This window comes from Macrotis lagotis, chromosome 2, assembly GCF_037893015.1.
Source record: "Macrotis lagotis isolate mMagLag1 chromosome 2, bilby.v1.9.chrom.fasta, whole genome shotgun sequence".
NCBI classification, from domain to species: domain Eukaryota; kingdom Metazoa; phylum Chordata; class Mammalia; order Peramelemorphia; family Peramelidae; genus Macrotis; species Macrotis lagotis.
The window spans coordinates 336411852-336693991 of record NC_133659.1 but is presented as its reverse complement, the minus strand read 5'-3'; the positions used below and the strand labels follow the sequence as shown (position 1 = coordinate 336693991).

Here is a 282140-nt window from a genome sequence, read left to right as displayed (position 1 = left end):
CGCCCAGCCCCATCCGTGCCCCCCGGCCCCATCCGTGCCCCATCCGTGCCCCCCGGCCCCATCCGTGCCCCATCCGTGCCCCGCCCGGCCCCATCCGTGCCCCCCGGCCCCATCCGTGCCCCATCCATGCCCCCGGCCCCATCCATGTCCCCCGGCCCCATCCGTGCCCCATCCGTGCCCTGCCTGGCCCCATCCGTGCCCCCCGGACAAGAGGATGAGGAACACCCTGCCATGGGCGGGGCTGGGTAATGTGCTGTCACTTGGATGGAGGTTGCAGTCAGGACACCAGGGAGAGCACGATGAGGCCCTGGGAGCTGAGGGGCCCCCCCACCCTGAGGACCCCAAGTGCTGCCTCCCTGGGGAGGGAGAGGGAGGTTCTCTTCCCCCCCCCCCCGCTTGCCCAGCCCTTGTGGCCTCAAGCCCAAGGGCCAGGGAGCAGAGTCCAAAGGGGCCAAGGTTTGGGAAGTAGCTGGCACCCTGGACTTGGACCTCAAAGAGACAGGTTTGGGGAGTGGGTGCTCTCACCCTGCAGGCCCACACTGGGCCCATCTCAGAGATCTCTCCTCCATCCATGAAGGAGCAGTGATAGGACCCCGGTGGACAGGAGCAGCCCCTGGAGGGGTGGGACTAGCCTAACTTGGAAGGGGCTTTACAGTAGATGTGGCCAGTCTCTGCTGCTCCCGCCCCACCCCCCCTCTCCCCAAGCAAGCTTCTTGACTTTGTCCCTGGGCAAACCACTGCCCTTGCTGGTAGGTCATGAACTAAGGAACACCACTTGGACTGGGCTTTGGGTAGTTTTTCCCTCAAATGCCTGTGAACCCTAAAACCTTAAGAATATAGTTAAAATGACATAAAGGAAAAATATATATTAAACCAGAAGTTTTATTCTCTGGTTAAAACCTATTCAAGATGGTCTCCCAGAATTAAGGGGGACCCAGTCATATTTATCCAAAAACAGAGACTAGGGAAAAAGCATTACCCATCCTTAGGGGCCTAACCGTGGAAGTCACACAATATCTCCATCCAAAACTGCTTTTCAAAGATGAATAGAAACTCTTGATTTTCTCTTCCTGGGAGAAAGGTCTAGTCCTGCCAATTGTCCCAATTCACAAAAGGGGAGATACCTTGGGAGTCTGCATTTCTTCCCAGGTCTTTGGCAAGGTGATTGATATGAAACCTAGGTATCCTCTAAAGAAAATTTCTCATCACAATAAAGTGTTGAGAAATTATTTTTCACATGGCATTTTACCAAAGAAGAAAATTCACCTGAATCCAAAAGTGAAAGACTCCTCCCCTTTCCTGCAAAGTCTTTTTGCTGCTCTTTGCCCTATTGTGCTCTACCCAGGACTTGCCTGATCTGCACACCTTTTATTAGAAATATTTCCATATTGTAGCTGCCTGGAGGTCAGAGCTTGTTTTAGGAAGCCTCCCTCTCCTGGCATCTGCTTCTCCTCGGCTCTGTTCCCATTTTTAGACAATGGATTCAACGTGCTGACCTTGCAGGCTTGGTTCTCTGTGACCCGATTCCCTTTGCCCTGAGTTTCTTCTAGAAGAAATGTCTGCAGACAGACTGCATGAGATTTAAAATGGCTGCTTGTGTGTCTTTCTCCTGCTGATGTCCATACTTTGTTCTAGTTCCGGCCAGGATGTCACCAAACTCCCCATCACACTTCCTACAACAGCAGGTCGACTTTATGGTTCAGCAGCTGTGGCTCAGTTTTATCTTCCTTGATGTTAATCCTGACAAGCATGTCTGCTGAGTGCCTTCTCCTCCTTGGGCTTCCATGATGACACTCTCCTCCTGCCTATCTAGCAAGTTCTCTGAATCTCCTTTTCAGATGTCTCTTCTTTTTTGCCCCTCTCCACTCTCCACTCCCAATTTTAGGACATTTTTTTCTTCCATCCATTCCACATGGGGTTCAGTGATCACTTGTAGACTGATTATTCCAACCTGCTCCATCCCTTTCTAGATAAACTGTCTTCTAGACATCCCCAACAAACTCAACATGGCCAATAACAATCATTTAGTTAAAAGTATTGGCCTGTGAATATTTAAAAGAGGACTCAGTGTACACAGAGCCAGTATTTGTTTATTAAGAACAGACCAGGCCAGAATGAAAGAACTTTTATTTTTACTTTATTTTTAACAAGGTTGCCAGATTGGAGAGTTAATGGAATGCTGTAACCTTAAAAAAAAACAAACCTGGATTCCAGCAAAGTTAGAGCTGTATCTCTAGATAGATTCATCTTCCTGAGTACAGATTTGATCTCGGATATTTCTTCGCTATGAGACCTTGCACAAGTCACTTTATCCTGTTGTCCTCCGTTTCCTCATCACTAACATGAACTGAAGAAGGAAATGGCAAACCACTCTAGTATCTCTGCCAAGAAAGCCCCAAATGGGGTCCCAGAGAAATGGACACAAACTGAACAATAAGAGAAAATCTTTAATGTTTGTTACTCAAAATCAGGACATATGAGGATCAGTTGAAATAATTAGGGGAAACAGGATGCTGTCTTAAAGGATTTAGAGAGCCTTCACTAGAAAAAGGATTTATCTTTTCTCCAAAGGGCAGAATTGGGAGCAGTGGAGGGTGGAATTCAGCTTAAAAATATCTCACAAACATGCAGACACAATCAAGGACCTCTGTAACCCAAAACAAAGCATATGACTGTAAACACAAATTCATATGTAGATATTCACATAAAAAAATATATATACTAGTCAGCTGGTTAGTGTGTGTGGGGGTACTGATTGGTACAGAAAGGACATTTGAGGATGGAACATGGATAAATTTAACTTGAGAAGAAAAGCCCCTCAGATGAAAGCTCTTGAATAGAGATAAAGATTGGGGACTGGAGAGAAAAATCACCGCTTTGCTGAATACACTGAATCTGTGTAAAAGCTGAGCACCAACGAAGGTAAAGATGGCTGCAAAGCTTTATGATCTACCAACTCATTTATATAGCATTATTTACAGAGTTTGAAGGATATGACTGACAAAATAGAAATCAAGCCACTGTTTAGGGAAGATGGGATGATTTATATAAGGACTGGCAAGGTCACAGTTGGAAAAAAAGTGGTAGTGGGCAGCTAGGTGGCATAGTGGATAAAGCACCGGCCCTGGAGTCAGGAGTACCTGAGTTCAAATCCGGCCTCAGACACTTAATCATCACCTAGTTGTGTGGCCTTGGGCAAGCCACTTAACCCCCCTTTGCCTTGCAAAAAAAAGAACTAAAAAAAAAAAGGTGGTAGATCTTTTTTTTTAAGTTTTCTTAAGACAAAACAATCACAAAAGACAAGGATTTGACATATGATAGATGTTCTAGAACACAGAGGAAGTAAGAAGTTGAAGAGTCAGAAGAAACTGGGGAGAGAAGACACAGAAAGGCATGGCAAAAATACTTTCTAATACAGTGTAAGTACATAAAAGTTCTCATCTATATCTATCTTAATTTTTTCTTCATCATTTACTAAATGATTAAGAGGTTCAGCCTCCCCCTTGAGGGTTACATTCTTTCTGGTAGGTAGATTATTTTATGTAGCTATGCAACTACTTACTTATATGGTGCCTCTTCTGATAGAAGCTCCTTGAACCCAGCACTGTTTGTGGTATCTTTGGATCCCCAGCTTGGAACATGGTAAGAACAAATGCTTGATGACTGATGATCACGATACTTTCCTGTTCCTCTCACCCCCATCCCTTTAACCATTCCTGCTTTGGGGTTTTGAGCATTTTCTTTGTAAAAACAACCCTGTGAAGCAAATGAGGAAAGTGGTATCTTTTCCATATTCTAGATCAAGGTCACCTGGCCTTCTGATTTTAAGTCCAGTCCAGGGGTCTTTGAACTACCTCCTCAACTCATCTTTGCTGACTTCCCCTCTTCTTCCAGAAACTTGAGTGTGGGCAGACTCTCCTGATCCCTACTATATGCACACAAGTTTCTTCTCCCTCCCCTCCCCTTCCCTCCTTGGATAACTATAGTTTCCCCTTTTCTTCTTTCCTTTCATTCATGGACCAAATGGTATTTTAACGGTGTGAAATCTAGAAACATTTCACCTCTCTGCTTTCCAATAATCCCAAGAAGTCCTTCTCTTAATGTTAAAAATTCTTGGATTTGTCAAACTAATATTTGGTATACATCTGTCTCTTTCTAGAATCTATTCTATTTTGTTGATATTTCTTTCTTCTCCTACAAGAAGTCATAGGTAGAGGTCTCCCCCTAGCAGTTTGCCCAGATTGATTGGAGTTGGGGCAGTGCCCTTCAGTTGAGATTGCCACTGCCACATTAGGTCTTCCCCTGATGAGCTTAGCTAGAAGTCTCTTTGATTCATGGACCCAGGAGGCTAAAGCTGAGAGGGAGAAGTTACAGATTCTCCCACCAGTCCCCAGGAGACTTGAGCAGTCTTTGAGAGATCAGAATCCTCAAACTATTTCTTCACTGGAGAAGCTGCCAACAGATTTCTGGAAAATAGTGAGTCCCTTGGGAAAACCATGCTTGAATGAGAACAAACCCTCCTTCCCCCCAGATCACCCAAGCCATAGGAGAGTATAAACATTGTGTGTGTGTGTGTGTGTGTGTGTGTGTGTGTGTGTGTGTGTGTGTGTGTGTGTGTGTTGGAGTGAAACCTAGCTTGGGGAGGGAAGGTCATGGCTTGAGAGAGATCCAAAGAGTTCACTGGCTCCTGTCTCCTTTTTTCTGGCTAACTCTAGACACCTAAGTAGACACTTAATAAAGGTCAATTGATTGATTGATCTGGTCTAATGCTCTCATTTCCAATTATGGCATCTGAGGCCGCTCCAAGGTGCACTTTCCACTATGACCCTCTGCCTTTAGAATGAAATGACCTGGGTGAAGGAAGAAGTTGGGCTTCCTAGCATCCAACTGAGATCCTAGAGGAAGAAGTGGTCAGTCCACAAACTTTTATAGAGCCTTTCTTTAATAAAGGAGCCAGGCCCTTGGCCAAGTGCTGAGGACACAAAGGGAAAACTTCGTAAGCAATGGTAAAGCAGTTCCTGCCCCTAAAGAGCCCCCATTTCAATGGAGACATGTAAATAATGAAATATATATACCTGCAGAGGAGATGGAAGCTAAATTGGGAGAGGCTGGTTCTAGCAGGAGAGACTTCTTATAAAAGCAGGATTTGAGCTGAGACTTGAAGGAAGTCAGGAAAGCTGGCAGTGGAGATGAGAAGGAAGGGCATTCCTAGCATGGGGCACAGCCTTTGGAAAGGCCCTGAAGTAGGAAATGGAATGTTGTGAGTCAAGAATAAAAGCAGGCCAGTGTAGAGTCACTCCAAGAAGGTGAGTCTTAGAAGGGGAGAAGGGGAACAAAGTGCAATCTGGAAAAGCAGGAAGGAGCCAGGCAGGGGAGAGCTCAACATGCTCTCCCAGGTCCTAAGCTCCATCAGAGGTAGAGATAAGCAGAGGTCAGGGGGCCAGTTGGGTGAACCACATGTGAGTCAGAGACAACCAAGAATCAGAGGTCAGGGAAGGCAGAAGGGCCCAATTCACTTTGATTCCAAAGGCACTTATTAAAACTCTCTGCCTACCAAGTCCTCTGCTCTAGAATAGGGGACATCCTTGGATCCTTCCTGACCTCTAGAGGGGAAGAGGGGATAGACCTGCCAACCAGCAGATCAAGAAAGGCTTCCTGGAGGAGGCAACCTTGGAATTAGGCTTTCAAGAATCAGTAATTAAACAAAGAGGGGAGAGAGGCCATTTACACCTGGAAACCACTAGAGCTCATGGGTCCCTGATAAGAATGATGACTATCCCTTTTTCTTGAAGTGGGGGCAGGCACTTGAAGATCTCCTGATTCCAGGTCCTGACTCCATTCTCTTTGCCACCAGAGGCATCTCTCACAGGCATACATCTTGCCCTCAGAAAGTACTTAATAATGGCTTGTGGAACTGAATGGAACAAAACAGACCTGACTTATCTTTTTCATTCAGTTATGTTAAGTGGCTCCCTATTATCTTATTGATTTTAGAGGACCATAATATCAGGGAGGTAATTCCATGACACAGAAGTGAATTGGATTTTAGTGAGGAGGTTCTGGGCTAAGTCACCAAACTCACTTTCTCCTCTAGAGTCATCTGGGTCCAGTGGCCAGCTATGGATTGGGAGAGCTGGAGATGGTTCTCATTATGTACCCAGAAATGTTCAGACATCCTGGCATGGCAACTGAGACCCTCCACAATCTAGTATCAGCTCCTTTTTAAATCTTTTCTCCTATGGTTCTCATCCATGCAATCTATGTGCCAGGCAGACTGACTCTCTCTGTTCTCACCCTGGGCTCTGATATGCTATGCACATTATGTGAAAACAGAAATGGTTTCTTAGCTAGACTTTGTATCTCCCTAGTACTTAAAATAGTCGTCTTTAAAAAAAAATTTTTTTTCAAGGCAATGAAGTTGTGACTTGCCCAAAGTCACACAGCTAGGTAATTATTAAGTGTCTGAGTTCAAATTTGAACTCAGGTCCTTCTGACTCCAGAGCTGGTGCTGTACCCACTGCACTACCTAGCCGCCCCCATTTAGAATAATCTGCATGTTACAGGCTTCTGATAATGTTTGTTGAATGAATTAGGCAGGAGAGATAGGATGAATAGCAGATCATGGAAGACCTTGACTGTCAGGCTAGGTATAAAAGATCATCTGTGATGACCTCTGTGAGTGTGACCTTCAAAATAATTAAGGACTATTGGTGGAGATGTGAACGGATTCAACCATTATGGGAAGAAATTTGGAACTATGCAAAAAAGGCAATAAAACTGTACATACCCTTTAATCCAGCAATACCACTACTAGGTCTATAACCTGAAGAGACAATAAAAAAGGGGAAAAGGTTCACATGCACAAAAATGTAACATTTCTTGGCGAAGAATTGAAAATCGAGGGGATGCTCATCAATTGGGGAATGGCAAAACATTATGGTATATGAATATAATGGAGTATTATTGTTTTTTAAGAAATCATGAGCAGGGGCAGCTGGGTGGCAGAGAGGATAAAGCACTGGCCCTGGAGTCAGGAGGACCTGAGTTCAAATCCGGCCTCAGACACTTAATAATTGCCTAGCTGTGTGACCTTGGGCAAGTCTCTTAACCCCATTGTGTTAAATAAAGAACATTTTGAAAAAGAAATCATGAGCAGACAGACTTCAGAAAAGCCTGGACACTTGTAAGAACTGATGCAGACTGAAGTGAACAGAATCAGGAGAACATTGTACACAGTAACCACAGTATAATGAAATGATCAACTGTGATGGACTCAACTCTTCCCAGCAAGTCAGTGATCAAGGATAATTGTGAGAGATCTGTTATGGAAAATGCCAACCACATCCAGAGTCAAAACTTTGCTATGAATGCAGAGTATACTATATTCACTTTTTTTTTAGTTTTTACAAGGCAATAGAGTTAAGTGACTTGCCCAAGGCCACACAGCTAGGTAATTATTAAGTGTCTGAGGCCGGATTTGAACTCAGGTCCTCCTGACTCCAGGGCCAGTGCTCTATCCACTGCACCACCTAGCCTCCCCTCTTTCTTTCTTTCTCCACATTCTCTTTCTTTCTCTCCATTCTCTTTCTTTTGGTTTTTCTCCTCTTTAATGCTGATTCTTCTTTCAGAACATGACTAATATGAAAATATGTTCAACTCAATTGTACAGTACAACCTATATCAGATTACTCATTTCCATGGGAAGGAGAAAGGGAAGGGAGTGTAGTAGAAAAATGTGGAACTCAAAAGCTTACAAAAAGATGAATGATAAAACTATCTGTGCATGTAGATGGAAAAAAATGAAGCAAAATAAAGGTTATAAAAATAATGATTAAATTAATATGTGCTAAACTTCAGTGTTTGTCCTAATTAGGGAAAAATGTTAACCTCCAGAGTTTCATCTCAAGAAAGAGTCAAACAGATTTAGATTAACATACACATTAATATTTCTGTACATTTGTTAGGAAATCTGCCCCCCCCACATTGGAGTCTTGGAAAGGTGTTATACCTTTCATTCTCAGAAGACAGTATCTTAAACTTTATCCATCAAAGAAACTGACCTCAACTCAGGATGGAGCTGGATATCAGACACACCTCCTATAGGTATGTCAAAGAGGATATGCCAGGAGGAATGGCTTTTTTTCCCAGAATTTTTGTGTCTTATCAATTATGCTAAGACCTCCAGACCTTCACAAAGGTTCAGGATGTCAGAAGTACTCAGTCCCCATTAATGGTATTAGAGGTCATCTACCTGAGCAGGTCTCAGGGCAGATGAAAAAAAACATGCTGCTTCTCTCTTGACAGAGGGGTCCATGGACTCAAGGCATAGAAATGAGTAGATATGTTTTTTGAATATGCTTATTTATTTGAAAAAAAAAACCTTTTTTTTTCAGTGCTGGTTTCTGTGGTAGCATGTTCTTGGGAGACATGCTTCAAGCTAGAATCTCTGGATTAATGGAAATGCACATTTTAGTAATTTTCTTCACATAATTCTAATTTGTTTTCCAGAATGGTTGGACTAATTCACTTCTTCATCAGCATTGTATCAATGTGGCTATCTTTCTCCAGTCCTTCCAACATTAACTATTTCCATCTATTATCATCTTTGACAAATTGCTGGACATGATATGAGACCTTTGCTTTCCATTTTTTATATTAGTGATTTGTAGCAATTTTTCCTTTTGTTGTGAGTGGTTTGCACTTTTCTTGAGAAGTAGTGTTCATATCCTTTGATCACTTATACACTGAAGAATTCTCAGTCTCAATTTTCCTATATGTTTAACATTTTTTACAAGTTACAAATTTTTTTGGCATTAAAAGCTTTTCATAATCTAATTCCCTCTTACCTTTCCATTTTTTTTACTTCATTCCATGAAATTTATGCTTTGATACAGGCTATTGCTCTCCTGACTGTTCCAGGAACAAGATAGACCATTTCTTGGCTCTGGGAATTTTCTCCAGCTGTCCCCCATTCCTGGAATACCCTCCTCATCTCTGGCTACTGGCTTTCCTGGCTTCATTAATTCCTAACTAAAATTCCATCTTCTACAGCAGGGTTGGGGAAACTTTTTCTGCCAAAGCTTAATAAAAATTAGCCTGTTATATTAGGTAATTCACCCCTAAAAAGCTCCTAGATTTACTGAATTTCAAGTCCCACCTGTGGTTGCCTTGCCAGACCAAATGATTTCTCCATTCTTCCATGGGCCAGCCATTCCCCACTCCTGTTCTACAGGAAACTTTCTCAGACCTCTTAATTCTAGTACTTTCTCTCTTTTAATTTAAGTTTCAGTAAAGGCAAGTTCATTAGGAGTCAACCGCAACCAAGCAACCAAGTTTGGTAGCAACTAAGAAAGGCCTTAAGATCTTTGGATAATAGACCTGGGAAGAAGAGGCCAGGTCAGTTTTGTCTGATGAATTTTCACAGACCCAAGAGATTTGAAAAGTGAAAAAGGTAACATTTGAGACCTTGTTACAATTAAGGAACTGGGGGCAGGTAAGTGATGCAGTGGATAGAGCACTGGCTTTGGAATCAAGAGGACCTGAGTTCAAATGTGACCTCAGACAATAATTACCTAGCTGTGTGACTTTGGGCAAATCACAACCCCACTGCCTTGCCAAAAAAAGGACTGCCTGAAATCCTTCTAATTCTCTCTATGAGAGATAATTTTTTCAAGAGGGGATAGCTATAATTTATGGTCTTTTGGAAGAGTTAAGATACCACCATTATGGCTGTAGGAAGGAATACCAAGACAAAATGAGGGTGAACCTGGCACAAGGAATCAACCTCACCCAGAGCCTCCCATGGATGGAAAGCTATACTTGGGTATAAGATGATTCCCACCTTCTCTTATAACTGAAGGAATGTTGAGAAAAATATCTCCTTTGCCACTATACTCTATAGTCATGGGAGTATGTATGGCTATTTTTAGCATAAATGGGAGAAGAAAAAAGCCCAAAGAGACAATGTTGCCTATCTTGGTGGAGAAGTAAGAGAACTTGTCACTTTTAATTTGATACAGTGATTCCTGTGTTGTTTGTCTGAATCTATTAGATACATATGGTAATAGAATTATGAGTGCAAAATATTTCAAGGGGCAGGGGCAGAACCAATATAATTGTTGCAATTATATTTTAAAATACATTTATATTTATAAATGTTCCCTTAGATTTTAACTCTGGAAATAAAAACCTGTCTGGAGGTTTTCCCATGGAATATGAAGGGTGAAAACGATTATTGTCCATTGTGGGGAAAGGTTTGGGCTTTGATCACCACTTGGTGGTTGATTCCAGTATTGCTCTTTAAGTTACTGCAAAACCTTTTATTGGATTTTTGACCTGTATGGCAGCAGTTTCGTCCCATTTCCCACAGCTCCTGTAGTCCTCTATAATCTATATATGTTCTTATGGGCTCCTGTGGGCTTCTCCATAACCTTGTGTTTGTCCCCATGTGCTCCACAAGCTCCTTGATCATCCCTGTGTCTCTGCTTGTGTTCTTGGATCCTCTATCCTGCTATGGATTGTCTATTCTCAGGAAAGATCTATGACCTCAAGTGATGACATATATGCCCATGAACCTCATATAATCTTATATGGATATGCCATATGGTGCCTCTATGGGTCTAATATGTACCTGTGAATTTCAGGCCCACTATAGACCTTGGTGTCCATTCTAGGAGACTCCTGCATGGCTGACAAATTGTGTATATAGAGTGCATGAATGAATGTGATGGGGCTGTATTTCCTATGGGCTCAGGAAAGAGTTGGAATGAATGTGGTTTTGTGTGTGTGTGTGTGTGTGTGTGTGTGTGTGTGTGTATGTGTTTTAAGGAGAGTGCCTTAGGAGATAGTGTTTTACACTGCCAAAAGCATCGGAGAAGTTTGGGCAGATAAGGGTTCAATGAGGTCTTTGAGTTGGGTGACCATTGAAAACCTGATGGGAGAGGGAAGGAAGGATTGATGAGATGATAAAGAATGGAAGTCTTTGGAAGTAGATGAGTCTTTGAGGAAGTAGGTGGGGGAGGGGTGGGGAGAAAGGTGAATAATTACAGTGACTCTGGCCAAGGTGCTGAATTGTCACAACCCATGGAGGGCTCCTCCCTTGACGGAAGTCTCTTCTGCTTCCTCTAACGTCAGAGGATGAAGTATCCTTTCCCTTCCTCAAGGCTGATGCCTCCCCCTTCTGTCAGCCTGTAGAATGTCCTCCTCCTCATCTTAAAAGCTTGCCCATTCTGTGCCAACTACAGTGTAATGGAATAGCTGCACATTCCTGGGAGACTTGGGTCCTAACCTTCCCCAGAGACACATGAAGGGCAACCTTGAATTCAAGTATTACTGCAGACACTTTACTAGCTATGTTATTCTGGGCAGCCATTTACACTCTGTCAGCCTCAGTCTCCCCTACATGTAAAATGGCAATAATGGCATCTACTGCGTAGTAAAGATCTAATGAGATTCACTTGGCTTTGCAAAACTCAATGTGCTGCCTATATAAATGCTGATATTCCTGAGAATTATTACTAGGATTACCCACAAGGGGGCAGCAGAGTCAAAGACTTTAACATTTTATTTTATTAATCTGGCCTCAGATATTTACTAATTACCTAGCTGTGTGACCTTGGGCAAGTCACTTAACCCCATTGCCTTGCAAAAACAAACAAACAAAGCATTTTATTTTAATTTTAGGCTTGGGTTAAGACCTAAGAATGTTAGAAAGTGGAAGGGAAGAGGGAGTGGGAGATACTGTAAGAAATGGGAAGGGGGGCAGCTAGGTGGCACAGTGGATAAAGCACCGGCCCTGGAGTCAGGAGCACCTGAGTTCAAGTCTGGCCTCAGACACTTAATAATGACCTAGCTGTGTGGCCTTGGGCAAGCCACTTAACCCCATCGCCTTGCAAAAAAAAAAAGAAGAAGAAATGGGAAGGGAGAATTCAAGGCTGGAGCTGGACAACCCTGCTTACCCAGAGCAGCCTATGGCAGTTCTGGATAGCTCTCATTTTTAGGAGGTTGGTCCTTCTGGCGAACTTCTCTGAAACCGCCCCCCCCCTTTTCCTCTGGGGCCACACAGATAATTCTAATATTATATGACCATACCCAATGAAGTGTCACCAATTTCTTCAGTCAATTCTCATGTGGCATAATCTCTGCTTCCCTGAGAATCCTGGTCACCCTCCTCTGGATATGTTCCAGTTTGTCAGTGTCCTCCCTACAAAGGGTCACTCCACATAAGACAGTTTTCCATATGGTGTATGAGCAGGGAAGAATACAGAAGGGTGGCCACCTCCATGATCTCTCTCTGTACTTATTTCTATCTTAAATCAGGTGAATTCAGCCAAATTGACAGGTTTGAGAGAAGGAGTTTAAAATAGTTGGGGACAAAGGAGGCTTGGGTATTCATACTGGGGCCTCCTACCGGGGATGATCTAGTGTGGATATGAATTGGAATAGGTAGGTCCCTGAGATCCCTTCTAACCCTGAGATGCTGACATTTTGGTAGGTAGGTCAAGGTTTTCCTAACAACTGTTTCAAGAAGAGGTAGATTCAGGAGGTAGGAAGTTCCCTGTCATGGGTGATATTCCAGCAAAAACTGAATGATCCTTTGTTGGGGATGATGTCAGGAAGTTCACCTGAATGAGCACTAGATGACTTCAGAGATTGCTTCCAATTCTGAAATCCTGTGATTCTGCGGATTTGAGGAAGAGTGTATGCACGTGAAATAGGTCAAAATGACTGCAATTGACTTCTTTGTAGGATGAAGGAGAAGGAAGAGGAAAAAGCAATCCTAGGGTTAGGGAACTGGGGAAACCAATAGTGTCTATAATGGAATTAGAGAAGGTGAGGGAAGATGGTGAATGTTTTAGTTATGTTGAGTTTGAAGTCACTGAGATATTCAGGTGGGTGTGTTAATAAACAGTTGGAAACAGAGGACTGAAATTCTGGGGAGAAGCTGTAGGTGGCTATCTGGATTGGAAAATCATCTACAAAGAGGTGATAATTATGGCCATGGATAAAATTGTAAAAGGAAAGATTAAAAGGGGAGAAAAAAGCTTCCCTAATACCTGAATTTTGGGGAATGGCCACATTTAAAGAGGAGAAATAGGAAGGAGAGAGAGAGAGAGAGAGAGAGAGAGAGAGAGAGAGAGAGAGAGAGAGAGAGAGAAGAAGAAGAAGAAGAAGAAGAAGAAGAAGAAGAAGAAGAAGAAGAAAGGAGAGAAGAGAAGAGAAGAGGAGAGAAGAGAAGAGAAGAGGAGAGAGAAAGTAGACATCAAGATAAGGGTGCCTCTCCATGAAAGTCAAAGGAAGAGAAGGAATTAAGGAGGAGGTGGTCAAGGGTTGCATTTCACAGAGAGGGCAAGACTGAGGACAGAAATAAGAGCAGTTTAGTAATAAGAAGCCATTCATTTATTTAGAGAGAACTGTATTAGTAGGATGGAGGGATCACAAGTAAATGTTGACTGAATAAATACAGAATGTAATACTCCTAGATGTTGTTCAGTGAAATAAGAGAAAGAAGAAAAATAGGTTTCTTGAGGGTGTGGAGGGTGTGTAGTCTCTCAAGGGAAGGTTGTTTTCTTTCTTTTATTTTTTTAAGATTGTGGAAACCTGAGCATATCAGCATCTCCCTCTGCCTCTGTCTCTCTTTCTGTCTCTTTTCTCCCTTTCCCTTTCCCCCTCTCCTTTCCCTTCTCATTCTCTTTCTTTCTGTGCTTCTGTCCGTCTATCTCATTTTCTGTTGGAGTACAGTCATGGGAGAGTTACAATGAAGATTCTAAGTGGTGGTGGTACCTTTGGTGAGGAGGCAGTATCTTCCTCTGAGACTGGAGGGTTTGAAGGAAGGACCTAAGAGAGGACATTGAGAGACTAAGAGGAAAAGATCAAAATTAGATTCTAATTTCCTCAGTAAAATAAAATCTCTGAAAGTAAGGGGAGAAACCATGATGGTAGGAACTTGGGGAAAGAGGAGAGTTTGGGGAGAGTTAAATTACCCTGGCTAGGTTAATTTAATAATCATTCAAAGAGGAGTGAAAGATTTTCCATGTGGCAGCAAGGGCCCAGCTGTAGTTAGATGACACGGTTTCATGATTTTCATTCACAATTTCCCGAGTCAAAGTGGAGTGGAGAGAGGTGGTAAGAAAGTTATCTAGTGTTGAAGGTTATCAAGACATAAGGTCGGGGCATGAGGAAAAGAGCTTTATTAGAATCCTTGATCATGGGGTTCAACGGCAGAGGGAGGGAAATGAAATCAGGACAGGGTTAATAGGATGGAACAACATGGGAAAACCGAGGTCCCAAAGACAATGAATGAGGAAAGTAGAGAAATGTATTTAAGGAGTAAGGGGGAAGGAAAAATGAAAGGACATGATATTCTAGCCAGAGAGGAAATTCAGTGTTCACGACAAACAGTGGCGAATGCTGGCATGAGGTCCTTAGTATGACCCTCTTCTAGTCCCACCCCCCCATAGAGACAAAGATCACAAACATTAAAAAAGTGAATGATTTTGAGCCACTGAGGATAGAGTAGGTGGACAGGAAAAAAGTTGAATATTGATATGTCCGGAGGATGATGGCCCCCAATGGGAGTGAAGATTGAGGCAGCCTGCCATGACAGGAGTCTTCTAGGAAGCACAATGGGAGCCTGGAAGGGGGAGGGAGAAGGGGCCTCAGAGATGTGCCCCCATCCACCCCCTCCCTCCCCTCATTGCCCCTTCCTTCACAGCTATTTTGGTTTCATTACCAAACACCCAGTTCTCAGCCGCTTTGCTTGCCATGTGTTCGTCTCTCAAGAGTCCATGCGGCCTGTTGCACAGAGTGTGGGGTGAGTAGGGGGTGTATGCAGGAAGGGGTGGAGCACCTAAGAGAAGAGGTGGGAGAATTGGGGCAGGGGGTGAAGAGTTGGGTGGAGAGGGTTGGGTTGAGCTTGGGAGGTGACCTTGCCTGCATGTTATCATTTAGACTCCCCCCTCCACCCTGACTCAACCTTCTCTTGCTCTGTCCCTGCCCTTTTTCCAGTCGAGCCTTCCTGGAATATTATCAAGAACACCTGGAATATGCGTGCCCCACAGAAGACATTTACCTGGAGTAGTCCTGCCTGGGCCCCTCTCCTCCTCCAGGGAGACAGGAGGAGGGAATGACCTTATGTGCTTAGAGATCTCTGAGATTGCACTGGGAATTCTGGCCCTTATTCTTTCCCCTTCCCATCCAGGACACATTAAGGGGGAGACACTGGCCTTCTCCCTGAGGAATGGGGGCCCTGAGCAGATCCAGGAATCACTTGAGACTTCCCCCTTCCATATCCCTCCCTTATCTTTGGCTATCCCTCTCTCTGTATCTGTCTCTCCCAGTCTCTATTTGTGCCTCTCTGAGTCTCTCCCTTCCTCTCTTCTCTCTCTCTCTCTCTCTCTCTCTCTCTCTCTCTCTCTCTCTCTCTCTCTCTCAATCTCTCTCTCTCAATCTCTCTCTCTCTCTCTCTCTCTCAATCTCTCTCTCTCAATCTCTCTCTCTCTCTCTCTCTCCCCCCCCCCCACTTTTTTCTCTGAGTGTGTGTGTTTGTGTATGTGTCTCTTCCTCTCTGTGTCTTTTTCTCCTTGTCTGTTATCGTGGCATATTTCTCTCTTTCTCTGTGTCTGTCTTTCTTTACCTTTCTCTCCTCATGTCTGTCCCTACCCCCCCCCCACTAGCCCTTAGTCAGAACTGGGAATTCTGGTAGGGCACTCTTGTCTGCAATGACTGTCCCCCCAAAAGGAATTCCTCCTTAACTTCCCTGCTCATTCATTTCTAAAGGAGTTTTAATTTTTATAGAGAATCTAGAGGGATCAGCTAGCTATCTTCCCCATCCTGCTCTGTCCAGCTTGGCCAGGCTCAGGGCACACCCCAAGGGAGTGGGTAGCTCAGCCTCTCCCAAGACCAGGAACTACAGAAAGAGTTCTATGCTCCCATAGAGCCCAGGAGACATAGAGGGGAGTCTTGGTTCCCCTAGAACCCAGAAGATACAGAAAGGATGTTCCCTGTCCCACCCCTTGGGGAGTCCAGGAGATAAGTGGAGGGATTCTTTGCCCCTCAATGAGCCCAGGAAATATACTGGTGTTCTCTGCCCCTAATCAAGCCTGGGAGATATAGGAGGGGCTTTCCTGCTCCTTCCTGAGTCCAAGGGACATAGAAGGGCCCCTCCTGCAGAGTCTAGGGGAGGGGGTCCCTCAGCATCTCCCTGGCCCTGCTGTGCCTGACCACACCGTTGCTTTGCTGCCACTGGCCCGATCACAGCTGTCTAGTGCGAGTGTATCTGCCCCCTCCCCATGCTGTATATCCAGGCCTGGCCCAAGGGGCCCTCAATAAACTATCTGCTTGGTGTGATCCTGCCTGTTTCTGATTCACTGCCTCAAGAGAGAACATGCAGGGCCATGGGATGATAGTACTCAGGAGCTCTGGAGGCTGCTGTGGCTTCCTATGGCCTCTTATTTTTGCATCTACCTCCCAAACTATGGAGTCTTGACCCCCTCCCCCCTCCCCATTCCCTTATGGCAGTGAGAAGAACAGCATTTAAGTCTTCACTCCTCACCAGAGAAAGAGACCCAGAGTCTCCAAAGAAAGAGAGAAGCAATGAAGGTTAGAGACATACAGAGCCTTACCTAATCTCCATTGCCTTTCCCTTTCAACCCAATGCTCTCGCCTTTTTACTCCTTTATTATTCATTCATTCAGTTATTTGTTATTATTATTATGTTTTTGCAAGGCAAACGGGGTTAAGTGGCTTGCCCAAGGCCACACAGCTAGGTCATTATTAAGTGTCTGAGACCAGATTTGAACCCAGGTACTCCTGACTCCTAGGCCGGTGCTTTATCCACTACGCCACCTAGCTGCCCCCAGTTATTTATGTTTAAGATCATCTCAACATACTCTTCTGGAGATGGCCCTCACCCCATACATTCTATGTAGATTGCTTCTAACCATAAGGTTCCTAGGAGCTACATGCATCATCTTCCCATAAAGGAATGTAAACATTCCTAGTGTAAATCTAATGTAAATGTAAACCTATATATAAACCCTATTGAGTCCCTTAGGATTTCTCTTCCATGTTGACTTTTTTAATGTTTTAGTTTTGTGTTTAAATGATACATTTTCTATTTAGTATTGGCATGCTTGAAAATCTTTTATTTCATAAAATATCTTTTTCTTTCCTGAAGGATTATACATTCAGTTTTGATTGTAATCCTGGTTGTTTTGCCTTCTGGAATATCATATTCCAAGCCCTCCAGTTCTTTCATTTGGTAGTTGCTGAATTCTGTGTAGTCTTGTCTGTAGTTTTATGACATTTGAGTGATTTCTTTCTGACTACTGCAATTTTTTTTCTCCTTAACCTGGAAGCTTTTGAATTGGCCTGTAATATTCTTGGAGTTTTCATTTTGGAATCTCAGGAGGTGATTAGTAGATTCTTTCATTGTCTATTTTACCAGTTTTATAATTTCTTGAAATATGATGTCTAGGTTCTTTTTTGATCATAGTTTTCAGGTAGTTTAATAATTATTTCTTCTTAATCCATTTTTGGAGTCAACTGTTCTTCCAATGAGATTTCACATTTCCTTAATGTATTTTCATTCTTTTTGTTTTGTTTTACTGTTTATTGATGTCTCATGGAGTCATTAGCTTCCATTTGCCAAATTCTATGTTTTTCCTCCGGATTTTGTGCCTCTTTTTCCATTTGTCCAAATCTGCTTTTTTATTTTTTTGCAAGGCAATGGGGTTAAGTGGCTTGCCCAAGGCCACACAGCTAGGTCATTATTAAGTATCTGAGACCAGATTTGAACTCAGATACTCTTGACTCTAGGGCCAGTGTTCTATCCACTGAGCCACCTAGCTGCCACCAAATCTGCTTTTTAAAAAGAGGTTCTTCCAGGGCAGGTATGGTGAATGAAGCACCGGCCCTTGAATCAGGAGGACCTGAGTTCAAATTCGGCCTCAGACACTTCATAATGACCTGGCTATATGATCTTGGGCAAGTCACTTAGCCTCATTATCTTGCAAAAAAATACAAACAAAAAAAAGTTTCTTCAGCAAATTCTTGCATCTTTTTTTATTATTTGGCCATATCTGTTTTTTAAAATGTTATTTCCTTTGGGATTTGTTGTGCTTCTTATTAAACTATTAGTTCTCTTTTCTTAATTTTTTTGCATCAGTCTCATCTCTTATATCAATATTTCTTCCACCACTCTCATCTCTTCATAACTTTTCCAGGAATTTTTGGTTGAAGTTTTGTTCAATTAACAATTTTCTTTGAAGCTTTGCTCATGACTTTTCATGTTGATGTCTCTTTTAGAATCTGTGTCTTGGTTTGCCCTGATGTTGTGGTAGCTTTTTTTTAGGTTTTTTTTTTGGCAAGGCAATGGGGTTAAGTGACTTGCCTAAGGTCACACAGCTAGGTCATTATGAAGTGTCTGAGGTGGGATTTGAACTCAGGTCCTCCTGACTCCAGGGCCGGTGCTCTATCCACTGCGCCACCTAGCCGCCCCTGTGGTAGTTTTTTTATGACCAAGTGTTTTTCAAATTCATTGCTTATTTTTCTAGTTTACTTCTGACTTTGAATTTTTTTTTATTAAAGTTGAGCTCTTACCTGGGGATAAGAGTGTCCCAACCTTTAGGGTCTGTGCGTGTGTGTGTGTTTGCACATGTGTATATGCTTTTTAGAATTAACTTAAATATCTGCAAGTTTTTGATCCTTCTAAGGTGGTATAATCTTGGGAGAGATGTGGTCGCTGCTCTCCTGGTTCATGCTCTGTTCTTTTCCCAAGATCTCCTGCTCTCCTGTTGCCACAGGCTCTTGTGATCCTCTCCACCGTGGAACTGTGATTCAGAACTGCATATGGGCAAGGCAGTTTCCAAATATAATCTGGTGCTACCCTGTTGTCAGCCCAGATTCCCTTGTGATCTTTCTGACCCATTATTTGATGTCTCTATGAGCTCTTGGCTGAGAGCTTCTGAAGCTGCAGAAACTGCTGTTCCAGCCATCCCCCAAGACCCAATGCTTGCATTGCCCCCACATGAGTTTTGTGTTGATTCTATGCCAATGTCACATATCTATCCTTATGATCTCCTAAGTTGTTTTAGTCTGGAAAAATGCCTTCACCCTCACCTTTTTGTGGACTCTGGTGCTCCAGAATTCCATTTGAGGCACTATTTTAAAGTTGTTTGGAAGGGAATATTGGGAAAATTTGGCTGGTTGGCTGCCTCTATTCCATCATTTTGGCTCAATTAATGGTCTCCTTTCTGCAGAATTTTGATAATGCTCTTTGTCTTGATTTGGACAGCCTAGCTTGGCTCACACATATAAGCCTTTCCCAGTCTGGTGAAGACAACTGCATACCCTTGGTCTTCCTGAGGATGACTTAGTTCCCAGTGCCTTAACCATAGGACCTCAGTGATTCAGTCAGTGATTCACTCTATTCATTCTATCATCTCATGCTTATCTCTGTTACAGAGGAAGCTCCCTGTTTGGTAGATGGGTTTGGGAATGCTCTGCCTACATTTCTATCTCTCTAATAAAGTCTCTGTTCTGGGGAAAAGGGGTATCAAAACCCACATTATATGTCATCCAAGTGTTTCTCATCATCTAAAAAATGAAGTCATCAGGGCAGCTAAGGTGGTATAATGGACAGAGGACTAGTCCTAGACTTGGGAGGATCTGAGGATCTGAATAGAAATCCAGCCTCAGACACCTAATAATGACCTAGCTATGTGACCTTTGGCAAGTCACTTAACCCCTTGCCTTGCAAAAAAGAATAAATAAGTAATACAAACTGATACCCACATTTTGTCCCAGATATCCATAAAACAACCTCCTTCTTGCTTCTCTAGGATACCCTGCTGCAAATATATTTTGGACCAATGATGAAGATTATCTTCTTGAAGTATGTGCCTAGGATGTGGCACTGACCCTCTAGTGCAGGAATTCTTAATCTTTTTTTTTTTTATCATGGACCCTTTTGACAGACTGATTAAGCCTATGTACTCCTTCTTAGGAGTTTTTCATTACACAAAATAAATTACGTAAGATTAATTTCTAGAGATCCCTGGGTAGGGAATTGAATCCTAGGAATCCTGTAGTAGGAATCCCAGGCCCTCAGGATCATAGTATTTTGGTCACTATTTTAGACCAAAGATGTTTGAAAGAAAGGATGATTTGAGAGGTAGACAACTGGCTAAGAAGATGGCGTTTCTTTTTAAAAAATTTTCAACATTCATGTTTTGATAAGCTTTGGATTTCTACAGTTTTCTACCTCTCTCCCTTCCCTTCCTTCCTCCCCCCCCCTCCAACAGCAGCAAGCAATCTAATAAAAGTTGTACAGGTAGAATCATGTTTAAAATATTTCCATATTAGTCATATTACAAAAGAATCCCAGAACTAAAGAGAAAAAACCATGAGAAAGAAAGAAAAACATAAAAAAAATTAAAGAAAAATGAAAATGTTGTTGTTCTGTGTTCAGATTCCAAGGTTTTCCCCTGGATGTGCATGGCATTCCCATCACAAGGTTTTTAGAATTGTCTTTGTGGGGTGGCTAGGTTGCACAATGGATAGAACACCAGCCCTGATGTCAGGAGTACTTGAGTTCAAATCTGATCTCAGACACTTAATAATGACCTAGCTGTGTGGCCTTGGGCAAGTCACTTAACCCCTTGCTTTGCAAAAACCTAAAAAAAAAACCCTAAAAAAAAGAATTGTCTGGTTACTGACCTGCTGAAGGGATCTGCATCCAATATAGTCCATCATTTCACAATGTTGCAGTTTCTATGTACAATGTTCTCCTGATTCTGCTCCCTTCACTTATCATCAGCTCATGCAAGTTTTTCCTGACATTTTTTGAAATTGGTCTGCTTATGATTTCTTTCTTTCTTTTTAAAAATTTTTTAAAAATTTAAGGCAATGGAGTTCAGTGACTTGCCCAAGGTCACACAGTTAGGCAGCTATTATATATCTGAGGCCGCATTTGAACTCAGGTCCTCCAGACTCCAAGGCCAGAGCTCTAGTTACTGCACCACCTAGCTTCCCCCTGCTTATAATTTCTTTTTTTCTTTTTTCTTTCTTTCTTTCTTTCTTTCTTTCTTTCTTTCTTTCTTTCTTTCTTTCTTTCTTTCTTTCTTTCTTTCTTTCTTCCTTCCTTTCTTCCTTCCTTCCTTCCTTCCTTCTTCCTTCCTTCCTTCCTTCCTTCCTTCCTTCCTTCCTTCCTTCCTTCCTTCCTTCCTTCCTCCTTCCTTCCTTCCTTCCTTTCTTTCTTTCTTTCTTTCTTTCTTTCTTTCTTTCTTTCTTTCTTTCTTTCTTTCCAAGGCAATGGGGTTAATGGCTTGCCTAAGGCCACGCAGCTAGGGAATTATTAAATGTCTGGAGTCAAATTTGAACTCAGGTACTCCTGACTCCAGGGCCAGTGCTCTATCCACTGCACCACCTAGCCACCCCCCTGCTTATGATTTCTTACAGAACAATGCATATCTCCTGTATATCTCACAACCTGTTCAGCCATTCCCCAATTGATAGGGATCCCCTCCATTTCCAATTCTTTCCCTCTACAAAAAGAGCTGCTGAAAATATTTTTGCATATGTGGATCTTTGCCCCTCTTTTATGATCTCTTTGGAAAACAGACCTTTTTACTATAGTATTAGGATATGAAATTTCTGCTTCGGCAGGATGGCCTCTTGACCAGGGAAGGCCAGAAAGACCTATTTATCTGGATGCCAGTTAGTCAGCTCAAAAGAAAAATGAATGGGAGGGGAGAAAATTGTCCTAGTGCTGTTTCCAAAATACATCATAGAGTACAAGGAAAAGAGAGACCAAAGAGAAAAGGGTGAATCAGTGTGAATGTTCAGAGATGGAAAGAGTGTCAGATTTGGAACTAGGAGCCCTGGATTCAAATCCTAACTCTGTCACTTATTGCCTGCATGACTTTGGGTTGTTTGCTTTCTCTTTTTTCCTCACAGGATCTATTTATTTCTAAAAATAGATTTATTGTTTTATGATTTAATTAATTTCAAAAGTTATTTATTCTATTACTTTGAAATTTATTTTTTACGTAGTTTGAAGAAAATTTGAGCTATGAGTTCTCTCCATGCCACCCATTTTAATAGCAAGAAATGAGTTATCATTTGTACATGTGGAATCATTCAAAACCTATGTCCTTATTAGCCAAACTACAAAAAAGCAAGAAAAATGAAGTGAAAAAAAATTATGCTTCAATCCGCATTCCAAGTCCATCCATTTGTTCTCTGAAGATGGATAGCATTTTACATCCTATATCTTTTGGAATTATCTTGAATCATTGTATCAAACAGATTAGCTAAGTCATTCCCAGTTGATTGTCATTGCAATGTTGCTATTACTGTGTACAATGTTTTCCTGATTCTGCTTACTTCACTTTGCATCAGTTCATAAAAATCAGGTAATTCATTTTCCCTGGGCCTTAATTTCCCTTTCTGTGAAATGAGGGGGTTAAAGTAGATGACCTCTGAAGTCCTTCCAGTTCTAGAATCTCCAGGATCTTAAGAGTTATTGATCATGATTTTGCATATACAGTTCTTCAGGTCCAGAATGTTTACTCTTCTCTTTTTGGATTCTTGCTGACCTTTTAAATCCTAATTCCAGTACTGTCTTTCAGTAATGACTCTCACTTTTATACCTTACGAAGCATTTGATTTTGTACCTCTTGGAAACACTCATTCTATAATGTATATTATACTATCTGTGAGTGATATTCCTTGATTTGATCATGATTGCAATTAGGACTGGGATCAAGTCTTTTTTTTTTAAGGTTTTTTTGCAAGACTATGGGGTTAAGTGGCTTGCCCAAGGCCACAAAGCTAGGTCATTATTAAGTGTCTGGGGCTGGATTTGAACTCAGGTCCTCCTGACTCCAGGGCCGGTGCTCTATTCACTGTGCCACCTAGCTGCCCCTGGGATCAAGTCTTATCTAAAATTTGTATTCCCAGTCCTCTAGTTGAATAAATAAATGTTGAATAAATAATTCATTTTCTGGATAGAAACAAACTTGAGGGGAAAAAGCAAGGGGAAAGTGTTCAGGTGAGGCTAAAAGGAGGGAGAATCATAAGTCACTTTCACAGTTGGAATATCTTATAAACCAGTTAGCCAGAAGGAGGAAATGAATGATAGGTTCCTGATTTGGCTCTCAGAATTGCCGTGGAGGGGAATTCTATAGTAATGGGAGATTTCAAAATCTGCTTAAGGTCTGTCTCTGTTGAAGAATACCTAAGACATTCTCAGTTCTCCTAATGGTGAGAAGGTCATCTTTCATCATGTGTAGGACAATGGGAGGGAGGAGCTGGAATTGATTCTGAATAATGAGAAAGAGCAAGGGGAGTGAAGAGAAAGCATCTGTTTCCAGGGTCAAAGGGCTTTAGGTAGAAGAGTGTTAGTAAATGTGTAATAATTGGTTCTTGAGGGGGATAGGGATTATATTCATGTTACACTTTAAGATGGATTCTATCCCATTAACATTTTCTCCAATGCTTTCTGAAGTCTAGATAATCAATAAAGACAACAAATCGAGACCCTGATTTGTATTGTTTGCCCATTTTTGAGGTGTCATTAATCACACAGAAAATTTAATAATCACCTGGAACAGGTACAAGGTGGTTTCAGCAAGCTATTAATCTTAGGGCTCTTGGCAGAGAAGGCAGGTGAGGTCACAGTCAGACATCTACCTGAAACTTTAGCAAAGCATCCTTCTCAAAGTTCAGAGAAAAGAGAAGCCTGAAGCTCCAAGGGGAAACTCTCAGGAGAGAATTCTGATGAAGCAGAAAAGGAGGAGGCATCTGAAGAGACCTGCCTTACCGCATGGGGAGCTCAGATTTCAAAGGACACATTCAAGTTTATTTAAAATACAGAAGCCAGGGCACACACCTGAGGACAAAGCTAAAAGTGGCACAGTCCTATAAGAATAGTATCAGAAAAGCTAAAAGCCCAGCAGGAATTGAAGCTTGGGGAAAAAAGCTAAGGATTTTTTTTAAAAAGGGGGGTTGTTAAAACTATATTGGATAAAAAAGGAAGAACAAGGGCTAAGAACCCTCCTTAGGGTGCATGGAATGATGAGAATATAACTGAAAGGATGTGGAAATACCTTTTCTTTTCTCTAATAAGAACAATTCTCAGAGTAGAAAAATGAAACGAAGGTGGTTAATGTGGAATGGAAGGAAACCCAAGATAAAGGAGAGGATATGAAGATTGGCTGAAGAAAATGGGAAAGTCAGGCCTGGGGAAGTAGAGACTGAGGGCACAGGGGATGGGCACTGCCTGTTGAAGAGCAATTGGGTTTACTGTGTCTTACCCCAGTAGACAGTCTTCAAACTAAGTTGCAGAGATAGGTTTTGACTCAGACAGCTAGGTGGCGCCACAGTGCAAAGAAGAACCCACTTGAAGTCAGGAAGACCCATCAACCTGAGTTCAAATTCAGTCTCAGGCACTTACTAGCTGTGTGACCCTGTTCACCTTGGTATCTTCAACTGGAGAATGAGCTGGAGAAGGAAATGACAAAACCACTCCAGTGTCTTTGCCAAGATAAACCCAAATGGGGGCATGAAGAGTTGGACATGACTATGAATGACTGGATGACAATAGGTTCTGCCTCAATGTTGGGAAAAACTTCCTGTCAGAGCTGTACTAAAGTGGAATGGGCTTGTTGGAGATGCAGTGTGAGCTTCCTCTCAGTAGAAAGCTTTAAGTGAGCATGAATCGGGGATGCTGTGGGTACAGGTAGACTACATATCTCATGCTCCTTCCAGTTCCAAGATTACATGGAGATAAGTGAGGGAATGGCAAGAGAACACTGAGCTGCCATTAACTTTTATAAACTGGATACCATACATCCCAGCACACAAAAAGAATTCATAGGGACAATTGCTGAACCTACATCAGTGATCTAGAACCTGGAAATGGGTAAAAGTTACCTTGATTTCAAAACAAGAGGTTTTGTGAATTTCTGTAATTCTTGGTAAAATCTGAAATGCATTTTTAAAGGCACAGTTTGTATATCCTTGGAAGAGAAGCTAGGACCTCTAAGATTCAGCACGCATTCTTGAAGACCTAGTCCTATCTCCCAAACCAAAGTCACTTCTTTTTGGACAGGGCATTTAGAGCAATAGGTAAAAGTAATGGTGTAAAGACAGAAGACGGTATCTGGATTTTAATGACTTACTCAGTCTTACAGTGTCCCTGCGGACTATTTAGAAGGGAGTGGGAAGGATGAGCGCTGAATGCCGACCTAGTTGAGGAGCAGAACAAAAGATTTATTGTTAGAGGAGGCATTCTGGGAACAACTCTAGAGGAGTCCCTTGGCCCTGTACTGTTCTATGGTGTGGATGGCAAAGATAACAAAATCTGCAGATGACACAAAACTGGAAAGAATATTTTAGGTTGGGGCTTTTTTTAAACTGGACTTGTTATTTTATTGGTTTATGGGGCTCCAGGGAAGAAAATTTCCCCCACCAATGCAGTTTAGTATTTTCTCTTCAACTCATAGTCTGGGAAAGTCACATAGGGAACTGAGAAATGAAGTTCATGATCACCTAAACAGCATAGGTTAGAGGGGGGGAAAATTTTCTTCTTTCTGGCACACCACCGCCTCATTAATTTATTGGATGATGGAGTTTGGATTCATCCTGGCCACTAGATTTTTACTTATACACCTGAACTTTCCATTTATGAGCTGAATATCATAGGCTAGGATGATATGGATGGATTGAGATCTGAGCCATTGGAGGCAAAAGGGTATTCACATCAATGAGAAGTTTTCCTTGGAGATCTTCTGGCACATGGTAGATGACCACTGCCTAATGGTGAAGATTTGTTTTGTTATATGTGGATTGCACTGGATTCTCCCTGGGGTTTCTTCCAGTTTTTAAGTTCTAGGATCTTATATCAAATAAACATTAAGGTCATATCCTTACATAATTCTGCCTCATTCAAATTCCATTCACAGACAAGTCAAGATATCATCCCTCATCCAACATTGTGATGTCATTGGTCCTCTTTGGATCAATTATCTTTGGTCCTCTTTATTTTCTCTTTGAAAATAAAGCATGGGGGTGGCTAGGTGGCATAGTGGATAGAGCACCGGCCCTGGAGTCAGCAGTACCTGAGTTCAAATCCAGCCTCAGACACTTCATAATTGCCTAGCTGTGCGGCCTTGGGCAAGTCACTTAACCCCATTGCCTTGCAAAAAAAAAAAAAAAAAAAACCCAAACCTAAAAAAAGAAAATAAAGCATGAACAACAATGTGATATATAGAGAGGAGCAACTTGGTTGCCAGAGAAAATTGACCCAAAATTTTTGAGTCCAGGATCTAGGGATTTAATTGTGGGTAGTGTAGTAGGCTAGAGTAGGGTTATCGGAAACCCTTCAGGTTTGCTACAAAGAAGAGGCAAGATGGGACTCTTCACCTTGGATCCATTTCTGTAGTTGAAAGTTCCTGCTATGCAGGAAAGGAACCATCTTCCAACCTAGCAACGTGATAGGAATCAAAATGAATTTTTAGAACCATAACTCAGATTTTGAACTAAGAGTCTGAGCACTAGAAAGGGGAAAAAAAGCACTAAAAATACTTACATCCTATCACAAAAGAGCTGAAATAGCCCCTGGGATAAAAGTTAAAAGAGCTTTCTGATATGACTTGTAGGGGCAGAGAAGAGGCTGCATAGCAGCTAAAGAAGAGAGCAGCTCAACGGTGATGACCAGCAGGGAATAGCAGAAGGACCTGGTCCTGGAGAGAGGGCAGCTTTCGCCAACATGATCAGAAGGCATCGTTGGTTCTATAAGGGATCAAGGGCCAGCACTGGAAGCAGAGGAGGAGTCCAACAATGAGGATACCTTTGAAGCATGAATATCTTCACATAGTTCCTAGTTCTGCCCCCTTTCCCACTGGTAGCTATGGAAGAATCTACCCTTCAGTGTATGAGAGTATTAGTGGGGGAGGGGAGAGGAGAAAGAAAGCTTTCTTCTTCCTCAACTTACCATCTGAATATTTTTCCTCTTGAACAAATACGATTAGCATAAGCACATTTATATACTGTCAGACAGTGTGCTAAATGCTTTATAATTCTTAACTTATTTGATCCTCATAAAAGTCATACATTTTGTTGATGTCTTCTGTTTTTTTAATCATCACAATGATCCAAAATACCTTTTCCCCTGCTCATAGCAGAGAGCTGTTTCATATAACAAATAATGTTTTTAAAGAAAAAAAAATCATGGATTCTTTGAAACTTCAAAAGCATGTTTAATACTTGTGGACCTCTCACCTCTGAAAAGGAGGGTTTGGAATTTATAATTTATTATCTCTTTGGTTGAGTCCTACTTTATAATTTTATTATTCATGGTCTTTTAAAAAACTTTTATTTATTAATTTTTTAAACATTTTTAAACATTCAAATTCTTTTCCTCTCCCCGACCCTTCCCCCACCCACCGAGAAGGCAAGCAATTGTATATACACTCAAAAAAAAAAGGAAGAAAAATAAAGAAAGCAAGAAAATTATATTTCAATTTCTACTCAGAGCTCATCGGTTCTCTCTCTGGAGGTGCATAGTATTTTTTAAAAAAAATCATGAATCTTTGGGAATTGTCTTGAATCATTGTAGCCAATTCTTTCACAGTTGATCATCATTATAATATTGCTGTTACTGCGTACAATAATCTCCTGGTTCTTCTCATTTCCCTTTGCATCAGTTCTTGGCATGTTTTTTTTTTTGAAACCATCCCTCTTATCATTTTTTTTTAGGTTTTTGCAAGGCAAATGGGGTTACGTGGCTTGCCCAAGGCCACACAGCTAGGTAATTATTAAGTGTTTGAGACTGGGTTTGAACCCAGGTACTCCTGACTCCAGGGCTGGTGCTTTATCCACTGCGCCACCTAGCTGCCCCACCTCTTATCATTTCTTAGAGTACTGCAGTGCTATAGCACATTTCTTAAGGCACCACATGATCATGTGCCACAATTTATTCAGCCATTTCCTAATTGATGAGCATTCCCTCAGTTTCTAATTCTTTGCCACTACAAAAAAATTTGCCAAAAATATTTTTGTACATATAGGTCCTTTTCCTTTTCCGTTGATCCCTTAGTAATACAGACTTGTCACTAGTTCAAAGGATATACACAGTTTTATAGTGCTTAGGCAGAGTTCCAAATTATTTTCAAGAAGGGTTGGACCAGTTCACATGTCCACCAACAATGCATTAATGCATTTTTTCAGCATTTGTCATTTCTGGTAGGTGAGAGGTGGCATCTCAGAATTATTTTAACTTGTACTTATCTATTTGCCACAATTTTTAATGTCTATAGATAGCCTTAATTTCTTCCTCTGAATGCCGCCTGTTTATATCCTTGACCATTTATCAAATGGAGAATTATTTTTATAAATTTGACTCAGTTCTTTACTCAGTATATAGCTGAAAATGGGATCTTCATCAGAGTAACTTGTAAAAATTGTTGCTATTACTTCATTGTCTATGGTATCTTTTTTAGCAAAATGTAGTTTCTCTGATCTTCATACAAGAAGAAGCGAAACCAAGGAAAGTCTGAAGGGAAAGGCCACAGTGAATAGTCCATTGAGAGATGGATTAGGATATATTGATTGTCATATTCTGTTACCAGATACCACATGCTGGTGCTTGTCCTGTGCTGATGATGCTCCATGGTGCCTCACTGATAGGAAAGCGAAACCAATTGAAGTCTAAGAAATTTCCAGACCATCTCTAATAGTCCTATTCTCGTTAATCAAACGACAGGATGGAACAATTCTGAAAAAGGCAAGTGAGAAGGTTGCCTTGCACATCATAGCCCTAACTGTAATAAGCATAACTGTGCAAGCCCACTACTGATAACTTGATTGGTTGGTGTGGTCCTCTTACATGGCAAAGGACTAGGAGTAGGACTATTTCTGCTGTTGTTTTGCTACCCTTGCCTTTTTTCTAAAACACCAACTGAAGATTTAATTTAAGATTTTAATTTAATTTTTTTATTTAAAATTCTGCCTCAGACCTTTATTTAATTCTGTGTGTGTCTTTCTGTTTCAAGTGTATCTCTTGTAAACAACATATTGTAGATTCTGGTTTCTAATCTAGTCTGCTGTCCTCTTCTGTTTTATAGATGATCTCATCCCATTCACATTCACAGTTGTGATTGCTAACTGTGTATTTCCCTCTATCCCATTATTTCTAGTTTCTTCCTCTTTTTTTTCTATTTACATTTCTTTTTTTTTTAATGTGTCATTGTTCTGTCCATTTTCATTGTTGTCCTAAGAGGACACAGTGGTTGCTTGACTACTTGCTCTGATCAATTCAGTTAGAGGTATACATGCTTTTTTATATTCATTACATGCTACACACACATTACATGTTTTGCTTGTAAGTTTTGCCGATGGCTTAATTTTTAAAATATTTACTGAATATAGAAGTGAGTCAAATTTATAAAAATAAGAGTCATTTCTCTATTGATAAAGGGATATAAAAAGACAGTTTTCAGAGGAAAAAATCAAAATTATTTAGCATTACATAAAATTTTCTAAATCATTATTGATTAGAGAAATGCAAATTAAAACAAAAATTTCTTACAGGATGGTATTATTCCATTGTATTCATGTACCACAATTTGTGTAATCATTCCTCAATTGATGGGCCTGTACTTTGTTTCCAATTCTTAGCTATCAGAAAAAATTCTGCTATAAATATTTAGATGAATCCATTATGGGGACTTTCTTTTTTATCAGTGACTTCTAGAAGAGTATTCCTAGTAATGGATCTCTGGTTTAAAGACTATGAACATCTCACTCACTTTATTTGAATAAATTCTACTTTTTTTAATAAAGTGGAACTCTTCACAGTTCCACTAACAATGTAGTGTCTGCTATTATTCTACAATCCTTCCAACATTGAGTATTACCCTTTTTTATATTTCCCCACAATTTTCAAGATGTGAGTTAAAATCTCAGGGGTATTTTGGTTTTCAGTTTTCTTCTTATTGTGATTCGAAGCATTCTTTAAATTGTTTGTGAATAATTTTGCAATTCTTTTGAGAACTGTTTGTTCATATCTTTTGACAGTCTTAGTTATTGCAGAATAACCATTAGCTTCATATATTTAGTAACTTAGTGACTTTTATGATATAAAGATTATTCATTTTATTTTTTTTGCAAGGCAATGGGGTTAAGCAGCTTGCCCAAGGCCACACAGCTAGGTAATTATTAAGTGTCTCAGGCTGCATTTGAACTCGGGGACTCCTGACTCCAGGGCTGGTGCTCTATCAACTGAGCCATCTAGCTGCCCTAAAAATTATTTTTAATCCATTTGACCATTCCACTTCTTATCCTAGATGCACTAATGTTTGTGCATAAGTTTTTCAGTTTCTTTTATGTTTTTGTAATGAGCTCTATGTCTTTGGTTAAGAATAAGCAAAAATTTCCGTCGAGCATCTTGAAAATATTCTCCACGTTACCACAACCTCTATCAAGTCAGATATAGATGCAGTGATATCAAAAAGCAGACTCAGTGTTCACACTAAAAAATGGAATGCACTTATTCTCTGTTGAAAGTGTTTTATTCTATTTGTTACTTTTATTATTATACTTTATTACATTATAACATTTTATTATTATACTCAGTGGTAATATAGGTTACATTGTAGTCATAAATAAATATTAAGCTCTGTATTTGGTTCTTGTTAAGATTTTCTTGGGCAGCGCAGCCCAGAAGAGCTAAAGGTTGGACTCACATGCTCTGTGTATCTTCTAAGAGATTTTTAGCACAAAAAAGTATATACTTTGTCAAAGGCTTTTTCTGCAAGTATTGAGATGCTCATGTGATTTTGAATATTTTGATTTTTGACAAGATTCTGTCAATTATTTTGTTAATGTTAAAACATACTTGTATCACTAGCATAAATCCTGGTTGTTCATAATGAATAATTTCTTGAATAAATCACTGTAATCTGACAAAATTTTGTTTAAAACTTTTGAGCCAATGTTCATTGATGATGTTGACTTGCAGTTTTCTTGCTGTGTTTTATCTTTTCCTGGTTTAGGTATTGGGACTATATGTGCATATCTATATTTATGTCTATATCTCTATCTATCTATCTCTCTATCTATGTAAAATACAAAAGTAACTGGTAAAGTGTTTTTTCCACAATTGTTGAAAATAATTTCTGAAGTATGTGTATTAATTGCTCTTTAATATTTCAATGGAAGTCTTGAATTCTCCATTGAATTCACCAAGGGCAGGAGTTCCCCCCCACCCTTTGGTAGTTCCTTTATGGCTAGATCTACTTCCTTTTTTGATATTGGTCATTTAAGAGCTTGGTCTGGTATTGTAATATTTTGGATATTCCATATTTGTATTTTCAGTTATATGTTAGCATTTAACTATATAATATTCTGATCATTCTGATTTTTTCTGACTTTATTGTGATGTCACTTTGCTCATTTGATATTTTATTGCTTTAATTTCTGCTTTCTTCTTGTTAATCAAATTAGCTGTCTTGTCAAATAATCAGTTTTTAGTTTTATTTATCATTTCTATGATTTTTTTAATTTATCTATTTCTCCTTTAATTTTTGATATTTTCTTTTTGTATGTATTTTAGGTTTGTTTATTTGCTGACCTTTTAATTATTTAAAAGGCATATTCCATTCTTATTAATGTGTATTTGTAATTTTCCATTGAGGTTTACTTTAGTTGCATCCCAGAAATTTTGGTGTTGCTTCATCATCATCATTTTCTTTTATATGGTTATTAATTACTTCTATGATTTGTTCTTTTTTCTGTCCATTATTTATGAAATCATTGTTCAGTCTCCATTTCAGTTGGTATTTTTTGATTGTGGCCCTGAACCAATCACTATTTTTATTATACCATGGATTGTAAAAATGTATTAATTAATTCTGCTCTTTAAAATATTTGTTTTCAATGAACATGATCTTTTTTTTTGGTCAAAGTTCCACGTGGTGCTGAGAAATATGTATATTCTTTTACAATTCTATTTAGAAGATGACATATGACTTTTTAGCTCTAGTTTCTCTAATTTGTTTAGTTCCATGTTTTCCCTTTTGTTTTTTCTTTCTATTAGACATCTCCAAAGCTGAACGAGATATAGTGACTGGCGCTATTGTCTTATTTTATCTTCCTGTAATTCAAGTTATATTTTCTTTATGAATCTGGATGTTAGGGCATTTGGAACTTTTACATTACTAATATTGGTTTGTTGATGTGGTTCCTTTCAGCATAATGTCATCTTTATTCTTTTTTATTTTTTAATTGTTTGTAAAGCAGTATGATTGCAACTCCTGCTTTTTTTATATCCACTTAATACATAGGAAATGTTTCTCCCATTTCCTAAGTTTTATTATATGTTTGTTTTTAAATTTTGTTTCTAGTAAATATGAGTGTAAGGTTTTGTTTTCTTATTTATTTGGTTTTTGCAAAGCAATATAGTTAAGTGACTATAAGTGACTTGCCCAAGGTCACATAGCTAGGTAATTATTAGTGTCTGAGGCTGAATTTGAACTCAGGTCTTTCTGACTCCAGGACTGGGGCTCTATACAGCTGCCCTAAGGTTTTGTTTTCTTAACCAATCAGTTCCTTTTTTCTAGTTTAATTGAAGTTTTAACCTATTCATTTGTAAGTTATGAAAGGTTTATGTCTTCTCCTTTGGTTAATTTTTTTTCAGATTATGATTCTCCCCTCTGATATAATATATATATATATATATATATATATATATATATATATATATATTCTGTTTATGTTGCTATGAACACAATACTGTGTTCCTTCAGTTATGTAATCTTAATTTTTTTAAGGTGGCTCATTTCGCCCTACTCTCTTCCTCTCCCCTCTGATCCCCCTTTCTCATTTGGAGTTTTGCTGACTAGCTTCTTTTTCGCTCCTGCTTTTATCTGGTGATATATTTCTGCCCCCTCTATTTTCCTTTCAGTTAGTCAAATAGATTTTTCCTTCTCCTCCCCTTCAACCATTTCTGTTCATTAGTTTTGTTAACTTTCTGTTCCCTTTTCCCAAACTGATTTTGCCACCTCTTCCTTCTATTCTAGACCTTCCTTCTCTGATTCATGACCCTGTAATTATCTGGTCTTTATTCTCTGTGTTCCTCATGCAATCACAATTTCCAAGGTATCTTTTATAGGTCTTGCCTCTAGGCAGCTTCCGCCACTGCCTCGTAGAGCTTGCCCCAAGGATTTCCCTTTTGTATTATGTTTCATTCCCAAAACAATTCTTGGGGCAGTTTGTCCCCAACCTCATCCCAGATTTTGCAGTCAAATAGTGATTTCCTCAGATTACCTTTTTTCATTTGCTTCAAAATGTTCCTGGACCCATGCTCTCCTGTCCCCTCAGGTGCCATTTACATCTCCAGGAGATCTAACTCCCCCCATCCTGAAGAAGGATAAATGGACTTTTCAAGCAAATAATTCCCTGAACCCCAACTCCCTTCAAAGACTGTCTCTCTTCACCTACAGGAACATTCATACTGTGAGAAATATGAGAAATATGGGGGTGTTTGGGTTCCACAAGAATGTGTAAGGAGGATTGTTAGTTTACATGACAAAGACTGGGCTTTGCCTATCGTGTTGCCTTATGGGCAGGTGATCTCAGTCTGATCAAAAACTGATGAGAGCACCCCACCTGTGTTTAAGTTAACCTAGTCTTGGCTTTCCCCTTTGCACATGCTCAAGGAGATCTAGCTGTTCTGGCTCATTAGTATAAGGAGCAGGGCGGGGAGAATGTATGAGAGCCAATGTATCCCTTAGATTGTGACCCAGCCCATGATTGGCATGAGGGGGCAGGAACAAGGCCTTTCAAGCTGCATAAAAGACCTTGCATTTGGGGATTTCCCCACCCCTCTCTCTCCCACCATGAGAGAGATGTACCATTTTGTTAAGATATCTTAATTAAAACCACTTTAATCACTCTGGACTAAGTATTCGCAAGTCATTTATAACATATAAGTTGAGATTTTCAGGGTAAGTTGTGAGGAATGTAGAGCATTGTTGGTCTTCACAGGGGGTGGAGGGGGGCGTCCCTAGGGAATCCATGACAAAAGGGGAATGGCCCCAACCAGTCACAAAATTGGGAGAGATCTCCTAATCCCATTCAAAAATGACAAACCCAAGATTAGAAGAAACTAGTCCTTAACTGGTCTAGAATGACCTAGAGATCTCGACTTAATGCAACTGAGTTTGCCCAATTAGGTAATTGAATATTATCCCCCCACACCCCCTGTGACTATTGGGGTCCATCAGCATATCATGTGTCATATGATGAGGGGATCTTATTAGGGGCATGTCATGGGATGGGTGTACCTCTTAGACTGTAATTCAGACTCAGAGCCTATGACCATCCCAGAAGGAGGGGAAAGAGTTTCTGAAGACTATAAATGTCCTGATGTTCCAAGGCCGCCTCGTTCCTCACACCAGGTGAGGTACTTGTATCTTGCAAGGTTCATGAATAAAATCTATAATTTTCTCTCATTCTAGCAGGTTTTTCTCTTATTTATAATATAAATCAGTCTTGGGTTGTGTATCTAGAGCTATATAACTCTTTGGAATAGATGGTTGCATTCCTCTCAAAGTTTTGGGTGGGTACAGAACAATTTTATGTCATTTCAATAGCCTATCTTTGCATTTGAGGGACTTTCTCCTCATCACTTGCAGAACCTGATTCTGAATTGAATTGTTGGATTTAATTACACTGTGTTCTAGAATTTGTAGTCTTTATTTTGTTTGTTTGATCTTTGAGTTCTTTTGATTTCTATAATCAGAAATTCTGAGTAATTCTCATCAATTTTTCCATCATTAGGATGTTAAGGTTTCCATTTTGTTGTATTCTGGGAGATCTCTGATGTAAGCTTAGATCATCTCTCTGCGTTCTGTCTTTGAGATAAGAATGTTGTGCTTGCATAGTGAGCATATTTTCTTTTAATGTGATCATTTTTTGCTTTTATTCTTCTAGATTGTCTTCATTTCTGTGCATTTGCATTTCCAGTCTACTGTGATTTATTTGAGGCAGCAAAATGGTATAATGGATAGAGTTCAAGACAAGAGTCAGGAAGGGTGACCTCCGACACTCTCTAACTGGGTGCCCTGGGGAAAATCATTTAACCCTGTTTTCCTCATTTTCTTCATCTGTAATATGAAATGAGATTTACCATCACAGGCAAGTTTTTTGTTTTGCCCATAATTTTGCTATGCAGGTTTATACTCTGCTCTCATAATTCTCATTTCTTTTTTGAACATACAGGGAGAGTGTTATTCTCATTCCACAGAGTCCTCTGTCTCATTTAGCATTGGATCATTTTCCTTTGTTTTGTAGTATTTATTTATAGATGCCTCAACTGGTTTTCTAGATCTGGAGGCTATGTTTTTCTGTTCTTATTGTTTTCTCTGTTGCTTTATATGTTTATGTTCAAGGGTTTTGAGCTTTCTTCTTTCTGCAATCTTTGGTAATTTCCTTTTTTTTTTCTTACTCTCTGACTCCCTTCACTCTGATGACAGTGGTTTCTTTGGGGACTAGATCTCAAAGCATCTGAACATTCTCCCATGGGTGACTTTTAGGTGCATAAAATTAACCCCAGTTGGATGTTGAGTTTTTTCATTAGCTTAGGGGAGAGTCAAATGGGCAATATGGCAGTTTGTCCTTCTAACTTTGCTTTTCTAATTCTGTGGCCCACCAGCTGACTCTACAGGTGGTTATCCACCTCAGCACTGGTAGTTCAGAACTTTGTAGTACTCATGCTATAGGGTTGTCCAGCTCCATTGGCTGGCTATCTGTTGCATCCTGAGAAGACTCCCATAGCCTGGAACCAGGGTATCCATGGATTGGGGAAAGAGTAAGGTTCTGGATTTTGTTGTATACCTCCGGAAGAGCCTTTGGTCTACTAATAGAACTTCACTGCCAATAGTGTGGGAGAGAGACAGAGAACTGAGAGAGCACAGGGTCAGTGAATATCAGTTTATGGGTTTTTTAAAAAAGATCATTTGGATTCTGGGTCTCTTACACCAAGGAAACAACTGATATTGCTTTACCTGTGACACACACTTCCTATTTTAGAGAGTTCTGAGAGGTGATGAGGATTAGAGAAAATGTCTAGCTATCCAGCTTGCTGCTTCCATGCCCTAGAAACTCTTTTTGCAATTACATTTAATCATTTTAGATTTGGCCCATCTTTCTGTACATTGAGATCTTTTGAAAGCCCATCTTTCTTTGTTTTACTGAAGTTTCTTCAGTCATTCTTTTTGTTGTTTATTTATTTTATATTATTATAATAATCTTGTTGTGAGAGTAATCACTCCCCCGCCCAAGAGATGAGAAACCTCAAGAATAGTGAGAGAGAAAAAAGTTTACTTCAGTCTGTGTTCAGATTCCAATGACTCTGTCTTTGAGGTGAGTTGTTTTCTTTATCATAAGTCCACCAGAGAAGTTGCTTCAATATTTTCCCCTCAGTTGCTATTACTAGCTGTACCTCCACTCTATTCCTCCCCACTCTCTTCCATTTCATTCTCTCTCTCCTTTTATCCTGTCCCTGTTCAGAAGTGTGTTGTATCTGAGTACCCTCTCCCTCGATCTTCCCTCTCTTCTATCACCTATTCCCCCTTCCCCCCACCCTTTCCTCTTATCCCATCCCTTTCCTCTCATTTTCTCTAGGGTAAGATAGATTTCTATATCCTATTAAGTGTGTATGTTATTTTCTCTCTGAGCCATTTCTGATGAGAACGAAAGCTCACTCATTCCCCCTTGCCTCCCCCCATTTCACTCCTTTGTAAAAGCTTTTTCCTAACTCTTATGTGAAATATCTTAGCCCCTTCTTCCTCTCCTTTCTCTTCCTCCCAGTACTTTCCTTTGTCACCCATTGACTCCATCTTTTTACTATATTATACTATTATAATATTCAGCTCCTTCCTGTGCCTTGTCTATACATACTCCTTTTAACTGCTCTTATAAGTGACAAAGTTCGTATGAGTTTTCAGTATCTCCTTCCCATGCAGGACTATAAACAGTTCAATATCATTAAATTTCTCATAGTTAGTCTTTCTCATCCACCCCCTCTATGGTTCACCAGAGTCCTGTACTTGGAGATCAAACTTTCTGTTCAGCTCTGGTTGTTTCAATAGGAAAGTTTGAAAGTCCATCTTTTCCCCTGAAAGAGGATGTTCAGTTTTGCTGGGCAGTTGATTCTCAGTTGTAAACCAAGATCTTTTGCCTTCTGGAATATCATATTCCAATCCCTACGAGCCCTTAATGTAGATGCTGCCAGGTCCTGTGTAATTCTGACTATGGAGCCTCGGTACTTGAGTTGTTTGTTTCTGGCAGCTTTTAGAGTTTTCTCTTTGATTTGGGAGTTTTGGAATTTGGCTATAATATTCCTAGAGGTTTTTCTTTGGGGATCTCTTTCAGAGATGAATTCCTCAACTTCTATTTTGCCCCCTGCTTCTAGGATCTCAGGGAAATTCTGCTGTATTATTTCTTGAAATATGAAGTCAAGCTCTCTTCCTGGTCATAACTTTCAGGTAGTCCAATAATTTTTTAATTATCTCTCTTGGATCTGTTTTCAAAGTCAGTTGTTTTCCCAATGAGATATTTCACACTTTCTTCTAGTTTTTTTTGGTATAGTTTTATTTCTTCTTGAGTTCTCACAAAGTCATCAGCTTCCTTTAGTTCCATTCTGCATTTGAAGGAGTTATTTTCTTCAGAGAGATTTTTTATCTTCTTTTTCAGCTGACCAATTCTGCTTTTTAAGGTATTCTTCTCATTTGCCTTTTGTTTGCTTTTTCCATTTAGCCCAAACTGGTTTTTAATATGTGATTTTCTTCAGTATCTTTTGTATTTCTTTCACCAAGCTGTTGATTTGGTTTTCATTATTTATCTGCATTGCTCTCATTTCTCCTCCCAATTTTACCTCTACCTCCCTTGATTGCTTTTCAAGGGATTTTTTGAGCTCATCCCATAGACTGAGCCCATTTTCTATTTCTCTTGGAGGTTTTGGATACAGAAGCATCAATTTTGTCATCTTCTGAATCTTCCATGGGACCAAAGTAATTTTCTATGATCAGATTCTTCTTTTTCTATTGTTTGCTCATTTCCTCATCCTATGACTGATTTACCATGCTTCCAAGACTTTGGGGGGTTTTTAGGGACAACCCCAGGGACCTTAATTCCTCCAAGAGGCTCTGACTGTTCTCTTGCCCTTCTCTCTGTCCTGGAGCTGTGAAGATGATCCCTGCTTGGCTATGGTGTTGTGGGGGCCCAGACTGCAACCTGGATCTGAGTGTGGGCAAACAGCTAAGTCCTGCCCCAGGGAGAGCAGAGAGACCTCTGCAGTCTCCCTGGACCCACTTACTGTCCATGGTTTGAGAGCTCTGGATGTGCTGCGTGACTCTGCCTACTCCTGTTGCAGGTTCTCACCACAAGGCTTCTCTGAGGCCAGAGCTCCTCTTCACACTCACTTTGATGCAGCAGAGTTCTCTCACCACCCCTTTCAGCTGTCCCAGGTGATCCCTGGGCCAAGAGGTCTGGAAACTGGCCTTTCTGCCATGGACCCAGGCACCTGGTCTGACTGTTCTGCTCTGTGACTGTGGCTGTGCTGTGACTTTTTCCAGCCCCTGGTCCTGGTGAAACAGACCTTTCCTGTGGAACTTCTAAGTTGTCTTGGACTGGGAAATTGTATCACTTGGTCTTTCTGTGGGTTCTGCCCCTCTGCCCCCAGCCCATCTTTCTATGGGTTTGTGAGCTATCCCTCCCAGTTTTATGTCATCCTCATGTTGGATGAACACTCCAATTATGTCTTCATCCAGGTTGCATGGCATTTGACCAAGACTAATCTTTTAGACACACTATTAATGATGACATCCTAAAACTCAACATTTAACTCTTAATCTCTACTCTTTGAGTCTGGAGACTTTAATAAGTTCAAAATTCACCTCAGCTGTGTCCTGTTCTCAATTTTGTCTTCAGTGAAATCATGAGATACATTTCTTGCCCCAACTTCCTCATTACCTTCTCTCTTTCAACCCTTCACAATCTGACTTCCATCTCAACCACTTGTCTGAAACAAACCACTCTCCTGCTTCATTATCTCTTAACTTCTAAACTGAAGGGCTCCCCTCCCAACTTTGATCACTTAGCAGCTTTTAACATAATTGACTTCTCTTTCCTACAAGACCCATTTTCTATCTCCTTGACTTTCATGATGGTTTCTTGTTTTTATTATTTTTCCTCGCCTACTTTCCTGACTTCTCAGCCTCTTTCATTGAATCATTATTGATCTCTCTCTCCTGTCATGATTGTACCACAGATCTTGGTACTGTGTCTTTGTTTTCTCTGATCTTACTCCATACTCTTTCCCAGAGTAAATTGTGTTTCCAAATGATCTCTATGTACGTGATGCTCAAATCTCCCAATCCTAATATCTCTCTTGAGTTCCATTATCATATGGACAACTTCCTGCTCATTAATCTTCTAGAAGTCCTATAGATATTTTTATTGCAACAAATCCAAAAATGGAACTAACTTCCATAGCCACAGTTTTCCCTCTTTCATATTCACCCATTTCTGTTGATGTCACCACAATATTTTGGTCCCCAATGTTTGACATGGAATTTTCTCTATTCTGTATTCCCTTTATCAGGTCATTTGTCAAATTTGGTCAAATCTATCTCCAAAACAGCTAGTTTCTGCCTCTTACCTAGTCTATTTAAACAAGTCTCTCTCCTCTCCAATCTATCTTCCCAAAATCTGCTAAACAAATCTTGTGAAAGCTGAGTTGCTGCCTCAGCTCCCTCATTACCTTCTCTCCTCTCAACCTTTCACAATCTGGTTTCCATCTCCACCACTTGTCTCAAACTAACCACTCTCCTACTTCAGTATCTCCCAACTGCTAAACCAAATGACTCCCCGCCTCCCACTTTGATCACTTGGCAATTTTTAACATGATCTGATCATATCAATGTCTTGGCTCAGGAGTTTTCAGTGACTCTATTGCTTTGAGGATAAAGTTCAAGCTGCTACTTTATGTCTCCTTCTTCCCACCCTGTTAAAGAGTCTGGCTCCAGCCTGACATTCTGGGATTGTTGTGCATCGTTTCTCTTTATTTATTTTGTATTCTAGCCCAACCAGTCTTCTTCAGTCCTTTGAACTTGGGAATAAACACAGTTCATGTTTCATTGCCCAGGCCTTCATTCCTGGAATGCTCTTCCTCCTCGGTTGAAGGGGATGCTGATGACGCTGAGCTTCTTTCAAAGCTCTTCTCAGGTCCTCACGGCCATGGGGAGACTTTCCTCCCATAGTTAGTGTTATTCTCCCTACTCTAACGAGTTCACATTTATTTATTTATTCATGCATATTTTGTATTCTCTTCAGTATCATGTAATTCAGTGAAGGCAGGGAATGGTTTTTTCCTCTCTGTAGGATGAGTGGAGAAAGTCTGTATATCTAAAGCATTTAGCTTAGTGTCTAAAAAAAGTAAGTGCATAACAAATACTCCTTAAGATTGCCAAAGTTACCTATGTATCTAAACTTAAAGAAATCCACTGGGGTTTGATCATGCCCTAGGTTCAGTGGGAGACTTCAGGGCACCAAAAGGCTAATGATACAATCTTTTTCTTAAGTTTTTTGCAAGGCAATGGGGTTAAGTGACTTGCCCAAGGCCACACAGCTACATAATTATTAATTATCTGAGGCCAGATTTGAACTCAGGTACCCCTGACTCCAGGGCTGGTACTCTATCCACTGCACCCCCTAGCCACCCCCATGCTTTATTTCCATCTAGTCCAAGGTTGGTTGAGAGCTTCACTACCCTGGGTACATACCATTGAGAGAATCACAATCAGTTCTGGGTGTCCCATTTGAGCAAGAGAGAGTCTGGAATGGTGAGTAGACTGAGATCTGCATACATAATCAATCTATCAATCAATAATATTTAAGAAGCACCTCCACAGGGTCAAGTGCTGGACAGAGACAATGAAGAAAAAAGTCTTTACTCTCAAGGAGCTTCCGTTCTAGTGACATGACTGTCTTCAGGTTCCTGAAGGTTAGTAATGGAAAATAGGGATTTGAATTATTCTGCATGGTGTGGCAATACAGAATAATAATAATGATGATGATGATGATGATGATGATGATGTCTATTTCATGTATTATAAATATGCAGGCCACATACATATAATTTTTAATTTATAGCATGTTAGTACTTCATATATATTCTCTCATTTGATCCTAACAATAACTCTGTGAAATTTAGGTTAAACATAAGGAAAAATCCTTAGAGTTATCTGATGGAAAAATGGACTCTTTGTTTATTGGTGAATTCTTCAACACAAGAGGGATTCAAATAGAGGCTAGATGGTCACTTCTAAGGGGGGGTTATGTAGGAAATTCCTCCCTAGAGCTTGGTTGGCATCAACGGCCTCAGGTCCTTTTTAATTCTGAGGGTCTATGTTATGCTTTTATCACTATATTGTAGCTATCTGAAATCCCTGATAATGATGAGTGTGCATTTACTTTCCTCATGTTCAGATCTCCTGTTCACTTTATTGCCTGTATTCTGTGCTTTCATAGATAATCAGAACCATGATTACATGATTATTATCAGTGCTCCTCTGCCTGTATATTGTCCCCTCTACTGTGATTTTCTTTCCTCAGAAGTATTTGCTACTGTCCATGGTACCTAGTTTACTTGCCCTTTTGGAACTTCTCGAGTAGACAAGTCTCTAGTAAAATGTCTCTTTCTGGGTCCTGATAAGTTCTTTTCTGTTGTGACTAAGAATCCATCATCCTTTAAGACTTGGTTAAGAAAGGAAAATCCTATTATCTCCTTCACCAGATGCTCACTACCCACAGCCTTCTCTAGCCAATCTTTCTTCATCAGTGACTTGAAATGCCTCTTGTGCTCCTCTGGACTTCCATTTTTTTTTTTTTACTCATCATATGGCTATCCCTATCAACAGCTTATAGGCTATTTCAGATGATGTCATTTGTCTCACAAAGAGTAATGATCATCAGGTTTGCAAAAGGTCAGGAAGCATGCCATTTCATCTTAGATATTCACCCTGGGAAGAGAATAGATCTACCCACTGTTTACCTGAAACTCACCTCTGCACTCCTCATCGGGGAACTATTGACCATTCCAGCTGATCTCTTCTTTGCCCTACAAATCCTTGTTGTACTGCAGGAGTTTTGAGATCTTCGAGTAGCCTTCAGAGTACAAGGAGCTAACTCCATCCCCTCATTAGGTCTTGGATCTCAAAATTACCACCAGCTATTTAATCCTCTCTCTAATTAAGTACACTGTCCTACAGGCAAGCATTAATCAAGAGTCACACAAAAGTAAAAAGAAAATCAATGTCTTTATTTTTAAGAAAAAAAGGAATAGGTCCAATTCACTTGCTTTTAAAAATTAAGAAGAGAGCACAGAACTTTATTAAATGAATTCAACAAATAAAAATAGAATCAATGTTCATGTTATATCTACTTAAGGCAGGAACAGATGCATGGTGGAGGAGAGAGAAAAACTGAAGATGGAGAATGGATTGGACAGTCACCATCTTCCACTCAATATGCCAGCTTAAAGCAGTTTCTTCTCCTTTCATAGGTAACATTTTAATTAATAGCTAGTATTTATATCCTAAAAATAACTCTAGGAGGTAGGTTCTATTATTATCCAAACTTTACTAATGAGAAAACTAAGACAAACAGAAGTAACTTGTCCAGCGCCATTCAGATAGTATCTGAAACTAGGTTTGAACTTAGGACTTTCAGATTACAACTTAGACCATATCACTCTCTTCCTTCTCTTTTCTTACTCAAAGTCCCTTGAAATTCTTCTTGTGACTCCCACCTCTCTTCCTTCTTCTTCTTAGTATAGTAGTTGGAAGTTATGTAACTGGAATGGGAGTCCAAAGGACCCATCCAACTCAGCCCACTGATAAACTGCAAGTTTTTTCCTTCCACTACATTCCTGCAAGAAATCATCCTATATGAGTGTTCAAATTTGCTTGCTTGCTTTTGTCCTACAGGTTAAAAGGGCTTGGTCGGGGGGAAGACCATATCTTTTTCTAAAGAAGTCTTGGCGGAAGTGAGAATAGTTAGCATAATTAGTAAATGACTTTATGAGAATACATGCAAAGGATGCCAATTCACCTCACACTTGCAGAGGATTTGTTAAGTAGGAACGAACTTTTCTTTAGCTAGGGAACAAGGACTCAAAGAATATGACATCATTTTAAGTCATGTTTTCAAATGTTCATAAAGGAAAAATTGTGGAGAATGTGGGGTGACAAAATTCTTCAGTTGTCCATTGACTAGGTACAGCCAAGAATGAACAATGCAGAAACTGTGGTTTATTCACTCAGTTTATGCATTCTGAGTCACTATCAGAAGCTGATGGATATGTGTGTGTCATAATTCATCAGATGACTATTAGACTATTCTCCTAGTCAAGCCTATCTGAGAAAGAGAGAGAAAGAGAGAGAATGCATTAAAAAAGGAGTCATTCTTTTTGGTCATGTGTGTGGGTGGATGGGAGGATGGAAAGAAGGAAGGAAATCTGCATATTAAAAGTGTCCCCTATGTTACAGGCAATTCAGAAATGTCATCTCATTTAGTGCTCATAAGAACCCTGAGTTATTATTATTCCCATTTTACAGTTGGGGAAACTGAGTTAAATGGATGTAATTTGTCCATGGACACAGAGTTTCTAAGACTTGACCCCAAGTCCAGTGCTCTATCCATTGTGGTAAACTGCCTTATGTAGAAGATAGGTAGGTCATTGAAGGAGGTTACTTATTACTGTTGTGTCCTTATTAATGCAATCATTCCCACTAGTTCTTAGGGAACCCTCATTTCCTAGTCAGATAAGAGAAAGAGAAAGAACATTTTTCTTGAGGTGATCAAGTCCTCCAGGTTTTCTTTTGATAGTCATAAAGAAAGATAATGGAGGAATTCTGATTATTAGAGTAATTCATAGCAAAAAAAAAACGGCAAACAGGATAAAATGGAGGTATTTATGGCTATTGTCAATTTACCACTCTTACAACTTTTTTTTAAAAAAGTCATCTTTTAATAGCTTGTGGCATGGGCTGTCCCTGTGTATTCACAGGGAAGAAAGGAACTTCTTTGTTTAGGTATGGTAGAGGCAGTAGAGTTGAAGATTTTTTGAGAGAGAATAGTATGGCAAACAGTTAAGGAAGAACATGACACTCTCCCCTAGAATACAAGGAAGCAGTGCTAGATCACAAATTTAAGGTTTTCATGACAATGATTAGGCAATGGTGACATTCAAAAAGAGTTTTGAAATAGGTGAGGAAAAAAAAGGGAAAGGGATCAAATTGTGCTTTGAGTTTGGCATTTATTTAAACTTTGCTCCAAACGGTATTTTCCCTTAATTTTTATTCCCTTAATTTTCCCTTAATTTACAGAGATATGGGAGGGTGCAGGCCGCTGGGAAGACAATGAGGGATCCAGGTGATCCAACCTCATCAGTGGCTGTGTCCCTGAGTGCAAGAACTCCTTGTGTCTTGAGTTTAGGGGTGGGGTTCTCAAGGAGTTGTGAGTAGCTAGAATTACCCTGGGTAATGAAATTCTTAATTATTGCATAATATAATACTTGTATTACTATCTTAGTAAAGAATTTATTTTGATAGGGAATATTGAGAACTTGGAGGCTGGGTTTTCATCAATTCTCTCACAAATGTTCACAAATGGCAATGAAGTGAAATGACAATGTATTGCATAACCCAAAGCATTCTCCATTCAGACAGGGGTAAATGTTGGAATTCTCTACATTATATAGATCTTAGCAGAAATAGTGGATCCTTAGGGATCCCAGAGTACTGTGAAAATTGTTACTTCAAGTTGCTGCATAGAGAGTGTCTGAACCCCTGGTCACTTCTCATCACCCTGGCCCACAACACACCAATCCTGGTACATTCTCAACATTCAGTGAAGTGGCCTGAGCCTGAGATTTGTGGATCCATGTGCCCTTAGTCACGAGTCTGAGAGTAGTCCTTGAAAGTCACTTTCAAGGATTAGTGGTCAATGGGCATGTAGGGGTGACTGAAACACCACAAGTTCAACTCTGAGGTCCCTGCAGTCGCTTGGGGGGAGTGTCATACTGAGGGCCAGGACAGTTACAGCATTCTGGCCAGGGGGAACATCCTGACTGGCAGCAAATTTCCAGAGCTGGGTCTGAGCCTTTGGCAATTTGACTTCCTGCAAAAGTCATGGCACCATCAAATTGGGCCTTGAGTAGATTCATCTCCTTCAGGATCTCAAGAGTTTTTTTAATCTCCTCCTTGGGCCCGTGGCTCAGGACTTCATAGTTCTCACCAGGATCAGTCTCCATGTCAAACAACAATGGTGGCACATGGACGGTCAGTGGGGTATTGGCATGGCAGGATGGGTCAGCAACCATGTCACTGTGTGTCGAACCTAGATAGTAAGGAGGGTGGGGTATAAAGAAGAGGAAATCCTGGAGTGGCAGGGGTTAGAGTCGTATACAAGGGGATCAAGGGAACTTGGTCAGCTGGACTTGGAAGGGGACAGGGCTATGGGAGGGTGCAGGCCCCTGGGAAGAGGAGGGAAGAAAGGACAACGAGGGATCCAGGAACCCTTGGGTCTTGAATTGGGGGACAGGGGTCGAATGGTGTGAGTAGCCAGAATTACCCTGGGTAAAGAAATGTGCCTTGTACTTCCCATGCCGGATGGCATAGACACCTTGGGTCTCATCAGGGGCTGGAGGGTAAAAGTAGAGTGTCTTCCGTGGGCTCTGGAAACACAGGGACATAGTGGCTAAGGAATCTGGGGCTTGAAGACCACTAACAAGTCAGGTCCACCCAGGGGCCCAGCACTCTTACCTTGCCTGTGCCCAGCAGAACAGGGCTCAGGTCCACTCCATCTAGGGTGACATTGGGCAGCTGGGCTTTAGCCAGAGCAGCCACAGTGGGTAGCAGGTCCAGAATGCTGGCTAGCTCATGGGAGACCCCTGTGTGGAGGAGCCAGTGAGGAGAGCCTCCAGCAGGAGATGCCTCTCATAGGGCCTACCAGGTGAGGATGGGAATAAAATGCCTTAGCTCTCTTCTCTGCTGAGCCCCTTTCCCCTTAGGGAGGCATGGGCTGGGGGAGGTGGACATCTGGAGCCCATGGACAGTCAATGTCCTTAGAAGAGGCAGCATGAGTCTTGGAGTCAGGGGGTTCAACTGTTGGCTTCAGCCCTTACTGGCTGTGTGATCGGGGGACCGTGCTGCTTCTCATCTGTAAAGTGGGGGTGTGACATTATGCTGCCTCCTTCCTTACAACTGAAGTAATCCTTTAAGAGCCCTGGTCAGTGTTCATATACATTCTAAGAAGAAGAGAAGCCAGGAAGCAGGATCTTCTTCCTTTCTTTCCCCTCCCTTCTCTCCAACAGGTCTGGACATAGGAAAGGTGGAAAGGGGGAAGCAGGGAGTAGTGAGCTCCCTGTCACTGGAGATGGGAGAGGGGCTCAGGATCAGGTTAGAATAGATGATGTCTGGGTCCCCTGTGAGCTAGAAGGCAAACTGGAAGGGTCCATCCCCAACAGAATGGCACCAGGGTACAGGAATCAGAAGAGTATCTCAGAGAAGGAGCTGGGGGTCAGCGTCCCGAGTCCCCCCTCACTTATTTCCTGGGTTTTTTCTGACCAAGGGTCTGTTCAGAAAGCTGGCCGGTCAGAGACTGACCTGGTGTAATGTGGCCTGGCCAGAAGGCTAGAGCAGGTTCTCGGACACCACCCTCATAGGTTGTTCCCTTTCCACAGCGCAGAAGGCCTGAGGAGCCACCCCGAAACATCCGCAAGGTCTCAGGGCTAGAGACATAGTGACAAACGTAGAGGGTTGGTGTGAGAGTAAAACAGTGACAATGACAAATGTCTACTTGACCACGTTCCCAGCCCCTGTACCCGTTATCCGCTGTGAAAAGGACCAGAGTTTCTTTGGTTAGTCCGAGGCTCTCCACAGTATTCAGTAGTACCCCCACAGTCGAGTCCAGTTCCATTAAGGCGTCCCCAAATGGTCCCCGGCCAGAGCGCCCCACAAAGGTTTTCCCGCTGTATTGGGGGTAGTGGGTATGCTGGGGGGCAAAAACAGGGTCACAGCCAGGCTTGTATGTGAAAGAATCAGCTACATCTCTCCTGTCTCTAGGGAAAGGATTTGGGCATCCTCCTCTCTCCCTCCCTCCCCAGGCCAGGAAAGATCATCTCAGGATATTCAGTCACTCACATGGGAGGCATAGTAGAGAAAAAATGGCCGGCCTTGGTGGGCAGCGTCTACTATGAGGTTCTGAGCAAAGGTCAGATACTGTTGCTCTAGCCCTGGTAGCCAGGGGGGTTGCTCCTTCACCGTGAGGTTGGCCATCAGCGGAATAGGGACGATGCCCTGATCACAGGCTCCAAAGCAGAGGGTGGCTGGTGGGAAGCAGGTCAGGTTCTGGCAAGGGCCCTGGGGTGACACAGGCAAGGAGGTGAAGGGAGAATGGCTAGGCCTGCAGACTTTTGGCCACACTGTCCCCAGCTCCTGCCCCTCATCCACTACCCCCTCAGGCCCTAGTCTCTACAGTCCTATCCTGGCCCTCAGCCTGTATGTGCTGCCTCCCTAGGACCTCCCATCTACCCATTGACCCTAGCCCCTAACCTCATACCTGATCATGGGAGTAGGGAATTCCTAGAAAGCGGTGGAATCCTTGATGTGGGGGCAGGAAGGAGCCATTGGGCCCCACGCCTAGATGCCACTTGCCAGCCATCCCAGTGAGGTAGCCCCTGTCAGCCAGGATCTCAGCCATAGTCACCTCATCTGGGGGAAGGCCACCCCGGGAGCCAGGGTAGAGGACACCTGGGTAGAGTCCTGAACGTACTGGGTACCTGCCAGTCAACAGTGCTGCCCTAGAAGGAAATAACAGGAATTAGGGAGTCCTTGGTGGTTTTCTGGAGAGAGAGAGAGAGAGAGAGAGAGAGAGAGAGAGAGAGAGAGAGAGAGAGAGGCAAAGGGCAAGAGAAAGCTATGTGTTCATAGGTGGGGTAGACGGAGAGAGGGCGGGAAAGGGGCTTGCTGCCAGGCTGGCAGCAGAATTTAGAGAGGGGGAGCTGGGGGTACTGGGAAGGTACTAATGGGGAGTCAGTGGAGGCTGGGGAGGTGGGGTTCAAGGGCAGTGTCCTGGGATTCATCACTCTCACCTAGATGGAGTACAGAGTGGGACAGGTACGTAGAAATCAGTGAAACGGAGGCCACCAGCTGCCAGGCGGTCCAGGTTGGGTGTCGATGAGCTGGGGTGGCCGTAGCTACCCAGGTCCCCGTAGCCCAGGTCATCCGCAAAAATCAGAATGATGTTGGGGGGGTGGGCAATGACCAGACTTGTGGTCAAGGCCAAGGCCAAGGGCCACAAAATGACCATCGTGCCCTCTGCCTGCTGAGCAGCAGTCCCTGCTCAGGAACCTGGTCCGGAACCTGGTCCAGAAAAATCTACACATGATCCTTGGAGCCTTTTCAACATCTCCATTAGGGTCCCCCTCAAACCCCAGATCCGACCCCATTCCAGCCGCCAAAACCCAGGGTCCCTGGACCTGATCACGGCGAGAATTTTAGGATTCAGAGCGGGAATGGATTGGTTTTTACAAGTGGGAAACTGAGGCTCAAGAAGGTCAAAGTGAAGTGCCCGGGGTAGCAGGGCTCCCCTGCCCACGTGGGCTTGGTCTCCTCGCCCCGCCCGGCCCCCGCTGGAGGGCAGCCACCAGGAGGCCTTGGGCAGGTTTGGGGAAGACTCGGCTCCCCCAAGCCGAAGCGGGGCGCCCACTTGCTGGGAATGTAGGGGGGGACCTCGGGACACTGCGGGGGGGAGTAGGGCCCCTCTAGCCCCCCATGGGCTGCCACCCTCCCTCCCCCTTGCAGCCCGGCCGCAGGGCCCACACTGACCGAGGAGGCCGGGCAGCTGCGGGGCGCTGTCCCGTGCGGTCGCCCCTGGGGCCCGGGGACACTTCCGCCTCCCCGGGGGCCCCCGCCTTTCCCTCCCCGCCCTCCCCGGGAGAGCCCCGTGACTGGGCCGGCAGCGGAGCATCCTGGGAAAGGGAGGGGCAGCCTGGTGGGGGGAGGTGGAGTTGGGGGGTCGGCCCCGCGGGATGGGGGAGCCCCAGGGAGCCGGCCCGGGGCCCGCCTCGGACCCCCTTCCCCACCCTGCCCGCGGAGCGGGGCCGGGGCCGGGCCCCCCTGGCCATTCCCTTCCTGGCCAGCCAGCCTCCGCCTCTAGGACACTCCCCAGAACTTCCCTTTGCGAGGGGCCCATTCATTCCTGCTGCCGGAGAGCTCTGCTTTGGAGGAAGCTGGCCTGACTCGAGGCCCAGCTCCGGCTCCTGGTTCAGCCCCAAGGGGCCGGGGCCACCCCGGCTCGCCCCTCTTTCGGATGCCTCCGAGCCTCCTCCAGGCTAAATGCGTCTACACCCCCCCCCCATCTGCTCACTGGCCTGCTTGCCCACACAGCCTCTCTAAAGTGTGCCCAGAACTGGGGCAGAAGCCGCAGTCGCCGGTGCCCATCTCCGGTGGGACGTGGCCGGCAGGCATCTCCTCCAGGTCCCTGCCTCACGAAGGAACGCTCTTGCCAACCTCCCCCAGAAGCCTGTGGTGATGACTGGCATCCAAGTGGCCTGGGCTGGTTCTACTCCAGACTTCTGGCGGATGGGCTCCCCGAGTTCCTCCCCTTTCTCTCATTCAACTCCCTGGGCCCCCTTAGGAGTTTCACATGATCTGGTTCCTCCTTACATGGCCCAGCTGGGGCACATGACTCTGGACTGCCCTATGACTGCTCCCCATGGTGGCTATTCATTCACGTTCCTGAATCTGCAGACTCTCCTCCCTCCCTGGCCCCCTCCCAGTCTCCTAATGGGACCTTCTGCCCCTGTGATCCTGGGGCCAACACTCTTCTTGCTGTCCTCCCCAGCATGCACCAGCGCCCTGCTAAGCTCCTCTCTCCCCACCTAACCACAGGGGTGAAGGACTAGAGAAATGTTAATCATTATTCAGGTGCTCTTGGTATCCAGATTTTTTTTCCCAGTGGGCTTCGGGCCTGGCTTCCTCCCTCCCAGTTTTCTGTGGGACTCTGAGTCTTCGGTAGAAGGACTTCTCTCTTGCTGGCTCTCGGGTTCACTCTCCCAACCTCAGGCCCTCCCACAGGGATCCTCACTGGACAGAATTCCTTTCATTGTTGTGTCAGCCTCAAAGAGCTCTAGAAACCAGAGCTGTTAGAACAATACTTGTTGGTCTCCGAAGATCCTCGGGACCTTCTCCCTTGTTGCAAGTATAGATCCTAGATCCGGCCTCTTCTTTTTGTCTAAGCACCAACTCAATCTCCTACAATCAACAGATGTGTAAATGATTGCTACGTGTTCTCTGGCCTCTTCCTGTGGTCAAACCTGCCTCACCTGGTTAATGGGCCAACTGTGAGCACACTCCCTTCTAGAAACTAGCTCCCACACCTTGCTTCCTTAGGCTCTCAGCTCCGATTCTTCCATCGTGGAGACTTTCCATGCTTTTCTCACATGCTCTCTTGTCTGCCTCTAGACTGAGCCTTCTTTTTCCTCTGAGTCTAGCAGTTCCCCTTGGTCCTCCTTTTCCTATCACCTGACATTGTTCATTTTCTCCTTTCCAGTTGCTGCTCCACCTTTCCCCTCTTCTGTTCTCAGGGAAAGTTCTGCTTCTCAGAAATCATTTGGAGAAGTTAACCATTTAACTCCTGGCAGGCCTTCCCCACTAGCCCTCACTCTTCCTCCAGGCTCTCGGTTTCCAGAAGGACAATGACTTCTTGGAATCCTGTTATCACCCGGGATTTCTCTTCACTCTTTGAGTCAGAAATGCAGATATCCTGAAGGAGGAGGGGATCTGTCCCCATATCTTCTACTTCGACAAGTCTTTGAGATCCCATCTGGAGAGAGTCTCAAGCTTCCAGCATGCCAAAGGCAATTTATCTAAACTGAATGATGCCCTCTTGCTCTCCAGCTGATCATCGAAAACTGGAGGCACCATGGGACCCAGTGACTTCAGGATGATCCAGGATCTCCTACCAATACCTAACTTGTAGGAACTGGGCAAGAGGTAGAATTGAGTTCCCATCACAGTATTCTGATCAACAGGTAGCTTGACTTGGCCTACACAGGTGTATTTCTCTATATGACACCATTCTTCACTAGGGCAGCCAAATTGAGAATCTTTTTTGTTTTTAAGAAAGATTCTACTTATTTTGAGTTTTACAATTTTTCCTCCATTCTTGCTTCCCTCCCCCCACCCCTCACAGAAGGCAGTCTGTTAGTCTTTAGTTGGTTCCATGTTATACATTGATCTCAGTTGGATGTGATGACAGAGAAATCATTTCCCTAAGGAAGAAAAATAAAGTATGAGATAGCAAAACTACAAAATAATTAACTTTCCCCCCACTAATTTGATAGTAATAGTCTTTGGTCTTTGTTCAAAGTCCAAAATTCTTTCTCTGGATACAGATGGGATTCTCCATCACAGACAACCCCAAGCTGTCCCTGATTGTTGCACTGATGGAATGAGCGAGTCCATCAAGGTTGATCATCGCCCCCAAGTTGCTGTTAGGGTGGACAGTGTTCTGGTTCTGCTCATCTTGCTCAGCATCAGTTCATGCAAATCCCTCCAGGTTTCCCTGTATTCCTATCCCTCCTGGTTTCTAATAGAACAATAGTGTTCCATGACATACATAAAACATGGTTTGCTAAGCCATTCCCCAATTGAAGGACATGTACTTGATTTCCAACTCTTTGCCACCACAAACAGGGCTGCTATGAATATTTTTGTACAAGTGATGTTTTTAAACTTATTTCATCATCTCTTCAGGTTATAGGCCCAGTAGCAGGATTGTTGGATCAAAGGGTATGCACATTCCAAATTGAGAATCTTAGTATTTTCTTTAACCCTTCAGTTACTAGTTACCAAATCCTGCTAATTCTGCATTACCACATTTCTCTCCTCTCTCCCACATTTGCTTTCATTACCCATTCACCTAGTCTTATTGCAATAAGCTCCTAGCACGTCTTTGTATCTCTACTCTTTCTTTGACTTGAATCCAACTCTGCCTGATGAATCTTTCTTATGAATAGAAAGGCAGTACAACCTAGTAACTGGCCTCAGAGAAGGGAAAAATCCAGGTCCAAGTCCTGCCTTTGACATATCAGACTGAATGATCCTTTGCTGGGAGTCTCTTAACCTCTTAATTTACCCAAACAAATCTGAGTACAAATTTCAGAACAACTGAAGATCCCTTTTAAGAAAAGGAAGTTTCCCACTCCCTTGAGGAAATCATAGGTTCAGGATCAAAGACTGGAAGAAAGATTTGATATATTTCCCAATACTCAAAGTATGATCTCTCCCACTAATCTGCCTCTTCTCCTTATCTACTCATCTGTCCTGCCCACAAATATGTCCTAGGTTCTTCCAGCCTTACAAAGTCCTTGCTCCATTTTTTCAGCCCTCATGGTATTGTCCTGTGCCTCTTTCCTTTTTTAACAAAATATGAAAAAGTTGGTTATAACTTTGCCTAATTCAATTTACTCACTCAGTTCTTGGCAATCTGGCTTCAGTCATCACACAATGGAAGCTGCTTGCTCCAAACTCACCGGTCATCTCTCAGTTGCCAAAATGAACAGTTTTTAAATCCCTACTGCCAAACCTTCTCTGTAGCATTTAACCCTGTCAATCACCTTCCCCTCTTTATAGATATGCTCTCTCCTGAGTCTAGATGAAGCAGACAGTCTAATGAGCCTGAAGTCAGGAAGACTCAAATTCAAATCTAACCTCAGAAATTTACTTGCTGTGTGACCTTGGACAAATCACTTCACCTCTCTTTGCCTCAGTTTCCTCAACTGTAAATGGGGATTATAATAAAACCTCTCTTGCAGGGTTATTGTAATGATCAAATAAGACACTATTTGTCAAAGTGCTTAGCACAGGCTATTTAAGTGCGAATACCCTAACCCTTAATAAGCCTATTACAGAGAGTAAAGTGCATAGTCAGTCTTTTTCCTGCCTGACCCTCTGAATCAAGGAGGATAGTATTGGCCACTAGCAGAGAATGTTAAAAGGCATGTATTGTCCTTATGGGAGAACCATGTTTTGTTTGTTTAATTGAATAGAAGGAAGGAAGAGATAATTTGGGTGTCCTCAGTGAGTCTGAGTAACTAGGTAGGAATGAAATGAATCCCAAGTCTCTGACAGAAACCATCAGCTGTTGTTCCTGAGCCACTGGTGGCAGTTTTTGAAATAACATGGAGAATGAGAGAGGTACCACAGACATGAATAAGGGATAAAGTGTCCCTATTTGAAAAAGAATCCAAGTAAATAGAATTTGCAAATAGAGGCTTGTTAACTTGACTTCAATTTTTGGCAATACTCTAGAGGGTATTATTAAAGAGAGGGTTGTCAACATTCCAAAAGGGCAACAGTCATCAATAGCAGCTGTCAATCAAGGACAGACCATAACAGGCTAAATCAAGATGGCATTTCTTCTCTTAGTTATATAAATATTGTGCTTGTTTTCCAATTATATACAATAGTAGTTTCTACCTATGAGTTTTGGGGTAAAATTTTTGAATTTTGCTCATTTTCTCCCACCCTCCCTCCCTTCCCTCCCCCTCCCCCCTAGAAGGCAATCTGATAATCTTTTTTTTTTTGGCAAGGCAATGGGGTTAAGTGACTTGCCCAAGGCCACACAGCTAGGTTATTATTAAGTGTCTGAGGCTAGATTTGAACTCAGGTCCTCCTGACTCCAGGGCCAGTACTCTGTCTACTTCACCACCTAGCTGCCCCATCTGATAATCTTTACATTGTTTTTGATCAAAATTGAATGTATTGAGTGAAAAATCACATCCTTGGGGAAAAAAATAAAATATTAGAGATAGCAAAATTATAGTACATAAGTACACAGTCCATGACAACTTTTGTTTTTAAAATTTAAGGTAATAGTCCTTGGTTTTTGTTCAAACTCCACGATTATTGCTCTGGATATGCATAGTATTCTCCATCACAGATACACTAAAATTGTCCCTGATTATTCCACTGATTGGAATGAGCAAGTCCATTAAGGCTGATCATCAGCCTCCTGTTGCTGCTAGGGTGCAATGGTCTTCTGGTTTGCTCACGAGATAGCATTTCTTGATAGAGTTAATGCACTGATAGATCAAAGGAATTCTTTAGACCAGGAAAAGCACTTAATCTGGGAGCTAAAAACTCCAGAACTTGGATGGGAAAAAATTACATCTTTATTTTAACATAATTGGTTTCCTTTTGTGGCACGTAGAGTTCCAATAAAGACAGGTTGAGACACAGTTTTCTCCAGAGCAAGGTAACATTTTATTAATCATAATTCATAAAGCAGTAAAGGCATAAATGCCAGGGAACTGAATATGATCAATTTTTAGTAAGGCCAGCAATAACCGGTAGATTGGGTACCTCTTTCTTTCATCTTTGATTAACAAAAACATTCTTGGCAAATGCTTATGCTCTAGTCCATCTTGCGATGGTCCAAGAATTTCAGCTCTAGTGGCACAATAGAAATGCCCTGGCTGTCCCTCTTAATCATGGCCCTGGTTCCAAAAATTAAGAGAACTGAAGACAGAAGTTCAAAGACAATCAGGTATCCTCATAGTTCCAACCATAAATGAGGCTGACTAGTAATCCTCACTGGGCAGCTTCTGGGAGACCAAAGTCTTTGGGTTCCAGAGGAAGCCTGGTTGAAGAAGAAAGACTGAAATGATGATTGGTTCATCAAGGGACAGGTTTAATCAAACTGGTTTGTTGAATTCTGTCAGTAGGAATCACATGCTGGTGCTTGCTGAAAACTGATGGAGTGCTGAGGTGTTCACTGATACAGGAGGCAGAGAAGCCAATTCAAAGGCCAAGAGACTCCCACAGTATCTGAACACCACCAATAGTCCTGTTTCCTTTCAAATAAAGCCATGAGGTGAAATGGCTCAGGAAAAAATGAGTGAGAAGGATGCTTTGAATACCTTTCACTATAATAAACATAATCGTACAAGTCACACCACCAATCCCTTGGCTGGTGGTTGTGGTCTTCTTTCATACTAAGGAGGTAGTATTAAGATTAAGATTGGGTTAATGGATGCTCTTAATGACCAAAGAGCCCTAGTGAGGATCTGCTGATCCAGATGTGTCTTCCTTCTGATTGACTCAAAGTACATCATTTGGACCTCCGCAGGCAAAGGTAAAACAATCCTGACTGAGGAGGCTCATTAAGAGTCATCCCAGCCCCATCCTAGTACTTCCTCGTTGAAAGATGAGAGTATTTGTCAGATGACAGGCTTATTCTACAGCTGGGACGAAGGGGCTGATTACGTCTCCTTTGATACCTTCTTGTTATTGTTCTCTTGTTTCAGAAGCTTTTGACTCTTCATGACCCCATTTAGGGTTTTCTTGGCAAAGATACTAGAGTGGTTTGCCATTTCCTTCACCTCATTTTACAGATGGGAAAACTGAGGCAGACAGGGTTAGTTGACTTGCCTAAGGTCGCACAATTAGAAGGTGTCTGACTCTAGGCTCTGACACTTAAGGAAGGTATTTTTTTTTTTTATGAAATTCAGCTGCCTCTAGCAATCTTGGCTAGAAAACAAAAACCATCTCAGTCATGTGTTCCCCCACTCCTAGGTCTTCCTTCTGGAGACCAAGTTATCTCTAACTTTAATGAGGGAAAAGCTTGGCCAGGAGAGTCATTCCCTGGAAAGGGCGTAGCCCAAAATGATTTTCTAAATTCGGGAAGAAGGGTGTCCCACTTAAGCATCAGATGCCCATGCTGGGGGAAGGAGTTAGGAGCGATCATGTTCCTCAACCACACTTTAGTTTGGACTGGAAGAGGTCTCCTTTTAAGCTAGACTAAGAGAGGGGGGTTGGTCAAAATGAAATAAAGGATCAATCATCAAATGATAAAGCATCATATTTATTTTCCTCACTTTGTAATCATCTCTATTTTATTTTGTCCTTTTGAAAACATGATTCCGGGGAAGGGTCTTTAAGCTTCATCAAACTAAATGGCAGAGGTGTCTCTGATGTCCAAAAATAGACCAGGAACTCTTGCTGTAGACCCAGATTCTAGACCCAGATCTCGATTTGACCAAATCTTTCATCCCAATTTAGAGAAAAACTGGTGAGATATGAGAGTCCAGTGAGGTGCGTTAGGAGCTGATAGGATGTCTGCACCCAAGGGGTATGCCTTATTGATGAAATGGCAGCTTGGAGCCTAGCTTCTAGTGAATGGATTGCCTCATTCTTGGCCAGTTGCTGTTTGACATTTATAAAAAATAAGGTTTGCTATGAATTTAACTTTACTACATTGTTATTGAGTTGACTACTTATTTTCATATTTATTAGGAAATCCACTTTAGTCATCACTGAAGCAAAATGAATAGGCTTTATAATGATTTGTTTGAATAAATGAATTTCAACCTGAGAAATGTCCCTAAGAACTTAACTATTCAGTCTCTCTGAGTATCCATCAAAATTCTTTCCTTTGTATTTATTCCTCTCCATTTTTACTCTTTTTTTGATTGGGAGTTGCCTCATCCTCCCAATAGATCTAGTCTTGGCCTCAGCTAAGCTTTATCACACACTCACTTTTGAATAGGGAGTTGGTGTGTAAAGGGCTCCATTTGTATTTATATTCCTTGCACTTAATACAAATGCTGGAGCTCATGATGCTGTTGTTCAGTCTTTTCAGTTGGGTCTCTTGCAGAGATACTGGACTGGTTTGCCATTTTCTTCTCCAAATCCAGTTTTACAGATGAAGAAACTGAGACAAACAGGGTGAAATGACTTGCCCAGGGTCACATAGGAAACATCTGAAGTTAGATTTGAACTCCGGAAAGGGAGGCATCCTGAGTCCAGATCTGACACTCTATGCACTATGGTGCCTCCTAGTGGTCTATATAGTAGAAGCCTAATGAATGTCCATTCATTCATTTTATAAAGTGTTTGTTCTTCTGATGTTGCTTCCCCCCTTTTCATAATTCCATAGAGTTTCTACACATTTTGTATTCATTTGTATCTGTCTTAATTGAATCAGAATCTAGCATTAGACCTGCACCTGGACCTATATGGAGCTGAGATCCATACCCTTTCTACTTCTCCACTAAGGCCCCCCTCCCAATGCTTAATCTTGGGGGAAAGCTAATCATCTCGAAGTCAATCAGCAACAGTTTTTGAGTCCTTATTATGTGCCAGAGGAGTCAGACTCCTTTTTCAAATGCTTGGGTTCATTAAGCTCCCACCTTGTTGCCTTGATATATACTTAAAACTTCCATTTCCCCTCGTGTCTCTGATCTTTCCAAAGGGGAGAGAGCTCCAAGTACAATGTAAATGAGATAGAGGATAGGTATTTATTTCTTACATATGAAAGAAATTCTTAATATAAAAGAATCTCATAAGTATACTGTCAGAAAAGCATAAATAAGTTTAAGATAGAAATAACTACTACTTTACTCAGTTGGAAGGTTGAGACTTAAAACCAAGATAAAAATTCTTTTCCAGGACTGATTAATAGACATTTAATGTTTCACTCTGGCTCTATGCGGTCTTCCTCGAGGTAGATAACTGATGAAAATTTGTCTTTCAGACAGCAGCCATCTTTTCAAAGAGTGAGAGTTGCAAGGGACTCTTTCTGAAGGGTAGCGAGTACTAACCAGGGGTTCTAGATCTCTGGAGCACTCAGATTTACAAGGTGGACTCAAAGTTAGGACAAGTGAATCACAGGATTAATGTTGATCTCTTAGGATCTGTCAAAGAAACACTAATCAGAAAACACAGGCACAGGCTTCAATTCCCCTATTTTAACCTCCTTGCTGTAGATACTAGGTGGCACAGTGAATAGAGCACAGGTCTTAGAGTCAGGAGGACAGGATTTAGAATCCATCCTCGGACACAAAATTAACTGACTGAGTGACCTTTGGCAAGTCATTTAACCTTGATTGCCTAGCATCTGGGGCCATCTCTAGTCGTCCTGATTGCTATCTGGCCACTGGATTCAAATGACTCTGGAGGAGAAAGTGAGACTAGTGACTTAGCACAGCCCCCCTTCACTCAAATCCAATTCATGTGCTTGTCATGCCATCACCTCCCTGATGTTGAGGTCTTCTTTGAGAATAACAATGAAGTAAAGTTAAATTGATGGCAAATCTTATTCGAGAATGAAGGACAAAAATTAGTTGACCTGAAGCCAGAATGGAGAAGGGCCATCCTTCCTGACCATTCATGGGAAGTCCTGAGTATATGATGCTAGAGTCACCTTCAGCTGGCCTAAAGAACCCAGAGAGTTCATCAAAGAGCTAGCTAGGGTGCTCAGATAGCACACTCCATCAACTGTAAGCCTGCAGGCTAACTCTGAGCAGGCCCTGTTACAATAATATTCCATGACACGATGTGCCAGAAATTATTTAATCATTTCCCAATTGTTGGACTTTTAGGTTGTTTCCAGGTTTTTTTTAATGATCACATGAAATGCTGCTATAAATATCTTTGGACGGAGTATTCCATATGTATTATCAACAATGGAATTATTAGGTCAAAGGATAGGATTTATTTTTGTAACATTTGCAGAGATTTACTAAGTTACTTTCTAAAAAGGTTCCAGTGGTTTCTATTTCCACCAATAGTATAAGAATGCACCTGTTTTTCCATAGTCCTGTCAATATTGTTTCATTACTTTTCTTTTGTCAATTTAATGGATACAAAGTCTCCCTCAAAAAATTTTGGTTAGAAATGACTTGAAAGCATCGATAAACTATTCAATGACATGTTAACTGTAACAGAATGCGAGTGATGTATTTATATCTACATCAACATCTGTGCCTACATCATCATCTCTATGTGTTTCTTTGGTTTTCTAATATTATTTTGGGGTTTAAAAGTTCATCTGCTTGTGAGTCCGTTGGATAATGCACATGCACAAAGAATATAGCAATCCCTAATTACAATGAACATGTTTTTTTTAATGTTTTTTTAAATTTTACTAAACTTTCTCCCAGTATCTCTTTCCCTCTCCCAGGAAGCCATCCCTTGTAAGCTTCTTTTTTTTTTTTGGCAAGGCGATAGGGTTAAGTGACTTGTCCAAGGTGACACAGCTAGGTAATTAAGTGGCTGAAGTTGGATTTGAACTCAGGTACTCCTGACTCTAGGATGGGTGCTCTATCTACTGCCCCACCTAAGCTGCCCCCCATAACATTTTAAATTATTTTATTTAAAAATTTTTCCAGTTACAAAGATGTAATTTTTTTAAAGGAAAAAGAGGAAGAGTAAAAAAACCATCACATATTGATCAATGTATAACTATATGTTGGAGGGGGCTTTATTTTGTTTTTGTTTTGGACTTCTAACCTCTTCAAAGGAGTGAGATGGGGAGCCTTCTCATATTTCATCTTTGGATTCATGAGCTTATATTCCAATGGGGATTCAATATGTACACATAAAAACATCTATAGTATAGCTCCACATCTAGTTAAAGATAGTTAAATACAAAGACATTATGGAGGAAGAGCATATCAAGTTGTAGGGATCAGGAAAAGCTTCATGTCTGAGGTGGATCTTTAAAAAAATGATGAGGTAAGGAGGGAGTGAATTCTAGGCATGAGAGATGGCTGGGGTATCCCATTTCGGTGGAAGATGAAGGAAGGATAGAGCAAAGGACAGTTTCATAAGGTCCTTGAGTGCAAAAGGGATAGTACTGTTCAATGAAGTTGAGAAAGCAGGTTGAGATCACATTATATAGACTATATAAGCTAAAGAGAGTACTTTCTAATTTACCTAGGAAGCCACTGGAGTTGGTTAAGTGGGGGGGGGGGATGGAATCCAATGTTAGATCATTGCTTAAGGAAAATTACTTTGACAGTCATTCAAAGGATGAAGTAGGATGAGGAATGATGAATTAGGAGGCTGTGGTGAAAGGTGATGAGACCCTTACTAAGGTGATGGCTATGTGGAGAGAGAAGGGGTCAGATGCTAGGGATGTTGTGGAGGCCAAAAAGCAAGATTTCTAATGATGAATATTGAGTAAAGGAGAGCAAGGAGTTCAGAATTAAACTGAAAGTATGAACAGGAAGATGCTAGATGGACAGGATGCTTTTTACAGAAATAGGAAAATTCATTTTTACAGAAATAGGAAAAAGGGGACTCTGTAGAGAAAGAAAATGAATTGGATTTTGGATATATTGACTTTAAGATATCTCTGTGATATATAATCACAAATGTCATATAGGACTGAAACCCAGGGGAGATACTGGAGTTGGATATATAGATTTGGGAGTCATTTTTAGAGGAAAAGAGAGAAAGGAAATGAGAAAGAGACAGAAAGAGATACAGAGTGAGACAGAGACAGACATAGAGAAAGAGGGAGACAGAGAGACAGAGAAACAAAGACAGAAACTCAGAGACACAGTGAGACAGAAACAAAGAGAGATGGAGAAAGAGACAGAGATACGAAGACAGAAAGGCAGAGCCTTGTGGAATATCCAGTTAGGGGGCATGATGTGTTTGATGATTCAGAAAAATTACTGAAGAAATGGAATTAGACAGGTAAATTAATGAACCAGGAGAGAAAGCAATGTCCCAAAAACCCAGGGAGAGAGTGACCAAAATGCAACAAATAGATTGAGAAAGATAAGGACTGAGAATAGACCCTCAGAGTTAGCAATTAAAGAGAATGATGTATTTTTGGAGAGAACAATTTCAGTTGAGTGTAAGCTTGGAAGCCAGACTGCAAAAGGCTGAGGAGTAAGTGAGAGGAGAAAAAGTGGAGTTAGCATAGATAACTTTCTTTTCTTTTCTTTCCTTTTTAAAAAAATTTTTTTGATTACATGTAAAAACAATTTTTAATATTAATTTTAAATAATTTTGAGTTCCAAATTCCCTCCTCTCCTCCTCCCTTTTTGAGAAGGCAAACACTTTGATATAGATATACAAACATATTTCTATATTAATCATATCACAACAGAGAACACAGACCAAAAAGAAAAAAGAAGAAAATTAAAAAAAGTTTCTCTCTGGAGGAGTGTAGTAGCATTTTTTTTTAAATCAGGAGTATTTCAGCATTGTCTTGGCTCATTGTTTTGCTGAGAATGGCAAAGTCATTCACAGTTGATTATTCACAATATTGCTATTGCTATGTACAATGTTGCCTGTTTGGGTGAGAAAGGGAAGAGAGATACAGAATGATAGTTTGAGAGGATGGGAGGGTCCAATGAAGGGTCTGTTGGAAGTGATGTGAATAAGCTTGAAGGCAGTGGGGAAGAAACCCATTGATACTGAAAATTTTAGAGAAAAGGGGAAATGACTGGGTATAATCTGCTGTGGATTGAATGTTGGGCCTGGAGTGGGGAAGGGCTGAGTTCATATTCAGTCTCAGATACAAGCTAGATGTGTAATCTTGAGCAAATCTTTTAACTTCAGTTTCCTCAACTGTAAAATGGAAGCACAAAGGCAGTTCACAGTAGGCATTATATAAATGCTAATTATTATTATTAATTATCATTACATGCAGAGGGGACTGACCTTTGAAAGGAGAAGGGCCACCTATTTGCCAGAGAAGAGGGTGTCCGGGGCTTCTGAGATGACAATAGAAGATCAGGGAACTAATGTTTGAATAATCTCAATTTTTTTCAGCCAGGGAAGAGGCAATGTCCTCAGCTGAGGAGGGGAAGATGTGGGAAATCTGAGGAGGGAAGAGAAAAATATAGAATTGCTTCTGTGGGGAGTGAGATAGGGAATCCATTAAAGAGCAATACATGGACTGACTGCCTTGCTGTAGCAAGGACCCCTCTAAGGTTTGATAACAGGAATTTGAAAAGAATCCCATCAGTATTGTTGTAAGATGTCTTCTTGCTTTGTTCTGTGGCTAAGTTGGCAAGTTCGAGCAGAGGAGGTAGATGGAGGCCAAGTAATCCAAGGGTGAGGTTTGAAAAGCAAAGTGCAGTGACAGGATGGGGGAAGTGATCCAAAAGCAGAAGACAGTATCGAGCTGAAAGAGTTAGCTTGTGGATTGAAGCTAGAGAAGAGTAATAAAGGTAGGGCAGGGACACTGACTGGGAAAGTCTTGGCGTGGAGGGAGTCTATTGATGAGGCCTAAGAGCTTAAATGGAAGAAAAGGGAATCATTTAGGAACTGCAGAATGAAAGGAGCAATGGTCAGATAGAAAAATGTCAAAATTTCTTAGGAGAGAAGTAGCACAGGTGGGTAAGGATCAATGTAATATTAAATTTGCCTTTGTATGACTGAAGAAAGGGAAGAAAAGAAAGAAAAGAATATGGAAGAGAACAGAAGGCCAGAAGAGCCATGGACAAGGACAGTTCCGAACAGTGACATGTACAACTGATTATATTGACATGGAAAAGCAAACTGCACATTGATATTCAGCTTCCTCTAGAATCCTCTTTTATGTTCTATTATGTCAACTTTATTTATTTTTAATAGGTTATGTCTGTTTAAATTCAAAACCCCAAATTAGAAAAATTTTAAATGGCTTACAAGTGGAGGTATCCTGTTAACCTCTCTAGGCAATACTTTGGGATGATTTTAATTGTTAGGAAGTTTTTCCTCACATGAAATCTAAATCCACTTCTCTAAAACTTGTATTCTTCCTAGAGCCAAGTAGGTTCTCTTTCATGGGATGCCCCTTGAAAAGAATGATCATCTCCATCTCCCCTCAATAAAGTCTTGCCTTTTTTAGACTCTATATTGTTTCTTGTGTCTGGCATGGTCTCAAAGTCCTTGGTTGCCCTGGTTGTTCCCTCTGGTTAACTCACCAACTTAGCAATGTCTTCTCTAAAATGTAGCACCCTGTTCTGAAAACAGGGCTCCATATCCAGTCGGTCTGGGGTGGGGAAATATAGTGGGACCAAATACTCCCTAACTTGGATACTCGATCTATCCTAACTCACTCTAAGATGACACTGGTTTTCTTCTTTTCCGTAACCCACTGGTGACTCCTCTTCAGCTTGCTATCCACTCAAATCTCTGGTTTTTCCCAGATGAACTGCTGTTAGTCACATCTCAGCCTCCTTTGTAATATCAAGGAGACTTTTTGAACCCCTGTAGAAGGTTTTACATCTCCCTATTAGATTTTATAGGATTAGATTCCACCCAGGCTTTTAGCTTACCTAATTCTTTTTGGATCTCAACTTCCAGCCAACACGTTAGCTATGGTTTTCAGTTTTATGTCATCTGCAAATTTGATAAGCATGCCATCTGTGCCTTTATCCAAGCCATTGATAAAAATTTTGGACACCCTAGAGTCAGTGACAAATAATGATGCTTGAACTATTTCATTGGAGAGCTCTTTCTAAGCTTGCCTCAAATCATTATATTATAATTCACTGGGATTGGCCCTTTAGTTCTCAGACCAGCTAGCCCATACCTCAACAGTCAGCCCCACGAAGAACAAAACCTTTGCCAAAAATCTGTCATTTTCCTGATCACACAGCCTGGTGAATCCTGTTAAGTTGACTGAGCCCAACCTTGTCTGCCCTATTCTTGATAAAGCCATGCTGACTCTCATCACTGCCTGCTTTTCTCAACATTCACCCCTCTTTAAAAAATGTTATAGACCAATACATTATAGAATTTGCCAAAAATTGAATGAAAGCTCTTGGCCACTGGTTTATAAACTGTTGACTCCTTTTTTTTTTTTTTTTTTAAAAAACCTTGCCCTTCTCTAGTCCTGTGGTATCTCTCCTCTCCATGGTCTTTCAAAGAGCACGAAGAATGTGCTGAGAATTCTCTTTACAGGGCCAGCAGATTCTTGGGCCTCAGCTGGCAGAGGCAACAGTAGGGGTAGATACTAGAGAGGGTCAGAACCTTGAGGTTCAGGTTTCTTTTGGAGTTCATCTCTCTACTAATATTCCATCCATCCATCCATCCATCTATCCATCCATCCATCCATCCATCCATCCATCCATCCATCCATCCATCCATCCATCCATCCCTTTGTCCATCCATTCAAGAGTCTGTATGTCCATCCATCTATCCATCTGTCCATTCATCCATCCATTTTTCAATTAGTTTGGTTATTTATTCAGGAAAAAGCAAAGTTGGGAGTTGCCTACAATGGGGGTGGGGCAGAGAGTAATTGGCCTGAGAGGAGTGGCGGGAAGGGCAATTTCCTTTCTCTCCAGAGCTGGGCCACAGGAAATTCAATCCTGGTCTTTCCTAAGGTGTTTCCTGCCGATAAGTCAGAGTAACCTTCCTCCATCCTAACCCCGCCCCTATCCCTCACCCTCTCTTGTCTTCTCTTCTCGGGTCACATATCCTGCTTTCCCTCCCCCCCCCCATTGTCTAGCCCGGCCCAATAGTCACTGGCCTTGAAAGGGACTGGTCATCCCAAAGCAGAGGTGGGTGGGGGGAGTCTTCCTGCTCCTGGGGAGGAAAGATTCCAGGCTCTTGGTCAGCTTGAGGGACAGACTCAGCTCCCTTCAGCTATCCTGACTTTTGAGGAGGCAGGAGGCAGACAACAGAGGGGTCAGTGGGGGCCCAGACTGTCCAGAGGCATGTATGTAGGGGGTGGGAGTGTCTGGGGGTAGTGGGAATGGGCTGGAGAGAGGGCAGTGACTGTGGACATAAAGACCTGATCTTTCTGGGTCGTGGTGGATAGTTTGGGGGGAGGCTGTTTTCTTTGGGAAATGAGAGACTGATCTCTGTGGGGATGGTTTCAGGGGTACTCTCCTTTCAGAAGCATCAGGAGCTATCTAGAAGGTCAGAAGACAATAGTCAAAGGCCTTTGGCCTTTGGCTGTGGTCCCTGTGGGTGGTGGGGATCAGAGCGATTTCTCTTGGGGAGGAAGACATCCTTTTCCCTCTGGAGTTTAGGGGCTGATGGGAATGGGGAGGGTCTGATCTCTGGGTGCTGCGGAGTTGGTCTCTGGAGAAAGGGTCAGGTAGGGCTATTTTGCTTATTAACTAAAGGCCAATCTCCCTGGAAAGGCCTGGGAAGGCTGGAGGGTCAACTTATTTCTTTGGGGGTGGGGATGGGGGCTGATGGGAAGGGCAGAGGCAGTCCTCCTGGGAAGTCTGGGGCTGATCTCTTCCAAAGGTGTTATGGGTTATTCTCTGGAGGGTCAGAGTCTATTCTGGGGTGAGGGGCGGGGGTCCAGAGCTTTACTCCACGTGGAGGTCTCAGAGGATGATTCTCTGGGAGGAGGGTTTTATCTCTGGGTAAGGAGCAGTGGCTAGTTTCTGGGTGTGAGGCGGTCAGGGGCTGATGGATGGTTTTTTTTTTGGGGGGGGGGAGGCGAATGAGGGACTGTTCAGCCTGCTAGGCAACGAGCTTGATCTTAGGGACCAACGGTTCAGTGACTGTTCTCTCGCGGGGATCAGTGGGTGGTGAGGGATTTCTTCAGGAGGGGCCGAGGGCTGAGGGAGAGGGGGTAGCTAGAGACTATTCTTGGGGAAGCAGGTGTCCCTCCCTGGGCGGGGGTGCTGAGGAGGCCTCCGGTGATACGGGGGAGGGTTGTGGTCTCTTTGATTTGGGGCAGCCAGGATTGCGGGGTGGGGAGAGGAAGGAAGCAATGGGGAGGGGCTCTTTATGGCGAGTGAGTGATCCAGGACCACTCGGCTGGGTCCTAGGAGGTTTCCTCTCGAGGTTCTGGGCCGTTCTGGGGTGGATCAGGGGCTGTTCTCTAGGGCGGGGGCGAGGGTGGGGCGTCTGAGAGAGTTTCTAGTCTTCGCTCCTGGTCTCCCACCCCCCCTTCCGCCCACTCGGCCCCCCCGCGTTGCTATGACAACGTGTAAAACTAAAAATCACTCCCGGGTGGCAGGAGGCTCCGAGCGCCCCCTCCTCTCCGCTCCCCCCTCCCCACGCAGCAACGCCCCCACCCAGTCGTTACTATGGTGATGGGGGGGCAGGTGTCAGTCCTGGATGGGGGGGGTAGAGAGGGAAGGGGGTGGGGGGGCAAAGAATAAACTCCCTGAACTAGGCTTCCTTACGGGGGGGGGGGGGAGGTAGAAAGGCACCTAAGGAGTTAAACCTCTGGGAAAACTTCGCCCTTTTTGGATGGAAATCGGTCCCCCCCCCTTAACCCTTGCCTGGCCTTGGGGATCCAGAGGCCCCGAGCAGGCGGGGAGGGGCCGCGATTTCTCCCCTCCCCGGGCCTTCCACAAGAAGAATGAGGGAGGGGGAGCCTGCCGCCCCCTCCCCAATTAACTCCTGCTTCCTTCTCTTCTTCCCCTCCTATCGCCTCCCCCTTTCCCCTGTATCTTCACAGGTACCTCTGCCCGGCGGCCCCACGACCCCCAAGCCTGCCCCGACCCTCCGCAGGCCCCTAGGTACTCCAGGGCAACGGAGGCGAAGAGCCCCCCGCCCCATCTCGGATCTGACCCCCAGAGCCTCAGAGCCCAAGCCCCCCTCCCCTTCTCCCCTCCCAGCTGCGGGAGCTCAGCCCCCTCAGGGCTCCCAGGCCCCTCTAGGCCCCCCGAGTTCCTCTGTGGAACCCCCCCACCCTCCGATCTCCTTCATCTCCTCCGAGCCCCCCACTTGGGTTCCAACCGATGCCCCCACCCCTTGTACCCAGCGGCGTTCTCTGAGGGCCCTGGTCCCGCCAGATCGCCTTCCCCTCCCCTTGGGACCCCCGGGTTCCAGTCCCCCCTCCCCCCGGGCCCCAGCTCACCGCCCCCGCCCCCCCGGGAACGAAGGCGCCGGAGCCGGAGCCGGAGCCGGAGCCGGAGCCGGAGCCCGAGCCCGAGCCCATGCCGCTGAGCCCCACGGCCAACGCCGCCCCCGCCGCCCCCTCTCCCTCCCCCCTCCCCCGCCGAGCCCCTGGGGCTGCCCGGCCCGGCCTCCGGCCCCGGCCCTGCCTCCCCCTCCCCCCTCGCCTTGCCCCTCCCCCTCCCCGGGCCCCGGCCCGGCCCCCTCCCCCCTCCCTCGCAGCGCGGCCCCGGCGGCAGCGGCGGCGGCGGCGGCGGCGGCGGGGGGGCCTGGGGGGGCGGGGCGGAGCGGGGAGTCCCCGCACGACTCGCTCCGGGCCCCGGGAGCGGCCAGCCCCGGCCCGGGCCCCGGCCCCGGCTCCGGCCCCGGCCCCGGGATGGACGGTCCGGGGGCTAACGCCGTGGTGGTCCGCATCGGCATCCCGGACCTGCAGCAGACGGTGAGCGAGGCTGCCCCCGGGGACCCCCCCCCTCCCCTGCTCCAGCCCCCCCCCCTCTCCCCTCCCTCTTCCCAGCCGCAGGATCTCCACCCCCCAGTCCCTGGACCTCCTCTCAGCCCCGGGACGCTCTGCAACCACGGCACCCCGTTTCCCTCCGCCCCCTCCTCGGCCCCTTGACCTCCCCCCAGGCCTGGATCCCTCCCTCAGCCTCTGGTCCCTGGAAGCACCACCTTATCTCCCCCGCTGGCTCCACGAGCCCTGGCAACCCTGGCGCTCTTCCTCCCCAACCCCCCCAGCATGCCCGCAGAGCCTGAGCCCACTGCCCCTTATTTCCAGCCCTTAGAGCACCCCGACTCTTCCTTTGCCTTCTCAACGATCCCCCAAAGCCCTGAACAGAGTCCCTCTCGGTCCTGGGGTCCACCGCAACCTGGGCACCCCTCTGGAGCCCTTGCCACCTCCCCCTCCCCTGGGATCCCTGTCCTGGAAACCTCCACCTGGAGCCCTCTGCTACTGGCTTCCTTTTTTGCCCTGGGAACCCCCCCCCCATCCCTTTCTGAGGCCGGGATTCCTCGCCCTGCCCCCATTCTGGATCTGCCCCCCCCTCCGCGCCCGGGCGGAGCGGTCCTAAACCCCGCCCCCCCGAGCCCTCCCCCGGCCCAGCTCCACGGTGTCCAGCAGAGGGCGTCACCAGGATGGGCGCTCTGGGCCCCCCAGGGGTGGCCTCATCTGAGCTCCCCCTTCCCTCCCGTCCCCAGAAGTGTCTGCGGCTGAACCCCGATGCGCCCGTGTGGGTGGCCAAGCAGCGGGTGCTCTGTGCCCTCAACCACAGTCTGCAGGATGTGCTCAACTACGGCCTCTTCCAGCCCCCCTCCCAGGGCCGGGCCGGCAAGTTCCTGGACGAGGAGCGCCTGCTGCGGGACTACCCCCCCAACATGGACACGCCCCTGCCCTACCTGGAGGTGGGGCTCGGGGGCGGGGCCGGGGAGGAGAGAGGGGAACCCAGGCCCGAGAGAGTGCCGGCTGCGAGAGGCCAGCCTGGGGTGGGGGTGGGGGATGTCTGGGGGTGAGTGTGTGCGTGCGTGCGTGCAAAGAGGCTTGTTAGCTTCTGTGGGGGGAGTGTGAGAGTGTGTTTGTGCAAAGAGGACTATTGCAGGCCCTGTGGGGGGATGTGACTCTGTGTGTGTGAGTGTGTCATGTGAGTGTTCACAAAGGTGCATGAAGTGTTGGGGAGTGTGTCAGTGTGCGTGTGTGTGTGCAAAGAGGCTTGTTTGTAGGTACAGTGGGGTGGGGTGAATCTGTGTGAGTGTTCAGAGAAGTGTAGATAGATCCTATGGGGGTTGTGGGAATGTGTGTGTGCAAAGAGAGATCTATGAAGTGGTGTGTGTGTGTGTGTGTGTGTGTGTGTGTGTGTGTGTACAGAGATATGTGTAGGTCCTGTGTGTGTGTGTGTGCATGCAAAGAGAGATGTGTTCATACTGTGGGCTCTGCAAGTGTGTGTGTTAGCACTAGAGAGGGGTGGTGTGTGTGTGTATGTGTGTGAGAGAGAGAGAGAGGGACAGAGCTCTGTGCATCTAGTGTGTGTGTGTGTAGAGGGGGTGACCTGCTCAACCAAAGGGGATGTATACATGGAGGACATTGGCTCTCAGGGAGGGGTGCCCGGGGGGCCCAGTGAGGGCCCTGTTGGGGAACCTAGCCATTTCCAGTTCCCTGTGATCCCTGAAGCCTGATGGGTGGAGATGGACCTGGGGAGGTCAGTGACTGGGCTGAAACACTGCCCCCCCTTCTTCCCCCTCCCTGGGCAGTTCCGCTACAAACGCAGAGTTTACACCCAGAGCCTGCTGGATGATAAGCAGTTTGCAAAGTTACACACCAAGGTGAGGTTGGCAAGGCCCTGGGAGGATCCTGAGAAGACTAGAGTGGAGGGATGGGAAAGGGCCCTTCCAGAGTTTATTCTAGCCAATCCCCTGACTCTAGGCAGGCATTCCTTCCCCTAACCCAGATAAGGGGTTCAAGATTTGCCAAAAGAACCCAAGAATATGACCTTCCTCAGTCCTTTCCTCATGTCTTTTCCTCTAGGTTAGCCTCAAAGTATGCCCACTGGGTCAGAGATGAGCTCAGTAGGGCTCTATTTCACAGTTCCATCGCTGGGGGGGGGCTCCACAGGCCAGGGCTTTGGATACCAGACTCTGGGGGGCTGTGGAGGTCACTGTGGGGTTCGGCCAACAGGCTGGGTCTGATGTAATTTGGTATCCTAGGCGAACCTCAAGAAATTCATGGAGTATGTCCAGCTTCACAGCACAGACAAGTTGGCCCGGCTTCTGGACAAGGGGCTGGACCCCAACTTCCATGATCCTGACACAGGAGGTGAGCAGCCAAGGCAGGGTGAGGGAAGCAGCCTAACTCTTACCTCGGCTGAGGCCTTAGGTGAGGACCAGTTCTCATTGTGTTCTGTGATGCACTATGATTCCCAGAGTGCCCCCTGACCCTGGCTGCCCAGATGGACAATGCTACTGATTTACTGAAGGTCCTGAGGAATGGTGGGGCCCATCTGGACTTCCGCACGAGGGAAGGGCTGACGGCCTTGCACATTGCCACACGCTGCCGGAACCCCAGTGCTTTGACGGTCAGTGTGTGAAAGGACTAGGAAGGAGGCGGGGAGGGAGAGAGGGGGAGCCCAAGGCTTTGGTGACCCTAGCCCTGGGCTGTGATTCCCCCCATCTCTCCATAGACTCTACTGGATCTTGGAGCATCCCCTGACTACAAAGACAGCCGTGGCCTGACCCCCCTATACCATAGCGCCTTGGGGGGTGGGGACCCCCTCTGCTGTGAGCTCCTGCTCCATGATCATGCACAAATTGGGACATCTGATGAGAACGGATGGCAAGAGATCCATCAGGTGAGCTGCTGGGGGAAGTGGCAATGGGAAAAGTGATAGGGCCTCTGTGGAGGAAGTGGGGGGCATGGAGAGCAATGCAGATCCTCCTTCATCTTCTCTGTTCTGCTACTCTTTAGGCCTGTCGCTTTGGGCATGTCCAACACCTAGAGCACTTGCTGTTCTATGGGGCTGACATGAGATCCCAGAATGCATCAGGAAACACGGCCCTGCATATCTGTGCTCTGTACAACCAGGTGGGACCAGTGTGTGATGTGTGTGTGTGTGTGTGTGAGAGAGAGAGAGAGAGAGAGTGCTGTGTGTATGATCTGTGTGTGAGAAACCTGTGTGTGATTTATGTGTGTGTATGTATGTGAGAGACTTGTGTGTATGTGTAAGATGTGTGTGAGACACCTGTGTGTGTGATACCTGGGTGACCTCTTTGTATATGTAGGTGTGAGACCTGTGTATGTGTGTGTGTGTGTGTGTCCTGAACAACCAAATGGGACCCATGTGTATTTGACAAATGGATGTAGTCTATATGCATGAAAATGGACACAGAGTCCTAGACTCCTAGATTTAGAGTCAGGCAAACTTGCCTCAGAGCTGGGGCAATCTGTGGGATCTTGGGTGAGTCACTTTACCTCTGCCTTCCTCAGGTTCGTCATCTGTAAAACAGAGGTCATCATAGTACCTATCTCCCTGGGGTGCTGGGAGGAGTAAATGGGATAATACATATGAATATTTTGCATTAAACTCTGACCATTCTGTGGGTACTATCTGCACATGACCTGTGTGTGTGTGTGTGTGTGTGTGTGTGTGTGTGTGTGTGTGTACCTTGTACACCAGTTTTGTCTTTACTATTTTTGTTTTTGTTTTGTTTTTGCAAGGCAATGAGGTTAAGTGACTTGCCCAAGGTCACACAGCTAGCTAATTATTAAGTATCTGAGGTCAAATTTGAACTCATGTCCTTCTGACTTCGGGGCCAGTGCTCCATTCACTTCGCCACCTAGCTGCCCCCTGTCTTTACTTCTTGTGACCCAAATTGCTTCTATTTGAGCCTGACCCTGTCTTCTCTTCCCCCATCCCCCAACCAGGAGAGCTGTGCCCGGGTTCTCCTCTTCCGAGGAGCCAATAAGGATGTTCGCAATTACAACAGTCAAACAGCTTTTCAGGTATGGGCATAGCAGGAGCTGTGGGTGCTTGGGGGGTTTTAGGAAAGAGCACGTTTAGGATGAGGCTCAGGGAACTGAAGTGGGTAGGGGGAGTAGCTGAGAGAAACAGGATGACTCACTTCCCCTTCTTTTGGTTCCAAGGTGGCCATCATCGCTGGGAACTTTGAACTTGCTGAGGTCATCAAAACTCATAAGGATTCTGATGTTGGTGAGTTCTTTCCTCCTTCCTCCGCTCCCCTTGCATTAGGATGACTAGGCATTGGAGTTCACTTGGGTATGGTAGGGGTCATTTGTCAGTGGGATCAATAAAGACTAATTAGAGCTGTTGGAATTGGAGGGGTCCTTGCTGGTCATTAGATTGTTAACGAGAGGTTTAGGGGGTCTGGGAAAGTGAATGGGTTCAGAGTGGGGAAAGCGGACATCAGTGAAGGAAAATGGAGGCAAGAGAAGGCCATTGAGGATCTAAAGGGATTGGAGATATTCACTGGCCATAATCCTCTCCTCTGGCTAGAATTCTTCACTCTTTTCTTGGCCTGGCTTCAGAGTCCATGTTCAGTCGGGTCCTACACTACCCAGTCAGTGATTCTGGGGAGGGGGAGGTGAGTGAGGAGTCACAGTTTCCTGGGTGTAGGAGGATTAGGCAGTGTAGAGAGGAGGCCTCTGCAAAGGGGCAACCAAGGGTGGCTGAAGGGCTCCTGGAGTTGGTGACTCCATCTTAGCTATGACACTTGTCATCTATGCTTTGTGACCATGGGTAAGTCATTTCACTTTCCCATGATTTAGTTTCTTATCTCTAACACGGGATAAAAAGGCTTGTCATTTCCCTCAGGGCTGTATAAGGAAGATATTGGTGAGCAGGAAGTGTGCTAGAAATGGACTTGTTTTTGTTATCCGTGCCGGGATGATTTTAAACCTTTGGGCTGGCCAGAGCTTGGTTGGATCTCTCCTGGGTTGGTGTTGCAGTGTCGTTAAGGTTGAGGTTAGCTTAGCCTTTGAAGGACCAGCATTTATAAATGTCTTTGGGACCTTCTCAGGGCCCAGGATTACTAATCTGATTCAGGACATGGATATTGGCAGCTTTTTCTTGGAGAACATTGCATTTGAGGACTGTTATGCCTTCAAAGGCAGCTAGGTGGCACAGTAGATAGTGCTCTGTCCTTGGAATCAGGAGGACTGGAATTCAAGTCTGGCCTCAAATACTCAACTCTTACCAGCTGCATGACCTTGGGCAAATCACTTAACCTTGATTGCCTCACATCCAGGGCCATCTCCAGTCATTCTGATTCATATCTGGCTGCTGGACCCAGAAGGCACTGGAGGAGAAAGTGAGGCTGTCGGCTTAGCACAGCCCCGCCCCTACATCCAATTCACATGCTTGTCATGACATTACCTCCCTGATGGCATGGTCTTTTTTGAAAATGAAGGACAAACATCATGTCTTCAAGACTTTTCTGAAGTTCTGATATGGCTTAAGAATACAGCATATTTTCTGTTTCCATGCCCAAGCCCTGGGTGTCTATATTTGGCTTAAGGTTAGTTAGACTCAATACAGGAGAGGCCCCCAAAGCCTTGGTTTTAGGGTGAGGGTTAGGCTTTGAATCATTGTTGGATTTTGGGCTCAGGTCAGGTTGGACTTGGAGTTAGGGTTAAGGTTGAGTTCCATTAACCTTAAGGTTGTAGCCATTGAAAGGGTCAGCACTGGTGGTAGGCAGCCCCTGGGGGCAGGTCAGTCCTAGGGAACCCTCAATCAGGGACACTTTGAAATATTATTTTTTAAAAGTAAAATAATGTATTTTAACCAACAGTTTTGAATAGTTCAGAGGGCCTTGCTCTGATGGGGAGTAGAGTAACGAGTGTTAGTGTTCATTGTGGACAGAGACTCGTCACCCTGCTGAGAGCCTGTGGGTGTCCCATCCTGGCTCTGGGGCAGGAGTCAGTGTGAGATTGTGGTAAGGACCTTGTCCAGGGGATCCTTGGCAAGTCAGAGAACACTGGACCCTCAGTTTCCTCCTTGCAGTCAAAGGAGAGGTGGGGTAGACCTTTGGGGTTCCTCTCCATCACAACACTTGATGGTTTTCTTCTTCTCATCTGGACTGTGGTCTTCATTAGGTCCAGTTGTGAGAATGAGGCCTTGGGGGTGGGGTGGTGGTGGTAGTGTGCTGTTGGGGTCAGGAGCCCCAGGGTTCCACTCTGGGCTGTCAAGATAAACTGGTGACTAGACAATGCTGAGACTCCAAAGTGCTAAATTCATGGGTGAGGTTGAGACCAAGACAACACCCAGGAGATGCCCCTTGAGAATTCTTGCTATCTGGGTATGAGGAAGGTTCCCAAGTCCCTGAGGTCATTCTGCCTCTTAAAGAGGAAATCAGTTCAGCCTCCTTATGGGCGGTCACTTGGGAGGTGGGGGGGCAGTCTGTTATCTGATTTCCTCACTCCTTCTCAGTATTGGAAAGGAGGTGTGAACCTGTGAATCCTTAGGACCCTGGGCTTTGATTTTTCCCTGAGAGGTCGGGATGGAGTGTGGGAAGTCTTCACTCTATCACACATTCTGTTCAACCCTCTGTCTCACATGTGTGGTCTTGGGGTGATTTGCATTCTCTCAGTGGGCTGATCATCCTGCTGCTGCTGCCGTGGATGAGGACTGTTCTGTGGGTCACTCACCATTCTCCCTTGTGGCCCAGGGGCTAGTACCCTTTCTTTTGGCCTTCTGTCTCTCCACTTGGTCTGCATTCCTTCACAGAATTGGATCAGTATTTTGGTCTTTGCTCCTTGTTCTCTCCCGAGGCCTGTAGTCTCTTATCCACTCCCTTTGATCAGGACACAGTCATGGGGCCCAAGTCCTATTCTCTTAGGAGTCTGAGCTTTGCTCTCTAATATGATCGTGCCTGGGTCCTGTGCCATGTGGCTTGCCATGTATTCTGACAGTCCTTCTTTCCCATGGTCTGATCAGTCTTCTCCAGTGTGGCCTGGTCATGGCCCCAGGCCTGACCAGTGTTTTCTCCTGGGTTTTCTAGTATAGCTTCTCCTATGGCTAATATTCCTTGGATGTTTCTTTTGAGGCTGGGGGCACAAAGCCTCCCCATTTTGAAAGGTTCTTTTTCTTAAAGCTGAAATTTGGGGAAACTGTATTTTTTTGTGCCAAAAATATTTATTTTTTTCAAATTGATAATTTATTTTTCTTTTTTTTTTAATGAAAGATTTTATTGATTTTGAGTTTTACAATTCCCCCTTATTCTTGCTTCTCCCCCCTCACAGAAGGCATCCTGTGAGTGTTTACATTGGTTCCATGGGGAAACTGTAATTTAAGACAAAGGAGGGCATATGCAGAAAATGTAGTTCGTTACCTTCGGTTAAAGCAACAGAGGCCTTGGGATCGGGATTAACCTCTCAACATTCAGGGCTTTCTCTCCCTGAGTCCTGAGGGAATCTGTCTTCACTTCCAATTCTCCTCTGCTTCTCTTTGGGGTCATAAGTTACCCCTCAGAGTTCCCAATTCTGGAGGGTACATAGATATGCCCACATTCAGAATGCCCGGACCTGGCAGAAATACAAGGACAGGCTTTTAGAAGTGTGGTACTGAATCCTCGTCCCTGTGTTCCCTTGAAAGGCAGCATCATCTAGTGAATAGAGCACTGAACTTGAAGACAGAAAATTCCAGGTTCTAATCTCACTAGAGACGGTTTGGGACAGTTTTGCCTCAGTTCCTTACCTATAAAATCCATTTGATGGCCTCCTGATTCCCTCTCTCATTCTAGTGCTGTGGTCCCTATGATCCTTTTTTCCCCCACAAGAAACCTCTCTTCTGTGTATGTCCTCTGACTACACACACACAGATGGTATTTCAATCCTGTCAGAGACACAATCACACTGTTCTACAGGGCTGCTCATAGGCACGGCTGGGTGCTCATGGGTAAAGTGGGGATTCTTGGGCTCTTAGATAATGCCGGGTGGTTCGTTGTACTATCATGGGTCATGCCATGAATTATGAGCACTGATGGGGAAGGAGGGTGAAATGCCTCCATGCATTTGTGGACAAGGGTTGGGCTCCCATATGGTGAAGGTTAATACCTACAGCACTGGATACTGCTGGAACTTCTAGGCGCTAGCAAGGAATATTGAACTCCATATGTGATAGGCCCTCCATGCTCTGCTAGCTGACATCATGGTAGATGTTCATTAAGGAGGGGATAGTGCAACTTGGATATGCTGATGGGTAATATCAGAGTTGATGTATTTTGATGAATAATGACAGGGTGTGTGTGTGTGTGGTTGTGCGATTATGTGTGTGTGATTGTGTGTATACACACACCCATCAACCATATTTACATGTAATGTTGGCACTATCTGCCTCTGGGTAATCTCAGCATTTGCTTGTCTTGATGGCTAACATTGATCATGACATGCTAACGTCAGGCTGACTGGCTGGTAGTGTTGGCACTGGTGTACACTGATAGCTCATGGTCCTGGTTATATGTTCTGATGAATAATTTCAGAATTTGTAAGCAGTGATGGGAAATGTCTGAGCACACTGATGGGTACCATCTGAGCTAGTGGGCATTCCTGGGCAATGTTGGCTTTTGTATGTACTGATGAGTAATGCCAGTGGTTTGCTGATGGACAGCATCAGACTGGGGAAATCTCTAGGGGCCATCAGCCTCCCCTCACTTCCTGCCCCTTCCTTTAGTGCCATTCCGGGAGACTCCCAGCTACACAAAGCGGCGACGCCTGGCAGGTCCCAGTGGCCTGGCCTCCCCGAGGCCATTGCAACGCTCTGCCAGTGATAATGATCTGAAGGCTGAAGGCCGGTCTGGTCCCTCCCCGGGTCCCTCACTCAGAAGCCTCCCTCATCAGTTACTACTCCAGATGCAAGAAGCAGGCATGGGACCTGTGGCAGGGATCCGAGGATCCCAAAGCCGATCCCCATCCCTTCAGCGTCTGCAGGAGGATAAGGAGAGGGATAAGGAGCCCAGTGGTCACACCCTGGTCAGAGGAGGCCGAAGCAAGAGCAGGTAGGACATGGCTTGGGGGATGAAGGCACTTGTGACAAGGGAAGTGGGACTGAGAGGTGAGCCAAAAGTGTGGAGACGGCTGAGATGGGTGAGGAGGGGAAAGGTGGGGAGCGGTGGTGTGGGGAGAGTTGGTCCTAGGGCAGGGGAATAAAGGCTGAGCAGGGGCATCTTGTGGCTCCAGACTAGCCCCAGATTCTATAGCTAGAGCTGATGACTTTTCCATCATGGGACTCACGATTGGGCAACTCCATGTTAGGGTCCTTTCTCTTTGTTCCGTGGGCACCTCCCTCAGTCCTTCTGGTTCTTTGGGTTTCCATCCCTAGGAGCCTCCTCCCATCCTTAGCAAGTGTGGGTTAGTGAAAGAAGGTGAGGAAGACTATGATGGCAGCAGCTTGGAGGGTATGACAGTTTCAGGAGATAGGGGCATGGATATAGACCTGGGGCAGGATTGTTTCTGGCACTAATGATCATGGGATTCTGTAGACTCTTTGGTTGATAGCAATGTAGGGTAATCAGAAAGCACTGGGTTCCAATCTCAGATATGCCACTAATGAGCTTGGTGACTGGTGATCCAGGTCACTTCTCTCTGGACCTCAGGCCCTTCCTCTGCAAAATGAAGGAGTTCTAGAAGACAACCTTAAAGGTCCCTTTAGGTCTGAAATCCTATGATAGCATGTGAAAGATACGAGCTGTGTGGCCTCCCTGAACCTCTTTAAACCTCACTTTCTTCATCTGTAAAATGGTAGGGGTGGGGGAGTGGATTCAACAAGGTCCTTCCTGGCCTAAAGTCATTGATGCTGTTACTATTGACTTCTACATACTCAGTTCTGTTCTCAGTTGTTGTAGGAGGGTCAGGCAAAAAACTGAGGCCTGCCTGCCCTCAGGGATTCCCCATCTAGGAGTCGGTTAGAAACCTGACCCAGATGAAGATACACAGCCTGGGGAGACTGAGTGACAGCTCCAAGTACTGCTGGGAGATCTCATTCTGGGGCAGGAAGAGGAAGAGAAGGTCTAGTCCCTCACCCTCTCTATGGAACCCATAGGTTGGGGAGACCACAGAGAAAGAGAGAGGGGTCCTGCCTTCTGCAACCTTCCAGTCTAAGGGACAGAGGAGAAACTGATCTCTGGAATTTCAGTAGAGGAACCAAGATTTAATCCAAGGCAGGTTCTCCCTAGGCTGTATATATTGGAAGAGATTGGGTTGATTCCTCAGGAATGGCTTTGTGGCTATGGCTACAGATGGTCATACTTTGGCTCTGCCTCAGAGAAAGGAGGAAGGTGGCAATAAGGGTGAGGTGGTATGAGCGGACAGGGGCTGGACTGGAGGAGGACTTGAAGGGCCGGGCTAGGAGGTAGTGGAAATCAGGCAGCATTCGGGGGCAAAGACATATTATGGCTATCAGATTTTTAGGAAGATTACTGAGGTAGAGAATGGTGTGCCAAAGGTTTGAATAAGACAGGAGTCTGTTGGATGGAGTAGAAAAGGGACCAAAGTGAATTGAGTAAGCAGAGCGGAGAGGACATGGAGGATGAGGGCCTCTCCAGGCAGAGGGAACAATGATGATGGAGCTTCCTGGGACAGAAATAGAAGGGTTGAGCAAAGGGGAGAGTGGAGAAGATGATGACTTCAGATTTGGACATGTCAAGTTGGAGGTGACAATGAGATGGTCCAATGGAGATGCCCAGTAGACCTTTGGACCTGCTTTTCTGAGGCTGAAGAAAAGAGTCTGGGACAGGGAATCACAGACTGAAGCTCAAAGGGATCTTCAAGTCCTCATCGTTTCATAGACTGTGTAGTCACAAGTTCCTGAGTCTCCTGCTCAAGTATTCTAGGTCACAGGGGAGGGCTAGGGGGGCCCTTCAAGTGCCCTCCTCGAACAGATGAAGAGACTGGGGCTCAGAATGGCAGTAACTTGCCCAAGTCACCCTGCCAATATTTGTTGGAGGTGAAACCCAGGTTCTCCTGCCTCGATTTTTATGTCTTTCCCCACATAGATCAAAGCACATTAGCTTTTCTTAAGCGGTTCTGTGACATTTGATTCAGATTGAGCTTGTGGTTCACTGAGGACTACCAGATCTCCTTCACTTGAACTTTAGCACTCTCCAACCGTACTGGGGCTCCATTAAATGGTCCCTGTGAGGCTGCTCTTTGGGAGCCCCAGTGGAAAACTTGGGAGTCCTCCGGAGGGAGTTGCTGGGGAATCATCAGCGAACCCCTAGGGTGAGTGAGGTGTTTTCAGTGACGGACCAGAGATCCAAGGGCTGTCAGCGGAGTGTGGGAAAGGTCACAGGAGGCAGGCAAGAGAGCTAGATAGCAGCAAAGGGAAGGCGGGGCTCAGCCCTTTGGCCTTGTACTCTAGGGATCTCCCTGGGGCTCCGACTCTTGTTGGGGAGACTGAAGCCTAACCTGGTGCCAGTGAGCAGGGCAGAGCTCAGTCTGGTGCCCCCCGCCCCCCCCCCCATAAAGGAAGGTCGGAGGCCCGCAGCTCTCCGGAGAGCCTGGGGGGAGTTCCGCGGTCCCGGGGGCCTGCGGGTCGCTCTCTGCTCTTGGCGCCCCTCCTCTCCTCGCCCCCCCCCCGTCCCCGCCCCGAGCCCGCACAGGGCCTGAATCCTAGGGATGCTGCCCTTCGGGGGGGGGGCCGGGGGGGGGGGCCGGAGGGTGGCCGCTTCCCGCCTCTCCTCTGCCCCCCGCCTCCCGCTCCCCCCCATCCCGCCTCTCCTCTGCCTCCCCCCTCCCGCTCCTCCCCCCCCCCCCCAGCGCGCCCGCCGCAGCGGGCAGGGCAGAGGCGAGCCGGGCGCTCCCGGGCGCGCAGGTCCGTGCGTCCGGAGCCGGCGCTGACAGGAGGGAATCGGGGGGCGGCGGCGAGGGCGGGGGAGCAGCGAGGGGAGGGGAGGGGCGGGGCGGCGGGCGGGCGGGCGCAGCGGCCAGGCGCGGGGCGCCGCGGAGCGGGACCGGGGAGCCGAGCTCGGCGCATGGAGCGGCGGCGGCCGCGGGCCCGGCCCCCGGCGGGCGGGCGGCGGTGGCGGCGGCAGCAGCGGCATCAGCGGCGGCAGCAGCGGCCGCAGCGGCGGCGGGAGGCCCAGGCGGCGGCGGCCCCGGGCGGCGGCCCCGGGCGGCGGACGCAGCGGCTGCGGCTGCGGCGGCAGCGGTGAGGCCGGCGGGGCCGGAGGAGCGGGGGGCCGGGCCCAGGCCGCGGCCCGGGCGCCATGGCCATGCCCGAGGCCCCGGGCACCGGCTTCGCCTGCGAGCTGCCCGCGGGCATCGCCTCCGTCACCTACGTGTTCGTCTACAGCCCGAGCGGCCCCGGAGCAGCAGCAGCAGCAGCAGGAGGAGGAGGAGGAGCCGGAGGCCCTAGCGGCCCCGGAGCCCTGGGCCCCGCGGCGGCCCCCAGCCCCGCGCCCGCGCCCTCCCCCGCGCCGCCCCGGGGCCCGAAGCGCAAACTTTACAGCGCGGTCCCCGGCCGCAAGTTCATCGTGGTGAATGCGCACAGCCCGCGGGGCGAGGGCGAGATCCCGCTGCACCGCGGAGAGGCCGTCAAGGGTGAGCCAGGCGCCGCGGGGCCCCCGGGCCCGCGGGGGGCACGGGCAGGGGGCTGGGGACGCCGGCGGTCAGGGTCTGGCCGGTGGGCAGGCAGGCGGGCGGGCGGGCGGGCGCAGGGACCATGGACAGCTCCGGCGGGCGGGCGGGCTGGAGGGAGGGCTGGCGCTCCGGCCGGGGCTCGGCCCGGGCTGCAGCCGGCCAAGGTGAGTGGGGGAAGGGGGGCGGGGGACCCACGAGCTGGAAGAGGGGGGTGTGTCACCGGGGGAGTGGGAGGGGCCGCCTGCCTGGGCCGCTAAGATGGGCATCTGCTCCTCCGGAAATCCCCTTAGCCATCTAAAGGGGTCTCGGGTTCCTTGTGTGGGGTATCTAGGGCAGTATGGGGGTGCCCCTGGCTCTCTGGGGGCGCTCAATGTCACCACAGTGGGGGCTTCCTACGTTACTCTTAGAGGATGACCTTCTCTTCCTCGAGGGTGTGTCTGTGACAACTATGAGGGGGTTCCTCCTTCTGCCAGGGTCCTCCTGTTACTCTGCTCAGGGATCCATGCCAGTGTGAGGAGATCTCTGCTACTCTGAGTGGTCATTAACAGGGGCTTCTGCCACTCTGAGGGCAGTCCAGTGTTGGAACATCAAGTCACTCTCATCTCTGTATCTGACTGTGGGTAGTCAGTGTAGTTAAAGGGGGGGCTTCACTCTCTTCAGTGTTCTATGAGGAGGTCCCTGGGACTTCAGGCCCTGGGGTTTGTGGTTGTGTGTATGGGGGGCCTTCATCTTTTACCATCTGTATTTCAGCATAATGGTTTTTCTTGCCAAGTCTACACATTTCATCCTCTTCATTTACAAACATGATTTTGAGAAAGGGTTCATCATGGGCTTCATCATGGGGACCCCTGCCCAGGGGGGCTAGGATTCCTGATGAAGCATGCCTCTGTGTCCCTGGGCTGGGAGGGGGTGACTTGCTGCTTTGAGAAATTCCTTCTGTCATTGGGGTAGGCTCCCTGGGGCACTAAAGAAAGGTTTCTTTATCATTTGAGGAAGTCCTCAGTTACTTCAGAGTGTCCTTGGGTCACTTTATTAGGGAATCTTTGTCGATATGGGGTATAGCAGGTCCTCATGCCAATGGGCTCCCTCCGTTGCTAGTTTGAGTTCAGTGTTACATGGGCGATACCTGTGGTTTTATACACTGTGAGTCATTTTTAAGAATCCCTGTGTCATTATGAAGGGGGGGATCCTCCTTTCTACTAGAGGGGGTTCCCTGTGTCCTTTACAGGGAGAGTATCCTTAGCTTATTCTATATGCAAATTCATGTTACATACATAGATATGGGACCCCTCTGGCAGTATGGGGGCTCCTTGTGTTACAATAAGAGGGCCCCTATGTCACTATGAATTGTCTTATTGTAAACTCAGCTCTTTAGCTCTATCTTGGAGACCTGTCTTGGGACTCTTTGCCATCCTTCCTTTTGGAGCATATAGGCCTTGGGACTCTGGTTTCCAGTCAGAAGGTCTGGGTCTCTGGCTCCATCCAGGTGTTTCTGGTTCAGTCCCCTGGGGAAGGGGGTGGAGCTGAGATGGATGAGACAGATTCTTTAGGAAGAAGAGAGGGAGAAGGAAGAGGAGTGGGATGGAGAAGGCAGGATGGGAATGAGGGATGTTTACTCTTTTTCCAAGATTCCCCTCCCCCTTTCTTCTGGCCTCTCAACTCTGTTTCTCTCTAATTTTCTCTCCATGTGCCTTTCTTATTTCTCCATCTCAGTCTTTTTTCCTATTTTCCCTTCCTTGTGTGCCCTTGAACTCTCTCCCCCTCCTTCTTTACCTCTTTCTCTGCCTTCCCTTCTTCCCCTCCCTTCCCCGCACCCCCACTCGTTGATTCTGTTTGGTTTCCATCTGCTCACTTCTCTAGTCCCAAATTGTCTAAGGGACAGAACTGGAGGAGGGGGATGGGAGGGGACATTGGGGAAGAAGGGACCCAGAGCAGGTTGGGGGGGGGGTGTTCTGGGTGATGCATCTGTCTGTCTGTCCTCCCAGTGCTCAGCATCGGGGAGGGCGGTTTCTGGGAGGGAACAGTGAAAGGCCGCACAGGCTGGTTCCCAGCAGACTGCGTGGAGGAGGTCCAGATGCGCCAATATGACACGAGACATGGTGAGTGACCACTATCTGCTTTCCCACAGGGATCCCTTCCCTTACATGGACCTGACCCATTGTTCACCTAACTCCTTGGGAAGCTGCACATGATATTCTCTGAGACAGAGAGGATCCTAGGACAGAAACATACAGCTACATACACATACCTGTGATGTTTCCCAACACATAGATCACATGAACACACACATGTCAACACACAGTCCATGATGCACAGCAAACACAAGTTCATATGATACACATTGCATGGTCATACATGCAGCACAATTTGTGAACATTTCACTCACGTGTCCACATACAGGTGCTTGGGGGAGAAGCTCCTGCCTAGGCAAGTGACAGGAGGGAGGGAGGGAGGGAAGAAGGAGGTCACTGTAGGACAAAAGGCGCCTTTCCAAATGACCAGATTGCCCAAGCGAGCAGAGCAGGGAAGCCCACAGAGCATGGCCTGTTGGGGCAGAGGAGAAATTAGGCCAGAGACTGGGAGGAGCGGCCTGTGGGCGGCCTCCAAGCCCAGGAGAGGGCCTGGCACCTTGGAGAGGGAGGGGCCTGATAGACGAAGGCAAGAAGAGGATAGAGCAGTAGGGATGAAGAAGAAATCATGCTAGGGCCAGGGCCAGGAAAGGGCCGGGGAGGCTGTTCCCCCATCCCTCTGTCTCTGGAGGCAGCTGGTGCTGGCTTACATAGAGGGACATAAAAGTAATGGGATGTTTTCTCTAAATGGACCTAGAGGATTTAAAAGACAGACTGGTGCAAGGGGAAATGGACTGGACCTGGCTAGCATCTGAGGCCCCAGCAGTCAAGCCTGGCTCTTCCACTTCCTGTTTGTGGGACCTTGACCAAGTCACTGAATCTCGGGACCTCAGTTTGATCTCAGAAGATCCTCCTAGCTCTAAATCCTATGATCTCCTGGGAAAATTGTGGGCTCAGAAGGGTTAGCATCTCTAGCTGTGAACAATCACCAAGGGGAAACTGGATTGGTCCTTGCCCATGGCCTGTAGGACTCCTGTCTATGAGAAAGCCTCCAGAGGTGGTCTCTGGGAACTCCAGATTGGTGAGTCAGAGATGGATTAGATCTCTTAGTGGACTGTAGAAATGGCTGCTGGGGTCTGGTAGGGGTCTCCGTCTTTGGGGTTCTGGGAGGGAGTAAATCAGTGTTGATCATGGATCTAATCACACCGAAGTCAGCTGAGTTATGGTGGAAGCTTTTAAAATTGTGCCTAAGGAAGCAGTTTAGAGACAGGAAGAAGTATCAGGCTAAATGACCATTTCTTTTGGTGCCCTTCTCGTTTCTCTGATGGTAACTGGCCTCTGAGGACCAGTGCTGGCCTGCCTGGGTATGTTCTAATTGCTGAGGAGGTCAAAGGCCCCAGAGAAGAGACGTACTCAAGGTTAGATGGTACGAACAGAGCTAGGGAGTGGCATTTACCAAGCTCCTACTGGATACTGGGCTCTGGACTAAGTTGGGGAAATATAAAGGCAAAAATCAGCATCCTTCCCTCTTGTGAATGACTGAGGAATGGCTGACAAACTGCTCTGAGGAAGGGAGGGAGAGGATGCCAAATGCCCTTCCCGGGGGTTGTTGGCACTGCCACCCAGGAAGACTGGGCACTGTCAGACTAGAGGTTGGAGATCGTGTCCTTACCTGGGGTGTCTGTCTGAGGACTGTGGATGTCTAGAGGATGGCCTTTGGGGCGATGTATCAGCCCTGGAGGGGAGCTCATTTTAGTGACCAGAACTGACTTTGTGAGTCAGGGAGACTTAGCTTTGAAAAGTAGAGGTCTTAGAGGGACAGGATGACAGTCAAGAAGGTTTCTTAAGGGGATGTAGCCAAGGTGTGGGGGTACAGGTGTGGTACCCAAATCCCAGTAAAACTTGGCTTCTTCGACCTAGGTAGGGTCGGTTCTCAGCCTTTCCTAGGCTCTCTTGCCTTCCACGGTGGGGGTGGGGGGATGTGTTGGAGAAGGCCACAATGGATCACACCAAGGATGGCATTGAATAGTGTCTAATTCAAGTTCTGGCCTGGGGTTCTTGTGTAGTACAGGCAATCTGGCTAAGCAGAGAGGGTCAGGACCAGGTCAGAACTCCTGGTCAGCTAAGGCAGAAGGGAATGAAGAGGTGCCACAGGGCTAAGTTCCATTAACTTTTGGGGGGGGAGCCCCTCTGGGGGTTTAGCCCCAGGTGGCAGGCAGACAGTCTGGAAAGAAAGAAGGAGGCAAATAGCAGAATTACACAATCTCTGCAGCTGCCAAAGGAAGATTGTAGATGGTGGACGTGCCTAGTGCTGGGCCCTCAGCTGGCTCCCTCCGTAATGCATTGGTGTTTCAACTAGAAAAGCCTTCATGCAGTACTAAAACGTGAGCAGAAATTAGGGAATAGGGAACTATGTAAAAGAAATTGGGGAGAATGTGCACATGTTTCTAGGGGGCCTTGAATGCCACGGGAAAGTGTTAGTTTATTGGGAATAGAATACATTCAGCTTAACATTTGGAAAATATGCTTTGAGTTGAATGGTTTCTGAGGGAGGCTTCTTTCTCTGCTGATGTCTGTGATTCTGTGAAATGGGTACAGCAGTGGAGTGATTGGGTCAGACTAATGCATTAGATAACTTTACTCGACTGGATGGGGTAGATCAGAGCAATGATGTCAGAAAACTAGCTGTGGAAATCATTGGGAATCATCCCGATGTGAGGCATGGAAGGGACTGTGGACACCTTGAATCCAGGTCCCTTCATTTTTATAAAGGAGAAAACTGAGACCGGGCCCAGCGAGGGGAGAGTGGCACAGCAAAGAAATGGGAGACCTAAGTCTGCAGCCCAGTGGCTTTCAACTTAAAACTAGTGTTCTTTTTGCTATAAGCTGAATGGGAAAGGTAGTGAGGGACAGAAGGAGGGTCAACCAAGATTCAGCAGAATTGCAACCCACAAGACTTAGTGCAATGCAAAGAATATTTATTAATCTCCTATTGTATACAATAGGTCCTGCCCTCCCAAGGAGTTTGGAAGCTGTTGAGACCTCCACAAATAACTCAGATATAAATTAGAAAGTGGCTATGTGTATCAGGAAGGGTGACCCAGAGCATAGGTGGCAATTCATAGGGAAGGATTCTTTTCCGTGAGAAGGTTCATGTAATGGTGGCCTGGCTGAACCTTGAGAGAAGTGGATCACAGCAGGCAAATACAGAGTGAGAAGAGGCCATTCCAGACCCTGTAGATACAATATGAAGAATGAACAATTTTCTATTAGTCTAATGGAGAAAACCTGGGAAAGAAAGCTAAGGATTGTTCAGAGACATGAAGGATTTTGAGCACAGCTCTGACATGTTGAGACCTGTGTAGTTTGGGCATCGTGCCTTCTCGTGAGGGATTGATTGGAAAGGAGATTGTAGGCAGAGGCCAGGTAGAAGAGGCAAAAAAATATAGGGCCTGGCACCTGATTGACATTGTGAAGGAAAGGAAGGCGGTTTAAACAACTAAATAAACACTGTTCTTTATGCCAGAAACAAAAGTACCTCAGTCCTTGTTCTCTTGGAGCTTACTTTCTGTGGGCATGACGAGGCCTGAGGGACCAGTATGTGTGGTGGTGGTGGTAGTAGTAGTGGGCAGTGCCTCCAGAATTAATTGTTCCTGAAAGGAAGCCAGAAGCTTGTGCTGAAGTGAGTTAAGGATTCTCTCCCAGTAAGAACAGGTGACCTGAGCAGGGGACTTCCTCCTGGACCTCTTGTGACACTTTGGCATTGGGGTGCTTTGGGAAGACACAGCTCCTGCCCACAGGGAGCTTGCAGTTCTACTGGAGAATTGAAAGAACTCATGGAAACCAAACCTCTCATTTGCATGGAGTCACCTGAGGCTCAGAGGGGTTAAGACTTGCTTGCAGCCTTAAGTAGCCGATCTGAGACGCAAAACTAGGTCTTCTGGTATGATACTTGGAGCTTTCTCTGTCTGGATAATATGACAATTCAAACACAAGGCCTATGTGAATCTCAGTATTCACAGAGTACAAACACACACACACACACACACACACACACACACACACACACACACACACACAATGCCTAGCTTCCCTTCACTGACTAACTGGAGGCTGATTTTCTTTGGCCTGATCTTGGGGCCAGGGGAGGTCCAGCTCCCCCCAGTTCCACAGTATGAAACTTTAAGACTGGAAGGCCCTAGCCTAATTCACTTCTTAGCCCCTGCCTCCTAGTCTCCCTCTGGTCTGTGGGCTTCCTCCATGCTCTAAACTTTCCCTCTTGGTCAATGGGTTGAGACAGGGGTTCCTGGGAGCTAATTCTGGTTTGGGAGGGGAGGGGAAGAGGACTCCCTCCAGCCCCTGAAAGTCCCCCCTCTCCCAGAAACACGAGAGGACCGAACCAAGCGCCTTTTCCGACATTATACTGTGGGCTCTTACGACAGTCTCACCTCACACAGGTATGGACCTGGAATGGGGGAGAGGGCTAGAAGGGAGGGAAGGGGTAGGTGGAAGAAAGGGGGATATAGGCTTGGTATTTGGGGGTTGGGGGCCCGTATGCTGATTTGCCTTCCCCATATGTTTGACCACCCTCTCTGGGTGGACAGACATCTTCCATAGGCCAGAGGCACACTCTAAGGTCTCTCTCCCACATTGTCCACTGGGGGCAGTCACAAATTGGGGAAGGGAGTTAGGGCCTGGGAGGACCTGAGCTGAGAAAGCTTCCCCCTCTTCTCCCTCCCCCTTCCCTTTCCTCCCCTCTTCCAGTGACTACGTCATTGAGGACAAAGTGGCTGTCCTGCAGAAGAGAGAGCAGGAGGGTTTTGGCTTCGTCCTTCGGGGAGCCAAAGGTAACTGAGTGTGAGGGGGCGTCATGGAGACAATGAGGATGAGAAGGGAAGGAACACGGGGGAAGTGGGAAGGAGGCTATTGGGGAAATAGGTATACAGGGGAGTGGCAGGAGAAGTAGGGAGCACACCGAGAATGAGGGGAAGGGAGCTACAAATAAGGTTTTTAAGAAGGGGAGATCAGATGCGGAAGAGGGGGGCATTCCCATAGTAGTCCCAGATGAGGAGGGAGTAAGAGACTAGTTGTAGAAGAGATCTGGGCTCTTGGTAGGTAGAGCCGGATGCCATGTTTCTGGTTTTATCCACAGACAAGTGATTCTGGGCTGAGAGGCACTTTCTCACAGGCAGGCCCTAGGACCGGGCAAGCTCCTTCAGGTCCCCAAAGTTTCCTTTAAAATGACCACTTAGAGGGAAGCTTCCTAGTCCACTTTGGGAGCTAGTTCCTAGTCTTGGGCCCTTCCTTTGTGGTAGCTTCTGACAAAAGCACAAAACTCTGCCATTTTCTAAGGATTTTTAATTCCTAAAGAAGAAGGGAGATACCTCCTTGTTGGGATGGCTGTGGAGGTGCTGGTGGTGTGTTTGTGGGGAGGGATACTAATTCACATACGGATAGGACCAGAGTCCCTCAACACCCTTTCCAGCTAGAGTCTCCTGGGATGGTAGTACCACTTGGGGTCTGATAAGGGATATGAGGCCAGAAACAGTCCCAGACCATGGGCTGACATTTGAGGGGCCCAAGCTCAGTTTGTAGCACAAATGTCACTAGCTCAGCCCCAATCTTTTTAGATATTCTCATGAAGAGGCAGAGGGAATGGAATAGTGCTGAGACCCCTGGGCCAGGACAGTGACTTTCAGTATCTTCTCATTTATTCCTAACAATAAAGCTGGGGTGGGGTAGACACTGTGGGTGGTGATGGTAAGAGTTCTCTGTTCCCGGGCATCTTCGGGCAAAGTTTGGATGGCCATTGGGTAGGGGAAGTTTCATTCAGGTAAGAATGATGAAACCTGGAGGCTAAGTCCCACCCTTTCATTTTACAGGAGAAGAAACTGAGGAATAGTGATATTAAGTGACTTATGAGATCATAGCTAGAGCTTTGGAAGAGTACTGAAAGACCATCAAGTCCATGCTCTTTATTTTTCAGATATTGAAGGCACAGAGATAAAAAGTATCAGGTAGGATAGAGCATTGGACTGGAAGTCAGGAAAATCTAAGTTCAAATCCAGGCTCAGATCCTTAAGTAACTGTGTGAACTTGGGCAAGTCACTTCACCCCTATTTGCCTCCATTCCTTATCTGTAAAATGGGGGGGGGGACACTAAAGAAGGACATGGCAAACCATCCCAGTATCTTTGCCATGAAAATCCCATAGAAGTCCGACCCAGATCCTCCTCTCTTTGTCCAGTGGCTCCTCACTCACCCCTTTTTGGTCCCTTCCAACTGGGAATTCCCCTTTGAACTCCTTCACTTAGCTGTGGGCATGGTCCCCCTGTTGAGGACAGCTCCCTTTTCTCCCACCTAGACCGGGAGAGTACTTCCTCTCCTAAGATCCTCATGTGGCATGAGGGGTTAGTTAGGAAATTATAGCAAACCCTAAAGAAGTATAAAAAAGGGGGACAGGCCCACTGATTCTGGAGGGGAAGACCTGGGTTCAAATGCTGCCTTCAATGCTTATTAGCCATGAAACCTCAAGCAAGTTTCTTTACCTCTTGGAGGCAGAGTTTTATCATCTGTAAACTGAAGGAGTTACCCTTGATGGCCCCCAAAATCTGTGGATCACTTCAATTCTTTAGTCTTCAGTTAAAGCGAAGGGATTGGACTTCACCAGCAGGGATGTCCCAACTCTAAGATTCTGGGATCCTGATGTCCCAGTCCAAACTCTGAGATTCTGGGATCCTGTACTTTGCGGACTGAGCTGACTCTTGGGGCTGCCCTGTCCTCTGGCAGCTGCCCAAGGGCCTGATTTCTTCTCCCTACCCCCTTAACTCCTCTGTCTCTCCCCGCCTTAGTCCCTCTGACCTCTCCCCCACTTTAGGTCCTCTAATCTCTTTCCCTTTCCTTCAACCCCTCTGAATTCCTCCCACACATTTAGCCTCTCTGGCTCCCCTCTTCCCTTAACCCCTTTGACTTCTCCCCTCTCCCTTAGCCTTTCTGGCCTCTTCCCCCCTTCAGCCCCCCTGGATTCCCCCCCCCACCTTTAGCCCTTCTGGTTCCCCTCTCCCCTGAACCCCTTTGTCCTGCCCCTTCTCCCTCAACCCTTGCCCCTTTCAGCCCCTCTGGCTTCTTCCCCCTCCTTTAGCCCCTCTAGCCTCTTCCCCCACTTCAGTCCCTCTGGCTTCCCTTCCCTCCTGTGGCTTTGCCCTACCCTCCTTCTGGCCTTTCTCTCTCTTTAGCCCCCCCTTTAGCCCCTCTGCCTCCCCCACAACCCCCTTGCCTTCTTCCCTTCCCTCTTCCTTACTCCCCTCTCCAGGCAACTTGGGAGAAGGGCTGGCTACAATGGAGCTACTTGTAGGGCGACTGGCTACAGTGTAACCAGCTGGAGCTTCCTGTGTTCCAGTCCCTGATTGAAAGGCTGGTTTTCTGGGCTCAGGAACCCTTAACTCGTAGACTCCCTCTCTTCCCCAGGAGAGAGATCATTGTGGAGAGCTGGGGGAGGGAGGGCGCGCTCTGGGGGTGGGCAATGGGGCTGCCTGCTGCCTCCCGATCTGTCCCCAGCTAGATCCCGGAGGGTCTGAACCCTGACTCACACTTGGCGTGCTGCCCTACCACCCCTACTTCCTTTCCCCCAGAGCCACGCTGTCCCCTCCCTTCCCCATGCTTGTTTCTTCCCAGCTGGCAGCGCTCTCTGGACTCTTCCTCCACAGAACTCTCCCTTCTCTCCCCAGTCCTTTCCCAGATTCCTTTCTCCTGTGTGTCTTGCCTGCTAGCCTTCTCACCCAACAGAATGGTAGTTTCTTAAGGCCAGGGCTTCTCTCATTCTTGCCTTTGCTTCTAAGGCCTTGGACACACAGTAGGCACTTGTTGAGTGATTGACTGGCTACCTGATCCACTGATTCCCTGATCCTCATCTCTCTGCTTTGCCCACTTCCCTCTCTCCTGGCACCCACATGTCTCTTCTTTGCATCACTCTACAGCAGAGACCCCCATTGAAGAATTCACACCAACCCCAGCCTTCCCTGCTCTCCAGTACTTAGAATCTGTGGATTATGAAGGTGTGGCCTGGAGGGCAGGACTCCGGACAGGAGACTTCCTTATTGAGGTAAGTCTTTGTGCCCTCCCTCCCTTGATTGAGCAATCCAACACGTATTTTATACCTGCTGTATGCAGAGCTCCAGACTGGGGCCTGGGGGGACAGCAAATGACCAAGTGACATGGACCTTACTCTCAAGGAACTCACAGCCCATGGGGAGAGGCCACATGTACATCCCTCAGTGTCCCCCAGGGTCCAGCCCCGGGACATTTGCTGATCTTGAACCTGGAGGGGGGGAGGCCAGAGAGGTTAAGTGGGGAAGGGAGCCAGAGGAATTAAAGGGGGGGGGGAGACAGAGAAACTGAAGAAGGGGAAAAGAAGCTAGAGATGTTAAAGAGAGGAAGGGGGGGGGCTAAATAATATCCATTTAAAAATTATTTATTTAAGGCAGTGGGGTTAAGTGACTTGCCCAAAGTCACACAGCTAGTCAATTATTAAGTGTCTAAGGTCACATTTGAACTCTGGTCCTCCTGACCCCAGGGCTAGTACTCTATCTACTGCGCCACCTAGCTGCCCCATAATATTCAGTTTCCACTTTGTTCTGCCTCATGACACCAGACAAGTCCATATCTTTTCCTTCTGGATGGACCTTAGTCTCCTCCTCTGCAAGTGATCTCTAAGATCTCTTTCTGCTTGAGATCTTGTGATCCTATGAATTAACCTGAGCCCCAAATGGAGCAATTGAAATGTAAAGGAGACTCAGAAAAAAGGGGGCTCTGAGACACCTGAGGAAGAAAGGAATCTTTCCTCTATGGGATTTATCCATCCCCCAAGATCCATCACCTGTGTCCTCCTTCCCTCCCTTGCAACCCTTCCATCCCCTTTTGCTCTCTTAATTTATTCCATCTCCCACTGAGCTTACCAGCTCCTTCCACCACCATCTTAACCCTCTCTAAGAACTGGGCACTTGGTTTGGAATCAGGAAGACTTGATTTCAAATTCTGCCCTGGACATTTCCATGCTATGTGTCCCTGGACAAGTCACTTAACTGCGAAATGAATCTAAGAACACCTCCCTCCTGGGGTCATTGTGAGAATCATGTAATATATTTATAAAATACTTTATTCATGTAAATGCAAATTAATTTTGATCTTAAATTCCTCCTTAGCCCTTCTTCTCTTGGCTCACCCAAGTCTCCCCAATTCTAGACTAACATTACCCTGGACTTACAAGCTATCCCATCCCCGTGGCCCCACAGTAACACTGCACCCTTTAGCCCGCTCAGCCTCCCCCTTCCCTATCACCTTTGTCTTTTTCCAGTCTTTGGACCCCTGCTGCCCTCAGCACTGCTAGACCATTCGCCTCATCTTGCCCCAGCCCAAGCCATTCTGTCAAGGCTTCTTTTAGTCTTTGCCCAGCTCCACGCCCGTAGTCATCCCTCCCCTTCAGCCTCTCCTAACCCCTCCCATGGTCATGCTCATTTTCCTTTCCTCTGAGCTCCATTAAATGGGTCATTTTAGATTGTCCTCCTCCCCTCCCTTCCTCCTCCCCTCCCTCCTCAGGTCTTCTGTGTGACCTGACAGATGGTTTGGTGGACTTGCAATGTGAAAGGCCTAGTTTCAGATTTTGCCTTTGACACTTACTAGCTGTGTGCCTCTGGGCAGGTCACTTAGCCTTTCTGATCCTCATTTGTCCAAAGAAGAAAAAGAAAAGAAAAGCTTTGACTATATGGTCTTTAAGGCCCTTTTCTACTTTAAATCAGTGATCCTGTAATTGCCTTCCTGATCCGTGTCCCAGTCCCCTTTCCACTATGATCCTAATTCCCCTAGTGTTTTCTCTCTCTGTATCCCCAAGTCCATGGCCCTCTCCCCTCACCCCTTCTGTAGTTCCCTTAGTCTTAGTTTTCCTGTGGTTCCCCTAGGCCTTAGCCTGCAGCCCTCCGGGCTCCCCCTGCCAGCACCTTGCTTCTTCCCCAGCCCCCAAGCCCTCATAACCCAAGCAGATTCCTGGGAGGAGGAAGGCGGTGTCGAAGATCGATTCCAAGCTCCGCCTCCCCTCCCCCAGGAGCAGCAGGTCCCGGCTGGGAACTCCCCTGGGGTCATATGCACCCTGAGGGACCACCCTGACCTCACAGTTCTGTACCAGGGTGAGTGCCTATGGCCTCCCCACATTGGCCCCTTAGCCTCCTGTCAGAGACAGGATCTGGGGCCCTAGCAGGCTGGGGAGGCTGAGCCCAGATGATGGGGAAGGTGGGGACTGAGCCCCAGGGTCAGGGAGGTCACCCCTCCCTCTCTCCCTCCCTTTTTGGGGTGAATCCATCCACAGGTGAATGGAGTGAATGTGGTGAAGGTTGGACACAAGCAGGTTGTGGCCTTGATCCGCCAAGGTGGGAACCGGCTGCTCATGAAGGTCGTGTCAGTGACAAGGAAACCGGAGGAAGAGGGGGCACGGCGGAGAGGTGAGCGGGGCCTTGATGGAGACAGTGGGGAATCTGGAGCCCTGAGAGAGGAGAAGGGGTGTCTCAGGGGCTGAAAGCAGAGGAGGCGGGGCAAGGGACTGGACGGATGCTAAGCAGAGTAGGGGGTGAGGGAGGCTGAGAGAACAAGAGGGAAGGGGGCCCTAGGGGACCAAGCAGAGGAGAGAGGGAGAGAGGTTGGGGGGGTGGAGAGGGGAGCATGGGGGGCTGAGAATTGAGGAAGGGCACCAGAGACTGAGAGAGCAGAGAGGGTTGGAAGCCTGGGGAGCTGCAAGCGGATGAGGGGGCTGAGGGGGTCTGAAGGACTCTCTGGAAAGGTGGGGAGCTTCAGGGGAGAGGAGAGCCAGAAGAAAAGGGGCTGGGGCTCCGGGAGGCCCCCATTTCATTTCCTAGATGTCCTCTCTTGTGCCCCCCCCCCTTTCTGGCGTCAGGCTCCCCGCCCTGGGGCGGAGGAATGGGGGGGTAGGGAGTCTCCGGCAGTGGTGGCAGCTGCCTGGAGGCCTGCGTTGCCGTAGCAACAGTGAGCGTTGAAGCCACCGTATTGTTGGGGGGGGAAGGGGAGGAGGCGGTACCTGAAGGGAAGAAGAGAGACATTTGTTTAGCAGCCGCTGCAGCTCAGGGCCTGGAAGGCTTTGGGAAGGGCCCCTTGGCCCAGCTGGGCATCCCCAAGGCCCCCGGAATTCCCCATCCCTGGGCTCCTGGCCCCACCCTTCCCTCCCGAAGCTCCTGGTGGGCTGGGCCTGTGTCAGGCCCAAGGGAGGAGCCCTGGCCTCCTCCAGGGGCAGGTATAGGCCCTGCAAGATCTGGGAGCTGGGCCCTGCCCTCCACTTCACCCTCTGACCTCATGGTACTGGTGTACCCTCTTTCCTGAACCCCCAGCCTGTTCTGGCCCCTCAGCCACCTTCAGGCCAAGGGAATCAAGCTAGCTGGGATCCCAGAGGCTTAGACCCTCCTGAGGCGCCTTGACTTCCCTGAACCCCACCCCTTGGGGCCCTTGACCCCTTGGGCCTTTGCTAGCCTTCAGGGCCCCCTCTGGCTCGCCTCAGAGTGCCTGAAATCCAAGGACCCAGGAGCCCCTTTCCCCCCTCCCTTTCGACCCCCATCCCTCCCAACATCATGAAGAAGTTCGCCTCCAGCCGCAGCCTGAACAAGATCCTGGCTCAGTGTGACTCGTCCTCCCGCGAGTACGAGGAGATTCAGGCTGTGGAGCGGAAGTGGCATCTGCACCTGGCCACCCCTCGGCTCCTGCTGCTGGACAGGAAGTCCAAGTCGTCCCTCTTCCTTCCAGCTCCTCCGCCCCCCAAGAGGGCCCCCAGTACCACGCTGACTCTGCGCTCCAAGTCCATGACTGCTGAGCTGGAGGAGCTGGGTGAGTGGTGGGGGGGTGGCATGGGGGGCAATGGGAGCCTGGGGCACCCTAGGGGAGTGCGGTTGGAGATGAAGGTGGGAATGGACAGAAAGGCCAGCGGAAGGGGAGAAAGAGAGACTGGGGAGGGGGCCTGAGTGTTGGGGCCAGAGAGACTGATCAGGGGAGTGTGAAGAATGGATGTCTGCATGTAAGGGCAGCCTGAGGGGTGAGGATTAATGAGGGGATGGGGGCACAGCACAATGGGGTCGGGGAAGACTTAGTAATGAGGGTGAATTTGGAGAAAAGGTTAACCCAGGGGATACGAATCTGTGTGAAGAAATACCCTGGGGAACATGAGGACAGCTACAACTAGGGGTGGGGGTGGCTACTGGTAGGGACAGACGAGGGAACTGGGAATGAACGTCAGGGTCCAAGGATAGCCTGGGCAGCTGGAGGACCGAGGGCAGACCAAGAGATGGCGGTGATATGTCCAGATGGACAGTCCAAAGGTTGGACACGGATTGGAGGGTAGTAGTGGTTGAGGCAATGGAGGAGTACTAGCAGATAGGAGGGCTGGAGACAATGCGGGAGTGGCGGTAATGTGAGAGGCCAGACCAGGGGAATGAGGATGGATGTCGAAAAAGGGACAGAACCAGGGATGCGAATGTTTAATGCTCCAAGCCTGGGCAGGGAATTTAGAAAGGAGGTGAGAGGACGAGGATGGGCAGGACAGATAGAAAGGGTGGAGAATGGGGATGGCCCTGAGTAAAGAGAACTAGGCATAGGAATGGTTGCTAGACCAAGGTTGGACAGGGAAATGAGGAAGGAGGGCAGAGTATTGGGATGAGCAGATAGATAGAAAGGGTGGAGAATGAGGATGACTGTGAGGATTCTCTGGCAGAACTCCATACTCCGTGGGCTCTCACAGTGCAATGTAAGGAGTTGTCCAACACTGGTTGGGCTGCTTGAGGAGGTGGCAAGTTCCCTCTATCTGCAGACTCTTCTATGGAGGTGTTCTAGGATCCTAGATTTAAGACTGGGAAGATCCTTAAAGGTCACTGAGTCTATCCCCCTCGTTTATAGGGGGGGGAAAACTGAATTTCAGAGAGGAGTTTGCCCAAAGTCAAACAGGTGCTCATTTAGAAGCTTTGGATGGAAGGCTTGAACTAATGATGTCTGAGGCCCTACCTGTCAGTTCTGAGGCTCTGGGAGGGTGGCCATGGGGACAGAGAGGGTGAGGATCCAGGTAGACTTGGTCTACTCAAAGAGAACCATCTGAAACCCAGACTGAGGTGGAAAGGGGAGAAATGCAACAGGAGTGAGAGTCCTGGGTCCTGGGCGGTCTCAGTGGTAGACAGGACTCCACTGGAGCTTTAGAGCAAGAAGAATGCATGTGTGAGTGGTGGTTGTGGGTGTTGAGTGTCTGTGTCCATGTCTCATCATCTCTTCTTGGGTTCTCCATCTCTTTGTCTCCCTCGTTCTCTCCTTATTGGAATGTTCACTTCATCCTTGACGGACTAGAGCATGAGGTAGATATATTAAAGGTCTGAGGTGATTTAGTCACAAGGGGCCTTGGACTGTCAAGAGAACTTTGTCCGAGCCTCAGCTCTGCCACTAACTAGCCGTGTGACCTTGGTCAAGTCCCTAAGCTTCTCTGGGCTTCAGTTTCCTGATCTACAAAATGTGCACTAGGAATAGAAGACCTCTGAAATCCCTCATTTGTAATCCTGTGATGCTGTAGTCTCTGTGATGAGCAAAGAACTCCATCCATCAGTGTCTGGCCACACCCTAGCTCTCTCACTTTGACTGTCTTGCATTATTGTTGTTAAATGAGGGGAGAGTTGGCAGCTGGGGACCCAAGGGACTGTCCTGGTCTTGGATCTGGAATATTTTAGTTCTGCTACCTCAGAGGCATGATTTTTCTCAGCGTGTCCCAGAGGGCTTGGGGCTGAGCTGCCTTGACCAGATGGATCCGTGGGCCAGTGACCAGTTAGTTCTCTTTCTTTGAGGGCCAAGTCTTGGACCACTTGACAAACTGTTCCATGGTGCAATAAGAAGGCAGCCTTCTGGATTGCTCTGGGACTATGGGTGACCTGGGAATTGCCCCCATCAGCCCAGGGCCATTTCTGTCTATAGAGCCTGGCCCAGGACTCTAGAACCCTAGACTTAACGACAGAAATGAAACCAGGCTTAGTTTAGCTTGGGTTCTTGGTGTCTCAGGGGAAGGGTTCCTATCCTACATTACAGGAAGGATGTCATAACTCATTGCTCTATCAAACCTAAGATGGTGGAGCTGGAAGTGTTTGAGATAGCCAGCTAATCATTCTCCAGATCCCAAATTAGGCTCTTCTCCAGCATTCCCAAGTGGCCTTCCATCCAATTAAAAAATATCTAGGCATGAATATCCCTAATCCTCAAGGCAGGTCATTCCATTTTGGGACAGCTATGATTGTTAACATGGTTTTTATGACCCAAAATCTAAATTGGTTTCTTTGTCACCCATTGCTGCCCTCTGTGGTCATGCCCAATTAGTCTAATCCCCCCTCAGATGCTTGAGGACGGTCTCCCTGAGTCTTCTCCTTTTCAGGCTGAAAACCTTCATCCATTAATTAGCACCTACAGCATCCAGCTAGGTAGCCACCTTCTTGAGGCTTCCAGTCTCCCTTTTTAATTCTTTCTAATAGTGGCACCCAGAACTGATGCTAATATTCCAGATGTGGTCTGAGGAGGGTAGGGTTAAGAGAAGAGTTGTCTCTTTTGCTTTGGATGATGTATTTCTGTTACTGAATGAAGGAAAGCATGAATTACTTCCTATGTGCCAACATTGAAGATACAATAGAAAAACTAGACAGTCCACAAGGAACTCTCATTCTAATGGAGGAGAAAGTCAGCACATAGTTGAATTTCAGATTCAGGGCTGATGGAAAGACCTGGGAAGTCTTAGGGTGCAGTGGTACAACTGGTGTTTAATGGACCTTGGAAGCTTTTTTGACTGCTCATGACCCCCTCTTGACACTCACCAACCCAATCTTTTCCTAGGAATCAATTGTGAAGCAAATCTTACTTCATCTGGTATTTGGGAAGTTTATTTTTTGAACCCAAGTATAGAACTTTACATTGATCCTTATTGAATTTCATTGTGAATGATCTTGGGTCAGTGACCCTTGCCTTCTCTGGATCATATTTATAAAATGAGGGGGTTGAATTCCATCTCCTTTTCCGCTTTAGGGCTTGTAAATATTTGAGTGTTAACCTCAGGTTCCATCTTGTCAAGATCTCTTAGGATCATTATTGATCCCAACCAACTTTCTGCTATCCATAAAATGTGATAATAAGCAGTACATCTAGGCTATCATACTAGTTACTCCTTAAAGAGTCAAACAGAACAGGGCCAATTCTGAGGCCTTTGGTTCTTAGATTACTGCTCAGATAGACTCTGTCTGATAACTCAATGAGTTTGCAAAGTGTTTTGCTTACTGATAAGATAGGGCATGAGAGAAGTAGTAGCCCCATTTATAGTTGAGGAAACAGGGATTGAGGAGCATGGCCTTGTCCTAGGCTATGCAGCTAATAAGCTTTAAAATAAGTCATGAACTTCAGAATCCTAACTCCAGGTCCAGTGTTCTTTCAACTGTAGTCTGCTACCTTATTCTCTCAGCCAGTTTTTTCTTTTTGGTTAGAATGAGGTATAGAATGGCACATCCTTTTTCTTCTGAAAGATGAGTTGGGAGAATCAGGAATTTATCAGCTTGAGAGAGAGATGGAGAAGGAGAGGAGAGAAGCAGAGGAGATGTCTTGGTGGTTGGAACCTCTCATCATTGTTATAGTCTTTGCTTTTTCACCTTTGTGATCTGTGTCAAGAACTTATCATCCATGTCCTCCAGCTGGCCTGGTGGCTCAGAGTTTACCTTGACAACTATTCTCTCTGTCTTTGTTTCTGTCTCCGTCTCGTCTCTCTCCCTCTTTGTCTTTCTTTACACACACACACACAGACACGCAGACACACAGACACACACACACACACACAGACACACACACACACACACACACACACACTCCCCCAATGGTATTGATTTGGTTCATATGTAGTTCTTCCTCCTGCTCTGGCACTCAGCCCCTGGTACTGAGAAAGCTCTTAACACTTAACAGTTGAGCTTCATTCCATTGAAAGGCTAGGTCTAGGGCTGTTTTGATCTTTGTACCCTTAGCTCTTAGCACAGAGGGTACACAGAAGATACTGAATATATGCTTTTGGGTTACAAGTTAAATGCCTATGGATGCCAGACACTGGGGACAACGATTAAAAAGCATACTCCCTACCCTTGGGGAATTTATATTCCCTAGAAGCCCTAGGATGTGTCCACTGGTTTCAGTTAAGGCAGGATGTTATGTAGGAATGAAGGAGGGATCCAGGCCAAAGTCTCAGGAACCCTGAAGGAGCAGGAGGTCACATTTAGGTGGGGGGGGACCAGAGGTGAACCTTAGGGTGCACCTTGGGGCCCAATTGTGGAAATAATGGGGGGAAGAGGAAACTTCTTGTGCAAGGTCAGCCTCTTACTTGGTATTGTAGTGATACTGTGTACGGACCCTTTCCTGCTCTCACTCTGTGACTTTCTGTATTTACATGTATAAAAAGTACATGTCCTTGTGTAGACCCAGGTGTGGTTCTGTGTATGCTGTGTGTGTGTGTGTGTGTGTGTGTGTGTGAGACATTGCATGGGAGAATGAATGGAGCATTGAACTTAATGTTAGAAAACTGGGGTTCTAATGCTGTCTACAAGGCTTGCAGGGCTATCCTGGAGAAATCATGATCCTCTAGAGCAGGGATAGGGAGCCTCTGACCTGTGGATCATAATTGTCTGGTGCTGCCAAGACAACTGCAGGTGGAACTAGAAATTCCATAAATGTAGGAGCTTTTTAAGGAGTGAATTAATTAAATGTTTGACCAAATATAGCCTGCAAATAATGTTACAAATCTGCCATTGGAAAAAAAAAAAGGCTCCCCACTCCTGCTCCAGAGTCATGTTTGCCCTCCTGCCCCACAGGAGTGCCTTGAGGAGAGTGGATGTCGAATGTGAGGCACCATTCTTCACTAGGTTGAGAAGAATTGAGAAAAGAAAGGGTCTGGGTGGGCTAGGCCAGTCCTCCAGAGAGAGGTATGTTGAGGTTGATGGGTAGCCAGGAGGACCACCCAGTTGGTGGCCTGAAGAGAAAAAAGAGAGGCCAAATTACATAGGACAAAGGAGAGAATGGACAGTGAGCAGGTCAAGACTGGGGGTCTAGGTAGGAGAGAACAAAGGATGGCACAATTTTGAGAAGGCTTGTGAAGGAAGGGAGCTCCAAAAGGGGGCAAGATCAAAGATGAAAGAAAGACCCTGAAAGGTGGGATGAGATGGATGGAGGGCATGAGGAAAGCAATTGGCCTTGGACAGGAGGACACATACTCTTCCTTCTGAGGCAAGAAAAGAAGCAGAACCAAATTCTAAACCTGACTCTGCCTCTTACTACCTGTGAGACCTTGGGCAAGTCATTAACTTCTCTAAGAACCAGTTTTCAGCTCTACAGACTTTTCAAGTCCTAAGCCCTAAAAGCTGGAGGTTTGGGAGTTTATAGGAGATATTCAGCCCTCAACAAATGATTCCCTAATGAGGACAAATTGATTAATTTTTGAATTCCAAAGGCAAACAATATGGCCAAATACTTTCTCATTTTCTTTGTTATGCTCTGACCTTAGAGAAGCATGGACCTTGGGCCTGAGCTTGGCTCTTGCCTGATTCTCCTCTTTTCTCAGACCTGGGCCTGCTGTGCTAGCTGTTCCAGGGAAAAGAGGTGCTAATTTGCCTCCTCTTGCCCTCCATTTGCTCCCCTAGGCTTTCCTTCTCTGTTCATTCTCCTTCCTGGGGGGTTCCTGGCAGAGAAGAAGAGGCTACAGCCCTTAGCCATGTCCTCACACTTTCAAGGCCCTCTGGGACTGACTTTTTCCAATCAGGAAATGGTTTCCTTGGCTGCCACACTTGGCTTGCCTTTGTTTAGTTACTTTCTGCAGAATTCTAAAGATGATTCATTAACCAGCCCAAGGGCTTCCCTTCCAAACTTGCTTCTTAAAGGGGATTTTCCTTTTGGAATATTTACAAAACCTCTATAGTTATGGAATGGTGGCTATGCCCTTTCTTTAGGTTGTGTGCATATGGGTGTGTTTGTGCGAGTGAGCATGGTTGTGGGTGTGTATCTCTTCATTGTTTTCTTCTGGAGTGGTTTACTCATGCCCCTCCTTACCCACTATAGGGGCTTCCCAAGCCTCTATAGCATCCTCTGCCCACAGTTTGGCATGAGAACCAAAGTGCTGAGGGATGGGATATTGTAGGACTGAGTGTGAAAAGAGGGGAATGGGGTGCTAAAGGAGGGGGGGAAGAAATCCTGGAGGATGGGGTGCTAGAGAAGGGGGGAGTAAGGGCTAAAAGAGGGGGGATAAGGGAAGATTGGGGATCTGGGGGGTAGGAGTTCAAAGAGGGAGATGTGGAATTGGGGAGAATCTTAAGGATGGGGAATAGAGGGTTGGGGTTCCAAGGGATTGAGGGAGGAAGATTGCCTCTCACCCCCTGTACTGTTTCTTGATTCCAAGCCTCAATTCGGAGGAGGAAAGGGGGTGAGTCACCTGCTTGTAAGGAACCCATGGCCCTCCAGGACTTGCAGCTGTCCTTCCCTCTCCAGATTTCCCCTCTCATCTTCCCCTCCCATCTGCCCCCCTACCCCACCCCAAGGTCCATGCCATGTTGCCACTGTTCTACTCCCCACCCCCCAATTCCCTTGATGGAAAACTGTAGGACTTTTTCTTTCTCCTTTTGAAAGCAGTTTTAAACTGAGCCCTTGACACTGCTCGCCCTCCCATTCATTCTACCCCTCATGTCCTCCCCTGGGGAAGGACTATCTTCCGTCCTTCAGAGGGCTAATCCAAAACCTTCTCCGCGGCCCAAAGATAAAATCTCACACTACAACCAGAGGAGGGACAGTAGGAAAGACTGTTGAGTGCAACAGTCCTCTTGGGAGGCGACCTTTTCTGCCCAGTAGAGAAAAAGGAGGCAGGCAAGGTTGGAAAACCAAGAGGAGCTTTAGAGGCCATCTAATCCAGCCCTCTCATTTTACAGATGAGGAAACTGAGGCTCAGAGAGAAAAGGAACTTATCCAAGGTGACAGTTAGCTTATTGCAGAACTGAGATCAGAACTGATTTCTAGATCAATGATCTTTGTATTATACAATGAGTTAGGGAAAGACCAGAGATGCAGAGGGGACAACTAGCCTTGAATACTTTTCCTGACAGGGAGCTCATTAGCTACAAGATAAATCCATGAGCTATGATTGGACAACCTCCGTTTTACTTATGCTAAACCAAAATATGCTCTTTATCCTCCTTATCCCTGGTTCTTCACTTTGGGGCCAAGCAGAACTTGGCTAATTTCACTAATACATGGTGGCCCTTTAGACATTTGGAAACAGCCATCACTTCCCTGCTTGGTCATTTTTTCTCTAAATGCCTTCAGCTCCTTCCAACACTAGAATGGTCTCTGGTGCTTCCACCATTGTGATCATCTCCTTTGGATGTGCTCCAGGTTGCCCAACTCCTTTAACAATGATTCAGCCCTCAGAACTGAGCACAGTGCACCTGCAGACTGGACAGGACCCATGCGGTGGGTTTGATCGATGAAGGTTAAGGTTAAGTCAGCTTTGGGGTTTTTCGTTTGCTTGGCTCTCATATTGTACTGATGACAGTGAGTTCTACAACTTTTTACTGTTGTGCCGTCGTGTCCGCCTCTTTGTGATCCAATGATCCATACTCTCCAGGGGGTTTTCTTGGCCAAGATGTTTTGCCTAACTCATTTTACAGATGAGGAAATTGAGGCAAAATTGAAGTGATTTGCCCAGGGTCACATAGCTAATAGATGTCTGAGGCCAGATTTGAACTCGGGTCTTATGGACTCCAGGCCCAGCACTGTGAGCTATCTTGCCACCTCTGTTATCTATGGACTGTCTAGTCTTATCTCTATTTTGTATTTGTGTATTTGAATTTGGGGACTACAATGTGCATTTATTTCACCTTGTTGCTTCTGCTTTTCATTCATATCTCTGAGCATCTCTTCATTGGGAATGGGAGCTGTCCCATTCAGCTTTGTGTTGTCATTTTAAAACTGGATCAGTATGCTACCTGTTCCTGCAGATAGGTCACTGAGAAGCAGACAGTGGAGAACATTTCACTTGAACTTGCTTGACACCTAGTCATTAATTGCCACTCTTGGGACTTGGCCATTCAAAAGGTTCAGCTTGTTCACCTGGTTATCAAGAGAGTCTCGGGCAGCCACTTGGCTGAAATGCAGACAGCCTCTGTTTACAGATTGTGCCACACTGGCCAAAGAAGGGACTGTGTTAGTGTGGCTTGATGAGATGACCCTTTGCTGCCTCTTGGTGATTGCTGTTTCCCTTTCTAAATGCTCATGATCAAACCCTCTAATACTTCTAATATTTTGCCAACTCCTAAGCTTTTAGTTGGTAGAAGACATGTTTCTCCCCCATTTGAAGATTGGGTTAACCTCTGACTATGTTAAACCCTGTAGAACCCATCTCCTCTTCTTTCTTCATCAGAGGTTCCTGACCCTGGGTCCATTATTCTTTCTGCAAAATCTTTGAGGTCCCTGGCTTTAGGCCTAGAGACTAGTGTGTGCTCACAGCAGCTGAATCCTGAGCACTTCTTTCCCCCAAGGAACAAACTTCCCATGCCTCAACTTCCCTCCTCATGTGTGTCTGTTGTTATTTTGTGCTTCTATTTCATAGTTCCAGCTGCCACAAGGGAGTCCTCTATGCAGTCACCAGGTGGTGGGAGGGGGGGATATGACACGAGCCCCCAGGTAGATCTTTTCTCAGGGTCTTTCATTTGTTAGATTCATTTTTATTGAGCACCTGCTTGGGCAGAGCTCTCTTTGAGACCCTGAGGGAGATGCAAAAGGAAAATAGATGAACCCTGGTCCTCTCCAGTAATACAAGGCTTCTTTAGGGAGGCAAGACCCATATAGGCCCTGCTCAGTAACAGGATGGGCCATAATAGGGGCTAAACCAAAGACCAGGCCTCTGAAGGAGAATGGGGCTGTTGGGAGCAAAGAGGAGGGAGAGGGATGTCAGTGTGGGTTGCTTGGAGGAGAGAGGACCTCCCCGCAGGAGAGCTAGGGTTCTGATCAGTCAAGGATGGGACAGAATGGGCAACCTTCAGTGGGCCTCGACCCCTATCTTTTGTTGCCCATCCTCCTGGAGGCTGCAGGCCATCTAGCAGCATCCTCACGCCTCCCACATCCCACTATTTGGACTCAGGTTTCCCCAGAGAAGGTGTATAGAGGAAGTCTGAATTTTCTGAGCACCATCTGTTAACCAAAATATAAAAGACACCTAAGGAAAGCCACAGAAGCAGTCAGAAGGCTTGCTGCTGGCCTCCTGGCTTTGCCAGTTTTTTTTCCTTGTGAAGGTTTCTTGTGGCTGACTTTCTCACTAGAAGAGGGTGTAAAGACTGGCATCCTCACTGCTCTCATTGGTCTGCGATTGGAAGCTCAGAATCTCAGGCTTAGTGTAGGAAAGAATGTCAGGGGATCACACAGGATCCTAAACTTAATGCTGAGAGGGACCCCAGGAGTCATCAAATCCAACTCCCCTTGTTCTACAGATGAGGAAACTGAAGCCCAGAGAGAGGAAGGAATGTAACCTTATGTCACCTAGCTAGTAATGGCATCTAAGGCAGAATTCTAGCCCAGAATTAAAATTCCTACCTCCAAGGTTAATGCTGAGGTCACTGTCCCCATCCTTATCTAGAAGTCTCAAGAACCTAGATCAACAGCTGTCCAGGTATGTCCCACTGAGAGGAAACTGAGGTTGAGGTCAGGGAAGAAGCTTGCAAGTTGTGTTACCCGGGCCCTACCTGAAAAAACCTTAGTGACAGGGATAGCGAGGTAACCCCACATCACTGGTCATTTCTAATACTTTTCATTCTGCAACCAGGCCAGTTGAGATGATCCATTTACCCTTTGACCTTATCCCTTCTGGCCAGCAAACTCCATCAGGTGTTCCCAGATACTGAACCCCCTAAAGAACTCCTACTGTTTAAAAATGGAAGCCTTTAGAGATGATTAAGTCCCTTCCCTTCACTTTTCAGATGAGGTTAAAATGATTTGTTCATGGTCACACAGATAACAAGTGGAAGAGCTGGGATTTGAACCCAGATCTTCTGACTGCACCAACAACATTCCTTCTAGACTTTGTAGGGCTTGGGACTGAAAGGGAAATTCCTGGCTCCTGGCAACAGGAAGCACGCACCTTTGTCGAAGTGCCTTCTCTTCTACCACAAGGTCTTGGAGACAAAGGAACATTTTCACATGATCCAGCTTTCAGAGGTGGGAATGAGCGGATCAACTGTAGGGAGTGGAGGGTGTGCCTCTGGGGGATTAGGAAGTTAGCTCTGAATGCGCAACAGAGTAATTTGGACTTTGTCCTATAGATGGCCTATAGAAGATAGCCTTGGGTGGTTTTTGAGTGTTGAAGTTGGGGTTGGGGGCATGTTTGGAAACTTTGGGGTGGGGGCTAGTGATCATTTTATCCTTGCATCCCCAGTATGCCTCACACATCAGAGAGACTTAATAAATGCTTGTTGAATGAATGAATGAATGATAGCTGATCCTTTCAACAGAAATAGAGAAATCAGAAGAGGATAGTTTGCTGAGAAAGAGAAATTCAGTTTTGAACATGTTGAGTTTTGAGGTAATAGTGGGACATCAAGGCACAGGCGCCTGCGAGATAGCCGGAAATGTAGGTGAAATAGGAGATGTGACCTTCTCCTTCCCCTTGTGAAGACGCATGGCAGGAGATGCAGACTTGAGCATCGGCCACCTGGAGGTGATAGTGGAAGCTGGGAGACAGGTTCCAGATGGTGGCTTTCTGCTCCAACCCACTCACTGGTTTAATTAATTTAATAACTTCCACTACTTAGTTTATGTTATTAAAAAGAAATCTTTTGTAAAATTAAAAATGGTACTTTAAATAGTATTGACCTCTACTGTCAATAATTCTTTGAAGCCAGATTTGAAAGGCAATAGAGGCTTGAGGTACCACTTAGTACCTTTCTCACCATTGCTGAACTGTGCTAATGTTATTCTTATGTAGCAGCCCTGGTTAGGATGCTCCTTTGTAACCCAGCCTGCTTACCTTAGCTCAGCACAACCCCCTCCAGCCTGCTTCCCTCAGCTGCCTGCGCCTTTTCCTTCTCTGAGGAGAGAGTCCTTTCTGTGACTGCTTCCTGCTCATCACAGGGATGGCCTTAGGTTGCCTTTCCAACCTCCCTGCCCTCAGAGCTCCTCTTCCTTTCTCCACATGAGGCAGAAGAGAAAAGAGAAAGCCACGCCTTCCTGGGGCGCCTTGCAGCCGAGAGCACCAAAGCCCCCACGCCAGCTTACCCCCAGTCTGCCCGAGGTAACTTTCCTCTCTTGTTTCCCCCCTCCAGGCTGCTATCTGCTGGGAAGCTTCTGCCTGGTTGCCTAACAAAGCTGTTTCCTTCTTTGGCTGTGCCTCAGCTAGTCTGCAGGGTCTTTAGGTAGCTGCCAGAACTCAGCCAGGGCCTGTACCCTTAGGACACAATGGAGTTTTCTGAAAAAAAACTTGTTTAAAAGGGTTTGTGTGGTTAGCAGCCTTGGATGTTTTGCCCGTTGGGGACCTTGATGCTGGGAGTTTTCCCATGGTGGGGAGGGATTCTGTTCCTGTGTCCCACCTTCTCCATGGAGTGGTGCACCCCGGGATCCTGATCCATGGACCTCTGTCCTTGGGGTGGTGAGAGGGAGGAGAGTTGGACCCCTCCCTCCCCTGCCTAGCACAGAGCACTCCCTTAATAAAATGCTTATTGGTTGATTGGTTGATGGATTGGAGGCTTCAATAATGGAGGCACCTCTGAAGTCATGAGAGTTTACATAAATTCCCAAGAGGAGGGATCCCTAAAAGGGCCCCTGATGGGAGTCGAGAGGCTTCGGGAGAAGCTCTGATCTATGGGAACAGTTCTCTCCATTTCACTGTTCAAGGCTTTGATTAGACCTGGAAGGACTAGACAAAAGAGAGGCTGCCAGAGCTGTCCTCTACCTACCTGGAGTGAGATATTTCTGGTGCGGTCTAGCCCCAGGGCCTGGGCTCCAGGAAAGCTTGAAGGTGGAATAGGGGCAGAGGCTGATTTGGGGAACTGGACATAATATGAGTCTTGGTGGTGGTGGGGGGGGGGAGGGAGAATGGAGGAAGTGATGCCAAAACCAAGGGAGAAGCCTCTTGGTGGGGTGTCCACCATTCATGAATCCAGGGAAAGGCTTGACAGTTCTTTCTCTACAGAACTGCATTGCCCCAGGATGCTTTGAGACATCTCTCTAATGGGAGCAACTTAAAGCAAAATTAATGTTTTGTGGGAAAGGTGAATTATGACCAGGCAGATGGTCCTGGCTGGCCCCTTTGTATGTTGTACCCTGGGAAGCTATCCACCTCGTCCACACCTAGTTCTAGTTCTGGTGTCTCCTTAGCATCGTTGTTCCCCCTAGCTGGGGAAAGGTGAGTCAGGGTTCAAAGACCAGAAGCCATGGGCCACTCAATCTCTCCTTCCTTTGAATTCTGCAGAGAAGTTGGATGAGATCCTGGCGGCAGCTGCAGAGCCTACACTGAGACCGGACATCGCAGATGCTGATTCCAGGGCGGCCACTGTCAAACAGAGGCCTACAAGTCGACGTATCACTCCTGCAGAGATAAGTGTGAGTGGAGTTGTGGAGGTCACTGGGAGTGGGAATGGGGGCCTTTGGCAGCGGGACCATTGAGAGAGGCAGCATAGGTGATCCTATATATGGAGCCATGGAGGGCATCATCAGTAGGACAAGAAGGGTCACTCTGAAAAGAGCCACAGGGACCTCAAGGAATAGGGAATATGAGTCACTGGGAATGGGATACAGGCTTCCTTTACAATTGTACTCTGCAATTCACTGAGAGGGGGGGTCACAGGGGCAACTCAGAGCAAGATCACGGGGGTCAGGATGAACAGTGAGATCCACTGGGAATGGGGGGTATGAGCCATGGGAAGCATGTTCATTGGGATCTGTATGAGTGGCTCACTGGGACCAGTCTGGAAGGTCAGTGTAGATGGGCCCCCTGGAAGTGGGATTATGGAGCTTTCTGTAAATAGAGCCAACAAGGCCAGTGCTCTGGCAATTAGTGTGAGTTGGACTCAGGGTCATGGGGTTCACAGGATGGGAAACTTTAGATATCGTGTCGGTATCGATGTGGGAAAGGTGAACTGTGTGAGACAGATGTTCTTGGCCAGCCCCCTTGTAGGCTGTAGCCTGGGAAACTATCCACATCTAGTCCTATTTCTGTATCTCCTTGGCATCGTTGTTCCCCCTAGCTGGGGAAAGGTGAGTCAGGGATCAAAGTCCAGAAACCAAGGGCTTTTATTGATCAGGGTCAAAGGAGATGAGTATAAAGTTGGTCAAGGAGATAAAGGGGGAGCAGGGGGATATCATTGAGCTAGGAACAGGAATTGTACCTGGGGAGTTGTAGAGAAGGATCTGAGAATATCAGGAGATTGATAAGGATTCAGGGGCGGCTAGGTGGCACAGCGGATAGAGCACCAGCCTTGGAGTCAGGAGTACCTGGGTTCAAATACAGCCTCAGACACTTAATAATGACCAGGCTGTGTGGTCTTGGGTACGCCACTTAACCCCATTTGCCTTGCAAAAAACCTAAAAAAAAATAAAGATAAGGATTCAGTGAGGGATGACTTGGGGGTATTTGAGAGAATCAGGGGATCAGAGAGGGGATTTCTAGTGAGGCAAATTTGGGGACACTGGAGTCAATGTGGGTGGTGGGTGGCTGCATGGGGGGATTTGAGGAATGGTGTGAGATGACTGGAAATAGTGTAGAAGTATGTGGAGGCAGGGCCTCTGGTGTTTAGCTCCCACTATCTATGTTTTCTTTCCTCTTCACAGTCTTTGTTTGAACGCCAGGGTCTCCCTGGCTCGGAGAAGCTTCCTGGATCCCTTCGAAAGGGCATCCCACGTACCAAGTCTGTAGGTATGACCACGTGGATTCTAGGGGAGGGGATGGAGTGGGATTTCATGGATATATAAAGTTGAGGTTGATGGTGGTATCATGAGAATTATGGGGACAAGGGGACAAGGGGAATCCATTGTTGGAAAGGTGAGAGGATCTCCAAGGAGTATCCTTAGGACATGGGGTAGAGATGGAAGGGATATGGGGGTCACAGCCCGACATGAGGTACTCCCAGGAATAGGAACTAAGGATATGGAGACCCAAGGGGCTCTGCCTAAATTCCACCTTATCACGATTCCTGGGAATTGGAAGATGTCCATGGTTAGTTCTTTCCCCAGCATCCGTTTTCTGTCCCCCCCCCCCCCCCAACCCTGTCAATAATGGTCTCTTCCAGTCTGGATGTAGTTGGGAAAGACCTTAGAAGTCATCTTCTCTAGCTGCGCTTCCAAGGACTTTTATAGCATCCCAATCAGTAGTTGTGGAGCCTCTCATAAACACTTCCATTGATGAGTAGGCTACTAGCTTAGCTGAATCTGCAAGGGACCATTGATATGTGAGGTTGTCCCTCCCCTCTAAACCTTCCTGTCTGCATCACATTTGGTTCTGTCTTCTGGCATCAAGTCAGGAGGTCTGATATTTCTCTCCCACGAAAGCCCATCACCTTGAAGCAGCTGATTGATGTATGTTGCTCAGAGTCTTCTCTGGGTCTTCAAACCCAAAGAATTTAAGGCTTTCCTCATCCTGGCTACCTTCTGCTGAATGTGCTCATTTGTTAATAGTGTTTTTTACAAGGCAGTGCTTAGATGTGTTCTGAGCAGATATAGGACATCACCTCACCCAATCATGGACATATTCTGTATTTCTGATGTGTCTATCTCTCCTCTATCTCTTTTTAATCTGTCAGTCTCTCCTTCACTCTTCTCTTTTCTTCTCCCCCCTGCTTCTGTTTGTCTCTGTAGCTGTCTTTCTGTCTCTCTCCTCTTCTCTCCTCTTTCCCTCCCTTTGTCTCTTTCTGTCTCAGTCTCTCTGTCTCTTTCTCAATGAAGCCCAAGTTAGATGGTAGGTTTGGGGGAGTTATTCCTTCAAGGGTTTGATGAACCTGAGGGAGCAGAACCCTCAGGGTTTCTCTCTTCCAATTGATATCAACTTAACTCATTGCTTTGGGTCATTTGGTCAGTTTTGAAACCATCCAGCTGTCTCACCATTCACCTTCCTCTTGTCCAGGAAGGAAGCACATGAGACTTTGTTCAATGTGTTACTAAAATCTCAGGATGTTATGTTTAGACAAGACCAGTTGGATGTGACCTTTTCTTGAACTCATGTTGGCTCTTGGTGTCAATGCTTCTCTTTCTAAGTGCTCAACTGCTGCCTTATTAAAATATTTAATAAGTTTTTTAGAAATCAGGGTTACCTTTGCCTTTTTCTGGTCTCATGGCAAATTAGCTCTCTTAGATGCCCCAGCATCTTGCTACAGCAAGTCCATCTACTGGGCCATCCATCCTTCTGATGTGTTAACCATCTGGTCAAGGTGACTTGAACTCATTAGGAAAGCTTGATGTCTTTTTACTGCCCCCTAAGTCTGGAGTTTCACTTTCCTGTTCTGTTCTTATAAGACTGAAGATTATTCTCCTTGGTACAGAAAACCAACCCAGAAAAGATCGAATAGTTCAGCCTTCATTGTCCTCTCAACTTTGAGCGGCAGTGCTATCCCTTCCTTAATTTTTTCCTTGTCCTCAAGGTGGCACAAAAGAAAGTTCTTTTGGTTCTTAGCATCCATTGCCAGCCAGTCCCAGATCAATTTCTCAGAGACTTTCAGAACTCTGCCAGTCTCGGGGTTCAACTGTTGTTTCCTGATCTTGTGTCTATCTTTACCCTTATCCTCCATGTATCCTGAATTAGTTCTTTTTGTGCAAGTTGCACCTCTTCCAAGGCATTTCTGGCCTTTGTTTCTCTTTGATTCAATTCAGTTCAAGCCCACAAATATTTTTTTAGACACTTACTGAATACTGAGCCCTGTGTTGGTGCTAGGAAATTACAGAAATCAGATTAATCATAGTCCCTACCTCCAGGTAGTTCACAGCCTGGTAGGGTGATATGACCCAAACACTGACCTCTTTGACATGTTATTGGATCTGGGTGAAGGCTTTTCCCCTCCAATTTTGTACCCCCCCCAACATACAACTCTCATTTCCTCCACTTTCTCATTCTGTATGACTCTTGCCCATGTTCACCCCAACATTCTTTGTAGAGGACTCCTTAATGTTTTCTGAGGGCCTTCTTCCTGCTCTCTTCATGGGATGTACTATGTCAAGGTAGGATGGTAGTCATTCACCTGTTTTCCCTTGGTCCCCTTATGAGACTGGTTCCCCTTCTCTGCTCTCCCTCCGCCCCATCCCCCATTCAGCCATCTCCTGAAAGCTTCTTCCCAGCCTTTCAGATCATTGCCTGAAATTCAGATTCTTCAGTGAGTGCAATATATTATGGTACAGTATAGCAAGGATACTGGGAATGAAGCTATATTTTTATTTCTGAAGGGTTAGGGTTGCTGAGAACAAGGCACAGCCTCTTCTCTTCCTCCCATTCAATTTGGGACCATTGTATTACCTGCCCAAGGTAATCCTAACCATGACCAAATAACTCAAGATAACTCTGACTACAAGAAAAGGAATTTGTAGCTGGGATTTATATAAGCAATGGGCTTTACCTACATGTCACCTGGGAGCCAGACAACAGGGCAGAAGGTACTATAACTTTCGTATCCCTATTTTGAGGGTACAGAAATAGAGACTCAGAGAGGATATCACTTGTCTATAGTGGAGCAGATGTTCAGATTATAGGCATTCTTCATCCACTTGGTTTCCCGTGTGGATGGTCAGGTCACATTCTTTTGAGTGGTTGGTGAGTTTCCTTTAGGAGGTCCCAGTGCATTTCTTGATGCCATTGACACCTTGCCACAAGGCTATCTGGAGGATACCACTTAAAGGGAAGCCTTCTTTCATCTGGACTTGCCTAGGATGGCCTCCATTGTCGAGGCAAACACCATTGGCAAGTGGAAAGCTAGCTCTTTGGTTCATGCTGGACTTTGAAATTAATAGGCAGAAAATCTCAGAAGAAAACACTCTCTGTTTCTGCATCTTTCAACAAATGTTTTTATGGACTTAACTCATGCAGAGGAGACACCTGGTTGGAAGATGGTTTTTAAAAAAGCTCATTGTATTCTGCCAACCAAGTTCTGTGATCCTGGGCAAGTTAAACCATTTCTTTGTGCCTCAGTTTCCTCATCTGTAAAATGAGGTTGGACTAAGTGGACTCTGACTTGCCTTAAAATCCCATATCTGTGATCCTGTGTGTGTGTCCATGGACCTCAGTTTCCTCATCTGAAAAATGAGAATCATGTATCTTTTATACCGAATCTCTTGTGGAATTGTTGAGGGAGGTGCTTTGCAAATCTGAAGGTGCTCCTTGCTTCTTCCTCCCCACCCCCAGAAGTCTGAGACTGCTTGCTGGGTCGTTCCCCCTAAAGACTTCCTGCCAGTGATACAACTGTATTCCAACACTTGAGCTCCATTTACCTGCCTTTGCTCTTTTGTCTGGGTCTTTATTTGCCTTGCTTCCTCTGTTCCTTGGTACAATCCCCACCCCCCCAATCTCTTATCCTTCCCTTCTGAGGCAGATCCTTTCCTCCCTCCCCTCTTCTCCGTGGCCCCAGTCATCCCTCCTGGGGTTTGCCAGTGACGCCTCCTCTGCCATGTTCTCTCAGGGCTGCGTGATGCCTCTCCATGTTTGCCACAGCTTGATACACGCTTCCTCTAAGAAGTCTGTGTCTTCCTGGCTCAGATCATCCACCTCTCTGGCTCAGCTGCATTGGTTACCTTAGCAATGTGTCTCTTCTGGCCCCCGCCTGAACTCTAGTCCTTTCTCAGCTTCCTCTCTGGAGGCCTGGGCTCACTTCTCTTTGTACCACTTTTGTTGTGGTCCAGAGCCCTGACTTTTGGGGAGAGAAGGCGGAAAGGCCTCATCTGCAGCATCTCGAGCAGAAGGGGCTTCCAAGGGCCTGGAGCTGGGACCCTTTGGGTGTGAGTCTGGCCAGTGTTCACTCAGCCTCCACTAGATGACCTCTCATGAGCCCGTGCCCAGCCCCTCCACTCTGGCTCAGCTTTAGTGGGAGAATTGCCATTTTTCTTTTGCTTTTACATGGGTCTTACTGTTCCGACCCATCTCTGCCATTGAATCTCATTTCGTTGGACTTGGCCCTGCGTGCTCGCCTGCAGATATTTTTGGATCCCGATTGTGTAACCCGATGTGTTAAGCTCTCCTTCTCAGTTTTGTGTCATCTGCCTATTTAATAAGTTTACATCTATGCCTCCAGCCCAGTCATTGATAAAAATGTTCAATTAAACTGGGGCTGCGAGGAGAGCCCTGGGGCACACTATCAGAGACCTCGCTAGGTTGACACTGTAGTGCCAGTTCCTGCTAGCTCTACTGCCCCAAGGGGGTCTTGGCCCCTAGGCCCCCAGTCCACCCGAGCAGTGGGGACCGGTGCAGAGAGCAGGTAGTGGCCTCTTGGCTCCCAGGCTCTCTCCCATAAGGTTCCTTGTCCCAGTGCCTCCGAGTCTCCACTGCTCCCCCACGCCCCCACCCCCTCTCCCTCCCCAGGCCTCACCCCAGGGCCCCGGGCCTGACTGCCGGTCCCTCCATAGGGGAAGATGAGAAGCTGGCCTCTCTCCTGGAGGGGAAGTTCCCGAGGAGCTCGTCTATGCAGGATGCCGTCCGTGAGGGCCATGGGATCCCGCCCCCACCCCAGACCGCCCCACCTCCCCCACCCTCCCCTTACTACTTCGACACCGGACCACCTCCCTCCTTTTCACCGCCACCCCCGCCAGGCCGTGCCTACGACACCGTGAGATCCAGCTTCAAGCCGGGGCTGGAGGCCCGGCTGGGGGGGGCGGGCCCCCCCGGGCTCTACGCCCCGGGCCTAGGCGCTCACGGGCCTCTCCCTTACCCCGAGCGCCAGAAGCGGGCTCGCTCCATGATCATCTTGCAGGACTCTCCCCACGAACCCGCCATGGCTGAGGGCAGCCGACCGCCCCCCGCTGCCACGCCGCCCGAGCGCCTGAGGAGGAAGGCGCGGGTGCCCGGCAGCCAGGACAGCCCGTACGCCAACCTGGGCGCCTTCAGCGCCAGCCTCTTCGCCCCCTCCAAGCCGCAGCGCAGGAAGAGCCCTCTGGTGAAGCAGCTGCAGGTGGAAGAAGCGCAAGACCGGGCCGCCCTGGCCGTGGGGGGCAGCGGCAGCAGTTTCCCCCGGGAGCCCTCGCCCACCCGTCGGGGGCACCGGCTCGGAGGCCTAGACTACCCTCCTGGGGAGCCCCCGGGCCTCCCGTTTCCCGGCGCCGGGCCCGGCAAGGAACGAGACCGTCGACTGGACGAGAGGCGCCGCTCCACCGTCTTCCTGTCGGTGGGCGCCATCGAGGGCAGCTCCCCCAGCGCCGAGATGCCCTCCCTGCAGCCCTCGCGCTCCATCGACGAGCGGCTCCTGGGCAGCGGCGTGGGCAGCGGCGTGGGCGCCGGCGTGGGCGGCCGCGACCTGCTCCTCCCCTCGCCCGTCTCGGCGCTCAAGCCCCTGGTCAGCGGCAGCAGCAGCCCCAGCCCCTCCCCCGTGGGCTCCACCTTCATCCACCCCCTGACCGGCAAGCCCCTGGACCCCAGCTCGCCCCTGGCCCTGGCCCTGGCCGCCCGGGAGCGGGCCCTGGCGTCGCAGGTGCCCTCCAGGTCCCCCACCCCGGTGCACAGCCCGGACACGGACCGCCCGGCCCCTCTCTTCGTGGACATCCAGAGTCGAGAGCCCGAGCGCGCCAGCCTGGCCTCCCCCAGCCCTGCCTTCTCTCCCCGGGGCCCGGCCTGGGGCCCCGTCCCCGCCCGCCGAGAGCTGGACAAGCCCCCGCGAGAGGAGCGCAAGCCCCCGGAGGACAAGAAGGCCATGATCCTCAGCGTCCTGGACACGTCGCTGCAGCGGCCCGCCGGGCTGATCGTGGTCCACGCCACGGGCAACGGCCAGGGCCCCGGGGAGCTGGAGAGCGAGCCCAGCGCGCCCCCCGACGGCCCCGAGCGCGGCCCGGCCCCGCCCCCGGCCGCCCCCGCCCCCGCCCCCGTCGCCCCCGCCGCCCCGCCTAGCCCCCGGGCGCCGCCCCCCGGCAGTCCCCCCGCGCCCGAGCCCGGGGCGGCCCAGGGCAGCTCGGAGGAGGAGCCCGAGCCGGCCTTCGCGGTCAGCCTGCCCCCCGCGCAGCTGTCGTCCAGCGACGAGGAGACGCGCGAAGAGCTGGCGCGCATCGGGCTGGTGCCGCCCCCCGACGAGTTCGCCAACGGGCTGCTGCTGAGCACGGCGCCCTCCCCGACGGGCTCGCCCGGCCCGGCCTCAGGGAAGGCGGGCGGCGGCGGCGAGGCGCCCCCCGCCCCGGAGTCGGCCGCCGACTCGGGCGTGGAGGAGGTGGACACGCGCAGCTCCAGCGACCCCCACCTGGAGACCACGAGCACCATCTCCACCGTGTCCAGCATGTCCACCCTGAGCTCGGAGAGCGGCGAGCCCACCGACACGCACACCTCCTTCGCCGACGGACACACTTTTGTACTCGAGAAGCCGCCTGTGCCTCCGAAACCCAAACTCAAGTCCCCCCTGGGGAAGGGGCCCGTCACCTTCCGGGACCCCCTGCTCAAGCAGTCGTCCGACAGCGAGCTCATCGCCGCCGCCGCCGCCGCCGCCGCCGCCGCCTCGGCCGGCCTGGCCTCCGCCGCTGGGCCTGCCCGCCCTCGCTACCTCTTCCAGAGAAGGTCCAAGCTGTGGGGGGATCCGGTGGAGAGCCGGGGGCTCCCGGGCCCGGAAGACGACAAACCGACTGTGATCACCGAGCTCAGCTCCCGCCTGCAGCAGCTCAACAAGGACACCCGCTCCCTCGGGGAGGAGCCCGTGGGAGGCCTGGGGGGCCTGCTGGACCCCCTCAAGAAGTCGCCTGCTGTGGCCGCACGGTGAGTCCACTGGGGCCGGGGGAGGGCCGGGGGTGGGGGGCGGCGGGTATGGCCCGGGCATGTGGATGCTCCGCACCCTCTCCGCTCTCTCTGTGTCCATCCTCTGTCCTCCCTCGGTCCATCCCCTGGCCGTCTAGTACCCAGGAGAAAGGCCTTTCCCAGCCCCAGTCCGATGAGGAGAAATCACAGGGCCTCCCCTGAGCCTCGGAGCTCCAGGCCTTAGTTCCCTTCTGACCAGCCTGCCGGGACTCTCCCAACTGATCCATGGTGTCTCCCGGGTGGGGGTGGGGGGAGGGAGACTACCTCCCATTCGCTTCACCACCTTGCCAGCCCCACCCCCAGGCCGGGGTCACTGCCCTGGGATCCCGGTTCAGACCCATCCTCCAGTTGCCGTGATCCCCAAGCTCGCCCTCTTCCTCCATAGACTTTGGCAACTCAGAGCTTTCTGAGTGGTTCTGGCCTCCCCGGGGTTTGATGATATTGTGGAACTGGGGTTGCCTTTCAGAATGGCTCTGACAGGTGGCTCCTTGGGAATTAGACTTGGGTTAGCTGGACCCCCCTCCCCCCCCCCACCACCAAGGGCAGAATTAGGAGCACAGGGTGAGAACCTGTGGGGCCAGTGTGAAAGGGTGGGCTTTGGAGTCAGGGAAGACCTGGGAAGAGGCACACCTCCTTGGGGTTAGTTCCTTTTCCTCCTGAACCTCAATCTGTAGATGGGCCTATTGATGGCTACACAACCTAGCTCACTGGGTTGTTGTGAATAAAATGCTTTGCTAACCCCCCAACTTGATAGACATGAGACCTGGGATCATGTCTGGGTTACAGGGTGGCAGCCCCAATCACAGAGAGGATTGTTCCAAAGGGGAGTGTTGTCTTGGTGGGAGTGAGCTCCCCGTCCTTTATCAGGCTTGGGGCTTGGCTGGAGAAGGAGGATGTCTAGATGACCCCAGAGGTTCCTCTGAACTTTCAAATTGTTTGAGACTCTCAAAGGTCTGGAAGAAGCATTGTCAGCCCCTGGGTCTTGGGTACTAAGGATACTCTGCCCTCACCTCTAACCACTCCGCACAGCCCAATTGCAGAGTCCGGCAGGCTGTTGAGCCCCTGACCTGACCTCAAGCAGTGGGGTAGGAGGAGCCCTGTCCAGAGGCTCCATTTCTATTCTTGTGGGGAAGAGAAACTCTGCATGATGTTCTAGTCACATATCTGCCAAAGATAAATTTATTCATCAAATTATTCTAAGCAGCTTTACTTAAAGAGGGAAAATCCAAAGGGACAGAAATTCATTCTGTCTTTCCACCCAAGCTATACACCAGTTATAATTTATAATGTTCACGAACAAAGCCACATTCCATTATCATGATCAAACTCGGGGTGGTGGTGGTGGTGAAGTCTAGGCAATAGTTTTGATTCATCAAACAGCACCTCGGGGAACCATTTCCCTAAAACCACTAAATCCCTCTCTGACCACTCCTTCCCAGGAGTCTTTCTTCAGCCTGGTCAAAGGGGAGCCGTCTATTAATTGAATCCATCAAATATGTTCTTTATTCTCTCTTGTCTGCTCATGACTCTTATTATCAGAGGAGTCCTTTTGAGGGCTGGTCAGGTCTCTCCCTTGAGAAGCTGGTTATGTCTTAGATAAGAGGGATGTAAAAGTTTCCTATTCAAGACATTATTTGGGAATTAATGGTTAAAGAAAGACTGATAAGACTTCAGACTAAGTAGAAATGATAGCATTTTAGAATGTGTAGCCCAATGAGGGAATGGTGGAAGGTAGAATTAGTCTGTGGTCCTCCCTTAGTGCTTCTCTCTTTGGCTCAGGAGATGGAAATCCAAGCTCAAGAGCATTTCGTTGTGTCTTCCTTTACTGCATGGGGGTCCAACCTTTTAGTTCTTTGGAGTGGCATCACCCCCAAAACTTGTCAACGACTGCATATAGAATTTTATATTTATTCACAACTATAATGGAACTCATCACCATGGGATATAATAATAAAAAGGGAGAATGTAATAAGTTATGGGTGATCCACATTTGGGGTAAATGTTCAGGACCTTGAGCCCAGAGAAACAGACTTCATGCAACATCATGCAGCATCTGATCCTGGCAACCTTGGAGGATTAGCATCCTCATGGAGTAGAGGGCCTGGTGATGCTAGTGTTCCTCTGAGCACAAAGCTTTGAATTGGGCTGATCTGGTCCTCCCTGGTTCTGCCCAGCCCTTCAGGCTGGTGGATTATCCATCCTGAATGTGATCTCTGGGCTGCATGTCTCTGCCCCTCTCTGGAGTCCATTCCCTTTCATGTCCGTGTCGGAAGACTTGTTCACTTAGAGTGACCTCAAAATCAGTTTCTACTTCTGGAGTCAGGATCAGAGATCGGACATGGAAAAGGCCATCTAGAACCACTCAGATATTTTATAGATGTCTGTAAGCAATGCCCCAACATATTTGCCCATCGCCTTTATAAAACTGCCATCTATCTACCCACCTCCTTGAACTCTCTGTGTCTGTCTCTTTCTCTCTGTATCTCCCTGTGTCTTTATCTCTGTATCTTTCCCCCAGTCCACATGAGCTTTCACAAAATCACTCTACCAACATTAACTCTGTCCTCTGCTCAGCCAGATTCCCCTGTGTACTTTGTCCCAAATCCTTAGGGGTTGATTCTCAAACATGTCTATTGTAGCTAATTAATTACTTGAGTCATTTTTTTAAATTAAGGGAAGGAAAGAACAAATGAAGGATTGTAGAACAGCCTTCCCCTTGCCTCACTTCTCAGCTTTAATAGTGGTTCCCTTTTATTCTCAGAAAAAGCAGACAGCTCAGGTGTGTATTACAGATCACCCTGTCTAAGAGGAACAAACCCCAAGTACTTAGGAATGGTCAAGCCTGCCAACAGTGAGGAACCAAGTCAGACCTGTCTGCATCCTGCCTCCTTCACCCCAAACCTGGGGTTTTCCCATCTGGAATTCCTTCCCATGCATGGGATGGTTTACCTGCAGATTGCTCTTTTGTTGGAGTTCAGTCCCAAATCCCTCCAAGCCAGGTCCAAAGTGCAAAGCTTAGCTGTCACAGCACCACCTCTCTTGAGCCTGTCCATATCCAGTCCTGTCCCTCTGAAGTACAGGAGCAGCCTTCTCTCTCCAGGGGGTCTGGTACTTATGATTCTTTTCTTAGATACACATGACAGATCCCATGAGCTCTTGGCCAGCCTGTAAAGCTGAGATAAGGAGTTGCCTGTCTTGGTTCAGGTTCCCTGCTCTTCAGAGGCCCTCACGATCTCTCAAGTATTCAGAGGCGATTGCTAGAACATATCCCCAAACCTCTTCATTACATTTTGACAAGATGTGATATTTTAACCACATTATTGCCACATGTATTTAGTTTCTACCAGCAGTAAGAGGGTAGTCCCTCTTCCTTTTGTGCTCTGTCCATTTTCCTTTCATTGTCTATTCATCCATCCATTCTGCCCCATTTTCCATCCCATTTCTTCCACCTGGACATTCCTCTCTGCTCACATCTCTGCATGCTTCCTGCATTGCTACTGAACTTGGACTCAGTCTGAAGGGGTTTGGGACTAAGGTTGGACTCTAGCTTGGAGGGGTTTGGGACTGAGCTCCACCAAAAGAGCAATCTATAGACAAGCCACCTACACATGGGAAGGGCCTTGTATTAATAGAGGGGAAAGGTTTGAGACCCATAGCTGAGAAGGGAGAAGGAAAGAGACTGGGAAGACATTCATCAGGTGCCATCTTGCCCAACCCTTACCCTGGGGCTCACCTCCCAGTCTTGTTTGAACCTTTCTCCTGCCCTGTCAGACCTCTGTCCTCCAGAATGGAACCAGTTACCTTTTGCTAAACCCTGATTATCTGGTTCTGGACTTTCAGCTCTGGCCTGACCTATTAGTCTGACTAGGCCAGTTTGGGCTCTGGGTATGGCCATACCTACCATGTTCTATGGCTCCCTCAGCACTCCTCAGTTTCATTGGACTCTGGGCCTCTTCTCTACCCTCTAGTGACCTTTCTGTTCCCTCTCATGTCTATCTTTGAGTCCTCCTTTGGGTCCTAGGGAGTGGTTTCCTATCCCTACCTCTGGCTTCTGGGAGTCCTCTTCCCTTTTCCTTGAGGGATCTGTCCTTTTAGACCTTACCCTTGAACAGATGATGGTTTATTTTTCATTTTAGTTCTTTTCTACAGCTATTTCCTAAGTCTATATTATATACAGCACTCTCTTGGGGCAGAGAATTGAAGGAAGAGAGGCAAAGGAAGAAGTTGGGATGACTCACGCATGCCTCAGTTTCACACATTTTTTAACCAACCCCAGTCACTTTTCTATCAGACCCTAGTTCCCAGCTGTCTGGGTCCCAAGAGGCATCCCCAAGTCTGCATGTCTTCTCTCTCCCTGCTAAGCCCTCCTCTCCTCCCAGGAAGAATCTCTTGCTGAAGGGGAACTGGGCAGCTCTCCCATACCTTAAATCATTTTGCCCTTCACTCTTTGACATAGTTGTCATGAGTGAGGACTTGGCAATCAGTCTTTGTGAAGATTAACTGCTTTCCCTGCAGCTGTATAAGTCAAAGGTTTTGTTTTTTCTTCTTTTAAAAAGCATTCAGACCTGTTCATGGGTCAAGGTCCTTTACTTGGATTTGGGAGATCTCTGTCTCTTGCATCTCTCTTTTTTTTTTTAAATTGATTTTGGCAAGGCAATGGGGTTAAAATGACTTGCTGAAGGTCACACAGTTAGGTAATTATTAAGTGTCTGAGGCTGGATTTGAATTCAGGTTCTCCTGACTCCAGAGTTGGTGCTCTATCAACTACACTACTTAAGCTGCCCCATTGCCTCTCCTTTCAAATAATGGAATGGATTGTCTCCTCTCCTCTCCAGAAGCCTCAATGCCAAATGATCCACTCACTTGGAGAGAGGTCATCATGAGGTGCCTGCTACCAGCCCTACCCATTCCCATGGCCTAACTGTCATTTAGGATTTTGTCTTAGAGCAGTCTTTGAGCCTGTTTCCTGATCCATTCTTCTCATCCTTCAGTAACCCTGTACTGCTAAAATTCCAGACTTCCTCTGGGACTGGCCATGGAACAAGGTCTTTTGGGTCCCATGAGGAATCCTCAAGACTATTATGTCCTTTTTACCTCTGCTGTGCTCTTCCCCCCCCCCCCCAAGGAAGAGTCCCTTGCTGAAGGGGAGCTAGGCATTTGAGAATCTGAGGTGTCTCCCAGGTCTCTACACTTCTGGTCTGTCTTCATGGTTTGGGATTCCACTATGTTTTGTTTTTTTTTTTGCAAGGTAATGAGGGTTTAACTTGCCAAGATCACACAACTAAGTAATTATTCAGTGTCTGAGACCAGATTTGTATTCAGTTCCTCCTGACTCCAGGGCCAGTGCTCTGTCCACTGTGCCACCTAACTGCCCCCCACTATATATTATGAAGATATGATGCCTATGACCCACTGTCCCACAGAACCCACCATCTTTTCTTTTTTTCTATTAAAAATGGATTCTCAAGAAAAAACATGGATTCTCTAGTTCTATTTCTCCTTCTCCTCACCATCCCAAATCCAGAGAAGCTTATCATGTAACTAAGAAAAACAAATCAATTCATCAAAATCACCCAATAGAGCCCCAAGATTAACTGTACATGTTGCACTTCATAGCCATAGATCCCCTACTCCTAAAACAAAAAAAAGTGCATTTTCCCATGGCTTCTCCCTGAACCTGGTTAGTATAATTATAGTGTTAAGGTTTATTTTTGTTAAATTCTTTCTTTAAATTGTCATCATTGGATATATGGTTTTCCTGGTTCTGCTTACTGTACACCACATCAGTTCACATAAATCTATATTTACCTGAATTAATCATATGTATTATTCCTTAAGGCACAAAATATTACATTCAAGTACCATGGTTTTCTTTAGCCATTTCTCAATTAATTGATAGGCACTCACGTTGTTTTTAGTTTTTTTTCTTCTACAAAAAGTGTTGTGATTAACATTTTATGTACGTGGGATCTTTCTCTCTGATTCACCTCATGGGGCTATTTACCCAGCAAGAGGATCAAGTCACTCAAAGCCTCAATGTCCTTATCTGTAAATTGTGTGTATTATCTACCTTTCAAACTTAGGTCTGTAAGGTTTGAATTAGGAAATGAATGTAAACCTTGAAGTAGTAGTAGTATTCTTTTCCCCCTAAAAATAGCATGGAACACAAGCCAAAAGTTCACTAAATCCAAATATCCTGGATCTGCATTACCCCTTTTAATGTACTCACCTACAAAGTCAATGAGAAGTCCAGGCTGAATTTTGGTAAATCATTTCTTTGCTAAATGGTTGCTAAAATCATTTCTTTTTATTTTCTTTTTATGTTTTTTAGATTTTTTTTCAAGGCAATGGGGTTAAGTGGCTTGTCCAAGGCCACCCAGCTAGGTAATTATTAAGTGTCTGAGGTTGGATTTGAACCCAGGTACTCCTGACTCCTAGGCCTGTGCTCTATCCACTGTGCTACCTAGCCACCCCTAAAATCATTTCTTTGCTAAATGCAACTACCTTTTCTATTCATTAGAAAATTTTGCCAGGAATGGACTTCATGCTCCCTGGCCTATAGTACACAATCTCCATTCTCTTTTGAAAACTAAAATTTGTCCTCCATTAGTTTTGTGTTACCTCTCCTGTTCTACAAAGCCTTTGGCATATCAGACCTCTTCTGGTGCATCAATGCCAGGGATTATCACCCTCGAAGTTGGTCTTATTGGACTGTGCCATGGGTTCAATTTTCATCTTTTTATTACCTCTCCTTGATTTCATCTTTTGTATATCTTTTATTCTTTTTTTTTAGGTTTTTACAGGGCAAATGGGGTTAAGTGGCTTGTCCAAGGCCACCCAGCTAGGTAATTATTAAGTGTCTGAGGTCGGATTTGAATTCAGGTCCTCCTGACTCCAGGGCTAGTACTGTATCCACTGCATCACCTAGCCACCCCTATAGTTTTTATTCTTTAAAATAAATAGTGATTACTATCTTTTGGTTTCATTTCCCTTTCATTTCTCAATGCACCAGATCCCCAGCTCCATCCCAGAGACAGAACATTTCATATAATTCAAGAATAAAAAAAAAAGGAAAAACTGAGTTTGTCATGACTAAGCAACTCAGAAAAAACTGAGCCTCTGAAATGAAAGAAGGGCGATAGTTATCATATCTCTTCTCTGGGGGCAGGCTTATGATAATTTCATATGTTCAGTGTTAGATGGTTTTACCGTTACTCTGGACAGCACTCAAACACCTGTGGCCAGTGCTTCCTGCTATCCATCCCAGTTTTCATTTCTTTGAGCACCATCATATTCTGTGACATTCCTGGAGCATACCTTGTTTTAAAAGTCTTTTCCTATGGGGTCATTTTCCTTGTTTCCAGTTCTTTGTGCCTGTAGAATGGGCTGCTATAAATAGTCTGAGTATTGATGGGGGTTTTCTTTTTATCATTGGTTTTCTTGGGCAAGTACTTACCAATAGAATCTCAGGGTCAAAGTGGTTGAACAGATTAGTCACTCCAGGCATAATTTCAAACTGCTTTTCTGAAAGATTGAACCAATTCAGAGCTCCACAAACAAGGCATTAGAACGGCTGCCTTTCTGCTTCCAGGTCAAGATTGACAACATCTTTCCCAATTTACTAAGTTGGAGATGAAACCTTGGAATTGCTTGTGATTTAGACCTGGCTTATTTGTAACTGTTTTGAGCAGTTTTTCAAAGGGTTAATAGCTTGCTTTTTTTTTCTTTTTTTGAGACCTTTTTCTTCCTACCTTTTGATTGTCACTAGAGAGTGACTTTTGGCTTCATAATTAGGTATTCCCTATCTTTTTTTCTTTAAAAAAACCCCAAATTACGTGGTGAGTTCCCATTGCATGCACATTGGACTCTTCAGACAATTCTTATTTTCCACCTTCACTAGTATTAGTTTCCTTAGTGCCTTCATAATTTTCTTTTGGAAAGCACTCTATTCCAGCTGGGCTGACTTCCCTCTGCAGAACTCTAAGCCATGGGATCCTGGACCTCTTTGAGATCTGCTCTCCCCAAATATAGCATGCATGTTAGACTCTACATAGCTTTCTTCTTCACCAGGACAAATTCTAAGAGGGAGTGACTGCTTCTTTCTAAGATCACCGTCATGTCTACCCCAGCAAAAATCTACTCCTTGTTCATGAGAATCAGATTCAGGACAAAAGTTCCCTTCATTTATTCCTTTACCTTTTGAAGGAAGAAATGATCATTCAGGCAAACCAAGAATTCTTCCATATTTGAACTCCATCATTTTCTCTCTGTGTTTTGGCCATCTTAGCTATGCTTGAGGATTTTACAAATTACAGAATCACAGATTTTGAGAGTTGGAAAGACCCTAACCACCATCTAGTCAAATCCCAAACAGAAAAAGAATTCCCTTTATCACCCAGCCAGATTGTCCTCTAGTATTTATTTGAAGACATCAGAAGTGGGGGAGCAAAGCCTCCATCAAGGCCATTCCCTCTGGGACATCTTGCATTGTTAGGATGTTTTTCTTGACGTCAAGACTTGATTGGACTCTTTGCAGCTTCCTACCATTGTTCCTGGTTCTTCCCTCTGGGGTCAAACAGAACAAAACTAATCTATTTTCCACATGACAACCTCGCAAATACTTGAATACAGCTATCATATCCTCTCTTCATTCCTCTTTTCAGGCAAAGCATCCCTGGTTCCTTCATATATCAAAGTCCTTCATTACCCTTGCCTTCCTCTGGATCCTCTCCAGATGCTCAATGTCCTTAGCCAGTGATGCCCAGAACTGAACACAATACTCCAGATGACCTCTCTGTTCCTGGAAGCTCTACATTCTAAAGCTGCCAAAGGCACCTTTGTTGGTTGACTTGGCAGTGGTACATCCCCTTAATGACTCATATGGAGCTTGCAGGCCATACAAAGTCCCAGATTCTTGAGAGGCCAAATGCTGTCTAACTGGGTCTCCAGAATCCTTTCTTGTAAAGCTGAAGGTTCATATCCAAGTGTAGGACTTTACTTTCATCCCTACTGAATTTCATAATCCTGGATTCAACCCAAAGCTGGAGCCTGTTAAGAGCCTTTCTCTTTGGCATCTACAGTGTTAGGAGCCATTCTTGATTTGGTACCACCTGCAGATTTGGTGAGTGTACCCTTGTGCAAGATACAAGTGTAAAATAGTTCAGAACCCAGAACTGATCCCTGAGGGTACCCAATGTGGAACCTTTTTCTATGTTGCCATGAAGTCATTCATGACAACTTGGGGCATTTATCCTACCAAATTCTGAATCTAATTGTACTACAGGATTGTCTGGTCCACTCTGTCCATTTTCATAAGAGAATGGAATATTTTATCAAAAACTTGGTGACATTTTAGCTAAGCATTATCTATAGCATTCCTTTTATCAAATTTACTTTAGTAATACTGTCAAAAAAAGGATACAAGGTTAGGTTGGCAGGAGCTGTTCTTGATGAAGCCCTTGCTGGCTTCTTGGTCATCATTTCTGTTGCCTTTTTGAGATGTTCAGCAACCTTATGATCAGTTCTCAAATTTTCTGAGGAATTTAAGTCAAGTTCACTGTTCTTGGGTTTTCAGACTGTTATTGTCTCTTTTTGGAAATTTTTTTTTAGGTTTTTTGTAAGGCAAATGGTGTTAAGTGGCTTGCTCAAGGCCACACAGCTAGGTAATTATTAAGTCTCTGAGACCGGATTTGAACCCAGGTACTCCTGACTCCAGGGCCAGTGCTTTATCCACTGCGCCACCTAGCCGCCCCTTCTTTTTGGAAAATAGAGATACCTTATGGTACTGTGTGTGTGTGTGTGTGTGTGTGTGTGTGTGTGTGTGAGAGAGAGAGAGAGAGAGAGAGAGAGAGAGAGAGACAGACAGACAGACAGACAGACAGAGAGAATAGATTTAATTAATCAGATGGGTACACTAGACACAAGAGTAGCCAAGGAACTTTCTTACTATCTTCTTACTTAAGTTGGGTTTCAATAACTGTTGACCATTTGGGTCCATCATATCCAGTGTAGAGATCATTCTCCTTGCCAAAGAAAAAAATTTCAGTGAAAATTTCAGCTCTGTAGATTGGACTGGACTGGATTTCCTGAGTTGTTCCTAAGCTCTGAGAATGTGTGTTTCTGGTAAACATGTATATGCATCAGAAGCAGTCCTAACTAGTTGGGGCATGAGAAATCCACAGAAATTGTTTTGAGGCTAGACTTCTGATCTTATAGGTCCAAGGTGTTCCCAGGTAAGGGAACTTTTCTTTTTTCACCAATGAAGGTCAGTTCAACTCAGTGTTGCTTAGTGTACTTAGAGTATGGGTTCAGTGATTTGCCCAGAGTTACACATTCAGAACAGAACCAGGAGTTGTCAGAGGCAGGACCTCAGCTTATTGGCTCTGAACTGACTCACTCTCCACTTTGCCACACTGCCTCTCCAAAGTATTTAAATAGAGGTGCAAGATGGGTGGTGCACAAGCGAGAGACATGATGAAGGCAAAACTGACACTTCTTAGCAATTGTATTTTCAGGGTGGGCTCAAGATTGACTGAAGCTAGGTGACTCAAGGAATGGTTGGCACCCTTGATAGGACTAGGGAAATTCAGGAGAGAGTCATGAAGTGTCATGAAGTGTTCTGGTTTTGGTCATGGGGAGTCTGAGATACTTTGGGACATTGGGTGACCCAGCAGGTGAAACTGTTGTTTCCTAGATCTGGAGTTATTGCAGACAGACAATTGTTAAAACCATGGGAGTTGACAAGGTCACTGAGAAAATGTGGGGTGAAAAAAGAGGGCCCAGAACAGGACTCTTGGTATGTCTATCATTATAGCTGATGAGCCAGCAAAGGAAACCAGTACTTCGTGGTCAGAGAGGTAGGAGGTTCTCTTATAGAGAAGAGAGTTTAAACAACCCCACAATGATCAACAACAATGTACAATACTCAATTAAGGTGATGGGGGTAGGAGTTTAGATGGAGTGGAATGCTACCAGATGGCAGACTAGGTTCAACTCCTTGAGGAAGATAACCAGGATCTGCACAAGGCTTTCTTGATGGAGAGGCCATTGGATGATGGTGGCCTAGTATTGGCCTGGGAATAGCAGTGGGGATAAGGAGAAGTGGGGAAGTCATCAATCACTCCTGGTTCAGTCCTTCAAGCTTCCTTTGAGTCTTAATTTCAAGGTTTTTAAAGATTCCCTGGGCCTGGTAGGAATGCAAATCTAGATATTCATAGTGGATCAGTTCCTGGTGAACTAGCCTTTTGCCCACTCAGGATGAGAGACCTGTGGGAATTTACAGATGGTCAGTGGTGGTTCCTCCAAACAACTCTCTCCCCAGCACCTGCAAAAAAAAAAAGGTGACTGTGTGTGGTGTGTGTGTGTGTGTGTGTGTGTGTGTGTGTGTGTGTGTGTGAGAGAGAGAGAGAGAGAGAGAGAGAGAGAGAGAGAGAACAGAGACAGAGACAGAGATAGAGATATGTGATCTATGTTTTAGCTTTATCTCTGGGGAGTGGCTAGGTGTTGGGGTGGATAGAGCACTGGCCCTGGAGTCAGAAGCACCTGAGTTCAAATCCAACCTCAGATATTTAATAATTACCTAGCTGTGTGACCTTGGGCAGGTCCCTTAACCACAATGCATTGCAAAAACAACAACAAAAGGTTACCTCTGGGTAGCTTATGTGCTGAATAGATAAGTAGGAAAAACTTTGAGGTGGCAGCACTACTTAAAAGGCTTTAGTGAGAAGTGCCAGTGTGGCTCTGGGAGTGGTGCGAAGCGGGTACATCCAAGCAATGTGGCTGTATGTATAGTTAGCAACACAGGTTAGAAAGGCGGATAACTGAAAGGATGGGGAAACTCGACACAAACGTGAAAGTTAGGGACAGGGGTGGGTTTTGGAGGGAAGATGATGAGTTGTCTTGTTCAGGTTGAATTTAGGTTATCTAGTCTGAAAGGTGATTGGTGATGTGGAACTGAGCTTAAGGGGAGGAACAGCTGAGTTTTGTGGACCTGGGAGTTGTCTTCATGGAGGTGCTAAATAAAACTGTTGGGAGGGGCCTAGGGCCCCTATAGAACAAGTATTCTTAAGGAGGGGCCCAAGACCTCCTAAGGGATCCCTGGAGAGATTTTAGTGGGGTCCATGAACTTCAATAGGAAAAAATGGCATTTTTATTTTCACTAATTTTTTTTTTTAATATGGAAAGCTTCATGAATTTGCGTGTCATCCTTGCGCAGGGGCCATGCTAATCTCCGTATCGTTCCAATTTTAGTATATGTGCTGCTGAAGCGAGCACTATTTTCACTAATTTTTGATGGAAATTTAGCTTTCTTTCAATGATTTAAAACATGATTCTGAGAGAAATCCATATGCTTCACAAGATTGTTAAAGAGGTTCATAACACAAAACTGTTAAGAAATCTTTTACATAAGAGGGAAAAAGAGCCTTGGGTGAGACCCCTAGTTATGGAATTTTGGGTGGCTGAAGATCCAGCAAAGGAGACCAAGGAGGAGCAGTTGGCCAGTAGGAGGATGGAGAGACCCAAGTCATCCCAAGTCAAGAAAGACCAGACTATCCAGGAGAGGCTGGACTGCAGTGTCAAAAGCAGCAGAGAGGTCCTGAAGGAGGAAGACTGGGAAAAGACCATCTGGTTTGGCAAAAAAGATGTGGGGGGCAGGGGGGAAGAGGAAGGTAATTTGGAAGGAGCATTTTCATTTGAATAATGAGGTCAGAAGCCAGATTTCAGAGGATTTGGAAGAGTAACAAGTGAGGAAATGTGCGCCAAGAGGATTCACAGCTTTGTCAAGGAATTTGTGCCTAGGACCTAGTAGGCCGGTATTTGTTGATTGAATTTGATGAGAGAAGAGGAAAGTTGGTGTGAGAGGTAAGCTCTTTGCTTCCCAGGATCCAGCTTGTTTCACTAATAACCTTTCCTTTTTGCCTCTCTTCCTCTTTTCCTGGATCCCTAAGTTTCCTTTTGATCCACTGGCTCCATCTAGTTTCCTCGATCTCTCTTCAGGGAGCATCAAGAAATGATTCTATATTCATGCCATTTGCGTGAAAGCCCCCACCCAAGTACACATTGGCAAAGGGCAGAGAGGGTCAAAGAGGATGTTCCATCTGTTCTCCTGGTTGGTTGCCTTTCTTGGCCAAGAGTTCCATTGCCCAAGGGGACCATTTCTCCTGTCACACTGTGTTGTAGTCTGCATTTAATGTATAAGGAAGGGTAGGGATCATTTTGGAGCACAAGGCTAGATTGAGAATTCCAAGGGACTCCTAGTGGTCATCTAGTACAACCCCTTATGTTATTAATGAGGAAAGAAATCTAAGGAAGCGCAGTGACTTTCAGATCACTCAGAGGCTAAATATTAAAGTTGACATTCAAACACAGGTCTTTGACTTCAGTTGCAAGCAGATGAGAAAACTGACAAGGCTGTTTCCCACTATTGCTATTTTTTGTTTGCTAAATGCTAGCTCATCATTCTTTTAATTCTGAGAATAAGACTCCAGGGCCCTTTCCTGGATCAAGTTGGGCTTTGATTCTGCTCCTGCCCCTTATTCTTTGTTGGACAAGTCATTTTCCTCCTGAGCCTTAATTTCCTTGTCTGGAAAATGTAGAGGTTGAACTAGACAATTTCTGGGGTCCTTTACTGCTTCATATCTGATGATTTAGTGATGCAGATAAGGAACAGTAGAGATAATTTGGTGATGGAAGTTTCTGGTGGATAGGATGGAATGGCAGGGCACCTGGGTGGCACAGAGGAGAGAGAGTCCAGAGCTGGGAACCAGGAAGACCTGAGTTGGCTTCAGACACTCACTAGCTATGTGACCCTGGGCAAATCACTTACCTCCCCCCCCCCCCCAAGGCAATGGGGTTAAGTGACTTGCCCGAGGCCACACAGCCAGATTAAGTGTCTGAGGCTGGATTTGAACTCCTGACTTCAGGGCTGGTGCTCTATCCATTAGACCACCTAGCCACTCCACACTTAACTCTCTTTGCCTTAGTTCCCTCATCTGTAAAATAAGCTAGAGAATAGAATGATTCCATTCCCATATTTTTTACCAAGAAAACCCCAAATGGGGTCACAGAGTGTTGAATAAGACTGGAATGGCATGAGTCAGGAGAGTCAGAAGGAGGGAGAGAAGGGATCTAAGGCAGCAAGGTAACCGAGTGGAAGTGGAGAAGAGAGGGTCAGGTTCTTTGGAGGACTGGGGAGGGTCCTGGTCAGGCTATCCCCAGGGATAATCCCCCTAGGAAGACCCCAGCCCACCCTTCCCATCAGACCAGTGGCAAGACTGGGGGGGGGGGGGAGGGAGGGAGGGAGGGAGCCGGCCCATCCCCGGATTGCTCTGCTCAGACCCATGAACGCTGCCCTCAGACTCTCCCTGGCCCCATTAGTCCCCCCATCTCCAGGGCCCAGGCCACGCTCCTCGGGCTCATGTGTTGTCCGTCTGTCGGGGCATGTGGGGCGTGTCCAGGCATGGGCTGTGACTGGGCGGGGGCGGGACCATGTCTGGCCACCGGGCTAACCCACTCTCTCATTGCTTTCTTCTTGCCCCATCTGCATGTGGCTGCTCTGTCTAGATGGGCGGTGGGTCCCGAGCGCCGGCCGTGTAAGTGAGCATGCCCCATCCCACGCCTCTCACCATTCCACGCGGGCCGGGCCGGGGCGGGGGGCGCAGCTTGGGGTCGGGGGCGCAGGGGGAGCTGCATGAGGCTTCGGTCGCTGCGCTGTGGGGTCGCTGTGTGCGCTGCCTCACCTCTTTGCCTTTGGCCCCGGGGACCTGCGGGCGGGCAGGCCTCGGGCGAGCCTTTCCCCCGGGAAGGCGGAGAAGTGAGGCGGCCGCTGTCCATGGTGCCCAGCCGCCTCCTGTCCGCCTTGGGGGCTGGGGCCGCCGCGTTCGCTGTGTCTGTCTGTTGCCCTAGAACCCCATCCGATCCAAGCCCCCCCATGTCCCTGCGGGAAGGCAGCTGGGTCTCAGGGCTCTAGGAACCACCATCCAGGGACTGCCTAAGGGGTTAGTGTCCACGGGGCTCCGGGGCCTGGGGGATGGAATCCGTGAGGATCGAGGTAGGTCTCAAGGTCCAGGAGGCCTTGGAGGGTCTGCAGGGTCAGAGTCTGAGGGAAATCAGCAGCAGGAGTGGAGAGAGGGGCGGGTCTGGCGGCCTCCAGAGGGCAGCCCAGGAGCCCACCTTTAGACACCAGGTCTCCTTCCTAACCCAGGCCACGGTGCGGGAGCGAGAGACGCGGGGCTCTCTCTTCTGCCCACCCTGTTAGGCCTGAGGAGCACAGGGGAGGGGGGGGCGCCAGGTGACAGCCCCCCCGGCCATCGGCCTAGGTTTCTGGAAGCCCCTTCATGTGTTCCTCCGCCCCTGGGAGCCCCAGGTCCCCGGGGATTCCGTGCGGTCCCCTCCCCCCCCCCCCCCAGCCTGCTCCCAGCCCTGACCCTGACCCTCTCCCTCCCCGCAGGCTCTTCAGCAGCCTCGGCGAGCTGAGCTCCATCTCGCAACAGCCGTCACCCCAGCCCCAGCAGCAGCCCCAGCAGCGCAGCGGCGTGGGGCCCCCGGGGCCCGGGGCCTCGTACACCGTCCGGCCCGGCAGCCGCTATCCCGTGGCCCGCCGGACACCGAGTCCCGTGAAGCCGGCGTCGCTGGAGCGCGTCGAGGGGCTGGGCGCAGGGCCCGGGGGCGGCGTGGGGCGGCCCTTCGGCCTCACCCCCCCCACCATCCTCAAGTCGTCCAGCCTCTCCATCCCCCACGAGCCCAAAGAGGTGCGCTTCGTGGTGCGCAGCGTCAGCGCGCGGAGCCGCTCGCCCTCCCCTTCGCCCACGCCGGCCCCCGGCCCTCCCGGGCCCGGCCCCGGGCCCGGGCCCGGCCTGGGCGCCACCCCGGGCCCCACCCGCCCCTTCCAGCAGAAGCCGCTGCAGCTCTGGACCAAGTTCGACGTGGGCGACTGGCTGGACAGCATCCACCTGGGCGAGCACCGGGACCGCTTCGAGGACCACGAGATCGAGGGCGCGCACCTGCCCGCGCTCACCAAGGACGACTACGTGGAGCTGGGCGTGACGCGCGTGGGCCATCGAATGAACATCGAGCGCGCCCTCAAGGCGCTGGCGGACAGCTGACCGCGCGCCCCCGGCCCCGCCCACCCCGCCGGGCGCCCTGCCGGCAGGGCCCCCGCCCGCCCCGCGCCCTGGGCCCCCCCCCCCTCGTCGGGCCGCGAGCTGGGGCGCGGGGGGCCGGCCTCTCCGCGGACAGGCCGCTGCCCCGGCCGGCGGTCAGGTCCCCCGCCCCCCCCCCCCCCGCCCGGCCCCGCTGCCTTTCACCACTCCTCCTCCTCCTCCTCCTCCTCCTTCTGCCGCCCCCCGCCCCCCAGCGCCCCCCTCCCCCCCCAGCCCGCGTCGCGGCCCCGGGGCCGGAATGTTGCATGAATCGTCCTGTTTGCCGTTGCTCGGAGAGTCGCCCTGTACATTGCTTATCGCCCCCGACCCCTGCCCTGCCCCCCCTCCCCCAGCACGTGGTCCTGAAGGGCGGGGCGGGGCGGCCCGGCATGCGGGGGCCGGGCGGGGCTGAGCAGGGCCCCCCTCCCCCCGGGTTTGCATATTTTTAATCTGCTCTATATTTGGAAGGAGAAAAGGAACAAGCGTCTCTGTCCCGCCCCACCCCCGGCCCGGCCCGGCCCGGCCCGGCTCGGCCGCGTCGGGCCGGGCCGGGCGGGTCGGAGCCCGGCGCGCCCGGCCCGCGGCCGCCACGTCTTCCACCTCGCAGCGCCTTGCGGGGCCCGGCCTCACTGCCACCCGCCCCTGCGGCCCGGGCCCGGGCCCGGCCCGGCGCGGGGGAGGGGGGGCCGGGGCCGCTCCAGCCGGTCTGGGCTCCGCCGCCGCCCCCCCCGCCCCCCCGCTGAGCGGGCCCGGCGCGCCGCCCCCCACCCCCTTCAGGTGCTGCAGGAAAGGACGAGTGAGGCCTCGCGCCCTCCGATCCTGCTCCGCCCCCAGCACACTCGGGGCCGCGGCTGGCTTGGGAGACAATAGCCAATAAGGGGGGCAGCGAGGACCCCCAGCCTCCCCAGGGCCCCCCGCGGGGTCCCCACTCCAAGCCCCGCCTCTCAGTCTCGTTTCACTGTCTCCGCCCTCGCCCCCCCCCGCCAGGGTCTCTCCTCCGGATCCAGCAGTCACCAGAGGAGGGGGTGCCCGCCCCGTCCCCCATCGCAGCTGCCAAGGTCTCGGATCCCCAGAGGCCCCCCCCCCTCCCCTCCCCTCTCCCCTCGGTGAGACTGTGTGCGCGCACGTGTGTCGCGGGGGCTCGGGGAGCGTGGGCGGCTGGGCCTGCGGCCGGGGGTCCGGGGGTCCGGGGGTCCGGGGGTCCGGGTGCGTGCGGTTGTGCTTGGGCGAGGCTGGAGCTGCGCGTGAGAGAGACCGGCAAGCTGTTGGGGCCCGGCTCCTGCCAGGCCGGGCCCGGGCCGCGGGGTCTGCTGACGGTGTGAATGGAAGCGCGAGAGTGGGTGCGCGCCCGGGCCCGGGCCCCCTCGCCCAGGACCTGCGGGGCTCCCCCAAGACTCGGGTAGCCGTGCGGGGTGGGGAGGAGGAGCGCTTTGGTGGGGGGGCGAGGCCCGGCCCCTCGGGGCAGCGGCCCGTCAGCTCCCAGCAGGACGAGGAGGCGGCTCCCTGGGGAGGCCTCGGAGCCCGGCGCCCCGCCTGCCTTCTGCCTCGGCTCAGGGGAGGGCGCCGGGAATCTGTGAGGCTGTTTTCCATGGTGAGATGCCCCTCCCCCCTCCTCTCCATCCCTTCCCCTCCCCCCTCCCCCATGGCCCCTTTACTGTGACTTCTAATGCTCAGCAATGACCTTTGGGGTCTGTGGGGTGGGGGGGCGCCCTCTTGGACCTGTTTTTAAATCTGGGGGTTGGGGTCTGGACTAAACTCCGTCCATGTCACTCACAAGGTTCTGTTTGTATTTCTAACTTTTTTTTTTTTTAATAAAAGAAAATAGAAAATGTCACACCCCAGGGGCCTGGCACGCAGGTCTGTGCTGAGGTTGTTCTGGGGGCGCACACACACACGCACACACACGCACACACACTGTCCACATACTGTTCTTCCCTCCCCTCTCTGCCCCACAGTGATACAGCCACAAACAGTTACACAGAACCACAAAGTAATACAACCGAAGGCCGCAAAGCCTGCCCACCGATCACAGAAGTCTTACGGAGACTCCTAAGGTCTCTTAGTCACTCAGAACTCACCCAGTCTCTGTCCCCTTCATACAGTCTCACACACACCACGGCACGCGCACACACACACACACACACACACACACACACACACACACACACCTACCTGTGGGTTTTTGGTTCCATTCCGTTTTGGGTTTTTAACTTGACAGGGTCAGTTCAGTTTCACCCCCGTCTTTTGTATGGAGTTCAGTGGGGAGATTTCTCCTCCCCTCTCCAGCCCCGGGGCCTCCTGACCCTGACGTTGTGATACACCCCACAGAGATCTATGTTTCTTATATTATTATTAATTATTATATTATTATTATGTAATAAATTTATAAGAAACGAATTCGTTTCAGTTGCCTTTGTAAAAGGGAAATTGGGAATTCCCAAAGTCCAACTGTTTCCTTCATTTCTCTCTGAGAGTGAAATTTCTGAACAGTGGGGATAAAGGTGGGACTCATCCCAACCCAACCCAACTCAACCCAACCCTTTGAGAACTTGGCCTGAACTAGCAAGAGTGTTCACAGTCAAAGAAAGAATGTCTTCCCTTTAGGTCTTTGACCCTTCTGAAAGCAGGAAAGCTGATTCAGCCCATTCTTAATCCTACAAGCACACACTAAGTCTGTAGATACCTTCAAAGCACATGAAAATTGAAAAAGGAAAGAAGCAGGGAAAGACAGGCTAAGAACACCTGCCAAGTTCAGGAACTAGAGACAGGAGAGACAAGGTAGAAAGGATTACCCTTGAGAGACCTTAGAGCCCAGGAGACAGAATCTTAGAAAGGGACCAGCAGTAAAGTCCATGGCTCTCAATGTCTATTTATAAATACACAAATTATAGGCAACAAGAAGGTTCCCTGGAGGTTCTATTCTTGTATCTTGAAGGCATCCTAGAAATAGGGTGCACAAACCAGGGTGAGAGCAGGACTCTGGTGGAAGGGCAGAACCCATCCTACATGGTCAGCCTTGAGTGAATCATAAGAAATGATGAAAGAGATGGATTCAAAGAAACCTGGGGAAATTTGTATGAACTGATGATGCACAAAACCAAGAGAACATTTCATTTGACTCCTATAAAGGAAAGCAACTGGGCCAGATGTCAGAATTCTGACCCATTCTAGACCTAATTCCACACCCGAGGACCAATGATGAATCAAACTTCTCTTGCCTGTCTTGGCAGAGAGGTTATAGACAGAGGTTCAAGCATAATCAACCAGCATTTATCAAGAGCTAAGAGCTGGGATATACAAAAAGACCAGCATGGAAGTGGGATAGGAGGGGAAGGGAGAACTCTGGTAGCTGGAGCTGACCGTTGGAAGGCTTGGGGTTAGGGAGATAAGGAACATGGGATTTGCTTTGCTCATTTCTGCTTTCAGATATGGGTTAGGCTTCTCCTTATACCAATATATTAGCAGAAAAGGAGTGGTCTTGGGATATAAACTGAATCTGAAATGCTTCAGCCTCAGCCCCCCCATGTGGTGGACCTTCTTATGGCCCCATGTATCCAGGATACTTCCCAGTATCTTCAGAAACTAAATAGGGGAGGCACAGTTTGAGCTTGTCCCACCCCTGGGTCAATCAAGCACCAGTTTCATTGTCCCTTAGGGATAAGCTTGCTTGACCCATGGGAGTGGGAGAACCCTGAGAGGTGGCAGTCAATCTGGGTACTTGTCACTCCATAATAACAAGCTCTTGGAGACCAGTGGTCCCAACTCAGATAGAAATGGCCACTAAATCACATACAAGTTGCATATTGACCTGATTTTAAAATGTAATGTTATCTATGTTTCATTATATGTTATTTATTTTGTTAAATCTTAATCACTTAGACTTCAATCAGGTTTTGGCTGCACTGGAGTCTTGTATTTGACGCCTCTATTCTAGAGGATCTTTCACCATTTAAATGCTGTTAGCACATTTAGGCCACTCGGGGGCACTGTGGAGAATGTGGAGGCCTGAAATCCGGAATTGAGTTCAAATTTGACCTCAGATACTTATCATCTATATGGCCTTGGGCTAATCCCTTTACCCTGTTTACCTCAGTTTCCTCATCTGGAAAATGAGCTGGAGAAGAACATGCCAACTAGTATCTTTGTCATTTTTTTTTTAGGTTTTTGCAAGGCAATAGGGTTAAGTGGCTTGCCCAAGGCCACACAGTTAGGTAATTATGAAGTGTCTGAGACTGGATTTGAATTCAGGTCCTCCTGACTCCAGGGCCAGTGCTCTATCCACTGCGCCACCTAGCTGCCCCCTTCTAGTATCTTTGTCAAGAAAACCCCAAATGCGGTCAGGAAGAGTTGGAGGACATGATTGAAAAATGAACAACACTGGATCCTCCTTGTATAGGTAATACTAAGGAGATAATGAAAAAGAAAAATTGACAAGTACCACTCAACCCAGAGGTCACCAAGAAGAAAAAAAATGTGAAGGACAGATGTGCTGGTCCTTGGGTGTTCCTTCCTTCTTTCCATCAGAAGGCTCAGGACTCAGATCTTGCCAACTGAGTCCATAGGATTCTCCTCAGGTCTCCTGATGCATGATAGTGACTGTGAGCCTGAGCACAGCCCCAACACAGGTGATGCCACTTGGCCCACAATAACTACTTTTTCAACACCTGATGTCTATAGTCAAGTGGCTAACAGGGCATCTAAGCCTCTTTGCATACAAATCTCTTGGAATCTCAGTTGATCCTTAGGGTTTTCCCTCTACCTCCACCCATTCACCTCCACCCTCTACCTCCAATGTGTCACCCACCAAAACATCCTCTTCCTACTTCAGAATCACATTAGAGGCAGGACATCCCTTCTTTCCCCCCCTTTAGGGTCTTTTTAAAAAAGTTTTTTCAAGGCAAATGGGGTTAAGTGGCTTGCCCAAGGCCACACAGCTAGGTCATTATTAAGTGTCTGAGACCGGATTTGAACCCAGGTACTCCTGATTCCAAGGCCGGTGCTTTATCCACTGCACCACCTAGCTGCCCCCCCCCTTGGGTCTTATGGGAAAAATCTCTTTTCTTCTTCCACAGGGATTAAATCTTTCCTCAGGGGGCCCATCCTAGGCCTCAGAATGATAACATCAAGTTAGTAGGAGCTCAGAGAAGTCAAACTCATTGCCCACTGGCAAGACTCAGATCTAGATTAAAATAATTAAAAAATGTTTAAAAAATAAAAATACAACACAAAATAATGTTGGTGTGTAGTCTTCTAAGTCTGGGATTCCCCTTTGATACCGATGACCTGAAGGATATCTTTTTTCCCAAATAAATCCTCATTCATCACAGAAAGAGTTTCACTTCTCTTATGCTATACCTCCAAATGTTTTCTGGGAAAGAGTTATCCAAATCTCAGAGAAAAAAGGGGAGACCTTGCTTGATTTCTCCTGGAAGGGGAAAGGATCTTAAGACCTATTCACTAAGCCAAGGCAGAAACAAGGGTCACAGAGGACCTATGTCCAAAAGATGCAAATTGCATGTGACTGGAGAGTTTTGAAAGCTATATATCTGATATTCAATCTACCTTGGATGTCTCCCACCCTCTAATGTTTTTGCTCCCAAATAGGTGCTGCTGAACAAAATGGGAGAAAATCATGGCGCTATGCTGAATGTGTCCACTGCAAATTGATGTTCTATAACATCAGTTCTCCATAGTGGGCTCCCTTACTCTTTGATGTATTGTCTTCTCATGTTAGACAGTGAGCTCCTTAAGGCAGAGATTTTTCTTTGTATCCCTAGACCTTAGTACAGTTTCTGGTGCTAAATGAATGTTTATTTATTTATTGACTATAAATCAAACTATAAATGAAATCACTATTTGGGGGACTATGGGAAATGACTGAACAACAACAAAGGGCATCTGTTACACAATCTTCCTGGCAGAGACAATACTAAGGAGATAAAAGAAAAAGAAAAAAATTACAGGTACCACTCATCCTGAGGCACCAAAAATACAAAGAAGAAAGAAGAGAAAATGTGAAGGACCATAAATGTGCTAAACGATTGGGATCATACCTATGTATCAATACATATGTATTTTTTTCACATCATAGCTTATGACACTTAAAACAAAAGGGTTCTAAAATGAAGTGTCATACAGAAGTTGACCAGGAAAAAAAAAGACTGAAGCAGGAGAAGAAGCTGAATGTGAGGTCTTAGTGAAAAAAGATACAGAAGCTACTTGCACAAGACAGACTACAGGATTTGATAGGAGCTGATTTATCAAGCTGACTGAAATTATTTTGCTGGGAATCTTGGTGATTGGATGAGAGGGGTTCATTTTCTGAGAGCTGATTGGGTGGAGAAAGACTGTGTTAAGAAAGGATTGAAACCAGATCAGCTTTGTACCTTCTAAAACTAATTGGAGAAATGTAGGGCCCTCTGCTTATTTGAAAATCTGCCTTATTTCTTTTTATTGCTTTCAACAGTTTGTGAGAAGGGAAACTTCTCTGGGGGTGACTGCACTACCTTTCATTGCTCTCTAAGGAGAAGATAAAGGAGTAAGCCTGGCTTTGTACTTGTTTTGAATTATGTTGATATACTTTGCCAAAAGAGTGTAACACTTTCTCGGCATCCTGCTAAGAGTGGTTGTGTTAAAAGAGCCTGATGCTGCTTTAGTGACCTGAGAATGGCCAAGAAATCATTTTAGCCTAACAGTGATGTTTGGTGAAGACTGTTCTATAAAGAGATCAGGGTCATCAAGATCTGCCGTCCAGGGCCATGCCAGGTGCATAGGTTTTCCTATTCATGTGGCTTTCTGCTAAGTTTCATAAATGTGTGCCCACTGTCTGGATAAGTACATTGGGATAAGAGTACAATTCAGGTTTATGGATGTACAATTTTATTTTTTCCACTTTTATCTTTTATTGAATAAATGTAATGATTATCCTTTGTCTTATTAGGTAAATGCATTATATTTGAGTCAATGATGTCTCTCTGGGAAAGAGGGGGAGGAATGAAAGGGAAAATTTAGTCAATGTGAAAACAAAAGATAATAAAATTTTATTTTTGAAAAAGTCTGTTGTGTCATTGTAACTTATTTTGTGTAAACAGGGAGCATACTGATGGAAGCAAAGGAGTGATGGTGGTGAGTGGAAGGAATTGATTTTTTTCCCCTCATCATACTTACCCTGAGTACCCAGAATGTATTGGGTTGTAGTCATGTGATAAAGACATTAGTTGAACTCTTCCCACTCCTTCTTCCTTCCCCAACTCTTAAAAATCCTTTTAGACCTTCCAATGTAAAGACACATTAGAGGTGTGTGGTCACCATGTTGGGTCCACACCTGGGAAACATATATATATTCCCTGAGACAATGTAAACTCCTTAAGTACTGAGACATTTTCTTTTTAATCTCAGCATCTTGTACAGTGTTGTGCATAATAAGTGTTTAATTCAGGTTTATTAATGATAACTCACAAAGTGTTGGGATAGAGGCAACTCTGGATTTTGAGTCAGAAAACTTGGGTGTAAGTTGTAGCATTGCCATTCATCCTAGGGGAGTCATTTAACTTCTAGATTTTGAGTAGTTAATGAGTCCTCTATCATTAGAGGGTTTTCAAGAAAATACTCCATAAGAGCTTATAGAAGAGGTTTGGAGAGATAATACCTGTTAGACCAAATGATTTTTGAGGCTCTCCTGCTCCCCCCAAATCCATGAGTTTTTCTGATACTGTTTCTTCATCTCTTTGCAGCAACCCCTGGCATGGCACAATTTTCAGGTTTGGTCCTCTAGGTCAGAAGCCAAGGCTGTAAAAGTCAATGCAGTCTGAAGTCTGACCTGAAGGGAAGGAGAGTCGACAAGAACCATTTCCGTTGTGTCCTTTACATTTCTTCTTGTTTTCTTTCTGACATATAGGCTCCCTATCCCAGCTAACATGCTGTCTCTCAGACACAAGGAGGGGAGGAGATTTTAGTTTCCCATTTAAAATAGAATTGGGAAATGTTTATCAAAACAAATATACATGATAATGATTTGTCATTTTTTTGTTATCAACATGTGGCTGCAGGGATCTGATTCCCTTTGAATTTGACCAACCTAGTCACCACTTAAGGTTCCAACTACTCTATGCTCCCATCCAATAAAACCACAACACATAAACCCCTCCTGATGTTCACCTTTAAAAGTCAGTCAAAGAACACACAAAAAAGCAAGGCATATATTGGAATAACAATGTAACAAAAAACAGCAACAAAACATTTCCCTCATAAACCTGCTATACATTTTTCCACCATTACATATATCCTCAATGAGAAGAACATAGGGGAGACCTGTGCCAGGAATATTTGAGGCCAGGGCACAAGCCTAGAAGGGCATCTTCTGTCTTCTAATGACATCTTGGACTGGCCTGACAACCTGATGATGAACATAGCCTTGCCAGATACTATGGCTGCAGCTCATCACCTATAGCTTTCTGTTTAGCTGAATTCCTAGGCCAATTCTTCCTCAAGGGAAGGCCAGACACCAGTATATTCTGTTAGTTCAAAGCCTATATGCTTTTTCTTCCAATAACTTTTAGGAAAATTTGCCAGGGATCAGCAAGAAGTCTCCTTTTGTATTTTGTTCCCTCAATCTTGGTTAAGTAATCTTTTCCATTCTTCCATGTCAATGAAGGAACTGGGAGAAGGCACAAAAATGACTGATTCCTTGGAGCAATAGCCTGGTTCAAAGACTTTGAGTCCATGAGAATAGTCGGATTGATAGCTGAGGTGAGGAAAATGCTTTGTAAGCCTCAAAGGGTGATGAGAATGAAAGCCATGATCATTATCTGTACCTCCCATTTAGCTTCAGGCTTTCCTTTTCCAGTGTCTCTAGAACACCTCCCATCCCCCACATTCTATCTTGACATCACTGGAGACTGGGATTGGTTGTACTGTGATATCATGCTGGCTCCCAGTTCAGGCTGGAGGATGAGGAGGGTAGAGGTGTTATGCCAGACACTGTTGTTCTCCCTTGTAGGGAATTTGGGTGATCTTGATGAGGGGCCGTGTGAGTAAGTGAATAGGGGACACTCAATGAGTCATATGTTTGTAGTTTCATGTGATTGAGGTCAAGAATATATTTGGGTCACATATGAGTGAATGTGGAAGATATATGTTTGGGGACACAGAAATATGTGTTAGGACTATCCCAAAGAGAAATGAGCTACATCTGAAGGGCGGGGATTCCCTTTGGCTTGAGGTCTTCTAGAAGAGATTGGTTGACCAGGGCTTTTTAGACTAGATGGCCTCTGTAGTCCCTCCCCTCCTTTAGGTTTGTGTGTGTGTGAGAGAGAGAGAATGTTGAGGGGGACACATGCACAAGGTAGGTACACTGTAGAAGAAAGGAATGTGGGGGACACATGAGCTTGGGAGTAAGACATAGAGGTAGTCCTTGGCATCTCTTCTTCCCTTCAGGTGCCATCAGGGAGAAGGGAATGGGCTGAACTTCCCACTTGGTTCTGGGCAGGGGGTGGGAAAAAGTTAATGACACTCTCCAACTTCTACTGTTTCCCTTCCCCATCACCTCCTGTTTGTTCAGCTGTGACTCTTGTTTTTCCTCCAGTGGCCCCTGTGGATTAAGGCCATTGGCTAAAAATAAGAGTACAAACAGTCGAATCTTGGGAGGCAAGGACACTCACCCTGGGGCCTGGCCCTGGATGGTGAGTTTGCAGCTGATTACCCCTAGTTGGCAAAGGTCTCATGTTTGTGGAGGCTCTCTATTGGCCCCGACCTGGGTGCTTACAGCTGCACATTGCTTCAAGAACAACAGGTAAGGGGATGGAGAAGGGGTGGGCAGACAATCTCTCTCCAGGGTCATCTCTAAACCTCTCTCTCCCTCTTTTCTTCCTTCCTTCTCCCCTCTCCTTTTTTTCAGGGGTCTAACTCTAAAATTGTTGACTTTGCTGATCTCTATTGAGGTTTGACTCAGTGTAGGTATCTTTTTAGAATCTATCTTGCAATATCTCTTCAACAGTTGTCTCTGGAGATCAGGCAAGGATGGTGCTGTAGTGTCTATCTCCAGAGAGGGTCTCTGGGGTTTTCTCTCTCTTTTCTCTCTGAAGTTCTCAAGGGCTTCTTTCTAGGGATTTATCTCAGAATTTCTTGGTGTGTGTCTCTCTCTATGGGAATCCCCCCCCCCCCCCCACCCTCCTGAAAGTTTTTTTTTTTTTTTACTTATTGATATCTTATTTTATTTTTCCAGGTACATGTTATGAAAGTTTTTCAGCATTCATTCACATACATAGTTCTAAGTTACGCAGTATTCTTCCACCTCCCTTCTTTCCCTCCTCCCCTCAGCAGTGAACAGTCTAGTGAATAATGTACATTTATGTTTGACATGTTTACATATTTGTCATTTTCTATAGAAGGAATAAGGACCAAGGGAAAAGAAAGAAAGCCAGGGGATAAGAAGGAAAAGAGAAAATTTTCAAAGTGAACATGGTGTTCATTCAGGTTCTGTAGGTTTTTTTGGTTTTTGTTTTTCTTCCCTTCATCTGGATGTGAATAGCGTTGTCCAAAGCAGGGCTCCTAGGGTTGCCCTAGCTATCTAAATTGCTAAAAGGAGTTGCATCTGTCAAAGTTGATCAACTCACAATGTTAAGAGTTAATGTGTATAATTTTTTCTTGGAGCTTCTCCCTTTGCTCAGCATCAGTTTTTGATTCTTCCCATGCTTCTCTAGAGTCCAACTACTCATGGTTTCTTACAGCACAATAGCACTTTACAACATTCATATAGTATAACTTGTTCAGCCATTCCCTAATTTTTGGACATTCCCTCAATTTCTTTTTTCTTTCTTCTTTTTTTTAAAATAAGGCAATGGCGTTAAGTGACTTGTCCAAGATCACACAGCTAGGTAATTATTAAGTGTCTGAGGCTGGATTTGAACTCAGGTCCTCCTGATGCCACGGTCGGTGCTCCATCCACTGTACCACCTAGCTGCCTCTATGCCCTCAATTTCCAATTCTTTTCCACTACAGAAATATCTGCTATAAATATTTTGGAACATACGGGGCTTTTCCCATTTTTTATGATTTCTTTTGGCTATAGTCCTAGTATTGGCATTGCTGGGGTCAAAGGGTATGATCAGGTTTTTTTTTTTTTTTGCTTTTTGGGCCTAGTTCCATATTGCTCTACAGAATGGTTGGATTAGTTCATGACTCCACCAATAGTACATTAATATCCCAACATTAATATCCCTCTCTAACATTGATCATTTCCCCCTTTTGTCATCTTAACCTTTGTAAGTCTTCAGGTCTTGGTTTCTCTCTCTCTCTCTCTCTCTCTCTCTCTCTCTCTCTCTGTCTGGCTCTCTGTCTGTCTCTCTCTCTCTCTCCTATCAATCCCTCCCCCTTCCCTTTCCTTTTTCCTCCTTTCCTATAACTTCTCTCCGGGCTTCAGGAAGCTCATTCTTGGAAGTCTAATAGAAGGGATGTGTCCTCAGTGGATAGAAGTGGGGAGGGAGGTAAGGGGCCAGTCTGGGTCCTCATTTCAGTGACTGTCTCCTTAGGGATCTGAGACAGTGGCGTCTGGTGGTTGGTGCATGGGAGGTACAGTGGGCAGCAGCAGCCAGGCTCAGCCCTCAAGTACAGGAGCGGAAGGCAGTTCATATTCTGGTACATGAACAATACAATACTCGGACTGAGGCCAATGACATCGCACTGGTGGAGATGGATAAGCCTGTGCACTGTGGTCACCTGATACAAGTGGCCTGTCTACCCCTCCTCTCAGAAGATCCAGTCAAGGACTCAGAGCCTTGTATCATTGCTGGCTGGGGATACAAAGAGGAGGATGGTAAGCCAGAGATGGGTTTTGGGAGAATCATCGGGGAAGCTTCTGGAAGTCCCTGGGAGTATGTAGGGGATATTTCAGGGGTTATGATAATCATTAAGGGTCATATGCAGGCATGCCAAAGACATCTTAGCCAATCATGACATATCATCATGGGAGCATCACTGAAAGGGGACCTTGGCTGATGGGGAGATACATATTTCATAAAAAGATGCAGGGAATCAACAGGGATACATATGACCGCTCATGCACTCTTTGAATCTTCGAAGTCTGGGCCAGCTGCTCTGATGAACCTTTCTTGTGAATTCATGGGTAATCCACCCACCCTTCTTTACTCCTCACTAAGATACCACTTTCCTATAGAGACATTCTTTAACCGGTGAATTCTTTGGACTTTCCCTTAAGATAAACATCACCAGTCTGGGCTCTCAGAAGTATTTGCTTCTAGGTCAAAGGGTGAATGTACGTGCTTGGCTCACAATCTTTATTTCTCCCCTATGTCAATCTCTTCTCCATTTACCCAGATAGTCCTCAAAAGCCCCTCCACATTTTGTAATCTCTTTTTAACTCTGGTGATCTAGCCCTCACTTACGTTTCGGCATTGTTTCCACAGGGGTGGTTGCACTCTTGATTGCCAACATCATACATGTTCCTCTTCTACAACTGAGAACTCTGAAGTTGGCACTTTGGGTTCATATGATTAATTAGAGAAAGGACTAGACTTTTCTCTGAATTCTTTGACTTCTTAACTCTTTCTTTTTTTTACATTAACCAAATTTAATAATATATTCAAGTACCTTCTCAAATATTCAATATTCCCTTCCTGCATCTTCCCCTTTTGCCCACAATTCTTTCCCTTTACTTCTCCCCAAGAGAAGACCCTCCCTTCCCCATTCTTAACTCTTTCAAAACCAAATAATACACCAAAGAGAAAGTAACTTCAGCTGGTTCCATGATTAAGTATATCTAGAATCCAAAAGAAGGCAAGAAAAGAATAAAGCAGCCATGGAGCCTGAACCATGATGGACAATGGTCTTTGTTGCAAAAAGATCTCTGCAAGAAAGTCAGGAATAGAGACAAGGGGGAAATATGAACGTCTGGACTTGAAATAGAGCTCAGTACCCCATCCCACTCCCAGTCCAGGCTGTGGAAATCAACTCCATAATAATAGTGTAGCATTTTTCTGAATTGCTGATGCCAGAACAAACAACTGAAGAGGAAAATGAATGAGACAGAACACAGAGATCAGTATGTGTGTTCTATGATACTTTTATCAACACTGAGAAAAGAGTTCAGCATATAGATGGGATCAGTTCTGTTCCTCTCCTTCCCAAAAGTCATAAGTTGCCTATTGTGGGAAGAAGAGATACTTTGAAAACCAAGACCCCAAAGAAGCCACAGTTAGAGGGGAGGGAATTAGAAAGTGAGCAATAGGGGAAAATAAATGGAAAAAATATTAGTATCCCCAAAGATCTTGGGAAGAAGAAAACTCAAAGACTTGAAAATATTCAGATAAATCAACAAGAAAAGTTTTAATAGCATAAAGAAATATGGATTCCATATTTAGCAAATGAATTCAGAGCTCTATGAATAAATATTATCTGACAAAGGGAAATGATCTAATAATCAGAGGCAGAAGACTTTGTAGAATTTGAGGAGCATATGGATCACAATATGCTTCTAATAAGTGGCTTAAAAGAGAATTGGGAATTTTTTTTTTTAGTTTTCGCAAGGCAACAGGGTTATGTGGCTTGCCCAAGGCCACACAGCTAGGTAATTATTAAGTGTCTGAGGCCGGATTTGAACTCAGCTACTCCTGAGTTCAGGGCCGGTGCTCTATCCACTGCACCACCTAGGAGAATTGGGAATTATTAAAGCGGAATTTATGGCCTGCACAGCAAAATCAATAGGCTGAGTTGAAATGAAATCTGAAATGGAAAATCTTATCAAAGAAACAAAAGAGAGAGCAACAGACTGGAAATACAAAGATGCAGAAATGAAGGAGAACCTAGAAGAAGAGAAGCAAAAAAGAACAGCATCACTATGCAAATAAAAATACTCATCTCAAAGAGAGATCATCACTCTCCAAGAAAAACATGACAGGACAAAAATACCATCATGTAAGAAAAGGACAACTGTGCAGAACATCGATCTATAAAAAATGAAAACCAATGAAAAGAATTCAGAGATCCCCACCAGAAGAAGCACAGCAACACAACAAGCCCAAGATGGCAAACTCCAAGACACATGCGGCCAAATTTAACAATGTAATTCAAAAAAAATTCTGCAAGTAACCAGGAGAAAGTCACTCCAATACAAAGGAAGGGGAATTTAATTAATAATGGATAAGGTATTATGAAGAGCAATGGAGTGCAAGGTGCAGACCAAAAATGAAGAATGATGGACATTAACTAATAGAAAATTGAAATACTTTTTAGAGAAAAGGTTGTTGCTTCTTGAATGTCTCAGACAATAGAAAGGCAAAAGGGATGAATGAATGTTGCAACCGAGGGCAGCAACAACGGAGGGACAGCAGAGACCACTAAGAAGTTCCCCTTTTGAAAAGTATACAAAGAGTTTATTAGGTAACTCAGTGGACAGAGCACCTATCATGGAGTCAAAGGAAATTCAACCACAGATATTTAATACTTACTAGCTGTGTGATCTTGTACAAGTCACTTAATCCCATTGCCTTGCCACCCCCCCCCCCCAAAAAGTGCACGAGATGACTGTGATGAAGGCAGAAGTTGGGTGGAGGTGGTAGTGAAGAGTCTGGAGCATCATGGACAGAACTTTGCAATAACTAGTCTATGGGTGAAACAATGCTTCTGTGAAACTATATTTCATATCTATCCTATCCTATCCTATCCTATCCTATCCTATCCTATCCTATCCTATCCTATCCTGTCATGTCATGCCATATCATATCATCACATCACACCATACCACATGACATGACATCATATCATATCATACAGTATCACACCATACCATACCATACCATATCATACCATAAATACCATACCATACCATACCATACCATACCATACCATACCATACCATACCATACCATACCATACCATACCATAAATACCATACCATACCATACCATACCATACCATACCATACCATACCATACCATACCACATATCACATCACGTCATGTCACGCCATGTCATAACCATACAATGTCATGCCATGTCAATCATGTCACACCATGCCACATCATATGCCACACCACATCATACAATGTCACATCACACCATATCATGTCACATCACACCACATCACAGCATGTCATATCAGTCACATCATGTCTCATCATGTCATACAATGCCATGTCACATATCATGCCAGTCACATCATGTCACATCACATCATGTCACATAATATCATATCATGACACATGTCAGTCACATCACATCATGTCATACCATGTCACATCATGTCACATCACATCATATCATATCACATCATATCATATATTATAAATTTTGACTCAATTAAATTCAACAAAGTGCCTACAATGCTCCAGGTACTATACTGGGGATACAACTAAAAAAAAGAAAAAGAACCTCAAAGGAACCCTCAAAGGACTTACAATCTAATGGAGAAGACCTACAGAAAAAGAAGCTTGAAAGTGGGAGTCATATGCCAGGGGATACTCAGTGTTGGGAATCTTGTTTTATGGAGTTTTAACCAAGTAGAAATGCAGATATATAGCACAGAGTGATATGTAAAGTCCAGATTTGCCCCTCTATAATGGAAAGCTTTGAGAAAGTGAATGAAAGGTGAGGGGGAACCAGGAAGTAGAAGAGAATACATGATGGACATGAGCCAGATTGCAAGGTAACGATGAAGTGGCCCCTCCTGTCACAGGAAGAGAAAAAGTATATGGGGGAGTGGGTGAGGGGCTGTTAAGGAATAAGGGGGGAAGTGGGAAGGAGGCTTAGCTTTGCGAATAGGAAGAATTCCACCAATAAATGCTTCTATGGATGGGAATGTCTTATGAGGGAAGAGTATGATCTTGTGCTGAATGTGGTTTAGAAGACTTGGTGCTTGTCTACCTTGGGGTTGGGAGAGTTGGAACTCTTGGGGCAACTAATGCCTTGAAGAATGGGAGGGCACGGACCCAGGGAGGAAATACTGAGGCAAATGGAGTAACTAGGAGAGAGGGCATGACTCGATCAGTAGTGTGCCACATAATCAGGAATTAGTGTGCATATGGGGAAGTTCCTTCTACTGGGCAGTACCTTATCCATCACTCACAGGAGCTGACTTTGTTCTGGAAAGGAGGCACAATAGAAAAGAGTCATCTAGAGAACCAGCTCTATATGGCAGCAACAGAAAGAGTCTAGAATATATACTTTGGAAGTCTTGGTTCCATGAGGAATGGAGGTCATAAACTGGAGACTGAGGGTCTAGAATAGACGGAGAGGCCGGATAATGAAAGTGAAAGAAGCCCTTTCTGGTAAGAGTATAAAGGTGAAATTGTAAAAATTAATGAACAGGACTAGTTGAAGGGAAGAAAGAAAGGAAAAATCGGAGAGGAAAAACAGAGAGAAAAATGGAATTAACCAGATAAAATAAAGGAAAAGGCTTTAAAACAGAGAGTAACTAAATGGGAGGAGGAGGGTTGGGGGCATGGAAGAAGAGTCCTTGGGAATACTAGGGCCACCTTAAAAAATAAGCTAAAGTATCTCAAGAAAACAGTACTTTTTATAGTAAGAGAAATTGCAATATTAGACAAAAATGGAGAAAATACAATTTAAATATAAATGAGATCAAGCACAAAGAAAGAGATTTTAAAGTTTAGAGAAGAAATAGATATATTGAAAATAAAAAAATAGAGAAATGACAGAACCAAAAGTTAGTTCTTTGAAAACACTAGCAAAAAAGATAAACTTTTAACTAATTTGATTAAAGAAAAAGGGAGCAAAAAAATCAATGAATAAAATAGCATATGAGTAAGATGAAATCAAATCAAAACGAAGAAAAACAATTAGGTTATATTGCATAGTGATAGCCACAGAATAACAAACAAAATAGAGAAATGCATTCAAAAATACAAAATACTCAAACTATTAGAAGACCAAATGGAGATCATAAATAGCCCAATGTCAGAAACAGAAATAGATTTAGCTGTGAAGGAATTAGAAAAGAAAAGCAACTTCTGATTCTGATGAATTCAAGGGAGAATTCTATCCAACTTTACAGAACAATTAGTACCAATAGATCACAAATTATTCTCAAAATTGAGAAGGAAAGCATCCTATATAGTTCTAATACTTAAATCAGGGAAGGATAAAACACAGAAGGAAAACTGTAGGTCAATTTCATGATTGAATATTGGCTGAAATTTCTAAATGAAATTTTACCAGACTATAATATTTATCCAAGAAATCATTATGATGTAGTAGAATTTATGATGCATAGATAGTTCTACATAAGGAAAGTAATTAATCATATTAAAAACTACAACATTCAAAGCCACATGATCATCTCAATTGAAGCAGAAAAGAATTTTGACAAAATATAGAATTCTTTTATGTTCAAAAACGTTACAAAATATAGGCACAGAAGAAACTTTAAAATATCATATCTATCTAAAACCAAAAGCAAACCTCATGTCCAGTGGGGATACAATAGAATCTTTTATAATAAATACAAGAGTGAAGCAAGGATATCCACTTACCCACTATTTTATAGAGTTCTGGCAATATAGAAACAACAATAAAACAAAGAAATAAAAGGCAAAAAGATTTGATAAATAGAAAGTAAAAATCTGTTCACTGATATGTAGACAATTGAAAACTACTAGAGAAAATAGCAAAGATTTTAATCAAGATAACCAGCAAAAATTCAGTCTACAAAATAAATACTCAAAAATGAATTTATTCCTATGTAATAATAATAATAATAATAATAATAATTCCTAACAAAACCCAAGAAACAAAAATAGAAAGCAAAAATATTTGAGAATTAAACTTCCAAAGAACACTAAGATTTTGTATGGATTCAATTATAAAATGCTTCTTAAAGAAATAAAGAACAACTTGAATAGCTGAGGAATATTCAGTGTTCATGGCTAGGCCATGCCAATATAATAAAAATGGCAATACTACTGAAGTTAATATATACTTTTAATGCTATACAAATCAAATAGCAAAGGGAATATTTAGTAGAACTTGATAAAATAATGCCATTCATTTGGAAAAAGAAATTCTAGAATAATGTAAAATGATGAAAAGGAGAAATGATGGAGGAAAGAGCAGTTCTAGACTTCTAATTATGTTATTAAGAAATAATCATCAAAACCATCTGGTATTGGTTAAATAATACAGAGACAACTAAATGGAGCAGACTGGACTCAGAAGCTCAAAAACTCAGTGTTTAATTAAAAACTACTAGGAAAACTGAAAAAACAAGTCAGGCAGAAACTAGGCATACTATCATTTTATACTATATATCATAATATATTCTAGATTTTTTTTTATTTGGGCAATGCAATGGGGTGAAGTGACTTGCCCAAGGTCACACAACTGGGTAGTTATTTAGTGTCTGAGGTTGGATTTGAACTCAGGTCCTCCTGACCCTAGGGCGCGTATTCTATCCATGGTGCCACCTAGCTTCCCCTTTCATAATATATTCTAAATGGACATGGGAATTAGGCAAGAAACAGATCATATTCCTTTCCCAGCTATGGGCAAGGGATGTATTCTTTACCAAGCAAGAGATAGAGGCAATTACAACAGATAAAATAAATAAGTTTAAATGAAACTGCTTCTGCTTAGGTAAAATTAAAATTAATTAGATAAAATTAAGCTAGGATAGGAAGGAAAGTTATAGGATGGGAAAAATCTTTATATCAAATTTCTCTGATAAATGTTTGGTATCCAAGATATGCAAATAAAATATACATGCACATATTTTATATACAAGTGCACACAACATATATAAATAGCTATTACCCAATAGATAAATGGTCAAAGGATATGAACATACAATACTCAAATGAAGAATTGCAAAGTATTAAAAATCATATGAAAGAACTATCTAAATCATTAATGATACGAGAAATAAAAATCAAAACAACCTTGAAGTTTCACTGCAAAAATTGACAAAAGTTTTAAAAATGTCAATAGTCTATGTTGGAGGGATTTGTGGAATGACAGGCACACTAAGACATTGTTGGTAGAGCTATGAAAAGGTATAAACATTTTGGAAAGCAATTTGGAATTATGCAAATAAAGAGATTCAGAATTCTGATACTGGACTTCTTATATTCTTTTTTTTTAAAGTTTTTTTTTGTGAGACAATGCAGTTAAGTGACTTGCCCAAGGCCACACAGCTAGGTCATTATTAAGTGTCTGAAGCCGAATTTGAACTCAGGTACTCCTGACTCCAGGGCCAGTGCGCCACCTAGTGGCCCCTGGACTTTTTATAGTCTAAGAGTTAATAAGAAAGTTTTCATATACACCAAAATTTTATAGTAAAACTTTTTGTGATATCAAAGATTTGGAAACAAAATAGATACTCTAAATTAAGAGAATGCTGAAAAATTGTGACATGTGAATATAATGAAATATTACTGTCCCATAAGAAATGATGTATGATGAACAGAGAAACATGAAAAATTTATATGAACTTAGCAGAGAAAGTAAGCAGAGCTAAACAAACTGTAACAATGTAATAATGTAAACGGAAAGAATAACCACACACTAAAAAATCAAAAGTGAATATAGCAAAATTATAAAGATCAAGTGTGATTTGAACAAACAGATATGGGAAAATATCCCCAACCCACCCCTTTATGTAGGGGGGAAATCCACAGCTTTATGTAACACATATGTCTTTTGAACCTTTTCAATGAATTAAACAATTGTGCTCATTCTCCCCCCCCCCCACCATTTGCCATATGGACTAGGAAGGAGAGAAGAAAGAATATTTAGGATATAATACTTAGGATGATGATTTAAGAAACAGAAGATACAGAGAAAAACCTATTTTAAGAAAAAGAATACTGCAGTTCTTTGATCCATTCGCCATCTTCCATCATTCTATCTTTCCCTATTCCTTGCTCCCTTTCACCTTTTTTTCTTACTATGACTTCTAGTTCCTTCAGACCTCAGTTCTCTTTCAGATTATCATCCTTTCCTTTCCTATCAGATTATTTTTCATCTACTCTGTATATATATATATATATATATATATATATTATATGTTATATGCATCTGGTTATTTATGAGCTGTTTTCTCCCATTAAAATGTACACAACTTGAGGGGATGGACCATGTTTTTCACCTTTCTTTGTATCTCATCTACTACGTTGCTGAATCCATCAAGGCTCTGTTTATAATATTCTCCTTCTCTCTTACAGTGTTATTCTGATTTAACCCTGTAAAAGAAGGTAACAAAATTCACATGGTGTGTTCTTAACCAAACTGTTGACTTCACCCTTAGTGATCTCTGCTTCACTTTCTAAATATTCCTAAACCATCCTTTTAATAATAAGTTCAAGATATCTGCCAGAAATGGAAGTCCAGTTTCCTGGATTTTTCTAATGAAGGATTCATATACCTCTCTCTCTTCCATGTTTTTGGGGATAATTCTGAGAAGAACCCAGACCCATGAAAAATACTCCAAATAAGAAAAAAGGGCAAATTTCTTCAATTCCTTTGAGAGTAGTTCATACATCTTTAAACATAGATGTGACTAAGAGATGTAGAAAAGAGAAAATCCTGTGGTGCCTATTCCTTCTTGATGGAAAAAAGTAGGTAGCAGAACTAGACATTTCCCTGAAGGCCCTCATTAAGTGTGATGTGTTGAATATATATGTCTTAAAATCATAAAAATCCTGTCATATTTCACCTTGGAGATCCTTTTTAAACAATATTACATTAAATATTAGCCTCAAGGGAGATATACACACAAACATACACATATATACCCACACATAAGAGGTTCATTCAGGGAAACATTTATCTAAGGTCCTCACTAGCATTACTGAGGATGTGCAATGCAGGGCCCAAGTAAAAGAATGATTCTCTAAAGATGATGTTTATCCAAATGCTGCTATTTTATAGAGTTGTGATATTCCATGTTTAAAGAAGGGACAATAACTATTCAAACCATAGCTCATATGATCCCACCAATGTTTAGCGTGTCCCCAGGTACAACAAGGATGTTGTATATAACTATGTGATTCGAAGAGACACTGAATAAGTATCTTTAATCTCTTCTCCCCCACCCCTTCTCCAAAGGAGGCTTTCATTCCTGCCAGGAGGGGAAGCAGCAGGTTGGAGCCAGAGGTTATACTTTCAGAGGGGTATCAGGTATCTGCTCCCTTAACTATTGTTTGTCTGAGGATATGATTGGATTCCATCTAAAATGCTTTTCACTTTGTCCTTTTAGGGGGATGGAGGACACTAAGCGCTGTATCCAAGACTTGACCCCTTTCTCATCAAATAGCAGTTCCATAATGAACATAGAGAATAGCAAATAACTCATTTATCCAAATCAGCACAACAGAAATCATAGAACAGATGCATAGGAGGATACAAATCGGACAATACAGAGTGATAGAGCTCTCCCACAGGGAGTGAGGCAATCAGTTCAGCCAGGAGAAAGAATCCTAGATCCCTCTCTCAAGCAACAACTCCCAAAAGTCTTTAGAATAGCAAGATGGGACTGGGGACATGATGGGGGACATGGGGACTGCCCTTTACTCCTAATAACTTTCCAGAATCTTTTCTGTCTTCAACACTCTGAAGTGGGTTTGGCTTTTCCATCTTCCCTCTTGAAGCCTGGAAGCCAAAAGCATTTGATGAGACTCAATGCTTGAAGAGTTCCAAGCGGACAGGTTGAGAACAGATGTTCTTTTACTCTCACCAACCCCCCTTTGTCCCTTGGGTAGGCTAGGGCATTCATCTTCACCCATACCAATGGACTTGGGCACAAGGATTACACATGGATTTCTTTGATGTTAATCAGAAGTTCAAAGCAAAAGACAATATAACAGGATAGCAAAATACGGAGCAAGAAATATTTTCCTATTTTTAATATGATTGTGCATGTATAACATATCCGATTGCTTGCTATCTTGAGGAGCAGGGGAGGGAATAAACTTGGAACTCAAAATCTTACAAAAATGAATGTTGATGCTTGGGCAGCTAGGTGGTGTAGTGGATAGAGCACCAGCCCTGGAATCAGGAGTACCTGGGTTCAAATCCGGTCACAGACACTTAATAATGACCTAGCTGTGTGGCCTTGGGCAAGCTACTGAACCCCATTTGCCTTGCAAAAACCTAAAAAAAATGAATGTTGAAAATTATTTTGTATGTAATTAGAAAAAATCTTATGTATAAAAAGAAAATATAACATTATTTTTAAAATTGTAAATCCAGCATACTTTAAATAATTTTATTTTGGAGGCAATTGGGGGTTAAGTAACTTGCCCAGAATCATACAACTAAGTATTTGAGGTAAGATTTGAACTCAGGTCTTCCTGATTCCAGAGCTGATGTTTTTATCCACTGTACCACTTAGCTGCCCTCTCTGTCTGTCTGTCTGTCTGTCTGTCTGTCTGTCTGTCTGTCTGTCTTTCTATCTGTCCATCCATTCATCTCTCTCTTTCTCACTCATCTATTTATCTATCATCTCTCTCTCATCTATCTATCTATATCTATCTATCTATCTATCTATCTATCTATCTATCTATCTATCTATCTATCTGTCTGCCTGTCTGTATTTCTGTCTGTCCATCTCTCTCTCTCTCTCTTTCTCTCTCTCTCTCTCCCTCCAGAAATTAGCAATTAAAATTTTAGAAACTATTTCTTTCCTTATTACACTCTATTGCTGGCTATCCCATTTATTACCAGTTGGGGGACTGGGGAAAATAAATGAAACAGGGTCCAGAGACGACCAGCCCACCTAGGTGTCTGGGGTATTTCAGGCCTCCAGTGCTGTGGAGAGCAACCTAAGTTCTGATTTCTTCAGTGCCAACAGGGTCCTCTGTAGCTCTGTCCCTTTGCTCAATTCCGTGGTCTAAGGGTTGCCTATGCTGCTGCTGCTGCCGCCACTGCCCCTGCCCTTGCTCCTGCCCCTGGTCCTGCCCCTGGTCCTGCCCCTGGTCCTGCCCCTGCCCCTGCCCCTGCCCCTGGTTTACTCAGCTTCTACTGATCTTCTCTCTGCTGCCACCTCCTGGTCTTTAGCTACTTTTTGGTGATTATCATCTGCTGCTCTCTTCTACCACCTTCTGGATGGCAGTCTTTTCCTGAGGGGGGAAAATAAGGTCTTAAATCATAGTTTATAGGGAATTGCAACCACATACAAACTAGTAGCCAATAAAAGCCAGGAGAAGCCCTCAGGCTAAGATTAAATCTGCTTATGGAACTGTTTTTTTCTTCTTGCTAGAGCCTGCCAGGTCCCTATCTATCTTCTAGCTGACTTAGGGTTAGGAAATTCCTTTCCCACTCTGTCAGATCTTGGCATTGTTAGTTTTCATTCTTTCTTCTCTGTATCTGGAGAACTTTACTTAGTCATGAAAGAATCTCTGTGGAAATTCTACTCCAGTCATACCCCCATGACCCTGTAAATCAGCCAAGGTCTAGGTAAGGGTAGTGGACTCCTGACTCAGTACCTTCTGACTCAGTTCCCAGGTGTGACATTCCTGCAAAATGGTTGCCTTCTCTAGACATGTTAACCAGGGTATTAATTAGTCATCAAGAATTTATTAAAAGCCTACTACATCCCAGACATCCTTCAACACTGGAGATACTGAAGCCACAAATGAGAGAATCCATGCTTTTTTCAATGATCTTCAGTTTTATCAGGTATATAAATAGACCTTCTTCTACCAGGTTATAACCTCAGCTGGATAGGTGGCCTCTAGACATATTTCATCATTTAGACGTATCTTGGACAGACCAGTCAGAGGTAAATACAGAATACAATAAGAGTAGATTGCTCTGCAACCTGGGAAATTATTCAGCACTTTCTTTGTTTTTAAATATGCTTTTATTGATAGCTTTGATATCTTTTATTTTGACACAATTTCCCTTGATATTTCTTCTACCCCCCCTCCCCAGGATCTATCATATATAACAAAGATTATAAAAAAGAGGAAGATGAGGAAAGAATTAGCAAAATCAGTTGATATATTAAAAAAACTGCAAATGAGACAATGTTTCACAATAAAGGATTCCTCTCTCTCCTCTCTTTCTCACTAATTTTAAGGCTTTCTTCTAGCTCTTCTTTGAAACCATGACTATTCATTGTAATTTATTTTCAAATCTTTTGTAATTGTTTTTCCACTTCCATTGCTGTAGTCATTGTGTATGCTGTTTTCCAGGCTCTGTTTACTTCACTGTTCACCAGTTCATGTAAATTTTTTCCATGTGTGAGAGGTGTGTGTGCTGAATTGCCCATGTAGACTTTTATATGCTCACTTAGGTCATTCTAGATGTGGCTTTCAGGGAGATGACTAGATGTCTTTAGAATTCTCTTCAAGTCACCCACTCTTCAAGGGAGAAGAGACTTTTGATTTCTGCCTAGGGGTGTAGCAGGTGGTTTGGGTCAGAGACTGCTTTCCTCAGAGAGAGGGTATATTGGGCCAGAATGTTGTTAGTCTAGGGGGAATAATTTGTAGGTCTAACTTGTGTTTCTGATCACCATCCCTTAATGGAGAAGACATGCCCCCAAGTTTCTTTTTTATTTCTCCCTTCAAATAACAGTTCTATAATGAACACAAAACCCATTTATCCAAGTCAAAGCAAAATAGAAATTAGAGAAAGTATACATAGGAGAATAGTTACCAGACAATGCAGGGTGAATGAGTACTCCCAGTGGGAGTGAGATAACTCAGCTCAACCAAGAGAGAGATTCTCAGATTTCACCCAAGGGAAAATTCCCTGAAATCTCTAGTGTAGTGAGCTGGAGATAGGGATGTGATAAAGATTTTCTACTGCAGATTAGCTGCTTCCTGGAGACTTAGTTTCTTCGGAATCCAGAATGCTATGTTCTTTTTCTCAAACTAAGGAGTCAAAAGACCAGGATCTTTTTTTTCACATTCACGCTACACACGCCTCTTTAAGCTTTCATATTAGCTGATGAGGAAGGAACAGTAATTTTTCATAACATTCATGGACCACAGTTTGTTGAGTCATTCCACATTCAATAGGGCAATTTTGTTTCTATTCACTTTGCTTCCACTTTTTGCTATTAGAAAACAAGTGCTAGTGTATAGAGGGCTTTCTTCTTAGTAATGGCTTCCTTGGGATACATGTTTAGCAGTGGAATGTCAGCATCAAGGGCATAAACCCTTGAGGGGAAAGGGAATAAGCATTTATTTAACGCCTCCCATTTGCCAGTTTTTCGTCACTTAATTCATATAATCCCCAATTGCTTTCCGGTTTGTTGGAGTAATTCATAGTTCTGACTTCAGTGTGTCAGGACTTCCATCTATGCCAGACTAGCACAAAGGACCTTGCTGAACCTCCCTATTTTCCTGCGGATGTTGCTCTAGGTGACATGAGAGTAGGGAAGGCATCAGAAAGTTGTAATGTATCTCAGACACGAATCATCACTGTCTCTTGGACTTCTCCAACTGGATGATCTGCAAGCATCTCAAAGAACAGGTCAAAACAGAATGCATCATCTTTTCCTACAAACCCACCACTTTGACAAACTGCCCTATTACTCATACGACTCACAGCAACCTCTAGGTCACCCAGACTGCAGCCTCAGTGTCCTCCTTTCCACACACTCACTTCTCCTGTAATTCTAATATCTTATCAAATCTTGTTTCCACTTTCACAATAGTTGCCACCCTTGCATCCTCATTGCTTCTTACTGGTTGATTATCCTAACTTTCTGCCTCAATTCTTGCCTCAGTTTCCTCATCTTATAAAATAAGCTGGAGAAGGAAATGGCAAACCACTGTTAAAAACATTGTCAAGAAAAAGTCCAGGGGTGGCTAGGTAGCGTAGTGGATAAAGCACCGGCCTTGGAGTCAGGAGTACCTGGGTTCAAATCCGGTCTCAGACACTTAATAATGACCTAGCTGTGTGGCCTTGGGCAAGCCACTTAACCCCATTTGCCTTGCAAAAACCTAAAAAAACCCAAAAAAACAAAAAAAAACTCCAAATGGGGTCACACATGACTGAAATAACAAATGTACCTATTTCCCTCTTGTTCCTTTCTCTTCTCTCTACTAACAAAAATGTAATTTCTTTGAAGTCAGGGATTGTTTTTGTCTTTTTTTGTATCCTTCAGTACTTAGTAAGTGCCTGGTATATTGAGTAAGGGTTTCTGCCCAACCAATATAAACTACTCAAAAAGACTTACCTCATTGAGGACTTGGATAATGAGAGAAGGGGGTCAGCTAGTTGTGCAGTGAGAGGGAAGATAGCAGATGCATAGCCTACCTAATGACCTGGTATCTATATGAGATGAAAAACATCCAAGGGAGGCTTCTGTTATTTTAAGTGGCTTGCCTATGGGGAATTTACTGAGACATGGAGTTGAGGTGCATGACTGGATGAACAAACAAGGTTGGGGTTGTATTGACCCTGATGAACAAAAACACCTACTCTCATGCTGTCACTGATCCATGGAAGTGTTAAGGAGGCTGATGAACACTGGTTAGAACTTTTACTTAAAATCCTACAGATTTGATCTTTGTCTTTTTTTATTCTGTCTCCCTCTCTTTTATCCTCCCTCCCCATGACAGTGAGTAATCTGAATCATGTTGAACATATTTCCATATTAGTCATGTTGTGAAAGAATAGTCAGAACAAAAGGGGAAAAAACATAAAACAAATTTAAAAAAGTGAAAATAGTATGCCTTGGTCTGTATTCAGAGTCTTTAGTTTTTCCTCTGGATGGGTATGGCATTTTCCGTCACAATTGAGCTTTGTCTTAAAGCCAATATACATTTTTGTTATGTTTTTGTCAATAGGAAATGTTCTAAGTCATTCTTAGAAACATCCTCCCAGGAAATACTCTAAGATATTGTCTGTGTGTAGTCCTATTTAATAGAAAGGACCAGGCATTGTCAAAACAAAAGTTTATCATTATTTTTTGTTTACAGCACTCAAGAGCAGAGAGTACTTCGACAATTCTCTCTGGTTCTCTTCCAGGCGACTGGCTCCCTCTCCATGGTTCTGATCTTTGGCAGAGAATGTGACTTGCTTCACCAGAATTACAGAATTTCTGTAATATGTGGATTACCCAATTTAATCTCATGACTTGAAATGTTTTTATCCCCTCTATTTTATGTCTCTTACTTCTAAAGCATATCGCACAGATCTTTAATCAGATAATTAAATCAGGTGATTTAATGAGATAATCAAATGAATAAAGTAGGGAACATTAATTCAGGTAGTATAACAAATAGCAATCAACAAACAACTTTTTCCAAGGGGCCACTAAATCTCTGCATAGCCTAAAAGATTTGATCCTCTTGTCCTGATTTCCCCCAAGGTTCAGGGGAACTTAATTGAAGCAGGGTAACATTTTCTGGAAGTCTTTACATTTTTTTTAAATTTAAAATTTTAGGGGTGGCTAGGTGGTGCAATGGATAGAACACAGTCCCTGGAGTCAGGAGGACCTGAGTTCAAATATGACTGCTGACATTTAATAATTACCCAGCTATGTGGCCTTGGGCAAGTCACTTAACCCCATTGCCTTGCAAAAACCTAAAAAAATGTAAAATTTTATTTTTTCCAATTACTTGTAAAGATAGTTCTCAGTGTTCATTTTCTATAAGGTTTTGAGTTCCATAAATTTCTCTCTCCCCCCCTTCCCTTCCCTCTCCCCATGACAGTGAGTAATCTGATATATGTGCAATCATGTTACACGTATTCAAAACTAGTCATCTTGTAAAAGAATCAGGACAAAGGGGGAAAAAGCATAAGAAATTAAAAAAAAAGCATAAAACAATTTTTAAAGCAAAAATAGTCTGATTTGATCCATATTCAGTTTCCATAGTTCTTTCTCTGAATATGGATGCATTTTCCTGGAGGCTTTTGTGAAATATTTCATCTCTTGGGGTGTACCAGGAGGCTCCCAGGAGATGCTCAGTACCTAGAATTAAGGATTGGGACAAAACTAGAAAGTACTGTGGAAGGTGGGGACCATTGAGGCAGAATCGGGCAGGATAGGACAGGAAAGGTCCAAGGAGAGAGGAACAAGACAGGGGCAGGTATCAGGTAGGGAGAGAAGATTTATTATTCTTGATACTATACCTAGAGGGCTAGACTCCTTCTTTGAGGTTCTTCCTAAGAACTTTCTTTCATTTCTCCCCCTTCTGCAAAGACTTGACATAGTCATTCAGTGAGTAAATCCTCTGTGATGCCACATCGGTCTTGTCAGACACCTCTCCTTCTGACTCACTGGTATCACTGTAACTTGTTTCATACTGTAAACAAAAACCTCTGTCCTGAATCTTCTCTTTGCCTTAGGTCTTTTTTCTTCAGTATTTCTTCATTCTATTCAATAACCCCTAGAGCAGAGAGACACTCATTCCTCCAGCTCTTTGACTTTCTCTCTGAACCAAGTATTGCATTGATAAGTTTTACTGTGCACACAAGACAAGTAGGAATGTGGGACTGGATGGTGAGGCCAGTGTCTTTCCTCAGTTGTCCAGGTACCCGGAGTGCCTGCTGCCATTTTCCTTGCTGAACCTCTTGGCTGCTCTTGCCTTGCCCTTCAAGAAGGACATTCCGTACATTTTTGTAAAAGTTGGATCATGGAGAGTAGAGGGGATCCCAGAGTGACAAGTTTAGGGGAGGGTCCCAGAGGTTGATCAAAGGTCATGGAGTCAGAACAGTTTTGAGGATCATAGAAAGTCAGAGTTGAAGTGGGGCAAGAATCTTGGATTGGGACTTTGGTGACCCGTCTGACCAGAGTACTCTGGTTGTAGCTTCACAGCCAGCAGCTATTCTACAGGAAGCAGAGGTGAAAATCATTAATTTGGAGACATGCAATGGAACTGAGTGGTACCATGGAGCCATTCGTTGGGGCAACCTGTGTGCTGGCTACCCAGAGGGTAAAATTGACACTTGCCAGGTAACATCCCTCCCTGAGGTCCTCAGATGCTTATATCCCTAAACCCATTCATTGAGGATATTGAGATTCCAACTTCCAGTTAACTATGACCCTTAATTCTAAAACTGTTTACCCAATAAGCCCCTTATCTAACCATTCATATAGTTCTCTGGTACCTGCAGACCTTCTTGTCCACATCTTTCCCCAGGCCTGTGAGGTGGAGGTCTGTTGGGTCCTTGATTCCTTCCTCATTACCTTCTCATGCCATTGTTGAGCACTTCCTGAATGCCTTGGGATCTCAGGCTCTCATCCACCAGGGCATCTCTCTCTCTCTCTCTCTCTCTCTCTCTCTCTCTCTCTCTCCCGAGGGGACAGTGCCTTGATGATTTGGGGTACATGTGTCCTGAGGGAGCAGTGATGGTGCCTCTTAAGATCACTGCGAATGAATGTTTTTAGAGGACAGTGACCTTGGGAGATGAGAGGACCAAATGCATGTCAGGGAGGGAGCAGAAATCCGGAGTCCCTGCCACAAGATCTGTAATAATATTTCCATATTTCCCTTCTGTGCAGGGAGACAGTGGTGGACCACTCATGTGCAAGGACAAAAGCAGTAATGTGTTCATGGTGGTTGGCATCACCAGCTGGGGCACAGGTTGCGCTCGGGCAAAACGGCCAGGGGTCTACACAGCCACGTGGAACTTTCTGGAGTGGATCACATCCAAGATTGGAATTGAAGCTCTGCTTCATAACATACCTTCATCAGCCAAGACCCCCATATTAATGCCTCATAGAGGGAGCTCAGGGAGTGGGGTGACTCCAAAGAATAGAACTTCAATTCCTGCAAAACAGTGAATCCCCAAAGATAAATAGGACCCCTTCCTTCCTTGACCTTTTCCATCTGTCTCTCACCTCCCAAGGAGAAGGGACTGTGGCCCATTCACAGACAGGAGTTTCCAACCTTGTCCTTTGGTTTAGACATATTTCTAGCGGTCATTTGCTCTCCTAGTCTTGCAGTTTCCAACCTCATTGACTCTTATTTCTTTGGCCGATGTAGGAAGAGACAAATCTAGTTCACTCTCTGGTATGTTTAGTCATTTTCCCTTAATGGCTACTATTTGGCCTAATCCTTGCCCATAAATTTTTCTCTAATCACATTGGATCATGGGAGAGAGAGGAATCACTTGTCTGGTCATGGTTGCCGGTGTCCCGTGGCCCTCCAAGCCAAAACCCTGAATCTCACTTTTCTTAGTCCTTTAGTCCCCTATGGAATTCTATTCCAATTTCGTGTTGATTTATGCCATCTGGACTTTTAAGGCCAGTATATTTCTTGGAAATGACTTGAGTCAAGGAATATATTATCACATTTATGACTGTTTATTGGGCAAAATGTATCTACAGGAATACAAACTGTTTTTGCTGCACAGTTGTCTCCAGAGTCCTAGGTTCCACAAGTCTGGAATAGGTAGGGCTATAGATAGTATATCAACAGAGATTTTTTTTTTCTTTATATCAACTGGTAGATACATAGGCTCTGTGTGACAATAATAGTGTCTCTGAAGGTAAGTATGGGGCTGGACTTTTTATACAATAACTTCCATGAATCAGTGCTATCGAGTCAATTTGGTTCACAGAAACAAGAAATGACCCCACAGGGGGAGGCTAGGTGGCACAGTGGATAGATCACCGGCCCTGGAGTCAGGAGGACCTGAGATCAAATCTGACCTCAGACACTTAATAATGACCTAGCTGTGTGGCCTTGGGCAAGCCACTTAACCCCATTGCCTTGAAAAAAAAAACTCTAAAAAGAAATGACTCCAAAGAAAACAGTAATTGTAGCATGAATAAATATTGAGACTTTACAAATCATGCTGTAGGGGGGTGGAGACTGGGAAGTATTATTACATATAGATTGTATAAGCCCAGAAACTAGTTAGGGTAAGATGCAAAACCGTTTAAAGTCATGATACAATATATAGACTGCTGGAAAGGCAATAAAGTTTAGAGCGTTTGCTCAGATTCAATTCATTCATTGTTAGACTTTGAGATACAGATACTTACAAACAGCCAAGAAGAAAAATATCTCAATGTCAAAATGATGAACAGATTTCAAACAACTTCCTTCCCCCCAAAAAAGCATGAGAAATGATCCAAGAAGCTAGAATACTGAAGGTTAGGAGACAGAGGATATCATTCTCAAATCCTCTCCTCAGCAAAGTTAAACATTCTTTTCAGAGAAAAATGGTAGTCAGTGAAAAGCATAAAAATGAACTGAGAAAATCAATCTTAAAGCAGTTTTTGACATACAAAGCTGAGAAGGGAACAAGAGATACTTTACAACGATGATTAACTAGTATTCTCAAGGCAATCACCAGAGGGGGATTAAAAAAATAGAATGTTTTGATTAAATTGAATAATTCAGATGGACTGCTGGGAGGAAAAGGGAGAAGAAAAAGGTCTTAAATGAAACCTTGATATCTCCTAGTTGGTAGAGTTAATTTTGGATGATATAGCACAGAAATGAGAGCACATCTCAAGACAAATGAGAGGGAGGTAATTTCAAAGCCTTAATGTTATCTCATGGTGAGGAAGAAAGGATAATGGTGATAGCTAATGAAAAGATGTATTGGGAATATCAAAAATCTTATTGTCCTCACTAAAAGCTGTCCATTATCTGACCTCAAACTGACAAGCTAAGCCAGAACCTGAGTATGTAAGTGGGTTTGGAAATGATGAGGCTTGGGAAGAACTAGCCATTACACCAAGTATAAATGTTCCCTTGAGGTGTTTTTAAATGTCCAGTTACTGAAATCCTGGAAACACTACCAGAAGCAGATCACATAAACCAGAATCTTAATTGTTTAGAGACTGATTTAAGCGGAAAGTCAAGGGCCATTTTTATTTGGAGTCTCCCCTGTGGTATGGATGCATAGCTCAGGACATTTTTTCCCCGTGGGACTCTGAAGGATTGTTCCTCGCGACTTCCCAGCCAAATGGTCCAGATGTTGCTGTTTTTGTCCAGCAGGTGAAGACTGGTTGTGGTAAGATAACCTTGTGAGTTGTGATTTCATCGTGACTTGTGATTTTTACTGAGACTTTTGACACTACCGAGACAAGATTTTATCCACTTATTAAACTTAATTTTCATAATCTGAGATGAGGGCATTTCTTCTCTAATCTGAACTGAAACTAAATTATAGCTGCAACTACCAGTTGTATTTTTGCAATACAAAAAATAGTCATTTTTTAAAAATCTGAGTTAACACAAAATATAGGCAATATATTTGCCTTTTTGTGTGTGAATGTAAAGGTTGAAAAAGGGTTTTATAATGCAGATGAGAAGTATGTCAGAGATCATTAAATATGGGTCTTTCATTTTAAAGATGAATCTGAGATCCACCCATGGAAAGTGACTTGGTTAGAGTCTTATAGAAAAAGACTGGGAATTGAAATTCAAATTTTGTGACTTCAATTTTAATGCTTTTTAAGCCTCCATTTTAAATTATATCATGCTATCAACTCAGAATTTGTGACTCTGAGGTGAGTAGATTATATATGAATGATTTGAGAAAGCATAGATTAATTCAATTAGTTAATATCTTGAATATTTATGGATTGAGTTCACTTATTAAAAGAACAGGCTTCTCAAATGAATAAAAACAACCTAATATATTGCTTACAGGAAACACAACTAATGCCAAAAAGATACAAGTTTGAGAGGACATAGTATATGTCAGCATTGCCAGATAACTGAGAATTGCAGCCATGGCAACAGACAAAACTCAATTCAAATTATAGAGCATTAAAAGAGCAAACAGTAAAAGTGCCCATCCAAGTGAGAAAATAACACTGAAGAGGCAGCCTGCCATGGTGCTAAGAGTCTTGGAGTCAGGATTCCTTTGGATCTTAGCTCTGGTACTTACTTTCTAGATTACTTTGGACAAATCTTTGGCATCTCTTGGCCTTAACTATGGTGTGAAGGGATTGGATCAGATACTCTGAAGTTTCTTCAGGTATAAGTCTTAGGGTAAAATCTGTGCACTTAAATTTATAAGGGAAAAAACATTAAAAATAATTAGGAAACTCAAAGCCTCTGGCTTTTGGGATAAGAACTCACTATTTGATAAAAACTATTAAAAAAACTGGAAAATAGTGTGTCAGAAACTAGACCTAGAGCAAGATCTCATATCCTATACCAAGAAGGTTGAAATAGGTCCATCATTTAGACATATAGGGCGATATCATAAATTAGAACAAAGAGCTGTATAGATAAGATCTATGAAAAAGGGAAGAATTTATAGCAAAATGAGATAGAGAACATTATGAAATACAAAACTGATAATTTAGATTACATTAAATTGAAAAGGTTTTGCACAAACAAAACCAATGTAATCAAGATTAAAAGAAAAGCAGAAAAATTGGGAAACAATTATTACTGCCACTTTTTTTTGCAAGGCAATGGGGTTAAGTGACTTGCCAGAGGTCACACAGCTTGGTAGTTATTAAGTGTCTGAGGTCTGATTTGAACTCAGGTCCTCCCCACTCCAGGGCCAGTGCTCTAACCACTGTTCTACCTAGTCACCCCTACTGCCACTTTCTGATGGACTCATTTCTAAAATATAGAACTGAGTCAAATTTTTAAAAGTACATTCTTCAATTGATAAATGTTCAAAGGATATGAACAAGTAGTTTTCAGATGAAAAATTAAAGCTATAGTCATATGAAAAATGCTTCAAATCATTAATGATTAGAAAAATTTAAATTAAAACAACTCTGAGGTATCACAACAACTAATAGAATGGTTAAAATGACAAGGAAAATAATCAGTGTTGGAGAGGATGTGGGAAAGCTAAAACTCTAATGCATTGTTGGTGGAGTTGTGATCTGATCCAACCATTCAGGAGAACAATTTGAAACTAATCTCAAAGGAAAGTAAAACTATATACCTTTTTTTTTTAGGTTTTTGCAAGACAGATGGGGTTAGGTGGCTTGCCCAAGGCCACACAGCTAGGTCATTATTAAGTGTCTGAGGTCAGATTTGAACCCAGGTACTCCTGACTCCGAGGTCAGTGCTTTATCCACTACACCACCTAGCTGCCCCTGTATATACCTTTTTGACCCAGAAACATTAGTATATTAGTCTATATGCTAAAGAGACCATTAAATGAGGAAAAAGTCACGTACAAAAATATAACATCTCTTTATGTAGTGACAAAGAACTGGAAACTGAAGGGATGGTCATCAATCGAGGAATGATCAATTATGATATATGAATGTGATGGAGTACTATTGTTCTATAAGAAATCATGAGTGACCAGACTTCAGAAAAGTCTGGAAAGACTTACATGAATTGATGCTGAGTGAAGTGAGCAGGGTTAGGAAAACAAAATTGTACAGAGCAATAGCAACATTACGTGAAGATCAATTAGGATAGATTTAACTCTTCTCAAAAATACAATGACCAATGACAATTCCAAAAGATTTTTTAAAATTTTATTTAAGGGGAAATGGGGTTAAATGACTTGCCCAAGGTCACACGGCTAGGTAATTATTAAGTGTCTGAGGCCAGATTTGAACCGGGTACTCCTGACTCTAGGGCCATTGTACCACCTTAGCTGCTCCCAAAAGACTTTTGATGGAAAATATCTATATCCAGAGAAAAAAAAATTATGGAGTCTGCATACAGACCAAAGCATATTATTTTCACTTTTAAAAATTTGTTTTTGCTTATGATTTTTTCCCCTTTGGTTCCGATTCTTCTTTCACAATATGATTAATATCAAAATTCATTTAACATGATTGTACAAGTATGACCTACATTGAATTGCTTGCTATCTTAGGGAGGGGGAGGGAAGAGAGGAAGGGAGAAAAATGGTGAAACTCAAAATCTTACAAAAATGAATGCTCAAAATTATCATATGCAATTAAAAAAGAAAAAGCTTTTGCAGACATATTAATAAAAAGTAATTGTCAAGGAAAAGTAATCAGAAATTATCAGATTTTAAAACCTCAATAATAGAATATAAGAAATTCGATAAAGGACTTACAGGATTCAGAGATCTGAGGAAATTGGATTTAATATGTGGAGAGCAGAATGGGAAATGGAATGTTTAAAAAAATTCCCACCAAACATTCATAAAAATTGATTGTATTTTAGGGGACAAGGAAATTATGAATTTAAAAAGGCAGAAATGTTAACACCACATTTTCAGATAAGGTCACAATGAAATAAAAATAGTACTCAGAGAAAATAAAAATATGGAAACTATAAGTGCCTTTTTTGAATAATACTTGGATTAAAGATGAAATAAAATATAAATATACAATGATGATATAAAGAAAAATTATAAAAATTTATCATCACCACAGCAATACTTAGGGACAAATTTATGTCCCAGAATAATTATGAGAGAAAAAGATAAATTATAAAAAGAATTAAATAATATGATAGAAGAAAAAACAAAACAAATTATCATAGGATATAGGAGGAAGTATTGAAACAGGAAATAAAGGAATGATTGAATTAATAAAGAAAACCAGAGATCCTTTAAAAAAAAGACCTATAAATATGATTAACCTCTAACGATTTAATCAAAAGAAAGAGTAAAATCCAATGATTGAAATGAAAAAGGGGAAGTCCCCCAAAATAATAAAGATAATTTTCATAAATTAATATGCTTCTATGGACCAACAAATGAGACTATTAAAATGATAAATATTAAAACATATGTAAATTATCTAATTAAGAAAGCTAAAAAATAACCTAAAGAAACCGATCATAGAATGGCCAATTTAGTAGGGCATTGAGTTATTTTATAGAAAATGCACGAGGAACAGGTGGATTCACAAATAAATTCTATCAAACATTCAAAGAACAAACAATTCTCATAAATTTTTCAAAGTGGAACATTTTTTTCTTGAAGAATTATATTACTGGATCCCTAATATAGTCTGGATCCCTAATCCTGGAAGTGATAAAACAGAGAATGAACCAGGGTCCAATATCACTAATAGTTTGGGGAGAGAACTACATTTATGACTTCATTGGAATAATGAGCTCCCAAATGTAGATCAACATCAGCTTGATGCATTTTTGTCTTGGAGAGTTGCCATTGTTAATGTGTATCTGTAAAAAAAATATTAAATAAAATGCTTGCAAATAGAATGAAGTAATGTGCATAGATATTTATTCAGTGGAAGAAGGATTTATACCAAGAATCCAAGGATGAATAAAAAGATTGTTCATTATAAGGAAAATAATCCGTTTAATGAATGAATTTTCTAGGAGTCATGATTTTAAGGGTAATTATTTTCTTCATTGAAGGGGAATACAACTTTTCTACCAATACATTTTTGTTACCTGAATTCGTTGCCCTATGGAAAGCAAGCCCAGCAATAAATTCCTCTGAGATTAGTGAGAAGATAGGTTCTATGCCAGACCTCAGCTCAAGGCCTTTCCAGCTTCCTGGGCCTGCTGCCATCTTTGAGAGTCCAAGATGATCTCTATACCATGAACAGAAATCAGAGTGTACCATCCCTAGTGAAACTACACCCCACCCCCAACTCACTAGAATTCAGACACTGAGTTCCCAGAGGATGGTTGGCTACTACTTGTTTCAGGATCCAAGATAGTAAACTTGAAGGGATGGGTTTCTGGTGCCATTAGTTATGAGCCCCCTATTGGTGGTTTTCCCATTAATGATCAGTCAGTGACCTCAGTCAAATTTTTAGTATAGGTATTATTTATTAAGATGGAAATAGTAAGAAGATTAGTTACAAAACCATTTCCCTCTCAAGATTAGGTCACATTCTTACAAAAAATACATAGACTCAACACAGTAATTGTGCACAAAGTTCAACAAGCAATGAGGTACATTTATAGACAACATGGCAAAGAGGTAACCCACAACTCCTGCTTACTCTCGAGTCTTCATGGAGTTCTTCCAAGGTATAATTTTCTTCTGGGACATGAAGTCAATGGCTTTGTAGAGTTTATAGACAGTATTTCTCTCTTCCATGAGGGAGCACTTCCTGAAGCTGCCCTTTTTTGAAGGGAGGCTGGGAATTGGTAGGATGGCTCAAGATTGACAAGAGACATCCAGAATGACTGGTGAATACATTCATTGTCTCCCTTAAATATAAAAGGACTTGTGCCAAGAGGGTCCTAGAGTCTCACCTTCTTCTTGATTGCTACATGGTAAAGATGACCAGGTAGATTATTTACTTCCAGTGATAAAGGAATAATATCCCCTCTATACCAGCCATCCAATCTACAGTCTTGTTAGATCTGGTTTGTGATTTGTTGGGGTATCGTGCTACACCTCAGGATCAGAAAAAAAATCTAAGATAGAATCTTGGGGGCTATGTAATAGGTTATAGGATGACATGATCATGCCACTGCTGTATGCTTTATTTTTATATCAATAAATAGTTTGGCAAGTCATGTCTCCCTCAACTCTATAAGTCTTGGAAAAAAACACTTAAAATCATATGATTATGTCAAGAGACACTTATATAAGACATACACACATATGTAGCTTCTGGCTTTCGGGAAGGGCTGCTAGTTTTAAAGCACATCTGCAGTATTTTTAGCACCTTAGGCTTATTGTAAATTCAAACTGTATATCTGGATACCACCTACTGGGTGACATGGCAAGAATTATAAAGGCATTCAGAAAGGGACATGAGTGTTTTCTTCAGTCTTAGATTCAATAGGAGATGCTAATCATGTGCAGGCACATTGTACCCAGAGACAAGGAAGGGGTAAAAGGAATTCACTTATCCTCACATAGGAGTAAAGGAGGACCTTCTCTTAGAGGAATGAAGAAAAACCTGTGTCACAGCTTCCTGGAGGGCCCTTATGTGTGCTAGTTAATGCAATCATGAAACACATTTAAGAAGTAGACACTGTGTTGACTAGCCCTGAGGACTACAGTCTGGGGAAAAGCTCACTCTGAGTTTGTTGCCAATGTCTGCAGCAGTAGGGAGCAGCAGGAGAGGGGAGGTCTTCAGGAGAGGTCTGCTGTTCTCTAGGAGGTAAAGTGCTAAGAGGCCTCAAGGACCATCATAAAAAGTTGTGGGACATGTCATGGATGCATGTGGGGAAACTCCTCAGAGACCTCTCAGAGGAGACTTCTGCACATCTGAATAATTTTTCCCTCCTGCTCTTTGTTCTTCGGTCTCAAATATCTTTGATTTATTTCTTGCCTCATCTGTGATTAAAGTAGGTGCAGGTGGGTGCTCCAGTCACATTTCTCTCACATTAATAATATTCATTTTCCCCACATTAAGGAGGTTTTATTACTCAGATAATAAACTCAAGTAATATGATTCCATGGTTGAGCAGGATTCTTGGTAAACAGAATAGTAAACCAAGGAAATATAGTCATTTCTGTTCAGAACATCAAAAAAAAAAAAACCATGGGAATAGAAGGTCTTTTCCTTAACACATTAAGAAAAGTATTTAAAACTATGGGTTAGTATTATATGTAATGGGGAATCATTGCAGGTCTTCCCACTAAGAACAGAGCTTACATAAACCAAGTCCTACTCTGACTTTTAAGCATAATTCTAATTAGCAGCAGTAAGACAAGAGAAAGGAATGATGGCAAAAATCAGAGGCAAAGAAGAGGTTAAGGCATCATGTTTTGTAGATAATATGACATTGTATAATCTTAGGAAACTTCAAAGATTCAAAAAGAAGCAAAATGGTAAATGACTTAGAGCATTTGATCTATGAAATCCATTTTTATATATTTGGATAATTGTATTTCAAAATATTTAGGTTTCCTTCATAATCCTGTGTATATATGCATTTAAAGACAAGATATGAGAGGGATTCCTAGGCATCACCTGTGTGACTGCCCAAGGACCAATGACACAAAGGAAAGTTGGAACCACCGACTTTGAAGAAAAACCCAAGAATATCTATTGTCCAGGAAACCAGGTGCAGAGTTAACATCTCACCTTTTACTATGACAGAGAGGTGATTCTTGAGTTCTTGAAAGTGAAGCCAACAGAGTATAAGTCTGGTAGGATCTCCTATTTGAAAACATTCTAGCTGGTGTTGCTGTGAAGAGACCTCAAATAGGGTCCCCAAGAAAGTTTCCTTTTTCTTCCCAAGAACCAATCCACACAAATAAATATAGAACCACTCATCACCAGTAGACTGACCATTGAGTGGTAGATTTCCATGCCCTTCCAAAGAAGCCCATTACATGAAAACTACAATCTGACTTCCAGTCCTATGGAGGCCCCTTCTGCTTCTAGCAGAGTAGGAGGGTTTGAGAAAAAAGATGCTAAAGATCCCACCATTTTTGGACCATCTATAAATATTGATAACTGCAGGGTGATGTCTTTGATATATGAACAAGTAATAAATAGCTTTAGTGAGAAATCATAAATAGCTTTAGTGAGCAACCATAAATTGAGGGCTGGAAGGGACCTCAGAAGTCATTCATTCTAACACTTATTTTAAAGAGGAGGACACAGACACAGTCGGTCACTTGCCCAGGCTACTAAGCTAGAAGCAGAATTTTGACCCAGTACATCACCAACAAAAGTGAGAAGAAATTGACAGAAAGAGAAATGTTATGTATAAAAATATGCCAAATATTTGGGGATTAACTTATTAGGGCCACATGACCTTTAAAAGATACCACAGACTCAGGGTTAAGGGGGACCACAAAGAGCAGAGTTCTGGGCTTGGAGTCAGTAAGACTTGAATTCAATCTGTTCTCTTGCTGGGCAAGTCACTAGACTTCTATCTACATTAGTTACCTTATCTGTAAAATGGGTTTAGTAATAGTACCTACTTTCCAGAATGATTGTGATGATGATGATTATTAATTATTATTATTATGTGAAATAATGTAGATGTATAGCCTCTGGCATGTAATAGGTGCTATCAGTTAGCTATTATTAGACTTTGGGACACTACAGGAAAGATGATGGTAAAAACTGATTCATGTGTTTAATAAAAATTTATATATTAAATAATATATTATTAATAACATACATTATACTATATATTTATATGTTTAATAGTGCACATATTTATAATAACTGATTTATATATTTAATAATGATTTTTTATTATTAATAATATAATGTATAATTAATAATGATTTATCTATTTAATAATGACTGTCATTTATTTTTTGGATTTACTGAGTGTTTTAGGCACATTTGATTACCTGAGCCTTACAAAAACTCTGCGAGGTAGGAGTTATTATTATTCCTACTTTAGAGAAGAGAAGAATGAGATTCAGGCCTACTGAGTCACACAACTTTTAAATAATTGAATCAGTATTTGAGACCAGTTTGAAGGTTTCTGATTGCCAGAAGAGTTTGTCTATTATCCCAGGGATGATAGGTCAGTCAACGAATTTCTTGACTACTTTGAGTGTTGAGGTAAAAATATAAATAAGATCCCCTGCCCTCAATAGATTCACCATCAAATGGGGTCCTCCAAAACATAAAAGGAAAGTGCATGGGGGTGAGGGAAAAGGTTCCCAGCTTGTGAGCAGGAGACAGAAGTCGCAAAACAACGCAGATGGTGAGAAGAGAAGAGACGACTGTCCTTAAATAGAGATTTTGGAACTTCGCCCACCCATCAGATGAGATATGACTACCCAATCTGATTTGATTTTCCAGCTCATGTGATTTCCCAGTGATAAGATGCCTGTTGTATGATGCGGAAGTCCAAAAGTAGAATAGAACTCTTTCATTTGGAGTGATGAGCGTTAGGGTTCAAGAGGCATTAGTAGGTCCTGTGAATTAAGTATATAAATCTGTCAGCATAGAGAGAGAATAGTTTGGAGAGGGAAGAGATAGAACCAGGGTGATCAATTAAGAGGCCAAGAGAGGAGGAGGGTCTGAAATGAGTGGAAATAAAGGGGTTAGACTCAAAAGATATTATGGAAATAGAATCTAAAGATTTTCCAACTGATTTCATCATATAAGTAATCATTTGGGCATTGGGTAGTGCTGAATTTCAAATTAGAGTGATCTGGATTCAAGTCCACTCTCAGACACCTATTAGCTGTATGAACATGGGCAAGTCACTTAACCTGTTTTTTCATCTGAAAATGTGGCCGATAATAGCACTTCTGCTACAGGGTTGTTGGAGGATCAAATGAAAGAAGCATTTAAAAGGCTTCAAATGATAAGGGGAGGTGGGGATGAGAAGAGTTGGAGATTACACTGAACTAGTGAATCCAGGTGCTCAGAAGGATGGTGATGCCTCGGACTGAAAGAGCAAAGTTAGGAAGAAAGGAGGGTTTGGGTTCGGCTGGAATATGGGAGAGGAATAAGTCCTTCCTTGTAAGTGAAGGACCCAGTCAGTCATGATATGGACTGGAGATGAGGAAAGAAGCAAGGACTGGAAATAGGTTGGGATCTGGAGAGCCCTTTCCACACAGCTCCTACTCTACAAGGCTCTTGTCTTGCCTTCTGCTGTGGGATATTTAAGGCTCCCTCAAGAAGGGAGTCTAAGAAGAAAGAGGCTGGGGAGGTCAGATTGATTATATACGTAGTTTAATAACCAATGTGGGATACTCACAGAAGTCTGGGATGGTGGCCAGACTACATATTTGGATCCCACAAAGACCCTCCAAAACCCCAGTGGTAATTATAGAAATCAGATGAAGGAGAGAGGAGTTATAAAGTGTGTTTGTGTGGATTGGCTGATAGTCTTGGGTTTACTCTGCTCATCACTGGGTTTGGGTCCCAGATACTTGGGTGCCATCTTGATACTTTTTGGGTTGGACTTCAGGCTATACAAAGTTTGAGACTGGACATATGACCTGAATCATGTCATCCTGTCCTTACAGTGTTCTTTCTAGAGTTTATATTAATCTTGGTTTATATTATTCATAGATTTCATTGATAGGGACTCCACAACTGGTCGGTGCCTTTTTGTTTTTATGATGGTTTTCACCAGTAGGGGCATCATAACTCTTCTCATCTGAACTTCTGGGGCATTTAATGTGACTTTTTCACTACCCACCCTTCTCAGCTCCCACTGAGCTCTAATCACACTCCTGCATATGTCCATTATCCTAGTGAGTTCTTCCTCTCTCCCCTTGTTTGAACTCAAGGCTTCCTTTCATTCACCTCTGTCTTCCTGGGACATAGGACAAGGCTTGGAATATTGAAATGGGCAAATGAAAGTTGATTGTGTCCCCTTGGTTTCCTTTGTTTGAAATTTCTTGCCAAGACAACCCTCTTCCTAACCAACTTCTCACCCCAATCCATTTCTCCAAATCTTATGTTGTGGTGTGGTAGTGGCAAGTCAGTGAATCCTAGGTCTGAATCCTCAGCCTTTGAATTCCCTGTTATCAGTCAGTTTTAGAGGAAAGGATGACTGAGCATTGTTTAAAGAAATTGCAAAGGGGATGTATATTTTGGGTTGGGGTTGGATAAACAGGGTTTATCAGCCTCTTCCAAACATATAGCTTTCTTTGAGCCTTAGTTTCTTTATCTGTAAAATGAGATGTTAAACTTCCTGTCTACTTCACGCAGTTGTTGTTACTGTTGTTGCTTTGAGAAAAGCATTTATACCTCTACCAGAAATCTGTAGGTGTTCCCCTCCCCCAATTCCCTTGGGGATCTCCTGCCTTCTTGTGTTCTCTTTTGTCATCACAAAGGCTCTGGGCCAGGATTGATCGGGTGGCAGACATTGTATAATGTTCCCCCTTCAACCCAGGTTGGAGAATGGAAGGCACAGGGCTGCTATTCCAGATTCTGTTTCTATCCCTTGTGGGAATTATAGGGCCCACCCTGGAAGGTTCTATTGGGTAAATAAAGGAAGACCCACATGTGGGTGGGCACACAGGAAAACAGTGGAGACAAGTTTGAATGAATGTAGAGAATGTGTGTTTGGAGACATAGGTGGATGTCTTAGGGACTATCACAAAGGGGAATGAGCTACCTTAGGAAGTCAAAGGATTCCCTTTCGCTGGAGGTTCACCTGCAGATATTCCAGTCACTTGTATGGGTTTCATACTTATGTACAAGTTGGAGAAAATACCTTTAATGTGTATGTGTATGTGTATATGTATGTGTATGTGTGTGCATGTGTGCATGTGTGTGCTTGTGTGTGAGAGAGAGACAGACACACACAGAACATGTTTGTGTGTGTGTGTGTGAGGGAGACACACACACAGAGCATGTACAGGTTTGTACAAGAAAAACATATATATATATATATATATATATATATATATATATATATATATATATATATATATAAAATAGCACATGAGAGGGGCCACACATGAATTTGATGGCAGACATGGCAGGTGTATCATCACTGATTCTTCTATCTTCCCTCCAGACTGGGGAAAAGAGGGAGACTGAGTCTTGGAGACATTTGACTCCTTTTCTGCCCATGATCCCTGTAGTCTGACTCTGACTCCTAATGATCCTGTTGACCCTGTGAATCTTTATTGACAGCTATGTGGGTACTCACGGCTGTTCACTGCTTCAAGGACAAAAGGGAAGGGTACTAAAGAATGGGTTGGATGGAAACTCCCTCCAGGGTGCCTCTCTCTAGGGTCTGTCTCTCTTGGGTCTCTCCCTCTTGAGTCTCTCCAAGGCTCTTTCATCTCAGGTGCCCATCTCAAGAATTGCCAGCCTCTGTTGATATCTCCTGATGTTTCTCTCTAGCTCTATCATTCTCTCTTTCCAGGATCTCTCTTACTTATGATCTTTTTCTTTCTTTTTTTTTGAATTATAACACTTTTATTTATTTTGAGTTTTACAATTTCCCCCTAATCTTGCTTCCCTCCTCCCCCACCCCCCACAGAAGGCAATTTGCTAGTCTTTACACTGTTTCCATGGTATACATTGATCCAAATTGAATGTGATGAGAGAGAAATCATATCCTTAAGGAAGACACATAAAGCATAAGACATAGCAAGATCAGACAATAAGATAGCAGTTTTTTCCCCTAAATTAAAGGTAATAGTCTTTGGTCTTTGTTCAAACTCCACGGTTCTTTCTCTGGATACAGATGGGATTCTCCATTGCAGACGGCCCTAAATTGTCCCTGATCGTTGCACTGAAAGGATGAGCAAGTCCATCAAGGTTGATCATCGCCCCCATGTTGCTGTTAGGGTGTACAATGTTCTTTTCTCCAGGGTTCTATCTCTGCAGAGTTTTTCTTCAGAGGTCTCTCTCTTTTTAGGTGTTTCTGTGGGGGCTGTTTTTAGTGATTTGTTTAAATCTGTCTCTTTAGGGATTTGCTCAATGGGTCTCTTTTCAGGGATGTTTTTAGGAGTCTTTCTCTGGTGGTGGAATAAAAGTGACTCAAGGCGTACTCCCCAAGGATATCTCCAGAAGGACTGGGTCCTTACTGAGGGGAATGGGCAAGTAGAAGCTCTGGTCCCTCACTGACTGTCTCTAGTGACCTACACAAATGGAGACTGCTGGTTGGATCCTGGAATTTTCAGTGGATTGTGTCAGGCTCCTTGAACCCCTGTGTCTAAGAACAGAAGTCTGCTCAGATCCTGATACACAAATATTACAACAATCAGCTCAACACCAATGACATTGCACTGGTGCAGTTGGACAACTCTATCCATTGTAATGATTTGGTGCAGATTGCCTATCTCCCCACTCCAGGGAGTCCCTGTGCTAGGTGCCAGAGTCCTGTATTGTTGCAGGCTGGGGGTTCAGAAATTATGAAGGTAAGTCTGGGAAGAGACTTTTAGGGGAAAAATTATAAAATTCAAAATGAATAAAATCTTTCACTAAAAAAAGAAAAAAAAAGAAATTATGGTGATCCTGTTGTGATCCAGGGGTCATTTGGGAGTGATCCTGTTTGGAGAGGGTTATAAAACCATGGTGGCTACAGGGAGTCAGAATAATTAAAATCTTCACTTTAATAAAGATCTTTGCTATGGTGCCCACAAGTAGCGAGTGGATAGGTAGTGGCCACTAGTGGCCACTATGGTCAGTTGCTTTGTCTCAAACAGTCTAAAAGTGTGGTAGGGGCAGGGTGGCTAGGTGGTGCAGTGGATAGAGCACTGGCCCTGGAGTCAGGAGGACCTGAGTTCAAGTCTGACCTCAGACACTTAATAATTACTGAGCTGTGTGACCTTGGGCAAACCACTTAACCCTACTGCCTTGCAAAAACCTAAACAAAAAAAACCTGGGTGGTTTAAGTCAAATTCTCATCCTCACCTTTTATGAGCAACCAACAACAGTGGTAAATAAACAACTAATCACATAGTAACACCATATTAAACAAGCTTTCTCTGGCTCTTAAAGAGCTGATTAAGTCTCTTTAGTACCACCAATGGTGTTAAGTGGTACTATGGGTTGGTTTCTTTGGAATTTTGTGTATTATCCAGTTAGATCTCTTTCTGCCTATACTCCCAGGCTCCTCCTCTTCCTGGAATTTCCAGGCTTAAACTTTGAAGCAAACTTGTATAATTCCATGCTTTCCAGGACTGCTGCCTCAAGCCAAGTCTACTGTGAGTCATGGTTGGCTTCTTTCTTTTTTTTTTCCCCCAAGGCAATGGGGTTAAGTGGCTTGCCCAAGGCCACACAGCTAGGTCATTATTAAGTGTCTGAGGACAGATTTGAACTCAGGTCCTCCTGACTCCAGGGCCAGTGCTCTATCCACTGAACCACCTAGCTGCCCCTAAAGAAATTAAGTGATTTCAACTTCTGGGTAGGCCTAAATTCCAGCAACCATATCTATCTATCTATCTATCTATCTATCTATCTATCTATCTATCTATCATCTATCTATCTATTTTTTTTTAGGTTTTTGTAAGGCAAATGGGGTTAAGTTGCTTGCCCAAGGCCACACAGTTAGGCAATTATTAATGTCTGAGGCCCTTGGCTTCTTTCTTAATCCCACTGATGGTCAAGCATTTTGTTAATTGAAATGTCAGTGTCTGAAGAACAGCCCAGGTCATTTTTACCTCACCATCTCAGTTCTTACCAAGTGGTCAGTAAATGACACTGGGTCCTGAACGGAGCTCTGTCTAGTTTCCCCTTTTTCTTTTTCAAAAAAGTTTGTAATACCAACGCTCTCCTTTCATATTCTTCAGTCAGCTATGAGCAATGGACAGTTAGGTGGTGCAGTGGATAGAGCACTGGACTTGGAGTCAGCAAGATCTAAGTTCAAATCTAACCTTAGACACTTCCTAGGTGTCGGTCCCTGGACAAATCCTTTGGCTCTCTCAGTGGATAATAGCGCTTCCCTCTCAGGGATGTTGTGAGAATCAAATGAGAGAATATTTGAAAAGCATTTGGCATAGGAAGTGTTATTCAAACACAAGTTATTTTTAATTATTATTTGATCAGCACTTGACCCTGGGGTTATAAAGACAAAAGTTTAAGAGCCCTTGTCCTCAAGGAAGTTATATTCTAAAGGGAAAAAAGTACACTCACCCACAAGTTTTTATAGACTATTTGCAAAATGAGTTCAAGAAGTTTTGGGAAAGGTCATCTGCTACCTGAAGAATAGGATAGTTAACTTGAGGCAGGAAGGGAAACCCAATCCCATGAAACCTTGCCAGTAGGCACAACCAACAGGTGAAATCCCAATCTAGTAATAAGAAAGAGTCCAAGTTTCAGAGCAATGGCAAGTGGTATAGAATGTGGATTTTGCTTATGAGATTTTGACCTCTGGGCAATGGTAGATGGTGTCTGCTATTCATTGCCACGGAGAGGAGAAAAGTTGAAAACTTGTGAATTATCTTGTATAGGCACATTGAGGGCAAGCTAAAGGGCCAATCCGGATGCAAAGGGGGCACTGCCTATATTCACCGCCTGGGTAAATTAGGAAAACTTTTTGGCAGACTTGACCCTGCATTATCTACTTGAAATGAAATCTTTGTAACCCAGTTTCATACTTTATTTCTTTTTATTTTATTTTATTTTTTCATACTTTATTTCTCGTTAGCTTCCTTAAGCTTCGCTGCTCTGGATTTGGAACCTATTTCTGGTCTAGGGGCTCTTCCCATCAACAGGTCTCTAGATTCCCGTGTCCTCTTTATCCCTGCTATATATTTAACACAGTGATTCTGGCTTGTACCTGAGCCAGCATTTCCTAGCAATGGTCTCCACCAGGCCCAGCTGGGAAGATCTAAGATAGTTTCCCAAGCTCTTCATAGTTTTGTCTTTTTTTGTCTAGCTATCTATTATATACTTTGATATATAATAAATCATAAACTTTAAATCAATAACTTAATTTATAATTAATAATTTAATTAATAATAAACTGTTTCTACCTCTTTCATTCTTCAGTCAATTATTCTCCATGTTTCTTTGCTCTGATTTCTAAAATACATCACATTATGAGTTCATACATTCTTTTAAGATTTTTTGTAAAATATTCATTTTTTTCAATAGGCATTTATTTTCTTTATCCTTTTGGGGAAAGAAGGAAAAAAATTCTAGTTAGAAATATGTATAGTAAAGTAAAAATAAATTCCCACATTGATCATGTCCAGAAATATTTATCTTATTTTTCTATCTATCTCACTTCTCCATCAAGGTGGGTGGCATTCCTCCCCATGAGTCCTGTGGAATTTATTCTACTAAGTTTTTAAGTCTTTCAAAGTTATTTGTCTTTACATTATTGCTCTTATTATATGATTTCCCCCCCCCCTTCCTGGTTTTGTTCACTTCATTCTGTATCAGGTCATACAAATCTTCCCAGGTTTTTCTGACACTCTTCTTTTCATAATTTCTTCTGTCACAAAAATTTCATTCCATTATACTCACAAATTATGGCATATGAAAATAGTGGAATACTATTGTGCTATGAGAAATGCACATATATTCTTAATCTACAGTGTTACATCTTTTACATAAACTATATCATTCCAAAGTGATGGTCGATAATGAGATTTCGTCCTTATTACCTGAGGATCAGAGATATATCAGAAGCCAAATTTGTCTCCTGAGATCTCTGATGTTGTTTTCTTGTTAGTCATATTATAGTCATTTATTATGATTATTATCATTATCATTATAGATATATGAGATTATTATTACTCTTATATGGGTTATTAATATTGATTATTTCTTGGATTTTGTGTCCTATGAAATCTGGGTATCTTCATCGTTATTCTTCCCACACTATCATATTCTCTATGAAGTTTAATTTGCTGAATATAAATAAGAATTTCTTCCTTCCTCCTTCTATTTGTAGCACTCATTTTCCTTGACTTTCCCACAGACACTACAAATACTCTTGTTATATCTTTTTTTTAGGTTTTTTTTTTTTTGCAAGGCAAATGGGGTTAAGTGGCTTGCCCAAGGCCGCACAACTAGGTAATTATTAAGTGTCTGAGACTGGATTTGAACCCAGGTACTCCTGACTCCAGGGCCAGTGCTTTATCCACTGAGCCACCTAGCCGCCCCTTTTTATATCTTTAAGAGCCAAATGGGATATTATAGAAAAGGAAGTCTGAGTAGTCTGAAGTTACAATGGCAAATATTATTCTATGAGGCATTCTATATGGAGTCAGGGAGATTGTTTGAGGGAACTATAGGAATCTATAAAGAAGACAGAAAAGTGAGGAGAAATTTTTTCTTATTAGAACTTTCTTAAACAAATTTTTATATGGTCAAAATTATTAGAAATAATTATGTGTGATCTTGGGCAAGTCACTTAACCCCATTGCCTTGAAAAAAATAATTAGCTTTTGGGGCAGCTAGGTGGTGCAGTGGATAGAGCACCAGGCCTGGAGTCAAGAGGACCTAAGTTAAATTTGGCCTTAGACACTTAATAATTACCTAGCTGTGTGACCTTGGGCAAGTCACTTAACCTCATTACCTTGCACCCCCCCCCAAAAAAAATAATTAGCTGTCTCTGATTTATTGTTGAATTCAATAATTAATAGGTTTTAATTTAATTTCAGGGATTTAAAAACTAGGCTTGTAGGAGACAAAGGGATTGAATAAATGTGGAGATATAAGTAACTACTGGATAAAAGATTTCTCCAGCCTATTAAAAACATTTAATGATCTGGAGTCAGAGTTTGAGTCAACTAATTAATGAAAAAGAGATTTCAGTTGTAATTACAGGTATACTTGGGAGTGTGGATTCAGTTCCAGACCACTCGATAAAGTGACTATCACAATAAAGTGAGTCACAAAAACTGTAGTTTCTCATACCCTAAGATTTTACTTCCTTAAATGAAAAGACCAAGGAAGCAACAAGTCTTGGAAAAGACTCCTGCAGTTCTCAGTTGGAGGATGGGGCAAATGAGGTAGGCTCCTTTAAAGCCAGTCTGACCCAGGCAGAGATGGAGAGGATTTTCTGTTTTAGTTTCATCTGCCAAATGTATGCTTGCCAAAAACACTATTTTATGGAGAACTCCCACAGGGTAAGCATGCACAGGGTGGGTCAGAAGAAGTGATACCGAGACACCCTGAAGGTCCCATTGAAGACCTTTAGAACTGATTGTACAGCTTGGGAGATGCTGGCACGCCCACTGTGGCATGCCCTCTTCAGTGAGGGTGCTGCACTCTATAAGGAAGGTAGAATTGAAGCAGCTCAAAAAAAAACATGACATCTGTAAGTTGAGAGTATCCACCCCAGGGGTTCACATGGACTATTTATGCCCCACCTCTGGTAGAGCAACCAAGCTCATATCGGTCTGATCAGCCACAGTCGGACATGCTGTCATTTGTCTCAAACATAGTGATGTCATTTTGGTGGTCTTCAAGTAATGAAGGATAAAAACCAACCAGTTTCCCAGAGCATATAAAAGTTATGCTTATACTCTACTGTAGTCTATTAAGAATGCAATGGTATTCTGTCTAAAAACAATTCATACCTTAGTTAAAAAAAAGTTTTTTGGCTAAAAGATGCTAACCATCACCTGAGCTTTCAGTGTGAAATAATCCTTCTGGCGGAGGGTCTTACCTTGATGTCGATGGCTGCTTACTCATCAGGGTGGTAGTTGCTGAAGACTGGGGTGACTCTAGCAGTTTTTTAAAAAATAAGACAATGATGAAGTTTGCTGCATTAACGAACTCTCCCTTTCACTTGAACTCTATGAGAACATTGTAGAATTATTAATTGGGCTAATTTCAATTTTGTTGTTTCTCAGGGAGCAGGGAAGTCAGAGGAGAGATGGTCAGTGGAGAACATAACACAACATTAAGTCCACTGTCTTAGGTGAGGTTTGTGGCTTCTCCAAATAATTGTTACTGATCACTAAAATACAATAGGCATGAATAATAAAGTTTGGACTAGAGTGAAAATTTCCATAATGTGACACAGAGACATGATGTGAGCATATGCTATTGGAAAAATGGGACAGATAATATAACTGAATTCCGGGTTGCCACAAACCTTGAATTTATTAAAAAAAAAAAAAACAAACCACAGTATCTGTGAATGTAATAAAGCAAGATATGTCTGTGCTAGGAAAATATTCAAACACAATTCTAGATTACTCAAGAACTTGGCATATGAGGGTTAAATATGGACTGAGTTAAGGGAGAAGTTTAAGGGATGATGTACAAGCTAGGTATAAATTCTGCAGCTAGAGTCAGAAAGATTTGATTTTTAATGTGTCAGGAGCCTCCTAGATATGTGACCCTGGACAGGTCACTAACCTCTCTGTGCTTCAATTTCATCTGTAAAATGAAGGTATTGAATTCAATAGTTTCTAAGTTTTCCTCCAGATCTAAATCTGGAATTCTATAATTACTGTGACACTTTTAGGTTTAAAGCTCTTTAGACATGCAAGACTGTTTAGATTTGCAAATATATCATCAGATCTTTTTTTTTTTTTTAGGTTTTTGTTTTTTGCAAGGCAATGGGGTTAAGTGTCTTGCCCAAGGTCACACAGCTAGGTCATTATGAAGTGTCTGAGGCTGGATTTGAACTCAGGCCCTCCTGACTCCAGGGCTGGTGCTCCATCCACTGCTCCACCTAGCTGCCCCCAGCAGATCTTCTTTAAAAAAATTAAATTAAATATTTTTGTCCTTTTTGTTTCCCTCTGTCATTGACATAGGAAAAAAAGAAAAGACCTTGCAACAAATAAACACAGTCGGATAAAATAAATTCCTACATTGTTCATGTCCAATAGTGTATGTGCATTGAGTCCATCAGTAGCTTTTGTTAGGTGATTCCCATCTTGGTCTCTTGCCTGGCATTTTACTAGTTCAGATCACGGTCTAGAAATCATTTCATCACCCCCTCCCCAATCCCCCATTCCCTACTAAGGTTGTACTTACTTAAATGAAAGGATCAAAGAATTTATAAGTCTTGGAAAAGAATACTACAGTTCTTAGTTGGAGGGTGTGGTGTTTAAAGTCAGTCTGACCCAGGCAGAGAAGGAGAAGACTTTCTACTATGATAACGTCCTCCAGGGATGTGGGAGGGTCATAATATCACCATCTACACTGCTTTCTGGCCCCCAACCACCTCTTGCCAACTTAAGGTCCAGCTCTGGGACTTAGGATTTGTAAAGCTGAAGGGAGTAGAGAACAGTGGTTAGTTTGGAACCGGGGTACACCATAATAGGAACAGACAAAATCTGGGAGGGAGAGGGAGCAGGGATGGTCACATGAGTTAAGGGAAAAGGATAGGACAATGGTATGAAACGACGGACCAGGTAGGATTAATCAATAAACAGACAACTATCAAGCTCCTTCACAGAAGCGAATCAGCCCTGCACAAGGAATTTCCATTTTTAATGGGAGGAAATAATATTGCACATAGTAGTGTATCCAGGAGAACCATGAAAACAATAAATGCCAAGAAGTGCAGGTAGAGGGAGAGGATCAAGTTAGGAACAAAAGGGAGCAGACCAGGCCACAGTGGGACAAAGTTGGCCGAGTAGGGGTCAGAACAGACCTGGCTAACTATTCCTTTTTTTAAAAATTTATTTCATTTTCCCCCAGTTACATATAAAAACAATTTTGAACATTCATTTTTAAAACTTTGAGTTCCAAATTTTCTCTGTTCCTCTCTTCCCATACTCCTCCTCATTGAGAAGGCAAGTAATTTGATATAGAATGTACACGAGCAGTCATGCTGGGTAGTTATTCTTTCTTTGCGAGACGATGGGGTTGTGACTCGCTCAAAGTCACAAAGCTAAGTTAGTATTAAGTGTTTGAGGCCAGTACTTTAATCACTGTGCCAACCAGTTGCCCCTTTGATGGCTGCTCTTACAAGACCAGACTCTCTTGTCTTTGCCTTGGCTGACTTGTCTTTGCTCTTCTTATGTGCCTTCAAATATCTCTTCTGGATTGTCATCTTAGGGTCTGTGTCTCCTCCATCTTAAGAGAGAACTCTAAGCAATTCAATGACCTTGAGAATAGAGAGGCGGGTTTGCCTCTTGTCCTACAGACACCTCCTGGGGAGGCTTTCAAAGCCCCCATTACCCGACTCCCTCTTGTGACCTTTCCAGGCATAGAATTCATCTCTCCACATTCAAGCCCAATTGCCTTCCTGGAAGTTGTTTTTACAAGCTACCATTCCATTTCCTATTTCCCTGCCTTTGCACAGACCTTCTCAGAGGCCCAGCATGGCTTCTACTTCCTTTCCTCTATAATTTTTTAAATTCTTTGTTCTCTTCAAAGCTTAGCTTGATTGCCACTTTAAGTTGAAGGGAAGAGCCTGGGGATCGTGGGGCTAATAGGGCATGGTCATAGAGTTATGGAAAGTAATTGGGAGTCACAGTGGGGCAGAGCAGGTCATAGGAGTCACAGGACATTATATAGATTGGGATGGGGTAGGGAATGCTAGGGGTTAATGATTTGTCTAATATAGTCTAATACAGTCCTCCTCCTACATACAGTTGGATTGCCAGCATCAATAGTACAGGAAGCAAAAGTGGTGATCATTGATTTGGAAAAAATGCAATGAAACTGATTGGCACCATGAAGTCATTGATTGCAACAATCTGTGTGCTCAAGCTGAGAACATGGACACTTGCCAGGTAATAATTGTTCTCCTGAGGAACCTTCGAGTCCCAAGGCCCCCAAACTCCTAATCCTATGATCCTATGAAGTTCCTCTTTTAGTCTTCCCAATTGAATTCATGTTCCTCCTAGCCTCTTCCCATTCCTACTGCTTTCCTCCAAGCTCCCAAGGTCCCATAACCAGGGATCTCCTCTGTCTTTCCCCATCCTAATTCTAAGCTTCATTCTACCCCATAGGTCTCTTCTCAAAGCCATGCAATATGCTAGTTAGGTCACTATCTAGGCAGAAGACAGTTGGGAAGCTTAATACCCCTCAATAAGGGCTAACCAGCACAATCAGTATCTTCCCCCCTCTAAACGCACACACCTGGAAACTTTTGTTCAAGACCTAGGATGACCTCTCTGTTGAAACTTTCCCCTCATGCTCAGCACCTTCTAGGGCCAACTGAAGCTATTGGAGGCATACTGCGGGGGTAGTGATCAGATATCTAAAGACCTAGAGAGTGCTCCAGGTGCCAAGGAGACAGTGGACATATGTGCTGAAGCAACAGGGACCATGTGTTCAAATATATCAGAAGTTGTGTGTCCTGAGATATAGCTGTGTGTTCTGAGAGGATGATTCTTTCCTTTCTGTGCAGGGAGACAGCGGAGGGCCACTCATGTGCAAGGAAATTGAGAGGAAAACATAGGTGCTACATGGAATTGTAAGCTGGGCTGTGCTTGGATAAACCTGCCAGGTCTCTACATGGGCATCTCAGAAGCCCAAAGAGGACTTTTCCTACTCAAGCATCTTGGAGGAACCTCCAAGGTAGTCAAATGGGGCCCCTTCTTCATTTGACCTTGTTGCATCTAGTCTACATCCTCCAAGGGAAGATGGTTGCTATGGGACCAGTACCACATTAGCAGTCTCAATATCATTCTCTCTCCTGGTCTTTTTGATTCCCAATTTAATTAGTTCCATTTTTTTTAGCTGGGAAAGGAAGAAACAAACCCTGCTCACTGAATAGCATTTTTTCCATCAATGGTTACTGTTTGGATTGATTCTTCCCCATCCTCGGAACCCTTTCTGTTATCACGTCAGATTACAGGAGAGGGCTGAATCAGTTGTCTGGGTCTCTCAACCCAGAACCCTCAATCCAGTTTTTTTTTTCAAACTCCTTTATGGTATTTTCTCTATGGAATTCTGATTCTCAGTTGTTGCAGACTTAGGCCAACTGTATCCTAAAGTCCCCATGTTTCTTAGGCTTCTTAACAGAATCAAGGAACATATTACCATATTTGCTACTAACTAATCCAATCATGTTATTCATTAGACAAGAGACATATTCTTCATATGTGAGCTACTCTATTGCAGTGCCCTTTGAGTCCCAGGGAATCTCCTACTCTAGAATGTCAGAACTTTCACCAATAGGGGAAATACATAGACTTCATTTGAGACTAAAGGCCCTTAGTTGTTGGGAGCTGAGAGGTGAATATGGGTGAGAACTTTTTAGACAATTATCTTTCTTAGCTTGAATGCATCAATCAGTGCTCGCCCCAAGGAATGGCTTCATAGGGAATAAGAACTAAAGTTCAGGTAAAGACTGTAGCTTAACCAATAAAGATGGGGAATGAAATACACTTTTTGAACTCAGCTTTGTAAAACCAGAAGCAATTCTAGGGATCTAGGAACAACTGAAAGAATGAAACTATAGATGATAATTGCAAATTGGCAATTGACTATAGGGGATAATTGCAAATTTCTACAAAAAGGAAAGGAAACTAGAATGGGACATACTAAAAATTTAGAAATATGAGACATTCCCCTCCTCCTCAGCATCTTCAGAGGAAAATTTTAAGTATATGTATAAAGGGTTTAATGAGAAATGTGACAAGGCTGAGAGGGACGTACCTGTACGTCATCTTGTTTCATGTCTAGTGCAGAATCAACTTGGGGTGGGGGAAGGCACTGAGGAACCTCATGTGACATATATTTGAGAAACTGATAGCCAGCCACAGGAAATATTTTTTGGCAAGTAATGGCAAAGAACTGTATCAACAAGATATATCTCAATTACTTGTATTCAGATATAAAATACTTGGAAGTACCAAGTACGGGAAATCAGATAATTTGCAACTGGGATTAGTTACAAGCTGATTTGCATAGGAGAATTAAACAGTAAAGTAGTCTAGATTAACAATCAAGTAACATGAATGGGGAGGAAGAGAATTTTGGAGGGAAAAAAGGGAAAACCAGAGGGATAGTAATCCCAGTACAACAATTCCAAGTAGGAGAGTGAAAAAGTATTGCAAAAGCAGTAGTATGAAATACAGTGATCATATTTAGTATTTTATGACATGTCTGAAAAAGGATTTTAAGAGCAAATGCTGGAAGTGATCTTGGAGACTATCTGATAAAACTTTCAATTTAAAGATGAGGAAGCTTAAGTCTGTAAAGGAAAACACAATTGTCTAAGTTCTCACAATAAGTAGCAGAGCCAGGATACAAATTCACTTCCTTTGATTTCAGATCTAGGTCTCTGTAAACATTTTTGCCTACTCCTTAGAGTAGGAGGAAGATTATATTTCTGACAAGAACTTAACAAAGTCAAAGGTATTTCAGTTGTACAACTATTTCCCTGAAGGTTAATGGGTTGAAGTCACTTATAAAAAGAGAAGTGTTATGAAGTGGATTAGAAAGAACCCAACCATGTTACCTACAGAAAATATAATCCAGAAGCAAAAATACATGTTGGAAAGGATGAGCTAAAATTTACCATTTCAGGTGATTTCAAGTAAATGGTGTTGTGGTTAGGAGACAAAATTGAATTCAAATTAGAGAGCATTAGGAAAGATAATATATGTAAGGGTCCTTATTGTAATGAGAGACTATCATTGGAGAATCAGCCTAGAGTAATAAAAAGATTGTAGGATTTGGATCCATGGTTTAAGTTTGAATACTGACTCTTATTTACTACCTCTGTAAGCTCAAGCAAATTACTTCACTTCTCTTGGCTTCAGTTTCCTTATTTATAAAAAGAAGTCATTGACCTCTATGCTCTTTAAAATTTCTTTTAGGCCTGAGTCCTTTAGTCATTATTTATTATCTATGCATTCAATGCTAGAACTAAATTTATAAGGTTAAAAACTTATTTGTGAAAATAATCATGTATAAAGCTCAACATTAGAGGAAAACTTTGAAACCACATCATCAATATATGAGAAATCACTTAAAAAACCTAAACCGGGAAGTTGCAAACTTAGAGAACTATGCAAAACAGGAGTTGATAAATTTGTAGTAGGAAAAATGTTGCTTCATAAAAATTCAGAGAACATTCACAATAATTGATCATATTCTTGGACTTAGTTATAAGTAAATTCAAAAAGGCAGAAATTTAAATAGTGAAATTACAAATCAAAATGCTATACAGTAGTGCTGAAAAAGGAATGTCTGATAAAAAAATATAGGCCTTATTTAGAGATAAAGATAACTTTTAGAATAGGGCTCGTGTCAAGGGTACAATAAATACAAGTATATCAAGATAACATTATAAATATAAAAATCTACAGAATGTTGCCAAAGTGATGATGAGAGGCAAATTTCTACCCTCAAATGCTTTTATTATTGGGGAAAGAAAGAAGGTAAAAAATGAGCTATTTGTAATGAAATAAATGTCAAAATAATACACTAAGCATAAAACAAGTGCTGGAGAAAGAAAATAAAAATGAATGATTGAATTAATTAAGTTTTCTTCAAGACCAATAAAATTGATACACTATTAACCAATTTCATTTAAAAAAATTGAATGATGTAAGAAACAAACACCTTACCAAGAACTCAGAATCATTATACATCCTTTTATTAAAACTATCCTTAAGGACAGGTGTCCATCATAGAAAAGGGCACACATGGTACACGAAATCAGGGCCTTTTATCTCCTGTCTAGAAGCACAAATCCCTTCCTTGTCCCCAATTGACTGGGTATTGCCAAGGTCAAAGGCCTCTGTGAAGTACCCAGTTCTCTCCTTGTGTGGGTTCAAATTCCTTATCAAATCTCCACTTCCTATAATCTGGTAGTCAGACTTTGGAAACAGATAACCTGGATGTGTGAACCTGACTACTGGTGCCACTTCCTTCACTAATTTTCCTATCCTGCTAATTCCATGGTCCCTTGTCTTCCTGTGCCCAGTCTATTCCCTCCTTCTCTGTAAGCCAACATTCCTCAGATTCTGTCACTACAGCTTCTTTCCTCTTCTTCCCTAGTTTTTTTCTCTCTAAGTTATAAACTGCTTTCCTCAGTTTCCCACAACTAATGTAGAAATGAAATCCAATTACTTATCACAATCTCTCTTTTTTCATACAAAATTTCATTTCTATATCTTTCTTCAATTTCTCATATTTAGTTAATTATTTTTCACTTTCATATATATTTCCTTGCCCTATAGTTCATCAAGTAAGCAAAATTTTTTGCTCATATTATTCCGGTAATGGGTAAGCTACAAATATGAAGTCTATCTATAGGAAGGGGACATAAGAATGAGTGAAACACTTAGAGAATCAAGGGGAAGGTTACAGAGATTAAAAGGGGGGCAGTTGAAGTGGTAACCCATACAATTAAACCCCAGGTATATTAAAATATAACATCAACTTCTGGTCCAATTTTCTCTCTTCTGGAGACTTTTTATGTCCTTCTGAATCTTCTGAATCTGTTTCAAAAAGCCCTCTTTAGCTCATGTGATTTTTTGAGACCTTTTCTGATAAAGAAATTTTTTAACATTTTAATCAGATTACTATTCATCTTTTCATCAATGGACACTAAAATTCTGGAGCTTCTAAATCATGGCAATTTACATCTTGACTTCCCTGCTGTCATGGTGATATACACAGAAAATTTAGTTACAACTAGGAAGTAACCTAGCTTTGCTTTATCCCATTTCTTTTAACATCTATTTGGAGAATGCTGCTTCACTCTAACATAATAAACTTCCATAATTGTTTCACTATACAAGCCAGATTAACTTGAGTTTGCAACACACACACACACACACACACACACACACACACACATTTTACAATCATCTTGATTCAAAAAGAGTATCCAACAAATATCTTACAATCTTAATCTTTTCTTATTACAGTAATGACTCAAACATCCTTGGCCAAAATGAATTTTTCTCCCCAAAATATTTTTAAAATATACCATAGGTTATCCTTCTTCTAATATATTCAGTTTACTCACATTCCTTTCCTCAAACTAAAACTTGAAACTGTAATTTTCCTAAAAATCTCCCATTCTTCTTCTTACCTAAATATTTCCTTACACATAAAAATTAAGGGATCTTAATCCTCACCTAAACATACAGCTGAAAGCAGGTTTCAGAGTCAGTCACTTAACTATTTGACTATTATGTCCAATTGACCTAAAACTTCTTTATCTGGTTTTCTTATATCAGTTTACTAAAAAGATCTATGACCTCAAAAGAAAATTTCCTTATAAATAGGATTTTTGAATGTCAATGTCCAGGCAGAGGTCATGTGGACAGTCAAATGTCTTAGGCCAGATTTATTCTACCATGTGAGACATTATCCAAATGTCACATTTAGGGAAATCAAGTCAAAAGGGTCCAACCTCAGACCACCCTAGAAAGCCACCCCTTCAACTATTCATCTGAAATCTCCAGGCTCCTACTGCGTTTCTTTGCTCTGGAAAAATATTGACTCATTAGCACTTCCTTTTGCAGACACAGAACAAAAGCCCAAATTTAAAAGGCCACATTCATTTGTCTGAAATCATATCTGCTCTGTCACTTCTGCTGCTTGGCTAAAGACCCCCCCCCCCCCACCCTGCGCCAGTTTGCTGTGTTAAGCAATATTAAACAATAACTAAACACCTCCTTTGGCTAGGAGACTGGCCATCATCTCCAGATTTCTCACATAACAATTAGCTACAGATTGCCTCAGAGAAATCTCAAATTATCACTATTATTTTATCTTTCTCATTTTACATAAGTGCTTTTACTTCAAAGCAAACAACCACAGTTTTGGGATATATTATACACACACACACACACACACACACACACACACACACACACACACACACATATATATATATATATATATACACATATATATATATATCCAAAATAATCCCAGTTTCCATATATGGCAAGGAAAAACTTCTATAAAGAAAATTTCATATTAAACCTGTTTAACTACTAGCCATACTCAAAATACAAATTACTTTCAGAATCATTCAAACCATTAGAATATTTTCTATGAATTTAAACCTTTAACATGTGTTATTAATTCCAGTAACAAAACAGCAATGAGAATACCAAATTAATTACTAGATTTTACAAAACAATCTTTCCATTATTACACTATACATAAACCCACAGAACTATAACAAATTCCAACACATAGTTTCAACACATTGTTTAAAAATTTCAGGGATCCCAGAGGGGGAAGTAATTTTTGATATTCCCCTTAGTCAAAGCATTTAATTATCAATTCCAGGCTTTGACATATTATACTAATTCTAAGTACAATATCTCTCCTACAAAAGCATATCTCATTACTGATAAGGATGTCTCCATATTTTACTTACAAATGGCTACACCATTTTTTCTAATTGCTCAATCATACTTTAGAACCCCCCCCCCCCAACCCTCTCCCCTGCACACACATACACCAGCAGAAAATTCCTGTTCCCTAATCCTCTTTGTCTGCAATTACCTTGAGGGAAGAAATCCACAATTTTGACTTCTTTAAAATTAAACATATCATTGCTAATTTACATTAAACATAAGATTCTTATGCTAGCACTTCATTCCCTTAGAACAAAAGCAAAATGAATATCCCAATATCTTTTACATCTTTTTATCTTCCAAGCTTCTTCACCCAGAGCCTCCAGGAATCCAATCTCATACATATGATACATTTAAAACCCCAATGCAATTCTTATTTATGCTAGAAATTCTAGGCAATGTTACATTTACATCAGATAAAATTTCAGATACATTTTCTTATTTTCAAATAACAGATGTTAAGTAGATTTTACTTTTAGTCATATATATTCCCTTCCATAAACATGTGATAAGACAATATTGTTACAAACTTTTTCACCCACAAAAGATCTTGTGAAATTGTTGACAATGTATTATTGAGATTAGTTTAATATTAAAACAAATCAGTTCCCAGAATTTAACAAGCCCATGGCATAAATGACTTTTTTTAAGGTTTTTGTAAGGCAATGGGGTTAAGTGGCTTGCCGAAGGCCACACAGCTAGGTAATTATTAAGTGTCTGAGGCAGGATTTGAACTCAGGTCCTCCTGACTCCAGGGCCGGTGCTCTATGCACTATGCCATCTAGCTGCCCCATACATGACTTTTGTACAACTCCTGACAGTGTTTCTCTTTCCCAAAAGAAATCAGCAAATATTACTGATTACATAATTATTATTCAGAATCATAGATTCCCAAGTTGTTTCACATGCAATAAATCTTCATTTCCACAAAAACTCCCGAGCATCACTTTCCTTGGACTCAAGGAAGGTCTACATGGAAATCTGTCAGTCTCAGTTTTTTCCCTTAGTAAATTACTCTCCAATTTAGCATTTATCTCTTTAAAAACAAGGTGGCCGGGCAGCTAAGTGGTGTAGTGGATAGAGCACCGGCCCTGGAGCCAGGAGGACCTGAGTTCAAATGTGACCTCAGATACTTAAATAATTACCTAGCTGTGAGATCTTGGGCAAATCACTTAACCCCATTGCCTTACCAAAAAACCCCCAAACCTTTCCCCCAAAAAAACCCAAGGTGGGGGGGTGGCTAGGTGGCGCAGTGGATAAAGCACCGGCCCTCGAGTCAGGAGGACCTGGGTTCAAATCCAGTCTCAAACACTTAAAAATCCTTAGCTGTGTGGCCTTGGGCAAGCCACTTAACTCCATTTGCCTTGAAAAAACCTAAAACAACAACAGCAACAAAAAACCATGGTGGGGACCTTTCCTTTCAAAAAGTCTCCCAGTCCCCTATTTCCACAGAGTGGCTTCTAAGATGCATGCCAATGACCTTTGCTATAGAGATGCCCATGTGAGTTTCAGGCCAAAGTAGGGAAAGTAGATGTTTTGAATTTCAGTCAGTTAAGACTGATCTGTAAAGATTCAATCAGAATCATCCTTTAGGGTCAGATGCAGCCTTTTATGAGTCACAGCACAATTTAAATCCCCAAGGATTTAGTTTATTTGAGAATCTCCTTTTTATTAATAATTCTAGTTGTTATATTTACCAATATCTCTTAACATTATGCCATAATCAAAATTATGCATTTTAGGAGCTTGAAACCTACTCAAATGAACGTTTTTCAAATTACACAGGGGATCAGGTTCATATAGAGTCACCCAATTTAGGAGATAACAAAAAAGTTCAATTGTGCTCATACCAAACACCTCATAGTCAGTCATATGACTTAAAAACATACTTCTTTGCTTCCTCCTTACAGAATAATAAGCTAATTTATTTTTCTTTGTGTGGTATATGAATTTCCCTAATCCCAATTCTCAAATATTAGGTATCCCTGATAGGGTAAACTATTATATCCATTTGTCTCTGCATAATTACTGATGCCTCCCCTTATCAACGTTCCTGCCACATCCCCCCTCCAGACTAAGCCCCTAGAAATTGCCTTCTCTCCAAGAGAGACTTTTCAGCTGAATCTCTCCTGTTTTACTTCACTCATGATCTACTATCCTTAATTCCCCTTAAATCTATTCCTCTCTTCTTCACAAGAACAGCTTAAAAATCCCTCCTAGTTATCAAACCGTTTGCCAGCCTTCATTAGTATAATTCCTAACTGATCACAGACCGAACAAAATAAACGTTTTTCCCCCACTGTGTCCTATATTTTTGGTGTTCATTGTTTCCCAGACAATTCATTACTAGAAAATTAATAATCCCAGACATATTATTACTATTATTATTTTCTTGGATAATTTTTCAGACTTCCTCATACCTTCCTCATATACCCAAATATGTCTTCTTTAGGGTTCAGAGAAAACCCCAGACTTTTCAAACTTTCCATTCACCTTTTTTTCTCAAGTCCCTTAAAATTCATTCTGCAAATTTCCCTTTGATTATTATTACACTTTACTACTTAACCCTATTTCAGAGTTCATTGACAGTTTTAAGTATATATTATTCTCTGACCAGATCCAATAAACTTATTAAACCCAGACTTTCACAACTACAACACCTCATCTTTCTCTTAGTTTGTCAAAATTAAAATAATCCTTTTAAAAGATATCAACATCCACCAATACATATTTCCTTTTAACTTCTTAGACTAACACTGCAGCAACCAAACCTTTTCAAAATATTCTATCAAATTTTATAGCAAGAATTTCACTCCTTACTGCCCATTTTCCCTTGTCAAAAGGCATTCTAACTTTGAGAAGCTGTGGCTCCCAAGCCCCCAGCTCACCAGAACAGGGAACTGTCCAGACTGAAATGCAGCATCCTGCCCCAGGGTTGGGGAGACCAAACTGAACTCCAGCCCCAGATCAGAGGTGGGAGGGGGACAGAGAGGAGGGTGGAAGGGAATAGACTTCTCACACCCAACTCCCCCCCTTCTCATGCACACAAAACTCAGAGCTACAGATCTGAAAGGGAAAAAAAAACCTTTTCTCTTCCCATGGAACTGGAGGAGTCTCTCTCTGATGCCCTCAGGCTCTCAGAGTTTAAAGTTCAAATTAATTTACCTTAGAAAGGAATAAAAAGATAGTCCTCCAGTCCCAGAATCCTAAAAACCTAGGAAAGCTAAATGAAAAGCAGGGACTGGTTTTAAACACACACTCAACCCAGTCATTCCTTTTTCTTCCCTGCATCCTCTTAGCTTCTGGCTTCTGAATTTTCTTTTTATCCTTTTTCCTACTGCCTCTAGCACCATCCCCAAATTCCTGCCTCCTCTCTTTGATACTCAATGGAGGAAAATCAATATCTGCAATATCAATTTATCTTCCCCTGAGACCCAGTGCCAAATCCTTCTTCCCCATCCCGTTTTTGTAAAAGATTCCGGCATGGTCTTGTGTCCTCAGACACTCACACCCTTAGTTTCTAAACCCTGCAAGATTCTTACTAATTCAGATAGTACTTGCCAGTTTGCCTTGTTTTTCCTATTTTGAATTCTTATTTTTTTTAGGCTTTTGTGAGGCAATGGGGTTAAGTGACTTACCCAAGGTCACACAGCTAGGTATTAAGGGTCTGTGGTAGTTTTTGAACTCAGGTCCTCCTGACTCCAGGGCTGGTGCTCCATTCACTGTGGCACCTAGATGCCCTCCCATCTTGAATTCCTAACCAACCTGGAAATACCAGGCAATCCACCATTCTTACCCTGGTTTTTGTGCACAAAAATTACTTGGTCCCCCCCCCCCCAATTATTCTTTTGGTTCACCCATGGTGGTATGACTCCACATGGTCCTAGGATCTTTGAACAGTTCTCAATGAGCAGGGAAACCCACCAGCAACATAAAGGGTGATGGAAAACATGGATTGTGACTCCCTGTCTTTGTCAGTGGTCCTCCCTGACTCAGGATGTCTGAATTCCAGAAGAGCCTCCTTCTCTAAGAAGCAATCACCTTACCAAGAACTCAGAACCATCATAAGTGGACCATATTTTTATTAAAACATCCTTAAGGATGGGTGTTCATATGGGTACACATGGTATGTGAAATCAGGGCCTTTTATCTCCTTTCTAGAAACACAAGTCCCTCTCTTGTCCCCCAGTTAGCTGGGTATTGCTATGGTCAAAGGCCTGTCTGAAGTACCCAATTCTCTCCTCATGTGGGTTCAAATTTCTTATCAACCTCCCCTCCCCCTCCCCCAAAGTAGTCAGACTTTGAAAGGGATAGCACCGATGTGTGAACCTGACTACTGGCACCACTTCCTTGACTAATTCACCTAACCTGCTAATTCTAAGGTCCCTAGTCTTCCTGTGCCCAGCCCATCCTTTTCCTCTTCCTAGAGAGAGTTTCCCTGAGCTTCCCGTAAGATGTAAATTGGCTTGATTTAAACCTATAAGTCAACATTCCTCAGATTCTATCACTGCAGCTTCTTTCCTCATCTTCCCTAGTTATTTGTCTGGGAGATATAAGCTACTTTCCTCAGTTTCTCACAACTCATGTAGAAATGAAACGTAATCACTTATCGCAATGGGAAAAAGCAAATGACCAAAAGGAAATAGGAGAAAAGGGAAATAACAAGGAATGAAGAATAATGAAATCAGGGAATGGTATACACAGTGACAGGCTAATTAATCTGAGAATATAAAATAACTACATTAAAAAAATAAACATTCTCTCTTAAAAATCAGGAAATAGAGCAGAACCAGAAGAGCATTGTCCACCCTAACAGCAACACGGGAGTGATGATCAACCTCAATGGACTCGCTCATTCCATCAGTGCAACAATCAGGGACAGTTTGGGGCTGTCTGCAATGGAGAATCCCATCTGTATCCAGAGAAAGAGCCATGGAGTTTGAACAAAGACCAAGGACTATTACCTTTAATTTAGAAAAAAAACTGATCTTATCATCTGATCTGGCTATCTCTTATACTTTATGTTTCTTCCTTAAGGATATGATTTCTCTCTCATCACATTCAATTTGGATCAATGTACAACATGGAAACAAAGTAAAGACTAACAGACTGCCTTCTTGGGGGTGGGGGTGGGGGAGGGAATTAAGATCATGGGAAAAATTGTAAAACTCAAAAGAAATAAAATCTTTAAAAAACTCGGGAAATAGTTTAATAGAAATAGTATAATTATATATATATATATATATATATATATATATATATAAAAACTATAATAGAAAAGTATATTAAGCAGGTCATTAATGGGTGGGCCAAATTAAAAAGACATGAGGATCAGATCTATTCAGAAAAGATTTGTTTTTAGGTTTTTGCAAGGCAAATGGGGTTAAGTGGCTTGCCCAAGACCACCCAGCTAGGTAATTATTAAGTGTCTGAGGTCGGATTTGAACTCAGGTCCTCCTGACTCCAGGGCTGGTGCTCTATCCACTGCACCACCTAGCCGCCCCTCACGAAAGATTTTTATTAAGTATTCAGAGCACAGTTAGAAATCAAGACAATGTGCTCACTTGTTTTAAGATGCAAATGTGAGGCTCCCTATCCTTGATAGGGACAGAACAGGGAACAATAGGATATCACTAATGAATATTCATGAAAATAATAAAACACTGGCAAATACAACAATATTTATAGACATAATTGGTTACTTATGAGACAGGAGTTAAACCAAGAATTCAAGCATTATCAAGGAAAAAAAATCAGTTTGTTATTTCAATACTTTCATGAACCCTAATTTCCCCAATTGATTGTAATGATATTGTTCAGTCAATTTTTTTTGTTGTTGTTCACTCATTTTTCAGTCATTTCCAACCCATCATGACTCCATTTTGGTGTTTTCTTGGCAAAGATCCTAGTTCCCAATTTCATTCTTTAGCTCATTCCATAGATGAGGAAACTAAGGAAAACAGGGTTAGTTGACTTAAACAAGGTCACACAATGTGCTAGTGAGTGTTTGGGGCCAGAATTGAACTCACTTCCTCAGAATTCCACTCCTGGTGCTGTATTCACTGTATTATCTAGCTGCCCCCTTGAGGTGATTTACCCTCTATCATCTGGGAGTTTCTGTGACCAAAACATTTCATTGCACTGTGACTCCTTTCTCAGTAAATAGACTATATTTGGAACTTTTCAAGTTTGCTGGATCTCCTGAAGCCTCTGCTTCTTGCTTGGTCTTCTTGGTTCCAGTCTCTCTCTTCTTTTTTTTTTCAAGGCAATGGGGTTCAGTGGCTTGCCCAAGGCCACACAGCTAGGTCATTATTAAGTGTCTGAGGTCGGATTTGAACCCAGGCACTCCTGACTCCAGGGTTAGTGCTTTATCCACTACACCACCTAGCTGCCCCTAGTCTCTCCCTTCTTTGATCCATTCCCAAACATCTGCTAAAGTGATCTTCCTAAAACAAAGACTGGAGCAGGTTACTCTCTCACTCAGGAAACTTTAATGGCTCTAGGATCAAATATAAAGCCTTTCCCAACCTAAACTCTATTATTTTGAAAGTTATTATCTATGACTCCCCTTCACATTCATTTACTCTTCCTTAGACATACACACCATCCTTTTTTTCCCATTTCTATATCTCCAGTGTTTGTTCACCTTTTAAAGATCAACTCAAGGGTCACTTTCCATATACAACATTGTCTTCCTTGCTGTCTCCTTATAGTGAGGGTCTAATTAGACCCTGTTTTCCCTTGCTTTCCTTTAATGTTCAGTCTATCTTATTTTGTACTCACATATTTCCCTGATGAGATTCTTTACTCTGATCTTTATAACTCCTCATTTCTTCCATATTGCTGCCTGCTCACACCCACTTGCCAAGCACCTTCTCTATTGTCTTTAAAACTCATTTTTTCCTTTGAAAACCACTGTCTCCAAAGACACTCCATTGCTCAACTCTGGATATTTTTAGTGACTGTCTGCCATGTCTGGAATGCTCTCCCTCTTCATTTGACCTCTTGGCTTCCCTACTTTCTTAAACCTGTAAGCCAACATTCCTCAGATTCTATCATTATAGCTTCTTTCCTCATCTTCCCTAGTTATTTCTCTGTAAGATATAAGCCACTTTCCTCAGTTTCCCATAACTAATGTAGAAATGAAACCTAAAATCCCACCTTCTACAGGAAGTCCTTCTTCCCTCTTAATCCCGGGCCTTTTCTTGATTATTTACATTATTTCCTTCATATAACTTGTTTGGACATAGATATTTTCACGTTGTCTCTCTCCTTAGAGCATAAGCTTCTCAAGGGCTGGGACTGCCTTTGAAGTCCCAGAACTTAGTACAGTGCTTAGCATATAGTAGATACAATAAATGTTTATTGACTGACTTGTGTTTCATATCCTCTAACCACCCAACAACACTGGGAAAAAGCTGATATTAAAACCAGGCTTTTCATCATTTCTCCAATAAATAGCAAACTGAGTCAAATTTATAAAAGTAACATCATTTTTCAATTGATAGTAAAAGGAGACAATTTTTGGAAGAAGTCAAAGTTATTAACAATCATAGAAATGCTCTAAATCACTATTGATTAGAGAACTGCAAGTTAAAAGTATCAGATTGGCTAACATGTCAGAAAAAGAGAATAACAAGTGTTGCAGGGGATGTAAGACCATACGGATGCTAATGTTTTGTTGATGAAATTGTGAATATATATATATATATATATACATATATATATATATATATGTCTATGGGGCCCAGTTAGAAAACCCCCAGTGGGGTTTGGGGAAACACATTTATACAATTCCACAATCAGAAGGTGGAATCTGATAAAACTTCTTTTGTGCTTATTCTTCAAAGCCCTCAACTCAGAATGTGCTTCTTATCACAGTTCCTTAGGGTCAGAGAATTTGCTATCAGAAATTTCATTAGATTAGTTGGAGTGTCCCCTCCCAACTCAGGATCTTTGTGGTTTATTGGGCACTAAAGACCTCTTCAGAGCATGGGAATCATTCTCCTCCAGGATGATGGCACTGTCAATGACTATTGTTACAATGGGGAGATTCATATTTGTTATAGTAGTGAAAAAAGCAGACAAAATTTATTTTGGTTTTTAGATGTCATAATTATACATATGTGTATTATGCATATTTACATACATGCATACCAATATACATGTATAGATAGACATATTGCTAGAGGGATGGAAATCTCTTCACTATGTTGTCTGTAGTCCCACCATTCTTGTCAAATCTTTCTCTGGTAACATGTTTTGGGTTTTATTGATGTCAGTTAGTTTGATGGTTCCTTATCTAGTCTGTTCCACTGAGTTCCTGGAGATGAAGGAGAAGGGTAATATTTGCCCTCTTCATCTTTGGGATTTCTTCCAAATCTGAAGATGGCAGCAGAGCAAAGGTGGTAGAAGATACTCCTTCACTTCAAAAGAGTTTGAAGGAAAGATGAAGGAAGTGTCTGACAATTCCAGTGTGATAAGTGGGGATGTCGTCCCCTGGGTGAGGACAAGGCTCTCTCTGCACCACTTCCCTAATACCTTCTTGCCATCCTTGTTGCCTGGGATGTGCCAAGGATGAAGGCACGAAGTATGAAGTAGATGAATGAAGAAATGTAGAGAAATATCTCTTAAGGATGCCCCCTAATTCTACAAAATCACTTCCTTTAAAGCAACTAGAATAGTTCCCAAGAGAGTAGTTTTTAAAAAATCGAATGGTTTTCTGTGGTTTGTTGCTTTATCTCTGTATCTCTTCATTTCAAAGATTTTCTGTTCAGAAGTGAGGCGTGTATTCCCATCAATGCATTGGCATTGTCTGGTTTTTCAGCTTTAGCTTCCCTTTGGGGCATTTTTTTGAGGCAATACTGGATCTCTCTTTAGATCCCATAGCATTTGATTCAAAGACCAAAGTGTGATTCTAAAGACTCCCTTCCAAGATCACTCCAAGAAGACGCTAAAATTTCCTGAAAGACAGGCCAAGAAAACTTTGGGGCAGCCTTGGGGGAGGGGGCATGCACTCTCCCTCAAAGGGGCTACCAGCCTCCAGGATGAGAGTTGGCATAGCCTAGGTTTCATGAGGGATTCCTGGAGCTAAGGGCATCAAGTTCCAGAATTTTGTAACGCCTTCTCTATTAGACACAGTTCCTCAAGACTAAAGCAGGGGGTCTTTATTGAGGGCCATGAATTCTTTTTATTTTTTGGTCTCAAGTCAATGGCTGCTTCTCCTCCTCAAATCTGAGTGTACAAAATGTCAAATCCTCCTTCCTTGGCAAACAGAAAACTTGCATAATTATCTTTATAATGGCAAATGTGAGTCCCCTATTGAGCCAGGATGTCGGTGACATCCTGGAGAGTAAATCTCATTGTCTTGTGGAAGTCTGCATCTGAAAGACCCCTTGAGGCAGACATCCTGAATCAGGGAGGAGAATTATAACTAATCTGCTGTGACTTTGTTGACTGCCGCTAATCCTCCTATTTTGCCTCCATCCCTTTGTCTACTCCCTATAAACGTGTCCCCAAATCTCATTTCTGAGGGCCTGGTTCCAAAGATGCATTTCTGGGCTGCAGACCTTTTAGAAGCACTTTTAGATATGCATGTTAACCCCTTCTTTTTGTGTTTCCTGAAGACCAGGCTCTGGGGCTAACACAAGTTAGCCTAATACCAGTTGTTTCTTATTAGGGCAAACTCTGAAGGTTAACAAATATAGATTTATTCTTTTTTTTTTGGAAATAAAACAAAAATTTACTAAAAGAAGTTACAATACATAGAAAAGGAAAAAGAGAGGAAAAAAACAGCCAAGCAGCATTGGCAGGACCACAGGTCAGAGAAGACTGTGGCCCTAAGCGGGAGTCCAACCCAGGTTTTTATGTCTTGCCTCTCATCTAGAGGGCAAAACGTGAACTCCCTTCCCCTTACTAGACGAGGAACCACAAATTGTTTCTGTTACAATCATAATTCTCTATATCTTTCCAGTCAATTATTTACATCTCCATCCACTTTCTACATTCACAATTCATCTTTCCCCTGCATCAGCTCTAGTCCTTGCTCTGCCACCAATTAGCCATCTGACCCAGCAGACTCTTCCACATTCCTGAAGGTCCTGATATATCCAGTGGGGAGAATCCCATCTGCCCTGCCTTCCTTGAGGTGGTTTGATGAGGAAAGGGTTTTTGTAAAAGATTCTTCTCAAGAAGTCCTGGTTGAAGGAACTGGGCATGTTTGGCAAGAGAAAAGGAGACTGTTTTCCAGTATATGAAGGATAATCATGGAAAGATCAGAGGAGAGTTGCAGAGGCCAATTTAAGTTTGAAATCAGGAAAACTACCTTAACCACTGAAGCAGTCCAGAAGTGAGATGGCTGGCCTCTCAAGGTGGCCAGCTGCCCAACTACTTCTGGAGAACTCTTTTTGTGGACGGATTGGACACCACATCTTCTGAGGGTCTTTCAAATCATGTGAGTGTGTTTGGACTTACCTCTGAGCACTGTGAAGAGGTAACAGACATAGAAAGTACCAGTAAAATTTTTCTACCTTTATTGATTAACAAAGGCATTGTCCTTTTGTGGTGTCTAATGTCCACTGGCCCTAAAGCGGCAAGGCCTGTCTGAACTAAGGGAAGGAGTATTTAAAGAAAGAATCCACATTTTGGTCATAGTCCAGGGGAAGCATCTGCCCAATAGACTTAGCCCCTAGGCTTGCTCCCCCTATGGCAGAGGAATACTTCAGCTTCAGCAGGGTGAAGTGGGAGAAGGCTCTCTGTGTCTTCTTTCCTTCAGCCGGGGTGGAGATAAAGGCTTCTTTTAGCAGCTCCCAGATCTTCCATAGAGAGCATACACAGGATGGGGAGGCCCTTGGGACCCTGGAAAAGTGCTGGCTGAATCCTGGGCAACACAGCCAGTATATGTCTGGCCAGCACTTCTCCAGCTTTCTTGAAAATATGCTGGCAGAGATGGTCACCCTGATCAGCACCTTCAGCAACTTTTCGGCAAAATCCTGCAAACGTGGATTTATCAAAGTTTCTATAGAGGTGGGTGAGGAGTCCCATGCAGTCAGACACCCGGAAGTAGGTAAACATGGCGTGTTTGAGGTAGTCTATGTCATGTGGAGACACCTCCAGGTTATCCATGGTGTCAAAGACTGTCTTCACTGCCAAATGTGTAATCCAGTAGGCAGAGCCTTCATCACCCATGAGGTGTCCCCAGCCACCACATCCGTGCTCAGAGCTATCGGGGTTGACCAGTCTGCAGTTGGACCCTGTCCTGGAAATGAGCACCACACCACCATGGGGTGTGGCCATGGCAACGGACCCTGTTGCATCGGTAGAGATGAAGTAATTTTCACTCAGGTGAGATTACGTGCTTTTCAACTGTTTGATCAAGGTGGACATTGCAGTGTTCTGTTCTTCCCCACTCAGGGTCAGGCCCAGGCTGTGCAGTGGTTTATTGAGGCTTATCCCTCCTTTCTTCTTGGCCTCATTCACAAGGTGATTGATCCTTTCTGCACATGCCTCTAGTCCAATCAGCCATTGGTTGGTGCTTGGTCCAGAAGCTTCTCCTATAACCTGGCCCTTTTCAGACAGCAGCAGGGCCACAGAATGAGTGGCCTCCTCTCTCCACGCCCCCATACAGCCTCTCCATGGGGCCGCTCCCGGCTGCCGCTCAGATTTATTCTTTATGAGGGTCAAAACTCATGATATATTTCACATAATTCAATACAATTGGTTTTCTTTGTAAACCAATATATTCTAACATCCCAAGTCGGAGTCCATAGGCTTCCCCATGTTGTCAAAGGAACCTAGAATAAAAAAATGACTTAGAAGGTCTAAAGAGTTTAACCTCTCTGTCCATCCAGGGAAGAGCCAAGAATAATTGTTGACCTCTGGACTCTGACAGGCAGTTGGATGAGTTAGTTCAAACCGAGGCTATCAGTGAGCAGAGTCCAGAACTGAGCAGAGTGGATAACCCTTGGATAGTTATCAAGGAGATGAACCATTTCTCTGAAACAATGACCTTTCTGGATGCCTCAATAACGTACTGAAAGGCTCTGAAAAATTGAAAATCAGCCCCCCCCCAAGCAAGAAACAGAGATCAATGAGTATGAGGAGGCTGGATCCTATAACAAAGACTTTGGGAAGAAAAGTGAAGAACCAGAAATCATTCAAGAAATGTGAAGCAAAGGGAAAAAAATGGGCTGGTCCAATGGTGATAATTAGGAGACATTTCTGGCTACATGACCAGAACATTGGTTAGACCCCCCCCCCCCATGGTGAACCTGTGGGAAGTGTAGCCATCATGGCAGCATCTATGGAGTCTTTCTGTCAAAGATTTGCTGACTCCTGGTCCAGTGCTCTTGGCACCCAGGATGGTCCCATTAATAAAAAGATTCCAAAGAGCTGTGAAATCTCTGAAGATTTCTCCTTTTTTGAGATATCAGGACTCTCTGACTTTTTTGTTAAATGACTTCCTTTATCTGGGTCTTAGTTTCCTTATCTGTAAAATGAGTCATTGAACTTGCTGATCGCTGATATCCTTTCTAGCTCTAACATTTAGGGGCTTAGGCCTGAGATGAGGAAAGAAGTAACTTCCTGGGGAATGAAGGGGAGGTCAGATTCAACCTCCAGGAGTGATCATTTCAGACTCTAGGAAGTGAAGGCAAATTTTGCTCCTTGGTATCCCCTTTAGATTTTTAGCTTTCACTCATCCTTTTAGCTTTCTAGAGTTTCTTTCTCTCCAGGTCCACTACAAGGGGAAGACTGTTAGCTTCTTCTTAGTCTTTCCCTTCTTCTGGTCCTTAATAATAACACACTTGATCTCATTGGTATTTATTTAATTTAATTTGTTTAATTAAAAAAAATTGGGAGAATAATTTATATTCAGTGTCATTTAAAGGGCTGTGTACATGATGGAGATAAACTATCAGTAACTTGTTTTATAATACCATGTTTCTTTTCTATTTTTGATTTTGATGTCTCTTTCCAACCTCCTTGGTGTTTAAAGGATGCTAAGAAACATTTTGGGGGTGATGTTAATCAGAATAAAAGTATGAAGAGGCCTCAGTCCTTCTGTGATAGTGTCAGAAAAGGGGAGCAGAGGGTACTAAGTATCTTTACATTTTAGGATCTTTTACCAATATTAATTGAACTGATATTACAATGGAAAAAGGAAGGAGAGTTGAACAGGAGAGGCATCCAGTGGCTCCACAAGGAGTGATGGAGAACATCTCTCTTTAGTGATGGGAGGGAAGGACGAGAAGATTCCTATATCCATTAGACAGAGGAGGAGGATACAATATACACAAAATGAATAGATCATTTGAAGGGGGAAGACATTAGCGGCTGGAGAATAGAAGTTAGAATTTGATCATAGAATATTAGAAGATAGAATCTGATTCAAATTTTTAAGGAAACCAGTCATTCTGAGAGTAACCAAGGCCTGGAGGAAGGCAATTGCAGAGACATACATCAATAAGGAATGAAGGCTCATATGTGTGAAAGAGCAAGGAGGCCTCTTTGGCTGAATGGATGAATGAGAAATCATACAGTGGTGTTTACTATTTGCTTCACCCTGTGACTAATGCTGGGAACACTAATAGAAAAGGTGAGATTGTCTCTACTCTCCAGGAATTCCCACTCTAATTGGGGTAGCATTAGGGTTGGTGAAAAAAGACTGAAAGGTCTAGGAAGAAGTAGGGTATTCCAGGCAGATGGCAGAACCCAGGATTCATTAGGGGTAGGGTGAGGTGAGAAGTCTTTGCCTAAGGATCTCAGCAGATTGAGATGGTCTGGTGAGCAAGTGTAAGGAAGAGTGAGATGGGTGAGGTCCACCTTACTGTCAGGAATGGAGATGGTGACTTGATTCATCTTATCCAAGTCATATGAGTGGTTAAGTAGCTGGGATGGGTTCTGAATGTCCTTCTAAGGGAAAGAAAGAAGGTATAAAAGTTAAATTTCTAAAATCTTAAATTTCTGATCAAAAATGGTTTCTCACCTCTAATTAAGGTTTATAAGTCTGAAGATTAGCCTCTGCCCTTCTCAAGGTCTGTCTTTCCAGCTATAAATCAGGAGACTGACTCTCTCTGTGAATTAGCCTGGTCCCCCTCTAATCATATCTACAAGTGGACTTTCCCAGTTGTGAAAACAATTAGAGTAAAGACAAACAAAACTGGACTAGCTGTCTTGATAAGAGACTAAATAAGTTCTTATGATATTTTGGAAAAGGAGAAATCCTAATGTTTTCTATGTCTATAATATCTGATAACAAACTAAAATGTCAAATCAGAAAAGGAGATAGCAGTTCTGTTGTTAGGTGGTTCTTTTATCAATTCTGACAGAACAGACCTAATGGATGGATGGGTAAGTGACACCTTTATGCATTAATGCGTGATTGGTTGGTTGCCAAAAGTTTATGACTCTATGTGATATCTATAAATACTCTTCTCTCATTATGTTTTGGGTAGACTTATAAAAATTTTTATTTATTTATGGCATTGGGGTTAAGTGACTTGTCCAAGGTCACACAGCTAGGCAATTATTAAGTGTCTGAGGCAACATTTGAACTCAGGTCCTCCTGACTCCAGGGCTGGTGCTCTATCCATGGCACCACCTAGCTGCTCCTCTGGGTAGAAATTTTTAATGATGTCTTTCACCTATTTTTTTTTGTAAATCTTAGAGAATAAACTTCATATATGTAACTTAATATTACTTTTGTTTTATTTTAAACCTAAAAGTTTAAGCTTTTACAAAGGGTCAGGGGTGTGTAAATAAATGTTTAACAACTGACTCACTGGAGAAAAATGTACCCATGATGCATTTTTAAGTTTAATTTCCATTATTATTCTTTTTATTATATTTCTAATTGCTTATTTATTTTTTCCAACTACATATAATGATAGTTTTCATCAATTATTTTTGGCAAGGTTTTGAGTTTTACATTTTTCTCCCTCCCTCTCTTCCCTTCCCCCTTCTCCTGCCAGAAAACAATCTAATATAGGCAGTACATGCATAGACATGCTAAACATAGATCCATATTAATCATGTTGTGAAAGAAGACTCAGATTGAAATGAAAAAAGTAAAGAGAAAATATAATATCTAAGATGACTTTTAAAAATTGAAGATAGTAAGCTTTGGTCTGCATTTGAATAGTTCCTTTTGTAGATATGGATGGTACTTTCCAACACAAGTCTTTTAGAATTCTCTGTATTGTGCTGCTGAAGTGAACAAGTCCATCATAGTTGCTCATCACCCAATGTAGTGTGTATAATGTTCTTTTTAATTTGCATTATTAATGTCTTTTTTTGGATAATTGACAAAACAATATCAAGCTCTGATTTGTAACTGTTGTGTGTACTCACACTTAAATGCTAGCCTGCATGCCATTGTGATGGAGGGTCATTCCTGCTTTTGAATCTATTTGTCTGGAAGGTATAGTCCCAATGAAGGAGGGTACGAGCAGGGGAAAGCCATGGTTCTTGTCTTTGACTTGGTGTGTTCATCCCCAATTCAGTCAGTTACACTTCCCGTGGTCCTTTCCTGATCTTATTCAGATGAATGGTCAGGATAAAGGAAGATGTATAGTCTGTGACCTAGAGGCAAGTCATTTCCATGTGTTATTAAACTATTCAAGCCTTTGCCTTATTCTAAGATGTGAAATATTTTGCCGTGCATCAAAGACTTCCTTTCCATTTCAACATCTCCATCTTTTCAGACCTTGAAAGCCTTCCATCTCCCCAGGAAACCCTATTAAATATAAAATGGATGGATAAAACTACTGTCCTGGATTAGGGAAAGGAACAAAATTTGGAAAGGGATTTAACTGTAACTATAATTGCATGTGAGTTGCTGATATTATTAATATTCAGAAAAGTAGCACAAACTAAAGAGGAAAGTCTGGGAACTGGAGTCAGGGAGCCTGGCTTAGGACCCCTCCCAGACAAGGGTCTATTTCCCCTCATCTCAGCCTCTTGCCATCTCTACAGCTTTTGGCAAGTTGGCTAACTTATCTAGGCTCTTTCCTCTTCTGTAAACATCATGGCCCTCTCTTTAGGGCTGTGTGTGGAGAGTGCTCTGATAGAATTTTAATCAATTTGGAAGTGGGAACCATTGGCATCAATTTAATCACCATTAATTGAGCATCTACTATAATTAACCAACCTGTGCCAAAGAAAATCAGATATGGTGTTGGCATTTACAAACCAGCATTTGGCCAGAATATTCAACTTGGGGGGAGCAGCTTCAATTTAGAGTTAAGTGTGATGAGAAAGGAGGCCAAGCTGGAGAACTTGGTTTCGAATGTGACATCATGGACACCATCCTGGAGTTTCTGACTGTAGCCAAGGCTCTGTAACTTCAGATTGCTAGGCTTATGAGACCTCAGTCAAGTAAATGCACACCGGAGAGGAAAGGGAAGGTCCAAGAAGTTTTGCCAAAGATGGTGGCAGTGAGTGATACAAGTGATATAAGACCATCATTAGCCAAATCCTCCATTGTCATTCGGGTAATGTCATACTGAGAAGAACAGGAAAATACCACCAAGAATATCAGGATCCCAAAGTTTCTGTTCCTCTTTTGTGGCAAAATTGCTAATTTTGAAATCAGAAAAAAATCAGATCCTTACTCTTGTCACTTAAACCAGCCTCTTGGCTAGTTTATGAACCAGACTCTCCATCTCTTGGCTCCAGGTGTTTTCCCAGTCCTTTCCATGCTTGGATGTTCTCCCTCCTATTGGCTTCCTTCAAAACCTAGCCAAAAATCCCATCCCAGTAAGAAACCTTTCCCAGCCCACTCAACTCTGATGTCTCCCCTCTGGTAATATTTCCAATCTAGCTTTTCCGTTGTTGACTGCACATATGTTTGCTTGCTATTTGTCTCCTTCTTTAGAGGATGAGCTCCCTGAGGATAGGATCTAGTCTTTTTCCTTTCCTTGTACCCCCAACACTTAACACAGGGTCTGGTATACATTAGGCACTTAATAAATGTTTATTGACTAATTCCTGAGTGAACTTAGTTCTGCGGCAGTTTACAAAGTGGGATTTTCCAGGCATAATATGAACAATGATTCCTTTTTTATTCTAGTGTCGTTTCCTGGGAGTCTTTGAAAGGAATAATAATAATATATGTTTAGTTCTTTCTCTTACATCATTAATGTAATCGGTTGGCATGTTTACAGAGATTTGTCTCCTCATTGACCACTCCTAGTTTCAAGGAATTAGTCCATTGCTCAAATCTCTTCTCCGAGCAGCAGCTAGATCAAATGGTCTCCATCCTGGTCTTCATCTTATTTATTTAGTTTTGCTCGCCATATGCTTTCATTTACATGAGGAAAACTTTCCTTAAATTTAATTTCCTTTGCAACACAACCATAGTTTGAAAAATGATAGAGATGATGTTTTGTCCAATATAGTCTGAAGTTTGCCAAACCTCCAATGTTTCTAAAATAGTTCAATGTGTCTGATGTTGTACCCCATCAATGACTGGAATAACCCAGTCTGAATTCCAACTGGGTCATTGTGTTCATCAGAAAAGAGGCTAATTAGATGTGGGTGCATTGCTGAGGTTTCCATCAGGAATAGTCAACTGGGGGTCTGCCATCTACTATATATAGATGGGCCTCCAGCCAACTCCCACCCATAGTCAATTTTGGGGGTATTTGAGTTTGAAGCAATTGGAAGAGACAGGTCAAAGCAGTTAGGTCAGACCAGGACAAGAAAAATTAATGGGTGTGTCAAAGGATTACGAAGCCAGGTTTGGAAGGGTCTCAGTTGAATGACAACAAGCATTCATCTGGCCTCTGCTTGGAAGTCTCCAGTGGTTAGGAACCCACATCTCCAGAGGCAACCCATTCTCCTTTGGCACAGCCCCTTCTGTTTTTCCTTACTTCAAGAAAAAAAAAATCTATCTCTAATAGAAGGTAGCTGAGTGATGGATCTGCAGTAAGGAAGAATTGAGTTCAAATCCAGCCTTAGATACTTATTAGCTATGTGATCCTGGGCAACTCACTTCAGTTTTCTCATCTGTGATATGGGGACAAAGGATGATGACAGCTCCTTTCTTTCAGATTGTTGTGAGGTCCAAATGAGATAATTGTGCCTGGGGCATAGTGAGTAGTAGTTTATAAATATTAATCTTTACTTATTACTTCCAGTTCTTCCATTTTGGCCAAGCCAAACCAAGAGAACCCCATGGTAGCCTCTAAAATACTGAAAGGCAACTTTCATGGGCTCCCAGAGTCCTTTTCTTCTCTGGTTTCAGTGGGTGTGGGTTTGGGAGGCAGCTGACCCTTATTCTGGAGATGGTCTATAACCATCATGGAAAAAGATAGGAGTGGTCACCCTGGGGTTCTGCAGCTGAAGGGCACTCAAGGCTTGGGGCCTGGACTGGTAGGTGGGAGCCAAATAGAAAATCATATGAAGGCTAGAGCAAGGAAAATCAGCATTATTATTTTCAATGGATTTCTGCACCATCAACATTATCACCATTACCACTACCACTATTACTACTACCATTGCCTTTCACCTTTCACTGGCTGACCAAACATTCCATGTCCTTCTCCAGTTCATTTTACAGATGAGGAAACTGAGACAAACAAGGTTAAGTGACTTGTGCAAGGTCACACAGCTATTGATTATCTGAAACTGGATTTGAACTCATGAAACTTAGTTCACAGGCTTGGAACTCTACCCACTGTTCCCTCAGGTTGCCTCCATTTTCATCTTAGGCCTAGACTAGGATGACAAATGAACTCAAGAGAAGCTCAGCTCCTTGGACCATTCTTTTTATTCCTGCCCTGCCCCCATTACAACCCTTAAGAGTATATGTCTTCTGGAAGCAAGAAGAGTCTAACAGTGAGTGATGGGAGGCCTTGACTCCTGAGCCAAATGGGAAATAGGAGCCAAGCTCCAGAAGAGAATGACTGATGGGCCATGAAGGACAGGGGCAAGCTGAGCCAGCCTCTTCTTTAAAAAACAAAACCAAGCAACTTTTTAGCAATACCTTTCCTTTTACATTACTTCCATTTCCCACGGTAACTTTCCCTCTATTTCCCAGAGAGTTCTCTCTCATAATGAAAAACCAAAAAGGAAAAAACAGTTCAGCAAAACTAATCAGTATATTCTCCAAGTTCATATGCAATCTTCACATCTACAGAAGGTGAAGGAGGGGGGTGGAGCAAGGTTTATATAATTTCTTCTTTGGAATCAAACTTGGTTATTGTACCTTTGTAACATTCAGTTTTAATTATTTTGCCATGAGGCTTAATGATAATATTTGTAAAGTACTCACCACAGAGATGGACACATGTAGATCCTTTTACCCCTGTCTCTTTGTGATTCTCACTCTTTCCTTTTCCATCATTTCATCATTTCAGTCCTTGTTTCTGTTTTTTCTGATTCTGTGACATTACTCTGAATCACTTAATCCAAGTCTTCTTGGACTTTTCTGAATCCATGATGTTCATTGATCCTTAGAGCATCATTCCATCCCATTAGTCCTCAGCATACTTGGCTCAGCCATCCTCCAACCCACTGGACCACACTTGTTTGCTACTAATAATAGTACCAGCCTCTGAAGAGACTTGGGGTCCTCAGGGCTGAGGTCCCAATACATTCCATCTCCATGATTCTGGGATCTTTTCCTTCCCTAAAATTTCATATAAATTGGATCCCAGAGAAGGGAAGTGAATTGCTCAGGGCCATATAGCAAATTGTGGCAGAAGAGGGACCTGGATCCAAGGCTCCTGGTCCCCAAACTAGTACCTGAGACTGTATCCCAATCTCTAAGGCATCATCATTTTTAGAGCCTCAAATTAAAATGTGAATCTCCCTTTAGACTCTCAGGGACTTAGATTTGGAAGGGATGTCCTGCAGTTCAACCTGAACAGGAATCCCTTTCACGGTGAGTCCATGGCCCCCAGATCACTTTTTGGATCACTTTTCTTGAACTCAAGTCAAAATTCACAACTTGCTGTCTCCACCTTCTCCTCAGTAACCATCCCACCTGGAGAGGCCTCTGCCCTGAGGTCTATTCTCCTCCTTGTTGGATTTCTAGCCCAGTCAGCCATTTCATTAGGAGCTCAGTCAAGTTTGCTCCATTATGGCACCACTCATTCTCTGAACATTTCCATCACCTTGCCCTTGTCCTGACTCACAAGGAAACAGGGGAAGCCGGTTGTGTGAAATCACACAGTGGGTTACTGGCTCAGCAAGACCAGAATCCAGATCCTGGATTCTTTCTTGGGGCCTTTTCTGTATCATTTTAAAAGAGAGGTGGCAGCAAGACAAAAAGAATAGGGGGAACTCCCTGGAAACAAATCACTCCGTCCAACCTTGGGTCAGGTGCAGGTGAACCAAGGTAACCTGTGACCTTGGAGAGAAGTCAGGTTGCAAGGTAACACCCAATCATCCAAGTTTGGGACAAACCTCCCCAACATCCATCCTAATTTTTGTCACTTTACTGGTTCTCTTGACCCCCCTCTCCTGTTCCCAGAGCTCACTTAAGTGGCCATAAGCCGTCAGGGAAGAGGAAGGGGGGCCAGCTAAACTATTGCCGCCTTTCTTGAGCACAGAATCAGCTTCATCCTTTTCCATTTATTGAAACTGAAAGGAAACCAGGACCTTCTTCTACTAATTGCAGGGCTTGGAATTCCTGAAGGAATTGCTGCACAAAGGAAAGGCAGCTTTGATGCAGGAAAAAGCTACAAGGGTGAGATTTGCCACTTCCCTGATGTGGCCGTTCAAAGAGGCAAAGCTCCTCTTTGGTAAGGGTTGCCAATTAAAGCTGTATTTTTGTAAGCTGAAGAGATCTCCCAATTATCAGTGAACCTTTGAGGAACCTTGGATTAGGGCAATAAGGGAATAGGGATCATAGATCTAGAAGGAAAAGTCAAGATGAAAACTTGATGGAGACTCAGAAGGGAGGATAATGATGCTTCCAAACTAGAAGATGCCTTAAAGTATGACAAGAGCAGAACTTGGAGGGAGCTTAGAACAGGAGATGCCAGAGCTGGGAGGGACCTTAGAATAGGAAATGTCAGAGCCTGGAGGAAGCTTAGAACAGGGGATGTCAGGGTTCATAAGGGAGTTTAGAACAGGGAATATCAGAGCAGAAAGGGACCTTAGAACAGAAAATTTCAGAGCTGTGGTGGGGGTGGAAGAAAATCTCAGAGTATGGAATCGCAGATCATTATAGGATCTTAGAACATCGTACTATCTGCCCTTTTGTTGCAACCTGACTTCTCTCCAAGGTCACACAGTAAACATCACATGTGCATTTGTGCCTGGCCCTTTTGACTCTAAATTCAGTCATTTCCCCTTGGACCAGGCTGCCTCCTTCCACTTGAAATAGACTAAGCACCATCTTGAGGAGAGGGTATGCTGAGGGAATTTCATGCTGACCAGATATGGGATGCATGAACAAGAAAGAAATTTCCAAAACGGGGAGGGCAAATGTAGATTAAGTCAAGAAAGAGTCAAATTAATATGTTATGTTTAATGGATCCCAAAGACTTTCAATAACTGGTTCAACCCTTTGCCAGGTCCATGCTGGGTTGGGCATGGAAGAAACTTTACATTTTGTTAAGGAGATAAATTTTGAACACATTCTGTATAGTTCCTATGGAAACTGGTTCCCTAGTGACACTCTGGGTCCCTCCATATCAATGGATTAAGGTGTCATACTCTTTCCTTTCCTAGTGTCTGATGTTCATGAATAGCATTTGGATCTAAGGTGGTAGAAAGAATGAGAATGGAGACCTGGTTCTATGTGAGAACTTGGACATGTCATTGTCTTTCTCTAGATTGCATTAAGTTTCTAAGTAAAATAAAGGCGATTGGCCTGTTTGATCTCTTAGGTCCCAGTTCAGAAAAGCTGAGACTCTTTTTCTTTTTAGGTTTTTTTGCAAGGTAAATGGGGCTAAGTGACTTGCCCAAGGCCACACAGCTAGGTAATTATTAAGTTGTCTGAGGTCTGATTTGAACTCAAGTCCTTCTGACTCCAGGGCCGGTGCTCTATTCACTGTACCACCTAGCTGCCCCAAAGCTAAGAGTCTTCCAAGCTCTGACCTTCCTTCTAAGGTCCTACTCAGATGTGACATTCTGTGTTGTAAGCCCTAAGGTTCCTTCTAGCTCTGACTTTCTGCATCCTATGATTTTCTATCTCTTCAGTGTTTTTATCTTGAATTCTATCATTACATGGTTCATTGCTCTCTGTCCCCTAGATGGCAGCAGTACAACACAGATTCCACACCTAATGGCCCCCTTGGCCATCATTGTCTTTGGGACAGGAGATGTCCTCCAGGCTATAGGATGGGAGTCATGAAGCAGAAGGACAAGGTAAAGATAGAGGCATCCCATGGCGGCCAAAGGGGACTCGCTGCCAGGGGCAGCTGCAGCCCCGGCCACAGTGGTCAAATGTCAGAGACTGTCCTTTTATCCATCTCCCTCTTCCCATCACCCCTTTGTCCTTCAGGGCTTTTGGGCTTCCCCAATCTCTCCTGTCAGGGACAAATTGAAGTTACAATATAACCCCCTAGATTTGGAATAAAATGAAAGAATCCCAGAATGTCAGAGCTGAGATGGGTCTTAGAACATAGAATGGCAGAGCTAGGAGTGGCCTTCAGACACAGAACAGGGAATGTCAGAGCTGTGAGAGTGCTGATAAGTTAGAATATTCTAGCTGGGAGAGAGAACATAGAACTGAGGACCTCAGAGGTAGGAAAGACCCTAGAACATATAATGTCAAGAGTTGGAGAGAGAGAGAGAGAGAGAGAGAGGTCTTAGAACATAAAACAAAGAATTGTCAAAACTGGGAAGAACCTAAGATTCTAAAGCTTAGAACATGGAATGTTAGAGAAGTACATGATCTTCGAACAAAGAACATTTTGCCCTCCTTTCTCCCTGTTGCTGCTCTGACTGACTTCCAGACTTGGTCAAGTGAGCAAACTGTTTGGAACCTGGGTTTCTTACCTTAATTTTCCCATTTTGATACCCAACACCATCCCATTGGAGATGAGGAAGGCTGCACCCAGGTTAGGGAGAGAGTAGAAAGGTGTTTTCTCTTTACTGGATCTGGGATGTAGGCTCAAGAAACAGGGACTTCTGATGAGACATGTTTGCTGGGCTCTAGTGGTCTTAGATGGAGTCTCCTTTGTGTCATTGCCATTACCAGCTCTGGGACAGATGTCTTTTGGCTTCTGCATGGACGGAATTTCTGACTTTGTTAGGGAGATCCAATTTGTGTGCATTCTGAACTGAGTAGGACTCGGAAGAGAAAAGGTCAGAACTGGAAGAAGCCTTGCTGCTGTGAGGAAATTGGAATACTGAGTACTGAATTGGAATACTCAAAGCTGGGAGAAAGCCTAATGGTTTATAACTCCATTGTAATTTATTTATTGTTTACTCATTTTAAGAATTTAATAGCATAAATCTACTAAAGGTCATTTATTCCACTCCCTTCATCTCATATTACAAATGAGGAAACTGAGGTCCAGAGTAGAGAAGTGAGTTGCTCAAACTAGAACGCAATTGGACCTTTGTGGGCAACGAGGTGGCTCAGTGAATAGAGTGCTGGGCCTGGACTCAGGAAGAGCTGAGTTCAAACCCTACTAATACACTTCCTGGCTGTATGACCCTGGACAAACCACTTCACCCTGTTTGCCTCAGTTTCCTCATCTATAAAATGAACTGGAGAAGGAAATGGCAAACCACTCCATTATCCTTGCCAAGACAATTCCACCTGGGGTTATGAAGAGGTGACCATGGCTGAAAAATGGCTCAACAGCAATAGGTAGACCTCTTTTTGACTTCTAGGTCATGAAACACTTGACATTCAGACCCATCCACTCTCTACCACTCTCCCCAAGGACAATGCCTTTCTACCCAAGGAGGCTGTAGGGGGTGTTGCTGCTCCTTACAGCCACCAGGTGGTGCCATCTTCCTTGCCAATGCCTCTTACCTGACCAATTGAAGGTTCTGAATTGGAGGAAGGAGCCTGAAATGTATATCTGGGAGGATTACCCCTGAAAGACCTGATGAGGAGAGGAGGGCAGGTTCCACACCATAAATAATGTGGGATATGATGCAGTTGGTAAAGAGAGATCAGCGTCAGAGAGTGATAAAACCTTACCCTTGGGAAGGACTCAGAGACCATCCTACCTAGTCTGTCTGACCACAGCATTCCTGATAAAGGCTGCTCTGCTTGCACACTTCCTGGGAGGGAGTCTCACTACCTCCTAAGATGGCAAACCCATTGCACTCTGGAACAACTTGTCTTGCTAGAAAGGTTTTCCTGTTACCCCCAGCTAAATCTGCCCCTTTGCAGGTTTGCCTTAATTACTTTTTTAAAAAAGTTTTTGCAAGACAACTGGGGTTAAGTGACTTGCTGAAGGCCACCCAGCCAGGTAATTAAGTGTCTGAGGCAGGATTTGAACTCAGGTCCTCCTGACTCCAGGGCTGGTGCTCTATCCACTGCGCCACCTAGCTGCCCCTTACCTTAATTACTCCTGATCTGATCTCTGGACGGCCAAATCCCTTCTCAGTATGACAGCTCATCTAACCCTTGGATGTTACCACCTTACCCGACTCAGTTTTGTCACTTCTATCTGGATGATCATTTTGGGGAGGAAGTCTGAATCTGTTGGAGTTCAGAACCACAGGGGAGGCTGGACAATTGCAGAGGCCGGCTTCCCACGGGCTGCTGCCAGTTGGGACATCTAGAGGGCTTGTCCCAACAGAAGGGGAGAGCAGAACGCATAGTCAGAGAGTGCTTGGCTCTTCAGTCTGAGGGGGAGCCCCAGAAGAATGGCATGATTTATCCTCGTAAACTCTTTTCCTTTCAGAGGTAAAGGTACGTGCCAGGAGGAAAAGAACCTTGGCCCAGAAATAGAGAGATTTCCTGCTAGATTCCATCTCTCCTCTAAACTGCCTGTGTAATCTTGGTTAGTAATTCCGACCTAGCCTTCCACATGATGCTGTGGTCATCATTAACAGCAGACAGAATGGGGCAGCAGAGTGTTGGGCTTGAAGTCAGAAAGAACTGAGTTCAAAACCTGCTTCAGATATTATTTACTTATATGTCTCTGGGCAAATTTCTTAATATCTCTAGGTTTCAATTTCCTCCTCTATAAAATGAGGGGAATACACCCACCTCTCTCAGGCTTGTGGTGAGGAACAAATGAGAGAACACATACAAAGAACTGATTTTTTTTGGTCCTTCATTCTCAGTAAAGACCCTGACATCCGGGAGGTGATGCCATGACAAGCGCATGAATTGTATTTGAGTGGGGGAGGCTGTGCTTTCTCTTCCTTAGACGCCTGGGTTTAGAGGTTAGATATAAATCAGGAAGACTGGAGAGGGCCCTGGATGCAAGGCAGTGAGGATGAAATGACTTACCCAAGGTCACGTAGTAAGTGTCAAATGTTGGAGGGCGTATTTGAATTCAGGTCCTCCTGACTCCAGGGCTGCTACTCTATTCACTTCATCACCATTGTTTGCTCAGTCATGTGTAGTAGGTAATATAAGCATTGCCATCTCTGCTTTTACAGAGGAGAAAGCTAAGGCTCAGAAAAGAGGAATGACTTGACTAAGGTCAATCAGTCAATAAGTCTCATGTCTGATTTTCTTGCTTGTGATGTGAGTGCTGCTACGAAGCTCTTTCTGGTCAGCTCCTCGGGTTATGGGAAACAGATGAGGGCTCTAAAGTCATTCCTCCATGGGTTCTACCCTTGTTTGCAAGGATGAGGGGACCACCTTGTGTGAACAAGTAGCAACAGTCACTAACATTTATATAACTCTCTGTGTGATCTCATTAGATCTTCTCAAAATCCCTACAAAAGCAATGGTCTTATTTAGTATTCTCATTCTAGAGTGAGGAAACTGAGGTTACACAAGATGTCCAAGGTCCTAAGACCAGTAAATATCTGAGGAAGGCTTTGAATCTTTCAGAGTGGAGCCATTTTGTGTGTGTCTTTACATCCCTCAATTTAGCTAAGTGAATGCTACGCAGTGAATAAGAAATGTTTGCTGACTGACTATCCAAGTGCTCTCCTTACTATGACACAACCAAAGCAAGGAAGAGGAAGATTTGGTTAGCAATCATTCAGGGTGGAAGTTAGTTGTAGCATTGCCAAGTCTCATAACTGGAAGGAATGTGAGAGGTCATTGGGCCCAAACTTAGCTGAATGTTATCAATCATCTAGGAAATGCTTAGTATGTAAAGTCTCCTACTGAGGGCTGGAGATACACAGAAGAAAGTTGAACATTTCCTTCCCTTGGGGAGTCCAAAAATAAAAACATCAGAATGGTGGAGATCCATATCAATGACTGGCTACATTCATGGAAGGATTCCATGCATTCTGGTTCAAGAAATAATTCAAATCCTACTTGAGACAGAAATCTCCAGTGCCCCAGCTGCTCATGCCTTCCCCTCTGAGATCACCTTCCCTTCATGCCTTAGATCTCATACATGTACCTCATTGTTTACATGCTGTCTTCCCCATTAATTAGACCGTGAATTCTTTGAAGGAAGGAGCTGTCTTATGCCTTTTTAATTTGAATCCCTAGTACTTGGTACATAAACACTTCAATAATTTTTGTTAGCTGGACTGATTGACTGTTCTGTGTGGCCTCAGGGGCCAGGAATGGCCTGAAGCTGTAGAGATAGAATCTGATATTTTGTAAGCTGCTACTTCCTAATAAATCTGTTTTAAGGGGCAATAGACTCCCTCCTTGGGAAGTAGTGAGTTTCCTATCACTGGAGGTCTCCAAACAAAGGCTGGATGACCACTTGTCAGCGATGTTGTCTTGGGGATTCTGGTACCAACACAAATTGAACTCGAATGCCTCCGGGGTCCCTTCCAGCAGTGAGTGTATGAATTTCCTAGCCCTGCCTCTCTGGGAGAAGGCTTCCTGAGAGCTCAGTGATGCAGGACTGGTTGCCATGGGGAATCACAGTGACTGGGTAGCTCTGCTCTGTTGCTTAGGGCTGTTTGTACCTCTGCTCAGGTCAGCCTGGGGCAGAATGTCTGCTCACATTCATTGATGATGACTGGGCTGGGAACGGGATGGAAACTATGACCCTGCCTGTGGACAGCCATTGCCCACTCTCACTCCTTAATGGCAGGTTTTGAAGATAGGTTGAAATAACCCTTCTGGGGGAAGCTAGGTGGCACAGTGGATAGAGCACTAGCCCTGGAGTCAGGAGGACCTGAGTTCAAATCCGACCTCAGAGGCTTAATAATTACCTAGCTGTGTGGCCTTGGGCAAGCCACTTAACCCCATTGCCTTGCAAACAAACAAACAAATCACCCTTCTGTATAGGCTTCTTCCTAAGACAAAGTGCCCAGCTACACTTGGAGGATCTCTCCCCGCACCTGGAATCCTTGTAAACAGCCACATACCCTGCTGTGTTTACTCCACAGTATGTAGTTTGCCATCTGACACAACAGAGAACAAATCCTCTTCTATAAGCCATCCTTGGGGCGGCTAGGTGGTGCAGTGAATAGAGCACCGGCCTTGGAGTCAGGAGGACCTGAGTTCAAATCTGGCCTCAGACATTTAATAACTACCTAGCTGTGTGGCCTTGGGCAAGCCACTTAACCCCATTGCCTTGCAAAAAAAAAAAAGTAAAAAAAGTATAAGCCATCCTTAAAGCTATCTGAAGAGAGCTGCCACATCTCCCTTTGGTCTTCTCCAAACTAAACCTTCTCAGCTGTCTCAACCCTCCCAGTGATTTATGTCCCTTAGACACTCACTCATTCCCAGTGACTTGCAGGCCTTGGGGTCTTACTCCCTGGCTTTGGAGCAGTTCATCACTCTGTGGCCTCTCTGTCTGGGCAATGTGACTCGCTTGTGTCCTTTCCTCTCTGTTTTGAGTCTGTGTCAGTGGCTGCTGCTTCTGTCCTCTGCAGCTCACCTTCCTTCAACTTGATGCAATTGGTCGTTTTTTGTTGCTAACTTCCCTTTGCTAAACTTTTCAGTTCTCCTGTTCTCAGTCTCCACCAGATGGTGCTTGTTACCTTCCCAGGGGGCCAGTTCTCTAAATGCATGAAAATGGGGAACTTACTCACTTCCTAAAAACCATACCCCATGGTTCTTAATCTTCCTTTTATAATTGATTCAGGGGCCTCAAGACTTACTTGAAAGGTCTCCTGCAGAATAAAGGAACATTCTGTCCTTAAAAACTGCAAAGGAGGCCATGTTTCCACCCCCATGCCAGTGTAAAATGATTACCATTCTAACAGCTAGGGGATATATTTTCTGTTCACATTTGTTCTTCTTTCTAGGCCAGGGATTCAGAGGGAAACACCTTTTCTTTCTACTTCCCTCTTCCCTCTCCATCTTTTCTATGGTAATTAGACCAGGTTATCAAATTACCCAGGAATGCTTAAAAATATCTTTCAAAGGGGCAGGAGATGGTGATGGTTCTTTCTTGTGAAAGGATTCAAGAATCTGAGAGAGATAGGGGTTGGCAGTCCTTGTTCCTTATGGAAGAGACATTTTGACAATGAAGGCTGTCTAGAAACAACAAAAGCTGCTTTGAAAAGTAATGAATTATCCAGCACTAGACAGCTTCCATTGAAAGCTCAATAACACTTGAAAGGGACATTGTAGGATGGACCACCCTTGTCTGCTTCTCCACTGTCTTCTCCAACATCCAGAGAACCTTTGGAAAGGAGATAATGTGACTGCTCCTTTTCTCTCTGGCCCCCTATTCCCCCAATCTGTGACTTGCCTTAATTTGGAGACTCCATTGGAAAGCTGTGTATCTCCAAGAATCAGAAATGATTTTGCCCAAAGGCCACACAGGAAGAAAGAGCACAATAGTATGGCAGAAAGAGCTGAAATGCTAAATTCTGATTTCTGGGTGTTTGACCCCAGCTCTTCTATATCTGAGACTCAATTTTCCCATTTGAATAGATCAATAAACACAAATAAAAAAGAATGTCAAAATAATAAATTTATAAAAATATGGCTAATATGAACATATGTTTATATGATTTTTGCATGTATAATTTATATCATATTGTTTATTTTCTCACTAGGTCAGAACCCAAATTTTTTTTAAAAAGGTTGTCAAAATAAACAAATAATGACTTGATTTTTTTAGATTTTTGCAAGGCAACGGGGTTAAGTGGCTTGCCCAAGGCCACACAGCTAGGTCATTATTAAGTGTCTGAGGCCGGATTTGAACTCAGGTCCTCCTGACTCCAGGGCCGGTGTTCTATCCACTGTGCCACCTAGCTTCCCCACGACTTTATTTTAAAAAAGAAAATGACAATATTTATACTCATACTGGTCTTAATGAATTTATGCAGAGTGTCACTGGAAGACATTACGAAAAAGTATCTATTAATTAATAATTATAATTGAAATCCACAATAACAATAATAAAGCCAGCCGACCACGTATTGACAACAGAACAGTGACCGCAATGTTGAATCATATGGATTGGCTTGTAGAAACGGATGCAATTTTGGACCAGATATCACTTCTAGAAATTATGAAGGATTATCCTGATAGAGCCTAGAAAATGATGGAGACTTGAAAGAGCACTTACTCAGCTAGAGTTAATAAATGCCAACTTCCCACTCTATAAATAAAGGTCTCCATCTTAACAGAACTCAACCAATCGATTGCACCAGCCCTGGACCATCAGTCTAGCCCTTGGTCTTATTAACAGTGATCCAGACACAATATGAGTCAGTCTGAAAACAAAAAGTAGTAAACATGTTAAAACCCCAAAGACTCCCCGTTCCCCACCCTGCCACCCTACATATCTAAGCTCCAAGCAATGAAAGTGGCTCACCTGCTGCCTGGGGTGCACCAAAGACACTCTTAGGACGGCTATGGAGTTGAGCTCATATCCCAATATTTTAATCAACTGCAAAAAGCTGATTTCTCTTTTCCCACCATTGGTATTTAATGACTTTGGAACAGTAAACAAAACCCCCAAAGCCACATAGCAACTTGTCCCAGGACCATTTCGATCCGAACTCCACTGCAAAGGGCCAAAAGAATGAGCTGATAACGACAAGAATAATAAAGACTAGCTCTACTCCAGAAGAATCCAGGCACCAGCCTTCTTGTCAGGCCAGGACAACTCCTTACTTGGTTCTTTAGTTGCTGGCGTTGTTCTTCTTTGTGAGGCAGTTGGTGTTAAGTGACTTGCCCAGGGTCACACATTTAATAAGTATCTGAAGACGGTTTGAACTCAGGTTCTCCTGATTCCAGGATCAACCATGTTTCCAAACTCTTAGGATCTAAGTGATCATCTAGTGCAGCCCTCTCATTTTACAGAAGAGGGAACTGAGGCTTGGAGAGGAAGAGTGACTTGGCTGTCAGGGACCTCAGAGGCCATAGAAAAGGAAGCAGAAGCAAGGAGAGGGAAAATGACTTGGCAAATAACACATAGTTAGCTGGCCAAGTTCTTCAGAAATCTCAATTGCTGTGTCACATATCCTCTGGGAAGAGTGAAATAGAGGCTATTCCTTTTCCTTTAGTCTCTGAGGGGCCTAAGATTCCTGCACCTCAGAGACAGGGACAGACCAGTAATTTAACCTTCTAAAGCTTTAGGCAGCCTTTCCATTATCCAGGTGAGGCTGGAGCCCCTCTTTCCGGAGGGTAAATTCCCTATAGTTTCTGCCAGGGGATTATGACATTGCATAGTTGATGTGTCTCTGAGCATCCTCTTCATTAGTTTCAGGTCACTGAGTTGTGCTGAATCACAGAATCTCAGAGCTAAATGTCTGAGGAGTCATGTAGTCTAACACCACCCTTGCTATTGCCCAGTTCTTTCAACCATGGTTGACTTTTTTTTTTAGGTTTTTTTTTTGCAAGGCAAACGGGGTTAAGTGGCTTGCCCAAGACCACACAGCTAGGTCATTATTAAGTGTCTGAGACTGGATTTGAACCCAGGTACTCCTGACTCCAGGGCCAGTGCTCTATCCACTTTGCCACCTAGCTGCCCCAATGGTTGACTCTTCATGACTTTATTACAGATGAGGAAACTGAGGTAAACAGGGTGAAATGACTTGCCCAGGGCCAACATGACTAGTAAGTGTCTGTGATTAGATCTGAACTCAGAAAGGGCATTTTATTCACTGTGACACCTAGCTGCCCTGATTTCAACCTTGCTTTCCCCTTGTAGAATAAAAACAAAATCCTCCCAAAGCTTCTTAAACTCTGCCTTCTCCAGAGAGCCTAGAGAATGTAAACTACTTGAGGGCAGGGACTTTCTTTCTTTCTTTCTTTCTTTCTTTCTTTCTTTCTTTCTTTCTTTCTTTCTTTCTTTCTTTCTTTCTTTTTTTCTTTCTTTCTCTCTCTCTGTCTCTCTCTCTCTCCCTTCCCTTCCTTCCTTCCTTCCTTCCTTCCTTCCTTCCTTCCTTCCTTCCTTCCAGCAGCAGATAAAATCTGGTAGAGCCAGAATTTCTAGTCTGGTGCCATTGACTTGTACTTTTTACTGTGGGTGCAGAGTTGAGTGGAAAGAAAGAGAAGGAAATTTTTAGACAACTGAGACCTCTTCAGGAAGAACAATGTGGCTTTATGGTCTACTGCTCCTGGATGGTTTGTTCCCTTGTGGCTCTGTTTTCTTCTATGTTGTGTGTCCCTGAGTGAGTCATATGTTCTGGGCTGTTCTGTGAGTTGTCTGAAATCCTGAATATGGAGAAAAATGAAGTTTTGGGCGATGATGACCCTATGTCCCAGGATCAGAGACAACTGGATCCTAACATTAAAGAATCAGGTGGGGATCTGTATAGGGAATTGGGAAACTCACATTCTTGGTTCTGTCATTTTCTAGATGGGTGACCTTGATTGACTCACTTTGCCTTTGTGCCTCAGTTCATTTTTATAAAACAAAAATTTGGACTTTTCAGGGTTATGGTGAGGACAGTTCTTTGAAAAACTTGAAAGCATCAAAGAAATGGGAATTCTTTACTTTCTGGCCCTTTATGACTCCATTTATTTATGGAGGACCCTCTATTTCTGCTCAGAATGGAGTGAGAGCTCACAAAGAAAATTCAGTCCCTCAAAACAATTGTGGTATACAATTGAGACTAATAAGTAAATAAACTAAGTGCTGTGGGTTTTCTGAGGAAGCAAGAGTTATTTTCAGTCTAGGGGATCAAGGGAGGTTTCTTGAAAGAGGTGGTATTTGCTTGGGTCTTTGAGAATGGAGAGGATTAAATCAGGTGGAAAAGGTCAAGCAGGGGGAAAGGAGGTAATTTTCTAAGCATGGCTAAACTTTCATTATTTTCTATCTAGAGATAGCTTGGTACAATGGCAAGAGAACAACCATGCTATGAAGGAGAAGTCTATACTGTCAGCCCAGAGGTTCTGGCTCTTTCCATATTTAACTACTACTCTCAGGCTGCCTTGGGATTGGAGAAATATTGGTGCACTCCTCTGAGTTGTCATCAGAACCTGTTACCTACCTGTCCCTGTGGCTCAACTGCCCTGCCTTTCCTGCCTGCTAATACTTATCAATAATGATACTGCTATGAATAGTTGCCTCCTTATTTGTCAAAATGAAAGAAGTTAAACCAGGAATCAGAGTATTGAACAGGGTGGATTTGGTATGGGAATGGTGTATGATGTGCATCTGCAGGGATAATCAGTCAAAATCACTCCCCTCACACTCTGGGAGGGGGCTTAATAAGCTTTTTTGTGGGGTAGTGCAGGGTCAGAGATCTGGATTTCATTCTCCTTTTGATGCTCACTTCCTCAACACCCCCTAAGCTAGTCCCTCCCAACTTTAAACCTGAGCTTATTCCTGGGAACAGGACAATATATAGTGTCTTAGATGACGTCTAACAACTCTTCTGGCCTTAAGTGCTGGGATCTTGTGAAATGAGGATGTGCTGTTCAGAACTGCTAAATGGGATGCTGAGAAGGAAAGGAAGGGGGTAGTTTCCCCTACTTGAGAGGAGACATGCTGCTTTCAGCTCAATTAAATCCTGAACCTTCTTCCTTCTCAGCTCAAGTCCCTCCCCTCCCTGGAAGGAAGAGAAATATGAATTTCAGTCATATAACATCTTAAAAAACAATACAGCTGAGTATGTTTGGGTAGTCACAGAACCAAGGCAGAGTTGCAGTGAGATACGTCTTGATGGCTCCCAATTACTGTCATCTGTCCAAAACTCCTGTCTTCAATTGCTCACAATTGTCTCTCCCAGAGGCAGTTCATCAGTATGTCAAATGGTTTTGGCATCTAAGGTGGAAAGGGACCAGTTTTCTCCCCATTCTCTTGGGGGTTGGGTTGGGGAGAAATCAGCCTTCAGCCCAGAAGTCAAGCTAGTGGCCCATATCTTATGCTGAAAGATCAGTTTGAAGAGACCTAGCTGGTCTTGGGAGATTTGTAGTCCTGGCTGTCCTTCCCAGACAGCTTAGAGTCTGGGATAGAAGCTCAGAGCCTAACTCTAGAATGCTCCCTCATCCAACTCCCCCAGGTGAGGATGCAGGCTTGAAGAGGAAACTGTCTTGCTCTGTGAGATGCTTGCCACTTGGGAAAGACAAATGTGAAACGCTGGGTTTTGAGAAACTGAACTTGTTGAAGTGCAGAAGGGAAGACTGATCTTTAACATCATGAATTTGAGAAAAAGGCAAATTTCTGGGCTCATTTCTAGAGCTGGGTAGAAAGCTGAATTTCATAACCATGGGAGCTGTCCGAAGCATGGGCTGCTCCAATGGCTAGTGAGTGCCTGCCTCATCACTGGAGACATGTATTGTGATGGGATCACAGAACTTGAGCTGGAAGGACTACAGAAATCTTTTAGTGTAGACTCTTCATTTAACAAATGAGGAAATTGAACCCAGAGAAGGTAAATGACTTTCCTTGAGTCATACAGGAAGAGAGAGAGAATTCAAACTCAGACCTTTGGACTCTAAATCCAGTGTCTCTTCCTCCACACTGTATGGTCAGGCAGATGCTGCCGAACCATTTTTCAGGTCCAACATAGAAGAGATTCTTTCATTAGTTGAAAGCTGGATAGATACTTTTGGATCTTTCTTTTGATTCCAAGAGTCTACGATTCTTTGTAACCATACCCAATACAAGGTTGGCACCTTGGCATCACAGTATCCTAGAATCTTATAATTATAGACTTTCAGAGTTGGTAGGAACTCTAGTGTCTTTTTGATTATATTCCTTTTCTAAATAGTGAATCCCTTCCATAACATTCCCATCGAGTGGTCATTTAGCACTTTCCTGCAATGGGAAATAGTAAGACTAAGATTTTTGTTTTAGATCACCTGAATCCTCTCTATTCTTTGGTATCAATTCAATGAACATAAAAGACCATCATTGCTACCATGTCTGGGATTGGAAATCTTTGCTGGGATAAAAATATGTTGATGACAAAGGTCCGATGCTAAAACCACCATTCTTACATCCCTGGAATATTTAATTGAATTACGTCTTTGTGTTTTCCTGGGGCATGCCATCACAAAGAAAGCAAATTTCTTCCCAGAATGGAGTTAAGTTCATTTGGTGGATTGAAGTCCCTGACACATCATCCAAAAGGTTTAGACTTCATGCTAATGGGAGAACTCTTTGACCCAGGTAAAGGTCGCTTTTCCATGTGCTCTTCTTTCGAGAAAAACTCCAAACACATTTTCAGGATATTTTCATGGAGTTTGAGCCCTGATGAGCATCCAATCCTCTTTACTTTTGCTTGATGGCAAAACAAGTTAAAATCTAGTTTGCTGTCTTCCTCCCCACCCCAGGAATGAGGATGAATTTCATCCAAATTAATATAGGATCAGAATTATCCCATGTCCCCAAAATGTTGAGAAACTCCAGTTCAGAACTGTTGCCCCAACACATCTTTATCCTTACAAAATTTGTGGTTTGATGTTTAAAAGAGGGTCTTGCCTCTCCAGATGCTTACATTTATAGATGACATTGTACTGCTTAACTCAAGCCCAGGAACCACCTAAATGATGTCAGTGATCACTCAGAAGAGTTTGGCACACACCTGGATGAAGAATACCTTTAGTTTGGGCAGTAGAATGCATTTGGAAAGACAACTTGTAGAATTCCATAATTAGAATATATATATATATATATATATATATATATATATATATATATATATATATATATATATATATGTGTGTGTGTGTGTGTGTGTGTGTGTATGCATAGATAGATCATACATGGAAAATGAATCATTAATTGGGTGCAGAATCAAGAAAGAAGAATGTGGGCTGTTACCTCTGGGAGATTGCAAAGTTCTTTGAAAGATACCCAAGCTTCTCAGTAAAAACAGATCTATCTTTATAAGGTCAGCAGTCTTCTATGATTGTAGCATGCCTGCAAGTTGAGGGATGCTACAATCTCTGAAGAACTGCAGACAAGGATTACCCAAAGGGCAATGGAGACATTCTTGATGGACATGATCAGCCAAAGAAGGATGAAACACAGTTGGTATAAATTATGTCATTGAAGAAATGTTAAATGGAAAAAGATGCATTGGTTCCATGGAGACAAAGAAGGATGAGAGATGGATGACCCTTATTCCCCATTGTGTCCAACTTTACATTGTCATGAGAAAGAAAGGAATGTTCCCCCTTCCTCTCCTCAATCAGTTGTGAGAAATTAGTGGGTGAGTGAAGACAAGAGTCCCATAGAATGGGCAGACACATATGGGTCACATACTGTATCAGTGAGGAAGGACTTATTTGGATGAGATTTCAGATCCATTGGGAGAGGTGAATATTAGCCTTTTCATGCCTCCACAAAACTCCCCCTCTGATGTCTCATGATGATGGGAAGATGACTTTGGGGAATTAAATGTTATGCTAGAGGGGTGCAAGGTCTGGAAAGTTCAGTGATATGCGTGATGCTCATGGACATTATCATCCTCTCACTAGAACCTTAGACAACAGCCTCAGGATTCCAGGGGAGATATTCATCTTGCCTGGAACCAGGTCTCTTCATTATTTCCCAGCCATCTCCATGTCACGATGCCTTGCCACCACCTTTGAAAACTCTCTTTTGAGTTTTGAGTTTAGAATGCGATCTCTTTGAAGACTATATTGTATCACCAGCCTTTATTACAGTGTCAGTCAAATAGCAAATACTTATAAATATTCTGTTTTTCCATCTCCTTGTCGACCCGACTAAATGCAGATGTCATTGCCATTGGACCAGCTGGGGTGATTTTGAGCACAGCAACATGCAAGTCATGATTGACGAATTGAAAAAAATTCTAAGAGTTTCTTCATATGGTTTTCCCATTATGTCTACTTTGGGCCAAAAGTCTAAGGTGTTCATTGATCTGATTGCTCGTCTTTCAGACTAAGTCTTATTCTCTGTAAAAAAAGTGAAAGTCGCTTACCTGCCCTGTGGACTTTCAATGGTGAATCAGCAGGATGTCCTGGGTAGCAGGCTGGACCTGGAGCCAGGGTACCTGGATTCAAATTCATGTTCTAGCAGTTACCTGTCATATGACCCTGAACAAATTCCTTTCCCTTTCTTTGACATAGTTTTTCATCTGTAAAACAGGGATGGCGATCCTTACTCCTCTGTTGTCTGCTTTTACGGGACTATTTGATGCTCAGGTCAGCTATGGGTTTGATGGCGGGTTAAAGTAGGTCTAGAACTTGGTTTTTAAAGTCTAAAACTTGTAAGCATTAATATGTTGAACTCAAATTAGTTGGAGGTCTCTAGGGGAGGGCCCCAAGGATCTAAGATTCCTGTGCTATTAAGCAATTTTAATCAGCAACTTGAATGAATGAACAGGTAGCCTATTTAATGGATTGACAGATTACATGAAATTATTGGGGATAACTGCCATTGGACAGAAGCAAGATACAAAGAGATCTCAACAGACTGAAACATTGCTCCAAAGCTAAGAAGAGAAATATTTTACAGAGATAAGTATGAAATCTTATTCTTTGCTTTAATAAAAATCAATTTCACCAATACAGTTATTAGCTTATTCATTTATTAGTTCACATGAAAAGAATCAGTGGGGATACGGGATCTGTAAGTCAAATATGACTCAACAATGGCTACAAAAAACAAAAAGAAAAAAGTATTCTTTGCTCTAAGAGTGGCATAGGTTAAAAGATGAAGACGAGTGGAATCCTGGTGCATTCTCCAGTGCATACTCTGATCAGAGCACACCTGGAGAATTGTGGGAAGTTCTGGGTAACCCATTTAGGAAGGATGATGATGAGTTGGAGAATACCCAGAAGAAGACAATGAGGATGGGAGAGGGTCTTAAAACCATGCCATATGACGATCAACTGAAAGAAATAATAATGGCTCGGGCTGAGGAGCAGGAGACCTGCCTCTAAGCAGATGAAAAGCTGCCAATTGGATGAGCTATTACTTTTTTCTCTATTTGGTAATATGGGAGCAATGAGCAGAAATAGCAAAGAGGGAAATGGAGGCTCAGGGTCTCTATTTGAACTATCTTAAAGTAGAATGAGTTCCTCAAAAAGGCAGAGGATTCTGACTACTTGAACTCTCCAGAGTGAGCTGTGTCAAAGTGGAGGGAACTCCTTTGAGATGCAGATGTTATAGATTCAGTTATTGGATCAACCATTGACTGAAGCCCAGAGGCAATAAGGGATCACGGAGGCTCAAGGGAGAAGAGATTGTAGAGCTCCCCTTGTTCAGTCTGGGAATGAACTCATCTCCATGATATCCATGAGGTGTCCTCTTTTGTCCTTTTTGTATGTCCCTTCCAATTCTCAAATCCTATGACCTATGATCTCATGGTCTCTAAAACCTCACAAAGCACCCAGCCCCCCTTTCCATTTGGGAGGCATTCTGTTTTCTTTAAAAAAAAATAAGCTTTATTGATAAAATATTTCATGATTGTAATAACAGACCAGGGATTTTCCCTCATGCTTCCTCTACTTGTAACAATATAAAACAACAAGGCAAAACCACCCAACCTGGTGACCTTGTTTGACAACATATATGACATGATATGTGGAGCAATTCTAACAAATATTTTTCTCAGATATTAAATTGAAATCTAACTTGCAGTACTTCCTTGTTCTGTTCTCCAGGGCTAATCTCAACAAAGTCTAGTGTTTCAGCAAGTTAAAAAAATATAGATTATCCAGCTAAGTATAAGTGTAAGTATCAGAGGTAGCATTTGAAACCAGGTCTCCTTGAGATCAAGTACAGTGCTCTGTTAACTACTTCAAAATTGAGTTGTTTTTATCATGACAGAAGTAGAAAGTAGCAGAACTAGGATTTGAACCCAGAACCTATGACTTCTCTTCTTACCACTCCTCCCCCTCCTGCTCCTTCTCTTTCTTCTAATCCTCCTCTTCCTCCTCTTCCTCTCCTTTCCTCCTCCTTTTCCTCCTGATTCTCCTCCTCTTCCTGCTTTCTTCCCTCTCCTGATCTTTCTTCTTCTTTGCATGGTGGTCTTCTATGGCATGGTCTGTAATGACTTCACCATCCTGGTTGTCTTTCTCTGGTTGTTTTCTAGTTCATCAAAGGTCTTTCTAAAATGTGCTTCCAAAGACTGAACATAATTTTCTAAATGGTGTCTGCTTAGGGGTCACAGTGGGATGCAGTTTCCTGAGGCGATTGACTAAGATGAGAAATTTGTATGATGGCCCAAGGCTCTAATGATCGTGTCTTGATTTCTTACGATCGTGGCTGGGTGTCCTGCTTTCTCTCCTTGGTTAAAGTCTTTGGAAAAACTATCTGTGCTAGATGCTTTTACTTTCAACCCTTTCATTTGTTTTCCACACCTCTACAAGCTGACTCTGTCTTTCATATGCAAGTGAAAATGCCCTCCCCAGAATTAGTGATCTACTAAATCTGATGACTTTTTCTCGATGCTCCTTTTCAACTCTCTTCAGCCTCTTACCCTTCTGTCCAAGTTCTGCTCCTAGATACTCTTTCCTCTCTAGGCTCTCATGACATTGTTCTCTCTCTTAATTTCTTTCTTTTCTTCTAGGAATTCCTTTGCAAACATCTGTTGGATCCACTACACCCACTAATTGTAGATGTCCTCCTGCAGTCATCCTTTCTCTTGATTTGATTCTCTTGATTTCTCTTGCTGTGATCCCATCAGTTCCGTTTGGTCCAATGATCATCGTTAAGCAGGTTCCCAGACCTACACATCTTCACTTACCCTCACTCCTCATCTCTTGTCTCCACAATTGCCTTTTGGATACTTCAAACGAGTTGTAGACACTTCCTACTCAACATGTTTCAAACAGCATTCTAACTTTCCTTCTAAATCTTTCCATTTTTTCAGCTTCCTCTTAAGGTCATGCCAATCACCCAGCATCTTTAGCTCCTCCCCTGAGCTTAGCCCAGGTATAATGTGCCGACGATATAGAGTAAAAATGAAACTATTCAGACAGGCCAAAGGATGAGGATGTTTTTCTGGCCATAGAAACATGCAAAGACCATCCACTAAGTCCTAGGAGCTCTGGAATCAGAATCAACAGGGGACACTGAGGAAAATCCAAATGGTGGGAGAAATGATATCACTCTCTCCCTGAGCCTCAGTTTCCCTATCTATAAAAAGAGGAGGCTGAACTAGAAGAGCACTTCTTTAGTTTGAGAAGAGGACTGCCATTGGGGGAAAAAGCATTGATGCTTGACTTTAGGCTGGTCCATACTGTTTCTCTGACTGGTTAAGAGCTCTGTCTTCTAATAACCATGATTAAGAAAACAATCCCTTACAAATTGTGGGTTTTCCATCCATTATCTCATTTGCATTTCACAAAGCCCTATGTGGTCTGTAGAGGAAGCATTACAGAACCTCAGTCAGTAATCTTAGAAGTTATGTAGCTCAGCTTAGACCTGAGAAGGAATCACCCTTACAACATCCCTGATGAATGAGCATCTGGCCTCTGCTTGAGGCTCTCCAGTGGCATGGAAGTCATTCTCTCCTGAAGTAGCCCCCATTTAGAAATCATTCACAAGTTTTCTCTTCCATGGAAGTTAAAAGTCTGCTATGACTTTTACCCATTGCTTCCTTTCATGCCCTTGGGGGCCAAGAGAAGAACCGTGGATCCTTCACCTTTGTTGAATTTTGGGGAATTTAGGTTGAGAAATCAGCCTAATGAGATGTCTACCCAGTTTTGTCAGGCTCTGCTTCCTAAGTTTTCTCTTCTACTGAATCCTCTGTTTGGATCTTTTGGCAAAGAGTGCCATAATTTTCTACTTATTTCTTCCCATCCTAAGTCACCCTTTTGATTTCTGCATTTTGCATAATGTGGCACTGGGTTGAATTTAAACCTGCTATTTGCATTTTTTGGAAGGACCAGGCTGAAAAAATGAACTCATTTCCTTTTGTGCTACGTCTAATCACCAGTGAGAGAAATGGTAAACAGGACAGTAGAAAAAACACCAACTGCTCCTAATAGAAACCATTGGCTCATAGAATGTCAGAGCTAAGGAGATCATAGCAATAAAATGCAGAATTTCAGAGCTGGGGGCAACTTTAGAACATAAAACATGGATTGTCAGAACTGGGGAAAAGGATAGAACATAGATCATGGGTCTCATATGGAAGGGACCTTAGAATTTGGAATATGCAATGTCAGAGCTGAAAGAAGCACCTAGAACCTCAGAAATGGAAAGGATTTTTGGACTGGGTATTTTAGAGCAAGGAGAGGCCTCAGAACAGAAAATGTAAGAACTGGGAGAGACCTTAGAACAGGAAATGTGAAAGCTGGTAAGGTATTAGAACAGGCAACATCAGAGTTGGAAGGGGCCAGAGAATAGAGAATGTAGGAACTGAGGGGGGGGCCTGAAAATAGGGAAAGGCAAAGCTGGGAGGGGCCTAAATATGCCCGATTTCTTGGCTGAGTTCCCCCCAAACCCACAGGGATAGTTTAACTTTCCTCCCTAAGATATAATTCACTTATTTTCCCATTGATTTTTGTCAATTCCAATCACGTTCAATAGGTCTCCCATTAGGAGCCCATTTACCAGACGTTCATTCCATTCCCGTGTCCCCATTAGAGCCAAGGGGGTCTCAGCACAGTCACTCTCTCAGTTCCATTAGAGCCATTAAGAACTTTGATCCCACTCTGGCAGATGGATTAGGCTTAGAGCCATCTACTGAGGCTCCTCTGAGGTCAGTGCCCTGCTTCGGGTCACAGAGGGAGGAAGCTGAGCTGAGGGCCATTAACCACGAAACAGTGTTTGATCCAGGCTAAAAACATCAAAAGTGGCCCCAGATGCTCCAGGGGGGGAGTCTGTGGTGGTAGAAAAGACAATTGAACTGGAAATCAGCAGGCCGGGTCTCAGTCACCATCTCTGTCCTTAGCTAGCTGAGCTCCAGGGAAACAATGTGGTGAAAAGTAGTTCACTGGACTTGGAATCACCTAGTTCAGGGTTCAAATCCTGCTTCAGACACAAGCTGGATTGTCCTGGGCAAATAATTTGTATGGCCTCAGTTTCTAAATCTGTGCAATAGGAGAGATGATGGACTAGTTGTTGTCTAAGATTCCTTCTAAATTGAAATCTCTAGTTCTGTAAAATCAGTGCTTCTCTCTGGGTCTCAGTTTCCTTCTCTACAAAAGGAGGAATTGGATTAAAAGGCCCTTGAAACTGCCATTTGGGGTATTCCTGGCCTTTTCACACTTTGGAAGTTTGCCTTCATTGGTCTTTTATTGTCCTAACACATCAACATGATTCTCTTAGACTAGAAGTCTCAGGGAGTCGAAATAACTTGCTGGCGCCACAGAGTCCCAGGTGACGAATTCAGTCATCTTCTGACTTTCTTCCATACATTGAGCTGCCTGTTTATAAACAGGACCCAAGTGGGCTAGCATGGGAGGACAAGGGAGTCAGGCTGATGGGAACAATGATAGAAGTGATGAACTAATGAGGCTGAGACCACTTCTTCCTACCCCACTTAACCTCTGAATGAATGGAAGGAAACCTTTCTGAAACCTTCCTAGTCCAGCAGGGGCTTTCCTGGGAATGGATGAGTGTTGGGAGGATTCTTGGATTGAGATTCAGGAGACTGGATTCAAATCCCAGCTGACCATACCACAAAGCTTAGATCCTCCCAGGAAAATCTGTCAGGGGGAGGATGCAATGAAGGAGACCATTTTTCTTCACAAGGATTGCTTTGGAAACAGTGTAATTGGAGATTAGCTCCTGGGTGTAATTCTAGCACCAACTTTGGTCAAAGCTGCCATGCCTCAGGAGGTTGCTTCACATTAGGGGGGAGTTAGATAGCTTCTTGGTTCAGTCAGAGTTTCCTAGAGAAGTAGGTTTCCCACTGGACACACTAAACAAATGGATGGGCTATGCCATTATTGGAAAGGGATTGAGGCTTACCCTTAAGCCTAACAGTGGGAAATGTTGGGCATCACTATTTCCATAAAAAGACATGGTCTTTGGTTATTTCTGACAGCTAAGGCATGGCAGCTAAGCAGTGAAATCTGTTGTCTTGGCTGGAACTTACATTCTGAGAATCTCAGAAAGGGGAAGGGATCGCTGAGAGCATCTGATTCAAACCCTTTGTGAAGCCTGGACCCTTTCTATGGCATTCTAACATTTGGTCATGTTGGGGGGGGGGGACTCTCCATCTGCAAAGAAGACTCATCATCCCTTTGGACCACTCTACGTTGGGAATATTTTTTTCTTACAATGAATCACAATTTTCCCTACAGCAACTTATAAGTCCTTATAGACAGAAAGAATGCATTAGAGATATTCTGGTCCAATCCCTCCTGTTTTATAAATGGGGTGTGTGTGTGTGTGTGTGTGTGTGTGTGTGTGTGTGTGTGTGATTCATAGGATCATAGGTTTAGAGATGGAAGGTACATAAAAATTCTTCTAATCTCTTCCTTTTACAAATGAGGAAATTGAGGCTCAGGAAAAAAAAGAAGGGATGTCACCAAAATCACAGTTTGCCAAATAGTAGAGCTGGATGATACCTGTCTACTAAAAAAAGCAGTTTTTCCCTTATCTAAGTCTGATGTAAGGGATTCACAGCTTTTTTGAAGGAGAATGCAACTATTTTTAATTCCTTTTTTTTTGGAAAACTGAGATTCAGCAGAGTGAAGGGGCTACCAGGGTACATGGCTTATAAGTGTCAAAGCCCAACCAGTACTTTTGCTATTCTACTGCCTCAGGGGTCTCCCCCTTCCTCACACTGCTTTTAGGTTCATCTCTGGGGCCAAGCAGAACAAGGATGATTCTTCTTCCTCTCAAGAGACTCTTTCCCAGAGCTGCAGAGGAGGGACCAAAGAGCAAAAAATGAGAGAGCCTGATGCAGTGCTAGCCAGTCTTAAAGCCATTTCCTTTGAAAACTAGTTTTCTTTTTTCTTTTTCAAGGTCATTGGGGCTCAGTGACTTGCCCAGGGTCACACAGTACTGTGTCAAGTGTATGAGTCAGATTTGTGCTCAGGTCCTCCTGAATCCAGGACCAGTGCTCTATCCACTGCACCACTTAGCTGCCTCCTTGCAAACTCATTTTAACCATTTATCTGAGGAGGGAAATTCTGAAATGGCCAAGAGAATCACAGGATTTGAGAGTTGGAAGGGAGCTAAGCACCCATCCAGTCTAACCCACATCCCCTAAAAGAATTCTCTCTACCTACTACCCTATAGACAATCCTATAACCTCTGTTCAAAGACCTTCAATGATATCTGAAGGCAACCCAATCAACTCTGGGGTAACTATAATTGTTAGGAGGTATTTTCCCTGACAAAAACCTAATGTTGGCTCTTTTCAAATTCTGGTTCTGCTCTCTGGGGTAGATTTGAAGTCTTTCAGCACCTTGGTCAGTGTCCTCTGACTATTCCCTTGTCCTCCTCAGTTTTCCTCTGCCTCCCCAATTATAGAGATGCAAGCTGCCTTCCATGATCCAGAAATTATTATTCATATAGTCTTCTGATCACAAAGCAAGGCAACTTCATTCTCTCTTTTTATTCTTCCCACCTCCATTCTGGTTTCATAGACTCTTAGGGTAGGGAGCATGAGGACTCATCACTGTTTCACCCATGTTGCACCTGAACCATAGGCGGGGGGGAGTAACTTGTGTAAAGTCACCTAGCCACCCAGTTTCAGGGCTCCAAACTTCTAGTTTAATATCATCCCTCTCTGGGTCTCAGAGGGTTGAATTTTTTGTTTTTGTTTTTTTTTAGGTTTTGGCAAGGCAATGGGGTTAAGTGGCTTGCCCAAGGCCAAACAGCTAGGTCATTATTAAGTGTCTGAGACCGGATTTGAACTCAGGTCCTCCTTGATTCCAGGGCTGGTGCTCTATCTGCTGCACCACCTAGCTGCCACCAACAGAATGTTGAATTTTGACCTCTTTCCTGCTCCTTCCAATTCTAGTTCCTTCCAATGAAGAAGCTACATTTGAGCTACTAGTCTGGAATCACTACAGTGGGACATGCACATGGTTGCTTCATGTCTTCTCTGTTTTGGGGAAATGGGGGAGGTATTTCCAACTGGACACTGGTTATCCATGACTGAGTTCATGTCACTAACACCCCTGTAGGTTATGGTTTTTTGGGGGGAAGCATGGGAGTCACGGAAGCTAGCCTGGGTCCATTAGGCTTGGGCACTTTATTGCATATGATCTCCTCCAGAAAAGGCCTCTTGGGACATTCTAGAGGCCATGAAGGAGGATTTTTGACCCATCTGTCGCCAGCCTAGCTATTACTGGATCGAGAAAGTTCTCTGAGAGAACTGCAATGTTTGGACAGGACTTTGGCCCCAGGAGGCAGGCTAATGATGCTGCAGAGGGGAGGACATTGGATCCTGGGTAACATCATCAACACTGCTCCCTTTGGGATCACCATGGTAACCTGGCTTCTTTCTCCCCACCTCCTATGCTGGGGAAGAAACAACAGGCTATCACAGCCCTGGATGAGGTGTCTGGGTAGTTACAAAGACACTTGATCTTACGTTGGGGCTTAGAAAGATTGGTTAAAATCAAACCAGTCTGTAAGGTGGGAAAAGACACTAACCTGCAAGTCCTTCTCCAGGTCTGTGACATTCATGACTTTGAGCAGAAAGAAGCAGCAACTCTTATCAAAGATCTCTAATTAGAGATTAGATCCTTTAGGGAGATTTCTAGAGCTAGACTCCTCTGCCCTATCAGGTCCTATTTGGAGACTAGGGCTCAGTTCCAGGGGCCATGTTTTAAGGAAAAATCACAAACTAACAAAACTCTCTACACTGGAAGGGATCTAGGGGCATTTTAGTAAAACCTTACTGGGGCAAGAATTTTTCTGCAACATCCTTGACTGGTGCAGAACCCTGCGATGATGAAGATTCCACCACTTCCTGAGAAGATGACTTGCCACTTCTCTCTCATTTTGGGGTAGCATTTCCTATGAGACAGCTCTTCCTGACTTTGAACCAAAATGGGTCCCCAAACTCCTCCACGTGCCCCCTCCATTGCTCCTGATGCTGCCCACTGGGCTAAGCAGTAAAAGGTTAATTCTTCCTTCACATGTCAACTCCTTGAGATTCTCAAAAACACCTACCAGGTCTTCCGGGAGTCTTCCCTCCTCCAGGTTAAGCATTCTGAGTTCTCTTGACAAATGAGCTTGAAGATTTGACTCTCACCATCCTCTTCTGCATACCTCGGCATCCTTCATCTTTATTGCTGTTGTTCAGTTTACTCTGACTTTTTGTGCCCCAGATCGGGGCTTTCTTGGAAAGGATACTGGAGGAGTTTGCCATGTACATTTCTGGCTTATTTTACAGATGAGGAAACTGAGGTAAAGAGAGTTAAGTGCCTGATGCCACATTTGAACTCAGAAAGAGAAGTCTTCCTGATTTTAGGTCCAACACTGTAACCACTATGCCATCTTCATGCCCTCTCCTTCATCTTAAAGACTGAAATCCATAGCTGTGAAATGAGTGGTCCAAGGGTATAGAGAAGGGGGGTAGTAGAACACACATTTATTAAGTATTTGTTATGTGCCAGTCTAAGTTATTTATAAATATGATCTCATTTGATCTTTACAGCAATCTTATGAGGTAGATTCTATTATAATCCCTATTTTACAGTTGAGGAAATTGAGGCAGTAAGAGGTTAGGTGCTTTTCAAGGATCACACACTGAATCTGGATTTGAACTCACCTTCTTGGTTCCAGACCCCATGTTTATCTTGCCTTGAAAGGGCTAGATAAGAGACTTGAATGGTGTCTATCCCTATGCTGAGCCCTTTCCCAGCCATACCAGGGTACCTTCTCTGGCTCATTCCAATTCTGACCTCTGAATAGGGAGCAGAAGTTTGTTGTCACTTCCTTTGGAATGTTTGCTTTGGGGGATGTTGCTGTGTTCTTGGATCTTTTCTTGTCCAGTGATGTATGTTAATGGAAATCTGTCTTTGTTGCTCCCATCCACTGTCAGTATGGGATGATTTTCCCGTTCCTTATAACACCCTACACTTTTCTCCACCCTCATGCTTTTCCTTTTGATCCCTATGCCTTGAATTCATTTTTGCCCTTGTAACAATCCACATCCTCCAGAGTACAGCTCCAAAATCTCCTCCTTTAGGGAGATTTCTAGGTGAAAATGACTTCCATTCTTTGAATTATCAAAGCCCTTTGCACATCTATCTTTTCTATGTATGTACTGTGATGCTGCTCCCCATGAGACAGACTCCCCATCCAGATGTGAGGACCAGATCCCTTTGGTGATCTCTCATTTAGCTAATTAGCTCCCCCATCAAGGTAGAGTCTGGAAGCATCAGTATATTATTTTTCTTTAGAAGCATTAAAATTCACAAGACTCAAAACATGATCCAGGCTTATTTTCAATTTAATGGAGATGCAGAAAGTACATTTGAGGTCATGGAACAGGTGTTTTCAACCTGAGGTGTGTGACTTTGATTTTAAAATATTTTCTTAATTGTATTTCAATATAATTATTTTCCTTTGGAATCTTATGCATTTAAGATATTATTCTGATAATAGGTATGGTGATGCTTGTCCTTCATTCTCAGAGAAGACCATGGCATCATGGAGGTGAGGCCATGACAAGCACATGAATAGGATTTGAGTGGCGGGGGGGTCTGTGCTAAGTCATAGCCTCACTTTCTTCCAGAATCATCTGGATCCAGTGGCCAGATATGGCTCAGGATCACAGGATCTGACCCTGGATACAAGGCAATCAGAATTAAATGACTTTCCCAAAGTCCTGCTAGTAAGAGTCAAGCATTTGAGGCCTGATCTGAACTTCTGTCCTCCTGACTCCAAGTCCAGTGCTCTATCCACTGTACCACCTAGCGGCCCTAAAACCCAATAGGTATGACCAGGTTGTGAAAAAGTCCATGACATAGAAGTTAAGAACTGTTCTAAAGAATATAAAGGCCCTACCTGGGGTCTGGTTACCAATCTCTCCTCTCTCCTCCCCGCAACATAGCAAGAGGTCATCATATTCTCTATGTTCTAATACTACCCTAGGTAAGGTTCCAGAAAGGAAGGAGATCAGATTTTGTTTCACCAAGTAACTCTCTCTCTTAAACTTCCTATAGCTGTCCTAGATTCCCAGAAGGGGGTAATTTTTTTCTTACAGACCCAGCCCAAGGTCCTCCACTTTTTGCAGCTCAGTCCCAATCACGACTGTTTCCAGCCTCTCCAGTTCAGCTCTTTCCAGGATTCCCATGTTTCTGTTACTTTCCACTAGGTGGTGGTCATCACCTTTCACAGGGCACCTGCTGCTTCACTCTTGGTGTTCCATGGCTTATGTCATCATCTTCCCCTTGACTTTCCCCACCTTCCTGCAGTGTCACTATTCTGTTCTACTCCAGTCTTCTCTTTTCTCTTCTTTCTCTAAGAGCCTGACCACTGCCTCTAGAAAGGGGGTATTAATGAACTGTTCTCCCACTAACCTCCTTCTTGCTTCCCACACATTATACTTCACTTCCTATACCTTCGCATTTTTACTGTCTATTCCCTAAGCCTAGAATCTCCCCCTTCCTAATTCCTGCCTCCTCTTTCACCTGCTTTGTCTTACCTAAAGCTCCATTTTCTGCAATAAGCCGTTTGCAGGCATCTTAAATTTAAATGCTTTCCCTCTGAGACTACTTCCATATATTGTTTGAACTTGGCTGTTGGCATGTATCTCCCTCCTCAGACTGAGAGCTCCTGGAGGACAGGGACTGGTTTTTTTGCCCTTTTTGTATTCTCAATACTTAGCAGAGTGCCTTCCAGACACATAGTGCCCAATACGTGCCAATTAACTTGACTTTACCATCTTTTTGGCTTTCCAAACCATAACACTCTTCCCCTCTATGTGGTCAGCTCCCTGGAGGCAGGGACTGTCTCGCTTTTCTATTTGCATCACCACACTTAGCACACATACCAAGTAGATTAAGGTTTTTCATGTATTCCTCCTGCCCTCCCTCTGCCTGCTTGTCTGTCTGTCTGTCTGTCTGTCTGTCTGGTCATCCATTTATCCTTGCATCCATTCCAACAGCTGGATCATATGGAGATCACTATGGAGAGACTTTCATCCCACATAAATGTGGTAATTACTCAAAAGTTCCCTATAGTTTATCTGTCCTTTTGAAACTGTCTCTGGTTCACCCAGGTCTCCTAGCCCCATCTCAGTAGCATATAAAATGTATGCCAGGTATATGCAGGTCTGTTTAAAGCTGTTGAAGTGAATGCCTAATTTCCATTACTATCCTGGTGAATTTTCCTCCTCCTTCTCCAGAGGAAGGGTCTCTGCTCCTCTCTTCAGACTAGCACTTCCCTCTGAATCTTGCGATTTTGATGGGCACTCCCATTCTCTCTGTGTGTCACTCCATTTCCCATCCTGTGGTGGCATGGCTAGACAGAACCAAGCAGATGAACCCAAAGGCTGTTTTGAGAATGATCTCCAAACAGAAGGAACAGGCCATTTCAGTCTACTGCCCTGAAAGAGAAGATGTCTATCCTCATTATACAGTGAGCCTTCTCAATTCCAATTAACTTTAAACTCAAGTTATCATTGTTAATATTGCTAGTGGCCATGTCTAATTTTGTATGATAAAGAAACTTGGACCTTCTGACATAGTCACAAAGTCCTGAGTCTAAGCCCCAGCATTGTCACTAAACTTCTGTTTTGCCTTGGGTAGGTCACTAGACTTCTCCATGGCTCAATTTCTTTACCTATAATTAGAAGGAAATAACCCCTCCCTCCTCATAGAGTCATTGAGGAAATCAAATGCAGTGTCAACTCCAATCTCTCACATTTTGACAGTGTGGAAGCTTTCTCCTAAAAGTCAGTGTGGAGAGCACCCTGGCTCTGACTTAGGTCAGAATTTGAATCTTGGCTCTGCCACTTGCTAACTGTGTGACTCTGGGTAACTCACAAGCCTAGGCTGCCTCTGTTTGCTCATTTGCATGGGGATACTCTCTTTGTTTCCCCATTGTTTACCTGTCCTTGTCTGATTGCCTATGCATCATTCAGTTTTTCTGGGGTTTTGTAAAATGAGAATAGTCTTCACTGCAGTTCCTACTTCTCTTGGTTGAAGTGAGGAAAGTGTTTTAGAAAAGGGATCTTTGGAATCCTTTGTGTTCTCCTAAGGCCCTACAAAGGAGGCATGGCAGGGACTTGATGCCCATAGTGATGCCCTGGGGAAGGGAGAAGGCTTGCCAGAGGTTACTTAGGAAGCCAGTGGTGGGTTCAAAAGGAGAATCCAAATCATTTCCTGAGGTCTGGAGTCCTGTTGTGCCTGATGTGGGGAGATTACTAATGAGAAGGGGTGCTGAGCACAGGGTGGGGGGGGAGATTAGAATTTAGGTGTTTCTCTTCTATGGCCCAACACAGGGCAGGAGTTGGGGGTTGGGGCAGCCCTGAGGGGTTGAGGGTACAGATGAAGCTTCCCTTCCCCTCCCTCCAGGCATCCTGGGCTGCCTCTTGTCTGCGAAAATCATGACATCGTTCTGACTTGCGGATTTTTCATCTCTGTCAGCATCATCCCCTCCCCTTCCCTACTCCCCCGCACACCGCTCTTAGTGCCTGCCTCCGTTACCTAGGTATTTAATTACAAGATTTTCTGATTTCCCCAATTTGCGTAATCGTGTCTCCCAGACCACTTCTCACGTTCTAAGCTCAGCACCAATAGGCTGTGAGCTCTCTCTCTCTCTCTCTCTCTCTCTCTCTCTCTCTCTCTCTCTCTGCCTCTGTCTCTGTCTGTCTGTCTGTCTCTATCTCTCTGTCTCTGTCTCTGTCTCTCTCTCATTCCTTCTCCCCCTCCTTCACTTCTCCTCTCTGATTTCTCTTTTCTCTGTCTTCTCTTCTCTTCTCCCTGTCTTTTTCTCTCCAATGCACGTTATTCCTCTGTTCCTTTCTAAATTTCTCTCTGTTCCTGTCTCTCTTCTCTCTTTCTCATACACATTCTGTTACTTGCTCTATTTCTCTTACATACACATATAATATATGAAAATATATGTATATACGTCTCTCTCTCTCTCTCTCTCTCTATATATATATATATATATATATATATAGGTCTCTCCAACTTCCTTTCTCCCTCTGTTCACTCATCTATCTCTTTTTCTGCCTGCCTTCACACACAGACACACACACACACACATTCGCTATCTGTTTCTCTGAATCTTTTTTCTGCCTCCATCTCCCCCAGCCCTACCATGGGATTAAACCTGCAGCTGTTCTGTGTTGCCCAAAGCCTCCTCTTCCTGGCAGGAAGCCCAGCTCATGGCCAATCCTCTTCCTCCTTCCCTCTTCCCTTCTCTTCCAGCCCTTTAGACATTCCCTCCTTCCTCCCTCTCACAGCTGGACCTGGTCAGGTGTGACTTCCACCTTCTGTACCCACTCCTTCCTACTCACCTCCTACTCACCGGGGCAGCAGGCTGAATGGCAGACAGGAACCACAAGTGGTTGCCCCCAACTCAACACAATCTGATTCCAGGCCTTCTAGGCACAATGGAGGTGGGGTGGGCCCCTCACTCCGTGGTAAGGCACGGTGTAGGACTTGAGGGGAAATAATACTAGTTTTCCTTCAGAGAGCTCTGAGATCACGGACAAAATTCTGAATCTGCTGCCCTGCTGGCCCCTGCCCTGGTCAGGCCATATCTGAAGGGCTCAGCACAACTCCAAGTTTGGATTGTATAAGCTATCCAAAGGAAAGGTCTGGAAGAGGCTGCATGAAGAATGAATTGGTTGAAGGACCTGGGATGCTTAGCATGGAGAAGGGAATGGCTAGGGATAGGGTGTGTAACAGGATGGATAATGTATGGGTAATCAAGTGAAAGAGGGATTAAATCTGAATGACTTGGTGCTTGGAGAAAGACTGAGAAATGGGGAGAAGTCAGTATTTGCTAGAATTAAGAATAATCAAATAATACTTTTTTTAAGAGTAGTGAGCTCCCCATTACAAGAGGTGTTGAAGTAGAATCTAGGTAAGGAATACTGTAGACAGATTTTTGAATTGAATGGCAAGTGGGACTGAATGCCCTCCTAAGATTTCCTCCATTCTAAAATTCTGATTATTCTAACATACAAATATCTTAATTCTAGGGCTGTTTACACTGCTGTGATAAATTCTAATCTTGATTTGTTTTGAAGGAAATGTTTTGCATTGGATAAAGTAGACCCTGTGAGCACAGGAAATCACAGGACCTTGATGGCATGTAATAAAAGTTTATTCAATTGAATTACTGAATCAAATCTTCTGGCAAGGAATCCAGGCTCAGTCAACATTTGTCTTCTATTAACACTTTGTAGAATCATAGAATACTGGGGTTGAAAGGAACCTCAGAGGTTACCTAATCTAAGCCATCCCTTCTACAATATCACTGTGCTTGAATATCTCCAGTGACAGAGAACTCACTCCCCATGGGGTGGGGTGGGGTGGGGAGAAGAAGGAAGGGGAGGAGGAGAACTTGCTCTATGGCTGTTAGCAAATTCTTCCTTATAACAAGATGAAATCTGCCTCTCCTTTGGACCCACTTCTGCCCTCTGGGGCAAGACAGAAAGAATCTAATTAAGTCTTAATTGTAATTAAAGCATAGGGTCCTACTTAAAGAAGTGATTATTTTGCACGAGAGAATTATAAAAGGGGCACAGATCTATGAAATTGTTAATTGTTCTTTCCTGCTGGGGCCATTAACCAGGCCCTTTTCCTTAGTGATGACATCCATAGGATTTCCCGAAACCAAAACCATCAAATTTTAGTGCTGGGGATAATACCAGACAAATTCTACTCCAGGCCAGTTGTTTGGAGAATCCACCAAGCCACCAGAAACAAAGACCAGATGCTGCTGAAGTAGCTTCTGGGAAACTTGGCAGTGACAGTCCCAACTTTTGCCAGAATCAAGAACAATCCAAATTCATCTCCCCTCCCCCTCCCCACCCCCATGTTATGTAGTAAGGGCATGCTTGAATTTATAGTCAGGAAGCCAGAATTCTTGTGAAAATGCTGCCATGAATTCACTGTGTGACTCTTGGCAAATAAATGCCATCTTTCCGAGTCTTGGTTTTGCCATTGGGAAGATATTAGACCTGATTTTCTCTAAAGGTCCTTTTCTCTCTGATGATCTCTTCTGTAGTACTATGACATTCTGTGAAGGAGTGAGCTTCCCATTGCTGAAGATATCCAGGTAGAGTCTATGATCTATGGCCCTTCTCACCTCAGATAGCTTACCTTCTTTGATCTAAGTTCTCCCCCAGTTCAGACATTCCTTGTCTGAAGGTTCCTCCCACCTCTAACATTCTCTGGTCCAAAGTCCTTTCTAGCTTTGTAATTGGGTATTGCAAGTCATCTCTGCTCTGGCATTCTTTCTCAAACTTCATCCCAGCTCTGACACTCCCTGTTTTTGAGATCTCTCCAGATCAAATATTCTTTATTCTATACAATTCCTTCTAGTTCTGATTTCTATGCTTATAAAAGAGGTCACAAAGGAAGTCTTTGAAAGAACCAGGGATCCTGACTCCTACCTCCATGTTCTTCCCTCCTTTTGCCTTCTTAGGGCAGGGGTCTCTGAGAGAACCACCTAGCTCAGGATTCCACTCCTGTTTTTGAGATTTCCCCCTTCTCCTTTCTCCCCAAGTCTTCCATCTTGTTCACTCAGAACCTTCTGCATCTGAGGCCAAACTCCAGGTTCCTGCTGGCCTGGTCTTTGTAGGTTTCTCCCATGCCCATGCTGGGTCAGGTATGACTCAGGTCACCCCGGGGATGGGTGTTAACCTACCCCATCCACCTTCCGTCCTCCAATATGAGTATTGCCATGGAAACCTCTTAGCAACTGGGAAAAGAGAATGGATGTAGAGAGATGTCTGTGCTTCTCAGAGCTGAGCTGTAACACCGAGTGAGGCTCCCTTTACCTGGAGGCAGGGAACAGTGGCCATGATTTTATAGCTGCCAAGTTCACAAGCTGGGTAAGACTTGGAGATAGGAGTTTCATGGGGACAACTAAAAGAGCATTGAAGAGAGGAAGCCTGCCATTGTGACAGGAACACCAGGTTCAAGTATTTTCTCTTACTGGCTGTGTAACCTTGGGTAAATCACTTAGCCTTTGAGTGCTCCCAGATAACTCTATAAGGCTAGAAATTATAGTAAAATTGCTGCCTGTCCTGTACTGCTGGAAAGAACTATTCATTTGGTACTGCCATATTTCATTGACTACACAAGTCTGGTACAAAAGTAAAAGAAAGATCATTAAACTAAGTCAAGTATCAAGAAGCCTACATTCTACTTCCAGCCCTGTCACTGCTTAGCTCTGGGACTCTGGGCAAATCATTCCCATCTCCAAGTCTCAGTTTCCTTCTCTGTAAAATGGGTATAATAATGGTGTCACAGTGGTTCAAAGAGCCTGCCTCTTATGTGTACTACTACTGTGACCTTGGGAAAGTAGCTAGGTCTCAGTTTCCCTATCTGCAAATTGAGGGATTGGCCTTCATGACCTCTAAGATCCCTTCTAATTCTAAAGATATGTTCTATAATTTCCACTAGGTTTCCATCAAAGGGTCAAATGAAAGAATCAATGGGACAGGTTGTTTTTTTCAAGTGTCCTTATACCAAAAAGTAACAGAAATGGTGTAGAGAGATGACATTGGGAATTACTAGTCTTGGATCAGCTACTAACTTCCAATATTACTTCATTCATTTATTCAAACCACATTGGACACAATATTCAAAATCAGAAGAAAAGGACCTTGGAGGGCCTCTAGCTTGGGGAATGGATGAGTGGCCAGGCCAGGTGAAGGAACAGGGAATAGATTTTGGTCTGGAGGGGATTAGACTGACTGGGGGAGGGGCAGACAGGAATATGGCAGCTCACATTATGAATAAAAAAGGTTTCTGTGTGAATGAGGGATTAGGCTTGTTCTTCTTGGCTCCAGAGGCAGAACTATTCATTCATTTACCCTGTGTATCGCCCCATCTGTCCTGCCACTGCTATGTCTCTCCCCACTTTGTACAGTAGTACTCCCTGGACTGGGCATCCAAAGAGCATACCTCTTACAAAGGTAGTCCACCCAACTCTGGGTCTGAGCTCTCCTGCAGGGTGAATGTGGAAGCTCACCCATCCCATTATCTCTAGCCAGGCCCAGATCATGCTTCCCATCTCATCTAACAATTCACCTGCCTAGGCATCTTGCTATCTGTCCTACTCTTGCCCCTTTCATCATTCCACATACTTTTCTCCTCTTGCTCTGGGAACAGTGAGAGCAATAATGGAGTCAACATGTCTATCATTTTGTTTTTGCTTTTTTAATATTCTAGGTGTCTAGCACAGTGATTGCCACATGGGAAATGATGAATACATGTTTATCAATTGGCTGAATGATTCTGGAAAGGACACTTGGTTCCATTGCCCTGTAACTTTATTCACCTTCCAGAGACTCCTCAGACCAATGGGTCTCTTCCAACTACCCATTCTCTCATTTGTGCTGTCTCTCCCATTAGAATATCAGTTCCTGGAGGGCAGGGATTCCAGCAGGCAGGGGGTTTGGCACAGAAAAAGCGATCAATAAATGAGCCTTGATTATCTATTGTAAGAGACTTTTGAGGGTCACAGGAAGGTCCTCTTGCCCACGTACACCAATGCCCTACTTACCTGGGTTGGCTCTCTGGATATTCCCATCTGATCCCTATATTTTGGCACTTCTTGGAACATTATATGAGAGTACTAGCCTGAGGAAGTGAACTTTTATCACCTGATGTCTGTGAGCACGGGAGCCTTGTTTGACTTGTAATTAGAGAATGCCATGGGACTGGGAGTAAAAAGGGTATTTAAGCACTTGCATTGGGTTGAATAAATGGAGAACTTGCCATCTTTGTCTCCTGCCTCTTCAACGTTCATCTGAGAATTTGGCTACAGCTGGACTGAGTCAAGTATTAGGCTATGAGCAAAGTATAAGTTAGCAGGTTGGAACATAACAGTCTATTTGATAATGGAAAAGCCTGCCACATGACTTAGGATTCCCTGCCCCCGTGACTGTCTGAGCCCCATTATATTAATTTGCTCTCTCCTTCACTAGAATATAAACATCTTGAGATGCAAGGCCTCTTTTTCCTTTCTCTTTATTCCCTATACTTAACCCTGTACTTGAGATGTGGTACTTGTTTAGTCTATCAATCATATCTGACTCTGGGATCTTATGGACTCAGCACACCAGACCCTTTTTTCTTCTACTATCTTTCCAAGTCTGCCCAAGCTCATAGTCATTGCTTCCAACTAATCCTCTGCTGTTTCCTTCTCTTTTTGCCTCCAATCTTTCCAGCACCAGAGTCTTTTCAAGTGACTCCTATACTGGCATGCAGTAGGCCCTTAAGAAATGCTTTAGAATAGTCAGTCAGGAGCAATGAGGGAGAGCTGTAGCTTGGCAGGTCTTAGATCAGTGGAAGCTCTGACTTGAGAGCTGGCTCCCAACAATGACAACCACAACAATCCCATACCCTATCAAGCTTTATTTTTTGGCAAGGCAATGGGGTTAAGTGACTTGTCCAAGGTCTCACAGCTAGGGAATTATTAAATTATCTGAGGCTGGATTTGAACTCATGTCCTCCTGACTCCAGGGCCAGTGCTCTATTCACTGCACCACCTAGCTGCCCCCTCCTATGAAGCTTTTAAGAATTTCAGAGAAATAGGCAGCCTTTGTACCCAGGGGTGAAGATAAGCCTCTCTGGTGGTATCAGGACTGGATGATTCCAGTCAGGATTCTGTAGGAGGGATTCATGTTTAAATATAAGTTGGACTGGAGGCCTCCAAGGCCCCTGCCATCTCTCAGCTTTTCAGGTAAGAGTTTTTTCCTTGTCTCTAGTCTCAGCATTCAATACTGTAAAAATTGTGGACTGGTGAGGTCTGATATAAACTCACAAAGACAACTATCTTGGGCCACAGTAGAATGGAAACTCTTTGAGGTCAGGGACTATTTTTTATTATGTCTCATAGCCTGGTACAATGTAGATGCATAATAATTGAATCCAATAAAATCAAATCAGTTACCCATTAAGACTTTGAAATAGTTCCAGGTCTGGTGGAGACTTCTTTCTATTTTGAATGACCCAGGGAGCCCCAGTTTGGACCTTCCTTCTCATCCCCCAGCCCTATCCTCCCAGACTTGTGTGTATAGCTAGCTGGGCTGAGCTGGCAGTTCAGTGTGGGTTGCTTGGAGCAATTCTGCGGAATTTCCTCACACTTAACTTCCTAATTAGCCTGCCATGACTGTAGCCTTGCCTGTAATTAGTCAAATGTTAACCCTCCAGTTTAGAGCATTTGCCTTAAATTAATGCTCTGCAAAACTGGAGAAAGGCTCCCCACTTCCATTGTGGTTCTCTGTGCTTAGGATAGGGAGGAGACTGAGAGGAGAAGAGCACCTTGGACAGCAGCCTCAGTTCAAAGCCTGTCTCAGGCAAAAGCTGCAATTAAACTCTGAACCTCTGTTTCCTCATCTGCAAAATGGGGATAATAACAGTCCCAGGCCCACAAGATTGTTTAGTGGATGAAATGTGTTAAATTGTACAAGTTCTCTGCAAGCCTTACCATAACCTTAATGTAAATGCTGTTTTTGTTGTTAATAAAATCAGGCGCTTCTTCCTCCTCTATCAAGCCTTCCCAAAGCTTAGAACAGAGGACATTAGATCCAGGAGAAAGCTTAGAACAGATTATGTCAAAACTAGAAGGAACTTTAGGTCATAGAGTGTCAGAGATGGGGGGGGCTTAGAAATTAGAAGATCAAATCTGGAAGGAACCTTAGAACATAGACTTTTGGGGCTGGACAGAGCATTAAAACTGAGAATTAAGGGGTATAGAAGGACTTGAGAACCAAGATCTCAGAACAGTTTCCCTCTATTCAGTCTCAGCCATCCCCAAAGTCAAAATGGACACCAGTTTATGTAGTACCAAGTATTTCCTATTTGAAATCACAGGACCATGATTCCATACTGGTTATACTACTTGAGTGTCCTTGGGAAAGTAACTTCTTTTCTCTGAGACTTGATTTTTTTCATTTACAAAATGGGTGGGGTGGAAAGGCTTAGTGACTTCCTTGGCTCTTTCCATTGTTAGGGCTGAGTTTATGATTCAGCATCATTACTGTAGTCTCCCTCTATAGATCTGGCTCCCTTCAGGACCTCGATGAAGTTAAAGAAAAGGGCAAGGGTCATTTCCCCATGCCTTTACCAACTTTTGGAACCCCAGCTCCTTGGAGGACTCACACTAAAGTCAAATGGACTCTAAGTCAAAATACATGAATTTCAATAATCCTGGCTCCACCACCCACCAACAAATTTTGAATAAGACCACAAATATTAAGCTGGAAGATATTAAGCAGAGAATACTGGGGCTCAGAGAGACAAAAGAACTTACTCAAGGTCATGGCTGGTGACAAAGGCAGGGTTTGAATTCAGATACTCTGACCTCAGACCCAATGCCACTACATCAGCACCATCTTGGTGGTTTGACAAGCAAAAACTGGTCATTTTTGTTGTTGTTCCCAAAGCTGCTTCCCCTCCTCCCATTGGTGTAGGCTCTAAATCCAGATTGCCCAATGTGGCAGGGTTCTCAGTCTTCTTCTTTATCCGTACCACCAGGCCACTCCAGCCAAAGTGGCAAAAACGTGCCAGTCAGGATCACAGTTGAATGCTATCTATTACTAGTCATATGTTTAGGGAAGTCATATCTCTTCTGTGGACCTCAATTTCCCCAGTCTGTAAAAAATAGGGGGAGAATGTCTTATTTGCTATCTCAAAGGATCATTATAAAGAAAGAGCTTTGCAAACTCTGGCAATTTCCAAGTCATGCCCACTTGTACTTGAACCATATTCCTCAATCCATTCTCTGTGGAACCTTGGTTTTGTTGTTGAGTCTAGCTTCAGATTGATTGAGCTATCACCTTATTTTTTTCTGGACCCAGGCCTTTACTTTTCTTTCCAGACATTTCAAGGGTGTGTGTGCGTGTGTGTGTGTGTGTGTGTGTGTGTGTGTGTGTGCATGCATGCGTGCATGCGTGTGTGTGTGTGTGTGTGTGTGAGAGAGAGAGAGAGAGAGAGAGAGAGAGTCCCATGCTCCTGTAGCCAGTAATTATTTCACAGAAACACTTTTACAATTGAGGCCTCCTTGGAAGCTGATAGCAGCCTTGTGAGACAGGTAGGGTGAGGATGAGGACCTCCAATTTTGTTCTTGAGGAAATAGACTAAGGGAGAGTAAAGTGACTTGTCCAAAGCTATACAGCTTCTCCAGCCCAGTTTATCTGAGCCTCAGGTCAGGGTCCTTCCTAGTATTACAGGCTGTCGCCCCCTTCCCTTCTGAGGCATAGCCCAGCATGCTATTCATAAGGTCAGATAGCATTTGACCAGAAGAAACAACTTCCCATCCATAAAGAAAAGCTAGACCTCAAGCACTTAGCAGCCCTGGTGCATGTTAATGAAAGGCAACGTGTGCCAAACAAAACAAAGGCCATCATTAGCTCTGCTGAACATCCTCCCTGGGGGGGATGACCCAGTAGGAGAGATGGAAATAGCAGGAGGTGGAGGGAGCAGGGTTGGGAGGAGGACCTGAAACTGCCTTTCAGAGAGAACAGGAAGAAGGTTTGAGAGAAAGGGATCTGAGCTGAAGAAAACCTGGTCAGGGAGCCAGGATCCTGGTTTTCTAGCCCTGACTCTGACAGTAATTCAGTGGGTGACTCTGGCCAAGCCAGAACCTCAGTTTTCTTATCTGTAAAATGTGATTTGCAAGGCTCTAACATTCATTCTGAAGTCTAAGATCCCTCCTGGCTCTGAGATTCTCTGCTCTATGTTCAAGCAGCCAACCTACCAACAAGCATTAGTGACACCCCTACTCTGACCAGGCCCTAGGGGGGCACTGCATATGAAAAAAGACAAATATAAAATTGCTATTTGACCTTGAGGAGTTTACCTGTCCATTGGCAAAACCGGTATAGTTTACATAGAATTAGGATGGGGTTTTGCTTAGCAGACTCTGGTACAGAGTAGGGGCTTAATAAATGTTTGTCGATCCACATAAATAAAGATAAACACAATGTATAGCAAGGAGGATTAGGGGAAAAGCCACTCTTGTCTTGCCTCCTCCCTCACCCAACTCCACCTCCACCAAATGTAGGGGAGGCATGGGCTGTTATAGATACACAAAGGAAATATGAGGCAATGTGTAGGGGCAGAAGGGTGGCATTAGTTGCCAAGGGGCATTAGGAGATCCTTCATGTCAGAGGCAGTTTTAAAGGGATCTAGGGAGGGGTGAGGAGAGAGAACATTCCAGGTTGGAGGGAGGTAGTGTGTGAGCATGTTGTGTGTGAGAAGCAACCAGGAGACCAGTTGGGCTGAACCATCAAGCATGTGAAAGGAAGGCTAGAAAGCTAAGGTGCAGGAACAACAGGCTTAGGGCCTGGTTTAGCCATCTCCATCCGGGGCTCTCAAGCTATTGTTTCTCTTGTACAGGGGGGCAGGGAAGGGATGAGTCTGAGTGGGAGCAGAGAGCACATGCTGGGGAAGGCTGAGAGCTGGGAGGAGACACTGAGGAAATTTGGTCTGGAGCCTGGGCTTCAGGGTGGCTTGGCATATCTCCCAGAGGGACATTTGCACCTCCGTGGAAATTTCCTTTCAGGAGGGAAAAATTGAGAGGTGTTGATTTGCCAGGGCCTGCCCCCTTAGTCAGAATCTTTTGTCTGCCAAAGCTTGGGCCTGGGAAACTGTCTGCCTCCAGAGCCCTCCCTTCATCTGCCCAGAGAAAGGCAGGACATCTTAGATTTGCAGTCTATTCATGTTTATGAGGTTTATACAGCTAGTTTAGGGAGGTAGCTTAGAAAGGGTTATTTTCTCCAATTTACTAAGGCAGAGACCAAAGCTCACAAGGAAAGGGACTTATCCAGGGTCATACTGTAAGTGGTATGGCCAGGAAGGAGGGAGACTCATGTTTTCAATCTGATCCTCTCATTATGACTTTACTGAATGACAGCTGGTGAGTCATTTTCTTTCTCTGGGTCTCAGTTTCCTCATCTGTAAAATGTTGGAGTTGCTTGTGAGATGATATCTAAATCCTTCCTAGCTTGAACCCTTCCTAGCTATCATTCTGTGACTGTTTCTCAGGCTGTTTGTAGAATATGCAAATAGACAATATTTAGTACATGAAGAGGTGAGGAAAGCTGCCCCCAAGGAGCATGAAGGTGGGGGGACAATCTGTAAACAGCCGTGCACACACAGGAGGAGCCCCCAAACAGCAGACATTCCCTTCCAAGGGATGGCTCTGGGATGGGAGATTTCAAGGGTAGTGAGATTGAAGCAAGGCCTCCTGCAGAAATTGGAAATGGAGCTGAGTCTGGAAGGAAGCCAGAGAAGCTCCAAGATGGAGGTGAGGTCTAAGTACAAAGGCATGGGATGGGGGGAATAGCAAGGTGGTTTGTGTCACAGAGAGAAGGAAAGTGTAAGAAGACTGTAAAGGGAGGGAAGGAGCAGGTTGCAAAGGTCTTTAAAAACCAGAGAGAGGATTCAAAAAATCTGATGTAGGACGAGAGGGGTAAGCCAGGACCAGGATATTTGATCTAGGATAATAGGGAGCCACTGGAATTTCCTAAAGAGTGGTAGAAGTGACATGAGCAGATCCATGCTCTTGACATAAGAAGCCATCTCATGAGGAACATCCTTTAGTAAAACAAATAAACAAAAGTTCTGATGCTTCTAGCTTTCAGAGACTTGTCTAAGATAGAGAGGTCAAGTGGCTTGCCCAGGATCACACAGACAGGATAGTCAGAGGCATGCTTTTTACCCAGTCCTTCCTTGCTCCTTTTACTGCCACTCAGGCATGGAAGTGGGGGCAAGGCCTTCTTAGGAAGACCTTCAATATACCCCCAAATACTAGAGAAATATCATTTACATCAAATTAAGCTCAAATCAAAAGCAGACAGGAATTTCCTTCCAAGGCAAGGACTATTTATATGCTGCAGATGAATGAGATAGAGGTGAGAAAGACTGAATCTCTATTCTCCTATGGCAGGAGATGATGATGAGAGGCTGGGAAAGAGATGTTTAGGACCCTCTCAAATAGGTCCTATTTCAGACTGAAGGGGACCCCATTTCTAGAGTTGGAAGAGAGCCCAGGGAATCAACCAGTCTTACTTTCATTTTATGGAGAAGGGAACTGAGCCCTTGATTCAAGTGCATTGACTTATCCAGGATCACATAGGTATTAAGTGGCAGAGCTGGGCTTCAGACCCTGACTCCAAATCCAGTCCCTTTTCCACTTGTTCGAATTACTCTCCTTGTGTTAAGTTTGGAGTTCTTAACTCTTTCCTGAGCTTAATGGGGCAGAATCTCTAATGGTGGTGAGCTCAAGGATGCAGCCTGCTGAGGAATGACTATCATCACAGATTTACCTGCCTGGAGGGCTTAACCCCATCTACCTAGCACATGTAAGAGCAGCTAGAATAATGTGATTATGGTGCAGGAGAAATAAAGATACAACACACAGATCCTCAGGCTCTTTCCCCTGAGCAAGTGAGTGTTGGAAGGGTCACATCAGGAATCTCTTGATAGTACCAATTCAGTCAAGACCTTGGATTCTCACCTGAGGATAAGACATTTTCCATGAAAAACTGCATTAGCCCAAAGATCTTACAATGATGATCATTCTTATAATTACCAGCAGTGGGCATTATTTCCTGAAATCTCTTTGTATCATGATGCCCACAAGAATCTTGTCACATAGCCTAGCACTAGCTGGTTCTGTTGGGTTTCAAAGTTATGCTGCTAACCCCATCTACTGCCAATCCACTTTTTTTTGCTACCGCTGGCCATGGTTCTGAAAAGTTGATGTGGGTCAGACTAAAATACAGTTCGTTCTGGAGTGAATTTCTTGTTCAGTTATTTCAATCTTGTTTGACTCTTTGTGACTACATTTGAGGTTTTCTTGGAAAAGATGCTATAGTGGTTTGCCACTTCCTTCTCCAGCTCATTACACAGGTGAGGAAACTGAGGCAAATTGAATGAAGTGAATTGCCGAAGGTAACGTAGTTAAGAAGTGTCTTAAGTCAAATTTGAACTCAGATCCTTCTGAATCCAGACCCAGTATGCTCTTTATCTTCCTAACTGAACCATCTAGCTGCCCCTCTGGAGCAAAATATTGAGTGAAAATCTTGTCAAAACTGACCCAGTGTTAATGCCATAAAATATCAAAATGCCCCTGGTTGCTTCTTTGTTCTCTGAACACTTTTTTAGTTAGGATAAAGGTGGCATCATCTTAAGTGTTACTGGTTATTGGGGCTGTTCAGTGACTAACTTGGGAAGGGAAAGTGGAACATAGGGATGAATAATTTGGAAGAGAATGATAATAGAGGGGAAGTAAAGCTCCTATGGAGATGAGAACTCTAGAACCCAATCCAGAAATGGGGTATAATAGTGGAGATTACACTTAAGTAACTCAGAGACTTGGAGGTAGCTAGATGGCTCAGTGGATAGTGGGTTGGACCCACTATCCATTGAATTTCAGCCTAAGATACTTACTTAGCTGTGGGACCCTGGGCAAGTGATTTAATCCTTTTTGCCTTAATTCACTGGAGGAGGAAATAGCAAACTGCTCTAGCCTTTTTTTTAGTCTTTTTTTGCAAGGCAAATGGGGTTAAGTGGCTTGCCCAAGGCCACACAGCTAGGTAATTGTTAAGTGTCTGTGACCGGATTTGAACCCAGGTACTCCTGACTCCAAGGCTGGTGCTCTATCTACTATGCCACCTAGCCGCCCCTGCTCTAGCCTTTTTGCTAAGAAACTCTATGGATGGTATCAGCCAACTATGGTCCATGGGGTTGCAAAGAGTTAGACACAACTGAAAAACAAACCTTAAGCCTTAATTAGATGTGTGTGGTAAGGAGATGTGTGTTATTCCTATGTTGTGGGCAGAGTGTTTTGGGGAAAGGATACAGGGGTGTTAGGGGAAGAGAAGGATAGATTTATCATGGGGAAGTAAGGGTTAGAGAGAAATGATAAGCTCTAGTGTCTCCTTTTTCTTTCCAAGAGTCAATACAAACTTCTCCATCAGAAATGTGAAGAGAAAGCCCTTCTCATTTTGGTTTCCACTTCCATTCTTAGCCTCATGACCCAATTACTCCCCTCCTCAGGCCCAGAGTCAGCTGGACCAGCCTTTTTCCTGCTCTCATTCCATTTCCCATCTCTGGAACATCTCCATCAGTGGTGTCTGGAATGCAGTCCTTCCTCCTTGAATCTCTCAGAATCTCTAGTTGCCCTCATACTTTAGCCAAAATTGTCTTCTACAGGAAGCTTCTGGTCTTCCACATCTACTCATGCCCCCTCCAGTTACCTTGCACTTCCTTTGTGTATATATGTATATATTACATATGTACATGAAACATTAATGTGAGCAATGATGATCTTGACTACCCAAGAGAATATGAGCTTCTTGAAGGCAGCACCTCTTTTGCATTTGCCTTTGTGTCTCCAAAACTTAGATTTATTGACGGTTCTTAGCATGAATTTACTAAGTGCTTGCTGATTGGTTTTGAAAGGGGGTTCTGTTTGGGCTTCTGCTTTTGCCTCAGTTGCTGCTGGTTCTGCAGATGGAGCAGCAAAAAGCTACACACTCATTTCAGTTTTGGTCAGTGAAGGATGAAGCAATAAATTACAGCCCCACTTCCTGAGTCTGGCCATCAGTCTCAGGTTTCAATGCAATCTCTAGACTGTTACCAAAATAAACTTCCTAAAGTTCAGGTATGACCATGTAGCTCCTTGCTCAAGAAGCTGCTGGATCTCTATTAAAAATACGGCCCTTCCCCTCAGTCTGGTATTTAAAAGCCCTTCACAGAGTGGCCCTTAAGTTCAGCTTATTTTCCTTTATACCCTCTTCATTCCTGCCAAACGGACCTACTCACTGATCCTAAATCTGGCATTCCGATTCTTGCTTCAATGTGGTAGAGTTTCTCCTCCATGTCTGGAATGCACTCCCTCCTCGCCTCTGACCCCTTCAAGAGTCAGGATATTTACTACCTTGGTCCTTGGTTCTCCTAAGTTATGTTTCTCTTTGTCTCTCTTCCAATGATCATTTATCACCTGTGCACATGCTGCACCCCACCAAGAGAACACAAGCTTCTCAAGCGCAGGGGCTTTCATTTTTGTCTCGGTATTACTGTGTCTAGAATACAGTAGGGACTCAATGAGGACTTATTGTATTGGATTGGCTCAGTGACGGATGGGTTCTAAGTTTCAGTCATATGCAGCAGGTTGGTTGCCTTGGGAACAAGGGTCCACAAAGCCATGTAAGCATAAAAGAATTGGTCTAATTGTTCCCTTATTCCTCCCTGGACCTTAGGTTGTCAACATTTTACTAAGTGGTTTGGGTCAAACGTCAAGTTCAATCATTTTCTTATTGTGTGATCTTCAGCAAGGGACTTTGTGTTTCTGACATAATTCAGGGGACCCAAGTGTAAATAACAGAGGTAGGCTGTTAGTTTTTCCAGAGGGTAAAGAATCCTTCAATTTTCTGATTACCTTGGAGATCATGCTTTAATGTTTTCTGATAGAATTGGCTCACTTGGGTTCCAGGAGAGTTTTATCTGGAACCAATTTCTAGCTTCTTCATCTTAGAATAAAAGATCTCAGGTTTGGAAGAATCTTAGACATGATGTAGTTCAACCCCTTAGTCCATGCAGGAATCCCCTGAAAGGAAGGCACACAACCTCTACTTGAACATTTCCACTGACGGAGAACTCACAGCCTGTTGAGACAATACTTTCCAGGCTTAGGAAGGCCTCCTTTACGTTGAGAAGAAACCTCCTTCTCTGTAACTTGCCATTTGATCTATTTCTCACCACTGCCAAGAAAAACAAGTCATCCATGAATTGGGTAAAAAATTACTAAGAAGCTTTTGGGAGCTCAACATTGGACTGGGGTTGGGGAGACAGAGAAAAACAGAACGATCACTGCCCTCAGGGTATGATTGGGGGGGAAATGCTATGTGCACAAAGTAGTTTCTGGGATGTGGGAAAGGATTAGCAGAAGAGGGTATTAGGACCCATTTCTAACCCTTTTAAATGTAATCCTCCTTTTCCACAGTCCTTCAAATGTTTGAAAAGAGCTCAAAAGTCATCATCCTCCATCTTTTCTTCTCCTGGTTTCATTCCTAGGTCTTTCAGGCAACTCTCATATGACATGCAGCTTCCTTTGGATGAGATTCCTTGGGATGATTTGGTCAAAGACCTACTGACAACATACCTCAAGAATTGAGCAGATTACTGCAGAGGAGGTCTTATCAGGGCAGAGAACCATGAGATGGTCACCTTCTAGATGGAGTCTGTAATAGCTGAAATATTCATGATATTGAATAGGGTTGATGTCTGTAGGATTTTGGAGACAGAAAGGCTTTTTAACAATGCCTCTGCTGCTGCTTAAAGAGTCCCCTGAAAGTACAAGAATAATTGACTATTTGGGATCAGAGTTGTGGGGGAAGAACAGAAACATTTTAAAGGGCCAATTAAAAAAATGAACATTTGTTTCATGAAGCTTCTTAGGAAAGAGCATCCTTGCTGATGGAATATATAATTTCCAAATCATGACTTATAATAGTGCCCATAACCCCCAGCATGGGGCCATTTCCTTCTTGTTTTGTGAAGGGAAATGAGAAGGGACGCATTCATTGTCCTTGAAGAAATCTAGGCTATTGCCCTGGTCTGGGATTTGGATGAATATTTGGCAATTGTCATGCGAATCATATGGATTTGTAGATAACTGTGCTGCCGTATTAATTATATTTGGGTTTGTACCTGGGATGGATATGATTATTCTAAAAAACAAAGAATGAGAAAGAAAGTCTCAGGTGGACAATTCTCTGTTGGTGAAGGAAATGCAAATGAACCAATAATCATAGTTTGATTGTCACATGCATAAAACATGGACTAAATCCCTGGATGATAAATTAGAAGGGGGAACCTTAGAATAGAGAATGTCAGAGTGGGGAGGGGACATAGGATATGGAATGTCAAGCTGGAAGGAACACCTTCAAGAAGGTCTAGTTCAGATTCATCAGCTTCCACATATTTAAAGTGAGGATTTTGATTTGTTGATCTTTTTGGTCCTTCCAACTCACTTTAATGATAACATTATCTCACAAGAGTGACCTAGTTAGAGGTTTTGCCTTGAAGTAAGACACCAGCTTCATTGGTTTCACACAGCAGGTAAACATTAGACAAAGATTCTTGTTTCTAACCCAAGTTTTCAAATCCAAATTTCAGTCCTCTATGTGGTAATATCAATATGGAACAGGGAAAACCCCCCACCCTCTATTCTTCACTAGATTTAAATATGTTATTACTACCTAAAAGGTTTTGTGGCACAGGGCTTGGAGGGCAGGCCGCAGAATCAGAAAGTGCTGGGTCCAGGTTCTGCCTCTGACCTTTACAGATTGTGCTACTGTGGTGAGTGCAGGGAAACTCTCCAAGGTGCCAAGGTGCATTAGCAGAGGAAGGGTCCCTTACCTTGGAGTTCCTAACCCAGTGAAATCATAGGTCCAGGCTTCATTCTTGTTTTTGACATTCAAACTCATCAAGGTTGGTCTGATGTTCCCTGGATCTGTGTTTCAAAATAATTCATCTTCTCTTGAGTTGAATCATAGTTCCATTTTGAACCTCAATATCTTTATCTGAAAAAATGAGGCCTTTGGACTAATGTCTCTTTTAGCTTCCTATCAGGAGCTGTCTTATAGGGACAGTGATTTCCCAGTCTGAGAGACTTCAAGTGATCAACCTTCCATATCCTTGTGCAGGTCAGCACTTTTACCAGTTCTCTGCAACTTGGTCCTAAGAACTTCATGGAGTAGGGTGACTTGATTAAGGTCATACTGTCAAAATGTGTCACTATTACTGCTAAAAGCTGTATAATAGCACCATATAAGTGCTCACTGTAACCCTGAGATGTGTCTGATATCATTTTATAGATGAAGAAACTGTGGTGGATAGATATTAGGTGACTTGCCCAGGGTCACTCAGCTAATAAGTGTCTGAGTTCGAATTTGAACTCAGGTCTTTCTAACATCAGGTGAAGGGCTATATTCACTGTGCCATCTAGGTGTATTTTAGGTCTTATCAGAATGAAGGCTGCCTCTCTATCCACTGTATCACTCTGCTCCATTCATCTGTGAATCATCAGTCACTTCTGTATGAGTCTTAGTTTCCTTATCTATAGAATGGGGAGAACTAGTCTTGTCTGATTTCCTTCATTCTCACAGGCTATGCTGAGATAATAATGTCGAGGGTTTTGTGCATTGTAGATTGCTGCATAAATTTGTGACACTATTAATCCCTAGCCTCTGCCTCATTTGCCCTAGATGACAAATTCCAGAGAAGAGTTTTAAATACCTCTAGTAAGCCTTTAACGTTAACAGTTGAATGTGGGTGGGAGATGCTGGGGTTAATGAGAACCAGCTAAATGCATCAAGATGCTAGGGGTCATGGTGTCAGTGGATACAAATATCCATTTTTCTTATATTGTTGGGGGACTGAACTCTTGCCTCAAGCCTGAAGCCAATTTCTAGTATTTAAATCAGTGATTGTCATACTGCAAAGCAGCAAGGGAGGTTAACGTCTCTGAACCAAGGCAGCTGTCAGTCAACCGTCTGCCAGCGATGTTGTATTTGGGGAAGGTGTGTGTGTGTGTGTGTGTGTGTGTGTGTGTGTGTGTGTGTGTGTGTGTGTGTGTGTTCTGTAGGTGGGGTGTATGTCACATCTGGTTAGGTAGAAGTTTGCATGAGAAGGACAAGTTGAGGCCGAGTCTTATTCTATGGAACCCCTCCCCTCCCCCACCCAAAACCCAAACAGGCAAAAATGAGCCACCAGTCCTTCATGAAATATTTTTAAGGGTCTGTGATTTCTGTATTTCTGGGTCCTTCCACTTTGATGCAGATTCGAGTCCCTCTAAGACTGAACTGATGGTCTTTGAGAGGTAACACACTCAAAACATGCAAAATATGGCCAAGCTTATGACATTCACCTCTTCAGTGAGGCTAGTAGAATATCAACTTCTGCCTTTGTGTTCCTCCTGCCCAGGTACAGAGGACGTCTTCGCCTAAGCCAGTCCCCCTGGTCTCTGCATTTGTCTCCATGGGCATCTTTTCACTTGCTACCCATATCAGACATCTTGACTTAGAGCATTTAATCCTTTCATGCCTGCAATTTCTGCCCCTGAACTCCACAACTCTGATTGATGAGTGTATCATTGGCCCCATAGCATCTGCATGCTTCAGTCCTGCTTCGGCTTATACCCTAGTCATTGGTTTTTATTTTTCTTTATGTCTTCCATTCATCTCTAAATCTGATATGATAAGAATTGTCACTGTTAATTATGAGTTTCCTTCTCCTATGAGAATGCTCTAGGCAAACCTGGAGGCTTTATTCCTAAATCCCAAACCAGCTACCAGAAGGGGCAATACCTAAGGAATCATCACCCAGATCATATTGGAATAAGCAGTGGACCAAGGACTCAGTGAGGCAGTATGGAGTAGGGAGAGTCCTGAATAGAGGTCCAGGTTACATGGCTGCAAATCCTGATTCAATTATTTGCTATTTAATTTTATTCAAGTAATTCCTCTCAGTCAAGTCTCAATTTCCTTATCTGCAAAATGGGGATGTTTCCTTCCGAGACTCCTCCAAGAAGCTATTGGAATGAGATTCTTTGAGATATCATTTTACACTTACCAGACTGACTAAAAAAGATTGAAAGGGAAAGTGATAGATGTTGAAGGGAATATGAAAAAAATTGGGGCATTAATTCACTGTCGGTGGAACTGTGAACTAATCTAACCACTTTGAAAAGTCATCTGAAACTATGCCCAAGAAGTTATTAAACTGCCTCTCCCCTTTGGTATCCCACTATTAGATTTGTTTCCAAAGATGATGGGGGAAAAAGGAAAAGAACCTTTATGTTCTAAAATATTTATAGCAACTTTCCTCACAGTGGCAAAGAACTAGAAATTGTAATTCCCATCAATTGGGGAGTGACTGAACAAGTTGTGATACATGATTGTGAAGGAAAATGTTCTTTAAGAACCCATGAGCTCGATGACCTTATAAAAACATGGATAGACTTGCAGAAAATAATGAAGAGTGAAACAAGCAGGTCCAAAAGAAGATTATACACTGTAAACAATGAATTTATTTTGAGAAAAAATGAACTGCAAAGGACCTATGCAGGAAGTCACTATTTGTATCCAGAGAAAGAACTGAAAAATAGAAGCCTATAAAGAATGATTTTACATATCTATTGATCTATCCATTCATCTATCCATCCATCTATCATCTATCTTTCTAGCTGTCTGTCGGTCTGTTTATTCATCTCTCTCTCTCTCTCTCTCTCTCTCTCTCTCTCTCTCTATATATATATATATATATATATATATATATATATATATATATATGTATTATATACATATATATTTGTGTCTAATGGTAAGTCAACTCCAGGGCAGGGAAATGGGAGGAAAAGAAAAAAAAGGAAAGTTACGCAATAACTTTAATTTGTATTTAAAAAGAATAGTAATAGATTTGCAACTTCATGTACAACCATTTTTTCCCTATTGTACTTTGTTATGGAAATGTTTATTTTATTTCTAAAGTTCAGAATAAATATAAAAAGAAGCTATTTGGAAGAGCAAATCAGATGTGAAACAGGAATGATCATCATTAAGATGAAATTTTTTGTTTTTTGCAAGGCAATGGGGTTAAGTGACCTGCCCAAGGTCACACAGCTATGTAATTATTAAATGTCTGAGGTTAGATTTGAACTCAGGTCCTCCTGACTCCAGGGCCAGTGCTCTATCCACTGCACCACCTAGCTGCTCCCAAGATGAAATTCTCAATGACTTTTCTTTGGGTTGTACTGGACCCTGATCTGACATAATATAGAATTCAGTTTTTAATCACAGAATCATAAAATGACAGAGCCAGTAGGAGTCTTAGAGTTTGTCTGGTCCAATTCTCTCACTTCATAGATGAGACACAGAAAAGGAAACTCAAAGTCAGATATTGACCAGACCTTATTATTATTATATTAAAAGAGGAGCATTTTGATCACATCTATGTATCTGTTTGATTCAAGCCAATATGAAACAGACAGCCTACAGAAGGTAAAGATATAGAAAGGCCTAGGAAAATAAAAGACTATTAGGCTGTCAAGTGAGAGATGATGAATTCTAGGTGACAGCTTGGGGGCACCACACCCAGGATAACTCTGTTATTTGCTCCATCGTATTGTCTCCCCTTGTCAAAACATTTTCTATCAAGGGAAAGCACTTATACTCTAGAGCATTCTGGGTGGGCTGGCAATGAAGAAGGAGATGCTGATTCATTTTCTAAACATTCTTTCAAATGATCTATCTTGGAGCATGTTGACTGAAGGAGAAAGACTGCCCATATCCCCTCATAATTATATTAATGAGATGGGGGAAACATCTCGTGTCTGTTTTTTGAAATGATTTTTAAATTTTGAACTTGAAAGTCATCAACAAATATGAACATTTCTATATATTAAGGACAGAAAAAGAGGATTGTTCATGCTTTTATTATGGACAACTTGTTGGGATTTAAAAATGAGAATGAGCTTTAACATGATAATGCCAACATTGCTTTTCCTGATTGTGTTCCCTCTGGAATGTTCTGCTACTCTTTTCTATTTACTTTAAAAAAAAATTATTGACATTATTTTGTCTTTATTTTGGCCTTACAATCCACTACCTTTTCCTTGCACACTTAATACTTTTGCTTCCTCCCATAAAAGCTTTCCTTTGTATCAAATAATAAGTTCCAAGCATACTGATTTCTATTGTGTGGGCTGTATCTGAGAAGATATATCATATTCTGAACATTCAGTCCACCATCTCTTGGCCAAGTGTTTGGAAATACATTTCACCAGCAGTCTTCTGAAATCCTGATTGTTCATATCTTGATCAGAATCCAGAAGTATTGAAAAGTTCTTTTTTCCTTTTCTTTCTTTCTCTTCTTCCCTCCCTCCTTCCTTCCCTTCCTTTCCTCCCTCCCTCCCTATCTTCCTTCCTTCCTTCCTTCCTTCCTTCCTTCCTTCCTTCCTTCCTTCCTTCCTTCCTTCCTTCCTTCCCTCCTTCCTTCCTCCTTTCTTGAGTAGGTCTTTCCATGTTGTCAAACACATGATTATAGTTTGCAGTATTCCTGAATATTGAAACCATATTAAAATATAATGAGGAAAATTTTAAAACAAAATAAAGATGTTAATCTGGTTTTTTTTAAGTCAACATGTGGCTCACAGGATTCTTACATATTCTGTCTCTACCTCAGTTTGACACTACTGGAATAAGGGGTCACTCCTGAGCTCAATTCTATTACTAATTGGCATGGAAGCTTTGATTTGCTCTATTTAGGCAAATGCTGTAACCAGGCTTACTACAATACCCTGAATGCTTAGTTTATTGGTAACTGGATTACAAGCACCTATCCCTATGACTGACAATTGTTTTCTTTTAGAATATAATCAATGTAGAAATTGTTTTCTTGGGCATGCTTATTTTAATCTGCATCAGTTTATGTAAATCTCAGATTTATCTGAATCCATTCCTTTTCTAATTTCTCAAAGAACACTAAAATTCTTGTACATTCCTAGATCAAAGTTTGTTTAGCCAATTCCCGGCTGATTGGCACCTCCTTAGTTTCTAGGGTATTTTGCCTCTACAAAAAGCTGTCATAAATATTTTTGTACAAATGGTCCTTTTCCTCTGAGTCTAATCTCTTTGAAGGTGTAATCCTAGAAGAAACACTTATAGGTCAAAAGGTGTGTACAATTCAGTGACTTTGAGAGATAAAATTCCAGATTGCTTTCCAAAATGTCTGGACCATTTCATGTCTCCATCTAACATGTATTAGCATGCCTGCCTTCCCATAGATTCTTCATTAATTGCCATTTCTCTTTTTTTTTTTGTCATCACTGCTAATATGATGGATGTGAAGTGGAATGTCAGAGTTGTTTTAATTTGCATTTATCTTGTTTTTAATGGCTCAAAACAATTTTTCCAATGATTTTTGCTAGCTTGCATCTCTTCTTCTGAGAATTGTCTGTTCACCATTGTGGTTTTCTTATTCTCTTCTATTTGTATCCATTCCCCATGAAGTTTAGAAAGCCTATCTTTAACAGAGAAGTTGGATGCATGCTCCTCCTCTCCATCCACCTCAGTTAACTAGTTTCTTTCTTATTTTGTTTCCGCTGATTCCATTCATACAAAAGTTTTTTTCATTGCATGTAATCAAAACTGTCTATTTTATCTCCTTGTGGAAGGTGTCTCCTTTGTTGCTCTTCTTTTTATCATCCTCTCAGCACTATCTGTAACCCCTTTCTTTGATAATTCTGTTGTTAGAAAACTCCCCTGACAGTGTTATTAAAGTCAGGGCTGTTTGTCAAAGATGTTCATAGAAACACCACAGGTAATTCCCCCCAAAGCCCAACAAAACCAGAACTCCAACAAAAATAAAAACTGAAAGCAATAAAATACCTGGAGAAGAAGAAATAGGAAAGAAATTGTGATGTATGACTACATGAGCATGCCAGTCAGATAGGATGGGCAAGAATCAGAGACACAAAGAAGTCTGCAAAGATGCAAAGCATAAAAAGAAAAAAAAACAGAATCAGAAGGATGAGGCACAAACACTAACTGTAAACACATGAGAAGAAGAGATGGAGAATAAATAGCCAAAGTGTCCTGATGGGGATTTGAAGATGGGGATCAGGGGAACTACAAAACTGTCATAATGCTTTATGCATGAAAATGAATTAATTTCAATGTAAATCATTATTAAGGAAGCAAAGTTGTTTTGATGCTTAATAGCAAGTTTCCGATAAAATATTTAATTTTTAAAATGAGAAAAACAATGGACCCTTCTGTAGCTTATCTATTGCCTCTAGGGTATAACAAAATCCTTCAGTGGTGCATTTTTAAAGCCTGTCAATCTACTTTTGCAGACTTAATTATGTGTTATTCCCTTTCAAATGCTTTGTATTCCAAACAAACTATACTACTTTCTATTTTCTCAACCCAGTACTTCAATCTTTCATTTCTGTGTCTTTATATACTCTGACTCCCTTGTCTGTAATGACCTCCACTTTTTGGAATCCATACCTTTTAAAAATCCTGTTTACATCTACTTCTAAGGGAAAGCCTTTTCCTGATTCCCCTAAGTGAGAGAATTCCCTCTTCCTCAAATTATCTTAAATCTATTTAACTTTTAACACATTATATCCCTCAAGTTTCATGGAGGCTCTTTGGAGGGGAGAATGGTTGTTTTCTTTTGTCTTTGTATATCCAGCAGCTTGAAATTGCCTTTCTCTTATCAGGTACACAGAAATGTTTGTTGCATTGAGCAGAAGAGTGTAACAGAGAAAATGAAAGAAAAGAAGAATCACCAAATATTGGAAGCCAAGAAAAGAAATGAGGCTCTTCTTATAGAGTTTAAGTCCAAATTGTCTGTTAAGGCTATAACTTCTTCATTCAAAAATATTGTTCTTGGGGGGGGTGGGTGGCTAGGTGGTGCAGTGGGTAGAGCATGGGCCCTGGAGTCAGGAGGACCTGAGTTCAAATCTGGCCTCAGACACTTAATAATTATCTAGTTGTGTGGCCTTAGGCAAGTCACTTAACCCATTTGCCTTGCAAAAACCTAAAAAACCCAAAATGTCTGATATGGAAATGTTTTACATGATTGCATATGTCTAAACTATCTCTGATTGGTTACCATCTCAAGAGGGGAGAGGGGAGAGGGAAGGATAGAATTCAGAGCTCAAAACTTTGAAAAATGTTAAGATTGTTTTAACATGTAATTGAGGGAGAATAAAATATATATTAAAAATTTTTAATTGAGATCTTTTGTTTTTATATCACCATCAGTTTTTTGAATGTTATTTTATTTTATTTTTTCTTTACATGTAAAATTATGTTTAACCTATTTCAATATTGGTTATGCTATGGAACATCGGAACTCAAGAGAAAAACCCCCGAGAACAAGAAAAAGAACACAAAACAAATCTCAAAAAAAAAAACAAACGACCATTTTATTTGGGTCTGCATTCAGCCTCCATAGTTTTTTCCCTCTGGGCGTGTATGGCATTTTCCATCACAAGATTTTAGAATTGTCCTTGATCTCTGAACTGCTAAGAGGAGCTAAGTCCATCATGGCTAATCATCATACAATGTTGTTGTTAATGTATCATCTTTGTTTTTGAACTTGCTCCTCCCCATCACACCCAGAGAGCTATATTTTATCAAAATTTAACAAAAGAGACAAAGAGCAGCAAAACAAATACATCGAGTCTGGCAGTACAGGAAATGTTCTATGCCCATAGCCTCCCAACTCTTCTAAGAAGAAAAGAAGCTGCATTGGCAAGCAGCTTCTTGTACTGCAAAAGAAAATGGTGCATATCCATGAAAAAGGTCAACCATTAATGGTCAAAAGAAACAGGAGACAAAAGTAGTGGCGGATAGTTCTCTCCGGAGAGATACTGAGCTATCTAAAAGTAGAATAAATGGCCTGGTGAGATGGTGGCTTTTAAAGTACAATTCCTCAAAAAAGGAGTATGGCCACTGGGTAGGAACATGGTAGGAGGGATTGTTATTCAAATAAGAGTAGGACTTGAAGTCCTCATAGGATCCTTTAACTCTGAGACTCTGGAAACATAGAATTTTGGAACTGGAAGGGATCATCTAGTCCCATTTCACATTTAAAAGATGTGGAAACAGATATAAATAAACAAATAGATGTTATAAAATGTTATAAAATAAATATTATAATGGCCAAACCTGGATTAGAGGGTTTATGGAGAAGCACAGGGATCTTTTATTGCTCTAAGTTATAGTCATCATGGCGTCTTCAGAGAGCTAGCCCCTGCCCAAGAAATTGCCTTGTATTCATTTTATATATGTGTACGGGTTGCTTTCCCAGACAATAAGCTCCTTGCAGGGAAGGACTATTTCACTGTTGTAGCCCTGTCTTCAGCACTTCGGACAGTGCCTGGCCTATGAGTCTTTAATAAATATTTGTTGACTCTGGTTAATGACTTCAGTACATCAGTCAGTTAGTAGTAAGTAGTGGTAATTATCAATAAACAGTAGCCTGAAGTCTTACGATTATTTGCTAAATGTTCTCTCTCCCAGTTTTCTTACTCCGAATTAAATCTACTTTGAGTTCCGAACAACTTTTGTCTTTTCTTTTTTCTGTCTTTCCACATTTTACATATTCCTGGGGAAATCTTGGAAAGAGTCCTTTCCTTCCTGGTTTCTAAAGCTTTAGGATAACCCCTAAGGTACATGGAAGTTTTTCTCCTCCCCCAGTGCAATGGTCAAAGTACCCAAATTGGGAGAATGGTGGAATGTCTGAATTGGAAAGGACCATGGAGTCTGTCAACCAATGCAGAAATCTCTTCATCCCTACCTGGTCACAGCTTGAACACCTCCCTCTTTTTACCAGGGTCTCAGAAACCACCTGGCCCATCCCATCTCTGGATGGGAATGCCCGCCACCATATTTCCAACCATAATGACTCAGTCTCTCTCTGAAGACCTCTAGTGATGATTTTTCCTTTATATGGAGGTGAAACCTACCTTCCATCGACTTTTATCCATTGGTTCTAAATATCTCTTTTGGAATTATACAGAATAGTACAGAATTCTCACATCTTCACAGAGCAAGTGTTAACAGAATGCATTTCCTCTGGCAATTCAATGAGACAAGGAGTAGCTATTCTCTCTCTCTCTCTCTCTCTCTCTCTCTCTCTCTCTCTCTCTCTCTCTGTAGGAAGCTCCCAATGATCAAGCTTTTCTAATATAGATCACACATTTTGCAATTTAGTCTTAGAGGATTGTGTGGAGGTGAGAGGCTAAGGAACCTATTGATGGCCTGGTGTAGCCAGGATATTACAGAGATACATTCTCTCTCATCAGAAAGAGTATATGACTCCCCTCCCCCCCAATTCTCATCCCCAGGGACATACAGCTAGTAAGTTTCTGAGGTAAGATTCAAACCCAGGTTTCTCCTGACTTCAGATCAGTGGGGAGGGCACCACTGCCCCCAGCTTTATCTTCAGATTTACCCTCCCCCATCCCCAACTACCCCCCTTTGCGATGGAAAGAGCTAAAATCACATTTTAACAGCAGGATGCTTTGGGGTCTAATTACCATGACTCAAATTAATATTTATTATGCAATTATTCATCTTTGTAATTGCTAGTACCCAGAATAAAGAACAAAGACTTTAATTAGAGCACTTTGAATATTATTAAAAGAGAATGTCAGAATACTATCTGGAGGCAGCTTCTCTGTCAAACTCCCCTTGGTCTCTTTACTTGATGTTTCCAGGCTCTCCCAAGGAGGCTTTGAAACCCCCAGCTTTGTTTCCCCACCTGTCTCATTGTTCTGACAGGGTCCTGAAACCTTTTATGTGCATCAGACTCAGACAGTCAGGGGCACCTGGAGAGAAAAGGCAGCCCCTGGATCTCTACCCTCACTCCCCACCAGGGAAAGAAAGGAAGGCGGGTTTGATATGAAAGTAGAAGAGCTGGTCAGAAGCCCAACCCTGCAAAGGTTTCCCTGAATGACCTTGGGTAAGTGTCCTCTCAAAGTTTCAATTTCCTCATCTGCAAAATCGAAGGGCCAGGTGGTTACTGATGTCCCTTCCAGCTTTTCACCCTATGACACCTACAAATACCAGTTCATGATTTCACATGCTAGCAATGTGACTGAGGTTGAATAACGCAGCATCTGAACCTCAGCTCTCACGGCACAATGGGATAAGACCTGCCATACCTCTCTGATAGATTACAAAGTCCTTTGACAAGTGAAACACTTCATGTATGTTAGTTATAGTCTTTGTTCTCATCCTTCTCATTTGATGGAGTTCAGATAGAAATGGCCCAAGGACCAGTTGCTATCCTATTACTGTTCTTTTACATAGTAATAATAATAATTAGTGATATTTACTAATGATAATAAAATAGGGAATAAACCCATGATTTTGCTGGCATTGAGAAAACTGCCAGCTTTGAGAAATGCTTAAGGGTTACAAAGTGTGTGAGAGATAACACCTCATTTGCTCCTCACAACATAATTGTTTCCATTTTTCAGAGAAGAAAACTGAGACTCAGAAAGATCTCTCTGATCTGGTCCCAAGCAAGTTGGTTGATTTCCAAAGATATTTAAGCCTCTGCATTTCTAATGTAGGAATAATTCCACTCTCTATCCATCGAAGAGAATGACCTTCTGATGAATAACTTTGATGACTAGTTAATTAAGAAGCATATATGTAGCACTTACAATGTGCTGGGTACCTGTGCTGAGTGTAGGGAAACAAAGAAGGACCAAAACATAGTCCCTGCCTACAAGGAGGCTCAATTCTAATGAGGAGGATTACATATAAGTAACTATGCACAAATAGACTAAATACAGTGTAAGTAGAATATAATAATTCTTACCTTGTTAACATTTTGTTGGGCCTAACTTTTTATAGTCCTTGGTGCCACAGTTACAAGTTGCTAACATTGCCTTTCTTTCTTTTTTTTTGGCAAGGTAAATGGGGTTAAGTGACTTGCCCAAGGTCACACAGCTAGGTCATTATGAAGTGTCTGAGGCCACATTTGAACTCAGGTCCTCCTGACTCCAGGGCCGGTGCTCTATCCACTGTGCCACCTAGCCGCCCCTAACATTGCTTTTCAATGTCTGCCTTGATCACTGCCTGGACTCCTTTCAGATTACCCATCTGTATTCCCTGGTCATGATGATCTGGCTATGAATTGCCATCAAAATCCTCTGTTTCCTGATTGGTTTAGCCATTTGCCCACTGGTTTTTTTTTTTTTTTTGCCAACATATGGCTGATACAATTCATATAGCTGTCACCCATAAAAGATCTTTTGATTCATTTTCCAAATCTTGGCCATTTCATAGGCTCCAACAGCAGGTGACCTACCTTCAGTTTTACTCAACAAATGGCATTCTAGGAGGCTGTCATCAGTCTTCACTGGCGCTCTGTTTGGTCCCAAAGGATTTCTGTAAGTTTTTGACCTTTTCTTACTCTGGAATGCCTATCAATCCTGCACCTACTTTTGGGGAAGAAGTGATAATTTTTGGATCATGGCCTTAGGACCTTATATTTCATTAATATTTTACAGCTATTTGTTGGGATATATTCTAAATTTGTTATAGTCCATTTTATAGTTGTGTAAGTGTATATCAGGAGGGATGGTATAGGAGTTAGTTGCTTTAAATGTGATATCCACATTAATTATGTTGAATCTACTTAGAGTATATGAATTGCATATTATGCATTATATGTATTATTTGTTTTGCAAGGCAAATGAGGTTAAGTGGCTTGCCCAAGGCCACACAGCTAGGTCATTATGAAGTGTCTGAGACCGGATTTGAACCCAGGTCCTCCTGACTCCAGGGCCGGTGCTTTATCCACTGAGCCACCTAGCCGCCCCCCATTATATGTATTTATTATGATTTTTCTCTTTCCCCCCTGTATCCAACTGTATTGGCTTTCTTGAATCTGGAAGCTGGAAAGTAGGAAAAGTTCAAGCAAAAGAGATTCCCCCCCTTCCAATCGTCCTATTTCTATTTATCTTCACGTCTTCAAAGATAAACAGAAGCTATGGCAAGAGGGATTTTGTTCCGATGGGGAGACAGGTGGGAGGAGAAGGTCCCAAGGTCCGAGGCACTTTATTATCGTTTTTCATCTCTACCTGTGAAGAGCAAAACATAAGGTCTTCTTTGATGTTGGGGAGGGATAACATTGACAGGGAAATGAAGGAAAGGAAACTTCAGTAAGGTCTTTCTTTTATTTATGTGGGACATACACTTCAAAGGCAATCCTTGGAAGGTGAAGAAATGATTTCCACTAATAGAAAGGGATGTTTGGAGATGCTCTGTGATGTTCCTCGAGCCCCGTGGGAACAAGGACACAGGTCAAGCTCAGTTGAATCACAGTCACAAATAGCACTGACTCATGGTTTAACCTGGGGGAATAATAAATCAAGAAGGCTGAGGCACCCTGTTCTGAGTCTATGCACACAGACTAGACTGTAGTTTTGAGGATGCTGGCCTACAACGAGGGGAAATGACTTTCTTTCCCACATTCTTGTTCCTTTATCCTTTCTGCCACACCCAGTGGCCTGGGGACAATTTTATTGAACCTCTAGACTATAAAATTTATGTCTACCATTTCTCCAAAATGGACGAGTAAAAAGGTACTTAATCTATCTAATATATAAATTACAGGGGAGGTAATTTATTTTATCTTATTTTTTTAGGTTTTTGCAAGGCAATGGGGTTAAGTGGCTTACCCAAGGCCACACAGCTAGGTCATTATTAAGTGTCTGAGGCTGAATTTGAACTCAGGTCCTCCTGACTCCAGGGCTGGTGCTCTATCCACTGCACCACCTAGCTGCCCCAGGGAACAACTACTAAACACAATCTAGGCATAAACATAAATAATAGTGCACATTTTACGGAATGACTTAGGTAGGATTTAGTAACAACTTATAACTCTTTTAGGAAGTTGATCCTTATACCTAATTGGAACATGAAGCAGTCTGTAGGGCTGGTAATTGGATGTTTTACATTTTACCTTGCTTCTGTGCTGTCCAAACAACTTTCAGCATTTGTCTGCTAGTAATACAACTGGTGCTGGGCCAGTCCTCTTCAAGAACACTCCAAGAACCCCTTGCAGTCTTTTAGCTCCCCAAACAACGGGAACCCGAGACTTTTCAAATTTAGCACGGTCACTTCCACGCCTGGACTTATCCACCATAGCATAGGTATACCTCTGTTTCACATCAGAAAAAGAATAAATACAACCTTGGCTTGCTCAGGTATGAAAAGAACTCATGATCATATGAGTAGGAGTTAGGGCAGGCTGCCCTTCTTCCACTTCCCACTTCAGGAAGCAACTCTGCACAGTCTTTTCATTACTTATATCAGAAAAATGGGAGGCTCAGGGACTGGTCTATCCATTGAGCCATCATTTCTTCTGAATCCAGAGCCAATAGGGAGATGGCTCATCATCTCAAAGTACAAACCATTATCTCTGAGCCAGAATAAAGGTTTCCAAGCTCTCTGATTCTAATTGCTCAGAATCAGAAAAGGCAATGCTCTGAATGGTCCTGTAAACCAATTCAGCTTCATTACAGTGGGATTGGAGTGGTCCTCTAACAAAGGACTTCGTTTTCTTTATCCTTAAACGAAGACGTTTCTGTGGAAATCGTTAATGATGTAGCTTGGCATTTGTTCTGGGATTGGGGACATCATTGCTGACAACCATAGAATGCCAGAACTGGGAGGGACTTGAAAACAAAGAGCATCCCTAAAGACTATAAAATCAATCTCATTTCTTATATTAATAAAGAAACTGAAACTTAGAATGTGATTTACGTAAAGTCAGGACACTAGCAATTAATTTGGAAGAGGCATTGGAGTTGGAGCTTTATAAAAATGTCTTTAAATTAATTTTTAAAGATAGATTTAGTTCAAGGTAATAAAGACAGAAACAACAGAGCACCAACCCCCCCAAGGAGGCTGGGAGAGGAGATCAGAGTGGGGCTCACTTGGGATGCCACCTCTAAAGATGAGAAGTGCCTATAGGGTAGTTTTCTATTTTAACTAAATGTTATCAGGTATTAAGTTCAGCTTTTTCTATGCTTTTAAAGGTATGTAAATACTATCAGCACTCTCTGAATTTCACTGCCCTAGGACAAAGCCCCAACTGCTCCATCCAACTTATATCTCTGTCCAAGACTCAATAGCTCTTAGGTCTCCTAGATCACAGATAAATAGGAAGGTTTAGAGATGCAGAGAAAGGAAGAGTGGAGGATTTTAGCTTGGACTCAATGACCTCTGAGAGTCTTCCTTTTTTCAGATATAGACCCTTTGATAGAGCCATTCCTAGTGTTTTGTGTATTGAAGTTTCAATTTCCTTTGTGGGTGGGGGGAGGAGGGAGGGAGGGAGGGAGAGAGAGAGAGAGAGAGAGAGAGAGAGAGAGAGAGAGAGAGAGAGCTCAACTGTGGTTAAGAAGAATGAGCTCCTGACTAGGACTAAATTTCTCTGGTATCTTCTTCTAAAAGAGGGGTGGCTAGGTTGCACAGTGGATAGAGCACTGGCCCTGGAGTCAGGAGGACCTGAGTTCAAATCCAGCCAGCTGTGGCCTTGGGCAAGTCAACAAAATCCTAAAAGAGGGTAACTTAAAACCTTAAGACAGAACAAGCTAGTGGTGTGCTGAATCTGAATTTCATTTTCATCCCGAAACTTTCATTCTGTAAAGCAAACACACTTCAGAGAGCTCAATCAATTAATCAATAAATATTTGTCCAGCCTTATTATATACCAGATGCTGGCCTGAGCTCTAGAGATACAAAAGGAGGCTAAGGACAGTCCTTGTCCTCAAGGTGCTTACAATCTAATGAGGGAGACAATGTGCAAATAATTAAGCACAAAGACAGAACTGGGAACTCAGTGTCCAATTCCAAATTCAGTAGGTGTTTCTTCTACAAAATATTGCAGATTCATTAGCTGATGGTATGCCTGTAGCTTTAGAAAATCAATGGGAATTCAACACAAATATTAATACTGCAGATTTTCTTAAGCTGATAAGTCACATAATAAGGTAATTTGGTATTCAGGCACTTAACCTCTTCACCCTAGCCATCCCCATCCCAGTTGCTATCCTTTCACTGAGTATTTTTCCATTTTGATACAGCAATTTTATGTCTCTGGAGTGCTGGGATACGGAGACCTGATCATTTTCATCTCATTAAAATGTCATTTGCAAGTCAATGCCCATAGAAATAATAAGCATGTCTGCCACTTGGGTCCTGGCTTTTCTCTGTAATGAAACTGTGGACCCCAATATCAAAGGCATCCCAAGCTGACCTCAAGGCATGACAAATGAAGAGGGAAAGAGCTAGAGGGGGAGCCAGTGCTGATTTAGTGGAATGATCAAGGTGTCGAAGGGAGTCTAGCATGATGATATGGCCTTGCTATGACACCTTAAAGTTTCCAGAGCTCCTTCTCCACAAAAACTTGGGATGTTGCAACTTAATGTAGTTTTAGCACTGAGGAAACTCAGCGTTCATGTGATTTACCCACAGTTCTCCAGTGGTAGGCACTAGTCAGAGTTTGAATTCCAGTCTCCTGACTCAACTCTTTTTTTTTTGGCAAATCTTAACATTATTGTTAATTGTTAATATTTATTTTGCTCTATTGTTGTTTACTTTGACACTCTTGATCTCTACACAGAATCACAAAATGTTTGAATTGCTGGAAGGACACAACCAGGTGCAAATCTAAGCCTTTTCTATTTTTTAGAAAGATTTTATTTATTTTGAATTTTACAATTTCCCTCCAATCTTGCTTCTCCTCCACCCCCACAGAAGGCAGTCCATTAGTCTTTACATTGTTTCCATGATCTACATTGATCTCAGTTGAATGTGATGAGACAGAAATCATATCCTTAAGGAAGAAAGATAAAGTATAAGAGATAGCAAAATTATGTAATAAGATAATGGTTTTTTTTAAATTGAAGGTAGTAGTCTTTGGTCTTTGTTCCAACTCCACAGTTGTTTCTCTGGATACAGATGGGATTCTCCATTGCAGACAGCCCCAAATTGTCCCTGGTTGTTGCACTCATGGAATGAGCAAGTCCATCAAGTTTGACCATCACCCCCATGTTTCCTGACTCAACTCTTAAAGTTTTGACTTCTTCCTTCCCCTAAGTCTCTGTATTTGAGCCTGTTGGATTCAATAAGAAGTTAATTAAGCACTTACTGTGTGCCAGGACAAAAGGGAAACAGTGTGTGCTCTCAAGGGCCCTTAGGTTCTAGGTTTTATTCTGTGGTCATTTCATTCATCCCTCCATCAGGTGACTCCCAACATTACCCCCAGCCTCTCTCCTGAGTTCCAGGGTCAGATTTCTAGCTACCTGCAGCACATCTCTACTTGGAAATAACCTCTGGCTACTTTGAGAAGTAGTGAGATCCCCATCAAACCAACACTACACTGGGTTAGAAGAGATAATCATAGCTCCCATTTTGCTAGCACTTGGGGATTTCCAAAAGCATGGTTCTTATATTTGTATAAGGTGGGGAGTGAAAATATTAGTAGTTCTATTTAACAGAGGGGGGAAAACATGCCAAGGGATAAAGTGGCTTGTCTACTAAGTCACATAGGCAGTGTGAGTCACAATTGGGAAACAAATCCAGATGTCCTGGTGTTTGGTCTCATAGCATAGAATGCTGCTCGAGGACTGGTCTACATTGAATTTATAACTCAGCGAATTCTATCCATTCAACCCTTATTAAGTATATTTTGTGGACAGGCATTGTGTTAGCCTCTGGGTGAGACAAAACTCTCATCAGACAAGGTCCCTGTCCTCATGGAGCTCAAATTCTAGTGATAAGTGAGGAAGAGGAAGGCCAAACGTGGAAGAAGTTCATAATTAGACTTTAAAACCTCACGGGGACTTCCAAGGCCTTGGAGCTCAACCCACGCCTGAATAGAAATCCCTTATATAACAATCTAACAAATGATCTTCCCTTTCCTTTTCCCTTTTACACTGGATCCAGGCCTTCCAGAACCTATCCAGGTTGCTAGACTGCTCACAAAGCTTTGAAGTTACCAAAACTCTTCCTTCTACTGAGATGGAAGACAAGTGGCCTTTGCCATCTCCCCTGCCACTGCAGACCGAGGTTCTCCAGTGCCCATCACTTGCCCTGCCTTTATTCTCTTCGGAACCTTAGCACTGCCCTCTGACCTACTGGTGTAATCTAAGAACCCTTGAGTCTTGCCATCCACCTCCTGATTTACCCCTGGGACTTTCGGTCTCTCCACAATAATAATTATTATTTATACTTTAAGGTTTGCAACTGGACTTTTTTAATGTATTGTCTTTCCTGATTAGCATGTGAGCTCCTTGAGAACAAAAATTGATTGGCTTTTTTTAAGAATCTCCAACACATGGTACAATCATTAATCATGACAAGTGCTAAAAGATTTATCATTCCTTCCTTCATTTATTTATTCATTCATTCATTCCACTAACTTCTTCCAATGTTCATTAACTCACTCTTCTCCAAGGGAACCCTGACCTAGGCTGTGCTTCTCTTGAGCCAAAGACATTAGTGGTCCCGTTTTCCTGCAGAGAATTTCAGGTCTCTTTTCTGAGAGGCAGCCCCAACAATGAGCAAGAGCAGAATTCATCCTCCGTGAAAGTGAGCACAAGAAGCCAGACCCCAGGTTGGGAATAAAGATACAATGGTTGTCAAACTCCATTCTTTCTTCTCAGTTCACTCCTGCATCGTAAATGTCAGACTTTCTCTTCAGTGATTCTTAGGTCATTTCTCCTTAGTACAGATGAAAAGAAAGGCTGTTTGGTTTGGAAATACAAGGGTTGGGATGGAGACTTCTGCCCAGGCAACTCTTAGACACTGGCTGTTCATAATTCAGTGACCTTTGGAAAGGAGAATGTTGTGAGGAAAAAGCCCTGGCTTTGGACTCTGAAGTCCTGGTTTGGAACCCTAGATCTGCCACTTATTTACAGTGTGACCTTGGATAAGTCTGTCTCTCATCCATTTCTTTGTCAGTAAATAAAGGGGGAAGGAGGACATGATGCTCTCTAAGTTCCTTCATATATGACCTTCAATTTCCCATTTCCATGGTTTCTCAGAACCCCACAGTCAGAGACTGAGTTTAGGTCTCAACTCGGGTCTCCCTGACTCCAGTCCCAGCTGCTCTTTGTGCTCTGGTGCCTTCTAATAGCTTGCTTGGGTACAATGTTAGCTGTCCATACAGAATGAGTGACCTCCAAGGAAAACGGATTCCTTGTCCTAACAGATGCTGAAGGAGTTTTTCTTGACATGAATCCTACAGAGGCCATTTCTATTTTAGGCCTGGTGGGACTAGATGCCTTTTGGGGACTCTTCCAAATCCAAGATTCAATGATCCTTTGATTTGGTGATTATATGATTCATTCTATGATTCTCTGAGAGCTGCAATGCTGAGCCTCTAGGACTCTTTGATATGAATGTTCTAAGGCACTGTGATTCTGGTCTTTGATGACTTTTTGATATTAAGATTTGGCAATTTTCCTTCAATTCTTGGAGATCATGATTTTGTAATTCCACAATTTGGAGCTTCTGTGAGGTGGAGGTGGATGGCCACATGTCTCTGGGTCCCTGCCCCCCCCCCCCCCCAGCAGCAGGCTGAATGTGATAACTCTGCAGGCTTCCAGACAGCATGGAGTCAGCATTCCAAGGGGAAGCTAAGAAACATCCTGGAGTCATTAACAGCTCAACCTGAGGAAGAATCGCACCCCCTCCCCAGCTCCCTGCTTGCTTTTCTCACATTTGGTTTTGCACCAAGTCAGAGAACTCCTCTCAGCCTTCCTTCTCGATGATCTCATTCTTTTGAAAAATGTTTCATTGATGCTTACTTTTCCTATCGATCTCATTTCCCAACACACCCCCTCCACCCATCCACTCTTGTTCTAAAGACATACACTAAAAGTGAGTAAAGCAAAGTTAATGCTAGTTTTAGCTTGCTTTCGTACCTGTGGGCCACCCCCTCCTAATAAAAAGAGGAGAGTCTGTACCATATTCTCCTTCTTCTGTTCATTGCATTCCTTGGAGTTCCCATGTCTCGTCTAATTTTTCAGAGACAAATTCCTATAGGTAGAAGTCTTGAGGAATGGGCTCTGGGGAGGGTGGTCTCTTTCAGAGAAGTCTGATGCTCTTGGGAAAGGATTCAGAACACACCTTTGGACCTTCAGTGAAGTCAGTCATTATGACCGTGAAAAATAAATAACATCTTCTCTGAGCAGAGTCTATGAGGATGCCAGAATCCCTCCTCCCTTCAGTTCTGCTCCATTCCACAGAGATTTAGGAAGCAAGGCAATTCTGTATTAGGGACAATGATGACAGAGGTAATTTTATGGGGAAGTTATTAATAGAGATAGAGTTTGCAGGGTGTGGAGACAGACAAAACAGAATCATACAGCTGGACCTGGGAGAGACCTCTTGCCATAGACTTCCTAATATGATGCTCTCATTTTTCAGATAAGGAAACTGAGGCCCAGAGAAGATATGACTTGATGTGCTCTTATTCTCAAGGATCTGTCACTGATCATAAAGAGACTTCTGGATGCTCAGAACTGTTTTGTAGAGAGTTTATAGGATTGGGTTCTCTTATCACTGACTCCAGAAGTCTGGCATTATTCCAGATTCATCCTGCATTGAATCCCTCTGGTTAGCTGCTCAGTTTGGGGCAGCAGGGGCAGGATGGGCTGTTGCAACCCTCACCCTCTCCAACACAGTTAACCACTAGGGAAAACATAGCCTTTTAGGATCTATGTTCAGAAAATGCCATACACAATTTACACTGTCCCCCAGCCTCTTCTCTCTCTCTCTCTTTCTCTCTCTCTCTCTCTCTCTCTCTCTCTCTCTCTCTCTCTCTCTCTCTCTCTCTCTATCCCACACACACACAAACTAGTGCTACTGCTCGCAACCATACCCCTGGCTCTGGGAAGACTGGCACTGGTGGCAGAGGATGACTTTACTTCATTGATTACCAGCTTCATAAGAACGTCAGGAGCATCCCTTATAGCCTAGCAAGTGATTAGCAACTGCAGTTAGCTATGAGTTCTGTGAGGGAGCTTGGACTCATCCTTCAAATCAGGAGTTCAAGTGAAGAGAGAAAAAAGGGTCCTATGCCCTTCCCCCCGCCCCACTTATTTCCTTCAGGCCAGATGTTAGTTTTGCTCTTTCTTTTTAAAAGAGAGCCTGTCTTGTCTTTGCCCTGCCAATTTAGTTTTGAGTCAAGGAGATCCCGCCCAGATTGACAACTGAAAGCTACCTCTTCTAGTCCATCCAAGCCCACCTCTTGTTTTATCTGAAATTAAATGGGGGGAGGGAAAATTAATCTTTCCTTAATCTTAACCCCAATTTTAAATAGCTAGAAAATAACCAAGGTGCCCATGGGTAAATTGGAGGCAAATCTTTGAGGATGAATTGGAAAAATTATATTACCAGATGCTAACTGAAATGGAACATTTCCTTCAATTATGAAGGTTGTTAATGAGCATGAGAATGAGAATTCGTAGGCTTCATAAAACAACTGATGTTGTTTGTCTTTCACACTGGAAGACGACCATGACGTTAGGGGAAATGATACCATGACAAGCACAAGCAATGGATTTGAGTGAGGGGGTGCCGTGCTAAAACACTAGCCTCACTTTCTCTCCGGAGTCATCTGGGTCCCGTGACCAGATACAGATAACAGGAAATAGTCTTGGATGTGAGGCAGTCAGGGTGAAGGGACTTACCCAAGGTCATACAGCTAGTGAGTGTCAAGTGTCTGAGGCCAGATTCATACTCTGGTCCTCTTGAATCTAGGACTGGTATTCTAATCACCACACCACCCAACTGCCCCTATGTGATACAGAAAGTACTGAGAACCTTGTCTCCCTATGACCCCATTGGCTGGGAGAGGAAAATATGGAAGAGGGAAAAAGGAGGAGACCTGTATTTAGAGCAAGGGATCCAATTTCTTATTCTAACTAATTCTAAACCAGTTACTGCTTGCAAGTGTCATTTTTAACTCAGGAAAATCTTTCTTATGATTGGAACTGTCCCAAAGTAAAATGGTTTTCTTCCAGAGGTGGATCCTTCCCCCTACTTGGAGACTTTATTAGAAACTGGGTGACCTCTTTTCACTTAAGGTAGAGGCTGGGGAGATTTCTTTTGTGATAGAGGTGATGGCCTTTGAGGTCCCTTCTGATTCAGAAGTTGTGGGATTCAGGACTAGATAGTGACTGAGCATCCTTTCAGTTCTGGGAGGTTGTTTCAATGAGGCTGAAGGGATTTGTTCAAGATCACATGTAGGGTTTCATGTTGGAAGGCTCCAGACTAGGACCCTAGTCTCTGCTAGGGCTGCTTTCATTTTCTTGAACTGCATCTCTTTAGCTCTTTTTTTAAATTCTTTTTTTGTTTCCATTTTTGGGAGAAGATGGATTGTACATGACCTCACTTTACAGACAATTTGGGGCCTCTCTGACTGCATGTCACGCTAAATGTGCTCCCCCGATGATTCTCAGCCTGCTGCTGCTTCCCCTCCCCATTCCCCCTGCTGTGCTCCTGCGTCATCCTCTCCCCTTCTCCTCCCCCAGGTCTATTTCTGAGAGACACCAGCTCCACAGGAGGGCAGGACTAGCAGACTGGCCTCCTCAGCCAACATGCCCCTGCTGCAAGCCTAGGAGGGAGGGCTACCAAGGGGCCCAGGGACTTTTTTTGTCTTAGTGTGTGCTTCCTTTGTCCTTTCATACTGTGGAGCTTTTGTGAAGAATGGAAAATCAACCCTTGCTCCTTTATGACCTATTCAAGTATCACTCAATATTTTCCCAGAAAGCAATCTCCACTTTCCTCCTAATCAGCTTCCCACTTGAAGAAATGACTTTGGAAGATTTGCTGCATCTTTTAGCAGATTTCATAACATTGGAGATCATAGAAGTCAGAAATGGAGGAGCCTGGAGACAGCCAGTCCCATCCCCTTGCTGGACAGAGGAGCAATCCAAGGTCACATGGTGGTGAAACCAGGACTCGAACACCACTGTTTCCTTTTTGTTTGACATCTAACATACATTTAATTTCTAATGAATTAGTTTATTGCTGCTCTCATAAAATAGACTGGCAGGAATGCTTCTGGTCATAACTTTGCCTGCCAGGTGGAGAAGTTGCCCATTGGCTACAAGAAGGTGGAGAGCCTCAGTACTCCTGGTTATTCAGTCTCCCAAGAATAAAAAAGGGGAGCTGGCCAGGCTGTGATGCTCTCTGCTGTGTTATTCTCTAGAGAAAGGAGAGTGAGGGACATGCCAAAAGCACAACAGACCTCTGTTAGGTCTCCCCTAAATGAGGAGAGGGAAAGATGGCAAAAGCCAGGTTCCTCAGAAGATCTGTGTCCTTAAGTCCTATCTGATGCACTCATCTTCATCAGGTCAAAGTCTGGTTCAGTCCTGCCTTGTTAAGCCAATTTTGCATCAAAGAAGTCCTGCCCCATAAATAACTGAAGGTTGCGATTCAGATCAGGAACCTTAGTCTTGATTAGCTTGTACCTGGCTCCCCTCTATTTATTATTTCCAAATATTTTCCTTCTTCATCCCCATATTCCAACCACACTGGGTTACAAGCTCTCCTCTGGAATCTGCTACCTTTTTCTTTTTCTTTCTTTGGCAAGGCCATGGGCTTAAGTGACTTGCCCAAGGTCACATAGCTAGGTAATTATTATTAAGTATCTGATTAAACTCAGGTCCTCCTTACTCTAGGGCTGGTACTCTATTCACTGCACCACCTAGGTGCCCTGATACCTCTTTCTATTCACACAAACCATTCCACATACCTTGAATGTATACCTTAATCAACTCTTATTTTTTTCTTTTAGGCTCCTCTCAGGCAAAATCTCTTCTAGGATGCCTTTCCTGATTCTTTCCAGTTTTTTATACTTCCTCTCTTCTCATTTTTCCATTTGTATATATTTATTGGATTCCCATAGAGTATAAGTCCCTTGTGGTCAGGGACTATTTTGTTTTTTATAATTTTATTCTTAGCAATCGTGCACAGAGTATGCAGTAGATTCTTGATGAATATTTGTTCAATTAAATTGAAATGTGGCATCCTTGTGGAATATAGGACATACTAATGGAAAGAATTGTTCTGAATGTTATCGTATATGGAGAGGCCCCATTTTGGGGGGTACCAGAAGGGGATCAGTTAATCCTGATGCTATTAGATCAGAGCTCTTCTCCCTCTGCCTGCCTGCAGCCTGTCTATCCAGCACAGTGTGTTAGTAGTTGGAGCAGCACAGACCATTTACCTCTTGGGCAACCTAGCAGGGCGCTGGTGACTGAGCCTACTCCCTCCCATTCTGTGGAAACAAAACAAGGATCCATGTGAGGTGAACGAGAGAGAGAGAGAGAGAGAGAGAGAGAGAGAGAGAGAGAGAGGCTGCTGGATTGCCTAGTGATACACTCAAGTATCCCTGGTGTCTTGGGTTGTTGCATATTTGGTGTGGGGTTCATGGATCTAGAATTCCAGTATCACTGAGTGGAATTTCCATATGATGAGAAAAAGTTGACAAATTGGGCTATTTGATGCTTCTGTGATATGGCCTAAGGGCCATGCTATTCCCTTTTCCAAGAGCACCAGATGATAACAAAAGCTCTGGACCCCTGAGGGGAGGCTCTATACATGTTATTGCTTTTATATCTAAAATCTACAGCTGGAAGGGAGCCTAGGAGGGACTTAATTCAACATTTGTTTCTCTAAATGAGAAAACTGGGTCCCAGAAAGGTTGAATACTATCCCCAAAGTCACATCTTTAACTTGTGATCGGGCTAGGACCAAGTCTTCTGTAACCATGCTTCTCTGACTATGTCATACTGCCTCTCCTCAAAGACTTCTGGGACAGAGAAATTCAAGGGTGATTCTTCAGCTTTCGCTTCTTCTCATTAGCAAACGCCTCCAAGCATTTGAAGTAGGACTTGGATTTCTAAAGAATATGATTATTAATAGTATAGCACTTGTATAATCTCCTTTCTTTAGTTAATGAACAACAGGATTAGAGATTTAGAGCTGGGAAAGAGCCTAGAGACTGCCTAGTTCAGCTCCTTCCTTTTATAGATGGAGAAACTGAGTCCCAGAGGGAGAAAATCACTTGTTCCAAGTCACAATGTAGTAAGTGACTGAGGCAGGTTTTTAACACGGTGCCTTTACCTACAGAGCCCAGGTTATGTCTACTCTACCATGTGACTAATGGCATCTAACACTGGAAAGTTACTTTGCCTTACAAAATCCTCTCAGTAAAAATTCCCTCAAAAGCACCCCTAAAGAATGAAAATTTAGACTTTTCTTAAAGTTCTGCATCAATGGGGGGCTCATTACAGAAAAAAACTCACTCCTCTTTGGGACATCTCTAGTAGCTAGTGAGATTTTTCTTACTGGTAGATTAAATCTGACTTTCTGCCCCCTCTTCCCCCTGCCCCCTTGTCTCACAGTGGTGCAGTAAATAGAATTATGCCTTAAAAACCTCCTAGCTGTGTGACCTTGGACAAGTCACTTGACCCATTTTGGTTTTAGCTTCTCTATATATGAAATGGGGATACTAATGCCCACTTCACAGGGTTATTGTGAAGATCAAATTAGAAAAAAATATGTAAAGTGCTTTTCAAACTTTAAGGTGCCATATAAATGTGTACTAAAATTATAATTATTATTTGTTGCCAAATGGAACTTTCCAGTTGACTACCTTCAAAGCCTTCAAATGCATTGCTGTAGCATGACATTTTCGAGATTACAAAGCAATTTTCATACATTATCT

General features: G+C 43.7%; 3 protein-coding genes, 1 non-coding gene and 2 pseudogenes across 6 annotated transcripts; 3 read left to right on the top strand and 3 right to left on the bottom strand.

Annotated features, from left to right (window-relative positions):
- Positions 1-44366: 44366 nt before the first annotated feature.
- ARSA (arylsulfatase A) lies at positions 44367-49834 on the bottom strand. 2 transcript variants are annotated; one of them, XM_074227147.1, is made up of 9 exons: positions 49644-49834; positions 48224-48494; positions 47692-47932; positions 47274-47492; positions 46955-47124; positions 46737-46861; positions 45894-46021; positions 45703-45805; positions 44367-45468 (listed from the first exon to the last, which is right to left on the bottom strand). In XM_074227147.1, the coding sequence occupies exons 2-9, from the start codon at positions 48439-48441 to the stop codon at positions 45110-45112; spliced, it is 1563 nt and encodes a 520-aa protein (XP_074083248.1). In that variant the 5' UTR covers positions 48442-48494; positions 49644-49834; the 3' UTR covers positions 44367-45109. The 2 variants fall into 2 exon arrangements, with proteins under 2 accessions (XP_074083248.1, XP_074083249.1); XM_074227148.1 differs by lacking the exon at positions 49644-49834 and adding an exon at positions 48960-49048.
- A 17175-nt stretch (positions 49835-67009) lies between these two features.
- Positions 67010-131064, top strand: SHANK3 (SH3 and multiple ankyrin repeat domains 3). The gene is made up of 23 exons (XM_074227146.1): positions 67010-67179; positions 67935-68138; positions 68982-69053; positions 69435-69543; positions 69651-69802; positions 69908-70075; positions 70192-70308; positions 71149-71226; positions 71368-71434; positions 75911-76235; positions 79529-79776; positions 81801-81914; positions 86266-86341; positions 86649-86731; positions 89860-89984; positions 92241-92373; positions 93680-93760; positions 104027-104164; positions 105147-105236; positions 106413-106543; positions 107771-107855; positions 112535-114854; positions 130342-131064. Exons 1-23 carry the CDS (start codon positions 67117-67119, stop codon positions 130994-130996), a joined length of 5634 nt encoding a protein of 1877 aa, XP_074083247.1. The 5' UTR covers positions 67010-67116; the 3' UTR covers positions 130997-131064.
- LOC141515662 (U6 spliceosomal RNA) lies at positions 127063-127166 on the bottom strand. The gene has a single exon (XR_012476422.1). It is a non-coding gene; the product is annotated as a U6 spliceosomal RNA (small nuclear RNA).
- An 8429-nt stretch (positions 131065-139493) lies between the features above and the next one.
- Positions 139494-162992, top strand: LOC141515503 (acrosin-like). 2 transcript variants are annotated; one of them, XM_074227144.1, is made up of 5 exons: positions 139494-140064; positions 140616-140822; positions 142561-142844; positions 159766-159911; positions 160461-162992. In XM_074227144.1, exons 1-5 carry the CDS (start codon positions 139754-139756, stop codon positions 160740-160742), a joined length of 1230 nt encoding a protein of 409 aa, XP_074083245.1. In that variant the 5' UTR covers positions 139494-139753; the 3' UTR covers positions 160743-162992. The 2 variants fall into 2 exon arrangements, with proteins under 2 accessions (XP_074083245.1, XP_074083246.1); XM_074227145.1 differs by lacking the exon at positions 140616-140822.
- An 11345-nt stretch (positions 162993-174337) lies between these two features.
- LOC141512283 (acrosin-like) lies at positions 174338-192447 on the top strand (annotated as a pseudogene).
- Positions 192448-200976: 8529 nt separating this feature from the next.
- Positions 200977-202004, bottom strand: LOC141512282 (N-acetyl-D-glucosamine kinase pseudogene; annotated as a pseudogene).
- Between the last annotated feature and the right edge of the window lie 80136 nt (positions 202005-282140).

Bases quoted from the DNA above. Each gene is read 5' to 3' on its own strand.
- ARSA (XM_074227147.1), bottom strand. From the start codon at position 48,441: ATGGTCATTTTGTGGCCCTTGGCCTTGGCCTTGACCACAAGTCTGGTC. The intron at 47,493-47,691 runs GTATGAGGTTAG...GTGTCACCCCAG, and splicing joins TTCCCTACTCCCATGATCAG to GGCCCTTGCCAGAACCTGAC. The intron at 45,469-45,702 runs GTAATTCTGGCT...CTTACTATCTAG, and splicing joins GGCACATTTCTTTACCCAGG to GTTCGACACACAGTGACATG.
- LOC141515503 (XM_074227144.1), top strand. From the start codon at position 139,754: ATGAGAATAGTCGGATTGATAGCTGAGGTGAGGAAAATGCTTTGTAAG. The intron at 140,065-140,615 runs GTAAGTGAATAG...TTTTTCCTCCAG, and splicing joins CTTGATGAGGGGCCGTGTGA to TGGCCCCTGTGGATTAAGGC. The intron at 159,912-160,460 runs GTAACATCCCTC...CCTTCTGTGCAG, and splicing joins GTAAAATTGACACTTGCCAG to GGAGACAGTGGTGGACCACT.
- SHANK3 (XM_074227146.1), top strand. From the start codon at position 67,117: ATGGACGGTCCGGGGGCTAACGCCGTGGTGGTCCGCATCGGCATCCCG. The intron at 69,803-69,907 runs GTCAGTGTGTGA...ATCTCTCCATAG, and splicing joins GGAACCCCAGTGCTTTGACG to ACTCTACTGGATCTTGGAGC. The intron at 89,985-92,240 runs GTAAGTCTTTGT...ATCCATCCACAG, and splicing joins CAGGAGACTTCCTTATTGAG to GTGAATGGAGTGAATGTGGT.